The sequence below is a fragment of the Diuraphis noxia genome, unplaced genomic scaffold, assembly GCF_037042655.1.
Source record: "Diuraphis noxia isolate RWA-SAM2 unplaced genomic scaffold, SU_Dnox_SAM2 contig0005, whole genome shotgun sequence".
In the NCBI taxonomy this organism is placed as follows: Eukaryota; Metazoa; Arthropoda; class Insecta; order Hemiptera; family Aphididae; genus Diuraphis; species Diuraphis noxia.
In genome coordinates, this window is record NW_028301715.1 from 37,074,064 (window position 1) to 37,333,418 (window position 259,355).

At 26.6% G+C, this 259,355-nt stretch overlaps 6 protein-coding genes and 1 long non-coding RNA gene across 10 annotated transcripts; 4 read left to right on the forward strand and 3 right to left on the reverse strand.

The window, feature by feature from the left end:
* Window positions 1-3,876: 3,876 nt before the first annotated feature.
* LOC107173702 (protein eva-1 homolog C) lies at window positions 3,877-230,001 on the reverse strand. 2 transcript variants are annotated; one of them, XM_089228262.1, is made up of 9 exons: window positions 229,684-230,001; window positions 71,481-71,677; window positions 41,899-42,031; window positions 22,724-22,873; window positions 21,703-21,846; window positions 17,933-18,142; window positions 15,814-15,954; window positions 9,366-9,637; window positions 3,877-4,181 (listed from the first exon to the last, which is right to left on the reverse strand). In XM_089228262.1, exons 1-9 carry the CDS (start codon window positions 229,769-229,771, stop codon window positions 4,104-4,106), a joined length of 1,413 nt encoding a protein of 470 aa, XP_089084388.1. In that variant the 5' UTR covers window positions 229,772-230,001; the 3' UTR covers window positions 3,877-4,103. The 2 variants fall into 2 exon arrangements, with proteins under 2 accessions (XP_089084388.1, XP_089084389.1); XM_089228263.1 differs by lacking the exon at window positions 15,814-15,954.
* Window positions 9,904-21,979, forward strand: LOC149055260 (uncharacterized). Of its 3 annotated transcripts, XR_016191871.1 has the most exons (5): window positions 9,904-9,920; window positions 10,672-10,787; window positions 15,763-16,131; window positions 20,366-21,556; window positions 21,627-21,979. It is a non-coding gene; the product is annotated as an uncharacterized LOC149055260 (long non-coding RNA). The 3 variants fall into 3 exon arrangements; XR_016191870.1 differs by lacking the exons at window positions 9,904-9,920; window positions 10,672-10,787; window positions 15,763-16,131 and adding an exon at window positions 19,747-19,795 and having other exon boundaries at window positions 20,366-20,552; window positions 21,689-21,979; XR_016191869.1 differs by lacking the exons at window positions 9,904-9,920; window positions 10,672-10,787; window positions 15,763-16,131 and adding an exon at window positions 19,747-19,795 and having other exon boundaries at window positions 20,366-21,979.
* Window positions 230,002-242,619: 12,618 nt separating the features above from the next.
* Window positions 242,620-244,924, forward strand: LOC149055261 (uncharacterized). The gene is made up of 4 exons (XM_089228939.1): window positions 242,620-244,222; window positions 244,284-244,415; window positions 244,489-244,584; window positions 244,646-244,924. The coding sequence occupies exons 1-4, from the start codon at window positions 243,515-243,517 to the stop codon at window positions 244,889-244,891; spliced, it is 1,182 nt and encodes a 393-aa protein (XP_089085065.1). The 5' UTR covers window positions 242,620-243,514; the 3' UTR covers window positions 244,892-244,924.
* A 133-nt stretch (window positions 244,925-245,057) lies between these two features.
* On the reverse strand, window positions 245,058-246,302 carry LOC149055262 (uncharacterized). Its single transcript, XM_089229528.1, has one exon. The coding sequence runs from the start codon at window positions 246,300-246,302 to the stop codon at window positions 245,058-245,060; it is 1,245 nt and encodes a 414-aa protein (XP_089085654.1).
* On the forward strand, window positions 246,253-247,495 carry LOC149055263 (uncharacterized). Its single transcript, XM_089229082.1, has 3 exons — window positions 246,253-246,419; window positions 246,480-247,002; window positions 247,064-247,495. Exons 1-3 carry the CDS (start codon window positions 246,344-246,346, stop codon window positions 247,158-247,160), a joined length of 696 nt encoding a protein of 231 aa, XP_089085208.1. The 5' UTR covers window positions 246,253-246,343; the 3' UTR covers window positions 247,161-247,495.
* Window positions 247,496-253,374: 5,879 nt separating this feature from the next.
* LOC149055264 (uncharacterized) lies at window positions 253,375-254,619 on the forward strand. Its single transcript, XM_089229529.1, has one exon. It carries the CDS (start codon window positions 253,375-253,377, stop codon window positions 254,617-254,619), a length of 1,245 nt encoding a protein of 414 aa, XP_089085655.1.
* A 133-nt stretch (window positions 254,620-254,752) lies between these two features.
* LOC149055265 (uncharacterized) lies at window positions 254,753-257,138 on the reverse strand. The gene is made up of 4 exons (XM_089228933.1): window positions 255,448-257,138; window positions 255,255-255,386; window positions 255,093-255,188; window positions 254,753-255,031 (listed from the first exon to the last, which is right to left on the reverse strand). The coding sequence occupies exons 1-4, from the start codon at window positions 256,153-256,155 to the stop codon at window positions 254,786-254,788; spliced, it is 1,182 nt and encodes a 393-aa protein (XP_089085059.1). The 5' UTR covers window positions 256,156-257,138; the 3' UTR covers window positions 254,753-254,785.
* Window positions 257,139-259,355: the final 2,217 nt, after the last annotated feature.

A 259,355-nucleotide genomic window follows, 5' to 3' on the forward strand; every position in this document is an offset into this window, starting at 1 on the left:
GTACTTAGAAATAACTACAGTAGGTACTTACAATGTTATGATGCAAAAACGCTGATGCTTTATTGTAATCAGATAATACATTTTTAACGATATAGTTCTAAATTTAATATCTATCTGGAATGAAGAACTAGGATATCTGGGATTTTGGTACTTGTGCGATTTATTATTTTCTTATCTCGTTTTATCGCTTATGTCTTCAACTGCGAAAATTGTCTTATTTTAATGCTAGTTCACTGTTTTTAAAGCTTAATTCTGGTTTTATTTTTATAATAATACTAGTGATTGAGTCAAATATTTGTATTATTGGTTCAGAGTTTCACTTGTCTCGGCCGTTTGGAAATCAATTAAGCTGAAAATAATTTTAATAAATACAATTAAGTTAAATTTACTTAACCAGCATCAATTTTTTTAAAATATATAGTTCACTAATAAATAAATGAGACTTGCAACAAAACAAAAATATAATTTTCAACTGCTTTAGTATTTTCTTAACATCAGGTACAGTGTAGTGCATTGCAATAAAGGTACCTACATATTTGCGATCAAGAACAATTTTAATACCTACTTAAAATTTGACATTGTATTGTATAAAACTATACAACGCTTTTAAAACATCAACTAGTCGCATTGCTAAATTTTTTTTTTTGCGTTTCACTGAGTATGATTATAACAATCTTTTTGGTAAAACGATCAGTTTAACGTCTGACTAAAGTATTTTGGAGAATCAAATAATGCTTTTCACAAGTAAGGCCTTAAAAACAAAATATAAAATTTGTGTAAATAGATGATCAACTAATACGTTGGTCAATTCATTAACTTTTGGAGCCATTAAACGTCTGTGAGTTAATTAAATCAACTTAAATTAAAACCATTAGCTAATTTAATAAATGGTCGAAGTCAGTAAATTAATAAACCAATAACATCGATTCAACCACCGAAATAAAGAAATACATTTCTTATTATTGTGTCATTCAATTCCAATGAAATTTAACATTTTCTTTACAAAAACTATCATAAAAAGCCCATCGTTTAAGTATAATTTTTACGTTTTACGTTACATTACATTATGATCACACACACATAATATATATGATACATTGTATTCAACTTTGAGCTCAGATATCTAAATTTGTACCTAAATAAATATAAATATTTTATTCATGCACGTATAATATTAGACGAGCATTTAATTTTAATTTTGTACGTTTGGAATTCTATGAAAATAATGCAGTCACAATTATAGTAAACTGCCAGGGAAGACCAATTAAGCAACATCATTTTTTTTTTGCATGCCAATAATGATTGACAATTGGAGTATTTTAGTTTGTACTGAAAGTTCTAGAATAAAATTAAGTATACAAGTTCATCATAGAGGCAGAACTACAAAATAAAATATGAACACTGTAAAATAATATAGTTATCAACGTAAACTCAACCCAATGTAGGTAACTAAAATTTTGTAACCCAATGGCCTATGTCACCGAGGGTATGTTTTTTTCAATAATAATAAAAGAAAAAATTGGTATATTTTATACTATATGTGATGTTTTCATTGCCCATTGTAAATTTTAATAAATTGAAATAAAAAAAAAAAATTTTTAAATACATAAAAATATTTTTATTGAAAACTTAAAAGTTTCTATTCCAAATACTTTTCTTATTATCTAGATAAGTAGTTTATTTAACTTAATATTTTTTTTTAATTAAACATAAATATTTATTTTTATCTTAATAAGATAAAGTTAAACTTATCTAGATGATTTAAACTCTTATTATTAATGATCAGTTACTATTATGAAAATATATCATGAGTTGTAGAATAATTGCAACTCGTAGATATAACTGTTATATAGTTATGACCTTGGAATATTGTTTGAACAATAATTTAAATGTGGTGAGTATGGTTTTTTTTTTTAAAAAATAAGTTTATTCGTAGTATATATTCATTACATATTTTATTTACATTGCATTGAGATTTAATGAAAAATAAATAAAAGTAAAAATTGTTTAGGTAAATATATAAAGAAACAATATCTATTACAATGATTAAAATGTATTACCTATTGTATAATAAACAAATAAATAAATAAATTGTATTGACTATATTATTTAACATTTTTATTTTGTTCATAAAATTATTAAATAGAAAGAAACATAATAAATTAATACTTTTTGTGAGAACACAAGATGTACAGTTTTAATGATAAACAATGAGCTATAATAATTATTAATATAGTTTTAAAATATAAATATAATAATCAAATCCAACAAGAAGATTAATATATTATTTACAACATTTCTTCACGTACAATTAACAGTTTATGAATATTAACATTTTATTATACTTTAAAACTGGGATAATAAAGATATGGTTCGTTTATATATTATTATTATTATAAAGAAGGATAACGATTGTGTTGATTTTTACTTTAAAACAATAATCTTATATTATTTATGATTTTCTATTGAGAAGATTTTATACTTACATAGTCGTACAGTTTAAACACTATGAATACAAAAACAAAAATAATAATATACTTAAATATTTTTTAATATAATATTTAAGTGCTATAGTCTTTAAGTAATAGAGAAATTAATTTTGGCTAATTATTTTTAGCTCTAATGTTATTCTTATGAATGATCATATTTATAGTTTTTCTATGTTTAATTATTTATAGGTATATTGCTTTGATTTATTTTTATACTGAGCTAAATACTGACTTTATCTATATTTTATAATATTTACTAGTTTTATACTAAAAAAATGTTTCATATCCATAAAAGTACTACAAAAAGGTATAGTTATGTTTAATTAATGATTTTATATACTCAGTGATTCTATCTGTTTCTTTGGCTGTGTTATGATAATTAATTTAATATTTTTTTTAAAATATATTTTTTTTAAATTTTTATAATATCTATTTATTTTAATTTAAACTTATTCTCATTACTTGATTTATTATGTTTAATAATGGAGCTTAATACTACATTTTCATCATGGTGGGTATAATATGCGATTATAAATGTCATTTTTAATCCTCATTAAGATTTTAAAAGAAAAAACAGGTTATCCTTCATTAGTAAATCGTTTGTTATATATACATATTTATATATATATATATATATATAATATGTTAAAGAAAAATAATTGAATTCTAAACTAAAAAAAATAAATTTTTATATTTTTATGATTAATTAAGCTATAATTTTCAATTATGAATGTTGTAGGTTTCAAAATATTTTTAAGTTGTACAGGTACAAGGAATTGTGGTAGCGCTCAAATTAATGGTTATTTATGTGAAAACTGAAAATTATCAGAAAGTGTATTTATATATATTTATGGGGTTGTGTTAAATTTAATTTAAATATAAAATTTTTTTTGAGAAATTATGTTAATCAAAAACAACAATCCCTAGAATTCGTTTATGTTGAATTTGTAAAAATCTCTATATTTATGTAATGAATAAGAAGTTTTAAAATGGAGTTTATTGTAATTAACCTGTCAAAATTTAATAACATACAACCAAGATTAAGTTTCTTTTTATGTAGACATTTATCAATTTAGTTATTATTACCTTATGTAGTTTTATTGTTGGTTACAGTTATTTTTAAGTGCAAAAAATCAAGTTCATTATGGTAATAGAAATGAGTTATCTGTATGAACAAGCTGTAACCTTCTTCATATTTTTACATTACACAATCTTCACAGCATAAAAAACTTGTTTGATGTAATAATTATTATACATAAACTTAAATTGATCATTCTCGATTCGTTTCTCGAATGGTTTCATTTTTTTAGTTTTGAGTTTATTTAATTATTGGTACATTAATCATATAATAATTAATAATATACTTAAAATTATATAACACGATTCGACTGATACGCAGATTATTTATTTATATATTATATACATTATACATAAACAAAAGAAATTATAGACTAAAGTAAATTCGAAAGTCTTTTAAGTTGGGTTTTGCTAAGCTCATTCTTGGGCAAGCAAAGATCCCGTCCGTTAGAAACAATACATTCTTGATGCGGCAGGATTTGCTGGCGTTTGAGATGAGCAAGGCAGCCGGCTGACCGTCTCCTTGCCGCTATTTTGTCATCCATAATAATATTGCGAGCTGTCATTCCTACACAGGCTTTTGGGTGCAATACCTTCGTTTCCATATCTTACCACCTTTAATGAAAACAAAAGTAAATCACGATTAATCATATATAATTTCAATATAAAATTCGATTAAAATATATTTTTAACTTCGATAATTACTATATGCTCATAATAAATGAAAATCATATTTGAATCTTAAATTATAAACAGGATTTTCGTATAGGTGCAGGCAACTTTTTTTTTTAAAGAATAATCGAGTATAATATGCTCATTATTAATACACTTAATCACCAGTCCCTGAAGGAGTTGGTAGAAAAGTAAATGGACATCTATTAAAAAAAAACTGCGAACAGAGACAGCCTATCCTATTGGTAAGTTTAAAATTGTGAGGAATAGCTTAATAATATGCAGTTGGTACACATAGTCGGTCCACCGGAAAATCCAGAATTTGTAAATTTTATCTTTCGTCCATACTTTTTTAGACATCGAGAGTTCAACTGAAGGAAAAAAAAATTCGGAATATCAGTTGATATTATTTTATCGTGAAATGTATGAGTGTCTAGTTTAAATACAGCTAGAACTTAGAATTACTAAAGTGCCACGTTATGATTGCTCAAAGGAGAAAAATTGGATGGTTTTGAATAGTTATCTACAAATTGTTATATATATATATATATATATACATATATTACTTTAAAATATTTTATTTTATTCTACTGAATAATCCACATGCTCTTTTGCATAATTATACGATGTTTAGTACACGACAACACATTAGATGATGTTACGTTAAGGTTTTACCTGTTTTATGAAAATTGTTGAAAAATTATCTGACGACATTAAGTATATGTTACCACTGTTACCAGTAACTATATTTTTAACCATTTTCCATTTAATATAATATTTGTGGTTTAGTGTTTAATGTCAAATAATATTTCACTGGAAAAGTGCATAAATATAAATGTATAAAAATAAGAAAAACTTTTAAAATTTATGTTTATTTAAAGTCATTTTCAAGATAAATGTTAGACTGTATTGTTTTGTTATATTTATGTGAAACTTTTATAAAGTATACGAGTATATACACTATACAGTCATACGATTATAAATTTAAGAATCGTTTATACCATTAAAAATTAAATAGACCATTTTAAAATGCATACTTTTTAAAACAGATTTCCTGCACATTATACATATTACATAGATCCATTATATTAAAATTGACTTATAAAATATCAACTTGAACCTGAGACATGGGCGGATAGGCCTACCGGGAAACCGGGCATTTCCCGGTGGGCCCCCCTTCGTATTGGTAATGGGGCCTTTTAATATCATATATTATTAAATTCTTTTTCATGTGGAGCCCCTTTTTAAAATTTTCCGGTAGACCAAAAATGGCCTATCCGCCCATGACCTGTGGTAGGTACCTATATCATTTTTTTACAAGCATGATTATTAAATGCTACATTTTAAATTAAATTACATTTTAGGTAAGTACTATATTGAAAATTGTATCATAAACTGTATCAAAATCTAACAGCTAAAGCCAAATATATCATTATAAATAATTTTATCAATTTTGTTCAACCTGCAAGCAATTTTTTCATAATATGTTTGACTATAGTTTAACGGTGATTTGGGGGGGGGGGTTGACGGGTGTTATCACTTATCAAGTTATCAAATGGAGAGAGGGATATTGAGATTTTAGAATTAAGCTAGTATTAAGCATTTTATATTTAACGTCTATAATTTTAATTAAAGTAATATGTTCTTTATGATTACAAGAAGATTAAAAGAGTAATAATAGTGAAAATAAATATTTTTAGGAGTCTCAGTCACATATAAATAAATTATTTTATATAAGTACTACTAATTTTTTCATAATACCTAACCTTTATTTGTTTTTCAAATTGTTATATTTTCTAGGGCCACCAGTACGTTTTGTATACATATTTAAATAAATATTATACAATATTTAAAATTTTAATATTTACTGTGTGTATAAATAATAGATATAAAAATATATTAAGATTTGTATATTTTCAATATTTTTAGTCTTTTTTGTTGTTAAAAAAATTTCAACTATAAAATATACTAAATTATGGCTCTGTGTGACATTTACTATGTACGAGATGGTAGGAATAACGAATTTAATTGCATACACATAAGTACAAGAAGTGGCCTCATTTTATTTTAGAATAACAATATTACGGAAGGAAATGAACTTTTTTTCGTAAGAATTCTAGTCTAGGTATTTTTTGAACAAACCTCTCAAAACTCATTTGTATACACGAAAACAAAATATGTAAGTAGACAATGAAGATTTGATTGTTCTTAAGGTCTTAAGTCAATAAATTTTATTTTTCAATGTATATTTTTATTGGAAATTGAAAAACAATCTATAAAAATGCAAACAGATTTTCTTCGCTCTGAGTAAATCGAATTCGTTTCATCTGCTGCATTACTTATTTTATTTACAATTAATTTATGTTTTTTTTCCATTTTTCTGATAAATTCAAAAATTAACTATTAACTTCTTCAATGCATCATATCTAATGTATACAGAGTGTAACAGAAATATATATATAATATAAATATATTATAATATGAAAATAAAAATTGATTTAACTAGTTATATGTACGAAAATAAGCTTAAAATTTTTTTGAGCCATAAATAGTTTAAGAAATATACTAATGCTATCAATTTAAAAAAATTTTAAAAATAACGTTTTTGCCATCAAAATTTGTCTAAAATTAGATATTTTGAATTTTTTCTAAACGTTTAAAAAAGAAATAAATATTTTCTAGACAAAAGTTAATTAATTTGTCAGTCTTTCTGTTGCACTGTGTATATTATGTGCTATGAATATCTGATCGAAATCATAAAATATTATGATCCATATGAAACTTTTTGAGTACATATCTCTAATCGAAAATCCTTTTAACCGAAGTTGTGATAATATTATAACAAATAATTATATTATTGTATATCACTAATCGACAGAGATTACTTGCTTCATATAAAACTGAAAAAATAAGTCAAATTTATAATCGTATTAATTAATATTAATAACATTTTTTAGAATCTTAGAAAACATTATTTCTATATATTATTAATTACATACGACAGTTTCCGAACATTTTTATTAGTTTGTTGATCGTTAAAATTCATAATAAGTGTATTGGTAAATCTGTTAGTCATATGATAAGAAATTATATTATGCATTGCACGGTATTCTAAAATGATCGTTTTTCTTATGAACAAAACATGTTCTTTAAAATGTTTTCACTCACAGAAATTATGAAGTACAATTGTACCTACCCCGATAATTCGAATTAAATAAGTAATAAAATAACTCGAGTAATCACAAAAAGAATAGTTTTTATTATTGTATTCTACCAGACTAAAAAATAAAATAATTAGTATGGGCATTTTGTTATTAAGTTATTTATATACAACTTTAATATAAAATGTTTTTAACTTATCTACATTTTATCGTAATCTTATTTATTATTTATTACCTACCTTAAAACGAATATTGTTTTTATTTATTTACTATATAAAAAAGGTGAGTATAATACTTTGTTGTTTTTGATCTTTTATTTTTTTACTCTAGTAAGTATATTTAAAATCAAATTTAATTTTATCTATTGTGAAAGTTTTTTTTTGCCACAAAGTGTTTTAATTGCAAAGTATAACTTATTTTCAAGTTTATGTTGTACAATTTTAAATTTGTTGTAAAAATTGTATACCATAACTCTGAATCTAATCTTAATTATATTTATTAGGTGGTATACGGGTAAGTATGTATTTATTATATTTTATGGTGTACTTATTGTCCTATTGAACAAACCTTTTAACTTTTAAGTCAATTATTTGTACTTGTTCAATATCGGAAAATATTTAATTTATTTTCTATGAGCTGTATTTTCATTAGGTAATTATGGTTATAATAAATTATTAAAAGTGATACTTCCAACCATTGAAAGGGTTACTAGCAGTTATTACAACATTTTTAGTGATTTTTTTTTTTTTTGTTAATTGTCAATTATCGACCACTTCAACTAACTTTATTTGTCTGTGATTGACTTATTGCTTACGAGTTTTATATACGTTTCTTTGACATTATTATGATATGTTCAATAAATAATTACTACACATAAAATACGATTTCTACCCCTGATATTTTGAAAACTGATTGTTTACCTACTGGAATGCCGATAAAATGTAAAAGTAAGACAATTGACCATAACATTACACATGAAGTTAAATCACGATTTTAGTCGTTGCAAAAGGACTACAATATTTTGTATCACTAGGAAATGTTATGGGAATTTTCGTTTTTCAGTTTATTTAAAAATTTGAGTTTTGAAATTGAATTTTATACCAATATTTGTACTTAAATAATATACATATATATAGCCTGTGTACAGCTTTATTAATGTTATCTTTTTATGATTTTTATTATTTTACGATTCAATGAAGTTCATCTAAATACTTAACGTGTGCAAGTGAAAATTTGCATAGGTCTACTTGATGTCATTTATGCAGATTCACGTATAGCCTAATCGGTACAAATTTACTCTCTTTTATGGGTAAATTGAATTTACATATTATATTCTGTAAGTATGTGAATTTAAACTATTTGGGTTGTGTAAATTTACACACTTTTGTACCAATTTACGTTTACGGGTTTACCAAACAATCACAGTTTATTATATTTCTCTTCATTTTAAAACAATTGTGTGTGATTTTTTAATTAAACAACAGGAACGTATAGTGTATAGGATAAGTTTTAAGAGTTTAATTTTGATTAAAAATGTTAAACCACTGTACTTTAAACGTTTAAATTTAAAAAAAAAAAACAGATTATATATCTATATAATTTATAAGGTAGAGGTTAAACCTAGGGAGAAGTAAATTATGCGATCACTCCCTCCTATTACGTATAGCATAAAAATAAAATAACTTCCTCAGTCCCTCCCCTCGAGAGAACTTACTTAATTTATTGGAGAGTAAATATTTGAATTTTAGAATTGCTAAATGATTTATAACATTATAAAGTTTAGAGGCTGGTACTGTTTTACATCTTGTTCGTTGAGAATCGTCTAAAAAGTAATTTAATGTCCTCTTCAAAATTACTTGACGGTTTCATTATATTCTATTTTCACTAGCATGTTATTATCATATTTTGCCTTTCGGGAACACAATATATATATATATTTTAATTATCATAATAATAAATCTCTTACTTCGCTTGGTGATAACTGTTGTGTAGGTATAACGGTGATGGGAAATTGCGTAATATCCGTTAAATCAATATCAGCGTCTACTTCGCTAATGTTATCGCCAAATGCGTTTGGGTCGATTGACATGTCATGGCTGCCGTTATCGGACTTATGCTTGTTGTCCAAATGTCTCCTGGAACGCTGCCAGACGAATTTGGCCACCACGACACATAATATGGACAACAGACCGCCAATCAATCCACCACCCAAGTACAAGTAAAACTTGTCTCGTTTTTCTAGAAAAAAAAAAAATACACAATAAATCATTTCCGTTCACATTATACGAGCACAACTGTACTTAATATTGTATAAAGATCAATCGTACGAAATGGCCTGTGAAACATCGATGGTAATTTAACCATATCGAAACATCGACCATTTAACAAACCAAATGCTTATCGAAACTAAGCTGCGGATAAAAATCAAATCCGACTATATTGCAGTTATACTATCGGAACTATTGTATTTTCCGTATTAGACACCGCGGGGAGGAATATATAGATGCGGCATACAAATGAAGTGGGTAATATAATATACTATACGGAGTATATTATTATTATTATTACTGCGGTGGAGTGGTTCGATCGTCTAACTTAAGTCTTGCGCGTATTATAAGCACAGTGTCAGCGCCACAGTGAGCGGTTAACGCACGCGGCATGTGAGATTACTGCGCTGTATTGACGTTATAGCCCCGGCCGCATTACACAACCTTTATTATATATATACTGACTTTGATGCTACGTTTATTAATTTAAGGTCTTCAGCGTGGGTTATAATACATACGAGGTACCTCCAATTCAGTACGCTATTTTTAAATAAAAGTATGTTGTTCAATAATAATAGTAGGTACCTAATAGTAATAGTTATAGTAATAATATAATATAAAAAAATAAAATAAAAAACAAGAAAGCCACTTTAGAATTATATTATTATCTTATCTAATATTAGTTTTTGGTTTTCCATCGGAAACGAATCTTATATAATAAAAAAAAACTGAGAAATAATCGGATACTACCGTTCATGATGGTTCGAGGGTACATTTTTATCAGTAGGTAGGTATTACGGATTCTGTATATGTAATACGATATAATATACAACCTTCGTATGTTATAACTTTCATGATTATTGTCGAAATTTAATATTAAAGTGGTGCGATTACAAAGTGATGGGCTTTAATTTGATGAAATGTAGTTATTAATCTGTAATATTATATGTAATACAATAATACATACATTGGTGATATTAAAATAATGTTAATATTTGATTTCAGACTTTGAGCAGAGTGACGAATGTATTGATTTTGCGATGAAGGATTGAGAAAAAAAAATTACGAGGGCTGAAACACATTTTTATCATAGAAAAAGCATTACGATCTTCAATTATAAAGTAAGTTTTGGTAGAAGAGGATCTAGATGGTACTCCAAAGGGTCGAAAGGGGAACATAACGGAGAAAAGAGAATATTTACGCAAAACCAATATTCATGACAAAATTATTTTATTATTATTCAATTACAAATAACCGTAGATAGGTACTTGAGATTTTTTCCAAATATTTATAGTGGCATTTTATATAACTATATAAGTATTATTACTATTCCTAGTTTTGAGCTTTTCATAGACATTTAAATGTTAGAATTTTTTTTATAAATTAGGTATGATAACAGTTTTACGTTTAGCTAAAAGATGAAAATTTAATACTAAGTTCTTCATAAGTTGATCTAACACAGTTATTAGTTAGTTAAAGATATCAAAAACACATAAACGCAGTTTTTTGTTCATAACTATTTGAATTTCTAACTTTGATAACGTCGGATTATTAAACGAAAAATAACAATTTTAGTTATTATGTTATATAATCAAAAAATATTTATGGTAAGGACTTGAAACTTTTTGTCATAATGTATATATAAACTATAATTGTTTCTTAAGTCATTTTCAAAATATGCCGATTAATTGTTATTATTAGTATCGTGAAACTGATTTTTACGTTTTACTGTTGTGTTCATATAATTGTCATAAGTTAATAGATAAAGATATAATACTATAGCAATTAATTTGTGTACGCGATGTTTTTTTCAAAAATGATATTATTATAATATATAAAATATCCTAAGGAATATGTGACAGTAATACAGTGTCATACAGTCTCCGCTCAGAATCATCTTTAGTATCTATGCATATCATTTAATTTAAATCCATTTACATCCATTACATTGAACGACTTATTAATAACGAAGAAGACTCAAAATCTACTATGTATCACAGCAATTTCCTAATTTGTTGTTGTTATTGTTAAGCAGTATTATATTAATACGTACATTTTTGTGTTCCCTTCATAACCATAGATAATATATTTCAAGTCTTCAATATAACATATTAATATCAATTGATTTTATTATTATTATTCGTTCAGTTTTGATGGTAAAATATAAATATTTCAATAGACACTTTAACAGTTTGACATATAGTTTTTAATTTTTTTATAATACGTGTTAGTTTTATTCATAAAATTAAATATTTATATTAGAAATTGTACGAATTTATAAAGTTTTTTTTTTTTTTTATTTAAAAAATAACATTTACAATCTGTAAAGATAATAGGTGTGTTTTTTTTATTGAGGGTAAAAGAGACAAGAACGGATTTATCGGCATTGATTTTAATTTTCCAGTCGGAGGACCATTTATCAATAAGGTCAAGGTGGAGTTGAAGAGCATTGAATGCTTCTTCTGAGCTATTATTTGGGGATAAGATGGAATACCTCCATCTTATCTCCATCGGCGTAAGTGGCTAAGAGCGTGTTTTGAGTTATGGGGATATCTGATGTGAAGATCGTTACCTTGAAGGACTCCAGCTTGGATTGGAAAAAGGGAAGAATGAGAATTACCGTGACGAACTTTGAAGGTACGATGTTCGAGGTAGGATCGAATTAATAGGTATAGTGGCGCGGGAGGAAATTGTTTAATTTTATATAGCAGACCAGTGTGCCAGACCCTATCAAAGGCTTGCGCCACGTCAAGGAATATTCCTGGGCAGTATTTTTTATTCTCAAAAGAGGAAGAGATTGTGTCAACTAGCCTATGAACTTGTTGAATCGTGGAATGTTTCGCACGAAATCCGAATTGGGCATTGGGTATTATTTTTTGTGTTTCTGTGATTGGTCTGAGCCTTTTCAAAACGACTTTCTCAAATAATTTACCTAAAGTTGGAAGTAGGCTTATGGGTCTATATGAAGTTGGTACATTAGGGGGTTTACCTGGTTTGGGTATGAGAATTATGATGGATAGTTTCCAGATGGTAGGAAAATAAGACAATCTTAACATAGAGTTGAATATATATGTAAGCAAGACAATTGTTTTTTTGGGGAGGTGTTTTACGATTTTATTCGTTATCAAGTCATGCCCAGGGGATTTGTTGGGCTTTAACCTTTGTATAATATTAGAAATTTCATTCGGAGAGACATGATTGATGGGACGAGACATAGGTAATGGGGCATCAATAAATTTATTTATTTTATCTAAATGAGTGGTATTAGGAATAATGTTTTGGTGAGGTGTGAAAATATTTGAGAGATGTTCCCCAAAAAGATTTGCTTTCTCAAGATCTGAACATGCAAGCGAACCGTCGGCTTTTTTAATGGGACTAGAGAATTTTTTTAATTTGAGCAAGCTTTTCGTGGTTTTCCATAAAGATCCATCATGCGTATTTAGAAGTTTAAATTTTTTGTCAAAAAGATCGTTTTTATATTTTTGGATTAATTTTTTGATGGTATTTGACAGATTATTGAGGGTTGATTTGTCGGAAGGTAGTCTAAATCTTTGCCATCGGGAGCGTGTCCTGCGTTTTTCAGCAATTAAAGCTTTTATATCAGGGGGTAAAAGATAATCGTTGTGTTTGGATTTAGGGTGACAATTCGGGTTAGGGGGATAGGAACACTCATAGACTGCTGATTGGATTGAGCTGACTAAATTTTGAGCTGCGGATTCTATTTCGTTGCAAGACTTAAGTGAAATTTTTAAGTTTGTATTGTTTGTTAACGACGTAGAAAAAAGGTTCCAGTTGACTGGACCTTTGGAAAGGGAGGGACGAGAAGAAATAAGAATATGTGGTTTCATGATGTTTAGCAGGACTAGAGAGTGGTTAGAAGACAGATCACATACATTTTGGATGCTGTGATATACAGGGTGATTTTTTAAGCATGCTCGCCCCATTTTTATGCTTAAATTATGCATATATTCAAATTTTGATTTTTGGAATATTTAAGTGTAGTTAAAGGCGATATTTTTGAGTACTTAGATTTTTCACAACTTTTGAGGAGTATCCTGTAGCGATACCAACTTTGATTTTTCAAATGACAACGTATATGTTTTAAAGCAAAATGTGATTCAGATAATTTTTCTGAAAATTTTGAAATATTGCAATCAAAATTCGAACGAAAACTTCCAGAGTTATTCTACTTGAAATACTAAGGAATAAGGATAAAAGTCTAATACTTAAATGCCTACGTTGTAAATGGATACGATAATTATAATTCGGTATACAATATAAAAATAAAATATTTGTTAATAATCACTACTTATTACTAAATGGCCAAATATTGCATCTGACAATTTTCAAAAGAAAAGAAAATATGAATAAAATAATATCCTTTTTATTTTATCCATGTTACCTATACCTTATAGGCAACGTTAATATTTGTATAACATAGGTATACCTACTTATAATAAAATACCGAACAATAGTGTACAATAGCACAATTGTGAAATATGTACGTGTATCCATTTACAACGTAGGCATTTAAGTATTAGACTTTTATCCTTATTCCTTAGTATTTCAAGTAGAATAACTCTGGAAGTTTTCGTTCGAATTTTGATTGCAATATGTCAAAATTTTCAGAAAAATTATCTGAATCACATTTTGCTTTAAAACATATACGTTGTCATTTGAAAAACCAAAGTTGGTATCGCTACAGGATACTCCTTAAAAGTTGTGAAAAATCTAAGTACTCAAAAATATCGCCTTTAACTACACTTAAATATTCCAAAAATCAAAATTTGAATATATGCATAATTTAAGCATAAAAATGGGGCGAGCATGCTTAAAAAATCACCCTGTATATGGTTTGGGATTGACGTTATAAAAAAATCAAGTAAATCAGGTTGTAAATCAGGTTGACCAGGGGGGGAAATGCCTGAGAGCTTGTTCATTTGTATGGAATTGAAGAAAAATACGACCTCTGGGGTTTTCAACACGACTACCCCATAATAGGTGTTAAGCATTAAAATCACCACCAGCTATGAAAGTGCGACCTAATGAGGATAAAAATTGATTTAGAAGTAACTGTGATATACTTGGCCGAGGAGGACAGTAGACTGCCGAGATAATTATAGGAATATGATTTATTGAAATTGAAACGTTTGTTGCTTGGATAGTGGGGAATTGAAAGCACGGTAGGGGATAATGTTGGATTGAAGATGATATTAAGATAGTGGAACCAGCATGAGACGTCCCATCAGGGTGATTGGTACTGTAAACATTGTAGCCAGGAAAGAAATGTTTAGAATTGTTTGTATAGTGGGTTTCAGTGATAAGAGCTGCATCAATTTGATTGTCTAAAAGAAAGTTTAATAGTTCTGGTTCTTTTTGTTTAAGGCCGTTAGCATTCCAGAGAATGATTTTAAGATTTTTATTGTTAATTTGTTTATTTATCATTATTTATAATTAATTTATTAATGACAGTGGTAAGTAATTGAATTAGGGGATTAATGAGTTGTTTGAATTCTATCAAGAAGGATGATAATTGATTATTTGATATGATATCGGGAGGATTGGATTGGGGTTAGGTTAGGTTAAGTTATATTTTATAATGTAATAACTATATTAATATTTTTGTAAAAACTTATTTATTTTCTTATATGTGAATGTTTTACCACGGAAATATGAATATTAAAATATATGGTTTGTGTAAGCAATTTGGTACGTACTATATTATCTTATTTTGTTATTATTATTATTATTTTGTTTTTTTGAAATTTCCATTATTTATTTACTCTCGGAGAGCGACAAAATTGTTGTAAATATCATAACAATATTTGTCAAAAGAAATAACTGAATTGATACGTTATTAAAAAGTTTTTTAATTCAAAAATGTCCTAACAGTTTGAAACAATTCCCAAAAATAAATAACTTTCAATGATTTAAACCAATCTTATATATATTTATATTTAATGAAACATTGTAGTATTACATAAAAATATGGAAAATTAATTCGGTTAAGTATCATTAGACGCTAAATTATTTTTCAATAAGTTAGCTACATTGTTTATTTTAAATTAATTAATTTTTGTTTGATTTTGTTGACAGATTACGCTTTTCCGCAACGTCGTTCAAACCAGTCATTAATATTTCACTTACTGTACACAATCTTGTAAGAAATGTAACCAAAAGTAACGATGTTAGCTAAGACGTTACTCGGATCAGCCGCTTTGATTGTGGTAACATTTTGTACCGGATTCTGTGTCGTGGACTGTTGATACGTATGTCGAGATATCGTACCTAATGTTGACAATATGGAAATGAGATTTGTCAATAATTATTTTCTGCGATTTTTACACCCAAAAGCGAAGATTTTTGTGTTTCATTTATACAGTGGTAGCGATGACCGTGCATCAGCGTGTGTGCTAAATACTGATAACTTATAAGCCGCAGCGTAAGAGACAATATTATTATAGTGTAGGTATATAATATAGTTTTGTAGCGCTATAATGATATTTTAAAATTATTAAATACGATCAATTATATTGTTATTGCGTTGCCCGCTGTGATGATATAAACCAGCATGTAATATTATTATATTATGTTAAAAGAGAATCAAAGGGTTAGTATGAAGCATAATTATTAGCAATATTTATCAAACCAATAATATGCATTATTATTAGTCTGAAAAAATTAAGATAATATTATGTTTTAAAATAACCGAGTAATGTATCTGTATAATTTTTTAGACAATCGTGGGGAGTTCTACTGTAATAGTTTATAATTGAAATTAATTACGTTTAACAAGATTACAATACAAAAACAGATTGTATTTAGTGTAAGCGTGCAAGTGTGCAGCGCACAACACCGAGGTAGAAATATTTTTTATTCATTTTGTTTTCCTCATTTTTTATAATATTGTTAAGAAAATATAAACCTAATTATATTTCAATAAGTAGGTAGTTTTCGTATCGCTATGCTATAATTTAGTTTCAAATTTTTGAAAAAAATACTTTTTAATAAAAAGAAAACAGGGTTATTGAAGAACAACATTATTATTTATTATCTTACTGTGGAATATACATTTATATGCATTTCACTACTGTAGTCTTTACAACTTCAATTTGCGAATATTTTGTTAAAGAGTTTACTAGTAAATAAATATTAGGTATGATTTTATAATATTTACGAGCATGATTATAGTTGCATTTTGAAAGAGAAAAATTTATATTGGTTATCTGATACTTTTATACTTTTAACACATATAGGTACTTACTTAGGTATATAAATGTTTATAGTTTTAACGTGAGCCAGATTAAAATACCAGATTACTACTTATACAATTAAAACAATTTAGATTTAACTTTTGATTTTTTAATGAGAAGCCTTACGTTCAACTTATGTTAAATATACATATTTATATGTTTTTTCCTGATTCACATAAAAATAATCACAATGTTTTATACCAATTAATTAGGAAAAATAAATAAAATGTGAATATTCTTTGTTTTAGATAAAATCATTATCAAAACAGAAACAATACGTGACATTAAATACTATTTTAAAATTAATTTAATTGACGACCTATGGGGCATTTCATTAAATTAATTTAATTTCGTAATTGATTTATAATCTCTCTTCGTTAGTTTTAGATATTCTCTGATATTTCTCGTATTTTTATCTAAACATTTTTATATGACATTTGCGAATAGGTAAAATATATTGGACAATTTTTGAACACCTACCAATTAACTCATTATGGAATGAAAATCATCCATTAATATTATGTATTTAAATTATCCAACAGCAATTAAAAACGCTTAGTGATATTATTTTAATATAAAAATATTATGATAAAATAAAAATGTCAAACAATTGATTCAAACTATACAAAACGTTTAAAATGAATTTATTTTAAGTACAATAACCACAGTCGGTATTATTTAAATGGCTTATTTTATATTCTTTTTAGAAAAATAAAACACTGAATAGTCTTTAACGAGTTCACTGTATTGACGTAATTTGTATTTTATCGAATATGTCCCAAGAGAATTTACTAAATTAAGGTGGCGGGGTAACGTTGATACAATTTCCTCGTTATTTTAAAACAAAAATCTTTGTTAGATACCATACATATTACATATATACATATATATACCTACTACAATATGCGAAACGTATTTTGTGTTATTCAAGAACCATATCAACATTTTTCTATTGCTAATATATTATGGTTGTGCTAGAAATATAATAATAAATCAATAATCTATATGCTTACCCAATGACGAACTAGATGAATTTCCATGCCCAACGGGATCTGCAGTCGACTCGTTATACCTTGTCCTAGGGTCGTTGGCGGGCGGGGATAACGATTCGAATGGCTGTACGGGGGCCACACCGGGGTTGTCAAAGTAGTCCAGTTCCATTACAGTAGATTCGTCGGAATGAGCAGGCTCTTCGAATTGTTCTTTTAACACTCTCCTGGGCACTATAAAAAACCAATACCGAAAAAATGTAGATTAGTCTAAAATATATTATATTGTTAACACGGGGTCTTATCACATTTTTTGTGTTTATGGTTCAAATGGGATCGTACATCATGGAAAAGCGCTTTCAAAAAAAAAAAAACAAAAATAGACAGGTACACTCCGAGGGGTATTAAAAATGCCATTTTATATTCGATGTTTTCCACTATAGACGTATGTTATTTTCATAAAGTGTATATTGTGTAGGGTTTTTAATTAAACTTACTCGCTTGTAACTCGGCATCTATAATATATTTTGATAGTGTTGTAGTTGAAGATTTAAAAACATAATATTCTATTATTTTTTTTCATAATGAAAATTTAATTGAAGCAAATTTTACTTATTTTCCTCCTCATTGTTGGTGCATGAATGGCGTACATAAACGTAAAATGGAAAATTATTATTCATTCAAAGACAATAGCATAAATTATAGGCTTTAAGTAAAACTATGTCCTCCAGTAATTTATTATTATAAAGATTTTTTCAAGCAATTTGTTTTGGATAGTAATTTTTTTCTGTTTCGGAATTTTTACTTTTTTTAATTATACAGGTAGTTCCATTAGAACGAAACATATTATTACTTTGAGGAAAACAATTGCAACTTTTTTCTTCTTGTGAAAACTTCAAGTAAATGCACTTTTTAAAATCACCTTTTCTAAGTAATAGTTATAGTAGTAGTATATGTAGGTACACCAATAAGTGCTGTGAAATTATACGTATGATCACATTAAGTAATTATTTTGAACTTTAATCTTGAAAGTAGATGGAGTATATAAAATGATGGATCAGTGTATTAGAACATAAAAACGTATATTTTTATAAAACTCAGATGGAATTGCCAAAATATAATTAGTAAACTAAAATAAATGTAGAGAAAGTTTGAGTAAACCAGAAAACTATTAATAAATGGAATATTATGCATATTGACATTGTACAAAACTATTAAACTATGTAAACTTATTATAATACAAAGGAATATGGAATATGTACAATTTCGTTATAAGCTTGTTCAATTAATTAATCAAACGTAACATTTTCAAATTATCACAAATTATTATGTTGTAACTTTTAAATGTAGGTATACACTATGCTATACAATATTGAATAAATAAAAACATAAAAGGAACGATATATGGTTTATACTTAATATACTTATATTAGATGAATGAATGCAAAAAAATCTGGTTTATAGAAACATAAATGGCAATTTTATAGAATTTTACAATTAGGCGTATATATTTAGATTATTGACATCATATTTTTAATATTCATAGCATTCTTTATCTAAATTTAATTAAAATTTAGATTTATTTTTAAGTGAATGAGCTATTAGAGTTCTTTTATGAAAATGTATATGTATAAATTAAATAATTGTTGAATAAAACAGTTAACATATTACTATCATAATATAACTATTGAGAGTTGTGTTTAATGAAAATAAAAAAAATAGAAATTAATTCATCAAAATAATAAATTATATTATACATGTTCTAGGGAACTCATCACATAATTTTACACCAACGAAAACATGAAAAAGTAATCAAAGATTTTGGAATTTATTAATCTTTTACTGGGAATCCGATGAACACTATAAGTCTACAAATATTTACTAAATGTATTATTGATTCAAAATTGTAATGCATTATTGATATTATATAGATTTTAGATAGTGTATACGTCATATTATTATTGTAACATACAGACACGAGGTAATTTTATATAATAAAAATAAAAATAATAATAATAATACTTTGAGTTCGAGAAAATATGGTGCATTACAAATATGCCGCTTTTTGAAGATATTTTATTCCAACGTATTACAGTGGCGGGAAATGTAAACGTTTTGGACGAGTATATTAAAATTTTGCTTTTCATCAATTCGTTTTCCGGGAATGCATAACGGGTTAGTTATAAAATATGTATGACATATTATACACGTAGACATATTTCGTTTTGAAATGATCTGAGAAGAGGTCACAGCCAGGAGCACCGAATGTCAAATTGTTCAGATTATTTAGCAAGAGTGCTCAGTGCTCCTATTTCTTTTTTAGTTGGATGGAACGGAACACCATTTTGGCTGATCGTTGATGCACTAAATTTTTTTTTAGATTCTTGGAAATATTTATTTTTACCGTACATTAAGATTTTTTTAATACAAGCTCATAATATAATCATTAATTTCCAGGTACATTCCTCAGCTCTCCTGAACTCGAAGTTGGTTTCCAATTTCCCCGTCGCCGGTTCGAACCCCGGTCATGGACGTCATCGCTTTCTGAGCAGTTCACGCTGGGTGGAGAGAGCCCCCCTCCGCTATGGGTATGGCAGAAACCTACAGGTGCCCATTAGAAATTCTGCCAAAACCATACACACAAGTACCAAAAACCTACCCAACCTAAAACTCTACATTACTCTTACCACACCCAATGGCATATATTGCCGCGGGTTAATTAAAAAAAAAAATAATATTAAATAAATAAATAAATAATAGCTTAACCCAATATCAAATAGACGAGTTAAAATTAATTAAAATAAATAGTAATACAAGAAATAATTAAAGAGATACGGGTTTATTTTTAAAGAATATTGTTTACTCGATATTTGAAAGTCATGCCAATCAAGTTTTTCATTTAATTTTTTCTCATAAATTAACTTTTCCTTTAAACTGTTTTTTTTTTTAAAATTTAAGTGCGTGCTTTTTTGTTTTAGATTTTTTCTACATTAAATCTTTTTTTCTGTGGATTAAAAAACATATTTGTGTGGTTGGAATATAATTTTACATTAAGTTTTTCATCAAACTTTTTGAAACAATATATATAATTCATTCTGACGTAGCAGAAAGTTCTTTTCACATCTTCTGGCAGAAAATCATAGTCAACAGATCTAAATAATATTACTTATGAATATCACGTATGTGAAACAGTTCGAACACCAGTATGGTGATAAGTTGTTGTTTTTTTTTTTATTGTGAACCAATTTCGTATTTTCTATTTGAAGAATTACCTAATATCGAACTTCAACGATTCGGACGATATCCAGTAGAGTCATCTACCAGTTCTAGATGACTGGATGGTCACTAAACAGTGTGCACGTTTATTTTCGATCCACAGACTACTAGGCTAGCACCATTGAGTGCATATTATGCTTATTTGCTGAAATGGATTGAAGAGATATCAGCATTCAATGCTGGTACTTTATATACATCCTACACATAATATATTAGTATCCATACCTAATATTAGTTCCTCCGTAATATAATATTATGATATCTATGACCACGCATATATTATTATATCCGACTGGAATATATTCCTACAATAGCTATAGGTTTCCCATTCGCAGGTTGTACGATGATTGGAAAATACGCGGCGTAAGCACGGTAACCCACGACGATAAGAAATGTAAATTTGTTTTTTATTTGTATATGCCTTCAGGGATCTCCCTTACAGGTATCTCTATTGCCGGTTTACTGCGTTATAATGAACAATATTTCCATGGGAATGTGTTATAGCTTCTGATACTCACCGCAGTTGTACACGACTTTCAAGTACATCCTGGAGGCTGGTTTGCAAGGGTTGCCGAACGTCGCCGCATCCGCCGCTAGTCTACAATTTCTCTTGCCGTGGCACACAGTCATCACGGTCTCCGTCGCATAACTCACCAGACACGCTAGAAAACAATTAAACGTTTCAATACGGTCCAAAAGTACATTATTCTGATCGTAATTTTAGGTATATCATAATATCATAGCTGTAAAAACTCAAAAAGAAATAAATAAATGGAAAATTAGACGATCCTACAATATTGTTTCATACTTTTCTAATCAAAAAAAAAATTAGTTAAATTATTATATATCACTAGTAGTATTGTGTTTTTAGGGTGTTCTGAGTGCATATTTACAGCGGGATGAATAAAGTTCTAGTCGAAATTACTGCCTTACACGCTCAATGGCGATTAGTGTGTGACCTAACCTAACCAACACATTATGTGTGGAATTTTTTTTTGTACTCGTACAAATATATTTGTTATGTCAAAATGATGTTTTAATAAATTTTTAAAAGTTTTATTCATTAGCTAAAAGCATTTTCAAGATGTATTAAGACATGATAAATTGCTATCCATTTATCTATTTGTATGGTTAAAATAATATGTTCTTTATACAGGGAAAAAAAATGTCATGCACTATGTGTACACGGTAATCGTTTGTAGCGTATAAGTCAGTAATGTCCGGTTGAACTGTTTTTATCTTCCTGCAAAAATCAACCGAGAACCTCCAAATACATAGGTACAACGACTATAGTGCTACCTTTCTGTTATAAACGTTCTGTAGAAAAATATGTTTTTGTATCATATTCAACTCTCAAATGAAAAAAAAATGTAAGCAACGATCAAAACATACAGGTTGCAATAACATAACTCCTTATTAGTATTTTCAAAATTACATTGCTCGTTTGTATCAGATTTTACAGTCAAAGAGTTGGTGTTTTTAATATTATTTTTTTTAAATAGTTATTTTGAAAAGTTTTGGTAATTTTTTGATATTTACTCTCTTCCGGAACGCCTTGTGGTTGCGGACACTGGATACTCTCGTACTCTGTCCGGCCGTAACTCGCCGAGAACATGGCTAGTCGGGAATTCAGATTGCACTGCAAGTTGACCACTTCGTTTTCACACGCCACTTTGCTCCTGAACTCAACTGTCAACAAAATAAATATAATTGTCATATCATCAGATCTGGCTACACTGTATCTGTATAATACGTATAATATAATTTGGTATCGTCATCATAGGTATATGAAGTAGCAGGTGACGAAACTCGTTTATTGATTTTGGATTCTTTGTGAAAAGTTGTGAAGCGTCGAGAAAAATGAAATAAAAAATATTTTAAACATGAATACACAGTTACCTACGTCTGCTGTCGTTTTAGACATCTAAAGCATTTTATTTTTCAATATCATTAATTTAACTGAATTAACTGAATTAAGTGATCTGTATGTATATTGGTGTGCTATTCACTGCCTAAACAGACGGCAATGTTTTAAAAATGTTATATTTGATGCAACTAAAGTAATTTGTGAAGTTAATTGTAATATTTTCTTAGATTTTTTTTCATTGTAATTTTAACATTTAATTAAAGTACCAATTATAATTGATACGATTATTATAAAATTCTACATGCATTTAATTATTGGTTAAGCAAAATCAGCAAGAAAGTATATCATCTCAATGAAACTTTCGTAAATATTAGTTTTGACGATGTATACAATTAATTAAAAGTCAATAATCTTTTGTAACTCAGTAATAATAACCGACTTTTTAATACTCAAAATAATATTTCGATGTAGAAAAAATGAAAAGTTATATCATTCATAGGATAAATTATTTTTCTAAACTAAATTGTATTCTGTAAATCAATTTGAATAAATTTTATAAGAGTAATAATATACTTGAATATAAAATATATACTTTTTGTAATTATAGGATTCTTTCATGTAAAAAACTCCTTGCATAACCATTTCAACTTTGTTTTTAAAAATTTTGTATTTTTTTTTCTTATTGGTTTAAATTTTCAAAATTATGGTGTAATATTTATACACATATTATTTTCTATTTACATAAAACGGCAAATGGGATCAAATCCAGTGCATAAATAAATAAAACTAAGATTGGCATAGAATGATATAATACATTTAAAAATTCAAACTTAACTTCTTCAAATTATGTATTTTTATTTTTAGTCTAAACTTCAAATTATTACATTTTATTCTATTGGTATAATTTTCAATTAAATGATAAGTACCTTGGTTGTTATGTCAAGCTCTCTTCAATCTTAAATCGAGTGGCTTCTGTTTGAATTTAAAATGTTATTGATTTATGGAAAATTTTTAGAAATGGTCATCGGCTTTTTATTTTCAAATGTTCAGTTGATATTTTAAAATCTACGAGTATTTTTATGAACTTCTATTCAATTGCTTCGAAGGAAAAAAACGAATCCAGAAATAAAAGGGTTAAGTCAAAAACAATAAACAGAGTTGTTTTAATGATTAATAGCCGAGTCGAACACAATGTCCGACAAGGAGAAAAAAAAACAGTAGTTATTAGGTATATTGTTATATTATTATTACTATTATTAAATACAAAACGAAAAGAAACGACATGGTACCGAGACTGAGCGGTGTTGGGCACTTGTCTCGCTACGTTCACCCCGGGGCAATCCAGTGTCGTATTATTATTATAAATCATCGTATTCGAAAAACGAATTTGAGCTGGCTAGGTTTACTTTATGCGGTGTACTTTATCCGGACGTTTTTCACGCTTTAAATGCACATAATATAATTTATATACTGCACCACATATATATTATAAGTACCAAACCTCTATTTTCAGGGGTTGTTTAATTTTCGCGGTATTTGAATGAAACGACGCGCGACGATTTAATAGTAATAATAATAATATCGCGAAGTTTCCGACAACCCACGTCGACCATAACATTGTTATATATTTAATCCTTTTTTTTTTTTTGAGTGGTCACCTGTTGTTGTTAGCTCGACGGGCTGTCAGAATATTAACCATATTATCTTATCAGTATTCTGTTGGTATTTTAAATATTATAATTTCCTGCCTCTACGAGTCTGACCTTAACAATAATATACATTAACCACGGCAACAAGCTGCTGTTATCGTTGTCCGCAGTAACAAGTTACCAAACATGACTACCTGTCCATAACACGCTGCACAGTTTGTCTCACCTCGTTTTTACTCGTACACGTAACCACCTACCTATTATTTATACACCTCTACACCACTCTACCGCAGCTCAAAAACTTACAATACTATTTGTTAATAGCTATAGCTTATCATTTTAGCTTTCGAAATATTTTCATGAATAATTAGCTCTATAAATTTCTTTTAGAGCAATTTAAAAATTTTGAGGAAAACAGAGAATCAGATAATTAAAAAATATATATATAATGATTGAGTTTCTCTTATACGGTTATAATATTAAGAAAATAAAAATGGGAAAAGTTATTGGCTTGAATAATCGATTCTGTATGTGGGTAGTAGCTGAGCTAAAAACATTTTCTCCGTTTCCAGAGTGCAGTCTGGGGTCAATCTATGGGAGGATAATCTTTTCAAAAACAAACAACCAAACTAGAGAGGAATGAGTTTATAGTAAGTTTTTTCGGTTTTGTTTGTTTAGTTTGTCAAAAAAAAAATTATCATAATATTAAAAAGTTATTCTGTGTCTATACGATTTTTTTGGTGCTCACGCTCATCACGATTTCCTCAAATGTTATTGATAAGAAAATTGCCATTTTAAAGTTCAGGTTGGAAATCAATTCAATAATTTAATTGTAGCAAAGCGATAAGACTTTTATAGAATCGTTTTATTCGTCCTGACTATGTGAGCACAAATAAAAACAGTAAAAAAATGCAAATACGAGGTAGCATTTATACCACATTTAATTATTATTGGTTCGACGTTTGGAGTTACCTATAGGTACCTTTTTACGTAGAAAATGGGGGGGGGGGCTTTCTTTCAAGCGAATGACCCAAAATAACATATCGTTTGGGCGAATTTATACATATCATTCGGGCGAAATTTACAAGGTCCCCTAATTTATCTAATACATCGTTTGGGCGAGCTAGAAATACCTATTTATTTATAAACATTTATAATTTATATAGTCTAATAGGTTTTCCTTCCCATTTTTAGGACTCTCAGTTAACTCTAACTGACATGGTTATAAATCTATTATAATATTATCAAATATATATATATATAATATTTATTATATTAACTAAAGTTTAATTAATAAATGTCACACTTGAGTATCTGATTAGATTAGACATGCGCAAAAAATGAAAACCCACACGTCTTAGTACAATCTAACAAATTATCATTCACTATCTATATTTGTAAATTGGCGTATAAATGCCAATCAGCCGAAACGATATAATAATAATATTTAGCTGTAGTAAATAATAAATATTAGAAAAATTATTGTAGACGTAGGTATGTTACTTCCCTATTATTTAATAATTTATAAATTCGGCTAAACGATCAGTCAATTTCTCGCCCAAATTATATATATGCTTTACTCAGGTAAATGTTGGGTTATTCGCCCAAATGAATGAGACCCAGAAAATGTACAAAATCTTCACATCACCCTTTAAAGAAACATCCGGATTTTTCGATATGTTTTAGATGTTAGTGTGTGTATGTGTATGACTGTTTGGATAGGTGGCTTTTACTGGTTTGTTATTATTATTTATCGTATGTACGAATATCAAAACAACGTAAATCGTTTTGTCAGCCAATTTTTTTGCGTGAATTACTTTTTTCTTAAAGTTCAATCGCTATACCTCTGAAAACGGATTGTGTTTCTACATAAATAATACATTAGGTAGCGACTTCGTTTTATTCGTATTTCTAACGAACAAATCTGCTTCGGACAGCCCCGCGAGCTCAACTACGCACTGCGATGACGCACGTTCGCATAAATAATTGCTACGTCCCATTTGTATGCCTTGCATATAATAATAATAATAATAGTAATAGTAATAGTAATAGTAATCGTAATAATAATGATAATAATAATAATAATATATTAAATAATGTGTGATGGGTGAATACGTTGTACAATAATAATTATTAAATCGTGTCATATGAAAGTCTACAACGGTTAGGACATAATTCACATTTATGTGTTAGATGTTCGTATTTTGTTTTTCAATTATACCATCAAATGTTAACTATTATTTCTACAGCACAACAAAATAACAGAGGTAGTAATACTGACGGCGTTTTTCGATGAGACTGCATACAATTTCGTTCATTTTCAATTGATAACATCATTTAAATATTATGTTTATCTATATAACGTGTTTAATGTATATTTACATTAAGTTTTATGAAATTGTGATTATTTTAATACTCCTCATATACTCGTGAAAATACAGTTATATTTAGGGTATATATAGTGGAAAGTTATATCGATTAATATAATTCATATCACGAAATAATTAAGCCCAAACTGGGGACGAACGGTCAACCATTATCACCTAATAATATAATACTTCCGACGTTCCAAATTCAATAAAATATCCCGTTAACACTTCTATCATTATCGTAGCCATAATAATATTTTCCATAGACCAACATTCGATTCATTAAATATAACTAGTAACTGTCAACAAAATCAATTTCAAATATGTTGAATGTTTACAAAAATTTACTTCACAGACATAAATTTAATACATTTCGTACACACAGCAAAAATTCCAAGATTTTTTTATTTTGATTTGCGGGACATGGTGAAGCAATTTATGTAACGCTTTAATATGTCTGGAGATTTGTGTGTGTTTATTTTATCACTTTGATCCTTATCTAAGGTCTTTCGGAATAATACTCATCACTTAAATATAAACGACCTTTTCTATGAAATGTTTACTTTCTAACTGAAGACTTAACAATTTTTTTTTTTTTTTGAAGGAGTTCTTGATTCACTGAGTTAGAAAATTTACCGTTTGATGCAATTTAATATAATATTTTATAAGTATACTCGAATAAAAAATAAACTGTATAGATATATTATCTATTATCTAAATATAAATTTATTAATTATTCATAAAATGATTGAATATTATTTGAATTTTCAATTCTGTGACCAATTTGTATGCTATGCGTATTATTTAATGGACTTTACTTAAAAGGATTTCTCTCTAGGTTTGTCACTGAATAACTTGCACGTTTATTTTAATATCAATCTTGATTTAATTTAATATTTCTCTTGAACAGGTTCGATTCACTAAGCACATGATTAACCAAGCAGATATTGTCATTTAATAACGAACCTTACAATTCACAATAACTTTATACTCAATTTATTTAAAGCTGTAATGGATTTCCTGTTTGCTTGTTATATTATCAGTAGTGTTAGTTTCTTTTATACAATTTTGGGGCTTGGGATGAATGCATTACATTACATACTATTAGTCACTCGAAAGTTTAAATTCGTGGTAAACGACACAATCTCCTCATCGATTCATACTTCATTGTATGAATTTATATAAATTTATCATTTATAGGGTAATAAAACGAGAAATAAGATATAACTTTTACGTGATCTTACATTAATTATAGCATATTGTTCAGCACTAATTTACAATAATTATATTTTCAATCAATCGCAAATATTTGATTTACTCGTGATCCAGTTTATTTGACGATAATAATATGTATCAATAATAACGAAATATATATTTTTTTTTTTTTTATTACTTTAAAGCCTCAACAACTAAGGTTATTAGCTTACATATTTTAAAATATTACTTATATATACAGGTACAATTTACAATACATTTTACAATATTACAATAAAATTATTCTTGGTAGGTATGTGTAATTAAAGTAGGGGAATAACGAAATATTGTTCGTATTTATTTATATATTTGATTTAAAATATTAAATGTATCAATATGTTAAATAACTGTTTATCTTACTAAATAAAATTCGACACTCGATCGGTGAGTTCTGTATGAGTATTCAAATTAATATATTTTTTTTTTTCATAATGTATAAACTAAAAAAAATTCTTTTATTTCATTATGTTGCAAGTTTAATAACATTGCATGATATTATATTTGTTTATCAAATAAATAAATATATTATGCAGTGGTTGGCCATTACCTACAGTGGCTCACAATTAGAGAAAATATCGCCTGATATAGTCGATACCATATTTTATACATAAATTACTTGCTATAATACTGTTACGGTTAGGAAGATTTATGACATAAATCATAAAAATGCACACATTAAACTCCGTTCAAAAATCATATCGACTATGTGGTTGGTAAATAGCAATCCTTGCAATTATTGCTGCACGTTGTTTATTCGCCAGCAGCGTCCAACGTTGAGAGAGATAAAAAAAAGAATCGATTAAAAAGTTTGAAATTATGTCGGAGATGGATGAAATGGGTAAACTGAATGGGTTGTTTGACAAATGAGTGTGTACAACTTTTATTTTATAATAATTTTTCGACGTCACATAACCGCCAGAACAAAGGCGTTTCTAATATTCAAAATAAATTATTTTGATATTAATAAGTGGTTATATGTGCAATAAGTTGAGTACAAATCAGTAAAAATAAATATTGTTTTTCATTAAAACTTTAGGTATGGAAACGGTATGTTTGGAATTATGTAAAAAATACTTGTCGGTCATTTTTATAAATTAAACGATATAGTTATATTAATATTTATTATTTTCCCCAGAGCTTACATGCGAATAAAAAGTTTTGTACAGATGGAAGTATTAAGCCTAGCAATTGAGTTGATCGCGAGAATGTTATAATATATGTTGGACAATACAATAGTATAAGCAGTGTACTTATAAATTTATAATAATTAAATTCCTGAATACTCACAGAAGGATTAAGAGCAGAGTCGGAGATAGGACTATAGAAAAGGGGGGTAAGGCAAATCGGAATTTAATCTCGTGTCTTTCCAATGGGCAGACACCCACAACAATTTAGCCTTCCTATTAATATTTCTCAATTTCCATGAGTGTTAAAACATTATAATATTATACTCTTTATTATAAATTTAATTTTACAGTTATATGGAACGTTGATCATCATATTATGATTTCAAGAATACTTTTCAATTTTTACTCTCATTTGTATTTTAAAAATGTAGACACATATAAAAACTTTGTTCCAAAAATGAGTGAAAACCCAAAGTCAAAAGTAGTTAAATTTTAAAATGTATTGAGACCAAATGATTTAATGTAATAGGAGTAGTCACATAAAATAAGTTCAGTGGTTGCAAGGATAAAATATAATATGTAGTTTAGTGTTGTCATGTTTCTTTTAAATTTATTTTTATTAATATTTTTTTGTAATTTAAAATATTCAATTTTGATACAGTCGTGTTTTATAGATATAGATTAATATCAAAAAGAGGAATAAGATAGGATTATATTCTATAAATATGTAAAATCTATAAATAGCTCAAAAAGAGTCTAAATTTTTTTTAAATTTTACCGTATATGGAAAATGCTAATATGAATATTTGGTAAAAATTTCAAGTGTCTATAGTAATTAATTTTTGAGTTACACAAAAACTTAAAATCTATCTTTTCAAAAATTAATTTTGCGTAAAAACTACCTCACTTTTTTTTCATGACGCTTTCAAAAATTACTGAGAATTTTCAATTTAGACTTCTCAAAAGTATCAATTATTACATTCACTTTTTCATCAGAAAAATGTCAAAGTTTAAAATTGGAGCGGTTTTACTAACTCCCAAATGTTGACGGCAGAGAGGAAAAAATATTTGCTTCATTGTAAAATACAAACCTTACACTACACTCGAAATCTAAAAGTATATAATAATATTTTATATATTTGAATGGGTATATGTGTCAACCATTAATGAAATATTTGTCCAATAATGGTTATGCATATTATCAAGCGATGACCAAAATAAATATGAGGTATATTATTTCCTGCCCTAAACGTTTTGTTAGTGCGTTTTGAACAGACGTTTTTGACATTTTAGACTGAAAATTGTCCCTGGTAACTGGTAAGACATTTGTGGCTAAACGAAATAAATCTCAAAGGCTTAAGTCAATAATTCAATATAGCTCCCTATAACCTATGATAAAGTGGGAAAATTCAAGGAAAGTGGTATAGGTCAGCCACTTTATCATGGGTCTAATGTCGTGGCGATACGCTTATGAGAATTTATAGATACCGGTTAGTCGTCCCGAACAAAATGTTTAAACCAGCTTAACTATTGACATCACAAGTTATAATTTACGGGTAATGTGATGCAAATAAACTTGTTGTATTCAAATAGCGATACCGTCCCGCAATGGGACATTTTCAGTTAAAAATATTTTATCAATATATAGAATAATGGGTTTGAAATGTTTGATTCGTGTATATTGTGTATTGTCGTTTGACTGTTGTAAATATTTGAAATTATTAAATGTAATATTTATCAATCTTTGTTTAAATTTCACAGGATATTGAATAATATTACAAATCTAATTTTTTTTTTTAATTTATAGAATATAACGTTAGACAATTGGACGTTCTGAACAAAATGTTTAGACCAGCTTAAATATTGGCACTACAGGTTATAACTTACAAGTAATACGATACAAATAAAGGGAAATTGCAGATTAAAAAGATTATGAGTCGTGTACATTGTATATTGAGTATATAAGTAATAATTATATGATATTAAGTATAAACTGTAAAATGTATAATATCTACATGGAAATAAGCTACCTTTACCTGTCTAAATTCCACAGAGTAATTAATATTAGTTATTATTTAAACCATTTTGTTTTTCAATTAAAATAAAATGTTTTTGAATAGATTTTATAAACAAATTGGAGAGGTATTTTTTTTTTGCTGGTATGTAGAAATCACCCTAAAAGGAATCGCTTATAGATATTATTAGAACATTATATTTTTTCGTATTCAGATATAATGTCATAAAAAAAAAAATGGATATGATAAACCGTAATGTTCTCGTCGTACAGTAATAAAAGATATTAAAAAAATTGCATAAAAATCACAGTAAACTTTTTACCGTTTTACATATAGGCGAGTTTTGTTTATAAACACTGAAACTGTCCAAGCATTTCATTTATAGCGACAAAGGGTTTACAGAAGATGGGAAAATGGTGATATTCAGTTTTAACTAAATTAATTCTGAGAGAAGGGAGGTAGGAAAACTTGGCGATAACTTGGTTGATAATCTTGCAATTCTACCAGCGCATATTTTACCATCCAACCGTCCGCGTGCCACCGTCTCTGGCCAATATTATAGGTGAACGTTATAACACTCTCAATGCACATGGTTATAATAATGTAAATTATTCAACCAAAACCCGAAGTGTGTAGTGTGTTTGCAGCTATATCAACTATCCCCCTATCCTATATACAAGACGTCGTATGTGTACAGAATGTAAGTTTATGTAAATCATGGACCCCAGTGGTGTGCCATTTGATTCGGATGAATAATGCCCGATAAGTTTTCCTCGGCATGGAAAGGAAGACCGTCTTGCATAATCTTCTAGTCATAAAAAAAATACCAAACGGATAACACTAGTACTTTCACATATTATTATTTATTTATCAATATTATTACCTATATTTATTTATGTTGTAGACAAATATCCATTTGTTTTAAAAACAACAGCAAGTTTATTATTAAATAGTAATATGTTTATAAATAGGTATAGGTGGGAAATCGTTATGATGTGTTGGCGTTAAAACAATAAATAAAAATTTGATTACGATTTAATTCGATGTTGGGTAATTCACCAGATTATAATTTCTCGTTGAACTGTGATTGAAATATTGTTCAACCAAATTGGTTTCATCGAAAAACAAAGCAATCCTATTATTATATTGTTCGATACAAAAATATATTAATTAATTAATTAATCAAAGCTCTACTATTATAAAAGGACGGGTATAGAAGGTACCCATACAATTATTTATTTTGTTATCGAATTTGACTAATGGAGTTTAAACTTCCAATAACAAAGAATCATAAACTTGTTTTATAAAATAATACTATGTAGGTCCTACTCGTTATACTCATAGTAGGTACCTAATTACATTATTTATTCTGTATATCACACGGTATGTGTAATGTGTATATTGTACTTCGTACAGATATGAAAATTGAATTCGTTGTGATATTGAAATACATTTATGTAGGTACCTAGTTATTATAAATTATTCTATGAACTCCATTATTAACATAGGCGTGCGCAGACTTTTTTTGCAGCGTAGGTATACGGCTGATAAAATATGCCCCTCTCCCACAGATATAAATTACCCTAAAATTAATGAGCATGACATTTTATCTACACATCTTACACTTCTGGTTACTAATTTGTTCTTCCCAAGCGTCTGCACTCCGTGCGTACGCCTATGGTTATTAAATAAACGTATTATATTTTAATGCATAATTTTCAATTGTGGTATTTTTAGTTGTAATATAACTTGGTTCAAAGTTGAACACAATGTTTCACCGCTGATTTACAGCAATTGATTTACTATAAATACAATGTTTAACGATATTTGTTGTGTATACTCTACGAGGTCACGCACTGTTGATAAAATATTATTGTGTTATTGTTATTAAATAATACAAAATGAAAAATATTATTTTGTATACATGGTATTCACTAAGCATGCTCACCCCCATTTTTTCCTTTAATAATGAATTTATTAAAATTCTAATTTATGGAATTTGCAAATGTACTTAAAGAAAATATTTTCAAATTATTGAGATTTTTTTGTTCTATATTTAAGGAGTGTCTTGTGGTGATATAAACTTCTGTTTTTTAAATGACAAACCCACTTTTTTATTGTAAATTATTTATTAGATAATTTTTTAAATTTTGATGTACATGTATAAAAATTCAAATGAGTAGTTCCTTAGTTATTGAAACGTTTGTACTTAGGATAGTCCTTGACAATCGTTTAATTATAGTAATAAAATACACTTATAATTTGAACTAGTATTTATAATATTTAGGTCACTTTTACTAATTAATTATGACGATAGATTAATATAAGTGACTAATATTTTTAAATCCAACATAGACCACATATCTTATAAACCTAAGCCACGGACCTTTTGTCTTTAGATCACAAAGTTAAATAACTCAAAAACTATTCATTAGAATTTTGATTTTAATACGATACAATTAATATACAATTTAATACATCGAAATTCTCAAAAAAAATTATACGCTAAATAATTTACAGTAAAAATTGGGGTTCTCATTTGAAAAACAAAAGTTTATATCGCCACAGAACACACCTTGAGTAGTACAAAAAATCAAATTTTGAATAACTGCATTATTAAAGAAAAAAGAGGCAGTGAGCATGCTTCCTGTATATTATGTGCATACTGAAGTCAATAGTTATAATTGTTACCGGCAAAAGTCGAAATCGGTAAAACCTCAGAAATACCCGGTCAAAACGCGAACTGCTCACAATTTTTAGGTAAAATGTCATATTTCGGCTTTTGGCCGGGCAAACCTAGTTATGACCAATCTAATTGGAGCAAAACTGTATACTGATTTTTATCGTAAGGGCAAAACCAAATAATCATAAAATAAATATTATTGTACAAAATATATAATTGAATGCACTTAAATAATAATAAAAAATATAATTATATTAAGTAGGTACTCGTATAAAAATTAACAAATAATAATATTAGGTACTCTTATAATGTTAAAATAAAGAATTAAAAAAATTAATACATTTAAATATTAAACTTCATTTGAGAAAACCCGTAGCCTCTTAAATAAATTCACTAATATTAAATACAAATAAATAATTATCATAAAATATTGTAAAAATAAAATGAATACACATAAATAATAATAAAAAAAAATAATATTTTTGTTTATTTATTGCTACACATAACAGACGCATTTATAATCGTAATAAAATCGTATGATAAAAATCACTATTTGTATTTAATATTATCGAACGTATATTATAAGGCACTACAGTTTTGCCCTTACGATAAAAGTCAGTATACAGTTTTGCCCAAATGAGGTTGATCAAAACCAGGTTTTCCCGGTCAAAAGCCGAAATATGACATTTTGCCCAAGGATTGTGGTCAGTTCGCGTTTTGACCGGGGATTTCTGAGGTTTGCTCGATTTCGACTTTTGCCCGTAACATAACAATATTATAAGGTGTTGCTGTGGATGTATTTGCAATTTTAGTGATGCAATTATAAGCATAATATTTAATATAACTAGGCAAAGTGACATTAATAATAATTATTGATTTAATTTTATTACTATCATAAATTACGAATTGAGAGCACAGAATGTCTATAGAGTGTACTTACTCTTACTTGTTTATTTTTGTAATTATTTCCTTATGGCATTTCATTATTGCCAATTATTGATTTTTTTTTTTAATGTTCTTTAAGTTTATTAAAACTTTGTATCATTTCCCATGAGACTTGCTAGGTTTGCTTTATTTTATGATCTACTTTGCTCATTGAATTTTAATTTTGTATAAGTAGGTACCGCTAAAAATACAAGTATTATTGATGATCGAAAATTGATGTTTTCATTTATAATGTGGCCTGTGAGTGATATTTAAAATAATTATCATCGACCCTATGAATTAAAATTAAGGTAAAGCATTACAATAATTACATTAAAGTAACGTGTCCATATAAACTAAATCATTTATAATTAATATACATAAGTACCTCCATATTATTTATATAGTACAGTGAAAACAATATACTGACCAATGGACTAAATTCTTAGATGCAATTCTAGACTATCAAATAGAAGCAATAATCAAAATAACATTTTTTTAATGATTAACTTATTTATGAAAATAAATCTAGGCATTAGTAATTAAAATAAAAAAACGAAAAAAAATATTTTGAATTATTTTTACATTAAATACATTATTCGTTATTTTACTATAATTACTGATAAGTGAAATAATTGTTCACTTTTTCTTTATGTTGTATAATAATTTCTTATTCCAATGCAATACCGATTTAATATATTCAATAAACGATTATAACAACAATATATCTATTATATCTATTGTGCTTAGCACTTATGATATGCGAGTGACGTGATACGAGCGACTATTATCGCGTCATTGCAGTATTTTACACGTTTTTACTCTTACCTAGACAAAACATTTTTAAATTTAATTTCGCATCCATCATGGAGCCTTGGGCTAGTTATCGTTAAAAATAATACACTGAACAGCTCATTAATTATTTGAAATACACTTTGTTAAATTAATTTTACAGACCGCGTACCGCACTTACTGATTTGTCATTACTCATAAGTTATTACACACATTTGTGACCAAAAACCGATAGAACAGTCCACAAGCGCTTCATCATTTTAATATGAATTATATTAATTTATGTAAAATATTATGTACATGCTTGTGTAAAATTTTAAATTTAAGTCATCCTTACAACGAGGTATTTTTTTTTTTTTTTAACCATAAATATTACCTATAAAAACTATGAATAAGAGATATAATATAATTTTTTTTCGAACCTGATACCGGGAAATTTAAATAAAATAGTACTTATATTTTTAAAAGATAATTATTTAATATTTCATGGTTATTATTTTTTTTATCTATTTTTATTAAATAATGTAAATTATATTTTGAGTGTTAATTTACTATAAAATAAAATATTTATAAAATTGTTTTCAATATCATTAAATATAATGTTCATAACAATTGCACTTAACACTCAAGTAGGACTGTAATAATTAAACAAAAATAAATATAAATATATATATTTATTAAATACACACAAATAAAAAATAACGATATAATTCAATAATTCCAATGAATAATTTTAGCATGGTATTGTCATATTAAAATCATTATTAAAGCAAATGGTTTCATGATATTTATCATTCAAATGATTGAGAATTAATGTTATTTATGATTTTTAAATGTCACGCATAATAGTTTTCCCAGTAATTATTTTCATAACAAATTCACCGTGCGATATTTTTTTTATCGACTTTTTTTCATTTGTGAATTACGAAGACATTATTTTATTTTTTTGTATAATTAACATGACGGAGATGAATTAAAAATTAAAACTTAATAATTAAGACTGTACTTATTATATTATCATAAATAAATAAAATAAACAAAGGAATTATAATCTACATATTTTATTCATTTATATGAGTACTGCAGTAACATGCGGTTGGTCACAGTTGTCGAGGACTGTCTAAAAAAAAAATTACGCAGTCGTTTGAAGTATATTACAAAAAGACGGATCGAGTGTAATATTGTAATGTATTTTGCTCTATGTTTAAACATACATTATATTGTTATATTATATTTTGATGTTAATTTGACATTTCTTGTCAATCATCTCACTGTTAATAACATAAGTATATGCATATATGTATACATGTTATCATATTTAAACCTTTTATTATTATTTACATCTTTATTGACGATTCATCATTAATTTATTAGGTATTTTTAGAGTCAATAATGATTATGGATCTTTTGATGGGTATAAAAAAATATATTAAGTGATTATAAGTAACTCAATAATATATTCAATGTAAAATCTATATAATATTTAGCTTTGTATCTATTTGATTTGACTTAAAAATACGTTCATAATAGTATAATAGACTTAGATACTTAGATACTTTCACAATATGATTATTGATGAATATTATATACTAGAATATTTGTGTTTTTCTAAGACAACTTAAAATTTTGTTTAATGTTCCCATATAATTGTGTATTATGTACCTACGTGATAAATTCGTTGATTAAAATGTTATAAAAGTTCGTTTCCTGATTATTTTGCGACAGAACTGTTTAGTATTTAAAATATTTTTTTCTAAACTGTGTTGAGTTTGAAACAAAACGCTTGTTAACTTTATTGCATTTGTATATAATTTATTTTTTTAAACTACAATTTTTATACTGCACGTTTCGTTAAAAAGGTTCAGATGTGCTGCACGTGTGTACTTATACTGCAGTGACCCATTTCAGCTGTACAAAAGTTTAATGTAAAAAATAAATATTTTTAATACATATGTATACATATGTGTTGCATACGTATAACTGTCAAATAAGACATACCGAAAGGTTTATATTGTCCGAATTCTATAGTAAAAACGATATTAGTAATTAAAATCAGCATAGAAGTACTTTAAAATATACAATAAATCAATCAGAGCGTTCATAGTTCGTTTCAAATAAAATGTATGTTCATACTTTATACCGGGTGATTCTTTTATCATTGAACACTCATTATTTCAAAAAGTATCAATGTTTTTGAAAATTTTTTTCTTACAGAATTTCATGTTGTTAAAAAAACAACGTTTTTATTAAAAAAATATGTTTTTTAATATTTTTTATCCTTATAATTTTTTAAGTTTTTTACTTTTTTGAATGACAACCTAGAGTTTTAATTTCATATTCCAAAGCAGAATATTTTTCTGAGTATTTTGATACGTAAAAGTTGAATTTTGATGGAGTAGTTTATGAGTTATTAGTATTTTAAGTTTGGACAAGCGGAGTAGTTTAGATTGGCGGAGTGGAGTGGTACGGGGTTACCCCGCAAAATGTTTGTCCACTACTCCGCTTGTCCAAACTTAAAATACTTATAACTCATAAACTACTCGTCCAAAATTCGATTTTTACGTATCAAAATAATTAGAAAAATATTCTGCTTTGGAATATGAAATCAGGTTTTTTAACAACTTGAAACTATGTAAAAAAATATTTTGAAAAAAGTAAATACTTTTTTAAATAATGAGTGTTCAATGACAAAAGAATCACCCTGTATATGTAGGTAATGTATTAGTATGTATATTATATAATATGCGCATTTTTAGATATTATTATGTTTATCATAATAAAAGAATTCCGCGTGTAATAATATGCGTTAGAATTAATTGTAATTTTGCTACACAATTTTTTATCAGAGCAATGATTGTGTCTATTTTTTTTAAATATATGTGGAATTAGGTATTTATAATAAAAATATTATTTATTTTAATTAAGATCTTTGAAATTTATAATTTAAATTAACAGTATAAGTTAATAGATATATTCGGATGGCATTATTGTGATGAACATGCAGTTTCCATCCGTTCCTGGTTTTTGAACAGGAAATAGAAAGGTACATATAAATTGTAATTTGATATTACATACTTATTGATGATATAATATTCATTGAAAAGTTCAAACATTGTGTCATTAACATAGAAATATCTCTCATCACATCCACTAAAATAATATGAAAATGCCAAACTAATAGTAATTGAGTTTATAGAAAATTTTACAAATAAACAATATGATTTAGAGTTAAGACTGCTACTTTTATGCCTTATATTAGTATTGTCTTTATTTATTTCATTTAGTATAATTAAGTGAAAAAGTAGGTTAAAATACATAAGTTTTTATGTAATTCCTTAGTTTTCACTTGTCGTACAATATAGCAATTAGCGAGGAGCAAGTGAATAACCTACGGTTGGTGTTTCATTGAACCAAAACATTGATATAAACATAAAAATAAACAGAATAAAACAATTATTTATTTTAAAACTGCCTATTCATAATAACTGTATATAAAGGTACGTACATTATTTTACGCATTTTTTTTATTTTTCAACTGTTTATAATGTAATAATAATGGCATTCATTGAATTGTTAACGCATAAGAAACGCATACTTCCTCTAGCTATGCCACGTTAATAATAATATTTGCTGTAGTTTTTTTTTTATTATTATTCTTAATATTAAAACTGATATAATTATTATTAAATTTATGCTCTCTGTTACAGTATGAGCATAATAAATTTAAGCTTACAGTATTAAAACAAGCGTAGTCATAAATCTGCGAATTGTAGTGTGGGTGGGTCGTAGGTTGAGCTGGAGGGGGGGGGGTTGTTCCGTCCTGTGGAAAATGTTTATTATACGAGGCATAGATACACAGTTTTAACAATGATCCGATTACAAAACTTTTCGGGTTGAGCAAACGATAAAACGAAATATACATGCTTTATTTTTGCATAAATGTCACATATTATACAAGTGCAAGCAATGGCACAGAGTTAAATTTGAATTCGCACAGTTGTGGGCAAGGCAAGGTAAAGTAAGGTAAGTTAAGGTAAGGTGAAGTAAGGTAAGGTGAAGTAAGGTAAGGTATATGTGAACCTTGCACACTTCACCTAACATCGCCAACCCTCATCGCACCCCGACCCGGTATTATTTCTTGTTGTTCAGTGCTCACCGAGTGAAAATGTTGTTAAACGTCACTATCACATATTATATATATATATATATATAGTACAATATTGGATTTTGTGACATCATAAATCGACTTGATGCGTTAGGTCTTCTTGTTTGGAAACGTTACAGTTACACATGGAAATGACTAGAGGGGTTTATTTGTTAAACACGAGCTTAAATGTATACCTATATAGTGGTTATTAAATATTTTAACGGCGTATAAATTTTATTTGGAGAAATTAAACTATAAAAAGTTGACATTTGCTACAGGTAAATTTGTTCGTAACTTAGTTATTGTGCAATTATTTTTTTAATTTGATTAGTTTTTTGCAAATAATAATTATTAACAGAGGTTTTAAATAAATCTTGTTAAAAAATATCGAAAAATTAATCTTATCAAATAATATAACATTCCTAAATATCAAGTCGTTTAGCCTCAATTAATTAAAAATTGATACTTATTTATTACGTGTCATATGCAATTAAACTTGATTAATAATCCGAAGAAAGCAATCATAAATATAATATTTATTTATTGTAGACAACTATTATGTGTTATATCATAAACTATAATCATTTTTAAATGTAGTAACATTTGTGCAAGTTTTTCACTCAATTGGAGGCCTACATTTAAGTAATCAATGAACCATAATAACAATTCATAATACTATGTATCTATCTATGATCACACGGTACAGCTTATCAATTGTCAAAAGCCTACAGTTTAAAAACAATAATATTTTTAAAACAGTAAGCTATATTGACCATACACCATTTGTTCATTTCTTACAAGCAGGTAAACCGTTTTGAACTTTGGTCACAAGCTAAAGTTATGCATAGTTTAAGTTTGGATTATAAATTAGTTGAAAAAATTATTTAATTTAATATTACGTCATGAGTTTGTCAAAACAGTAAATTACTTATGCAGTATTGAGAATTAATCCAAGAGACGAACGGTTTAAATGAGGCAAAATATTGTTATGAAATATATTTTTCCTCGACTTTATCATCATTCAAAAATAAAGAAATAATTAAGAATACTCAAAATGCATCACTTTAGTTTGTATAACTATTGTATAAGCCTCTTTACATTTCCGATGTTGTTATAACAGCGATGACGTATAAAGCAATCTCTGAAGATGAATATTTGGCAATTGTTTTGAATACCGGGCGTTACTAATAACTTTGTATAAGTTTTAATAAAAATAAATGCCTAGTGATTAGTTTATCTTAAATATATATATATAATATATATATTTATTTATTTTATTTATATATTTTTATTGTTTATCATAAATATAATTTATGATTAGAGTTTATTTGTTTAAATTTAAATTACTCATATTGCATATTTTATGTTGTATATTTTTTAAATGCACTAGAATCGTTAAGTTCATAATACTACGCTGTAAGTAGTATTTAACTTAGTATAAGAACTAGTATAGAACATTTAATACTATCTATACGAACAAATTACATTTTATACACTATTTGTTTTACATATTATTTCAATATGATCGAACAATTATTATTGTACAAATAATTTAATTGGACCAATTACTTTGTATAAGTATTGAATATTGTGGAACACGTTCGTCTACGTAATTTGCGAGCTGCAGTTTTCATCAACAGTGAGTTGACATGATATTAAATTTCGATTTAACCTCGTCACCGCGTGTAGTTTAATGATATTTAATGTATTTTATATAATATAATATATTGGCTTTATAAAAAAAAGTTTCTTTTAGATTAGTGTAAGACGCTCTTCCTACAAATTACCAGGACTACTTGCAATCGAGTTCCGTTGGATTTGACCAGCGGTAGAATGGAAGTAATTGAGTTATAGTTTAGTGTTACAACGTAGTTGAAAATTACTTACATGGTCGACATTTGTAATCGACTTGAATGAACTTTGGGTGGCCTGGACAAGGATCGTATTTGCCCACAGATGGTTGAACTCTGCATTGCTGTTTTTTCTGACACGCCTCTACCACAGTCTGTAGCAGCGAATACTATAATAACATAACAATAAATTACCTCCATATCATAATTGAAACGTTAACAACAGCAAAGGGTAATATGAAAAGGTGTTTTGTATTTGACGGGATTAGGGATATTGTTTTGAATATACAACTCGATAGCGGCGTATTTAAGGGGGGAATTTAGGGGATCGAACACCCCTTGGTCTTTTTTTAGATTCTGAACGAAGTGATGAATGTATTGATTTTACAATGATGTGTGTGTGTGTGTGTTTTTTTTTGTGTCTGTGTACAGCATAAATAGTCGAAATAATGCTTCGATTTCAAACTTTGGGGGTGGTTTCCGGTGTAAAATTGAAGATCCTTGGTGCATTATACAGATCAAAAATAAAAATTTTCCAACAGTTTTCAAAAAAATCGAGAAAAACGAAAAAAAATGACAGAAAACGGGAATTTTTACGCAAAATCAGTTTTCGACCAAATCGATTTTTTTATATGGTTGTAATTCAAAAACTAATCACTGCAAATACTTGAAATTTTCACCAAATGTTTATGTTAGTGTCATCCCTTCCCTATAACAATTCTTAAATACGCCGCTGCAACTCGAAACCAAAACTGTAACAAACTAAAATAAATGTTCAACAACTTTAAGATCGCGTATGGACGACATAATATGAAATGATTATCTCTGTTTGTTTGTAAGTACATGATAGATTACAAAAGGCATATAGGTGGTATTAAATTAAAGTTAAACAGTTTTTTGGAGAAATAAATACATAATATATATTAATAATATAAACATTTTTGATGAATAATGTATATTAAAAACGTTTTAATGTATTTATTTTAATTACTCTCGTAAAATCCTTTTGAATATAATGACATTATGAAAGATTAAATTAAACGCTGTTGATTAATTTTTTATTAAATATTAAGAACGTAAATATATTTTATATATAGCATCGGATATGAAATTTAAATTTGCAATATAACTATCTATTATTTAAGTTGAAAAACCAAAAAAAATTCAAGAGCAGTTTTAGTTGAATTGCCTTTTTATATGAAAAAAAAAATATATTTTGCTAAACGATATAAATTGTACTGTTTTAAATCAACAATAATATTCGGTGGTACACCTACTATAATTGTAAACTGTAAATTGTTCATAATATTAATACAATATTTCGTAATGTATTAAATACATATTTCACCTACCTTAATGCAAGGTATTTTATTCACCTATGAATGGAATTATTTTAATTTAATATTATGTTCGTATATTATTGTATAACATAATCGATATTCATTAAATACGTTTCATCTACAGTTTACAAATTCACAATCCTGCGTATAGGTTTACTCTTATCGAAAACATTCAGTCATAATATTTGGAATCCTCTTTAAACAATGGTTGTTAGGTAAGTAATTTATTGTATTACGAAGATTGTATTTTGTATTATAATCATAACCATATAAATTATGTTTTTTTCCATCCATAGCTGTATAGACACATTACTAATACAGAATTTTAATAGTGAAAAAGAATAGAATAAATATTCATTAATTATGCATAACTTATTTAAGAATAGACAAAATTTGAATACTAAAACATTTGTTCATTGTAACGTTATTTTTTAAATTTAAAATATTTTAATTCAATTTTTAAATTCACTTTTATTTTATAGGAATTATTCAAATTTTTATTTTTATTTCACCAGTAAATCACGTTGAATAATATTTATGAATATTTTGTTTTTCTTCTTCCTTTATTTTATACCTTGAGAGAAACTAGGAATGTATAGGGTTTTTTTTTTAAATTAATTTTACTCTAATATTATTATTTTCTGTACTAAAATAGTGCTTCCAGCCTCTAAATATTGTTAATATGTGATTCTAATCAGTAATGCGTTAATTTAAATTTTTTCATATTTAAATAATTTTATACGAAATTATAAATATTGTTGTAAAACAATACAATAGTATATTAATGACATAACAATTGAAAATATATAAAATTATTATTATTTTATTCTATTGATTTATTAACGTCCTTTTGGGGAAAAAGTATGCAATATAAATAGATATAAAAAAACCAATCAATGGTATCTTATTCGTTGTTTTTATTTTCATTTTACTAGCTACTAAATTAAACTATTTTAGTTCCATTTTGTTGTATTTATATGTTATAGTGGTAAAGTGGAGGGGATGCAAAAGATGTGGTCTACTATCTTAATAAATTTTATTTAATTAGTCCGTATAGTCTCAAATGTTTATAAACACTGATCTAGATATAATATTATGTCTAAACTGACAACATAAAACCTATACATTATATATTAAATTATACTTTGTAAAAGTCATTTATCGATTTTATCAGTTGGTAGTTCCCATGAGTGTAAGAAAAGACTACCATCAAATTACAATCAAATGCTAAAATTTACAGCATAAATTAATTACAGTGAATTTAATCCAAACAAATAAGTTCAGAATGTTCAGATAATAAAGATGTTTGTTTTCATAGAATTTGTATTTCGAGTTTCAAAATTTAAAATTTAAATACAATTTTACTGGTTTTTGTACAAGGTACAATAAATAAATTTCAATCGCTGAATGCATCGTGATTAATATTTTGGTATAAGTATATTGGAAGTAAATACTAAGTACATTTGTGGTGTGGGCAAAATCAAATATTATATTTTTACATAACATTATAATGGTTGGATGAATATCGCATTAAAATACCAAAATGACATTTTGACATTTCACTATAAAAAATGCGTCTGTTTACAAATCCTTATATGTTCGATAATACATGTACAATGTACATTGTACCTACGACATTTACACACATTCAAACTTATGCATATGCCTATATAAAATGCGACGCGTCTAGTAAGTATTTCAAGGGGTATTTATAAGAAAATTCTGACGTCAATGTGTGGAAATAAATCTCAGGTCTGCTAAAAAAATAAAATGCTTTAACGTAAAAAAAATAAAAGCGATTTTGTATTTCAAAGTTTAGTATTCCGGGATGACAGCTGAAATAAGTCTGGTTTTGTTTTTGGTGTTTAAAATGTTGCTATAAATTATTGATCTGCTTATAATAAAAATAATAGTACCTATAATAATTTATTAGTCTCAAAATTATAGTTAGCAAAAATGTAAGTGGCTTGGTTAGCTCAATGTACTCGTATATATGAATATTATTATTTTTTTTTTTTTAACAACAGGTCAATGGACAGTTAGACATATACAGATAAGAGGGGCCAAAGATTATTGTGCTTCGTGAATAACGAAAACGAATGAGTCAGAAATCGCTAGAGTAGATAGGTTAGGTACAGTACTACTATAATGCATGTAGATCTATAACATTTTGTTTATCTTGTGTGCAATTATGTAAACAGTTTTCTTTAACATAATATTGAATTTTTACTCATAATATCGATTTCATAATTGTTACAAAATATCGATGTTATTGACCAACGTTGATATACTTATATTTTAATACGGTAATTGTGATGGTAATGATAAAATGTGTGAAATAAAATTGATAAAGTTAAAGATATAAAGTCACTAAAAAAAAGTAAGTACTTCATAAAAACTTGCTTGTCAACACTAAATGATAAAATATTGTGATTTCCTATTATTCTTAAAATATTTGATTCGACGAGAGATTATGAAATACAATTTCAGAATAAATAAGTTTTATGTTTATTAAATTAAAACTATAAACAGTTAACTAACACATTATTGTTTGTTTTTTTTTTTCATCTGAATTGATCTAAATATATTCAATAGGTAATACATTACGTGATAATTAGATAGTTTGTTTGATAATTATAAGGGGGGGAGGGTTGAATAATTATTTTGTGTTAAAAATTATGTACTTGCAAAAAATATGTGCTCTCATATAGCAGGTATTTATAAATCATAACAGCATTAAATTATATTAATGTTTGGTAATAATTTTTATAAAAGATAATGACAGAATCAATAACTGATCAATTTACTGTGGTTTAATGAATAGTTTTGAATCATATGTACGCTACATATGCCATATGGAATCAAAATTTGGAACATTTTTTTCATTCGATTCAACAAGTAATATTAGATTCTGAGCAGAGCAAGAATTTTTTTTGTCTGTCGTCACGTTTTGGGGCAGTAAAAATGCTTCGATTTTCGACTTCAGTACCTTGTTAGATCAGAAAGTGAATCTAGTTTGTATTTTAGGGAGTCAAAAGTAAAAAATATTTTTCTAAATAATCGGGATAAACAAACTAAAAATTAAGGAAAAAACGGGAATTTTTATGCGAAAAATCGATTTTGGTTTTTGATGTAACTTTAAAACAAATGACCATTGACCATAGATACATGAAATTTTCACTGAATGTTTATATAAGTATATTCTATCTACCATGAAATTTTCAAAAATTTCGACTTAAGTTAAACATTTATAGGCATATGCAATTTTCGATCATATTAGATTTTTTTAAATTAATATCGATAAAAATTTATTTGTTGGGTAGAAAAGCTTGAACATTTAATACAAGGCTCCTAATGTATTTTTACAAAAGCAGTTGAAAAATTAAAGAAATATATAGTCACAATTTTTTTTTAAAGCATTTAAAGTTTGAATTTTGACAATATACGTAAAAATCACGAAAATTATTAAATTATTTTATGCTAGAAATTCATAAAATGTTTTCTTTTTAAATTTAAGATTTGAAAATTTTTAATAATCTATAATATATCCTAGACAGATAAACCGTCTCCGCTCAGAATCGTTTTTCGTATACAATGATATAATATCATTGGATTCAAATTTAATTTCATCCATTACAGTAACACACTTGTGACCTACTGTAGGTACAGCAAATTGACATCCATGACTTACTCGCTTTTTTTTGTATGATTATTAATTCCTTTTTTTAGTTTTACTCATTTACTTGGTCAATACATTTCTGTTATGTAATTTTTCATTTCTACAACTCACAAAATAATCCATTATAAAAAACCACAGTAGGTATTAGGACGATTCTTCAATAATATACCATTAAAATCTATTTACTTAACATACTTATTACATAATCTAAAAGTCTGAACAGTGAATACATCGTACAGCATTAAGTTAACGCGTAATTAAAACTATAAATGTGTCAGCCAAAATTATGGAATAATACATAGACGTTTATATTATATTGGACTTGGTGTTGTTATAGTATGTAGTAGGTATTTTATATTATTTAAGTTTCTACGTCAAAAACTTAATTTAATTTGATTTATTTATTTAGCACTTTATAGTATATGAAATATAATAGAAAAAGTTTGAAATTTATTAAAAATTTAAGTGAATTGGCATATACATAAGAAAAAATAACACATTAACTCATTAAACTCATTACTTATATATTATATCATATAGGTGGATAATTAGACAAAACAACTGCGGTAAATGGCTTCTTTTAAATATTCATTAAACTGTTCTGGTAAACAATTGAACAATTGAAATAATTATATCACACTTAATAAATTATATACGTTTATTTATGATGAAATGCTGTAGTTTGTATTATTTTGTGAACTTTTCAAAGAACTATGGAAACTATAACTTTGATCGTTAGCCGAACATATAATAATTATAGAACACATAATAAGACTTTGGATTAGATCTTAATTAGTTAGGTATTTCAAAACAGCTGTAAAATCTATAGTCATGTGACCTATTCAAGAACTATATGTAAAGCATCATATTACATCATAAAAATAGTTTTTTTACACTTTATCATTCCCTACCAATATTAATAACTTTACTAGAGAATTCCGAAGCATATAGAAATTGTAAGTTTAAACGGTATATCAATTGTCATAGTCTTGCAGCTGACAAAATTGAGTATTAAGGTAATAGTTACGTACTTATTATATTACGTAATATGAATACATTATTATACCATTGATTTTAAAATTTTAAATACTTATTCTTTATAATAATTAATAGTATTATATTAATAGAATTTATAATCAATAATTAGGCATATAATATTACATCTCACCTATTTATCTCAAAACCACCAGCTCCCTATCCTCCATCTATACTTTAGGGGACATGTATCCTTACAATAAATGATTACAGGACGTATTAGTATAATATATTATAATGACCTAATATCTCTGTGGGACCATATAAGCATATTTTGTTTTTGAAGAAATCTCGCTTCTATTTTATAGTTAGACTCATATCTTTTTTTGTCTATATCAAACTTAAATATTTACATTATTCGGTATTTCTGAAGCCATAATTTCTATCAAAATTTAATGATAAAAATGTTTTTCAACTGTCTCATACTCATAGCAAATTAACATTATTACTACCGGCTTAGTAAAATTGTATAATTGTATGTTTTTAAAAATGCATACATTATTATAACTCCACAACAATACACTTTTTTTTGATCCCATATTATATGGACAAAGAATTTATTAATATTTTTACATACTATTTTTCAATAAAAGAATTTTACAAATTCATCCTTTTTTTAAGTTAAAAATATTGACATCTCAAATACCAATTTAAATGCACACGTTGGATTGTACGGTATTGAGATATTGAATAACTCACATAATATGGGCAAGGAATAAATTATACAGTTTATTAAGTTATAGTGTAAACTATATTCTAGTCTAAATTGACTTAAATATTGACTATGGGTACCATTGGGTACCTATATAGTATCTACCGTTACTAAACACTTAAGGTTTAAAGTAATTTTTTTTATTATAGTAATAGATACACAAAACGTACTGATGAAACTAAAGTATTTGCTTTGCTTACGTTAGTACACAACAATTTAATTATTTATTTATATATTTTACGAGCTGAGCCCTTTTTTGCATGAACATACGGCTTAATTTAATTGACAAAATATATGTGAACAGTAGATACAATAGTAAACAAAAAGTAACAAAGGTAATAGAAATGTACAGGATCCTAATTTAATAAATTTGATTTATTTAAGTACAATTTATTTGATTGATTGATACGTCAACAATTATTAGTCCAGTCGAAGATTACATCAACAAAACCATCTAATATTTACAACTTATTGATGTTAATAACTTAATCTAAAAACATCATAATAAAAATGATAATAAATAAATCAATTAATAGTAAGAACATTTCAATTCATAAAACTCAATCATTATTAATTTATAATTTATATAAAAAGTGTTGGCATCAATTTTCCCAAAAAACTATCAACATATTATCTATAAAAAATTTAAAAAAATAATTAGCAAATGGCAAGTATATTGCTGATATAATTATTTCATTAATTAAAACAAAATAACTAAAATGTTCATATTTTTAACCAGCTTGCCATAAATAACTGTTTTTCTCGTGAGTTTTCAGAATTTTCTATTTTCTGGAAATCTTCTGGGAAATTCCAAAAATGACATGTATAAAGTACCATCTGTGTTGTTCCTCATTATAAAGAGGTACCGTATGTAACTTTCGCAGAATTCTTCCTACCCGGAAAATTGTTTACATATATTTTAAAATTGAAAAAGCGCATCATCATAAATATTAAAAAAAAAATAATATTAATTTGTCGACATTTTCCCGACGATAAATGGAAACATCTTGATTTCATATCCCGGTCACATTTCGAAATAATACGGTTTGGCTGCATGGTTTGATCTGGCTAATCGCCAAGTGCCTTCCCTCGGAAAATTCGAACAATATTTTATTATGTTTATAATTTAATGAAAGATATGTATATAATATACAGTGTGAGGCACAGGACCTAAATATTAAAAAATAAATATGAATTTACTACTATATTTCATTATTTAGTTTAATTTAGGAATCATTTAAATATTAAATCACAAATAACCAATTTTAGATTTATTATGCCTGTATATTAAAAATTATTACCAATAATACAATGTTTAGGTAGAACAAGTGATGACTTAGTCATTCAACCCTGTACTGTATAGTTATAACACATCGTAATTGATTTTGTGATTATAATATATATGTAAACATGGATTTCAAAGTTTAAACACGTGAATATTCATTAAATGTAAAATATAACGTCAATTTATTTCATATAACAACGATATATTTTGAAAACCTTATCGTTGTTTACCAAAAACAAATAGTTTTTAATATTACCAATAAGTCAGCATATAAAAGGTATGCCGAACTACAATATATTTTATTTTAAAACTAACTATCTATTGCTATAAAAAATAATTTTTAATGTATAATGTACATATTTATATGTAAAATTAAATCTATCATAACCATGACGCAATTTGAACAAATCTAAAATATCATTCATCATAATGTTATTATTTCTACAATCGATGGGTAAATATTTTTGTTTTATTTTCTACATCTTTTGTTTTGTTTTTTTTGATTTTTATATTGTATGATGCATGAAATTTTAAACTTTAAGCTTAGGGCGTTTTCAAACAAATGATACATCTTTATATCATTATATATCAGTTACGTGGTCGGTTATGTTTGAGATTCGTATACTCAAATTGAAAATATTTATTTACATTACATTGTAATTTAATGTTTTATATACCTACATTAAAATATACGTAGTATTTAGTAGGGCAATTGTAGAATATTAATTTTCGTATAAGGTTTAAAAATGTTTTAATCATTTGAATTTCAAAATTATATTATATAATTATTTTACATCAAAATGTAACTGGTGTACCGTCAATTGCGCGTGGTCTGTAATATTATAGTGTATTATAAATCATAGTTAACATGTCTTTACAATATAATATAACGAGCCAAAGAGGAAAACAATTATTAGTATACAAAAATTATTAGTCATAGGCAGGACAGACAAAATGAAAATAAAATAATTTGGACAGACCACTCCATGAGTACTTACAACGGATAGCCCACAATTTGAATTTAAACAAATGATTATAATAGGTATGATGTTTTTTTAAATTTTAATGTAATGCAATGCGTATTTACTATTCAGTAATAATAATATTATTAACATAATTTAAATTTAAATAAGTGATTTTTATAATAATATAATGTGTATTTATTATTTAGCAATACTTAATGATATTTTTAATATGATTTTAATTTGGTATTTTATTATATTTATTATGTTTAATTAATTTGGTATATTTTAATAAACATGATGCGCTGACTTGTCTTACGCGTAAATGCCGTACGTGCTAACTTGTTTTGCGCTGAATTATCACCGCTGAATTGTCGTGCGCTAAAATGACTGCGCTGAATTGTTATCGATCCGTAACTGGTCTATTAGACTTATGGTTGTGATATGCATCACGTGGTCATGTTAAATAATGATGAAATATATGTTTTTAGTATTGATTACCTACTTTTTAATGATAACAAAACACTGATATTAGCAAGAAATAAATTTGAATTTGAAAATTGTTTAAAAATTAATGACGAAATCAAATTAAAAGTTTTAAACGCCAAAACGGTAATACAAAATTTAAATTATTTATTATTTATTATTAAAAAACTAAAATAAAATATATCATATACAAATTACAGCGCAGAGCTCTAGAAATCATGACAAAAAAAAAAAAAAAAAAAAAAATATTGAATAGAAAAAAAGTTATGGCATTAGTCAAATAGACCTGTAACACTTTATATATGCATCTCTATTATAAAAACAAAGACTTTTTAGTAGATTGTTATTAAAAAATATGCAAATGGTATTATTGATGATTAGGGTAAAATTTTATACATTTTTTTACCTAAGCATTACTAATATTATAAAACGAATTAGTAACTTCATAAAAATGCTATTCACTTTTGTTCAAAAAAATTAAATTATCATTATTGACTCGTGTTTACTTATTTGCTTTTAAATATTAAATCATGCTTTTTAAATAGATTATCTTATTGCACGGAGTAGTACCTTAGTCCTTTAACAGCATCTCCACCAAATATAGTGCTCAAATAGCTGCCAACAATTTAAAATTTAAATGATAGTCGTTTTCTTTCACGTCATTGCTTATCTATATTCTACAATCTACATATTGTATTATTAAATCAATGATAAAGGCAATCCATGTTTTCAGGAAAGTGTTCGCGCTAGTGTCTGCTTTGATTATCAAATAAATTGCTGTTTATGTACGTAAAGTGAGTTTTGATAGGACACAAACAACGTTACACTTAGGTATTAACAGCATAAAAGCCGTTCACGCGTTTTATTAATACATTTATCGTAATATTAGATGGAAGATGAAATGGTTTAGGAATCATTTTTGGAACATGTTGTTATCGTATTCAGGTTTTGCAAAAAACCACGACTATGACGTCATTTCGTTTATAAGAAGACAACAAATACGTAACGAATTGAACAAACCAATCGTTTAGATTTATCTTCTTAGATTTTTTTGGCGAAACTAATTTTATAGTTGGATTATCTTAACCAATTGATTTGAAACAGTGTTATCTATATTTGCGTTAAATAGAAGATAACCAATGTAAATGATATGAAAGAAAATTATCCATGTTTATTACAATATTAAATTTAATTAATTTTCGTATTTAAGGTTGGAAATTAAAAAAAAACTTTAAAATGTAATTTAGCATGTCTGACCAAACCTTAATCATTGTATACAAATTGCTGTAGTTATTGAATTCCAAATCAATAAACTACGTTGTAAATTGTTAATTGGGTAACTCGTTGAACATACAAAATATTGTATCATAGTTAATAAATTGAAAAATAATAAAATGAGGACAAGGTTTGGCTCAACTATAGTATCACCAAACATTGATTTTTAGTTTTACTACCACGTTTATAATTTAGATTAAGTATGCAAATAGAAAATCGTTTACAAATAATATGTATGGCCCAAAGCGTTTATCAAATAAATAGTTTTAGATTCTGAACGAAGTGATGAATGTGTTAATTTTACAATGATGTGTGTTTTCTTTTTTTTCTTTTTTTTCTTTTTTTTTGTCTGTGTATAGCATTTTTAGTCAAAATAATGCTTCAATTTCAAACTTTGGGGGTGGTTTCCCATGTAAAAGTGAATATCCTTGGTGCATTATAGAGGTCAAAAGTAAACATTTTCCAACAGTTTTCAAAAAAAATCGAGAAAAACAAAAAAAAAAGTGGCAGATAAACGGGAATTTTTACGCAAAACCAGTTTTCGACCAAATCGATTTTTTTATATGGTTGTAATTCAAAAACTAATCACTGTAAAAACTTGAAATTTTCACCAAATAGTTTTATCTATATACAGTTTAATTTTCAAAAATGTTTGACTTTTTTGAGTTATTTATAGACCACTGAAATTTTCGATTTTTATGAGAATTTTTTTTGAAGTGTCGGTAAAAAAATTGAAAATTGAATACAAGGTTCCTTATGAGTTGTTCTTATTGTAGCTAAAAAAAATTAAAAATTGTAAGTCACAATTTTTTTTAATAAGCGTTTATAGTTCAAATTTTTACGAAATCTGTCGAAAACCCGAAAATTTGCTAGTAATTTTGAAGTTGAAAAATCATAAAATTGTTTGTGTTTATAACTAAGGATTAAAAATACAACACTATGTTTTCCATAAGTTTTCCTTCAAGTAGCTGCTATAGAGAAAACTCGAAGCATCATTATACGAAAAATTTTAGGTGCGTTTGAATTTTAAATTTGTATGAAATCAGGTATCTGTTTATCTATGATAATATAAGGTTTTATGAATTATGATAACTACATGCAATGTTTTAGGAAAACTTGAATTACCATGCCTTATTCAAAATGCGTCCTAATTGAAAAATAATAAATTTGTTTCAAAATAGAATATATGACAATATTTAAATATAATAATTATTATATCCTAGAATGACAAATCATCTCCGTTCAGAATCGTTTTTCGTATACAATGATACCTATCATTGCATTCAAATCTAAACTACCCTAGTCAGAGGTCCACCCCACCACCTAATGTACAGCAGAGCGACATCCACTTACCCGCTTTTTTTAGCTTTAAAAATATATCGTTAAAATTTGTTTAGTATTGAGTAATGACTATTACGTAAAATTTAAATTTTATCGTGATTTATGTTCAGAATAGCATAGGTTAGGTTTCATATTTAAATTTAACGAAGATTTACGAAAAAATTCAGATTTGGATCAAAACAAATTTTCATTAATATTTATTATAATATTTTTTATTTAAATTTATGTTGACAGTTTAATATTTATTTAATAATTTAATTTGAAAATACTCTTATTTACAATATTTTTACTTTTGGGAATTTTCATGGTATTTACATAAAAATTCACTCTATTTTTCGATTCTTATTAGTTACATTTTCCTAGTTATTAACTCAAAATACAAAACATTTCTTGCGATGATGCTCTTTTTGTTTCCGTGAATAATTCATTAAAATTCTAGGGACTATTCATTTTCGTTGAGTGTTATTTGACGTTCGTAATGTATAGGACAATAGAATATTACCAAAAAGAAATGTTCGGTATTCGTAATAATCATTATACGTTATTATTGATAGCAATAAATAATAATAATAATAATATTTATTAAGACTATTTATTATTATTATCATGATAAAATATTATTTTTTTGCATTGTAACAAATTAGTAGGAAAGTTTGGAATTCAAAGATGAAATTTCTTTGAACAGATGTCACAGTGAAAGATAAGCCCAATTAGAAACGAAAAGTGGGATTTCTAAAAACAAATTGTTTATATTATAAAAACATGCACAATATCATGAATTTCAATACCTCAAAATAAATATTATATACATTCCTAAAGGTTATGTGATATGAAATAAGCTTTAAGTTAATAAAATAAGAATATATATTATAATATTGACAGAAGTATTTTTATAAGGATAAATATTTAGAGTTTTTACAAATACTGCAAAACATAGTAGGTAAAATATAAAGATATAATTTTAGTATTTTAGTTATATTAGTAGTGATGTTGGTTCAGAAGATTATAATTATAAAAAATTGAATTATTTGAAACTATTATAACATTTAAGGTAGGAATGATTTTGTTTTCATCTAATAGAAGAAAAAAACAATTCAATTTTTTTATTTAAATTTTACTTCATTACATTAATGTATGGTAGGTAGATACTTACTTTTCATCATAGCCTATCTATCATATTGTGTAAAATTAATTAAATAATTATATAAGTGATTGATTATTAGTTTAAAAATAACTTCAGAGTTTTTAATCAATCAAAAAAACCGATGAGAACGTTTTATACAAATACTCGGTTTAATTTTATAAAATAACATATAACAACCGTGAATTGGATAATATAAGTATGACATTAATATTTGAATAATAGTATTATAGTTATAATTTATAATTTTTTTTTTTTTTTAATATAAAATTATTAAGACCAACAATACATATAACTTAATGTATAAATTAATAAATATTTATTAATGTTTTATAATTTATCGAATATATCATGAAACAAATAACACCTTAGTACAAAATATGTGATAGATCTAACGTTTTAAAATGCTAACATATTACAAGTTTTAAGCCATCATGGAGCATTAACTATCTGCAACCACTCTGATGTATTAAGACGAACTGTATAGAATTTATAAATTCGATTGGATACTTTGTTGAAAATAAATATACTTTTACAAAAAATGTTTTGCAAATAACGAAACACATACCTTAAATAATACGCATACAAAATTAATAATTATACGCTTAGAATTTCAAATATGTAAATGTAAACGTGCTAATGTTTTTATACGTAATTTATTAGTTTAAAATGAAATCTCATAAGAGAAGACTATAACATATTATGAGTTATAATATCCTTTGAAAGCCGACTCGTTAACATTTAGTGCGCGCATGTTCAACGAGGATTTTTCAATTTTCATATTGGCTTTTGAATTCGGCTTTCGTATTCTGGTATTTCTTATGATACCGATTTAATGTTTAATTTATATCAAAATATATTATATTGTACGTAATTTTTAACACTAAAATTAAGATCACGCGGCGTCTTGGGTATGCAATTTAGCTACTCCGATGTGGTGGTTCACATTTCCTGGTATTTCGCAAACATGATAATATTATAATTGTGAGCCGATATTCAAATTTAGTAGAGATGTTACGAGCCATAATATTTAAGGTCGAACCGAACCCGAACCGAACTTTTCTTTAAATTAACGAACTCGAACAGATCCGAACCAACACACTTTTAATCGAACCCGAACCGAACCGAACTCTTCAAATATTTTATCGAACTCGAACCGAACATTAAAAGTTAAATTGGGTATTATTTTATTTAATATTTAATATTTATTTATTTATCATTTAGCCACCATACCTCAGAATTATTGAATAAAGATTTTACTACTATTTACTTAAATACTTTAAATACTTTAATAGTTAATAATTATGCATGAGATTTTTAATTTTTAATTATTAATATGATGATAACTGATAAGAAAAAGCGAAAACATCAATATCAGCAAACATTAAACAACTAATAACAATCTATTTTTGTATCGAGGGTTTTCATAACGAAGTCCCCCTTCCCCGCCGCACAGAGTATCTACTATCTTGACAGTCTCGGATAAGGCGCTGAATGGTCATTGGCTATGGATGGTAGGAAAGGTGTGCGGCGGCCGGTTGAAACACGCAATTAACAATAACAATAGTAATAACTTATAAATAATAAATATTAATTATTAATTATTTAATAATAATTTATAATTTTAGCCGTTACTTTATCGACTTTTATTTTTATTTATCTGGTTCGATTATCGAACGGAACTATTAGATGTTTGGTTCGGTTCGATTATTTGGAATTTCCAGTTCGGTTCGAAAATCGAACAGTTCGTAACATCTCTAAAATTTAGGTTATTGAATTATTCTACTAAGTTTGTTATGGAACTTAAATAAACATTTGACACTATATCGCACGAACTCAAACGGTTAACACATCAAACAATATAATTGTCTGGTAGATAATGTTGATTTTACACTGATCAAACGATGTAAATCGAAAATAATAATACCTGTGTATCTTGAAGTGTTGGTGGGTAATTAAACAATCATCAATCATAGGAATGAAAACTGTGACAGACAAAAACGACATGTCGAGTGGATGAATTATATTCTATTGTATGATGATACGCAATAGATATAAAAACAAATTATATTTATCATTGCGAACATTAATATTATTCATACGAAAACCGTTTCAAACCGCAATAAAAATATTTCCCGTAAAATACATTTGCTGATTTATAAAAATATAACCCATTTCATCCATTCCAATTGTAAATCGTGTCTAACGAGATTTTTTATGGGTAATAATATATACTGTTGTTTTGTACGATTTACTAGTAGTCTGAGCTTTATTACTTAAATACCATTCGGCAATGAATGCAGACGATGATAAATCGAATTTCATTAACTCGGTAGTTCTTGTACAACAGCAAGCAGTTGTATTCTAACAGAGACGAACCTTTTTTCGTAGACAATGAGTTAATCTTAAACCATGACCTTTTGTATGAAGTTGACATCGAAAAATGAAGTATGTAAGACTTAGGGTAGGATTGTAAATTGTAACTTTCCCCCCTTTCGTTACACGATGGCGACAACGACACAACGGCAAGAGATGCTTCCTACTCGCTAACTCAAAAAAGTAACTGTTGTATACGGCAATGCGTTTAAGACTGGCCTCTTTTATAGACTTGAAATATCATTTGTCACATTCCCTATGAAATGAAATGTCATAAAACTAATTTGTCACGAAATGTAATATCTAAAATGTCGAGTATTGAGTTAGATATTTTAATTTCAAATAGAACTTGTGTGCACTAATTACAATTTTCACACTTACTTATCTGTGTTAATTAAAAGGTCGTCATGGTACAGTTATTTAATTGTTAAATGACCAAAATTTTCTATTTTCTATTTTATTTTAGTTTTTCTTCGTATTATTATAAGTATTTTTATGTTTTCTGATGTTATATACGGCAATATCAATATCAATCGAAACCTAAGATATGTCTTGTTAGGCTGTTACATTCTAAACAAAAGTTACAAAATTAGAAAATCTCTAAAACAAAGTCCAATGAACAGCACATAAAATTCAAGTGGTTGCTGTGAAATAAATAAAAAGTTTATTAAAAAGATTTTAACAAGATAATAGAATATATATAATATTATTATGTACCATAGATTTAGCGTAAATTATAATTATAACTATGTAATATTAATTGTAACAAAATTGTAAAAACATTTAGTATGTTGACAAATTGATTAAAGCAATAAAAATATATAATTGCTTTTATGTCAAACTATAGGATTAGAAAAATAATAATTTATAATTATATATTAACGACTAACTATACTAGTACACTTAATTCGAATATTCATATTTCTAATTAGTGTTAAAATCTATACATAATTTATCATCAAGTTTAAATGGCAAAATGTGTCAGAAAAACTTTTAGAGTAATAAAAAAATAATTTTGTAAACAACTCGACACAGAAACCCTAAAATTAATATTTTTAAAACTCATTCGCAGCGTTAAAATTAATATTAAAAAAACGAAATTTAATGTATACAGTGGAATGTTTTCTTCAATTAATTTAAAAAAAAAAAAAACTTAAAAAAAAGCGGGTAAGTCGTGGATTTCGCTCTGCTATACAGTAGGTTACTGTAATGGATGGAATTAAATTTGAATCCAATGATATTATAATATCATCGTATACGAAAAACGATTCTGAGAAGAGACGGTTTATCTGTCTAGGATATATTATAGATTATTAAAAATTTTCTAATCTTAGATTTAAAAAGAAAATTTTTATGAATTTCTAATTTAAAATAATTTACTAATTTTTGTGATTTTTACGTATGTTATCGAAATTCAAACATTGAATGCTTATAAAAAAAAAAATTGTGACTATGTATTTCTTTTATTTTTCAACTGCTATTGTAAAAATATGTTAGGAGCCTTGTATTAAATTCTCAAATCTTAGATTTAAAAAGAAAAACTTTTATGAATTTCTATCTAAAATAATTTGAACATTGCTATAATTTTTACGTATTTAGTCAAAATTTGAACTTTAAATGCTTATAAAAAAATCATGCCTATGTATTTTTAATATTTTTCAACTGCTATTGTAACAATGTGTTGAGAGCCTTGTTTTAAATTTTCAAGGTTTTATCGATATTTATAGAAAAAAAAAACTAAAAATGTCGAAAAATTAAAATGTCAATTAACAGCTCAAAACAAATCAAAATATTTTGAAAATCTTATCAAGTATAGAAAATGCCTATATAAACATTCAGTAATAATTTCAAGTATCTGCGGTTATTTGTTTTAGAGTTAAACCAAAATAAGAAAATCACTAAATAAGAAATCTAGTGAAAATCTAATGTTGTAAAATTTTAAATTGACTTCCTGGTGAACATTTTTTTTATAATAGAAAGAATATAATATACTTATATAAACATTTGGTGATAATTTCATGTATCTATGGTGATTTGTTTTAATGTTACATCAAAAACCAAAATCAATTTTGTCGAAAACTGATTGTGCGTAAAATTTCCCGTTTTTCCCTTAATTTTTATTTATTTATTCCGATTATTTAGAAAAATATTAAGAATTTGGTACTTTTGACCCCCCAAAATACAAAATAGATTCACTTTTTGATAGAACGAGGTACTGAAGTCGAAAATCTAAGCACTTTTACTGTCCCAAAACGTGATACAGATACACACATCATGGTAAAATAGATACGTTCCTCGCTCCGCTCAGAATCTAAAATATCATGTTTTAACAAGGAAGTGTGTTCCAAAAATTGGAAAAATATAAGATCATTTTCATGTGTCATCATATATGAAAAGTTCTCATATTTTAAATCTTTTAATGGTAAATTCGATTTGGTACGACTTATACCCTAGTATGATATAATATAATGATATATTACGTAGAAAATAAGATTTAAAAGCATTAAAAACAAACTTTAGCTGAATATACAAAATAATTGTGTTATATATACAATATTTTCATTTTATGTATATCGTACCTACCTCACGAATAAAGAAATGTACAGTAGAATAACAATAATCATTATTTGTTATTTCCAGATGATTTATGTGATCTACAACATGTTTAAAAACTAATTTCGATAACATCGACATTCGACAGCATTAACTTGTCTGTTTTAAATAACCTTTACGTATAATAATTATTAAAGGAGAACATTCTTATTTCACTTATTTTATTTTAATTTCAACATACTTCATATAGCTGAGAGTAAATGTAAATTGGTTTTTTGATTTAACGATTTTTTTCCTGAACAGGAAATTATTTGAAGAGCGAAGAGTTTTGAATGTGGGAAGTGAAAAGTATTTGTATTTTTGCCACGCTACTTAATTTTGGACAGCACTATTTGTTATAGAGACAATTTATGTAATAAAAAGTTTTGTTTTTTTTTTTTATCCTAAATGATAGAAAAAAAATATAGATATAAAACTTTTGTTGGTTAAAGTTGCATAAAAAATTTACTGTTATCATTAGAGTGTTCATATAAACCCAAGTATTTTATACCAATGCACAGGTGACGATAAGATTTGAATAACTGATGTAAGCCTAAGAAATATACGTTAAGTGCATTTAGTATTTGTTTCAGAAAAAGTATTTAATTCACTGCTACCAACAAGGTATATATTTGCTTTTTTTTACAAATATTCAATGTTTATAAAGGTAGAGTACAAACAAGTTGACACTGATGCAACAGAATGTGTCGTTAATCGTTATGTCGATTCAGTTCGTTTTAGTATGAGCCATCGTTATATAATTGGTGTATTATTATAATAAATTGTTCAACTTGACAACTTAGAATAAACAAAATAGTTTTAATTGATTTTGATATATTTGTCAAATTATACAAGGTATTAAATTTGGAATAAATGAGAATTAATGTCTCAACTAACTGTTGTGTTGTAGGTAATGTTTTGGTTTTTACAAATTTGAATTTAATATGTGTGTTCAATTTTTATTCATTATGCCTATGGTGTTTTTTTTGTGATGAATTTACGTAGATTTAGTTGCTACTTTAAGGTGGTGAATCAGGACATTTTTAATACTTTTAAATATAATTAGATTAAATAAAAAAAAAAAAAAAAACATTAGAAATTTGAATTATTGTTCTACAAAAATGTATTATTTTAACATTATTTATATGCATGTTTTATTTGAATTTTTCTAATTTATTTATAGACATATAAAATGTTTGAATTTTTTATCCATATAATACAATTCTAATTCAAATTTATGTGATAATATTTTTTTCCTAGTGTAACAGCTAGACAATTTAACACAATGTTGTTCTTACAGTAATTTAAAAATATTAAAATTTTTAATAATAAACACAAATCTTTATAGACGTTAAGAAATTTAATTTTGACGAAATTAGTTAGTTAAACGAAAACATCAAAAATGAACTCAACAATTTTGGTTATTTTGTTTTAATTTAAAATAATTCTTCATATTAATTTGAGACACTTCGCTATAACGCTTATTATTTTTTTCCTTTACAAAATGAAAGGGTGAGACAAATATTCAGTTGTTTATCACACGATATTTTTCATAACGTTTTAAAATAATCTGGTATTCACTTATAAGTTAATAACAAATATATAGTGTAATATTGTAATATTGCAACAATACAATTATCATTATACATACATCTAATTTATATATATGTATGATGATTTTAGTAAAATTAGCTCAAAATACCATGTAACTAATAAAAAATCTTATACAAATAAGTAAACTATAAAGGCGATTAGAATTAGAGACTAACCCACACTTATACAGCAGAGTGACTTCCTTCTTGGATTTATTTTATTTTTTAATAGATAGTTTTTTTAATATTTTAATAGGCTAAATCAGATGATTTTACTGAAAAATTTGATTCACTAACTGCAAATATCAAAATTTGAACTTTTGAACTTTTTTTTTATAATAATATTTTTATTTATTTGATGAAACATATTTACAATCTGTATTTATAGTAATACAATAGGTAAATGTGAGGGTGATGATTGGCAGGAAGGGGAAGACGTCCAATGACGGCACCCCGTGAGAAAGTGAATTAAGGAGAGAGTAGGTCCCTACACCAGTTCCTTTTCAGACGCCTGGGTGGATTACCTGGAATTTGATTGGATGAAAGTTGGATGATTATAGGATTAGAGTGAGTACTGAATGTTTCATATGTTTTTTTGTAGGTGATTTTGGCAAGGCAATTTAAGATTGGAATGTAGATGTCTTTATGAAGTGACTCATTGGTAATGTACTAAGGGGCACCTGATAACTTTTGAACTGTTATAGTTTAATAAGCGTTTAAAGATTGATATTATTTAAATGAGGCATCATCTCCTACTAGAATACTCTTATTGTTTTATAATTTTTAATATTAATAAATAGCCAAGTATAATAAGTTAAATTCCTCAATGTATACGAGTATGTTGTAAGACCTTGCAAACATTTTTATTTCGTTATAATATAGTAGAGTTGTAACTTAAATGTATTTACTGTAATACGTAATGATATAACATCGTCATAACTGAAAGTTGTGAGAGTATATCATATAAAAACTTCAGTCATGCGTATCATTTGAAATGCGTATAAGTGTATAATGTATAAGTAGGTGAAACTTGGATAGTATCAGAACTGTACGAGAGTGCCAGGACAGGATTTTATTTCGATTTTATCGAAGTAGGGAAATAACATTATTAAATGGTGTGCATTTTATTTTTTAAATTCTATACCTGCTTTCTAAACATTTTTTTTATACTGTATATATTTTTAACGTACCTACACGTAAAAAGCTTAAATGTTTTTTACGATGTGCGTTATGTATATATATAATATAAAACGCATATACAAATCTACCAATGAGGTAAGGGAGGAAACAAAGGGTGCACCCATGTTTTAGCAGTCTAAATAATTGTATAAATTATTTATGAGTCCTTTGGACATTTCTTATTTTTATCGTAGATTTATCGAGTTCCCGGACAATTTTGTTTTGTTTATTTAACACTTTATATACTTGTATGTAAATAATCTAGAATAGCGACCCCAAAAAAATATTTATTATTTTAGTAAAAGTCACAAGTGATAAAAATAATTCAACAATGAATGTGTTTCAACAATGCTTATAATATTATAATCTTGAATCGTACTTTCTACACGTATTTTAAACGTGACTCGGTAAAATATATTTATAATGAGTTTCGTTTACAATGTAGGTAGGTAATATTATTCTTGTTATTTATAGTATATTTGGGAAAACTACTTGATAAATATTACAATTAAGTCAAATTTATTATTTGATACAGTTAAAAATCTCAGGTACTCTAAATATTACTATGTTTAATAATATGATTAATATAATATATTGTAATTGAACTTATTGTTATATTTTGAATTGATTTCAAGCTCTAAGATGCTAAATTTCTTTCGCCCTCCCTGACAAATACAACTTTCTGACTTTCAACAAAATGTATTTATTTATTAAATGCACAATATTAATTTAAATATAAATAATTAATAGGTTTCTAATTTACTTTGTAATTTTTTCAATATTTATAATTTCTGAATTGTAATAAATTATAATAATACAATTTCTAATGTGTGACAACCTTAGATTGATTGAAAAATTTAAAAAAAAAATTTGTTTTGTAGTTTTATATAAATTTGAAATGTCTAAATTATAAATTGTAATAAGAATAACTACCTATTAATAGATATAAATATATAGTATATAAATTATTTATAATATTAAAATTACGTATCACCATTTACCAATGAAAAAAAAAGTGAGCTCCCCCAAAATAATTGTCTGGATTCAACACTGGCTGGATCGATTTGGTCAGAACGTAAAAACATAACTACTACCTAGGTCAAAGCAGGATAAAACATAACACCTAAATATGAAACGAGCTTATTAATACTTATACATTATAAACACACTTATAGACACTTTCATTTCTTTGAGTCTAAAAATATTTAAAAAGTCATTATTTTGCTTAAATTTATCGGCGTTTGTAAAAGTTCTGATGAATATCGATATTTTTAATATTGAATCTATTAAAACAAAATACATAAAACATTTTATTTAATGTTAGGTATTAAATTCTAAGCGAAATAACTAAGTCTTAAAACCAGTTAAAAGTTGCAAATTAATCGATTTATTATCTTTTTGACGGGTTTCGACAAATTTAAACAACGAAAGTTCTCTTTTTAATTATTAAAATGTTTTTATATTTATTTTCTCAATTTACATTTATAAAATCAGCTTATGCATTTTCAGGATGCCAAAAGAATTGTTTTTATACAGTCATAGTATTGTTTCCTAATTGGTAGTTATTGTTCAATTGACCTTCTGACAATTACTTTTCTCCTGAAGTTTTAAACTACAGGAAAACACAACGTAACGATATATAGAAGGGTATCATTTACACTGCTAAACTTTTGTAACGAAAAGCTGACGTTGTAAAAGTTCAAACTCCAAATGATTTATAAATATATATGTGTGTGCGTGTGAGTATGTATTTACAGTATAGGTATATTTATTAAAGTTTGAACTGCACGTTGTTTAAGGCATATTTTATTATATAGCCACCCGGGCAAGAGAGGTTAAAAAGGGAGATAAAGCTATCACAGTTAAATGGGAAATTACGATCACTTTTTGGAGGACAGAAAAAACCCAACAAGTTGAATGAATAGAATTAATCCCTTCAATTGTTTGTGGTCGAGAGAAATCCATAGTTTTACTCCAAACAATATCATAATATTATATGCTAAACAAATATAATATATGAAATCGTATGTACCATATTTTGACTACTATAATAATAATTTACATAAATAATATAGAATTGTTAATTTTAGTTTTATATAATGTTAAAATTAAAAATTATTTTCTATGGTTAAGGTGTAAAAAAGTAAAATATTTAATACTTTGTCGAGGAGCTGAAATTATTGTATAGTTAATATAATAAATACATTTTTTTATAAAAACATTTTGATTACTAAGTTGTAAACGAGTTTATAATATAAAAGTATTATTTTTTAGATTTATAGCATATTTTTCTCTAAAATTTAACATCAAAGTATTTAAATTAAAAATTTGTTTTTGTCTTTTTATCTTTTCTATGAATATACGTTTTTTTACAACTATACATGGCCATATAAAGTTAAGTTAAATTAGTTTTTATTTATGAATCTCCCATGTAGTAGCTTTATTCCTTTAATTTTTTTTATTATTATTTATACCAAGAACATCTTATTATTATTTCACAATAATTGTAATAATATTGTATCATATAATATTATTTTTATGAACAACTTTAGTCATTGCTATATGACATGGGACAATGAGAATAAATTTGTGGTATCAATAGCGTAAAATAAATCCAAATATCTTGTAAATCCTATCGTGAATGGAAAATAATAATATACGTGACGATGTAAAATTTTAAGTTCTTACGAATTATATAGTAACTAAGCTCATTGGAGAAAAACATCAGTTATTTTTCGTTGTTAAATATTAAATTTTGTTAAATTATTAGAACACGTTGTAAAATTAAACTTAAATTATATTATAATCAATTTAAAAATGTTCTATTCATTAGCCATTATGCAATTATTTAAAACAATAATTCGCTTCTATAATTTGTCTATTGATAGTTACAGCTATCTCCAAAATTAAACTTGTACGAACTGCAGCAGCAAGAGGGTGCAAAACTTATCGTTTTACACCCATGCTTAAAATACCCGGATGAGCGAGTTCCCAACGCAACCTAGTAATTACGCCTATGGTATGCATTCCGACTAAATAATAAATATAAGCATTATTATGTAATTTGTGTTTCGACAGATGGAAGCAAACGATTATGAAATAAGCGGTAGTTAATGCATTTTAAACAGTAAAAGTACCTATCTGGGGAATTCACTGTAGGATGTGGTTTTTATTTATATTCGTTATCTTTATAATATAAAAGTTGTTGTGTAAAATATATAGGACTTAAACATCTCATCTTTAAAAATTTATTTATCCGTTAACTGGCTTCAAAAATGTGTAATATTTTGTACATTTGTTTTATTTTATTTTAATTGTATTCATTAAAAAGATTTAAAAAAAAAAAAAAAAAAATTGGAAATACTTGTAAGTGACGGTGAGTATCCGTACTCAAATATTGACCTAATGACAAATTTGAGAAATAATAATCATTAAAAAAAAAAAAAAAACAGTGACTAGCATACGAATAAGTTGATTTTACAATAGGTACAAAAAAACCACTTAACAAATGCACTTTAATTATGATTCTATAATATGATAATAATTTCATGAGTTCTACCTAGTGATGTATTTACGGTAAATAATTTTGAGAACGTAAAACAATTTTTAACTTTAATGGTGGTAATAAAATATTTATTAAGCATGGCTTGCACGCATTTTAATTATTTGCACAATTTTAGAAACAATAATATGGGTACCTATTCTCCAAAATTTCATAACATTGTTTTATTTTTATGATGAGTAGGTATACTCGTACTTGTTTTATGACTTCACAGTAACCTATTATTACTACCTAGGTATATTATTAGGTATATATTTATAGATATGCTAAGATTCCTCAACCCATTATAGTTAGGTATGCAATATAAAAGTTTTATGTTATGATAATTTGATGTATAGTGCCTAACTGTTTAACAAAGGATAACAAAACACTATTTAAGCTGATGATACGAGTTTTGGAATTTTTTATAATGTTTAACTTTTTATACTATGTGTTTATGCATATATTACAATATTATGTTTGTATAATAAAAGTTTATGGTAAGTATTAATCAAGTACCTATAATTGATAATATCAATATGTGTTACGTATTTTTTTTATGTTTGTATATATTTTATATTTATTATAACTTAAAACTATATCAAACGGATGTATGATTAAAATGTTTTGAATATTAAAAAAAAATATTTAAAAAAAAATTAGAAACGATTATTTATGATTTATCGTGAATTTTTTTTTGCACTCAACAAAAAATGTATTGAACCACTTCACTCTCAATTGAAGGTATTTGAATCAAATTATTACAATTTTATATTTGAAATATCCATTATTTAATCTAATATTCAGCGTTAAACTTATTTTAAACTAAAAGTATTAAATAATGAAATATATGTAAAGATATTAAATTTATCTATACCTAGTGTATAATTATCATCCAGTCTTAAATATTAAAGATTAATCAATTTAAATGCTTATTTTATACCTAATTTATAGTTACATTTACAAACTAAAATATATAATTTGAAATATAATTATATAGTTAATGTCTTATTGATTTATATTTGTAAATAAAAAAATGAGCAAGTTAATCACCCTGCTGTATGATTGGAGTCAGTGTTCTTAATCATAGAAAATGTTATAAACACATTTGGTAAGTATTTCAAGTATCTGAATTAGGTATATTAAAATTAGAAAATTGATTTTGTCAAAAAACTGGTTTTGCATTTAAGTTCCCGGCAATTCCTAAATTTATTTTATAGTTTATTTCAATTTTACACCAATTAGTTTCATTTTTCTATCAAAAAATATATCAAAGTTGGATATTAAACAGTTTTACTTTTACTGATCTAAAAATTTTTGAAAGATACAAAAATATATAAATAATTAAACACTTCATCGTTGTAATATCAATACATTCATCACTTCACTCAGAGTTCAAAAAATGTTTAAATACTAATTTGGCGATAGAGAAATATATGTCTAACTATGTAATTTAAAAATAAAAACGGCGTTCAATCAAAATTTAATATAAATGGTTAATGGTATAACATAACAATGGTGATTAGATTTAAAAAGTTTTTAGAATACGAATTTGTAAACTGTATTAATTATAATTACAATAAAAGCTGAGTTATGAATAGAAGAAGTGTAAGAGTAAGTGTAATCACGGTGAAAGAAATAAAGGACATTGAGCTGAGAGATACAATTGTAATATCAATACATTTATCGCCTTACTATGAACCTAAAAATGTATAGGTACCAAAGTAATATTTTTTCGGACTGAATAAATATCATAAATAATATTGATTTCATAATCCTGAAAAATTTGTCCGTATTAGATAAAATAAGTAATTAGATTTGAAATTGTTTAATATTTATTATTTGCAATTTATTTGAAAACTTAAGCAGATAATGAAAATATAAATTTTACGATAAAGAAACATAATATACCTAGGTATTTAATTTATTTAAAAAAACACAGCCATTTAAAATTCGGTGTAAATAGCTTAACATAACAATGGTGATTAGATATATTAAAGTTTTTAGAATAAAAATGTATAAGTTTTATTTATTATAATTTTAGCTAAAGCTCAGTAATGAATGGAGAATGTGTTATAGTGAGTGCAATTATAGTGAAACTCTACTTGACGTTGAGACGAGTAACACGGACAGTAAAACAATATGTGTGAACGATCATACTCGTAGATACATTAATTAAGGTGTGGTCGTACAAATAGGCGAGTTATTGAATGAGAATTGAAGAGCATAACATATAGGTGTATATATATATATATATATACTGTATAGTGGTATAATAATGAATGACCCGTACGCATATGGCTAAAATAAACAATACAATTCACAAACGAGCTAAGATTTATAATTATTTATGAGCTACTACGGTTGATGTGGAGTACGGTGGTGTACGGTATGTTTCAATGTTTGAATAATATAATAATATAGAGACAAAATTAGCATGCAGATTGAATCTAGTCGTACGATATGAAGATCAGAATTATTATTGTAATTAGTTGGTGTAGGGTCATAAATAGGGAATAAAAATCGAAAAGCTTACAATGATAATATAACAATGGGTGTAGATTCAATCAAGCGATATTAAACTTCATAATCTCAAATTTCACCTTATAATACCGACGGAAACTCGCAGAAAATATGTATAGTGGAATTAGCTTGGTATGGGAAGAAAAAAAATCTTAATAATGTGACAATGCTTAGGTGTAAAACGGGGAATGGAAGGTATTATTGATTTGTCAAAGTAGAAGGCAAGAATACGTCAACCGAGTAGTTATTCAAATATCATTGGATGAGAAAAAAATATTCATAATAATAATGTGAGCGTTTAATAATCCACAAAATGGAAAGAATAAGAAAATGATTTTAAAAGTGATACGTAAGTAAATATGAAGTAAAAAATCGTGTCAACTGTCTAATAAGCAAATCAAATTTCAATTCCCTAACAATGTGTTATTCGTAACTATTTTTTTTTCAATTAATCTAAATCTTGTTCACAATTTCACGTTGAATTTTTTCTGAATAAATCTATCCTTATACTCGTAGGTAATTTAAAAATAAGGGAATTAACTATTACAATTAAACATTTCAATGAGATTGGATTTAAAAAAATAATAATATGAAGAACACCGTCAATTTATATCTCCTCGTGAGTTATAGGTGTATTAAAGTGCAGATACTTTTAAAAGTTTAAATAAATAAAAAACATAAAAATTATTTTTAATTCTTAATTGGATCTAATAAACTTTAAAAATAGTTTTGATACTATGGTTATTTTTTCAAATTCTTTATTTGATAATTTTTTTTATTATTATTTTCAACATCTCCAGATGCATATATTATTACTTTGAGTGTTCTTTTTTGATTTAAATATATAATTAATTCACTTATTTTGAATAGTATAAGTGTTTTGAATTAATTTATTTTTACTCGTATTGCTTGCTTTAATTTAACTTGTTGGCACCAAACACAATTTAACCTCGTGTATATAATTCTAACAATGTAAACATATTTTTATCAATTTATCAATTTATGCTTGGAAAATTTTTTTTTTGAGATAATAGTGACTTTAATAATTTTGAATCGTTAGCTAAAATAATTAAATGGTTAATCACAAGATTTACTTAATGGTAATTGAAGGTTATGCATATAGAACTCTATGGTGTTGTAATGTTGTATACAATATAAAGAAGACCCTTACGTGTTCGTCGTAATAAACATTAAGATTTTAATTTGTTAATGGAGAGAATAATGTAAATAATTACATGTCTACATGATAATTTTATTTATTTTAACTTAAATAACATTATATTTACCATAGCTGTAAGATTATTTACTACTATTTATGTAGGTTTGATATATGTTTTATACTTATTGGTGAAACGGGATTTATGTTTAACACAACAATACGATGATGTTGGATAGTGTAAAGGTTTTTTAATAGTAATTACAAATGATTGATTATACTGAATTTGGCCAATATATTGTTTTGTCCATGTTGCATCTTATATATTACACTATTATAATAATTATTTATATTATGTTTGAAAATAACTTTATAGTATTACTAATTCAAATATTTAACATTTTTTCAATAAATGATTGTAAATTATTAAACATTTAATCTCTGAAGAAAATTAGTTGATTTTCTGACATAACAGTACAATTATTTAGGTACAACCTATTACGATTTATTTAGCAGGTATTTGTTTTTACATTATTATTTAAACGATCTTGTATGAACAATAAATAACCTGGACACATATTTTGTTATAAAAAATTATATTTTTGGTTAAATTTATGTTTATTTCATGTGTTTGCCATCATGCGGAATCTGAACCATTTACTGGGAAACAGGAAAATCAGCATAACAGTTTAAAAACTTGGTAATGAAGTCATTTATAAATGGAAACATTTACAGAAAAATTGTATACTTAAATAGCAATTTGTAATTTAATAATTGCATGAATATATTGTATCATTATTTAAGATTTAGATTTTGAGTGAAGTGAGGAATGTATTGGTATTTTGTAATTTATTTTCCGCGTTTGACAGATTATTTTGTAGTACACAAATTTATTCCCTCTCTCTCACCCGTCATCATTGTTTCCGTCTTTCTTTATTATAAATTGATTTAAAAACTTATACGATTTATTTTCACTTCACCCATGTCTTTGAATTAAAATTTGTTTTTATTCCTCTGTATATGATGCTCGATAAACACAAATATTGTAGTGGAAGAGAGGAAATTGTGATTTATTAGATATTTTGCGGAGTATGTCTATTCGTTCATTATGAAACAGCATAATATACGCTTGATGGATCACATATTCACATTTTGTTTGAATTGTTTGGGGTAAAACGTAACTAACAGTGGTGACAAAATATTTTATTATGTCGTTTAGTTCTGAATACCAATCGTGTTTAACATTTAATTGAAATGAAATAAAAATTCCAAACAAACCAGCTATACTGCCGGCTTTATATAGATGGGTACTTAAATATTATTTGTGCAAGGTGGTGAGATTCTCATAGCTCATTAGACACTTATATTATGTGATTGTTGTTACATTTATTCATTGTTTCGTACCTGTAAGGCTTGAGGCCAGCTGCAACTGTTGTTGAGATTGGCTGCAAGTCCGGTGTCTGAGCAGGGTAACGCCAACGAACCTGGCGTGTACTGGGCCGATTGCACCGAGATGATCGTACCGGTTGGGCACGTCAGCGCCAACGCTTGGGTCTCGCAGCCCACCCTGTGATATGTCCTGAGCGTACCGGATAACAGTGCTGAGGAAAAAAAAATTTAAACCTCGAGACATTAATATTTTATTTAATAAATTTTGATCATTATAGGTACCTATAGCTAGTTGTTACTTATACATATTTTTTTTTTCAACGAATCGCAAATGCATTTTTTTAATATCTCGCAAAGTATAATGATAGATGGGCTCAAAATAATACCCAAAAGCCGGTAGGTAGGTATAATTATCTACCTACCTTTTATAAAATATTGTAAAATATCATACGTGCGCGTGGTGTTTATGTGCGGAAAGTCATCGGCTTAGGATGCGTTCTCCCATAGGGGTACACACGAACTTTTGCGTGTGACGTATCAATATTTTGGGCGTTTCCTTTTTATTTACCTAATGGATTCGCGAGTAGCAAAGGGTGTGGGACCGTGTAGGGTTAGAGTGGGAGTTATGCCATTGCTATTCTTCATCACGCTCAGTTTCGTTTCGATCCATTTTCACTGCGGTTTACGTTCTATTTGCTCGGTTGCACAACAATGACTACCAAACTTGTTTGGCCTTACCAAATTCAGAAAAAAAAATATTCATATATAATATTATGTACACGTAATAATATACATATTATATTCTACGCCATAACTTACATGAAAATAAATGTATAAATATATCCTACGATGCGTTATACAACGCAGAGTTATTGATGATAATAATTTTATTTGCCACAGATGCGTATTTTAAATAAAATAATACATTTTTTTTCGTATTCAAATATTGTAAACTCGTATTACTGTCGTATAAATGTATTTTTATTATTACTCTATAATGACGTTCTAAACTTATATTAGATTAAATATGTTTCAATCAAATTTGTAGCAATAATTCTTACAAACGTCATCACCTAGATATATATGCAAAACCAATTTAAAAACAAATATATTTGTTATCTTATTTTAGATTTTCAATGAAGAAAAATAATATGCAAATGTAAAAATGATGTTTTTCAGTTTTTTTTTTGTTCGTCGTAATGTTTATTAGTAGAAAAAGTGGTTAATTTCAAATGGAAATATCTATAGATTGGTCATGTTTTATACAGTTGATGAGATTTTAAAATGGTAATTGTTAAATATTTTATATTTGTATTCCAAACACAAAGTGAGCTAGCTAAAAAAAATATTTTAAAATGTCAGCTATGTACTTACTTCTATCGAAATGTAACCATACCAACACTTAAATTTCCCATTAATTGTTAATTTAAGTTTTATGTAGATGTGAAATAATTTGAAAAAATAACATTTTCAATTTTATCGTTGTAAGAATAGTAGGGTAAAAATATAGAAATAAGAATAATGAGTTTGGTATATATGAAGGCTATGATGAATTAAACATTTTAATAATTAATATTCATCAATATTTTATAATTTGTAAACATTTTCCTAGTATAAGAAGTAAAAGATCTAATATTATATATATTTGACATTTTTGTATACCTATTTTTAAGAGCTATTATTCTTAGTTTTGAATTTTATAACTCAGAAACTACTTATACGAATTTTGAATTAAATAATCAAATTATAAAAATTATATATAAATTGCACTTCTTAGTACCAATTATTCTATTCGTTTTCGTTACCATAATTATTTTGTATGGGGAAGAAGGTGCTTGTATTGGGGATCTTATTTTAAAATTTGTCCCAAAAACGTCATTAGGTAGTGTATGAAAAAATAATTTTAGATGAGACTCAATTCTCTAATATGTAAAGGCTTGGTTATGTCTCGGTTATATTAAAGAGTATAGCTAGTTGTATTATACATCATAATATAATTCGTATAATTCCACCATAATACATTATTATGAGTTATAATGATATAAATATAAATAAACTTTTTTTTATGAAGATAAACATTTTATATATAATATATATATACAATATATATTAAATATATTGTTTCATACAGTTTTTAAAAAAATGCCAATGGAGATATGAGGTCAGTGTAAAGGACCTGAAACTAATTATAACTCAATCACCCCTAAAAACTTAATTTCTATTTTTTTATGGAACATTGGTGAAATTAATAAAAAAAAATAAAATATTAACGACATTAAAATCGAATACAAATTTTACCATTTTATTATTGTATTTAATATTTAAACAACTAATTAAAAATTATCATATACTAATATCATAATATTTTAAGAGTGTTCGTGAATGTCTAAAACATTGAATTAAGATGGAAGCCGAAAATACATCCCTAGTGTCAATTTTCTGATTAAAATTGATTTTAGATTCTAAATTTGAAAATATTCAAAATTCAAATAGTATTCAATGTTGACCTTATTTTATATCCAATAAAGAATTTTAATGATGGTTTATACGGTATAAATTCAATTTAAAATAAATCATTATCGATTACAGTTAAAGGGTCTATAATAAATATTTACGGAATTACTAAAATTGAGGTATGCCATCATTAATTCTATTTGAGGAGTGAGAATTCGTTGGTAAAATTATTAAAACTCGAATTCATAGACATAAACTCGCATGTTATAATTGAATACATGTTATTAAAGATGTGAGAAATTGGATTTTATACCTTCTGATTTACTTTATTTTACCAGCCTAATATAAAGTAAATTTGTGCCAATAAATAAATATTGTGAAAGTTGGGTACCTATTTTGTAATTCGTTATTTATTTAAATAAATACTTAAGTTACAACACTCCAATATTTTGCCATATTCATCGAATTTCAAAATTATTTAAATTAAAGTAATATTTATTGTAATAAACAGAGTAAAAAACGTCTAATCTAACTTAAAAATAATAATTGTAATATTTTTAATTTTAGTATACTAATGTATCTTATATTATATGTATATATTATTGTATATTGTATTTTAATGTATTTTTTTATTTTTTTATTTTTTTTTTGTTATGAAATTTACTACACCAAGTTTTGTATCTTTAAACTTTTTTATTTTATTGCATTTAATAAATCACTTTTGTTAGTAGAGTCTTTTAGTAAGAGAATTATGTGTTTTAAACATTTCTCACATAATATTTATATGTGTCTCTAAAAAATCCCCAAACGAAATCGTTTCTTCTTAAAATCTATATGCACTTAAACTATTATCTGTATATGTTTCGAAGGTGTATGCGTAACGTCTCAACTTTTAAGAAATTCTAAAACAAGGAAAAATATGTTTGATATAGGGTACCAAATTAACTTTTGCCAGACAAATAATAATGTCAAGTGTTGACCCTATGATCATATAAATCAGATTTTTTTTCGGAATAAAATGATAATCTATGAGTTGGGATAATTTTTTTTATTTATTGACGAAGTATATACCGGAAGCAGAAAAAAGGTTTACCATATTTTTGATATTAATGTTCCGAGCACAATAAATATCGATAATCAAAAAAACATCAGAATAAATAAATATGATACACGGTGATGTGTACGATAAAAATATAATAATATTTTACATATATTATACTGTGAGCCGTTTATTGATTTATTTACGTTGTTATATTAACTGTAAATTATAACAACTTTATGAAAATAGTTTGATACAAAACGTAGTAATAGTAACTTACTATTAGTAAATGATATGTATCATATGGCACTTGTTATAAAATACGTATGAGAGAACAACCAGAGATCCAAGGATTGCACTTCCTTCATACAAATAAAATGAAAATGAATTTATCTTTATTTGGAAATCTAGAAGAAATAACTACTATAAGATTATCTGTAATATTTTCAGACAATATTTTATTGTTTGTTAACTTTACATAATCGTTTTTACCGAAAAACAATTTAACACTATTTGTACGAACTATAGAAGTTTTATAGAGTTTGTAGAGTCTATAAGGTGTTACTTATGTAATGTAGGCACGATAATAATTAATTATAGACAAAATTTTACAGACATTTTACATAGGTAGCAAGGTAGCTACATCATTAAATAAACTAAATCATATATTAAAAAACAAAATAGTTTGATCATTGAAGTTTTTTTTTAATAAATCACATTTACATAATCTGCAATAGATTTTCAAGATTAATTTAAAAACGAGTTTTGTTTAGTAGTTGTGAAAAATCGATTTTATTAATAATTGTTTTTACTTAGAAAGAAACACCGTAGACGTAGGGAGTATAATGTTGTATAGACATTAGCAATTTTATTTGGAAACAGTTAACGTAAATAAATGTTATACAAATTAATTAATATTATTATAATATTGAAAATTGTTTTATCTGCTATACCAAAAAAAGGTTGAAGTTTTTAAATGTTTAAAATTATAACAATAAAAAATGAATAGGTAGGCGTTATAATTAAACGAATTATAACATGGTTTTCAATGCGCAGTAGTTTATTGCAAGAAGTGCATTATTTTTTTAACAATGTAAATACGAGTATGAGCTAGTAAAACAAACAAAACTCTTATACTTAAATCATATTTGTTATGTTAATATACTAAATACATTTATTGGTGTTGTATCAAATGATTATGATTATTATTTATTATTATTAAATAGGTTTTTCGTAACATTGTATGTTTTATGCATTTTTTATCAATACATTTAAATATCCAGATTTATTATATCTATGTAAAATTAGTTAAGTCTTAATTTGGTTTGCTGGACACAAAAATATTTTTTTACAATATATTACCGTGTCTCATAAAAACGAAACAATTAAGAATTGGTACATATAGGTAGTTATATATATTTTGTTTAGCAATTTAATGAAAAATTAAAAAAAAAACGTATATTTTAATTTAGAAACTATATTTTTATATTAAGTGTAAAACTTTCAAAACTTTTTTATTTCCATTATGCGGTTGTTTTTTTTAGATTTATGGCCAATAAAATTAGGAATATTTTTGAGTTAATGCTTAAAAAAAAACTCGGTTAAGATATCATTAAGAAACTAATCAGTTGAAATTAAAATTAACCGTAGAATATATTTCTCTACACATTATTCAAACTTTCTTTTTACATAAACAATTTCAATAAAAAAATTATACACAAACTACCTCCGGTTTGTTCCATATTCACAGCAGAAGCTATAGCCATCCTTATGGCTATTGAAACTATATTACAAGAAGCTCATTCGAAATTCATCATTCTCAGCGATTCATTGAGCACTATAAGAAGTCTACAGAACCTTTTCAATCCCGGTGATATTGCATCCAAAATTCTGAACAACCTCAACCTAGCTTCCAGTCTGGGTAAAAATATCGTCATCATGTGGATACCTGGACACTCGGGTATAATAGGCAATGAAATAGCCGATGAACCCGCCGCAATTGCCATAAACAACAAAGAAACCGTCTTAATCAATAAAATGCCATACGACGACGCGAAAAATCTCATAAATGAACGTACAAAATCAAATTGGCAAAAAATATGGAACATACAAAACACAAAATTAAATGAAATAAAAAGAGACATACATCGTTGGACTAATCCTTAACTCAACCGTAAAGAAGATACGGTTCTCAACAGACTCCGTACTGGTCACACCAGAATTACTCACGACTTCCTGATGACAAGAGAGGATCCCCCCATCTGTCAAACCTGCGGAACCTTGTTAACAGTCAAACACCTAATAACCGACTATTTAATGTTCAATCAAGAACGGGCCGAGCACAAGATATCCTACAACCTAGACGACTCACTTGGACCCAACCATAAAAAAAACATTGACTTAATTAAGTTCATTAAACAAACAAAACTTTTCAATCTTATAAAAAAAAAAAAATTATTATTATTATTAGCACTTAATTAGTATAATAACCTCTTTGTAACTAATGGCCTTTGTTGTCGATGTTATTTTTTGCGATCAATAAAAAAAAAAAAAAAAAAATAACAATTTCAAAATAAACGCATACGATTCCGCATAAAATGTACATCAATATGGTTCTATAATGTATTATATAATAATTATTAGGTCAATCAGTAGGTTATAATACACGACTCATTATGTTAAAATAAAACACGATGATAAATACTTCCTTAAAATGTACAATAAAAAGAAAAAAAAGTAACAATAAATAAATTAATTTAAAAAATAAGTTCATAAATAAATATTTCCCAAGTGTTGATATGGAAAATTTTAATATATACATATATATAATAAACATTCTGGTGGATTATAACAGCGGGGATCTCGTTTCAGATTATCCTTCGTACCTACCTATATAATATTATTGTTTTGTTCCGGTGGTCATAAACCAGACGAAACGAGAGTCCACCCACCCTATCCCGTCCAGCGATGGTGTTAATTAAATAAATACAATTAAAATTGTCATTCCCTAGCATGACGGGGTTCGGGATTTAAAAAATAATTTATTACCTATATTACGTTTCATGTGTGTTGCGGTTTCCATGTGTATATATTCGAATAGATTGAACATATATTATCACGGAAAACTACCATGATTACAATGCGCTCTTTGAACGACACATAAATAACTACTATTATGGTCACAATATGCTCCTCTCTGAAAGACTTATATTTATAAATGATAATTTAATACAATTAAATGCAAACGATCGAGTGTTTATAAAAATATCAGAACGAAACCGTGCCGCATCTATAAAGTACCCACATAAATGAATTTTAATTAATTCGACGTGAAAAGAATACATTTCCTACCCCATTTTAATTATTTTCAGGTAATCGTATCAATCTATATATATATGAACGATTTTAGTTTTAAATGGTTAAAAGTTAGGCCTAATTATACACTCGAGATATGTTGCCTAACCGCACTTACATACGTGAAGTTGTATTTCACTGCGATGGTCTCAATATATCACCAAAGTTCTTATTCCGTTTAAGTCCAGTTAGAATTAACATATATCTGAAACAGCCTAGCAGGGTCTTTTTCAGAAACACTTTTTTTTTTGAAACATGGTGAAATTTGAGTTACAAGAATTAACGAAAAATTGTTTCATTTTTACATTTTTTCGTGGTTAGTGAAAAACGTAACTTGAGTAAAAATCATAAATCATAATTAATGAATGGTAAATTTTTAATGAATTAATGGCTTACAATTTATCATATAAAAACTATCTCTTTCTAAAATAATACTTAAAAAATGCTATTTTCAACTCAACATATCAATTGTATCAATAATCGTTGAAGAGATAATTTTTATAATTTCTCAATATTTTCTTGGGCGTGAGCAAAATACAGAGAAATATTGAAGAAATATAAAAATTAAAGCAAACGTATTTTTACCCGGGCTTAGCTCATTTTTCAAATCAGATGATTTATCATTGCTTTAAAATGTTATATCATTATACATTATAGTATTCCGTGACGGGGTATTTAAATTGTATATTTTTATACATTTCGTTTTTATTCACAGATTTTATCAATCGTTTAAACGATTTGTTTTAATTAATACGCATAACATGTATCTAAACAATTGTTATTATATTAAAACAATAATGCTGTTTTTTGAACATTAAATTATTAAATTACGTAATTACTTTTTATTATTAAAAATTAATAAAATTTTGTATACTAATTAAATTATTTTTAAAGTTTTTAATTCATAATTGCCGGGTGTTCCACAAAGATTTATTTATTTCAAGAAATTGAGTAATTTAAATTACATAATCTAATTATACTCAAACTTATATTTAAGTTTTAATTGAATATATTATATTGGTATTTAAGAATAATTAAGTATGTTGATGTACACCCAGGGCCGTATTTAGCGGGGAGCTACAGGGTACTGTTGCCCCGGGCGGCTAAGTAGGAGAGGGCGGCTAATTTTTTTATAATTTAAATTTGTATTTTGTATAATGATTAATGAGGCGTATTTTTTTTTGTTGCCCCTTCGTGTCAAATTCCTAAATACGGCCCTGTGTACACCATTAAATTTAAAAACAACAATTATCTTCAGTGATGTGATGGTGATAAATAATTTCAATAACCTAATGACTATTAGATAATGAGCATTACGTACTGTTGATTTTTATCATAAATAAATCAATATTTTAATACTTAGTTAAATAAGAGACTTAGTACGTAATAAATTAAACTTAAAATATTTACTCATGGTATGTTTACTAATAAATGTTAAATTAGGATCAGGTACTTATAAGTTTTAGTCACATGAAATGGGTATATGAATATATGATTTTTCACAGATTGAATGTATATAATAAAATATCGTAATTTGATTGAAAATTACAGCCAATTAGTGTAATTATACCATGTGATTTTGTAAAACCTATTTTTATTATCTGGTCTTTGATCAATTAAATGGTACAGATTATTAATACTCATAAATTCAAAGCATTATTCCAGCATTAAAAAATAATAAATAGGGCTTATTATTATTAAAGTTATAGGACTATTTGGAATACTCATCATATTAACTAAAACAACGAGAACTTTTATTAAAAAAAAAAAAAATTGGTAACAAAACTTTGTTGTTTAAGAATTTGTAAATTCATTATATCTCCCAAATTAATTTTATCTAATATTATAAAAATTATAATAATACATTTTACAACAGAGACAACTAATTTTTTTAATCGATTTTTAATTTCGAAATAAATAAATATATTTTAGATAAGTTTAATGTATGATATCACATATTATAATAAAAACATTGGACATTCGTCTATTTTCAATTTTTTTTTTATAATTTTAAATCTTTTCCGTAATAAAAGCTTACTGAAGAAATTAGTATCTAACTATATGCAAATATGTATTTAAAAATAAAATAATTCCGGTGGACAATTATTACTTAAGTATGCTACTTAGTAGTAAATAATGAAGTGTAATATGGAAAATAATTAAAGAAGTTAATTTATATCGGTAATCTATTGCATTTAAATAATATCTATAATATCTAATAATATCTCTGTGTAAAATATATTAGTATAAGTAACTTTTTATTGGTTAATAAAGTTTTGATGAGAATTTGAGAAGTTTTATTATTGTTTTTTTGTTGATTAAAAGTTCAATCAGAATAAATAATTGTAGCATTCAAAGTAAAGTGGAAAATTTAGAAAGAGAACGTAAATTGTTTTGGTATCGGTTTTGCAATAAAGTTGATATGTTTTTTTTTTTTAGTTGGTATGTAATCACTTTCCCGGGTGAAAGAGTACTCTAAAAGTTTCATACAGGTTCTCTATACATCAGACTTTGGACACAGGTGGTACTTTGGAGAGGTCGTTTTGGAATATCCCCACAGTATTTTCTAGAAAAATGTCGAAAGACTACAGGAAACCCACAACCATACACTGTATACTCAGTTAAATCTGGGGATTTGACTCCCAAAGGGAAAAATAACTTTTGAATCATTTTTAATAATCCTAGAGATATGACATTTTCCTCGATTACTTTTTGGTTTTATGTCATAAACATAAAGTACCTAGTTTTAATTTAAATATCCTGATACGTTATAAAACGTTAGGCGCAATTATTATTGTTATTTTAAAATATTTAATAAACCTTTATATAATATGTTGACGATATATTTTCTTAATCAAAAATCTTGCAGTTTAACACAATAAGACACCTGAAAATATTTTCTTACAGCAATTAAAAAATGATGAAAATTATAATCATAACTTGTTTTGATAATCGTATGAAATTCAAATTTGGCTAAACTTTGATACTTAAACAAAAATTAATCATTATGACTTATGCCTCATACAATTGTGTAGTTACTACTTGTTATAGTTTAAAAATATTAATCGATAATCATACACGCTTGGAAATGTTCCCCATTATGTATAAGTATATTATTATAATATATTGAACACTGAAATTTTTCAAAATATTTCGACGAACATTAAGTTATTTATACCAAGAACCTATATTTAAACCATTTTACGCTAAGCCAGTGTTGACTTATAAAAAGTAAGCTAAGAAATTAATTCAACCTTCTGAATATTATTAAAATACTTTTGATAATATTGATAAAATATAATATTAACTATCCTTAGAATTAAATACAGATCCTTTAATAAAAACACTGTGAGTTTTTATTTATATAATTATGAAACCAACTGAAACTCAATATACAGCTGATGTGAGTTCTCCCTTGTTTTGTTTTAAAAATGTAATACATTTATCATAATATTTAAATATTTAATTTAATTTTAATTTTAATGTCATTTTTTTTTTATATGCGTGAATATTATAATTTTAAATTTTCTATAAATACATAGTATGGGCCATGATACTATTGTTCATTTATATTATTCATCTAGAGTTATTTTTAAAGTACAATGATTGTTTTCAGATTATTAAAGAGTCGTGGTTTTCATAAAAATGAAATGAACTGAGGTATCCGGTTGGAATTTTATACTTCCAGTAGCTGATATTATATTCCTTAAGGAATTTAGACTTTTTTATTTTTTTGTATTTTTAAGTTTAACGTTTTAAAATTATCTAAAAAAAAGGATAAAATACAGAATTATTTTATTTCATTTTCGAGTCATAACAATAACAAATGAAATACGAGAACTACCGAAGTATCGTTGGTAAAGGGTTTGTTTTAACGCCAATATGGGAACGTTAAATATTAAAATATAACCATTTGGTTACATATTCATTGTCATTATTGGATCTATATTTTAATATAATTGGAGTCTTTAGTAAATAAATAATAGGTGGTGGTATTTTATTATGTAGGCATATTAATATTGGGAATCGGTAAAAGGTCTAAGTATGGTGAAGGTTATATACTAACCGTACTAAAAAGATAAATTGAATATTTTTGCAACCATATAGGTCGTCCGATCCTAATCGCCGTCGTTAATCATATTATACGAATAACACTGCGTATCAATAAAGCGGAAATACAAATAATGTGGTCGGACCTTTTGTCAGATTTTTTGAATGGTAAATCCCCTTTAGTCTTTCTGAGGTCTGATGAGCGGTTTTATAATTATTAATCTGAATTGAATTGTAATTGTATATTTTTCATCTATATCATTCTGAAGTATCACACATTTTGTATTTTAAAAATATAATATTAATGGTGGTATGGCATATACCCTATATACATTGTCAATACTGCAGTGTGTGAGTTAAACAAATAAAATAATACATAATTCATATTTTGTTTATGAAAGTCTAAGATTTGATTTTCTAGGTATCATGATTTGATAAATGTACGGAGAAATAAAATATTATGTTATGTTATTTTTTCTTTTATTTATTAAACTGAAGGACCAAATACACCAGCATTAACATCACCTTTTTTACTAATCAAAGAAGAAAAATAAATTAAATTACAATGAGGGCAATAAAAGTGTATTAATCTAATTATAGTTTCATTTTACTAATGAGTTATAAATAATGTCATTAATTTGATACTGTGAGTAAAGCTTAACTTAAAAAATAATTAATCAGACTTTTAGGATATTTTATAGGTCAATATTAATTACAATGTGAATTTTTTATATACATAATTATCAAGATATTGCAAAATTAACGAAAAATAACCGAATTGAAACTATTCAGTGAATAGTTTTTCTCAACTTCAAGCATGCATTCTGTTTGATAAAAACAACCAAATCGGTTCTCGGACAGGATAGTGTAATTTTACTGTATTCAATTTTAATGCAATGATGACATTCGATAAAAAACGATTCTGAGCGGACCGGACGAGGGAATCTTTTTTATTTAATTTTATTAGTATCTATGGTGATAAGCAAAATGTTATAAGAACAGCTCAAGAACGATTTATATAAATAGGTAATTATAATTATAATTTATATTAAGAAATATCATAAAAATGAAAAAAAAAAGAAAAAGCTCAAAAGTCGCTCAAATGTTTTGAAAATTTTACCGTGTCTAGGTAAGACCGATATAAGTAAACGACCCAGATTTTAAGTTTTTACGAATGTTTTTAACAAAATTACAACAAAAAACTCCCAAAATTAAAATGTCTATAAATAGAATATTATAAAATCGTACGTTTTTTCTCCTTAAAATACTATTATTTCGATTACCGTTTCGAAAATCGAAAAATGACCTCTTTAAACTACCAGCTCAAGAACATTACCTTTCAGAAAAGATGTTACACTTGATATTTTTGAGCAAGTTTAGAGGGAGAAAAAGTGTTTATAGAATAAAAAAAAACAAAGAAATAGAAATAAACATCATTGTAAAACCAATACATTCCTCGCTTCGTTCAGAATCTAAAATAAAATAATAAAATAGAAGTTTCACCATGCGAGTGGTGTAAAGATGCAGCTTTATATACTTGTGTATGTATGTTATAAATGAATACTACGTGCGGCTTTTAAAATATTTGCATTTTGATTGATGAATATTATATTATGTGACCTTTACATATTTGGTGTACTTAAACGCGTGTAGTGTAACGCAAACATTAAAACGAGTGTAAATTATGATATATAAGTGGTGAATACAATATAATGTGCAGCAAACCGTTGTATATAATAATGCTGTTTCACTAATGGTTGACGAAAAAAATTCAGTTATGTTTATATATTATATATACCAGGTATTCGATGTATTATTATATTTCGGAAACACCTAAACTATCAATACATGTGCTTAAAAAATACCTGTAGTGAGACATTGTATTAATATAGAAACGTGTTATATTATGTATATTGTGTTCAGTATGTCGCAAAAATGTTACCTGTGTAGTCATGTTATTTTGTATTTACATAATATACTCTGACAGTCTGACCCTAGTGAACAATTGACACGCCGTGAACTGACGAAAATCGGCTCTTCTGCGCATCCTCACGCAACACCCTGCCTAGGGCCAGTGGCATGCCCAGCGAACGTAAGGTTAGGGCCCCTTATATGTGTCTTTGGCTACCACAACAATCATTTTATATGTATTAATATCCTCTTCTCCTATTCATTGAAAATTTCTAAGTACGTCACTGCTTACTGGAACCGACAGGGTGATACAAGTATGTGGCAGAGTCGGTGTGTTCTACTGGACGAAAAGGAATAAGTGTATTTTGCATGAACCATTATAGTTGAACGGTCTAAAAAAATATGACTCTGTGTTCGTCTTAAAAAATATCGAATTATATATTTGTATACCAATTATCTGACTATCCAATGGATTTTCAAAATATGTACCACGGTCAATAGTTAAACTGTAGGAAGGTATCTACTCTTATACCTTGCACCGAACAGCGGATACCGTATTTGACATCTTAATATTACCAAAAAAGGTTAAAAGAAATAATGTTACACTTGTTTTTAGAGTAAAATTGTGTGACAATCGTTGTACATTTTTGTCATAATTGTTGTAAAAATTATGAATAATATTGAAAAATTAAATATGTTTTTAACGCATCCTAATGAATCGTTAATTAAACATAAAACAAAATAAATAATCGTTAGATAATTAAAACAACAATAATACATTATACAACAGAGGCTTGATATTTAATTGTATTAAAGTGCGTACCCACATTGTTATTGATCATATTTTAAGTGTTTATATGAATAAATAATTTCTCATGATTCATTTTTTCTGTTAGATACTATGAATATTATAAAAATGATAAAACAAGTTTCGCCGTTTTTTTTTTTAAATTGTTGGCACTATTATTGAGTCCCACATAGTGCCAAAAATTTTGAAAACTTTGGAACAATTGATATTAGGATAACATTATGTTTTAACCTTGGATTGGTAGCATTCATATTTTTATGAAAAAAATAAAATAATTTTAAACTAATAATGAAACATATTTTTGTACATCCGTCGACACCAGAGATCTCAATCATGGATAAATATTATGGTGATTATTTTATTTTTTTAACTCTGTTAATATTACAGGTCCTGGTTTATTATTTATATTCCGTAAATAATATATTATTTCATTTTTAAATTATAAATTTTGTCTAGAACAAAGACAATAAAAGTTTTTAATTCTACAGAATTTTTGCCTCTTTACAACATGTTTGTGGCTCTCAAATTATTATGGATATGGAGAGCAAATGTTTAAGTATTAAATTAAAAATTGAAAATCTAAATTAAATCTTTTACGTTTAAAAGAAAATAATATATTAATCTCTATCATCGTTATTTTTCCATCGTCTGTATCACACGTCTCATTTTAATAATATTCACATATTTTAGTGAAACTTTTTGTAGTCACAACGGACAATTTACATACCTATGGTTTAGAGCAAGAAACTATTTGTTTCGTACGATGATTATAATGTTTGTCCAATAAAACAGAAAAATGCGCTTGTGCAAAATAAAAGTTAAAAAGTACCTTGTAAGTTATAGGAATTTTGATGAAATAGTTCAGTCTCATACCCTTAAGTCCCGGAACTAGAAATCAAAAACATGCATTGGGCACTAGGTAATATAACAAACTATATAAACTCTATAGGTATAGGTAACTGAGTGTTCCAATTCTGTTTTATATGAAGACACAGATATATTACATATAATTTAACAGTATATATGTGTTACGATATAGCAAATAAATATTTTATTTTGTATTGAATTTTTGAAAATAATCATTAAATACATATACATATACAGCTTTCGTTTAACTAATCTAAAGTTTTCAAACCGTTTTCTACATATATCATATTGTATGATATTATATTGATATATAAAACTGTAAAATGAAAAAGTTGGTAAATATGATAGTGTAGTTATATATGAAGTCGAAAAAAAAAATGTCAATAATGACAGTTTTTTTTTTACCGTAATGTATTTTGTGCTTATTGGTATTTCTATAAAACGATGTTTGTAAAGGACATATTGGATGTTTTTGGTGTACGTGATTTTTGTATTTTATCTTCAATCATAATAAATTTACGAAAAACCTTTGACATTTTCTATTGCAATCGACAAGTTATTTTTATTTAAAATTGAATTCAATTAACTAAAATAATTACATGAAATTCTATTGTCTCTTATTTTATGATCATATTATTATATGAATTATAAATTATAATATTTATAACACTTTTATATATTTTTCACCTACACTGAATTGTTTCTTCAGAAATTTTGACTCTCATAATCATCAACACTGGTGTTGCGAAAAATTAAAACGGTTTTATAGAGTTCATAATATTATATGAAGAATATTATCAATTAATATTATATTTTATTAAATACGACTGAAGTATTTGGTGAACTTTGCGAAATTTCAGATAAGCTCTAACAATAAACTCACAGATAGTCTACAACGCTCCCTTTCACCTGTTGAAAATTCTAGTGGCGATTGGTTTTTAAAATCCTATTTAGTCACAACAGTATACCCCATCATAATCTTTGGTGCTTACAAATAAATAATAAACATGAATGTATATTTTATCATTCAAAACATACATGTTAATATTATGGACTAATAACTTAACGTGAGGTACAGAGTTTGCATGCTTCGTTGAATATATACGTTACCATCATCCATGCACAAAATCTATTAGTTTATTAAACATTTTATCTGAATCTTATATCGATTAGTGAAAAATTATTTCCGAAAGAATTCCTTATCCGATTTTGAAATTGCAAACGCCAAATACATAAATAAACATTATCAGCAATTCATTTTTTTGGCTGTATGACATAAGCGCCAAAGGTACAAAAATGACCTATCATTTGCGACAAAATTAATATTTTATATATGTATTAAGTAGGTAGTTATTTAAACATTTCTATATCTTATAAAAATTATATTATATTAATATTATTATATTGATAGTAAATTATAATATAGGCAGGTACCCATCAATATTTAATAGATTTAATAAATTGGTTGATTTTTTATAAAAATGAAATGTCGATAATAAATTATAATATACTTGCACATCAATATTTTATACATTTAATAAATTGGTTGATTTTTTATAAAAATAAAATGTCGATAATAAATTATAATATACATGCACATCAATATTTAATACATTTAATATAAATTGGTTGATTTTTTATAAAAATAAAATGACGCTTACACGGATGCTTACGAAATAGGTACTAACAATATGTTACAACACAAACTACTCACACACTGTCTATTTGACAATCTATCGTAACCAGATAAAATTAAGCGTTTGGAGTTTTTGAGCGATATAGTTCTAAATTTAATATCTGTTATTTAATTTCTGGCGCTTTTGTACGATACGACTTGTTTTTCTTATCTCATTTTGGCGCTTTTGTACGATACGACTTTTTTTTTCTTATCTTATTTTGGCGCTTATGTCTTCCACCGATTTTTTTTTTAAAGTTTATTTTGATGCTGGGCACGAAATATATCGATCAAAAATGGTTTTAATGTAGACTTCTTATTCCTTGAAATAAGTAGAATTTCCTTGAAAATGAGAAATAATAAATTCCAAAAATATCTTCATTCAAGTACCCATATGCTTCTATTTCCTAATCCATAAAAGTACTTATGAAATGTTTACGTAGCACTCATTCAATTTCAGTACCAAAATGGTAATCACGGACAAAAAATAAAATATTGTTGAAAAATCAATGAGGTTCTCGCTCAGAATACAAAATAGTTACCCAGATATAAGTATGATATACTTTAAAGCCCAAAAAACGCTTAATTTGGAAATGTCAATATGGCGATTTAGATTGTATCGTAAGTACTATTATTACATAATACTGACCATTTAAGGTGACACTCAACCGCTTAAAAGTTGTATACACATAGGATTTAATGAAATTTTGAGAAAAATTAAAAATTCAAGTCTTAGGTTAGGTCCTAACCTATGTTTAAATACTTATACTCAAATTAAGTGACAAGTAAATCTATGGTATTACCATTGTTGGTTGAACTGAAATTTTGAGATTTTATAGCGTAATGGTTTAATGTGAAAAAGAACCACTTAAGTTATAGCCACAGTATTTATATTTATACTTGATACCTTAGGAAAAATTTAATATGAAGTGCTGTGATAATTGTTTTGATGCCATTAGTATTGTGGAAATATTTAGTTCTTCAACTATGACTTAAGCGTGAGTGGTTCTTTTTCATTCAAAATGGTTTTGATAAACAATTACTTTTTTAAACAATACGATTTTTTAATAACTTGATTTTTATATATTCTTATTTAATGTAAAATTAAACTTCATAAGTGGATTTAAGAATTGTTTAGGGTATTTATTTTTAAATGTACTATTATAGCTTCAAGCACGTTTAACTGTTAATATATTCAAAAAATGTTTGCTGTCAATCAAATAAGTAAAGCTTAAATAAACCAATTTCTTAAGTAAACTACTAAATATTACAATGTTTTTTTTTTTTTGTATTAACGTTATATTAGTCTGCCAAAACTTAAAACAAATGACAGACAGGACATTTTAGTTAGATTCATTAAAGAAATTATTGTATTAAGTGTTTAAATTTACTAATTCATAAAAAATAAGTATAATCTTAAAAATGATGTTAATTTTAAAATAACATTCAAGAAGTTTTTAACCATAGTTATTTACTTGTAGAGTTTAGAAATTGAAAGTTAAAAAAGCTTCATTGTAAATTTTACTTTAAAAAAAATATAGTTTGGATTACACATTAAAAAATGTATCGTAAATATAGATATCAAATTATACCTACTTATAATAATTAGAATTGTTAAAGATATTATTAGATAACTATTTTTATATTTATATCAGGATTGATCATGCCATTATATAATCCACTCTTTTGTTTAAATTGTTAAAGACACTTAGACATTTTCGTGTCAATGTTTGTGAGGTAAAATTTACTGGATTTATTATATTTAGAATTAGTATTATTTCTCCGAAGAACTTTGTTTAGTGTTTATATATATATATATATATATATAATGTTCATATTGTGTAGGATTAGGCTCCCTAACTGATAAGCTTATGGATTTTGTTGGGTGTGTATAAAACGTTACGTTTAAGTTGGTAAAATAAATCTTACAACATCAACTAATTTTTCTTCATTAAGTTCAGGTAGACGTATAGCAATAATTTGTTAATTATTTACTTTTCTACTAACAAACCTGAGTTTAGGGGGTAACATAATTGATCCAAAAATGTCATACACCACAATTTTATAATGCGATTAAAATGATCTATATTAAACACTTACACAAGTAAGCATTTTGTTTATACATATATTTTTTACAAAAAATATGGTAAAAATAAAATCAAGTGTATTAATAAATTATAGTAGCTACGTTTTAGATTCTGAACGAAGTGATGAATGTATTGATTTACAATGATGTGTGTGTTTTTTTTGTGTCTGTGTACAGCATAACTAGTCGAAATAATGCTCCAAATTCAAACTTTGGGAGTGGTTTCTGATATAAAAGTGAATATTCTTGGTGCATTATACAGGTCAAAAGTAAACATTTTCCAACAGTTTTCAAAAAAATCGAGAAAAACAAAACAAAAAAAATGGCAGAAAAACGGGAATTTTTACGTAAAACCAGTTTTCGACCAAATCGATTTTTTTATATGGTTGTAATTCAAAAGCTAATCACTGTATATACTTGAAATTTTCACCAAATGTTTATGTTAGTGTTATCTATAAACAGTTTAACTTTAAAAAATGTTTGACTTTATTTAAATTATTTATAGATCACTGAAATTTTCGATTTTTATGAGAATTTTTTTTGAACTGTCGGTAAAAAAATTATGGATGACCAAAAAAACTTGAAATTTAATACAAGATTCCTTATGAGTTGTTCTTATTGTAGCTAAAAAAAATTAAAAATCGTTAGTCACAATTTTTTTATAAGCGTTTATAGTTCAAATTTTTAAGAAATCTGTCGAAAACTCGAAAATTTGCAAGTAATTTTGAAGTTGAAAAATCATAAAAATGTTTGTGTTTATAACTAAGGATTAAAAATACACACTAAGTTTTTCATAAGTTTTGCTTCAAATAGCTATAGAGAAAATTTGAAGCGTCATTATATGAAAAATGTTTTGAGCGTTTGAGTTTTAAATTTTTATGAAATCGCGTAACGATAACGATTTATCCTCAAACCAGGTATATGTATATCTATGATAATATAAGGTATTATGAATTATGATAACTACATGATAACTACACTAATTTATTGATTAACCATGCCTTATTCAAAATGCGGCCTAATTGAAAAATAATATATTTGTTTCAAAATAGAATATATGACATTATTTAAATATAATAGATCCTAGACTGACAAATCATCTCTGTTCAGAATCGTTTTTCGTATGCAATGATACCTATCATTGCATTCAAATCTAATCTTCTCTAGTCAGAGGTCCACCCCATCACCTAATGTACAGCAGAGCGACATCCACTTACCCGCTTTTTTTATGTTTATGTTCAAACTGATATAAAGTTATGAATCTTGATAAGGTAATTGGAAGTTTTGAAATTTAAAAAATTTAAAAAATATCTCTATATAATGACACAAATAATGGTTTGAAAACTACGTGATAATATCGTTTTCAAATTTAATATGATAACAAAGTTATAAACGTACTTCGAACTCACGAACAGAGGATTGACTCAAAATAATACTCATATACATAAACTATATTTTGCTTCCTTTATAATTATTGATAATACTATAATTGCAAATATAGTAGTGCAATACAACCAAGTTTGGACCAGTTGAATGTTATAATAATATAAACTTACATACAGAGCTAGTTTATTTTTTTTAATATCATTATTACATTTTATTCGAAATCAGTAAAATTAAATATTCAGTCAATCACAAATTCACAACATATCAGTTTTATTTTTGTATTAAACTGTTGAAATTTCGATTTATTTAAGCATTTATAATCGATTAATTTATAAACGAAAATTGTATACGATTATTATTTTTCCATTTGAAATGTGTTGCCAACTTTGTATATCCCATATTATATAAAGGTATATTTAGAGAAACAATATTGACTTTAGAGTAAAAAATATAATATTATGTAAATATTTTGCTAACATATAATGTCGTTAACATTAGGAGCTATAATTTATTATGATCTCCACAATAGGCACTTGAAATTTAAAAAAATACCAAAATACAATGTATATTTAATCAAAAAGAAATAAAAATTATTTATGATGTACCTACACTTGTAATTTAAATTATTTTTGAATTCTGTACTTTAGTCAAATAGAGAAATGGCATTTTATTCATTCGGTTTGGGTATTTGAAATAATAATCTTTTACTTTAATTTTGTCAGCCCAAGTTCTCTGAGAAATTAGCATATTTGTTTTAAGTGTCGACCATTGATTCATATTAATATTGAACGAAGAAAATTTCCAATACTACTCTTGTGTGTTGAACATAATAATGATGGCTAAAGTAACAAACTACTCTACTATAACTAATTTTCGTTGACTGGCTGGTATTTTGAACGACGTTTCTAAAGGGTTGGTTTCATCGTCCTTATTAATGAAGCACCAGCTGTCCTTATTCATTAAGCGAAGTACTTCTATGACCGTTGCAGTCGATGAAAGCAGAAGTCAAAGGGATCAATTATTAGTATTATGTTGTTTTTAACTAATGTTTTTTGTAGTAGTTATAGATCGAATTAAATTGAAAATATCTAGCTTTAATTATAAAAGTTGATAAAGAGCCTCTACACTCAAAACCATACCGGGTAACCCTCAGCGTCGTCTAAAAAGGAACTGCACGGTGCCGTGACTTGTTATAAATAATAATAAAAAAAAAACGAAGTTCTAGACTCTAGACAGCGTTAATTCCCAGCCAAGTGTCACCAATGGGTGATTTCTTAATTCAAGATATTCATGTTACTATTATAATATCATATATACTTATTGTGCTATGTTGTATTGATTGTGTATTTCAAATTGTAAAATAAAAAAATAATAAAAGTTTTTTCGTTCAAATTTTAGAATGGATTTAAAAAATGGACGGTAATTCTGTCTATGGGATAAATATCATCTAATATGTTATGATAATATGGATTAATTAATATATAAACTATCGGACAATTACGGATAAAAAGGTAAGTTGAATTTATTGGTCAGGAAACTATAAATTAATTTTTTTAGCACATTAACACACGATTATTAAAATACCGATTTACTATAAATGGTACTGACTATACAATTGTCGTTATTGGTTTTAAGTTGTGCGGTACTTCAGTATATTATGCTAAAATAAACAATGAATTATCTTTCTCAACATGTAAAACAAAATATTAATAAAAAATGTTTTCAATCTATTAATTAACACTATTTTACCCTAATCATAACTTTTGGCATTTGGAGTTAATGTATTTTAGTATTAAAAATTAAACATGAATAAATTATTTTATGCAAAAAAGTATTAAGAAAAATCGTATATTCTATCAAGTAATCATTCGCTTATGTTGGTGAGGGAGGATAGGTTAGTTAAGATAAACTAACTAGCCAAAAAATAAAATAAAAAAATGCTTATGAATCTTTTAAAATATTTTTATGAATTCACTTCATAGTTTAAGCAGTTATGCTGTTTTAGAAATCAAAAAATATATATATAATATTTTGTGATATTATGCATTTCATCTATTTGTCTTGGTTGTAAGTGGTAAATGTTACTTCCCGTTCATTAATTTAACTATGTTTATGCTATTATACAGTTATATTGTACCTAATGTACTTATTTATAATATAGAGTATTAATGTGCCTACATTAAATTAAACTTAATTAATTACATTAATTATATTTAACTAGTATGCATATTATAAAATTACGTAGATAGGTATATTTTATATATTATAAAGAGTTATTTTTGAAGGTTGCTATCCAAACATTTCAACCCAAGTATAGGTTGGTATTTAATTATAAATAATTAATTTTGGATCTTAATTAGGATGAAATGAATTTAATTTATTTCACGATGATGTTCACAATAAATATTTATTTTTATTTATTTCATGTAAATTTGTAATTTCCAAACTCAAAAAGATCTTTAGAAAATGAATTATACCATGCCATTTGCTAACAATTGTAATTAAAAATCTTTGAAGTACCAACTCAAGACGTTTTAAAAGAAAATTGAAAAACGACTTAAGCATAGTACATTTTTCAAACAGTATGATTTTAAAATCTAATATATTATACTGTTTTCTGCAGATTAGATAAATGAGGAATGAGGGCTCAAAATACGGTTTATGTGGTACCCAATATGGTTATTTTTCTTGTGTATTGTTATTAGGTACTTACTGTGCAGGTTTAAATATATAATCCACAAAGGGTTTATAATTATCTCGTATTTTCCTCACTTTATCAAACATTTTGCATAGTATGATATTTATAGTATTTATTTACTCATATTTAACATGATAATATATGTTTACATTGGGCAAGTGCGTCACAGTTCCCTCCGTGACAGGTAGGTAGGATAATTTTGTATACGAAATTGCTTTCCAATGAACCCAAAGTTTTACCATAACCTGAAGGGTCAAAATATGGTAGTTGCCTTTCATGCTAGATGAGTATTTTTTTCCGTACGTGTTACACCCTAATTCACCCTTAACCATATCCAAAGATCGCAAAATATGTTTTCTATACTTACCCCATGACAAGTATGATTTAATATATAATCATGTAATAAGTATTTTATACATCTATACATTGGTTTTTAAGGTAAATCACTGTAAGAAGATCAGATTTATTTTTAACTGGTTATTGTGATGGGTATTTACGTATAATCAAGCGTAATTTTTTAGATTCACTCATTTTTATTGAACGTTCATCTCCATTCACTGAACGATTAACTCGTCAAGGCGTCAACCATATTATATAATATTATATTATAATATCATATTTTACGGTTTTTAGAGATTTTAAGATTTTTGAGAATAAGTACTTTGGTATTTATTTGTTATGACTTTACGAGAAACTAGTAGTGCGATGCTTATTTTTATCCCTTGGGTGACGATCAACTTCGACGGTTATCAGGAAGCAACTTTGAAATGTTATGAAAGTAATTATTTGTGTAAAGAAATATATATGACATTATCATGGTTTAGTTAGATTTTGGGATTTCAAGTAACCACAAGTTATTAATAATTATTAAGTATTGTACCTATTCAAGTAATAATAATTTTTAGAAATAAATAAATAAAAACTCAGAAACGTGATTTTATTATGAATGTAAAAATCTAATTTCTGTTTATAATGTAGATTTTCTTAAAAGAGAAACCCGTTTTTTAATATATTTGTTTAAAAAGGCATCTGTGAAAAGATTGATGTGTATGGTAAATTATATACCATGAGTCTTTTAACATTAGGTATATTTTGTTTTAAAAATAAAAAGATTAAATCTCATATTTACCAAGTTCAGTAACGTTGATATTATTTCCACCTTCACTCGAGAGAAAACTTTATAAAAAAGTGTGGCGCAACACTTAGACTTGTTATAGTTACGCTGATCAAATAAAATGAATCTCCCCTTCAATTCTTACATGACTTGGCTTTTAATTAAATGATACTTATTTTTTAATTTGTTACGTGTCATCAAACTCCTTAACTGTTACAAAATATATCATTGCAATTTTTTATCCTCGAGATGATGTTACCTTATCAGTTATCACATATATAAGCTTTTACTACCTATATATTATATATATGTAGAATCAAATAGTTTAAAGATAATTAAAAGATAGAACACTTTTATGGATTGATAAATGTCGAGTTAAACAAAATTTGAAATTAATCGGTGATGAAATCATTAATTAGGTATACAACTTTTATCCTTTATAACAGAATAATACTTATGCTTAAACGGTTATAAGTAGGTACTCTACAGACGAGTCACTGGATCATATTTTAATGTTATAAATAGTATAAAAGATATAAGTACTTTTAATATTCACCTGAGTATAACAATAATGTCATTTTAAATTAAAAAAAATAAATTAACAAATTTAATAAATTTAATAAATATACATTTAAAATATTATTTATATATAACCTATGTAATATATAAATATACATATTCAGATTTAAGTTCATCAATTCTAGTACTTAGTTAAATATCGAATTTGAATAAAATTAAGATATTTTAAACTACCACTTAATTTTGTGAAATTTAACATTATTATGTTGTATATTTACATTCGAACTATTCTTTATATAGTATCTATAATAAAGAAAATCGTATGAATAGATAGTTTAGGTTAATTACAAAATTGTATTCTCATTTCCGCAGTTCTTTTAGTAGTCATCGTAATCCAGTAATAAATGATTAATTATATTGATATAAAATTTATGGAAATCCTCGTTTGAAAAATTAATATTGCAATATTATATAATATCAGGGTAAATATTTTTATCAACGAACTTTTGATTATCACATCACATTTATGAGCATTCACACTAAGTGTTGTAAATATATGATGTGTAGTACGTATACTGACTATCAATTATTTGTTGAATTTGTTTTTGTTATTCATATAATCATATTTATTCGTACACATTTGTATCGTTATCATCTTGTTTAATATTTAATAAATTTACATTAGTTTCAAAAACATTATTATATGTATGATATTTAATGTATAAAATTATAAAGTTATATATATTTATGAAAATTAAATATTAAAATACAAAATCGTATTAATTATAAATTTATTTAACATTTAGATAAAAAAAAATTAGTTATATATTTCATGAATATGAAAAAATATACGACTTAATAATACACTTAATACGAGTGTCTAGGTCAAATACATCACAGTTTTACATGACGTTGGAAATAAAAAAAAAGTTAGAAAAGTGGAAAATGAGATTAGTTTCACTTGAAAAAATGTATTCTTGTTGATCCGTGTATTTCAAGAACGTCAGTAAAACAATCATTATTCAGTTGGTGTTTTTAAGTGTTAAGACAAAAAAAAAAAAACACATAGCTTTTATAAACGAGGATTAGATTGGTGTTGTGTAATTTAAATCACGAAGTCTATTATTAGGTTTTTTTTTTTTTTTTTTTAGAAATACGCCTCAACTACAAGGGTTATTGGCGTTTAAGATATACATGTTACAGTTTAATTATATTTACATAATGATTATTATTAGGTTTGTTACAGTAATTTTCTACGTTTCGTTATTTTAAAAATTAATTTAATTGTTTAGAATTATTTTTATAAATATTTTGCCACAAACTATGTAAAACACATGTCAAATTTTTTTTCGATCAAAATGAAGCACATTTTAGCGTTAAGCGTATCCGTGAAATGTTTAATATTTATTACATAATATGATATATTATAATGCTCTCGTAGTGTTATGAAATTAAAAATAAAATTCATCAATTCAGGTACTCCGCTAAATTGTATTTTGATATAAAATATTACTCGCACATATATAAATCATATTAATAAAAACTTATTATAGTAAAAAAACACCAAACAATTTTCCTATAAATTATATCTATGACACAATCTACAGAAAACAATTAATACACATAACATATGTTTGTTTAGGATTTTTTGTATTAATACCAATACAATACACTATTAAAACCAGGGCGTGGCAATATGTTAAATCTTTAAAAAAAGGTGGACAATTAGAACGCCAGTTCGAATTTCTAACATAATTATATTGGATCATGAAAATCGCCCCGAAATGTCAAACTCAGATCGTTCATTCATTCGTATGATCGTAATAAAACAATATATTATTTTAATGGCGTTTAAAAGCATTTACATTTTTTAAATACAAGAAAAAAATCGAAATAGCATTGTCAAAAAATCACTCATTCCTATAGTCTCATTATTTTCAATGATGTGTGTACGTATTTTACACTACTATATTGCCGTATTGGTAAGGACTAAAGAGTGATGACAAGTGTAAAATGATGAATTTGATTAATCGCAGTCAAATGTGTATCGCGCTCGATCTGGTATACATCAGGTACTGTATTATATAATAAAGTATGGTTGTATACGTATCATTGTATACTATATAGTATATAGACTATACAGCAGTGATTGATATTTTTAAAAGTTATAACTTTATTCAATATAGCTCGGAAAATATTCTTTTACTCTTATCACACATGATACAATATACTAATTTATTAAACATACAGATATGTTGGTACTTTCTATATCAGAAATTCTAATGCAATTTTTTTTTATAGACATTTTTTAATTTTTAATTTTATTAAATTTAAAACAAAAATATTCAATTTGTAGATTCAATTTTTAGTTACATTTGGATGGTAAAAACATTCAATCAAGGCAAGTAGTTTATTTTAATAATTTTTTATAATAGTTGTAACTGTGTTTGTTTCGATGTCATGATAATAGAATTAATGACTTTATTTCAAATCCACACATTTTCATAAATGTTATCGATAAAAATATTTAACGCATAGGCATAGGTAGTTAAACAATTATTAATATTACAAAATTAAGCAAAAAATATAGTTAAGTTGTATATTAAATTAATTCACTGTACAGCGAATACTTTAAATATAATGGGCTTAGAAGTATTCAATAGGTACCATAAGTAGAAAATTATTCTAGTTTTTAGGATTAAATTAGTTAGTTCACAAATCATTATCGCAATCATTACTCTTGGTAGATTTCTTACGAAATTATAAAGCCTGCCTTAGATAAGAAATGTAATAAATACTCGATTAATGCAGGTCACCATTTGAAAATTTGAAACTAAAAATTGTCACTGTTTTAATATATAAAAAGAACTATGGTACTATTTTAATATCAAGAACAAATTTAGAACATTCAATTAAGTTAGACATTAATAGTTAAAAAAAATAAATAAATAAATAAAAACAAAAAGTTTTATGTATTTCTCCGTATAAAACCTGTTGGATCACTTATAATAAATCCTCATAATAACATGACAGTTATATCAAAGTCAATAACTTTTTTGAGTGATTCTTAGGTATCATTATGTATTGACTCATGGCCTACAATTTTCCACATTATTAAATTAAAAATTTCACTTCAATAAAAATCATAATATTTGAGTACCTGACCTAACCATGATGTCAAAAATAAAGTGGACGTACTTTAATTTATAATTGATTAACATCGATTTATACTCTTGCAAACTATTTATATACATGAAGAATTTTCACGTGACCTGTTCAATAGAAAATATCAGAACAAAACATCAATGAAAAAATATTATTGCATAAAACTATTTTTAACACATTTTTACGTGCTTTTCGAGTACGAAACAGTATATAAAATAAGAAATAAAAATAAGGTCACGTAAGGTTGTACTGCGTTAAACGTTTCTATAGTGACTAAGTATATGCATAAAAAAGTATAAAGTACCTATATAATACGCATATACTGCACATTTCTAACCTAAACGAATTTTTTGTAAAAAACTCAACAATCAGTTTAGACATTTTGAAAAATGTACATATTAACATACACGGCTTTTCAATGTACCTACAACATTTTGGGTAAAGCAATTTGCTTATATTTCAATAATAAAAACCACACAGCGCAAAATAAATACGTGAAAGTATCGCATATAGCAGGGATGGGCAACTCAGAGTTACTTGAGGGCCAATGTTTAGAAAATTAAAATCTTGCGGGCCAGAGCATAGGAAGCGAAAAAAAAAGGTCATACAAAGTATACATTTAAATTAGCAATATTGTAAATATTTATTTTGTTTAAAATGTAATAGGTCATACAAAAAGGGTTGTTAAAAATAATTTAATTAAATATTGTTTAGTGTGAGTTTTGAGCATGTGCGGCTTCTCTCGTAAAAGTGGATATTTTAATATAGGTTATTGTCTCCAAAAGCTTATGTCAATCTCTTCTGTAGATATTAATAATGGAATTGTATGATGCAATTTGAAAATATAGTGCGGGCCAGATATAAAAGGCTCGCGGGCCGCCAGTTGCCCTCCCCTAGCATATAGAAACTCAAAAATGGTCCTGCCATGATATGGTTTATTATTTCAAATAATTTTAATACACTTAAGGGCAAGCGTTGCAAAAACGAGCTCTAAAGAAACTATAGGAGGGTTTTTCAGATTTTTTAAAATCTAAGGATATAGGTATCATAAAAATGATATAATTATTTAAAATTAATAACACGCTGAAAATTGTAATCGTGATTGAAAATACAGGTTATTTCCTATAGCCTAAGATTATTATCATCAGAAACAAAATGGCTGCGTAAAGGAATATCATATACATATATGAATTTTTCTGATCTTCAAAAATAAGTTGGCAAAATCTAACAAATTCAAAATTCCTTCGCATAGGTATATAATATATATACTTGATTATTATTGGCTCTCTTTACGTGGCTTTTTTTATTTTTTTCATCAAATATTTGATTGAAAAGGGGTATATATGCAAATAACTTTGTATATTTCAACCATGATAGTAACGCACACTTATCACATATTTTTTTCGTCGTTGGATTATTCTTCTTTTTACTATACTGCAGAGTGTTCCGCGAAGATTTATCCTTTGCGATATCTCCTGAGATAATAAATATGTCATAAATCTGTTTTCTTTTTTTATTAGACTCATTTAGACAAGAGCTACATTATTTTATTTTTAATGTAGGTAATTAAATTTGTTGGTAAAAAAGTTAAAAAATTATTTTTTATTTTTGAAAATAAAAATAAAGATACTTATTTTATAGGGTTTATTTTGCTGAAAATTTTAACCTTTCAACATTTTATTTTCATTAATCTCATTATTTTCAATATTTTTTTCAGTTTACAGATAAAACAACAAAAAACTGGTCTTTATTCAGGAGTCGAGTTTTCCTCTATGGCTAATGGGTATGAATATATCCTCACGGGACACCCTGTACAGCCAAATAAAAATGGACGAAATTAATTTTGACGATAAATTACAATATTATTTATGAGTATATGTATTTAATTTCCAAACTATTAGTTAGTAAAGTAGGTTGGCTGGAAAAAATAAAAATAACGTGTTAACAAATTATTAAATACACTCAGTTAAAAAAAAAATACGTAGAAAATATATTATAGGTACGAAGTCTCTGCTCGTACTGTTCGTATAACATAAATACTATTAACAGGTGCAAAAATTATCATTCAAAGTGTCATATACTATACAACGTGATAACGAAGCTGCACATCAAATGACAAATTAAAACTGGAAAAAAGTTTTTTTCAAATGAGAAGTTCAACTGCACAAAAGGTAAACAAGACACTACATATTATAATATTATTGTGTTATATGACATATGTAGTGCACACGCAAAACAAACTATCGTTCCTTTTTGCTCGACAACGAGCAGTCCTCGTTCCGTATCAATTGCAACGCAATTATGATTATACAACAACTGTTCGTACAACTCCAGAACAGCCGCAAGTAAACTCTACTGCAAACGAGTACAAAACCGAATTTCAGGAAACTGGCAACAAGCGCCCACAGCAGCTAACCTATAATGAACACAGCAGCCGTATTAACTTCTTTGTACGCGTACAAGAGCTCTGACCGATATTGTGCAATATACAAACGTAATGTAATGGTGGATATCGCAACACAACAGCTAAAATAATAATTATGTTATAATGTCTCACTGACTCGTGTGCGAACATTCGACCTACGATACGTACCACCGTGGTTTTTATAAATATAGTGGATTAAGAAAAATATTCATATCGCTAGATACTGCTCAAAAACAATAAATATTATCAAAATCTTAAGAATTCTTTTCGTAGCGGTTATCGTTAATAGGTAATAATCATTATTAGTGTGAACGAATTGTTCTCCATCAAAAAGTCGTTTATTTATCAAAAATGATCAAATATAAAAATCTAATAAGTAGAATTAAAATTAAACCCTTACTTTACTCTCCTGATTATCTTTTGTAACTGAATGAGGTATTCATGTTAGCTATTATATATTTACGTTGGTCGAACAGTATATAATTTAACGTTATACGTGATCTGATAATCGTTTGTTTCTTTTCTTTCATAGTTTTTTTTTTTTTTTTCAGAAATTGTGCATCTAGAATGTTCAATAATAAACGGTTGACTTAACGTATGGAAAATCGAGACCTGAGCTTAAACTTAAAGATCAGAAAAAGGAACGAGTTATTAAATAAATAATTAAGTTTTTGTAAATATACAACCCTTATAAGCGAGTGTGATGTAAGACAGGGGATATAATATATGATTATATTTATTGAATAAGTATTATAGAACTGAAGGCTCCCCTAAGTTGTGTGTGCACCAGGGTTGTATATCTAGATCAAAAGTAATATGCGCAAAATTCAAAACGTATAAATAAACTTATGTATTCCGAAAACACGCACTTCCTTTGATGATTTCCACAAGAAGAAATAAAAATTTATTTATTATAGTTTTATACATATACGTTATCGATCAGTTTGCGTTACATAAGGTATTTTTTTTTTTAATTTCCAAAAAGTAATTAATATCACTAAATATAATACTATTATGATTCGAATTTCGAAGACCAAACATCCGCAGTTGCGATACGGTTGATCTCCGTAGTCACATATTTTATTATAAAATAATGATGATATTCAACCTATAATGGTTTTTATTACTAATTTGTACCATGATCCGTAGTATATATTATATATTCAAAACCCTACAACACTCATAAAGTAGGAATTCTTTAAAATTGTTTTTATAATCGTTTTATTATTATTACATATCATTATGTATTTAATATTATATACCTATATTTTTTTTTAAACATTATTGTTGGATAACTATTTCTGTCGATACTAATCAAAATATAAATAGATAGAAAATAATAATTTATATTTAAAATTACAAATCAAAAATCCAAATATTAAGCATCAACATTTTCGAAAATCACTTACAAATAGCGATTATATTTCAAATTGTCAAAGTACTAAGCTAAATATATGTCTGCATTAGGAAAGTATTAATTGTTACTTTACATTTATCTGTAACTTTATGTTACATTAAAAGTTCAAAGTAATTTAAATTACCTCTCATATTTTTTTTGAACATATTTTTTATACAAATTAAAAAAATATATGTATAAAAAACAAAGCGAATTTCTTTTGTTCTACAACTTTTCTTTGTACTTCTTGTTTTAATTTTAGTTTGATGGTGAAAATGGGAATGACTACAATCATTTGAAGATAACAGCTACCTTTTGAGTCCGTAGTAGGCTGTTGATTATGAATAATAGTCAGGACCCTTGTGTAAAATCGCACACTCAATAGAAAAAAAGGTGAAGATGTATAACGTATGATTAGAACTATTTTTTATTTTGTTTGTGTTCATGTTGTATTTATTTATTTTTAAATTCAGGTTTTACGAATATAGTGAGAAAAAAACTCAAATTGAATAGATATTTATGATTTTAATAGCATTTTAAAAAAACACCAAAACCATTTGAATGTTCATTTGACTTTTTTCTTTCTAAAATTGTATTTTATTTAAAATACTTAAAATTCGAATATAAATATAAGGTACGTATAAATAGGTATATTATACTGTTTAAACCTTTTATTTTTTGAACAGTTTAATTTTCATCTAGTTTGAATATTAAATATAGGTGGTCATTATTAACTATATATGAACACTGTAGGTTTTAAAAAAAATATTGTAACTATAGGTGTTGAGTACTTATCTTTTACTCACTTCACTGCAAGCCAGTGTTATTTTATTATTATAAATTTGAAAGCAATGATAAATCATTTCATTTACAAAATGATTTTACGTAGAGGTCGGTTAGCTAAATTGTTTATAGGACACCTTTAACAATTTAAGTGCTCATAAAAATAATTTATGTGTTAAGATTTTTAAAATGTATTAAAAATAGTAATGAATATGGTATGGGAACCCATGTATTATCCATTCTTAATACACAAAGATATTAGTTTTATAGGAAAAGATCTAAAAATCATTTCCTATGGGTTATGAAATTATAAATATATTTAGTAAAAAAAATCGTGATTTGTTACAATTTTCGTTGCGTATATTAAAAAAAAATCCATCTAAATTTTGAAAGTTAGTTCTCATGGGAAATTCAAAGTTTTTTTATATCGTGTTAATTTTAAGGTTTCTATAAAAATACAGTCTTAAAAATTGTAAAAATCATAAAACATTATTTCATATACTTTTGTGCGCTTTATATCTCTATAGGGTGAAATGTATGGCCAAAGTCGATAATTTATTGATCTATAATATGTTTGACATTTGCTTTAAGAATTAAATATTCATATTAAGGTTTCTAAGACATGTAAAAATGTTTTGAGCAAGTTAAAAATTAAAGCCAAATATTGCTTTAAAGTTGTTTTGATGTGGTATCTACTTGGTTGTTTATAGATTAAACAAAAAACAGAAAACATCTTTATCATCGGTGTATAATTGACTATTCCAACAGACCTTATAACGGAATTTGTAATGCTGTGAACAATATTTAGAACTAAGTAGATGTCATATGATGACATTGATTTAAAAGCACTAGGAAATAATATTTTATACCTAGAACAATTTTTTTGAAAAAAACAAATACTATTACCTAGCTTATTTTTTTTATGTTCTTGATTTTTGTTACGAACTATCTATATGCTACCTATGTGACTACGTTGACAAGTATTACTCGTAATATTATTAACTCAGACGATTGAAATAACGTCACTCTAACGTCACTAAACAAAAATCATGTAATAATATTATTCGTGTAAGTTATATTATGTCATACCCTAATTCTAAGATGTCCAGTATTTACATAAAATAAAACATTTCAAATTTTTTTTGCATATGAAGTCATGCTCTGTAGAACCGTATAGGTATAGATACCGTATATGTAGATATATATTATATTATATAGGTTTTTACAATGATCAGGCGTCTATATAAACGATTACTAATTTAAATTATTTAAATTATTATTGAAATATTTCTGAATAACGGCGATAGCGATATCAATAAGAGATATAAAGATACGTATTTAACGTGAATTGTGTTATATTGAAAATGTTTTGATTGGTATTTAGCGACTTTATAAAATATGTTGTATTAATTATGTTATTTGTGTTTTAGAAAAATAAATAAATTATAATCAAGTATAATTATTAACTATGAAAATAATTTAAAAGAAGAGATTGAATTTATTGTGGAATGAATAAAGTAGCTGTTAGATATTTCTAACTATGCAAAAACTAATATAGTGTATATTATATTTTTTAACTTTTATTGATCAAATATAAAGTATGTATACCTATAAAATGAAATTTTTTAAATTTATTAAGCGATATTTAGAATAATATAGTACAGTGAATTTTAAATTATTATTAAATGTATTCAATAATAAAATCAGAATTTAAAAAATAATATAAAATATATACTCCCAAGATGACCATTATCTACAACGTCTGAAAAATTCTTAAACATGAATTTATAGATCTCGTATATTTATATAATAGTATATAATTTAGCAGCTGTAAAAGAACAAACATTTTTGTTCAACATAGTTTTACTGTATATTTGTTGTTAGTAGTTTTTCGTATTATCTCCAAAACTTTATATATTTTAATAAATATAGGTATGAACTTGACAATTTTTTTTTATTCGTGTAAAATTGTATACATGGGAGTAGTTATGCTATTTATATTTTTACAACACATCATATTTCGTTGACTTACAAACATCTATAGAAGTTAAAAAAAAATATATATATATATATATATCATACAAAAAAATCGATAAATGAACTTCTTTTATGCAATAACCAACGTCCGACACGTTTAACTAAAATTCCATCACTGGCCATTTTGTTAACAGTTTCAAGTATTGAATTATTAACTTTGCGTAATGATTTTAAAATCAATTTCGGTTTATTAGCACTATCATCCACATAACCGTTCTTTACAAGTGAACATGCTTTGGAGAGATTCCAGTTATCTGTTACAATTGTTCAATTCTATTATAGAACTCAATTATTTTCATCTGCTCGTTCCTTGAAAAAAACGTGGAGATTCCTCCACGGGGTTGTTTTTGGGCATCTTCCTTTATTGTTGATAAAATTTTGTTTTTTTTTATCACTTATTGAATGGTCTACAAAATAAGTTTTCTTTTTCGATCATCCGCCTGAATAAGATACAATATTGTAAAAAAAATTCGACGGATTTTTCTATCATTATTTTTTTTTTCGATCGAAAAAAATTATTATGGTATACACATTTTTTTATCGAATTTACCTCATCGTTTTTGACATATTCACTTCTAGATGACAAATTCAGTGACATGAGTGATACATTGTTGAGCCCATGGTCTAATTGGTATTGTTTAGATACGAAATGAAATGAATTTTCATAAATACTCTTAAAATGTTTTAATTACAAGGACTTTATACGCGAGATAAATGAATAGGTAAATAAATTTTGACAAAATCATGAGGGTAATTTAAAACATTTGTGGATAAATTTTATTTAAAGTAGTAATTGTTCATATTATTATAAACTGTGTACTACAAAACTGTAAATTCTATAACAGGTTAACCTTTTGAAACATATTTAAGCAGTCAAATTACTGAACTCAAATTTCCATAAAATATAACACGTACCATACTTATATACAACACCTGCTAACAAAGTCCACGTTAACAGTTTTCATACACAAATCAAATACCTTGAAATTTCAAATCGCGTATTTTAGGGCGACGTTCGTTGGTAATCAACTGAAATTTTGTACGTGATTTGGTTGTTTAATGATAAAATAGTTGTTAATTTCTCGAAATATATAACTACTCGACAGTTTTTTGTTGATTTAATTTCAAAAACCTCATAACTATGCATATTATTATCCTTTACTTTTAAAGGATTCCAATTTTATTTTATTTCTTGAACAGTTAAATCAACTATTTTTAGAAATTCAGCATATTCCATCAACAAATCTTAAATATTACTTTTAATTTGGGTACTATATAGAGTAAACCAATGAGATTGAAACATTATTGAAAATGTTAGATTTAAGCCATTGACTTTATCAAACTTATTTCATACCTTCGCCAAAATATAGGTTATTGAAAATATATATGTTGAAATAGATATTTTACTATTTATTGTAATAATAATTGTCCTTGGTACAAGACGCGGATGTATGAGACTGTTCAGAGATTGTGTATCTGTTCATTTATTTAAATATTTTGTTATTTTACGTACAATTACATTGAATCTAAGAAAAATATTTTCATAAAATAAGTGAGGTAGTAGTAGGAAATAAGTAATAATAACTTATGTATTGAACGGTCAGTTATAAAGAATAATAATATTTATAATAACATAAAAGCTAAATATAAATCCTTACATATGCTTTTGTACGGACAACTTTGAAGTTTGAACCATTAAGCCATTACTATAAATATGAATCCAAGAGACCTGACCCATAACTTACATTACTATATCAAAGGGGTAAAACGAACATAACTTTAGACTCCAAAAAGTGACATTTAATGGAACGTTCTTTATAAAATAGGTACATAATTAAATAGTAGGGAATAGATTTTCAATGAAAATATTATTGGACTAAATATATGTTTGCACACTAAATAAATAATAATTCATGATGATATTTATCGTTCGTAAATTGAAAACAAAAAAAAGTGCCATTCTTTATACACATTAATAGAAAAATATAAAGTTGTGCAATAATGCTTTTCCAAAGACTTCAATGGGGAATTTTAATTCATAATCATTTATTGGTAGTACTTAAATGTTAGTTTGATGTGGATTATATAGATACACGGTGATAGGTAAATTCTCGTAAAGTTAATCAATTTTTATTATCCAACAGTAAAAAATGTTTTCTGGACGTATAAATTATTGAGTAGATAGTTAGAAGAAAATTTAGAACCCGAGGCGATCAATAGGGTAATATTGGCGAATGTGACTTCAGCTGTGGTACACTGCAGGAGATGAGGGATATCTACAGTGTGATATGTAAATGTCATAGAAGACCAGGATTAGTATATATAATATACCATGTAATACGTCAATTTTTATTCAGTAACCTATTATTGAACGGTAATAATCACACTGAATAGGAAAAGTCCAGCCAATGGAAAATAATATTATTATAATATAAGAAAAATTGACACAGATATTTAAAGATGTGCAATGTATACCCACTCAAAATTCTTCAAAAACTTGGACCACATTAGCCACATTATAACAATATTTATCTTACGTTAATGATTAGTAATCTCGTATGCATTAAAATCGTAAAAATAAGTATTATAAATCATAATTATATAGAGATATATTGTAAGATTTGTAAGCGTTTGAAATAGTATATATGTTGTAATTCACAATATGTTACACTCAGAAACAGTTAATATTTTTAACTTCACGTACACATCATCGTGGAATTAACAGTTGTTACAACTTACAACAACAACAAAAAAAATCAACGAACAAAATCAAATTATATTCCTGATTTCGTGGTACATGGCGAGAAACCTATAAACTGATTTCACAATGATGTATTTATTTATTTATATATTTATTTGTAATGTTACTGTCTACAATCAAGTAGGACGTACGAGTATAATATTATATCTAATCACATTTTCACAGAGAAGAAACAGCAGAATTTAAAAGTTTTATGTGATTGATAAGTTTTTTTATCGATTAGAAATTGCACACAGCTGAATAGTTACTAAACTTAAGTATTTTTTCCAGTAGGTTTAATAAAAAATTATCCGCAGGCATACTACCAAAATACAAACAAAAAACTGTAACTATTCATTTAATTTAAGAAAACCAGCAAAAAAAATATTATGTTGTTAAAAGAAATCTATAATAGTATTGAAAATAAATTATTTAATGTAAGAATACAAAGTCTTAATTATATATGATTATATATCTATTATATTATATATCTGATATTAAGCGTCAGATTACAAAGTATCATGTATTAAGTAATCAAATTTATTTATCATGTTATTGTTTTAAATTTTAAATATAATTTGCATATACATACCAAAATTATGTTTAACCATTGTTGCAGGACTCTAAATTAAAATTTTGTACTTAAGTTTTTTGAAATTTAAACCGTATACCTATAAGGACACTTAAAATTTGGAATTTATGATCTATAAATAAATAATAAATATAAATATGGTACAAGGTGAATAATGCTATAACCTATAAAGTTTAAAATTTAACTACATATCTTGTATAAATGTACCTATTGATAATATGTTTGGAGTTATTAACTTTAATAATAGCACACGAAGTTTGCAATAACAAAAATCACTGAACATCAAAAAATAGTGTACATGCATATTTAAGATGGGCATGTATAGAACAAAAGCAACCAATTTGTCAAAGTTTGAGTGAAAATTTATTACCATTCTCTTTTGTGGAATGAACAATATTAATAATAGAACTGGTGTACAAAAAAGGGTTTGTCGACAAGAGGTCGAACGAATTGAAAAACACTACAGAAATATCATGGTGCAGTATCATTAGTTTTAATTTGAAAGCAATTGCAATTCATCACATAAGGAATAAGTAAGAACTGCGTGTGATTTTTGATTAATCGTAATTATAAAGTAAATTATATTGTTTATTATTTTAAATAGGTAATGACTAAATAATTATTAGGTATTATTTAGGTCACATTACAATTTGGTGTTTAATAGTTTTAGAAAATAGCAGATAACAAGTCTAAATTAGAAGACACCAAATTCTAACTGATTTAATATAATAGTATACAACTTGTAATGTTTATTTTGTTATTGGCCTATCTATAACGCATATATGTAAAAAAAAGATATAATTTATAAAGTTGATTTAGGATTCGTCCAAAATAGTAAGTTTTGAATTTCAATTGCGTCTAGTATAGGTAATTAATTTGATTCATTAAATATAGATATTTTAATATTCGGATAGGACATGGTATTGTTATTACCTATAAAGAATAAAAAACTTTTAATTAAAATTGTAATACTCAAAGGTCTAATAAATCTTGTAAAAGTGCACTAAGAAAAAGTTATATAAGTTACATACCTACCATCGCATCGTTACGACTGGCTTATGTAATGATGTGCAATATATACGAATGACTTTAAAAAAAAAAACCGATAAAAGAAAGAATTACACTTCTATTTTGTCACTTGAAAACGCAATAATAATCTTCAATAATATTTCTTCACTATATATTATATTTGAAACCATTTATAAAGTTATCCAAATTTTATATTTTTTGTCTTTTGCTGTTTACATTGGTATTAGAACACAAATGAATATCATTAAAATAGAAATAAATTAAATAAAAAAATAATGACATTGACAATAATAATAATATTAATAATTATAATAAATAAAAACGATATCAACTGGCTTTAAAATTTTTTAGCATTTGCACATTTTTTATTTTTTGTCTTTTTTATAATTTAATAATTATCAGGATCAAAGGATCAATAAGGGTTTACTTTTTTCTTATCAGAGCATATTAACGTATTATCTAGTTTTTATTGTTTTTTCTTTATCAATTAAACCAAAAAAAAAATTACAATCTACACACAAAGATAGTATAATAAGTGATGTTTGTTAAAAAACAAATGTAATCTACACATCAAAATGCCTATTAACACGACCTTACATAAATATAGCACGTCTACCAGTTGATAAGCTTTGCAATCTTCGTGTCACTGATGACAATCGTTAATCTGTATTGACTTGAGATCTCGTTTTTATAAAAGGATCGGAAGACTGATATTGTTTAAGTGGTATAATTATTCAAAACGAGAAAAACTAATAGCAAAATTATTGGTAATTAACCCAATAATTCTAATTATAACGTCAGATATATTATAAGCTTTTTTAATCATTACTTTATGACGAGTATCTTACACTGGTATTTTACGCTTCTGTGATCTTACCGGTTTCCGTGTTAATGGTTACTTCCGCCCCCCCCCCCCCATATATATAGTAGTCATACACTCATACGTAGAATGAAAAATTCGGTCAGAGAAAACGGAAAATCGCTAAACTTTATACTGTAGATCATTATCACTGCGATCTAGTGTGGCGTTAGATATATAGACGTAACCGGTCAATTAAATGTTAATGTGTAGTAGTTGCACTTATAAAAATTGTAAGTGTTCACTAAATCATTTTGTAACGGCAATGTCTTACTGCCGGGTTTCTCTATGTAAACAAAAACTTTTTTGAAACAAAGAATACAAATAACCTATAACGGAGTTATAGTTTCCTATAAATGTATATTTAGTATTAAATTCTTAAATACACGTATCGAATAAAATAATAATAATAATAATTATGAGAAATATTAACACTTTTCTTTCTTGTAAAACACTTATATTTATATTATCTTAAAAATAAATTTACAAATACACAATATAAATATAATAATAATTAATATCCAATCTGTTATCATTAAATTATTTGGGAATTTATTGTTTTTTATTGTACCTATTAGATATAAGGGTGTTTAAGGACTGAATTTGGACTTGAAAAAAGTCTTATCGTTGAATATATGAGCAGATAGGTACAAGAAAAAGAAATATAAAAAACGAAACAAATTTATAAAATATTTTGTATATAAGTACCTACATATACTTGTATTTTATAGTATTCAAAATCCTATAATCATAATCAGTTGCCAAAATAGAACTTTATAGTTTATGACAAACGGCTACAGATCGACAGTTTTCCTATTTTGCATAGAAATTCACATAAAAATATTGTAGGGTTACGTCATCGTTACATGAAGCAAGGGCTTACATTTTTATTCTTATTTTTACAATATTTTCAGATTATCATTGTTTTGAATAATGTTATTTGATATACGATTATAATGAAATACAGATTTTTAACGAAATCTTTTGAAACCTATATCAAAGATTTATAATATAATTTTGTAATAATATAGTTTACTGTGCTACTATTAAGATAAACGAAATACTAGAAATTAAAATATATGAACATAAATATTAACTGATAATATAAATCTAGATCAAAAGTAGTGACGATTTAATTCCTTTCTATTTTTTTCTTTCAAGTATTGCAATATTGCAATCTTAAGAAATGTTTTACCCTAAAGATTAGTTGAACACATTCGAGATAAATTATAAATCAGTGAAACTGACTAATCTCTAAAAGCACTACAATAATTTGTTAAAATAAAAATAAATATTTTGTGGATTTTTCTTTTGAATATATGACGTCACGTTTTATTATTAAATAAAACAAAAACGAAAATTTCTCAAAACACTTTAACAGGCTTCCATAAGCACTTTAATATGATTATGACATCCGGTCTTTGCTTATGGTTTATGACCAAGCCAAAATATTTTAAAATTGAGAAGCCGGAATAAGATTGGTCAAATTTCTGAAATATCGATCAATATACTAATCAATTACTGGCCATTAATCATTATGTAAACATTTGTGTTATGTTTATGTATTTCAATAAGACATACTAGTTTTTGATCACATACAAATATTCAATAATTACATTTTATATAATTTGTATAAACACGATAGAATTGATAGGTACCTAATTATTTTTCCTTATATTTTACTTAAACTTTTAGTTATTCCATTTTTAAATTTTTAGTGGATAATTGGATAACATTGATATGTGTGTTTTATTAAAACGATCACATATCTATAGTTAATGAAAGATAATATATCACTATTTTTGTTTTTAACTATCAGTTATCCTGAAAACTTTTGGAAATTACCACATATTTAAAAATCATTTTCTATTTAACATTGTATTTTAATTGTCTTTGCCATGTTTTTGGCATGCATAAAATAGTTGTACTTCCAAATGTGTTTACATTGCACAGATCTAAGTTTCGAAATGATAATTTGGGTTATGATCAGCACGTGAAATAACAATATATCACAAGCAATTAATAAAAAAATCTTTTATAAATAATCTATTGATGGTAAAAGATCATTATTTTGTAATAATGTATTATCCAACCAATTATTTACCTCGACACATATTCCATTTAAAAGTATTAAAATATGAGTGAAAAATAAATAAAATAGTTATTTTCTGTTAATTGATCATAAATTAATTATAGAATTAAAAAAAAATATTTAAAAATGTATAAGCATGCAATTGTTTTATTTTAATAAATCGATAATTAATTTAAAGGTATTGGTGGTAGAAAGTTTTTAAGGAGTTCGAAATATGCAATTTTTTCAATTACATTCATGTGGATCTTGTAAATGTGTGCGAAGAACTAGAAGCTTACTGATCATTAATGTGTGTGACTGTATAAAATGTATAGTCTATAGTTACATAGTCAGCTACTCTGTGTTCCACGAAGCGCACGTGAACAGTAGGTACCTAAGCCATTTATGTTCATTTGTATGTACTTGTTGTTCTTCCTGCTGATGGTCATAATAATGTGATAATATTATTTTAGAATACTGATCTGAATTCGTCATAATGCCTACTTGAATTCGATTAGTCCACATTTTAAGATTTCTGATTTAAATTTAGAATAAGCAACGAAAATAATGAAACATTTTGAAATTAAATTTACTTTTGTTGGTGAGGATGAAACTAAGAAAAATAAACTGAGCAATCTCAAGTAGACACAATCATAAATTCAAATTAGTTTTAAAAGCTAGGTCAATCAGTATGATGGACAAAAGATTGGCATGTTTAGGCTAGAAAAACTATTTACCTATATTTATCTATAATAAGAAAAAAATTACATAAAAGTATAGTTTTAATTTTACATCCCCGAAAACGATTCTATTCAACTACTCTTTGAGAATTTCCAAGAGCGCCAACTCTAGTATAAAAATATGTTACCTTTTTGATGAATGTAGCTCTCTAATTAACCGTTGATATAATTTATTTAAATGTCTGGCTGATTAGGTATGTATCTTATAATATAAACATTAAATTACCTGAAAAAGAAAAAAAACAATTATTACAATTTCGTAACTTGTTCTCATGTAGATATTAAGTAGATATTTAGTTTAATAAACCACATTACAGTTCAAGGTAGTCATATACACGTCATTGTTGTGTCACTTCACTATTGAAATAACACAACTATCGTCATTACTTTCGACCAATATAAGGCGGAACCAATGAAATATAAAATACGAGTAATTTTTCGAAAAAAACGAAATGCGTATAATTTGTACCAGCTTAAGCTTGTCAATAATCCCAGGCAGTCGGAATAAAAATCCCTGGAAAAAAAATCCACGGGAAAAAACCCCCGGAAAATAAATTCCCAAAACTATTCCTAACTGTTATATACAGCTGTCTAAAATAATAATAAATAATAGTAAAAAAAATTAAAATTTGAATGATAACTATTATAATATTATCTTGATCACACAGCCAAATTACGCAAAAAATAAAAATAATTATGATAATAATGAACAGTATTAAAAATATAAAATATCATATTGCGCATAAAATGAAAATAATATTATATATATATAATTCTACTGTACGTGTGTTGTGTTTGTAACTGATCTCCTCCTAAACGGCTGGATCAATTTCACTAATTTCATTTTTGATATGTTCGTAATTGACAGGAGAAGGTTCGTGTATGAAAGAAAATTTCTAAAATTCAATCTTCAAAGGGTGGCTCACACAGGGATTTTTTTAACCAACGAAAATTTTGAATTTTTTTTAGAGAGTTGCCGTTGGTTACCATACAATGAATGAAATTATTATTATATTATTATTGTCATTCATTTCTTACTTTATTTAATATCTTAATCGCTTGCAATATCATGCAGAACAACTCTGTCGGGTCAGCTAGTATAATATATAATAAAAAAGTTATTGAGTTAGATTACGCAAAAAATAAAAATCATTATGATAATAATGAACAACACTAAAAATATAAAATATCATATAGTGCATAAAATAAAAATAATAAGAAATTTTGTTCCGAATCATACTATTTTATTGATTTCGATACGTGGACAACGTCTTTATCTGTCAATAATGCGATTAACAGCTATTATGTTCTGGATTCAATTTTTTGATTTTGTTTAGGATAAATGCCTATTAAAATACCTGGAATTTAAATCTTTAATGAAAAAAATGAAAAATCATAGCGCAAATTTTCAAAATAAAACCTAGGTAGGTACTTGGCCATTAGGTAGTAACCGAAATACGTTTTATTTAAATCGGCATTACAATAATTTTCATAGTAATTCCAAATATTTTGCTACTAAAAATACAAATACATATTGTGTGTACATTTATTATTATTAATAACTATATTTTACATAACATAATATGATGTGTTTTGCATGCCTAAATGATAAATTGTTACAATGTTTTATTCATTTGACATATTTTAAAAGGGGTAGTGCAAATCATGTATATTTATAATATAATATATATTTGAACTTTTATCCAACTTAATCTTGAATATAAAAATAAAATGGATTTATAAATACGAAAACGAAAATAATTTCACTGGCATTGCAATGAACAGTGGCTTTAATATCAGTGCTTCTGACAGAAAACTGGAACGAAATGTGACTATATATCTTTATTAATTTAAAATGAATTAAAAAATACCATACATGGAATATCTAGAGTAAAAAATAATTTTTAGTATTTCATTTTTAAACTTTCAAGTTCTTGATTTTTTTTGTACACATTTTGTTTTTATGAGTTGAATTTATGAACAAACTATGCAAACAAGGTGGAATTTTTTTATAAACGGATTTATATTATACAATCGATTATCACAATACGAATCGCGTAATAATTGTAAGCACTGCATACTATAACTACAACACAATTTAACTATATATCAGCTGTTTTACGTGAATAAAGTATACCTGAACGACGTATAATAATATTATCTTTCACTCCGGAATTTCACTTGCAATGGGCAAATGTGCCATTATTCTTGTTTTTATCAACGAGAACTGAAATCCGCAATTTTGGCAGCTCCGGCGACGCATAAAACGCACAAAAACGGACCAAAATCTTTTAACTCCCGAGCCCGCGGATTCGTCCCGAGAAGGGTGAAAGTCGTTATACAATAAACAGAAGAAAAATAGTGCCTTCTCCTCACATATTTTCCACGTGAACAATGGACCGGAATATACGGAAAGGTAGGAAGTATTAAAGAAAGCGCGTTTTTGTGTATAAAGGTTTTACCAAGAGAGCAGACGGCCAAACTACATTAACTACAACGAAATACGAATATAATACGTCTCGACTTGTAGAACGACCGAGTCGTGTTGTAGAAATACGCGCGCATTACGACCGTTGTTATTGTTTTTTCTCGTGACATTTTTCCTGCTCGGCTACTTGGACGCACTGTTGAAAATGTTGTTTTCGATTAAACCTTTCGAATTTCCCATCATTTGTTCGTTTTCCCGCGAGCTCTCAAATAAATACAGTTCGGCGCAACTGGGCGACGAACAACGTGAATAGCTGCTGCATGACGAGCTGAGTAAACAATTGGATCGTATCGGATATAGATACTAATAAGTTATATTCTCATTTCGTCGTATCGCAAGACAATCAAAATTTAAACGACGGTTTTTGACATCCTTCAAAATTTAATTGAAATTATTTATTTCCACACACGTTTTACGGTCTTCTAATCATAATACCCACGATAAAATAAACAGGTATGTCAGCAACTTACGGTTATTATGCGAGTTTGCGCAAAGATGGCGTCCGGTTTGCGCCGCTTTTCATTAGCTGAAGTGTTATCATTTATCATGGTAATATGATTCTCAAAATTCTCAAATTATTCATGATAAGGTAAAATAAAATATAAAAATGTTAATTGTAATTCATTAAACTATTGAAGTATTAATATTAAACAGTTATATTGAATAAATTATAGTATAAGTTCATAACTTAATGAAATAAACTTAAGTAATATTGTAATATAGACTATACATACCCCACATCATAGATAACTATTATTTTTGCATTATGTTATATTAAATATATTGTTGATTGTTAAAGAGCTAAAATAAAATCATTATAATATTAAACCCTATGTAATATTATTGTTCTGAGGTAATATTTATTAGATAATTAACAAATAGCGAGATTCAGATTAATATCATAAAATTAAAATTAAATTTAAGATCATGCTTATGGGAGATATGATGATAAGTGATTACTGATTACGTATAATTGATAACACGCGCAAGCCGGCCGTCATATTGTGCGCACCATAAAGTTGCTGACATACCTGTTTATTTTATCATGATAATCCTGACTCCCAAGAATTTCAGGTAAAGGTGGGTTTTTACTACACATGTTCGCATAAATCCTTTGCTGTGGTTGATTGGTTGGGTTAGGTTACCACATGATTAACCACGTTACCGTGTTGTGGACATAGCTGAACATTTTCCGGCAACACGCGTCCACGTACACAATAATAGGTAATAGGTATATCTTTAGAACTTTGTATAGTTATCACTATCGTTAAGGTAGTGCTAGGAAATGGATTTAAAAAAAAAAAACTTCCCATTCCTATTTCGACAGTACCTGCGCTGTGTAATAAATATTGTTTCCAACTTGTTCGGCTTATTCAAAACAATATGCATGTATTAAATACGCAGACCTTACATAAGTCTCACGTTCTGCGTTGCTGCATATCCAAATAACGTAAGGCAAGACTGAGTTAAATATTAATAAAATATTGAAACCAAACCATTATTAATTTTTACCCTATATTATATAGTTTGCGTCTTTGCGATACATTTTTAATGATATTGAAATTTAAATTATTAAATATTTTCTATTATTATACGTCGTATACATGGACAACATTACAGTAAACAAATAATAATTGCATACGCAATTATCATATTTTTTAATTGAGTATTTTATATGCACTATAATTTTTGCTTCTATTCTTTAGCTGTTCTGTAAGTATCTGCTTTCAGAACGAATAAAAATTGTATTTTACAACATGTTTTTCCTCTAGTTTTTAATAAAATATGTCTTACAACGATTGTTTCAAACCATGGCCTTAAATACAAACGACGTGGTTTCACAAAATTTTCATATTTTCGATTTGTAAAGCGTAGCAACGGCGTGACGCGGCGGCGATAAACGAGCGCTGCGTATCACTACCAATGTCTAACACGAAAGAGCAATATAAAAATGAAGTGTTGAACCCCAAAAGATCAACAACGGTGAAATTTACATGCGACCCGTACTGCAAATTACACATCTAAATTCCCTATCAGTAGCGGCGTACATTACATAAATTCACTATTAGCGTACAATGCAAATAATACCTATATTTTGTCATCGTATCTGTGTACCGAAAATCGTATACACCCTAACAATATATCATTTAACATATTTTGTAAAGATTTTATATTTAAAAAAAAAGGCATATTCGAGAAACTAAATATTGTACTGCACTAATACGCTTGTATTACAAGACAAGACAGCTTTGTCTGGCCATGTTGATCTTTTTTATAACAATTAAGGCATGCCATAAAAATGTTTATTACATTAAAAATACCTATTTTTTTTAATTACGTATAATGCATAAACTAAAAGTAAAAGTAAATAACTTTTCACGTTATCTACTACAAAATTTGAGATATCTTACTTAGAACTATTATTTATTTAACTGTTGAGTTATTGATTTATATTATTAGAACCTACGTATGTTCATAAGTATAGGAAGTTGGTGAATGGAAGCGTATAAGTAATATATATTGGTGTACTACTGATGTGGGTGGTTATATATTTACAAAAACAAACATCACGTAACATGCCATTTAATATATTTATAAAAAACAGCGCAATTTATTGCATTGCTTTCAATTGTAATGACAAACTCTAAGAACGGAAAAAAAGAATGACAATAGAATATACTATTTAAGTTTGGCGTAATATATTATTTCGAACAAAGTACATCGAGTTTTAAAATTCCATAACACATAGGTACTAAAATATTAAATAAAGTTATCAATTGTCCTTATTAATGCATTTTTTGTGTATTTTTACTCACAAGCATGGAATTATTTTTAATTACGTTTTCCTCTTTACCATTAAGCTAACAAATCCATTTTTGGAAAATTTTGGTTTTTAATTAATTAACTTATAAGATATTTAGTAGAGAAAAATGTCTTATTAATACAACGCTTCGAATAATACTTTTATACTTTTGTGTATAAATAAAAATATATTATTAGGACTACGGATACAAAAAATTATAATATGCATAATAATATGTGCTGTGGTTCAAAAATAACACTCAAATATCCTGATGTAGTATCAAAGTAGCACTATTTCTTTATAATAATGTATATAAATTAGGAAGTATAGTTACTGTTTTTAATAATTGTATTTATTTTTAAATTTTTAATGGGCACACATGATAATTTATTTTTGTTTGTTCGGGTATGCAGATTACCTGCCTAAACAGTTACTCGATATTTAAAACAAGAAAAAAAAACTTAAATTTTGTATTTTTCTTTAGTCTAGTAAACAGTGGTTATATCAATTTTCAGATGGTCAGCGACAACGAAATAATATATTATATAATATACGCAAGAGTGCTTTTTTTATTTTATTAATATTATTGCAAAGATAGATATAAATAGTAATTTTGTAAATGGACGTTGAAAAGCATTGATTCATAGTAAAGAGGCTTGGTTTTCTATTAACTACAATGTTAATGTGTCATAATATTATAATAAGGTAATTATATAGGTAGGTATCTACATAATATCATAAACACCTATCGTACCTATATCGTATTTCAATATGCAATCTGATATTCTACTGTTATCAGACTACCTCATATTATTTTTTGATTTGATTTTTATATATTTCAAACAGCGTGAACTGTTGTAACAAACCGAACAAAAACGTTAGCGGCAAATCTATTTGTGTACCTCCTTTACCTACCATATTCGTAGGATCTCAAAATGGTCTAGAAGTTAATCTTGTACCTAACACTGGGAGACGCAGCGTGAGTTCCACGCGGTGGTTGTCTAATTAATATCCCTGTCTGTAATAGGAGTCCAGGCGTTTAATCCTAGTCGACCGAGCGGCACACCCCTCGTCTCAAAAATACATTCTGTTGCGGCGGCATCCGGACAGACAACCCTTATTCGGTCGGAAGTCACGACGACGAATAATTTAACGGAAACCGACGCCAAAGAGCATTTTGTAACACGCATTATACACAGCGAGGTATATTATGTGTATTATTGTCATAGTGTATAATATAATATATACATATTACTAAATATAAATGCATATATATATATATATATATATATATATATATACCACTATAGTTAAGGTGCTGACTGTGAAATACGTGTGTGCAAATGTATAATCACGTTGGTAAACCAAAGATGCACCAACAGGTTTAAATAATTGAATTTTGACAGTGAACGGGCGCGGGCGAGCAGTATTAGGAAATCAAATTATACTGTACCTATAGGAGAGATATTTTGAACCGTATCGTACAGCATGGCTATTATAGGTTTTTTCTCACCGGGCCGAGCTTAATTTGACGATTTTATGTAAAGAACAAATTCGTGATGACAATTCATATAAGAATAATAGTACATACACACCCAGACAATATTAGTAATATGATAACATTTATAATTAAGTCCAAGCTTATAAATTGTATATAACCTGTAAATAATTGCATATATATGTAACCTATTGTAAACCAACGCCAATGGCCTTTGACGCCGAGGCTTAATATAAATTTAAAAAAAAAAATAGTACCTACACAACCGTATATACATTACAACTATTATTATTATATACTTTTATTATTACTAAATTTTATTATTTCTAAGTACTTAATGCATACTATGAAATTGAACAAGCCAACAAATATTTAAAACATGGATTTACAACTTAAGTAATTTAAGAAAAGTACCTATACCTACTGAATTATTTAATTATAAAGTTACATTTCTTAAGTCTTTTCTTTGAGAAAATTCAGAAAGGTAAATCTTATCTAAAACGCCATTAAATTGATTTCTTACTTGTATTATAAGATGTCAAATACTTTGAAAGTTTACTAAAGAAAAAATCTAATTTTAATAATTAGTGAAATGTAACCTACTAAGTTTGTTTTTACTAAAAAAAATTCAATTTTTGTTAGTTTTCAAACCAATATTTTATGATATTAAATTATACTATCAAATTGCTTATAAAAAGTAAAAGTACAAACAATTTTCAATATGACATGCATTTATGTTGAATGAGGAAAAATGAAAAGTTGATAATTTCATTATTTATATATGTACCTAGAAAATGTATAATATGTTTGACCTGTGGGAATGAATACAGAAAGAATTGGGGGAGAGAAGATCAGGTGTTTCTAATGATCCGTTAAGAAGACGAAAAATGAAAAGAAGGTCGGTTATATCAAAGTGTCAGAAATTACTGTTGGTATATGTAGGGTATTTCAAGTAAAAAATAGTCTTGTAAAAAATGTTACTATTTTAAGAAGGGATTTTTTTCTAAGGGCAAATAAAAATGTTGGGGAAACAGACCTACACAAAATTGACTTTTTTGTTAATGCCGCAAACAAGATATTTTTCTAATTTTGCATAAAACTATTTTTAGTACTACAAAATAAAATATTTCTTTATTTATTGAGCACTTTATAATTTAGTTTAATTTATTAGCTTATATGTTTATTATATATATTTCATTGATACGAGTAGCAGAGTGAGCAGTTATTGTAAGACAAACACAAACACCAACAACTCAAAAATATGACATATAACGATATAACGTAAACCTATCAATTTCTCTGCTATTTTGGATTTAGTTCATATTAATATATTATTTTAAATTATTAATTCCAATTTATGATTCGTTTTTTGAAATAAAATAATATGCAATTTTATTAATTCTTAAAAATATAAAATATTGTGTATGTCGCTGTATTGATATTCACCATTTCAGATAACCCAGACGAGAATATTATTATAGAATATCGATATAATTACAGTATCCACTGCTGAAAAGAATAAATGGATGGGATTTGCAGATGAATGATTACCAAACAATATATATATATTGTGCACGAAAGTAGATCGAAGAGTAACACGCATCAGATAGCCAACAACATCTCGGTAATGCAAAATATTATATCGAAGTCTCGAAACGGCAAACCTGATCGATAATATGGAGATGTAACGCAATTTTACTATCGTATATTCGTATGTAACCTATACTATAATAATAGTTACTCCACTTGGATAAGACGTGTGATAATTGTTTTCAAACTATGCATATACCATATCATATTATGGCGTAGCCACGTAGGTACCTATTATGTGTATGTATGTATGTATGTATGTATGTATGTATGTATGTATGTATGTATGTATGTATGTATGTATAATGTATGTATGTATGTATGTATGTATGTATGTATGTATGTATGTACTATGTATGTATGTATGTATGTATGTATGTATGTATGTATGTATGTATGTATGTATGTATGTATGTATGTATGTATGTATGTATGTATGTATGCATGTATGTATGTATGTATGTATGTATGTATGTAATATGTACTATGTATGCTATGTATGTATGTATGTATGTAGTGTATAGCACAGTATATTATGTACAGAACAGTAAATGCATGCCGTTCGTGTACATTTATTATTATATTATGTTTATCATACACATCCTAACTACCTGACTTCCTGCCGTGGCTATATGGGGCTCTATTATATTTGATGTATTTTGTAGTCTTATATTAATATAATCTTCTTATCAATATCGTTAATTTATAATCGTACGCCAAGCTCTCTTAACGGCCACTTTTAACGGCTTCGATAATAATATTCCTGTATAGGTTGGTAGGTATAGGACGCAGTACGTATTTATCTGCAGTTATGTCTGCGGGCAACCACACAATAATAATTATATTATATTATCATATATTTATATAATTGTAATATATGTACCTACCTTATATAGGTTGGTACATAGTGTATTATACATACAGTATATATACAATTTAATACACTCATATTATGTATATATAATATTATGTTATATACATATGTATATTTGCGTTTTGATAAATTATTAATGGTTCACTTTAAATAATATAGGATACCACGTGACTATGACCAATTCGGTCATATATTTTAAATAAATATTAGTATTACTATCTGCATAGGAGTAACAGTTTGTGTATGATACACTGTAAATGGACTGTATAAAAAGCAATATAATAATAACTTTGGAAATTATTCAAGTTATGGCGTCAACTAATATTGATTTATTGTATTATAAATATATTATAATATGATTGCGCTAGTTTTGAATTTTAATGCCACCTGTGGGTTAAGATATTATTATGATAATCATTTAACAACTTACATGTAACCATTGTGGGTTAGCAAATTGGTTAATGATTTAATTAATTAATTATAATAATTTAAGATATGGAACAATGTATTATATTGATATACCTATTGATTTAATCAATAGTATAGTATCATTGTATAGTATACATTTTCCACATAGTACGTTAGATTTGTTAATTTCTACTTCCTTAAGTAACAATATATATGTACTATACATCTTAGGTTTAAACGATTTTAATTAAGAACCTTTCTTTGTGGTTTTTAATGAAATTCAAAAACGGTAAAATCACAATAAATTTAAAAATTTAAATGCCCATTGACATTGAACTCAATCTTGATACTGATTTAGGGTGGATATTTTTTCAACAAAATTAATTAATTAATTTTTATTTTGTTAAAAAAAATAGTTTTATAAGTGGGTAGGTATACTGAACTACCTACTTATTGCATATTTGATTATTTTGTATATTAATTTGTGTTTGTTTGAACAATCTGTATGTGTAGCGTAAATATACCAGCTTTTAGTACTCAACGATATTATCTTTATGATAAATCAGCAAATGCATATTGTATTTTAATATGATTTATTTACCATTTCATTTCGATTTGTTAGAGTGAAATGTATAGATTAAGAATCAAACACATTTTTTGTTTTATTTTGCTGTAAAACTCTTCCATCTTGTATTAGATCGTAAATTGGTAATTATTTAAATCGACTTCTTTACTGATACTTACTCAATAATGTATAAGATGTGTATATTTGTTTTGCTCAAAGGATTCTAATAAGTCGAATCCTATACGATCTTTGCTATTTGCAGCCCATAATGTATCAATATAGTATAACAAAATTCACTCACCATAAGTGTATTTTTAATTTATTTAATGTCAATTGATCACGTTTACAAATACCAATTTAATATGTAATCATAAATATATCAAATATATGTACTCGGTTCAATCTAATAGTATATACCCATATAAGATATTACTATTTATTATTTATAGTCTAGGTGATGCTTGTGACTTTGTATTTATTATCGAAAATACACTTTGTTGATAAATAAGTACCTATTTTAGTATTTTATAACATTTTATTTTGAGTAGCTTGTCCCTATCACGTATTTTAATATTCTCACACACCAATAAAATTATACTTAGTCCAATTTTGGATCTTTCTGTTCATATCGCTGCAGTATTTAATCTAAATATCTATCTATATAAATCTATAGTATTATTCAATCAGTTTGAAACTTGAATGTTATATTAAATATTATTATGTTATTTACATCCTACATAATTTAATCATATATGTAGGTACCTAGACTATCATGCTACTTTTTATATCCTATATAGTTTTAATATTGATTCATTTACTAGAATTTACCTTCAACAAATATTTTAATAATATTTTAATTTAAACGAGAAATCGATTATACTATAATATGACCAAAACTGAAAAGCACTTATATTATGTCAATATTCTAAACTTGGTATTCACTTTCATAATCTTGAATACTATTCCCAAAAATTAACAAGAAAAATAATTAAATGTTTATAATACAAATTATTATGAAAAATATAAAATACAAGGCTGTGTGATTAGTATTTATTTAGATAAACTTTGAATAGATCCATGTGTAAAGATATGGGATTTTAATCCAGATTACTTGAGCGTCTTATTTAAATTGTATTTAATAAATGTCGAGAATCTTTATCTACAGTTTTTTATTTTTATAAGCATTGAAAGTTTGTAAACCAGATTAATACTATATAATACAATAAGCTTTACTCGAAACCGTATTTCGACTGAAATAATTAAATGACAACTCTGGCTTTCATTTTTAATGATATAATTCACTCACTCTTGTTGCCCACTCAAAATATTTGCTTGTATAGTTGTTTATATGTATTTATACATCATATATACCATGCGTGAAGGATGTCTCCTTTATTATATTATTAAGTTCCCATTTACCACTCGTAATTGACATATATACGTAATTATACTCACTATTGTATGGTGATTAATGTTATTATTAAATTACAATCAATACGTCAATGTATACAAATTAGTCCGTAAAAGCTAAAATGCTTAATTATGTTTTAATTATAACTAATTAAAATGTATTTGTGTATTGACTCATATAACATTCAGGTACTTATATTAGTTATATTATTATTTAAAATATAGGTAATATATATGTATACCTATATTTTTTTATTGTTTATATTATAAGTAGATATGAAATTAACATTTTATTTTTTCATGGAATAAAGCCTGCGTAAAATAATGTGCATCGTACTCGTTACATTTGTAATAAATGTACTAGCCCAAATGGGCTTACACGTTGCAGGTTTAAACATTGTGAACAAGAACTATGCAAATTTATATATCACACGTCTCTATAAATTTATTACTTGTGATGAAAATATCGAGTTTAGAATGTTTTGTATGGCGTGAAAAATGTTATATTGTAGGCATGTTATAATTTATAATGATATATATATATATATATATTAATATTATACATCGTTATAGCACCCTATTTATGCAATGAAAATTTAGATTTGAACATTTTGGAGTAATTAAATATAAGGAATATCTAATAAATTCTAGTAGAGAACTTTATCTCGTGGATTTGCTCCATATGAATAGCATTGTTTGGCTTATTCTATTTTTTCAACGCAACTTAAAATAAATACTTTATAAATCTACGAATTTCCATATACATTTTTTCTTACAGTTTTAACACAATTAAAAAAAAAAAACTGAACTAAAATGTACACTTTTTCTCGAGTTGCATCAACATCCAACGAATTACGGCCACTGTCCGGGAGACATAATGTTATTCAATGAGTGTCCAGACAAACCGATCAATAAAGCAAAATGTGCTATTGTTTATTAACGCGATCACTGCATACCAGGATAATGTTAGTAAAAATATTCTTTATTCCGTCGAGAAGTTCCTGCAGGATTATGTTTAGGTGTTCAATACTTTTTCATCGCTGTTAAACTTCGTCGAAACTGTGCACAAACCACTTGGCAAGAAAAATAGCGAAAAATACGTTCGTCATCATGCGAACAATACATGTTTGTATTTACATTTTTAAACTTGTAAGTTAAACTACCTACTCTAAACTTTTAAACTCGTGTAGTTTAGTTTACCGAGACATACAATATACATTATCCATAATATATAGATTAAATATACGTGTATATATTACACTTCAGATAGGTAACGTTTGATTTTGTTTACTTATATCTTGTAGCAGATAAATGTATATTATTATCAATTATTGTTTTGTACGGTTATGTCTTATAAATTAGGTAATTTATGAATTTCTTGTATTCGTTTACATGTCTTTTAACAATCTTACCTATTAGAAAAGTTCTAATTAATTAGTTCGTTTGTTTTTATCTTTAACACAATTTGCTCTTTTTTGATGTAGCATTATAAATTAATACATCATATATTATTTTCTCTAATCGCTAATAAACTATAAATAATTTACTCACTAATATTAATTCTTGTAGTAATAATTTAATATTACCAACGTTCACTCATATTTCAAAAATTACGTTTAACCTTAATATGAAGAAATAATAATAATTATGACCTGGTAAACTGTGTTTTCGTTTTCATTGTGAAAATTGTAATCCATAAAGTTGGCTCAACTCTTAGTGTACCTGTTGTATGAAATTAAACCCCGTTGCTTATAGAAGGTATTTGAAAATTAGCGATCCCAGAGGACAGAGGTATTAGAACGAGTCATTTAATATACACATATATAAGTTTATCTGTGCCTAAATGTAGATATAAATAACTAAACAAAATTATTTTATTTTCTATGCTTGAATAAAAATAGTAATTTCATAAAGTAAAATCATAGGAAAAAAGAAATTCGAATCTTAATGGTTGTCGTAAAGGACAAATACAAAATACATCTAAGAATAAAAGAACTTTTTCTTGTGTTAATATCAAGTGGTTTTCGTTTTGTCACGAGAAATAACTTTAAATCTGTTTTTGACGTCAACCTAAAGTTATTGTGTTTTGATTACGTCTTAGAATATTGAAGAATTCAATAGTAATAGTCATACAAAAAGAGTAATGTTGTAAAAGTTCTGGTAATGTGAAACATCTGGTTATTCTTTAAAAAGTACTTTGTTTTTTGGGTTTGATGCGGTTATCATTATCCATATTTATCACTTACTGAATAATGTTTTAAATACGTATTTTTTTATTTTATAAAATTTTCGATTAGGGTTGAATAATAATACTTACATTAGTTAAAATTCAAAAATTATGTTAATATTTACAAATATTTTTTATCATGCATAAGAATAAAGGTTTTTGTATACCTAAGGCTATCACAAAATATAAGATTTTAAATTTAGTAAGATAAAGTATAGGTTTGTTTTTTACAATAATGTAGCATATTATAAATTATTATATGTACTTAAATTTAAACGAAAAAATATTTACTAAAAAGTAAGAATAGCGTGTTAAATGTATCACTCTTTATATTTTATACTTAAAGAAAATAAGTAACTTATTAAGTTTAAACGTAGCGCTGCCATTAGTTTCTCAAATTTCGCACTGCACTAATAAAAAACATAAAAAAAATATTCCCGGTGTAAAACTACTAACCATTAAAATAAATTTATATTTTTACATTTTTTTAATGCTCTAATTAAATTCTGCAGTACACGTAGGTATACCATTGCAGTAAACATGGTTCAATGTCCGTCGTGGTGTGTGTTTGATATTCATATAGTACAATTTATTAACAAACGAATTATTATGTCGTAGGCACCTAAATAATTTTATTGTATAACTCGATAATATTTTAGATTCTGAGCGGAGCGATTTGATTTTACCATGATATGTGTTTTTATTTTTTTTAGATTCTGAGCGGAGCGATGAATGTATTGATTTTACCATGATGTGTGTGTTTTTTTTTTTTGTGTCTGTCATCACGTTTTGGGGCAGTAAAAGTGCTTTGATTTTAGACTTCAGTACCTCGTTCGATCAGAAAGTGAATCTAGTTGGTACTTTGGGGGTCAAAAGTGGGTCAAAAGTGAAAAATTCTTAATACTTTTCTAAATAATCGAGAAAAACAAACTAAAAATTAAGGGGAAACGTGAAATTTTACGCACAATCATATGATGATATGAGTTTGGTTTTTGATATAATTTTCACCGAATGTTTGTATAAGTATATTCTATCCACCATGCGATTTTCAAAAATTTTCAACTTAAGTTGAACTATTCATAGGCATTGGAAATTTTCGATCATTATTCGTTTTTTTAAAATTAATATCAATAAAAATATATTTGTTAGGCAGAAAAGCTTGAAAATTTAAAACAAGACTCTAGACATTTTGTTACAATAGCAGTTGAAAAATAAAAGAAATTCACAGTCACAATTCTTTTTTATAAGCATTCAAAGTTTGAATTTTGACAACATATTATGTAAAAATCACAAAAATTCATAAGTTATTTTATGCTAGAAATTCATAAAAAAATTTCCTTTTATATCCAAGATTTGAAAATTTAATACATGGCTCCTATCATATTTTTACAATAGCAATTGAAAAATAAAAGAAATGCGTAGTCACAATTTTTTTTTACAAACATTCAAAGTTTGAATTTTGACAGCATATGTAAAAATCACGAAAATCACGAAAATTCGCAAATTATTTCAAACTAGAAATTCATAAAAAATTTTCTTTTTAAATCTAAGATTTGAAAATTTTTAATTATCTATAATATATCCTTGACAAATAAACCGTCTTCGCTCAGAATCGTTTTTCGTATACAATGATATAATATCATTGGATTCAAATTTAATTCCATCCATTACAGTAACCCACTTGTAACCTACTGTACAGCAGAGCGACCTCCACGACTTACCCGCCTTTTTTTAACTTGAATTATTTTAAAATTGTGCTTATAGACAATATTATGTAGGTCAAATAATATATTTGATAAAAAAAAAAAAGCTGAACATTGTTATTGTGGATTTCCATTGCGATTTCTGTCCACGATCTTTATACGGGATCCCGATTTATGGGTCTAAGGTTTTTCTGAGGTAGCACTTTACCGTAGCGCATAGTTTATAGTCGTATTTCCATTTTAATGATATTCTAAGTTTTTTTCTAGATACAATGTCTGATTTCGAAGAAGGCGTAAACTATACTTGGATTTAGATTTGAATGAAAATAATGTTTAGGATTCAGCAAAAACGAATTTATGATTACCTATACGTAAAATATCAGCATTCAGCACATACAAACGTATTGTAAGTTCTGATTTTTGTAATTTTCATTTTTGTTCACATACGATCAGGGAGTTAGGTATATCTCAATCAATCTCAATTTGAATAAAAATATACTAAGTTACAGCTGGTTAAGTTTTTGGTTTTTAAAAATTAAAATTTTCATGGTTTCGTTAATGAATACAAAAACTGATATTATTTGTTTGTAAAACTCAATTGTAATGCAAACTTTTTCACAAAATCGCTTCAGTTGTCTACCTCTTAGTATAATTTAAACACAATTAATGATAGGTATATTCAAAAGATTAAAACAGAAACTTTGGAAAATATAATTAATTTTTTCGTATAAAAACCACACCTTTGTACCTATAACCAATGATAAAAAGTATTTCAAACATCTGTGAAATTAAAAATAATAAAGTTTAAAAAGATGATATTGATATTCATTGTTAATTTTAATAATACAATATTTGTATTCATCGTAAATTATAATTTTTTTTTTTTTTTTGGTTATAATTTTGAACGATTTCCTTAGTACAATGTACTATTTTCTCAGATTTAAGTTCATTAAAATTTATAAGAATTATCATTTTTAAATTTGTGATCGATAATAACGGTTTTTCAATAATCGAATGCATTTGAACTGTGCCCAGTTTTTTTCCAAATAGGTGCATGTTTTTAGTGATTCTTATGAAAAATTCGGCATCAGATACTTACAATCGTGGTTAATTCAGACAAATAAATTCTGTTTTGCATTTCACAAAACGTATTTCATCTTAATTTGGCTTTTTAAAAATGTGACTGCATAGGCTATTTTTAAAGATTCAAAAAATAATTTTTGAATAATTCACTTTTTGAAAAATTAGTTGAAATTGCAGTCATCAAATTGGAATTTTCCTATTAATTAATTACACTAAAATTACATTAAAAAATATTGTGTTTTTATGGTATTTTATAAATATTCATAGTTAAAATGATTATATATTAATGAGATTGATTGAGTTTTCAGGTAACTATTTTTAAATATGTTATTGAAATAAGGTTTTATTTTAGTTGTTTTATAAATTAGATCTTATAGTTATGAATTCACCTATTAAAAATACTTAAACCACTGATTATTTTAAATCTTCTTTACCTGATCTATTCACAGTTCTCTCTGTAACTAAACTCAAACAAAATAAATATTTTATATGAAAATACAAAAAAAAAAAATACTCAAAAACAAACAAAATTTTAAAATATTAATTTAAAATGGAATTTCATAACTTTTGTTATTAGGTATTATTAATATTTAAATTAACTATATGAAAATAAAGTTAAAATATTGTTTACATAATTACAAGTAATTTAATTTTAATTTTTACTTTTTTTCATATACACATTTTATTTTAATACAAACTGATATTCTTAATATTTATAATAATTAATAATATAATATTCAAGGTTATATCAATTATTGAAGGGACCTACCTATCCATATAATAATTAATGATTAAGATTTTAATAGAAACATAATATTTTAATCAATTCACGTTAGAAACGAATCGCTTCAAATTTATATTGTGTAATTAAAACTTAAAAGTGATTATTACTTTATGCAAGTTATTGTACACACGTCACACCAATCAATATTAACAAACGATTAACAAAATCGAATAAGTTATTAAATGTTTATTAACATCAGATTTGAATAGTGCGCCGAACAACAAGTGATGAAAATAATATGAATTCACAGTGCATTATGATTAAAACCTGATTTGAATTGACACAATTTTACGAGGTAAATGAATATTAGTAATATTACGACGTGATAAAATATTTTTATAGTGAGTTATGTCTCAACTTCGTTGGAAATTAATACCTACTAAAAAGTGTAATAAGGTAAAGAAACATTTAATTTGACCATACCTAATAGTGTTTTCTATAGGTACACTTAATCTAAAATTAAAAATATCAATTATATGCGTGGGCGCTGGATATCTAAATATAATAATATATGATATTATAAGTCGGTAGGTATATGTAACCATATTGCCCGACCTGCACCCGGCTCGGCAACACTATTCATGAACTTTGTAATGAACTTAAATAATTATATTACCGAGTGAAAAAAAAACGTTGTGGCGTATCAACAAACAATGAATATGTATATAGGTATTTGAACCTATACAATTGTATTCGTTAATCGTAAATTACCGACAGACGTCAAAGTTGTACAAGTCCACAAATTATGACATATAAATTATAATAAAGCCATAATTTTTACATATTACTATAAAGTCATAGTTGTTTTTGACGACGTTAGTGAGCTTGCTGCGCCTATTATACAAATAGTTTACATCGATATTTCTTAGATACCGATCCACATTATAGTATATTATTATTCACGTAATGATCGGGAAACTATCTTTTGTCATTTGGATTTGTCGACAAGTTGAAAAAATGCTTTACACATCTGCAATACGCGCTGATCTAAAAGAAAGCTTCCGGAAATATTTGCTCTATTTATTTAATGTGTTCGTGTAATGTTCAACAGACTATAACCTATAACTAGCTTTTGTGTTTAAAGGATAAATAACAACAAGTAAAACAAATAAATAAATAAACAACTCACCTGTGCGTCCGATTATTTAGTCATTAAATTATTAAAATTTGGTTTTAATTTTTAAAGACTATACGCTATACGACTTCCTTATAATTATTCTTCGTCGGGTCAAATCGAATGTTTACAAACCACCTTCGTGCTAGTACTATATATAAACAATTATGTGTTTTTGTTCCGTGGAAAAATCATAAAAATGTTGTGGTATATTAATTTCTCCTCGCGCTCAAATTAATTTTGTCGTGAAATCTTATTCAATTAAATCTTTTATTTACCTTTTTCATTAATTAAATTTGTTAAAGTTTCTATGGTAAAAAGAACTATAACAAACTATAATCAGTTTTTTTATTTGGTATAGGTACCTCAATACAATATGAATATAAAATTGGATTTACAAACCAATATTTATTTTTCGTTTTCTAGGTTTCATAGACAAAAAATTGGAAAATGGTGAGCAATATTTTGGAAATTATACCATTTAACAATTGCCACTTTACATAAGTGTTAACAATATTTCGCGATAAAAATAATAAAAACAGACGCCCAAGTGCAAACGAATTACACTGTTACTCTACACTTGCCTAAACTATTTGTATATTTTTTATTGAAATATTCTAACGCGTCGTATACTCATAATATTATACGCAGTAAATAAAGCAACAATTATTATTTATATGGATACAGATTTATCGAGCGAGACCGTCGCGTTGCAAGTATGCGATCGTTTACATGACTGCTGAATACGTCTCTGTACAATAATAATATTATGTTCTCTGCCTATAACTCTATCGATCCCACACCCACAGTGATGTAGTACAGCGTGTAATATGGAATCTAGCTCAAGTGCACTCGGGATTAATCGCTAACATTGAAAATGTACGAGGAAATCACATCAAGAACTTAAACGCATATAAACGATCGATAGTTTTATTTTCGGCATGAAATACTCGTTATTATTTTACCCGTTTGGCTATATATAAGTGCGTTAAAGGTGTATATAAACACTATGTAGTAGGTATGTATATAATATAGCTGACCACCGCCATGATCGTGGTGAAATATTAAATTCGTTTTCAGTCCAACACACGAGGTCCATCTCCCGGGATCGCTAAACAATACGATATAGGTCAATCATTTAAACGCTCAACGCCATTATAATTTCCGTCACTGTTATACAACGATCAGACACTGAACATTTATCTCGAACCTATCTGCAGTTGGTGTATGTCTATTAACTGTGGTCTGTGCAAAATTAACATATAATAATATAATTATCTATGTAGTTTTTCCCTGAGTGTCTTTACTTCCGTCGCTTATTAACTTACATTTATGGTTCTAAGTGAAAAGTACTCTTCTTCCAGTTCAAATTTCACAATAAACTGCGATCAAATCTAAAAATTAAAGTGAACAAAAGTTTCAGATTTTTCGATTTCTCACTGTAATTTCAATATAAAGAGCCCGTTGCGTCAGTAAAATTATGAATTTTTATTGAAATAATATTTTATAGTTTACAATTATTGCACTACAATGTTTTTTTGAATATTAATCATATTGTCGTTACCTGGTTGCAATAAAATCATCTACTCGACCTTTTGGTCTGACATGATTCGGATGAAGTGATGCTCTTTCGTTTTTACGGCGAAACGCATCAGGAGGATATTTTGTTGGAATTACGAACGCAAGTCTTACCGTAATACGGTTCACTTAGAATAAACAACGAAGGCTTCAAGGAAAGTGCGGGTACATTATATCTCTCTAGTGTTCTGCTCTCGTAATAATTATCGTAATTAATCGTTAAAGCTTTACGGATAACTCACTCTCTCGTTTCGTACACAAACTCGTATGTATATAATATAATAAGATATATAAATATATCATACGTATTTATAAATACCTACTGCTGTAGTTACAATACTATTGCCGGTTTGTCTTTTGGGCGCCCGCAAACGAATAAAATAAAATATAAATAATACAGTGGTACAACGAAAATAATAATAATAACAATAATAATAATAAATATATCTGGCTATCGGCGAACGAACACGGTCGTGAAAAATACTCGGCGGGAGGTGCGTGCGGAGAGACACGTGTGTCGATCGTAGCTGTGGTTCTCACGGGCAACGGGTGAACCGACGAAATCGTAAATCTACACTGTTGTAACGCGGGTAATATTGCTTCCATTGTGCCCGGGTGTTACGGCCCACGAGGGGAGGCAAGTGTTTTTTTTTTTTTTTTTTATTTACGACTATAAGGCGGCTCCCGTATATTATATTATAAAACGAATGCCTCGCGCCGAGTCGACGACCGCGTATTATTATAAAGTAGTCGGCCGAGATCGTGCAGGGGTCGTATATAATATTATTATATTGTAGCAGGTCACTCAGAATTCGGCGGGGCCTGGCGCGAGTGAATAATAATAATAATAATAATTTCAACGCGTGTACACCACGACACCGCCTCCAATTAGCTTTCGTACGATACAACCAAAGATATGAAAAATGTTCGTTTTCATTTTCAATCATGATAATATGATCTACTGCAGATAGCAATTATTGTAATTCAATCATCTTCTGTAGAGCTATGCATTTCTTGCATTTATCAAATAAATTCGCATTTTTAATAACCCGATAACAAAACATTAGACACCTGTTTATCGTGTTTTTAATAGGCACAATAACATTTTAACAATATTAATACATAGATAGAATTTTGTTTCCATAAAATGTTATGTATAAAATAATAATCCATCGTCGAGTAAGAGATAAAATAATTGTTTCATCAATAGGTGCCTGTGTATAGTAATAATTGCACAACACGTTCGGGAAGGGATGAATATTATGTGGCCTAGATGTATCATATTTTCGCAAAATATTGTTCTCTACTTTATTATGAAAATTAATTACTCAACGTGGACTGTTAATTGTAATTTTTTTTGTTTTAATACATTTTAACTATCATTTAAAGTTATCATGATATACAAATTCGATCAAATCGTATCAATATCAAAACAAAAAAATAAATCGAAATTTAGTAGAAACAATTACATCTGCTGTTGACAGTTTGGTCTGTACACTAGTCGATGTGGAACGAATATGAGTATCCACGAACTATGGTTATTACCTATACAGGACAAGTAACGCCGACGGGTAAATGTAAAATATAATACCAATTTACAGGGTGCCAGGGTGGGTCACTATGGTTTACAACTTCAGCCGCATTAAATTGATATAGGGAAACGGGAAAACACGGTGGCCAATACTGTATGTATATTATTATAAGTAGGTAAAATAGGGTGAAAAAACACACTAAACGTCACGCGTGAATTGTGACCTACACTCGTATTTCGTCCGCCATTACCATATTATAGGTATATATTATATTTCTTTATATAATTTTATGTGGTGAGCACCTATATAGCATATGACAAGGTAGGTCATGTACACGTGCGAGTCGAAAAAACATATTTTAATAATAAACTCTCAACATTAAAGTTACTCACCTCTTGCAGGAGCGTATATATAATATAATAGTTGATTGATGTGGAACGATTAATATCATAACAGCTAAGGACCAGATTCTCGTGCAACAGTAACTTTTTTAGTATTGCGTGCGATACAAAATATTCCATCGAAACAAATTATAGTCCCGAATCAAGTGAAATAGATTAATTATAAATTGCAAGGTAAAATACTGCACAAAATTGCACGTTTCCGGGGTCTTTGCATTAAAATACGCATTTTCGTATTATCACAGGTTTTATAAATACGTATTATTAATATTTTGTACAACTAATGTTTATTGTTGTCGTTGAACGTATCAAATTGTCTACAAAGAGTTGAAGTACGTACTTATTATAATTTTACATGCCAATAATTGGAAATCCAAAACGATTGCAAGACACTTCGTTCGTACTGGGATCAATGACGTTATATTATACCTAGCAGTGGCAACTTGTAGATAACCTGTGTTGACATCAGTACTATAATGTTCTATACTGGGATTGCAATTCTCAGTAGTATAAAATTACTGGTCATCAGCTGATACTCAGTAGTCAGAACCTATTGACTAAGAACTGATATATAATATATTATATAGGCATGATAGTACTATAGCTCAGGGGTGCATTTAGGGGCAACTATCCCCGGTGGCAAAATTTTAAGAGTGCCAATTTTTGTTTATAATATTCGTTAAAACATAAACAATTTTATATATGTATATTATACTGCTATAATATTGCATTTAGGTTTATATGAAAAGGACAAACGAGAATCTGGGATATCTCAAATATCATGTCCGAAGCTTTCCAACCGGATACCATAAGTCACACGATGACCTTTTTGATTAAAACTAATCTTATAAATATAGTTTATGATATTTTCTTGTTTATATAATATGTAAATAATGTATTCTTTAAAATTGTTAACCTTTAAACTCCTTGTAAGCCAATGGCCATAGACGCCGATGTTTATTTATTTAAATTAAAAAAAAAAAAAAAACTATTTAATATACTAAAAAAAATATTTTTTCGAACTGAAAAATATCCAGGAATTATAACGTAGCATTCGTATCATCACCGCGGTAGTTCTGTCGTTGCATGTTGTTTCTCCATGACCTGATCTAATATTTTGTGCCTGTATATTTGTACAGGCCTTGTATGTTTTGTTTATATTACAGTCGGCCGTCCCTTAGGGTCAATTTTAGTAAATGCGTGTTGACCGCATTGAGCATAGTTGACCATGCCTTACGTTATTTACGCTCAAAACGATGATGGGATTTTCTTTTCGTTTTATTCGTATAAACGACGATCGCGCATTAAAGTCAATCCTCTCATGCGTTTTTCGATTGTGACACCGATCGCAGGCGTCTTTTTGATTTAAAAAAAAGGAATTGCTGAAAAAAAAATCTTTGCCGTCGAAGAGAAATTTAATTCACGGATTCGCAAAAACCTTGTGATGAAGCAGCCAGCCACATTCTATAGTCAGCGTGTATAACCGCGCCGTCCCTTTAATCAGTGAATGTGCACCATCACCAAACATAGAAACAACCTCTCAATACCAAATCCTGCAAATGACGACTGGATCGTTTTTAATAAAGAGTCATCCGAGTAATTAGTGTGTGTTTTTTTTACGATTTGCGTATATTTTGAGTATACATAATTACTTTGAATCACTTGTAATTTACCGCTACAGCATAGCCCATAAGCAGTTGCGCTTCAGGGAAGGCATTTAATGTGTAATATCTATATTTTTTAATTTATCGAGTACATTATATTTTGCTCATTTCCCAAAAAAATGTAATGCGTGATGGATCAAATTATTGAGTACACAACCTCGAGGTCGTACCCAAACACCTAGAGCGCGAAGTAATAGCACAATTTTAATGTTTGCATCATCTGTGGATATGTTATTCTAAAACACTAATCAATGTAGAGTACTAGAGAACAATACAGGTTTTTAACACAAATATCCAATTTCGATATAATTATTGACAGGAGTCGAATTTATATTTATCTTATTTTTACATTATCATATTACAATAGGTACATGTTTTACACGCGCTCGTTAAAAAAATGCAAACAGAGTCTGAACCGTAGGTTCACATTACATTCGGAAGATTTTCTTATTACCGAAATAATAACACGATTTTTTTGATAATATGTCAACACGCAGTCATATAGATGCCATCCAAACAAATATTATAAGATAAAATGAATTTTTGAAAAACGGAACTGCGTGGTTTTTTATATATTTTTTTCACATATAGTGACGGTTCCGGTCATGCAGACGTTCAAGCAGACGTGTTGCGCACATTGATTCTAGTACGGAAAATAGTATAGAGAATGAAAGAAATTACGAAAACCACTTCCAGGTTACTGTAGGTACTATTTCATTGGATTTTCAAACAGAAAATATGTGTGTACACAGATCCACATATACCTGTGCAAGGTTTTTACACCCGAGTCAACATGGTAAAATCCAAACACAATTGATTTCGAGTGATATTAAATTTGTTTCAACGCATTTTAATCGACATTCACAAACTTTCGTATTATTATCAATGTATTACAATATTCAGAACCAAAATGTACCGTGCTTCCCTTAATCGTTTCTAAAAATAAAATTAATTATAATATAGTGTAATTCATACCATCACGAATAGTTTTACTCCAGCTGCAGTTGAATTTCCAAAAAAGTACAATATTCGTAATATAGTATAACTTTGTACAAACGAAACTTTGATATTAATGGTTTGTGATTCAAAATTTTAATATTTTTAGGTTGTTTTTAATGTAGATATGACGTAATTTATTTAAAATATAATCTCTTTTCCTGGAAATTGTCGCTGTTAATTCGACGACCTTATTTCTTTTTGTTAGTGGTGGACAAGTGTACTCTATTGCCCGGGACGCCAAATAGTTTAATTAATATAGACCATAGAGAGTGGTATATTTACATGTATTTATATTATTCATATTTAAATATTTTTCTTACTGGCTAGCTTAAATTTATTTTAAATAGGAACCATTGGTAGCCATCAATTATTTTACACAAAACACACGAATGTTTTGTTCATCAAACTGATCGACCTAAATATGCGATAATACTTTTTTTTTTTATCAATTATCCCGTGGCAACTTAGGCAATTGGGAAGGGGGTGGTACTGTAGGTTTATGGAACGGTAAGGTGTGTTACACGTGGGTGAGTTTTGGCAGAATTTTTATTGGGGCACCCGTAGGTTTCTGCCATGCCCCAGAGTGGGGGATGGCGGCACTTGTTCTCCGGACACCGTGACTTGCCCGGAGAAAAATGTCGCCCGATGGTCGAGGATCGAACCCGGTCCGGCTGAGCCACAGCCGACGCGTTAGACCGCTCGGCCACCTCGTCCCCCGATAATACTTTTGAAAACTTATATAAATTCGTTATTATGTCTACTACAGTGCCGTAGAAACCGCAGTGCGGGCGGTTCATTGCACAGGGGCCCCGCGTTGCAATTTCTAATATGAGGCCCATACTTAAATAAAATAATATAAGAATTAAGAATTTATACTAATAACAATGTTTTTAATAAGATCATAATATATAATGATAATGCCGTTAACACTTTGTTATTTTAGTATAATATAGCACCACCAGGCTTCAAATTGGTAATCCCAGTTCCCATATAATAACATGTATAATAATATAATTATTTTTAAATGTTTTGAATACATAATATATTATGTACAGTATAGTTGAAATGTGCAAAATTTGACTTGTACCTACATACATGTGTACTCCGCTATTTCTTTTACACACAATCACACCCATTAATGGTCATTTACTACACGCACATTTAAAAAACCCACATGCATAAAAATTAAAAATTCCAAATTTTTAACTCCTTAGAAACTGCCCACCACCCTTAACTAATCGAAATACATTGGTTTCTGAAAATAAAAAAAATGTTTAAAATTGCTTGAGAATTAAATTACTTTTATATCATAAAATAGTAGTTATACTTTTTTGTGAGGGAGGTACTAAAAATATTGCCCTGATCAGTAAAATGTTCAAATTTAACCTGTCCCATTCATAATCTCACAATAATTTATCAATTAATTCAAATTTAATGAATCAATTACAGACAACTATACAGTAGAGCGACTACCTTTTTTTTAAACATAAATTTGGCATAGAAACCGTTCTTAACAAATTGCTCAGTTTTTCAAATAGGTTTTTATTTCAAGTATTATAATTAAACATTTTCATTTTTTTTTTTCGTAACGGATTATAAAGAAAAAAGATAACACTGTCCTTCAAAAGTAGGTACTGAACATTTTTTTTAGGAATATTATTCATATTTTCATATTTACCTATACAATATAAATTTCAAAAAAAAAAAAAAAAAACTATATAAATACTCGATATAAAATATATAAATATTTTAAAATAATATGTCGAATATAATAATATAATAACCTAATGACTTTTAATTAATTAATCGGCTGGGTTTATATCATGATGTATTATATTATAAGTTAATAATTATTGATAACACAATAAAATATATCTACGTAATCATCTAACAGACTTAACATATTTTTATACACAATAATAGGATCCTATAATCCCTTTTGTTTAGAATACAATACATAGTGTTTAGGTACTTTAAATTTATAATCCATAGAAAAAATTTTCGTTCAGTATTCATTAACGAGATATGGATTCAATATTATATTGAAATCCAGAAATAATATATGTAAGTTCTAAGAATATTTATTTATGTATAAAAAATAATATGATTATACGAGCTGATATATTTTTAAATGCTCTAACTTTTATATTTTTTTTTTTCAAAATAAAATTTAGTTCTCGTACACACGGTTAATATTATCATCTTATGTATAACTCATTTCAAATTGATTTTACCAAATTAGATCGGTTACTATCCATCGATAACTTTTGAAAATCTATACACAAAGGCATAATAAGAATATGTGCTACAATATATTAGAAAAACGTGAATAGGGTGAGGGAAGAAACCATCCAGCGATCGCACTTTCTTTTGTTCAAATATATTTAATATATATATATTTTTTTTAATTTAATTAATTATTATTTCAAAAATAAGTAAAAATAAAAAATAAATTATTGTAATGTACCTATGTGCAATATATTTTTTATTTAATTTTTTTTATTTTTTACCCAATCTCAAATCAACTAGGTATCAGTATAATTATGTATATTTTGTACATTCTCAACAACTTAAAATCTTAAATTAATTTACTATTCAAAAATATACAACAAAGCCTTATAGTAAAAATTTAATTTGGAAAAACATATATCCATAATCCATGTAGGTATTATGTACTTAAATAAAATTAGATTTAATAGAATAATGTTAGAAACAAATTATATAGGTACATATTTTCATATTATCATAGTTAATATCATTTTTACATATTAATAATAGTATTATATTATAAAAATAACAATAAAGATTTTCATAAAATATTTCATATTTGTTTTAATTCCATACCAATACTTTTAAGCATTGTCGATATTTAAATAAATTAAAAATTAAATTTGAAAATGACTGTTCTCATTTTCTAATGAAATGGGTTCAAGAGCTTACGAAGTATGGTATTTTGATATATAGTTGAGTTCCATTTTTTTTACAACAGTGAAAAATAAATATCTAGATACATATGTAGGTATACAATCATTGAATTAAAATATTACTTGTTTATATAATCAATGATAAATCCATGTGTTCACACGAAATCGCTGTATGAATAAAATTATTAATTTACATATAATATATATGACATAAAATATATCGTATTTGAATAATATGAATTACTAAATGTACATGGTAGTTTGATAGAAAATTAATTATTCTTGTAATTATATTTCAAACAGATGTATCTATATATAGTATAATAATTATTACTCAATGTTTATGATTCCTCGTTGGTTTCAATCAAGACGGGTTATTAATAAATAATTATCTACTTGTATAAACAACGTTACTTATAATCTTTTCATATAATGATCAAAACATAATAATCACAATTTATCATGAGAATTATAATTATTTACAGTCAGTAACATTTAAAACCTTATTTCATTGTTGTATTACTTTCTGTTTCTAGCGCCGACTGGTACATATCACTTTTATTGATAGATTATTTTCTATATAATATATACCACCTACATCATTATTCCCTTAGCAATTAAAGGCAACAAAAAATTATTCAACCATACATTTATTGGTTCCAAATTTTTTTAATTTTTTTAATAACCAAAACATAGCAATAATTATAATATAGAATGCATTACAGGAGCCCGAAACATTCCCTAGGTGAACTTTACGACGTTATTCAATTGGATATTTTAAGACATGACTAACATATAAATCGTTTTGAGAAAAACGTCGATAACTGTTAAAAAATAAATAAACCATTGAATGTTTTATTCCGCACTATCATTTCAGAACACGAAAATTACCTATTTCATGTTTATTTTATAAATTAGGTAAATTTTAAACATCATAATACTTATCACGAAAGATTGTTGAATATTTATTAACATTTACAGGGGAGAAGAAGAATCATCAAAATACATATACGCTTCATACAATGAGGAATACTATTATTTATTTTTGGTAATAAAATGAATCTACGATAATATTTAGCACAGGAAATGATCGCAGACAAGTTGAACTCGAGAAAATTGAGCTCAAGGAAAAATCACGTGACTTTTTTTCGAAACAACAATAATAAGTATAATGTAGATATAATGTATATAAATTACAAATTAAAAAGTATATATTTTGTAAATTATAGCATAAATGCATTTACTCGTATATATTATATACAATATACATATATATATTTACTTACCAACTATAAATCATATATTATTAATAAATTCAATTCAATATTTTTAAACAGAACCACTTAAAAAATATTTCGAAATTATGCTGATTAGCATTTTAATTATTTACGCAAAATAAGAATTTTTATAGTACTTGACAGTTGCAAATCTGGCGTAAAAGAATTAAAATAAAACAACTGCATAATGCAATTTGTGAGAATAATTTTTCCACAGCACTTAATTATTATGATAGTTTGTTAAAAACCGTGCATCATCTTAACAGACGTAATATTATGTAATTCTGGTCGGATTCCAATATGATTTTGAATAAGCAGAGGTATACATTATCTTTTGTTTTATTAGGGATAAGAACGAAAATGTATGGCAACGACTTTCCATTGTACTGCAGCGTTCAATACTCCGCCAAACTATTATTTTTATCAAATCCGTGTATTTATCCGTTTAAGTGCGTCACCAACTAATCTCAGATTATTCCCATAAATTGATAAGGATGGGAGGTGCAACATCTGCTTCCTCACTTCTTACATTGAACATTGATTTTCTAGGACACGGGTCCTTATATAACTACTAAATCCGCTATATAATTAGATACCTACAATGTACACCCTTGGACCATCTACACTTTTGGAATATCTTCATAATCGCAAAACTGGGTAAACAGCATCTTATATTAATATATTCAGTCAGAAAACCAACTCGTATTCTAATTTTACCATACTGTTAGTTAATAATTAATACGTCGTATTTTTTGAAATATACATATTATTTTTGTACTACATACATTTTTGTTTATTCAAATATTTTAACATGTCTTACATAATCATGCATTTTAATAAATACTATTTACCATCACATTGATAGCAGTAAGAAAAATATTTGGCAATGAATTGAAAAAAAAAATAATCAACACATCTTAAATTGTATGAATAAAAACAAACTTTGTTGTATATTGTACTTTTTTTAAATTTCAAAATGATTACATTTAACCATTTTAACAGTTATTTCGTTTCTCTCGTAAATAACCTACAAATATATCTGCAGTAAGTATATATAATAACAACAATGTTTTTGCGTATTGATAACTTGCTAAAAAATAAACGTTCTGGTTCGATTTTAACGAAATTACAGTGCATGACAGTTTTGACTATTATTTGAAAAAAAAAATTCTGAAAATCCAAATAAATTTGGTTTATGTGACTCCAATAATGAATAAATATAAATAAAATACACTTCTATCAGTCTCGAACAAAAACATAACTTCAGGACAAACACCGTGAGCTTTTCATGGTTTTATCACGATGGCAATAACACTAATATATGATGTAATATGTTGGTAATATTGTGTAATACCGGATGTACACTGGCTTTAACATAAATGTGTAGGTAACAGAAAATATAACAATGTGTAAGTACTTTTGTTCTAATCAATAATATTTTTAAAATCTATTTTGTATTTTGACTATTTACAGTTATAACAAAAATTTAAAAACATTGGTTATAATTTTTAAAAAAATCATCACATATAATATCGATTACCTAAATATAACAATTAATGCAAGTATTATGTCTATTTTAAACCTATGTTATTAAAAACGGTATAAGTACACAATAAGCTTTAAAAAATATGTAATACCATAGACACATAATGTGGGATTTATAGTGAAGCTTCAATAATCTCGCGACATCTTACCTACGGGTTAAAAACGAAATATTTTCATTGTGTGCTTTAAGAGATTTAAAGCTATATCAGGAAAATCAATTTTGTAATTATAGACTTCAATGACTATATTAAAATGGCATAGAAAAATAATTTAAGTATTATAGATCATAAATATAAAATTAATAGAATGTAAGAATTATCTTTGTAGCCACGTGCATACAAAAATCAAAATCGTCAGTATAAATCCACATTTTGTTCACCATAATAATTTTGTGTTCATCCATTTAGGTTATTGTGGTATTCTACTCGGTTCTACTAGGCGGTTGTACAACGGAAAAATTCAAACGATTTAATGTAGTGTGAAAGGTATAAAATAAACGAAGGAGTCGCTGCAAAGCCGTTCGAAAAATAACTTTTTTCCCCAAATATAAAATTGACACGGTTCACCGAACTGTTTATCGATATTCCATATCGTAGCTATACATGTAGTTACTATTTTATACACACACACACACACACACACACACACACATTGAATTATAATAAATATATATATTATTATTTTGTATACAATCACCAATTCAAGACGATTATGTATTGTTATTTGATTTTCAACACTATATAATATTTCACAATTTGTGTTTTTAGCATTTAGGAATTTATTCAAGAAAAACGAATTGTTTTTTTTTTTATGACGACTCATACTCTTGAGTACATGTCCCCATCCATTTAGATACATATTTTATATGATTACGTGTAAAATTGTGAACGGTTTTATTATATCTCGGCAAGTTGACTCTTCTTATAAGTTCAACACTGCAATGATGTTAACATTCCTTTGATTGGACAATTTCAAAATAATATTATAAACAATGTTTAACAGTATGAAAGAGCAACAAATATATTAAAACCCACAATAGATATAAATCTAATAATTTGGCAAATTAAAAATGTAAATACGAAAGCAGGGACTATCTTTTTATTTTTTGGATATCTTCCAAACTCAAGTCCCGGCTTTTCGATTAATTCTTACTAATTCACAGAATCAACATAGTCAATTATAGTATAATATAATACTTCAACTTAATTGGATTAAAAACAAAAAAAAATTTAAGCATTAGGGCTAGGCATTTTTCTTGAACATTGGTAACTTAAGAAACGTTTCTAGTATTATTGAGCAAACTTCTCATCTGGTCAACACGAGAGCTAGCTAGATCATCTGATTCAAATTTATATAGGTAAACAAATAATACACAACAATTATACTACAAATTAGTGGGTAGGCTGCACTAGGTGCACGACATATTATATCATAATCGAGTCGGTTTTAAACCTATTCATCTCCTTGGCCATCATTTAACAGCGACCTGTTAAACATGCAAATATAAACGTGGTTATACTATGAAAATACCAGAGATATATTATGCATACGGTTTAATTTATGAACAACATATCTGTATTAAACATACTGAAAAATAATGAAAACTTACTTGATATATATTTAAATAACTTTGCTATGAATAAAATTATATACTACATACGCGTGTTATATATTCAATTGGACTATAAAAAAAAAATGCATTCAATATTATCATAATAAATATAATTTAATATTGTTATAAATTATTTTAATTCAATTAATATAATAATAATAATGTTAAGTATGTTCATATACTTTATAGTATAGTACTAGTAAAGTAATAGTACTTTATAGACTATTTAATCGTTTTAAATGATACACTTTTTGAGCCGGTTTTGCCTATAAACGCATTGCGTAATAATAAAAACAATAAAACCACCTTAAGCTGTTTTCAGGTGAAAGTGTAAATAAAAGTGATATATTTAAATATATTTTAGGAAAAGCCTTAAAGTTGGTAGACAAAGTGAATACTATCTCCCAAAGAGTATAAAAACTTTTCTGTTCAATACTGTTTACCGATTGTGCGTTTGCAATTTTATTATCAGCTGATAGGAAAGATTTAAACGATCCAACCAAATAATCATTTTCAACCTTTTTATTTCCCTTTATTTATTTTATTTTTTTAAATACTTTACATTTACCTTAAGTATTTCAAACACAATTTTGCTAAAAGGTTTACCGTGACAAAATTTTACGTTAGCTTTTATCACATTTCTTAACCAACTCTCATTAATCGAATTATATAATAATATAACATTTCTAAAAAAATTTTCACATTTGAAAAAAATTAAATGAATACAAACAGATTTTTCAAACAAATAATATATATCCCTGTTAAGTTAATTTGTATTTTAAATCATAATCGTAATTAATTTGCTTAATACTATAACTTGCTAAGATTTACATTAAATTTAGAAATTTAATAGTTTTGTTAATGGATTTACGATTACATAAATTCTTTTTAATATAGCTCAGCACTGAATATTCCCAATAACATAATACAAAAATACATCTGCTAGTTATAATCAGATTGTTGCACAACAGGGACATTAATACTTGAATATTTATACTTTTTTTTGGCTACGCGTATAACTATGTGGATTTTATTAATGTTACTATTTATTTGTTTGTTTGTTTGTTTTTTTTTTTTTTTGTTAAAATAAATAATAGTGAAGAATGCAACCTAAATTAACTACGTATAGTGTTGTATTTGCCGTTTTTCACCCTAATTATTTTTTGTCGCACAAGGTGGTAATTTCAATGGAATTCCTCCATTCGCCATATACCTAGCTTTAACATTTAAACAAAAGATAATTCATTTAAAATGGAATAATTATACGTATATGCATACTTATTAATTACCTACTATTAATATAATACTCGAGCTAATATTTTACACAATTTTTCTAACTATAATTAAAAATTTTAATCCCATACTCGTGTAACAGGAAAAAAAATAGATACACACGCGCACGAGTAGATTGAGTAGGTTTTTTAACCTTATAACATTGAAAATGTGAGCTTTATATTATACGTATAGTGATTAAATATTTCAGGAATTTAGTATTAATTACATTTTTAAGGAGAAAATTAAAATTAAATTATATTTTTTACTATAGTTTACTTTTTTAACTTTATAAATGTAATAATTAGTAATATTCATTGAATATTAATGTGTATTTCATAACATAAAAAATATGTCATACACATAATATTATTTAATTGATCTAAATATTTTGTTATTAAATCAAACTAATTAGTGCAGAGGAAATAATAATTTTTAATATTTTCGTGGTAGTATAGTATTCACATTGCAAATTTCACTGTACTGCTGTTTGATCACAACAAAATTAATGATAGTAAAAACAAATATAAAAACAAATAAAAATTTTCTTACAGAAATTTTCCAATTACATTAATAATTATGGCTATACGAGAAATATAAATACGTTTAATGTCATATTAAATATGTGTACAAACGCGTGTGGCTTGGTCATTTTGTGATTACACAAGGCAAAGTTCTTATTACAAAAATTTCTTCTCAAAATAAAGGATCATCAATCTTATATACAGGGGAAAAAGTACACGAGGTTGATATCATTTACATCTTATCTACTTGAAGTTTCGAGAAGATATGTCAACTAACATCAAATTGTACTGGGACAATATGACCATATATTTTTACTTTACCGAAGAACACTCAACCGCGGTTACTGAACCGTAACCTAGTGCAAGATATTATAGAATGCGAGTATGTGACGATGCGTATATTGTTGATTGTTTCCGATTGGTACTTGGAAACATTAATCGACAGCCAGTTACGATCTCTAACAATCAGCCGTTCTATCGTCTTATATTGTCGAAATTGGAAAACAAATTCTTGGTTTAACTGGTTGTACAACGCTCCAATCAATTAGCATCGCACAGCAGTGACCTATATAATAATAATTAAGAACAAAAAGTATAATATTCTTTTTTCCCTTAAATGTTCAGTGTGTGTTTTTCACTTCTGCTTCTTTCGGTACCTATGCTTTTTTGCACCTGGCTTTTTTTTTTTTTTAATCCACAAAATTACGATGAACGCCACCGTACGGAATTTTTAAACCGCAACTCAATCGTCATCGATGCTATTTCCACCAGTTGAGTTGCATGCCCCAAAAGTGTAACATACGAATAAAACACAATAATTGTATGGTGTGCCACTATAAGAAACAATTTCATTCACCCTTCATCAGATTATAATATTAATATACATTTACACTTTAGACCAACCAAGTTATCACCCCTTTCACACTAAATAATAAATAATTTATCAATATAGGTAAATCGATATATATATATATATGCTTGAATGACGTATATCTTAAGTAGCAAATCACAAAATGGTAAATTGATTTATTACGGTTACGAATAGATTAAAAGTTAATGGTGAATATTAACATACCACGAAACTATTAAACATTTTAATATTCCCCTGATGACAATATACTTTGATTAACTGTGTTTAATGTCCTATACCAGACAAACATGGCGTGTAGTGGATAAAGACTTTGACGTAAACCGTGATTAATAGTAATAAAGTTAGTTAGACAATGTTTAATTATCAAATAATATGCAATAAAAAAATTATAATCTACGTTGGCGTGTACAATTACGCTCTATAATAGTTTTGGGAAACACTTTAAGTCATACATATTCCTAGACACCCTTTGTCCCACTCGTCAGAAAATTGAGTAATTTGTAATATTACACACTGGTGAAATTATGAAATTCGGGACAAGAACTGACAACATTTTCATAGCATAATAAATAAGGTTATAACATATCGCTCGCTACACTTCAAACGAAATTTTTAGAATATATTATATTTATGTAAACAAATTTGGACGGCATGTGGTATAGGTGTCTAACCAATCTATATAATGATGTGTGCAAGTTCATGCATGTTTTTACGATACATGTTATACGATAATGACGGTATAAAGGATTTTTTTTTAATCGTATTTAAAGCAATAATATTGTTAGGTAGTATTTAAAAACAATTTTTTTTTCCATTGGTTTTAATTATTGACTATCGATTTATTAATTTTTAAAGTTTCCTAATGCATGTTATATATATATATATATATATTCCCTCTAAAAAAAATGTAGATTTTAAACTATGGAAATTTAAATGATTCAAGTACATTCACTGATAAAATGATTTAAAAATGCAAAGTTAATGTTATATCCACCATAGCTATATATAGAACAGTAATTTAAATAATAAACCAATACCTAGGTGTTTTAATAGCCAGGGTATTTGGGAACTGAGAAGACTGTAACTAATACCTAAAATATTTAACAAAGTCGGGAATAAAAACGAGGATATAATATTATGTAAACCTGATAGGAAAATATTTTTTCTAAAAAATTAACTTTTAGTCGATAACTTTATTTCATTAATCTTAAAATAAATTGAAACGAATGTAATAAGCTATGTCCATGGTACATTAAACCCTATTATGTAATTCTTCAACACGAAACACAATGGAAAATACATAATTAGGTTACTAACGTAACAAAAAAGATTTTGCCTTATCAGATATGATAGCTTAAAAAATAAAAAATAAAATGTAAGCAGGAAAAACTAGACTAAAGCATAGTTATTAGGGTTAATAACTATATACATTATGGTGAAAATCCTTAAAACTCGTCTATACCATAGTATAATATGTTAAAAAGGAAGACGTCCGTACCTGAATGTGACTCAACGTCTTATAATCACACACGTGCATAACGTACAAAAATTTATATTCAACAAATCCAATTTGTCATCAAACTTGAAGTAAAAACATAATCTGTATTTTTCGTAGGTATTTTACGATATTTTTATTTTTAAACGAATTATAAGTACCTATGTAAAGTATTAATTTTTAAATATTAAGCTCATAAAGTCATAACAAACATGAAATTTAAATTGTTCAAAAAGAAGAAAAAACCGACGAGACCTTGAATAGATGTTGTTATTACCATTATCTATTACTATAAAAACACAAAATTTCTAAACAAAAATCGAATATTTTGTCCATTTGAATAAATTTGAGGGTTACGATATTTCATTTTATAAATAAAATATTAAAGTGTAGTAAGAACTTCAATTGTAATATAATATAGCATCAAGAGTAAATAATGTTCATTAGGTTCTATGTTAGACTTATAAATTTATGATAACTATTATGATGATATGATTATTTGCAGATATCAGTTAAGCTTCCGAATAATTTACTAAGAAAATATTAATATGTCATGAACTTTCATTAGAAATAAATTCTGACCACTGTGAATTATATGGGCGCGTCTTCTTAGCTCAAAATCATTTTTTCACGTTCAATAATTTATCTCTTAATTCGAATTCAAGACGTCATGATTAATGTAAGAGCTGTGGGCTAATCAACAACGAGATACACTTGAAATCTACTATACAGCAGAAGTCAGTGTCCATGATTTTTTTTTATGTACTTCATATAGAATTTATTTATTTTTTGTCTTTCAAAAAAAAAAAAAAAAAAAAAAAAAAAACATTAAAAAAAATCATGACGTCGATACACTTATTCATCGTGAAAATAAAAACAGTTGATTTAATTAAAACTGATATCAAATAATAATAAAATAAAAATAGTAATAATTTACCATGTTATAATAATAATATAAATTACCCTAAAAAAGTCGGTAGTTTAGTAACAAAAGTGCAGTGATCGACAAAAACTGCTTCTTTCGTTATTATTATAATCACGACGCGCGCTTCATACTGTCGCTGTCGTCGCCAATTAGTATACAAGTTTGTTTAATAATTCGCTTGGCTCGAATATATTTTATTTCTAAGACACCACGTGCCACAAATAAACCGCACGCTTATTTACTATTATGTAGCTATCTAGTCGATCATTAATTATTATCATCGTTAAACTGTCTTCGGAACTCGCGATCGATATACCGTGATAGACCTATTATTTTTATTGCGAGTGACGGGAATATCGATTATGAGCCAAGTGCTCCGAGTTGAGAATTAAAATTGTTGTGATGAAAATTGGCTACAGTCGGCCGACGTACAATAGCCGTCGCACCACCGTTGGTGGAGGTGACTTCGTCTAATGACGATAAGGTGCGAAATATAATTCTATAGTTATATGCGGTGTAGGTATTATATTATTATACAGTGGCGCTTTGTCAAAAACTGATGCGCCACAACAAATCATGGTCCAGGCGGATGCTCGTCAATGTTAAACTCGAGGCCGATAAGCCGAACAAACACATTAAGGTCACACTATTCCCAAAGGGATGTTCGGTAAAGTACGATATATATTATTCGGGGCGACCACCCTTTTAAAAATAAAATTGATTGATACGCCTGTACGAGAACGGTTGCTGTGCACGATAAATAACACTGTTACATTAACTCCGGTCTTCTTCTTCTGTTTTTCCTCCGTTCGCCAATCCGGCCTCCCCTCCTCTCTACAGCCCCCTTACAACCACCATCCCCTCTACTGTACACGCCCACTGTAGTATTGCCGAATGTGACAAGGCTGATGGGATTCGTGACGTCGACATTTTGATAACAGCACATAAGAAACAGCCAGTCATTTGTACTCGGGGAAAGGTCAAACGTATTATAAGGAGCAAAAACGTACTTTCTCAATGGCGCTATTGCTATATTATCGTGTTTTCACCATTATCATTATTATTATTATTAACTCAGTAATGGTGATGATACTGACCAACGTAATATTATTTTTCAACAAAAGCATACCGTGACTTTACTTAAGCTCGATCATATTATTATTATTATTATTAACCATAACACCACTAATAACATTTAAAGAACATAATATCTCGGACTTGGTTAATAATATCTATAGTCATAACGCAAATCGTCTATCATGGGACATGGATTACGTCTTACGAAATAGATATGTAATGCGTTTATATAAAAATATATGCCAATACTCGGATATTTCAAGGTTCACTATAATCGCACGTGTGCTCAATTTATAAACATTTAAAATTGTTTAAATTGCATTACAGTTGATAATATGACATTACATTATAATCATATAGTACCAGTTGCATATCTAAAGGGGGTTAGGGGGTTGTACACAACCATCCCCCGAAAATCGTTAAATCAACATTTTCATAAGCATTTTCAAGTGAAATTTGATTAAAATTCGTTGTCAAACTCCCCTCAGAAAAAAATTCTGAATACCCCACTGCAGTATACTATAAGTACTCTAACATATTGTATACAGTATATTATAGCATTGTATTCTATCCATAACAACGATTAACAAGCATAAAGTAATAACTAGGTAATACATACATTTAGATAGATAGTGAAAATTGTTCAATACAAATACTTGTATTGCAATCTAATATAAATTTGTTTGAATTCGATGTAAAAAGTTTACATAAATGGTAGAAATTTGTGAGGATTGCTTATTATTTTACAACATATGTATACCTACCGTCGGCTAACAATTAAATTTAATGGAGAGTATATATTATTGCTAGTCGGACCAGGCACCTGAACCTCTAAACTCACACCGTCGTCTCCTCCAACCCTTTAATCTTCCTTCCATGAGAACAAATAATAATCCATGATTGTGGTTGAATGATTCATCTCTAGTCTCTATGGTATACTGTTTATCAATATTGTTCTGAAATTTCCAGCTATTTGCTCGGGTTTCTGTAATATTGTCAGCAGTATCTTGTATAAAACAGTTTAGGAAATACTCCGTTCCAAATTGTGAAGTGTCATCGTGAGATCTATCTGTCGTTTGTCGACGGCCGTCATCTGTCCATGATTTGAGAAACGCTGTTGTGTATTCTCCATTCTCTACGATATGGCAATTTTGAGAACGCAATACATTTTGTATTATTAAACAGTTCACTTTCTTTGGTTATCCAACGCCTATCCACCGGTGCACGAGACATGATATTCCTTATCGAAAAGAACAAACGTTTAAGGAAAAAAAAAATATAGATTTAAAAACCACTATATAACGAGATACTGTTACAATATTTATTGCAACTATGAAATTGTTTGTCAGTTCGGGTCAGACATAAAAAAAACTTTTCGATTGAATGCAACAAAATCAATAGAAGATCGCTTTTTGGTGTAGTCTTGGAACTATACGCTTGTTTTTTTTTATAACTGATGCTTTTTCTGTCGATAAAATTTGTGGGCAATTTTTGTTGAGAAAATATTTAATTTAATAAAAATCATTGTATTGTAAAAACTAAGACTACAAATTTATGATTTTCAATAACAACAAATGCTTTTATGACTTAGACAATATAAAATATTTATTTATTTTCATTTTTCGTCTGTAAATTATACAACTGGAATAATCTGTAATTGGACTTAGTTTTTATGACGCGATGTAATGTCAAGGATAACGTGTAGAAATAATATTTATGTTAGTTTCAATTGATGGTAAAGCAAAATATTAAAACCAGTGAAATAAGAATTAACAAGAACAGAATGTATTTATATAAACAAACCATGTATATAAAACATAAACCTGGGATGAATCCCGGGGCGTTATTCTTGGCGTTGCAGATGTTTCAAGTTTATAAATGTTATGATTTTATTGTTTTTAGGTATAGGTATCACTAAACTTAATAGGGATATCAACAGAAGTATAATTGTATACAACAAATGTTTGCATATCAGATTGCAAGTGAATACATATCTGTAAACAGTGTAAACAAACGTACTAATAAGTTCAAAAAATAAAATATAAATATTTAGTTCTATCAATGATGAGTGTTATTAAATTTAAAAAAAAAATGATCATGACAAAATTATAAAATACAAAAGTAAAATTTTAGTATCTTAAGTATAGATTTTTTTTAAGTTTATAAACTACGCCGTTCAAGATACCTTACCTACTTTAAGAAAACCTACAACGGTATTGATTACTATCGAAATAAAAATCCAATCTATTCAATACATTGATTATTGACATTTTGTGAGTATAGCTGAATAGGTAGGTGGAAGTTCACTTGGGAATTGAAATAAGTAAATTATCATTAAGATAGCAGCTAAATATATTTATGTTTTTATTTTAATATATTTAATTTCTTACGATCATGTTAAGCAGCACAATAGTTAATTAAAATGATATTGAAACGTACATTGGTGTGTAAGAGTACCTACTAAGCCATATTATTTTTATTTCTATATAGGTATGCCAAATAATAAGGATACATTTTCTAAATTAATGTCAGTATCATTCATAAAAGGAAACAAAGTTAATTGTTTCCTTTGTATTTTACAACAAAAGCAAAGCTTTTGGACTATGAGCTATTCCGCCATGATAATCATAATAATAAGTTAAATCAAATAAAGACCCTACCTATAAGGGAGAAAATTGATTTGGCTATTCAGCATTATAAAATTATATATTTATTAATTTATTATGTCTTCTCTTGAATAAAACAAGTTCACAAACAAACAATTCCATATCTCCATTATCCATGAAAAGACACAGATTTTCAAGAAAATTCTGAACATTTTTATTTTGATTATTGGTTATGGTAGTTATCTTTAAAAACCGTGAAAACACATTTTTTATTGTCGTGTTTATCCCGTCAACAATATTTTTCTTATTGATTTTAGATTTTTGTAAAATATAGCTGTGTTAAAAAGAAACGTTTACAATAATTAAAGACTCTTTATAGCTTAATAAAAATGAAAACAAAAAATAATCTCAAAAACTATATTAAAAGTCTGAAATAATTCACGCAGAAGTGCCTTCGCTGGTTGGTTCTTCCCTCAAGACACTCAAGCTAATATATATATATATATATATATAATTTTAAAAAATAACATCATTTATGCTTATTGTACTTTTTTTTATGTACAGATTGTATAAAATCTAGATTTAAAAAAAAAAGTGAACAAGCCAACTAAATGTGAAAACATTTTGAAAAATAAAAATAAAATAATTTATTTCTATAACGTATTCAAATAGTGAAGTCAGTCTTGAAGTATTATCGGCAGAAAGCTAGAGACGTAGAGGCGTAAAAATTTAAAGACTAGCTTGTATGTAAATACGAGAAGACAAAATACAATGAGCTGACACCCAGTCGTGAGTACGTTGTGTATATGTATCACGTACTCATATTTATTGTTCAGAAATTTAAATACGTCATAATATATTACAATATTATGTTAATAATAATAATCTTTGATAAAAAAAATATTTTTATTTTTTTTAAACGTGAAAATAATATTTTAATATTTTTACAATTCTACGTGAAAGAGAATATTAGGTATTAGGTTATTAATTAGTATCCGAAAATATTATAGATTGGGGTTATTTTTGTATTTTTGTTAAAATATTATACAATATAAGTAAGTTTTCATTCTCATTCTGCATCATTTATTGATGATAAAGTTTTTCTCTATTATTTTAATAAACAAAAGCGGGTTTACAAAAAATTATGTAACTTAACACTATCATAACATTAAAAATACTTACCTACTTAATTAATTAAATTTGTTTCTGAGTAAAATCCATTTTATGATTCATTAAAAATTGACAATAAATTTGTTTATATAAATGGGGGACAAATAATCTTTCATTATAATACAATTTTAAAATAGTTTACAAATGAATTGTTGAAAAAAGGGAATAGTTTATTTATTCATTTAACATATTTTTTTGTTAAAAATTGTTTTTGTTAATTTGTTGTAATAATAGTGTATACTTCGAATTATTAATATATATTTGTACATGATTAATTAGGTTATAGCTGTTGAATTGTAATTTATATTAGATTAAAATGTATTAGGAACATATGTATGAACTATATCACACATAATTAGTATTATCTTTATTCTTTCAAATTCGTATTAAATTGTATGGGTCATAATATTATTGTTCATTATTCGTATATAGGAATTATGTAAGTACTATAAATATTATTGTCTCGGTGGCTTGATCAACCATTTCTCAACGTTTTTTCGTTCATATTCCGTATCATATCTATATATTTTAATACGAGAAAAAGAAAAATTTCGGTACCTAGCTAAAATAATGACATCATATTATTATATCACGGTTGGCTATTGTACGCACCTGAGGTATAAAATGTGGTGCAAGAGTAGATATAGCAGTAACTTTTCCCATAATTTCTCATTCGAATCAGAGAAGCCGTTACCTTTAGTAGGCAGCATTTTTTTTTTTACAACCCTAAACTCAGTTAGGATTTAAGCCTAAACTAGCGAATACTGCACATATGACAAATATATATATATTGTGACTCTCGTTTATATCAATGTTATTTTTAAAACTGTAACTATTTTACATATTTATAAGCATAAATGTTTAGAATAAAATTTTAATTTACTATCAGCCGAATGCGTACAAAATGCAAAATCACACAATTGACAAAATTATCTCCATAATATAAGTATAAACCCATACCCTTCAGGAACCAATAAGATTTATTTATAGTTAACTAAATGATGGCAATTTATAACTTTTAACAACTTATTGTGCTCTAAATTATGTCTTTTGTTTAGTAAAACTTTTTAAATATTTTTTAACGAAATGTTTGTCTTTGGAAAACTATTTGAAACATTATTATGATTGCGTATTATTATTGTTATTATTCTTAATACAATTTTGTTCATCATACTAAGTCACTTTTTATCTTTTGCAATAATTTTATAATATTTATTTAGATGTTTTCTCCATAAAGTTCACACATTTGCGTACTCTGTTAAAACTTAGTTGGAGTGTTATTCTATAATTCTATAGTTTTTAACGAGATATATTTTATACTGCTAGCAGAAAAGAAAAGCTTTTAATGTTATAAAATTGAATTCATTTTTCTCTTATGATTCTCGTTTAAATGTACCTAAATTAATTTATAGCTATTTAATACGTTACACATTTGATAATTTGATGTGATGTGATTATATGAAAAATTTTATTTTATTTTAAAGACAAAAGTCTGTTTCATATGTTTTTAAGCCAGTCCAAAAAGCTGAATTAAAATTAAATTGATTTATGATTAAAGTATTATAATATTATTATGGGAATAATCAAAAGTTAAAAAATATTTGTCAATTTGGAGCGTAACGACGATGATATTATCTTACGGTGTTAAAATTATTAATTTGTTCCAGACTTTTCTATTCCATGAATGTTGTGAATTCAGTTGTATAATGTTCATAATACAGAATGTGAAATAAAGAACAAAAAGAGAATCAAAATTCCAAGTCAAATAATAAAAGGCGACAAAATCTTTGTCAAGGTTACGAGACAGCTAACATCCGGCAAAGAATGTTTTGTTACCTTACTAAAGTAGAACAACTCCAGCACCAAAGAAAAAAAAATAGAAAAAATAGTAAAAAATAACAATGGGGTTTAAAAGGTGGTCGAAAATAAATTCTACGATATTCTAGTGATATTAAAAAGTATATCCTATATTATTAGTTTTTAGTCGACAACTGAATTTCAATCATTCGTTGAAAAGTGGATCTTTTGTCGTCTCTAAATTTATTTTCCCTAAATATTTTAATAAATGAAAAGTAATTATTGTCATCAGATAATACATCAAAACCATTGTGAGTGAACCTATATCAACCAAGTAAGACCCGCACTAAGTAGAACCCGCACAGATTATCGATTGCACCTACACCACCAATAATGTTTGAGGGGCCTCCATTGAAGTGATAAATAGTGTCCAATTTACAGCATGATTCAGTCAAAGAATAAACTACAAACAGAAGAGAGATTTAAATGGAAACATTTAAAGTAAATATTATAATTATTGAATATCTCAAACGGTTTGTTCTAATAAGTACATTTTCTATAATGGTCAGTTAAAAAAACTGTTTTCAACTATTAATCATGATGAACTGTTCTTCCAAAATAATTTTAGATTCTGAGCGGAGCGATGAATGTATTGATTTTACCATGATGTGTATGTTTTTTTTTTTTTTTTAGATTGTGATTCTGTTTGAGTAAAAAATCTAAAGAAATAATATAATTATTTAGGCTGAACTATTAATGCAAAAAGGTGATATTTTATAAATACCTATTATTTTATATCGACAAAATTTAAATTTCCAAGATTAATAAACTTAAGGATATTTCTTAACTCCTGCACTAAAGAGGAATTCATAATTTTTTTCTTTATCGGAAGAATAATAACTAAAGTTTCAAAGCAAACCCTATAAACATAATAAACTACTTATTGACACAATTAATTTTATATTTTTAAAGCATATAATTAGAATATTAATTGTATATTTAATATTATTACATTTTAATGCGTATTAAAATTTATCATATACATTATTTATAGTAGGTTAACTATAATACTATACTTTATCTAAATATAAATAAGATATTTACATAACATTGTAGTCAATTTTCAGTCAAAATTTGAAGCTTTTAAAATTATTTTTCTTAAGATAGACAAGTTTTATCCAAAATATATTTTATTCAGTAAAAGTTTGTCATAAATAGTATGTATGTATGTGGAATGCGGTATACCTATATTTAAAACAAATATTGTAATATTATAAAATAAAACCCTAAAATTCAAAATAAAAATTTCGTTTAAGGTAAATCTTTGTTTTACTAAACATATAATGTATTAGAAAAAAGCTGTGTTAACACACCAAATTATTCAAGCAGCTAGGTTATTTCTCCAACAACTTTTTTCAAACTTTTTGATCCTTGCTTTAAATAGAGTTTAGTCAGGATTAAATTTGTATGCAAAGTTAATTTTCATACACTTTGAACCTACGATTATAGTATTATATCGTAAAAATCGTTACAATTTATTTTTGTGATCCGTCAAACATATTGTTTGCTATATTTTTCGGCAACTACATTTCAATGATCCCCGTAATAATAGCTATGTACTTAAGTTCTCAGTGTAAAAAAGGAAACGCTATTAAATTAAAAACATTCATGTTACTGTGAAATAGGTTATTAAAAGTACAACAAACATTGGTATGTAAATATAAGTATTATTTTAATTACGATCCGTATGTAAATTATGTGTAAAGAGTAAAGATAGGTACTGAAATTTCATAGGATTGTATAAAAAGTAGTTTTTTGTTTTTTAAATTACCATGAGTTCATTAAGTTTTTATTGTGTATTTTTCTTAATGGTAGATACGCATTCTAATCTCGACTTTATAATTTAAAAATATTCTGTGAGTATATGTCTACTGTACCTACCTGCGTTACATTTTGTTTTAATTTATAAAGACTTATAAAAATAAATGATTAAAAACAATAAAATATAATTGATTTTTTACTAATATGGTACAGTTATTAACCTAATTAATAAGACATTATACATTAGCCACTTACATAATACTTAATACTTGTGTAATTTTAATGTTTCTGAGCGTTGTCTTAATACTTTTAGTAGACGGACAAACGATATACATTAAAATATATTATATTATAATGTATAATGTATATTGTATATATATATACTATGTATCTTAGGTAAGTATTAATACCAATTCCAAATTAGGGTAGAGATGATATAGAATACAGATAACGACATAGAAGCTTATGTAATCATTTTCGATTATGTTAAGCCTTTTGTTGAGCACGGGCATCAGAATATTTCTACATAAATGCAAATACCTCGAAAAGTCAGTTGACTCCTCTTATTAATTAGTGTATTTCATCAAGAACAAAGTTTAGGGTAAAAGTTGATAATTGTTTTCAACATAGTCACCATATTATACGGCATACTAGAAAATATTTTCCCTTTTTGATACTTTAAATATCAAATGTAATGAAAAATTAAATGTATAAAACAGGAAAAAAATGATTTTTACGTATAAATAAAAATAAAGTGAAATATTATAACTTTAAAAAACTAAATCATTACATTGTTTAATACTCAACAGACATATTTTGTTCTAACCTATCACTTGTGCTTATAAATTATTTTAATCGATACTTCAAATATGAATTTAAAAAAAATAAGTATATAATAAACCAATAAAGTCAAAGATTATTATTTATATATAAAGATATACCTAAAATACAACTTTTAATTTGTACTTACATTGGAAATCACAACTTTTAATTATTTGAGTGTACACCATAAGTTCATAACAGCTATATTTACCTGAAAAAAAAATTCCTAACATTAAATTTATAAAACGAAAATTGTGTAATAGATGGAATACATTTTACAGCTGATACTTCGTTAGGTTGTAACAATTTTTTTTTATTTCTCTCACATTGATGTAATATATATATATCGAGTACTATAGTATAATTAGGTATTATTCATTTTGAACCATGTATAAATTTAATGGATTTTTTAAGAATATTGGTTAGATAATTATTATTTGTTTTGTCAAATCAACGCAATATTATTAATATGCATATGAAACATGAAACTGTAAAATATGGATCAATTATTCTATTCCAAAAACGTATTTTAAGAAGGCTTACAAGGCTTATACTATCTACTAAAATATTAACATTAACATTTTTCAAATTTTTAGTATTTATGAAAAAATTGAGAAAATACTTTAGTACCTAACGTTTTAAAAATATAGTCAAAATAATTTTTATTAAATACTTGTTCATTTTTTATGTTCGCGTTCCAGCTAAGTTATATATTTTATAGATGGTAATCTAATAAAATTATTCATTATAAAATATGAAAACGAACTTATTTTTTTTTAACATAATCAAAAAGTTACATATAAATTAAAAATATAATGTGTTAACCAACCACCCGAACATAATAATATCATTAGCTAATATTGTTTTTAGCAATCAATTCAACTTCTAATATACCAAATGGAAGATCAAACTGGCTAGAAAATTAGAGTTTTGTTGCAAAAAAAAATATATATATATATATTATATATAAGCACACAAGTACTCTGTAGTCTTTACTATACTTTTTTTGTTGATGTCTCCCAGTCTTCGATAAAGTTTGGCACACCTCAAGACACATGTGCTTTTCTTAGAAAATTGAAAATTTCACTTTCACCTTTTTTCGATCTGAACTTTCTTTCCTACCAGACCAATAGCTAATTTTACGTCCACTATCGTACATCACTATATTGTCTGTATTTGGAATACAATCATGAGTACCTAACTAAAGGAGCCTTATATCAGGCTGCAGTGAGGCACATATCCTCAGAAGATAATTCCGATTTATTCCCATGGTTTATCAACAGTCTTCATTTACGATTAGGTATAGCTTATAACGAACGAAGTCTATGTATTTTACAATAACCAGCTCAAAATTAAGTTTCTGTTTACACAGTGCTTATATACTCTTTTTTGTCAGAACACATAAGACACCTTTTAATAGGTTAGTAAAATATATAGTGTTAGGATATAAAGATGAAATGAATAAATAAAGGTCTACCAAAGTTTTACAAGAATATTGATCATGGTCATTGTGTTTAAATAAAACATATGGTAGGCAACTTATAAGTTATAAATATTTTTAAATGACAATTCAAAACTATCTCTTCATAAAAGTCTAACATTATATGAATTCCCAATTATGCCTTAAGCAGATTTATTATAATAGTATTATAATATATCCTAATGCTGTAAAAGGCCTACTATTATACACACTCCATGTTTATCAAAATATTTGTTCAAAAACCTTGCTTTGTTTAATTGTCCAGGAAACTTATGCAAAAGCTAAAATGAAAATGGTACTGCTATTAATTAAATTCATGACAACCCACATAAAAAAGCGTAATTTTCAACGAACATAATTATCAAATGAATTTTGTGAAGTGTCAGCGACTTCTTTTACACGAAATACAAGTTGTATTAATTTATTATTAACAAATTTTCCAATTAATATAAATATTATACTTAAATATTTCTAATGTTACAATATTTCACGTTACATTTTTCATTACTTCTAAGAAGTAAAAGAAAACTGCTTTCAAATAAAATTATACCTAAGTGTATAATATGAGTAATAGTAACCTATAAATGAGCAAAGATTGAAACTTGTGTATAATAATCGTACTATAATTTTCTTATTTCGATTTTTCTGTAAATCACAGCCATTATTTATTTTATTTTTTACAATCTTTCGGCGAGTTGTTGATATTTAAAACAGAACTAAAAAATATTTATCATACAGCAAAAGTAAAATGTTATACCTTTATGTTGTATCTACCTAATACATAAATACTTAAAATAAATATCACTACGATTTACCTAACAGGTCTCTTTAATTATTATTATTACCAAACAGTGAGCTAACGTATTCTGGTTAGTTAATATAGTTGTTATTGGAACCTCAGAATCATCGATCGACTAATATTATACCATATACTTCAGGTTAATGTACGGTCAGTAAAGGTAATTTGGTTAATACCGCAAAGCGTTGTATTATAGTTATAGCTAAGTAATAACAGTTACTATATAGGTATAAATATTCAAGTATAATCGACTGATGGAAATTTATCATTGATTGATTTTTTATTTATTTATTTATTTTTTGTACCATTTTGTATCATATAACTTATCTTGAACTTTAGGCTTTGTATCATAAATACTGCAAATAAAACGTGTTGCATTTTAGGAAATAGAGGAAGTATTTATCATTATTAGGTACTGTAATATATAAATTACATAATTACCTGAGAATTTAGCAGATTAAAAAAATAGTAAATAGATATAATGTTATAATTTACCCTGTAGTTTTTTTTTACTGTTATGGGAACTATACACTTTATAACAGTTTGCCGACTTTAAAAGCACCGTGAATACAATTTAAGAAATATAGAACACCTGAGGTGCCCAACTGCGCAAATTTATTTATTTCCAAAAGTGAAATGTCAACTATTTATGTCCTATACAATATTGATAGCTACAATATAGTTATAGGCTTATGCAATATGCGATAAATTAATATTAACTCTTTATTTTAACCATTTTATTATAAAAGATTCCATAATCAACTCGCAACTCATTACAATCCTTTAATTAAAGATCTTTCAGCAAATGTTATTCCGGGGTTCCAAGGCGTTTAGAATGCAACTGTTGTAGAGGTATGCTAACTTAATATTATAATATAAAAAATAAACAAATAAATAAATTCATATATATATATATATATATATATATATATATATATATATATATATATATATATATATATATATATATATATATATATATATAAATATAAATTAATGTATAACCTCAATTTATAAGTGTCATCACTGGGTGGCTGCTTTTATCAAGCTTATTCATGTATTTTATTTATCTCAGCTAATACTCTTATTGTACCCATGAGGTACAGATTGTGTATATAATAATAAAGGAAAAAAATGTATAGCATTTTGTAAGAACTAGGTATGTATTTTATTGGTCCATTTTTATGAAATAAAATTAGGAAAATCTGATGAAAAATATATATATATTTTTAATTTAAATATTTCAATATGGCATTGGAATTTTAAATTTCTCATTTTATTTGAAAAATTAATTTTAAAGTGCTCATAAGTAATTAATAAATCAAAAATTTCAATGAACAAAAATCACTAAATCAGTATAGTATTATAAATTACTGAAGGTACACTTTTTATTCAAAATATAACCTGTTTGCTTTCATTGGCATTTATTTTTATTGCAAAGTAAAAAATTACACGTGAATAAAAAATCATAATTAGTTACATTCATAAAAAATTAATTTTGGTCAAAACTAAAATTTATATTATATATTATATTAAAAGATTATCACAAAGTCGCCTTTATTAACTGTTGATGTAATAATAAAAATTTTTATAAGATCAACTAAGGTCATAATAAACTAGACGCCTACTCTAAAATACAGTTTGGAAAAATAATTGTTTCTTCGTGAAAGTTTCAGGATTTAAAGAACAAGTGAAACGTTAGTATAAATAGTATTAATACATTACTATTGTTTTTGAAGTATTTTATACATCCCTGCATCCGAAACGCGGACCATTAGCTTTTGTACATCATTGTTTTGACAAGGTAAGTAATTTTTCAAAATCGGCGAAGTCTGACAGTATAAGATCGGCTATAAGTAGTACGCATTTTTTTTCCAGCTCATTTTATGTTCAGCTCATTAATTTCTAAAAGCTATACAGCCAACCTAGCGAAGAGGTACCCAATAGGTATACCCGTTTTCACGCGTCTGCCAACCATAGTTTACTTAAAACATAAACTGATAAATCTTTGTAAAATAAAATAAAAATAACGGTAAACTGAATTGAAATCTCATATCAACGTCGTATCATTATCTTAACACTTCACCATTGCACAATACGTACAATATAATATTATAAAGCTGTTGATCGTAAACCACAATTTAATCTTTAAAATAGTTTGTGGAAAAGCAGATAAAACAAAGTTTTATTAATAAATATTCTAAAATCTAAAAGATTATAATTATTATCAAACTGCTACAGCTTTAAATTTAAACTTTAAAAATAACATGTTGTAAAGTAAAATGTTTACATTATCATCAAATATCTTAAAATTAAATAACATAAAATGTGAAATAATAATAATAATAGTTGTATTACAAACCTAGTATGATTATAATACATTAAAGAATAAAAATCTTTCTGATAAGAATCAAACAATTATTAAAATATAGTTAGTTTATGAATATTACGAATTTTATTAATTTCAATTATTTTATGATTTTATTAATAAATAATTTCAAAAACATCAATAACTCTTGAATATATATATATCAAATGTATTGTGCTTACGCATCATATCCAGTTCATCGATAAAATATTCCTTTTTTTTTTGCTGTCAACGAAACTTGAACAAGAGAATTTTTTGAATTTGAGAACTAAGTGTATTTACAGAGCACTCTAAGACTACATTTTCTCATACAAACATGAATAATGCAATCGGTGTGAGTATTTCAGATTCAAGTAGACTATATTATTGACAATGAAACAGATGTTATAATATTATAACTGAATTGATCACACATTTCATTGTTTTTCGTGATTTGATAGAAATGTCAATATTATTTAATGTTATAACACAAAGCAATGTAGGAAGTAATACTATTGATGTAATTCTATCTTATCAAAAATTGCACAAACTACATAAACATATATATTTACCTTTACCTGTAATAAATATTAGTATTCGATTTCATTTCATTTCTAAAATTAACCAATGTAAGTACATCAAAGTCGGTAATTGTTTTTTCTCTCCAATGAATAATTAATTATTACTGCTTAATGTTATCCCCTTACAATTGTTAACACAGCGCTAATTTTTTTTTTAACCTCTTTTACGCGATGCTAAAAGGTTTGAAAATGACAATTTTTAGTAACCGCTATTCATATCTCCTTTCATATTTTTATTTAATTATTTTAACATAAACTAGTTTTCATGGTATTTAATATATTTTTTTTTTTGTTTTTACTTACTCACCGAATGCCGCACATACCACAACATCCGATCAAGCCTCAACCTTTCCGAATCACTCTCCGAAATACTTCAAAATCATCCCAAGGCCATAACAGACATCATCCAATTCATCACAACAGTAAACCTTCAATCCAAAATCTAGAATTAAGTTCTCTCGTTTATGTTTCTTACTGTACATATTTAATTTAAGCTATTCATATTTTGTAAGCCCAATGGCCTATGCTGCCGAGGGCTCTTTCCTAATAAAAAAAAAAAAAATATATATATTTTTTTTTTTTTCAGTGTCCAATCAAATAAATTAACCTTTCAGTAATAATAAAACAAAGCTGTTCATGTATAACACGTAGGTATTAGGTACATAATATGAACTTAATTCACAGCATAAATAATATTTAATATTATCGACTACTGCGTATAGGTAATTATTTTTGCAAAATGAAATTATTACATCATTAATGTTTAATTCGTGTTATATTAAATTGTATATTATATTATTACAATTAGTAGCGTATACAGGGATAAGGTTCAAGGGTTTTAACTCTCCCTCCTGAAATTTCTTCCTTCTAAAAAAATCTCATTTACCACCATAATCAATAATATACAGCTGAGTAGATTAATTGTTAGTTCTTTTTATAGATATAAGATAAATTGCAAAATGGCAATAACATTGATGATCTGCATAGTTTCAATTTTATTTCGGTTTATTAAGAACATTTTTAAACGTCTACCATAATCTTTATATCATGTATCATCGATTATAGCCAGGATTATTACGGCTTTAAGAGACTCTGTAAACGGTCAGGTTGAAGTCTCTAAACGTATAAAAACAACAATACTAAATTCAAGACTAACTCTATAATTTATTTTAATCATTTATATAAAAACTATTTTGCAAAAATTAATGTAAATTAGGATTAATCACTGGTCTGATATCAGGGAAAACCCTAACCGAACTAAAATCTTTCATATACGTTACTGATTATGGATTCTATAGTCATGAGAAAAATAATACTTGACAAGATAATAAATAATTAATAAACAATACACGGATAATATACACGATGGAGATAATATATACCATATACGGTTTTTGATCAGGTCAACGTTAATTATTTTACGTTACTAAATATTTTTTTTAATCATAATATTTTGTTAAATTTTAACGATTGATCATAAAATATATTTTATTTTAATACTATATCTGTATATACCAATCGTTGCATTACGAATTATCTTATAGCTATACAATAAATTTGAAACTCTGTGTAACAACATTTTTTGTGTTCTTAATATTTAAAAGTTTTAAATGATTTAAAAGAAATAAATATATATTTTATTTTTTTCTATAAGTTTGACACATAATTTCAACCTTTCTCCACTATCTCAACTGATATTCAAAACTTTTCAAACTATTTTACTCGTGTTAACTGAACCGGAAGTCTCTGCACTAGATGTTTTAACGATCAAAGGCTTTCTATAACTATATAATGTCTCACTATATTATGTCTCGTTAAAGTTAATTCTAATCGAGAATTAAATAATTATTTTAAATCTATAAAGACTCTAACCATCCAATATTAACTAATGCAACAACATAATATTAACTAGATTCAATAATTGTTAAACGTAATATCTAATAAAATGCATTTCAACTAAAATAGTTATATTTTTGGTGACTCATTAGTAATTGCCTTATTTTTTAAACATGATCTATCTTCATACACGTGTAGAATTGCAATATACCATAAAATTAGCATTACACATTTTTTCCGAATTATTGGATGAAAATAGTTACATTTTACCCATTTTTTTACTGATTAGTATTTTTCTAAATTTTCAATAAATATATTTTTATATTGATGCATCTATGGTTCTAGATCTAAATGCATTTGTTGGAGAATTTTATGGTAGTTTTTGAAATTTAAATTAGTTAATCGTTTTTAGATATAAAATGTAAATGATCTAAATTAGTTTTATAATTAGGTAACTGGTTAAAACAGTTGAGAGGCATATAGTAAGTTAGTTTTTATTTCTGAATGTTGACTTTATAATATCATATTTATAATATTATATAAGTGACAATAAACTATTAATGAATAATAATTAATAGTTATATTTTTGTGAATTTTGCTGGATCACTATGAATTTGCATCGTATTATCACATATTCACATAGGAAGAGCGTTGTCAAGAATTTTCATTAACAGAACATAAACATTGGGTGAAGGTAAAGGCAATTTCGACGATAAGCCTATAATGGTTTGCATTAGCCAGTAGTCTTCAGAGCCAAAGCAACTTAATTTTCAAAATCCAAATCCTACAAAAAAAAAAAAAACTGTGACAACTGTATTAAAAACGAAATCTTTTTTTTTTATTGATGCTAGAATATTTATAGAAAATTATAATATACCATCAAATATCTAACTTTTATTTTATTGCAAAACGGTAAACTAAACAATATATACGAGTATGATATAATATAATTAATATACAAGATGTCTTGAAAATTAAAAATATAGACACATTACACATTTAAATTAAATTAAAAGTCACTAAAAAAAATTAACACAAGTAAAAATTCAAAATACAGTAATTGAAAAATAAAATTGTTAATCTTTGTTACGCGAATCTCCTGTAGTAAGTAAACATATATGTAAAGCTGTTATAAACTGTAGCTTACAACTGGCGAAGTAAAAAGTTTACGCGCCTTTGCTTTCTGAGCGTTTACAAAAGTTTTCCAATGGTAATTAATCATAAGTTAAAAACAAAATGTAGAATTATTTGACCCTAAGCTGTATGTGATAAAAGAGTTAGTGATACATTTTCTCCGTGGCCCCGTATTATATTATATTCTACAAAAATAAGCTGCTTGAAATACTGCGTATTTAGAATGTCACATATTATCAAACCTTAAATTATAAGGGTACCATTATAGAATAATTATTTGATAAACATAAATAAATTATCTACAGTTTAGAAGAAACTATGAAATATTTACAAATGTTTGTATTTTAATATTTGATCTTAAATGACTTATTCAACGGGCCTAGGCATTAAATAATATAAGTGTATATCTATCTACGTATAGTTATTTCGATTGCTTGGTGTAAAACTTAAATAAATTTTAAGTTTTAAATTTATATGATATAATAGAAAAACCGATAATATTTTATGAATTTTTTTAAATTTATATCTTAAATTCAGATATTTATTAATATTATAATTGTTACGTTTAATCTGCATTATAATATTAAGAACGTTTTAATTATGCTATAATTATACTAATGGTATGTACGATACATTTTTCGTGTTCTTAAATTTAAAATATACCTAACTTTAAATGAATCTCAAACAAGTATAACGCGCACAAATGATTTTATCAAAGGATTAGTTGTTATTCAAAATTATTAAATGCCAATAATTTATTATCAAGAAACCCAAGAATACTATAGAATACCTATATGATAGCTTAATATAGTATATTATAATTTATATTATTATATTATGTAGTTATGAACAAAAAGTTATTACAGTTTAAGAGTCAAATGATAAAAATACATTTAATTAAGAATATATAATAATACAGAATATTGATATGAATGATATGATACTACATAGTATATTATACCATAAAGTAATATATTACTCTATGGTATATACTTTGTAATAAAGTATGATTATTAATTAGATGATAACAATTATATATTATTTAAAGATATACCTAATATGTAATAATAAAATAGACATTATACAGTAATTTTTTTATTTATTTAAATAAATCCATGGTAACATCACCCATTGGTTGATTATACAATTATTATATTGTGCATTTTTAGTACAAATTCCATATAGTATTAAATATATATAGGAATGCAATGATAAGATAAATATATATATATGATTGAATGTAAGAATGAACTTAGAACTGACATTAATAATTTGGATTTTTAGATTCTGAACGAAATGATGAATGTATTGATTTTACAATGATGTGTGTTTTTTTTTTTTTTTGGTCTGTGTACAGCATAACTATTCGAAATAATGCTTCAATTTCAAACTTTGGGGGTGGTTTCCGATGTAAAAGTGAATATCCTTGGTGCATTATAGAGGTCAAAAGTAAACATTTTCCAACAGTTTTGAAAAAAATCGAGAAAAAAAAGTATGATTAGTTCAATACAAATGACTTTAGACGATATTTAGCGGATTCATCACCCTCCAAAATTTTTTTACGACCTTTTATATTCACCCAAATGTATTATACAGACGTGTTTTAGATGTAAAAAATGCGGGTAAGTCGTGAATGTCGCTTTGCTGTACAGTAGGTTCTGTAATGGATGGGATTAAATTTGAATGCAATGATAGGTATCATTGTATACCTACGAAAAACGATTCTGAACGGAGATGATTTGTCAGTTATCCTAAATTTTCATTTGTCTACGACTTATACTTTTTGAATACTAACAAATATTTAAAATAGTTTGAGGATAAATCGTTATCGTTACGCTATTTCGAAAAAATTTAAAACTCAAACGCACTTAAAATTTTTCCTATAATGAAGCTTCGAGTTTTATCTATAGCTATTTGAAGGAAAACTTATGGAAAACTTAGTGTTGTATTTTTAATTCTTAGTTATAAACACAAAAAATTTTATGATTTTTCAACTTCAAAATTACTAGCAAATTTTCGGGTTTTCGACAGATTTCGTAAAAATTTGAACTATAAACGCTTATTAAAAAAAATTGTGACTTACAATTTTTAATTTTTTAACTCAAAAAAGTCGAAAATTTTTGAAAATTAAACTGTATATAGATATCACTAACATTAACATTTGGTGAAAATTTCAAGTATTTACAGCGATAAGTTTTTGAATTACAACCATATAAAAAAATTGATTTGGTGGAAAACTGATTTTGCGTAAAAATTCCCGTTTTTCTGTCATTTTTTTTTGTTTTTCAAACATTGATAAAAATTCGTCAAAACCATGAATATTTGCAAATTATTTTGTAGTTCAAAATTCATAATATTGTTTGTATTTTTATCTAAGATTATTAAATTTAACTCTAAGTTTTCCATAAGTTTTGCTTCAAATAGCCATAGAGAAAATTTGAAGCGTCATTATAGAAAAAATGTTTTGAGCGTTTGAGTTTTAAATTTTTATGAAATTGCGTAATGATAACGATTTATCCTCAAACCCGGTATTATGTATATCTATGATAATATAAGGTATTATGAATTATGATAACTACATGTAATGTTTTTGGAAAAGTTGATTAACCATTCCTTATGCAAAATGCGTCCTAATTGAAAATTAAAATATTCGTTTCAAAATAGAATATATGACAATATTTAAATATATATAGATATATTATATGTATAAATATATCCTAGACTGACAAATCATCTCAGTTCAGAATCGTTTTTCGTATACAATGATGCCTATCATTGCATTCAAATCTAACCTATACCCTAGTCAAAGGTCCACCCCACCACCTAATGTACAGCAGAGCGACATCCACTTTCCCGCTTTTTTTTATATTAGCTTTTATTAATAAATCTAGCACAACGATTACAATACATTGTATTATAAACAAACCAATATAATAAAACAAACATAATAACAAGCAATATAATTAAGCTATATATAACTAATAATAATAATAATTTAGATTAATAATGCATTTAAAATTTTTAGTAATCATAATATAGAGATATTGTCGGACAATACGGTTGGGGTTTGATTGGCTACGAAACCTACGACCGTGACATCGGAAACCCCTGGTTTTTGTTTTCTAAATATTAAACTTTTTTGGGAACGCTGGACATAATTCGTTAGATTATTTGTAAACCCCTGCACAATGTACCTATGCATTTAGCCAAAAATTGTAATCTTTAGAGGACTTGTTCGAAAAGTATGTAACATAATAAATATTAATGAATATTTAACTTAGGATATTCTTTTTATACAGAAAATAAAAATAAGTGATACATAAATATAAATACAAATAATAATTTCGTTATTATTCGTAAAATAATACGATTCACTTAGCTACTCTGTAATTTTAATTTTATTTATTTATTTGAGATTATTTAAGTTTAGTCAACCTGACGTAAACCTAGTATTCAAATTTTATGTCTTTGAAATTTTAATTGCTAAATAACCGAAATGCATTTGGTTTAAAATGGGTTTATCGCTCATTTCTCCGTTTCACGGTACCTAGTTTTTTTTACCATTTTCTCGAAATCCACTGGGGAATTCCAAAATTAAACTGTCTAAAAAATGCCATCTGTGTCCAATTACTTGTCATTGTTTAGTGCTTAGTAGTATTTTTGTTTTTTATTTTTGAAGCAGATTTTTAAACTTAAAAAAACGGTTGTGATATTTTAACGTTTCATATGTTGTCAATCAAAAATATAGAAACCCAGATTATTGAATCATTAACACAAGAAAATCATAAATAACTTTTTTGAATTATTTTTTAGACAACTATCGATTGGATTTTTTTATACAATAAAAATGATTAAGCATTATACAATAGAAACAGATTTGGTATATTAAATATTTTTACTTCTCAGAAAAATATATGAAGAAAAAAATATAAAAAATTAACTAAATAAATAATAATAAATAATTAAAAATGTATATTGTATATGGATTATATTAGTAAGCACTAAGCATACCATTATTTTTTAATATTGTTATCTAAAAATTGTGTTAACAAAAACGATATTTATTATTTTTCAATTTAAAATTATTCTTAGGAAGTTTCATATAGATTTGTTCTTGTGTTATAATGATTTTTGAGAATTAAACATTAAACATTATATAATAAGTAAAATAAGTAAAATTCTTAAAAAAACCAATCTGTATGATAAAATCTAAAAAATAAATTGTGTATACTAAGTGTGACTAATGGCTTTTGCTGCTGATGTCAAATATGTTCGATAAACAAAACAAAAAAGTAAATTTTAACAACGATATAAACTGAAGAAAATTTCATGAACCGTAGCATTATTATAGTAGCTAAATGTAATTATATGTTATGATGATTAATAAAATATAATACAAATATCATAGTTTGAGAGTTCTATATTAGAAATTAAATTAACTGTTACACAAAAATAAACGACATTTTTGAAATGAATTAAAATCATAATTGAACACAACATCATAATAATTAACAATCACTAGGTATACTTTAAGTACCTATATGAGTAGTATAATTAAAAAATGGGGAAAATTAAATGTATTCTTCATTATTATATGAAATCAGTTTTGCTTATATGGAGATAAGCATTAACTGAAGCTTATCCTAACAATCAACCACCGGCCAATATTATATTAATAAAAATTATCAATAATAATAACAGCAACAACATAATTTCGTTTAAAGCGTCATCGTATGTTAGTATGCGTAATATCTACGTTTTAATTTATGAAATACAACCTTCCAATTTGAGGTTTTTATTTATCATTGGCCAACATAATTTTAATAACTAATAATATTATTTAGTAGGTATTACATAATAGTATAGTAAACCATTCTAAAAGGCATTCTAATTATTTTTTTAAGCAATGACACATAGCTTAAGAAATTGTATTTAAGCATCTTAAGCAGATGTGTAATCCGAAACAAATATAAAAATTTCTTTAATTTATAAAAATTAATATTAATATTAATTTAAATAATAATTCTTTTTGTTTCTCTACGTTAAATTTATTGAGTAAGATGTATTAAATTCAAACTATTTCATGTAACTGGCTAGTGGCTACTATAATTGTTTTATGGTCCCAATCATGTAGCCATGTAGGTACCAATACCATTCTCGAAGATTGAGACGTGAAGGTTAACGATATCCTCTAAACCTTATTAAATTTCACTGGGTTAAGTTAAACTGAAACCAAATCGGTCTAAATTTTAATTAAACTATCTTGGCTATTCTCTATAATCACATCCATTATAAACTTATAGTTTCTATTTTGGAAATTACTTTTGATTACTCAATCACGTCTATGACTACGATTGGATTTAAAAATTAAAAATTATTTATCAAACAAATGCTTTTTTGTACATTTTTATTTAATAAAAAGCAAAATTTCAATAAGTTCTTTAAAAATTTGTCGAAGGTGTTCAATGGAAATTTAGTGACCAATATAAAAGAAAATAGATTTACACAAATTAGATTACAATCAATATTTCTTGAGCTTGAATTTAAATGTTTCAACATCGTAATTATAAAATTCATAAAAACATGTTAAAGTACTGACCAAGTTAAAGTTAAAACTTAAAAATTGGTTTCTTTTTTTATTGTATACACTATACATATAAATATACATATTATGCATGTAATAACAATCGAAATATTAAAAGAAATCAATAAATCCAACAAGACTTTTGAATAAAATTAAAATAGACTACCTACAGTTATTTTTCAGTCGATATTGTTAATGCATTTTATAAAATTTAAATACGGTTTAATTGTTGAATATTACCGTTAAAGTGCTTAACTTTTTTGATTAAATAAATATAAACGTTTTAAAATTTGAGATACTATAATTATTAATGTTAAATAAATAGTAGTATATAATAAAACTAATAAAACACATATGTATAAGCTAAGATGGGCTGTATTTTAATACTTTAATTAAATGCATTCTAAAAGTGTATTGCATTTTGTATACATATTTTGTTTGAGTTATTTTGTAATTTAGAAGTATTCAAAATACAAAATAACTGATGCTAAAATGTTTTTTCACCTGAAGTAAACGAAACTAAAGTTGTTTTACCCGGTTGTTCCCACCCTTCATATAGGTATATGATATTTTGTCTAACTTAACTTATGTATACGTTTATATATACGTGCTGCGGAATAAATTGGTCGATTCTAAGATATATTTATAACAGAAGAAAACGCAGAAATGTATATATTTTGTAAATCACCAACATTTAACATGTTATACATCAGCTCCTAAAGAAATGTAACACTATCTCAAAACGAATTAGAGCTCATTAATATTTAAATGCTAAACGATAATATAATTTACCTATTATGTTTTTATTACACAAATAATTATGTTAGCTATCACCAGTAGAGAGATTATTTCCACTCTCAAAGAATGATTTAATATCTTCAATATGAACTAAAATGAGCAATATAGTATATATTTAAAACAGTTAAAATATTTTGTATTTTTCTCATAAAGTAACGAATAATTTTAATGTAAAAAGTAATTTTTATTTTCGGTAAGCACAAGAATTTGAATTATTTTTGTATTTTAAATTCATGTGTGTAAGCTACAAATTATAAGCTATCTATTTTTAGAGCAACATTTTTGCATGTTACCATAATACCATTTAAATTTCACACCATTAATCAAATTTTTTAATGGTTATAAATAATAATATACTATTGTACTATATTATAATTCTTTTTAATAGCAACCGACATTTTTGATACAAAATTCGGATAGACTGAATTTTTTTAAGTAATTTTGACCGATTAACCATGGCTCTAAAATCAAAATTGACAGAATGAGAGTCATTTAAATTTTAATAAATAATACATTTTTACAATTCATTATAAAATGCATAAAACCATTTATAATTATTTATTATTGGTTATTTTTTGAATATTTTTACGTATCAGTTTTAATTAAATAATTTTATATCTATCATATTATGTTAATCTTATTTATAACACGTATAAAAATTAAAAATACTTAAAAATATTCAAAAATTAGCCAATAATAAATAATTATAAATGGTTTTATGCATTTTATAATGAATTGTAAAATTGTATTATTTATTAAAATTTAAATGACTCTCATTCAGTCAGTTTTAATTTTAGAGCCATGGTTAATTGGTCAAAATTACTTAAAAAATTCAGTTTATCCGAATTTTATATAAAAATACCAGTTGCTATCAAAAAAAAAAAAAATTGCATTGCGCATGGGCTTACTGAGAGGGTTAAAAATTTTAAATTTATCTGAAAATGTGTATTTAGTATTAGCTTGTGAAAAAAATTTAATTTATTCCAAGATAATCTGACCGAGAAATTCAGTTTTCACTAAATTGGTGAACACACGTTATATATAATATGATACTATGTAAATAAAAATAGGTTGCATCAAAATGAAAAACAAATAGAATTATTGCCTACATTCGCTTTTAAACCGTCCCGGCTATAAAAATCAATTGGATTATGCTTTATGAAACCCTCTGATATTTTCTTTGCAGTTTGTCGGCCCTTTACAATCGTATGGTTGTCGACTTGTAGTGGTTACAGAAACAACATACAATACCTTCCTCATTGTTTGCGTTATCTTGTCTACGACCAACGCCACAGCTAGACACGGTTTGTCTAAATTTCTATTATATAACTTTGATTCCAATATTTGATGTTTTTAATAAACTATAGTTATACAATTGTAAAAGTGTTATTGTCTACTATCTACACTGCACACTTTATATTAGATATACCTATTATAATATGTTTATAATTTTAAATTTTAAATCTATGTGATATTAAAAAAAATGATCTAGAAGATCCGTCTACCTAAGATTAAAATCACGGCTACCACAGGATATACTACTTTCACCCAAAGAAGACACCTCAGATTCAGACACGGATCAGGACATATAATAAATTAACCAAAAATTAGTAAAAATTTTAAAAAATTAAATATTGTAAATACTATGTAAACACATAATCAAAATTGTAAATTTATGACATTGTAAAAATAATCGGTATATTGACACAATAAAATAAATAAATAAAAAAAAAATTGATCTAATGGGTTGTAGAACAGTTATTAAGTTATCAAATGAATAGTTATATTCGAAAAATTTAAAAGATACTTACTAATTGTCTTCAAATTTTATTAAATATGTACAATATTTAGTTATTTAGGTCTTGAAATATTATACCATCTTGGATAGGTACATATTATAAGTAATAAAGTATGAGAACATTATTTATGGACTGTAAATATTTTATTTTTTTATCGTAAATTTTTCATTGACAATTCTGACTTCAATTTCAACACCAAATAAAAATAAAATGTCGTGGTAGAAAATATGGCTATGGAAATGAGGGCCATCTTTCCTATTCTGTAAGTCATTATATGGGTGACAGCAAAATGGACGACTAAACTTGATGACTTTAGACTTCTTCGATGTTTGTCTCTCCTACAAACTTGTTATTTGTTAGTTTTATAGACGGACATTTCGTTAGGCTTATTGGGTTATATTTTTTATACCTTCAAACTTACACCATCACCGATTGCAATTGTGTTTGATTGCTGTTGTGTCGAATTTGATCTCACGAAATAACTACTTAACTTAAATTTGTACTATACTTTATTTATTTTTGTGGGAATAATGTTTTATACATGATTTATTTATACATTATATATATATATATATACATAAAACATGACCGATACATTAAACATACATTTACGAGCGTACATATTGGTAATATTTTAAATGATAATTTTATATTTAAAAAAAATAAATTCATTCAATGATAGTATGGTGTTCATTTTAAATTGGCTTTATTCCTTTTATGTCTGTACTAAAACTAAACAAACAATAACAAATTCCCTAGACAGAAAAGTTAAAACTACAAAGAGATTGTGTCAGTTAGTTTTAAGTAATATTTTGGTTAAAAAAATGTCACTGTTAATTTTTTTATGAGCTCTGATAAATTTTAGTTTAAGGTTTTATTAGAGACATAAATTTAATAACTGTTATTGAATGTACAATTTTTGTTTATACTTGTTGGTTTATGGTAATGTTAGTGTTTAGCTGTTCTTCATGGTCTGTTGTAAACAATAAGTTTAAACAGATTTCATTAATTATTTTTGTATAAATTTAATTTGTTGTTAGAAGTGTTAGTACTAAGTTGGGAATGACTGAAAAGGTAATTAAGGAAGTTTAGTTATTATTTTATGGTTTAAAATTTGTTTGGAATAGAGCAAGATTCGCCATACTTGTTTTTTGAGAGACCGTAAAATAATCATAGATATCATCAACAGTTATTTTTATGTCACAAATAAAAGTTTCTTAAATAATAAATGTCTTTTATAAATTAGACCTAAATCTTATCAATCTTTCCATCTCACCGTTTTATAGTGACTTTATAAACGACTAATCAAATTTTATAAGTGAAGGTAGAATTTTATAATAAACGCAAGGTAAAAATATGAAAAACAATATAAAATATACTAACGAACATTGACAGATTTTAAATTAGTTTAAATAATCATAACGTTATATATAGCTACGGTTTAAAATGCGCAAATCCCTTGAAAACAAACGTACGCCACCTGTGTCCATTTTATAATTTATAGAAGGGATACATGATACTTCTGAGAAAAAAATAGTTATTGCAAAATTAAAAGTGTAAGAACCGTTTTAGGGATTTGAAAATGCTTTGAGAATTTTAAATAATAGTTAATTGCAAATTGGTATAAGACTGTTAAATAATTAATTGTGTGCCATCGTTTTCAATATTAATCAATACTGTCTTGCTTTTGGTTATTCAAATAAATAGTGTATTTTGTTTGTTTTTTACATATTGTTTAAATTATTAAAATGTGATTCTTTTAGTGATTTCAATATTATTAGACTAATTTAAAGTTCACAATTTATTAAACTTTTAATTAATTAGTAGCAAACTGTATTTTGGGTATTGAACACTTTTGCTATTGTTTATCATATAGGCTGTAGCTATAACACATTAGGTTAACTTTGCCATTACTGAGTTTTCAGTGTGTACATTTTCTATTATGTACGTAAGGCAGTTTATAAAGACGTTTTAAGTCAACGGTCTGAATGTGAGTGAAGTTTTAATACAAACCCCATTATTTATAATAAATATGGTATCAGAAACACCTTTTTTCTATTATTGATTAATTTAATAAATTTTTTTCGTCAACTCGTTTTAATCTCTACCAAATAATCATTTTTCTTCGAAAAGTCTCCACAGTGAAAATCTTTAATCGAATTTTTCCCTAAGTGTAAGGACGGAAGAGTAGTAGATACACATTAATTAGCATGCTGTCATTGACAACGGGGTGTCTTTACTTCAAGGATTTTTGATAAGCAAAAAAAAGACTATTCATTAAGAGTGGAATTATAACGGTTTATTATTAATCATCGACACGTCCTGGTTTTTATCACTTTTTAAATCAGTCATCAATCAAACAGAGCTTTTGGTTCTTTTTTAAACAAGTTCATCTCGTTAGAAATAATCCAAATATAATAGATTAACGTTCTACAGGTATTAAAATAAGTAATAATTATAAAATACTTTATATAATTTAATTTAATTTAATGAAAATGTTCATTACAAATTATGTGCGTGGTTTTGCTTTGTGTTCGTCATCAGTTATTTCATATTTTTTTGATTAGCAATATCTTTTAAGTTTTTTATGGGGTAATTTTGACAACAAAAATAGGCTATAGATATACTTTAATAGACAAAATTTATAATTTATTTATTTTTGATAACATATATAAATATTTAATTTTCTTCGTTAAAAATATAAAAACAATAATTTTTTTGACTGATTATTCCAAAAACTCTCGTGATTTTAAATTTTAAAACGACAACCTTTAATTTTATTTCTAAATAGTTTTATAAAATGATTGTGTACCTACCTACATAAATTTAATATTGGTGTTACTTTCATAATTTAAGTTTAAATTATAGAATTGAAGGGCATGGTGACATATTTTAATCCTTTTACACATTATACACAAGTTATTGTTTTATAGTATTTTAATTGTTTCGTATCTCAACGTTTTTTACTTTTTTGAATGACAACAATATAGCTTTAATATAATATTCCAAAGCAGAATATTTTTTTAAGTGAATTGATAGCTACTTAAAATCGAAAAATATAAATCGAATTTAGGATGAGTTCATTATAAGTTATAACTGGGAAATGGATTTTTATTTAGTATGAAATTACTTAATAATTGTTTATTTAAGTTAAAAATAAGATAGAATTTACAATGAAATTCATATTTATTTAATAATACATAAGGTATAACGCAAATAAAAATTTTTATATTGAATAATCTAAATAGTTTTTATTAGAGAAACAGTTAGAAAAAAATATTTGTTTTTAAATTTTCAAAAATGTTTACTTATACTTAACTTATAAGTATTTTAAGTATTTAAAATTAAGATGAGTGGAGTGGAGTGATGATAAGTGGTTTCCCCACAAAATGTTAGTCAGAAACTAATCATCCTAAATTCGATTTTTGAGTATCGAAATATTTAGAAAAATATTTTACATTCGAAGATTAAATTAATACTGTATGTTTTAATTCAAAAATTCAAAAAATTCAAACGCAATTTTTCAGTAAAAAGACAATTTTTTTATATTTTAGATTCTGAGCGGAGCGATGAATGTATTGATTTTAACATGATGTGTGTGTTTTTTTTTGTGTCTGTCATCACGTTTTGGGACAGTAAAAATGCTTCGATTTTTGACTTCAGTACCTCGTTCGATCAGAAAGTGAATCTAGTTGGTACTTTGGGGGGTCAACAGTAAAAAATTCTTAATACTTTTCTAAATAATCGAGAAAAACAAACTAAAAATTAAGGGAAAAACGGGAAATTTTACGCACACTCATTTTTCGACAAAATCGATTTTGGTTTTTGATGTAACTTTAAAACAAATGACCATAGATACATGAAATTTTCACCTAATATTTATATAAGTATATTCTATCCACCATGCAATTTTCAAAAAATTTCGACTTAAGTTGAACTATTCATAGGCATTTCAAATTTTCGATCATTATTAGTTTTTTTTTAATTAATATCGATAAAAATTTATTTGTTAGGCAGAAAAGCTTGAAAATTTAATACAAGGCTCTTAACATATTGTTACAATAGCAGTTGAAAAATAAAAGAAATTCATAGTCACAATTTTTTTTATAAGCATTCAAAGTTTGAATTTTTACAAAATACGTAAAAACCACGAAAATTCACAAATTATTTTAAGCTAGAAATTCATAAAAAATTTTCTTTTTAAATCTAAGATTTAAAAATTTAATACAAGATTCCTTACAAGTTTTTCAATCTTTATCACAAATAAAAATTTCACCGGAAATTCAAATTAAATTTTTATGAGCATTTGAAATTTAAATTTTTACAACATTGGATTTTCACTTTTAGCGATTTCCTTATTTTGGTGTAACTCTAAAACAAATTACCGCAGATACTTGAAATTTTGACTGAATGTTTATATAGGCGTTTTATATATTTGATAAAATTTTCAAAATATTTAGATTTTGTTTTGTTTTTGAGATTGATTTTTGTTTTGAGCTGTTTACTGACATTTTAATTTTTCAACTTTTTTAGTTTTTTTTTCTATAAATATCGATAAAAATTTATTTGTTCGGTAGAAAAGCTTGAAAATTTAATACAAGGCTTCTGACACATTCAAATGTTTACGTATTTAGTCAAAATTTGAACTTTAAATGCTTATAAAAAAAAATCGTGCCTACGAATTTTTAATATTTTTTAACTTCTATTGTTACAATGTGTTAGAAGCTTTGTATTAAATTTTCAAGCTTTTCTAGGCAATGTTCAAATTATCTTAGATAGAATTTCATAAAAGTTTTTCTTTTTAATTCTAAGATTTTAAAATTTAATACAAGGCTCCTAACATATTTTTACAATAGCAGTTGCAAAATAAAAGGAATACATAGTCACAATTTTTTTTTTAAGCATTCAAAGTTTGAATTTTGACAACATATTATGTAAAAATCACGAAAATGCAGAAATTATTTTAAGCTAGAAATTCATAAAAAATTTTCTTTTTATATCTAAGATTTGAAAATTTAATACAAGGCTCATAACATATTTTTACAATAAAAATTGAAAAATAAAAGAAATGTGTAGTCACAATTTTTTTTTTACAAGCATTCAAAGTTTGAATTTTGACAACATATGTAAAAATCACGAAAATTCGCAAATTATTTCAAACTAGAAATTCATAAAAAATTTTCTTTTTAAATCTAAGATTTGAAAATTTTTAATAATCTATAATATATCCTAGACAGATAAACCGTCTTCGCTCAGAATCGTTTTTTGTATACAATGATATAATATCATTGGATTCAAATTTAATTCCATCCATTACAGTAACCTACTGTACAGCAGAGCGACATACACGACTTACCCGCTTTTTTTTATAACAATTAGAAACCATATGAAAAAAATATTTTCAAAAAAAATGTTTCTGTTTATATGATAATAAGTGTCTTATATAATTGTAGTGATATACATAGTAAAGTGATTAATTAGTTATCAATAATTAAGCTATTGGTATTATACATTTAATATATTCATAAAAATAGTAATAATAATAAACTTTATATCATCATATTATTCATATTATTTTTTATGTAATTACCGTTATTAATATTTGAAATTTAAAGTTATAATTTTTTGAAATTATAGTAAACTAAAGAGGCAGAAACTCTTATTTCAACTGCGTAATCGTCAACATTTTAAAAGTTTTGACAGAAGATTCTTATCACGGATTACTAAAATGTGTATGAGTATAAAAGTTTAATAATGATGTGTGGTAAACTTTATTTTGAATATAAATATATGTATCTAATAGCTTAGAGTAAATAAAATTTGGATTATTTGGTAATAATATTCAATTAGTACGAATTGGTTTTAAAAAAAAAATTATCTTAATCTCACCGCTAATATTTAATAAATTTAACAGTTCTTCGTAGTTTTTGAGACAATAACAAAACTTCAATGAAATCTCTTGTAAATTTGTCACTAATTCTTAAATCTTTGGTTTTGAAAACATTTTCAGCACATTAGAACTTTTCTTTGTTAATCTTTGTAGTTGTTGTTAAGTAATATGTACTTATCTATATTTTATCATCATATTTTTTTTTACATATTTTAATAAGTAATATAACTTAATAGGTTGTTGTTTTATTTATACAAAATTATAAAAATCTAAAATTCCTTAGTGTGCAATAATAATTTCATATGACAGCGCACCTGCTTCTGCTGTTGTCACAAAACTGTGGCCTACTTTATGTGCAGAGAATGTCTGCTTTTTGGTGTTAATAAAGTCGAATAACTTTTCATATAATAACCTCTCAACCCAAGTACTTATAGTTTTTTCTTCTTCACCGTCAAGTAATCATTTATTATGTAAATTCTTAACTTCTTAAGTTATTCTCTTTTATTTTTCTATGTCTGTTGCTCTATACATCATAATTTGAGTCCATCAATTTTTTTGAGAAACCTTTATCGCTCGTCTTCTTTTAACTTTTTAGAACCTGTTCAAGCCTTATGAAATTAATTTGAAGCTTTATAACATGTACTACATTTCAAATTTTCAGAGTTTTTATTGTATACATTTATACAATATATAAGTATATAATTACCAATATTTTTTTCTTTGCTGAAAGATCTGTTTTTATATAACAAGTGTTTTTATTTATTTATACCACGCAATAAATTAAAAATAACCTTGCTGCTTTATTTATTGTTTATGTTTAAGTAAATGATTGATAATTGCTTCTATCGGTAACAATTGAAATCTCACGTTTCTTAGTTATTTAATTATTGATTTAACGAATTCAGTCCATTCCATATTATTTCACTTATTATTTTAATTATTTTACACGATAAACGTATAAGGGCCATACAATTTTATGATTTTTACTACCTGTAGGCTGTAGTTAATAAAAGTTGCGTTGCGCATGTGCATACCGATAGGGTTAAAAATTTGAAATTTATCTGAAAATGTGTATTTATATACCACTAGCTTGTCAAAAAATTCGATTTATTCCAACATAATCCGTACGAGAAATTCAGTGTTCCTTAAATTGGTGAACACACACTGTATATATGTATACATGAATATCAAAACAAACACTTCACAAATTTCAAAAATATTTTATTCTTGCTTTTTAATCAGTGATTTCATATATGACATACGACAATAACAAGTAATTCATTAATATCATCATACAACCACAAATTATATTATTACTACCATTTAGATTTAAAAAAATATTTTTTAAGTATATTTGGGGTCAATAGTTATAAAAAGACATTAAGTTTCAACACAAAATACTTGATATATAGTTTCTAAAATATATATTTGAAAAAAAAAAATAGTAAAATAATATTTTGTACAATTTTAAGTTTAATTTATAGCTACACTGCAAAAATGGATTTTATATTAATTATTTATCACGATGGCTAACAAATATTTAAATTTAAAATAAAATGTGATACATTATATCTGTTATAAGTGACAGAGAAAATTCCATAAAATTATGATACACTATACTTACTACTCATCCAAATTCTTTTTTAATTAATTCAATATTTATTATTTTTGGTATCTTCATTGAGTTACATTGCTTTAGAATATGAAACCACATATTTTACATAAATATATTATACAAAAATATATGTATCGTAAAATAAATTAAAACCATGATAAAAAAAAAAAAAGTGAATGATGAGAATAAATTCTAATTCAAATATCTATATAAAGAGTAAATATATTTAGGAAATTGTATCGTATCTAGAATTTACTATCACGAATATTTGGTAAACAATGTTAACTTATAGATTCTGAGCGGAGCAATGAATGTATTGATTTAACCATGATATGTGTTTTATTTTTATTTTTGTGTCTGTTATCACATTTTGGGGCAGTAAAAGTATAAGTTGTAGATACTTGAAAATTTCACCAGTTATTTAGATTGGCATTTTCTTTACATGTCTTAAATTTCGAAATATTTTGACTTTTTTTTAGATATTTAATGACAACTGAAATTTTCAATTTTTCTGGAAAATTTTTTTTTAAGTTTCGATAAAATTCTTTTGGCCCTATCAAAAAACTTGAAAATTTAATTTACAGTTCCTCATAAGTTATTCTTATAATGATTAAAAAATTATAAGAATACATAGATACATTTTTTTTTAATTATTATTTAAAGTTCAAATATTGACAAAAATTCGTCAAAACCATGATTTTTTTTTGTGTCTGTCGTTTTGGGGCAGTATAAGTGCTTCGATTTTCGACTTCAGTACCTCGTTCGATCAGAAAGTGAATCTAGTTGTTACTCTGGGAGTCAAAAGTACAAAACTCCCAATATTCTTCTTAATTATTGGGATAAACAAATTAAGGAAAAAACGAGAATTTTTACGCACGATTAATTTTCGACAAAATCGATTTTGGTTTTTAATGTAACTATAAAACAAATGATCATCGACATTGAAATTTTCACCGAATGTTTATATAAAAAGTATATTCTATCCACCATGCAATTTTCAAAACATTTCGACTTCGTTGAACTATTTATTTATAGGTTTATGCACAATATTTTCGATCATTATTAGTTTTTTTTTTTAAACTAATATCGATAAAAATGTATTTGTTGGGTAGAATAGCTTTAAAATTTAATACAAGGCTTCTAACACATTGTTAAAATATAAATTGAAAAATATTAAAAATACATTGGTAATATTTTTTTTTATAACATTAAAAGTTTGAATTTTGACAACATGCGTAATAATCACGAAAATTCGCAAATTATTTTATGCTAGAAATTCATAAAAAATTTTCCTTTTATATCTAAGATTTGAAAATTTAATACAAGGCTCATAATATATTTTTACAAAACCAGTTGAAAAATAAAAGAAATATATTGGCACAATTTTTTTTTACAAGCATTCAAAGTTTGAATTTTGACAACATATGTAAAAATCACGAAAATCACAAAAATTCGCAAATTATTTTAAACTAAAAATCCATAAATTTTTTTTCTTTTTAAATCTAAGATTTGAAAATTTTTAATAATCTATAATATATCCTAGACAGATAAAACCGTCTTCGCTCAGAATCGTTTTTCGTGTACAATGATATAATATCATTAGATTCAAATTTAATTCCATCCATCACAGTAATTCACTTTCCTGCTTTTTTTAATTAATTTTAATTTTAATGTTTTTTTTTAACTCTCTTTACTGAGAATTTTCGTAGTTTTTAATTTGAAAAATTTACTCTTCTAAAGTCACTTCATAAAACGCTATATTTATATGGAATCTGCAATTTTAATTTAATACGAATAATATAATAAGAGACAATATTGACGTAATACAATAATAGGTATACACATAAGTATATACGGTACCTATGCTTTATACATCCCCTACCATCTTACCAAGGTATTTTAAAGATATTCTGTTCCCATAAAATATCTAAAATAACATTATATATACATTTTTTATAATTATTATTAATTAACATACGGCAACATAGGCTATTGGGTGTGAGAAGGGTAGTGTAAGCTTTTGGGTTGGGTAGGTTTGTTAGTACACATTATTATATGTGCACTCGATCTACAGTATACCTAAAACCTAAACGCAAATTCAATAAATAAAATGTAAACAGTCATCACAGAGACATATAAAAACGTAATTTTTCTTACAAGGAATCTATGAATAATAAAAGTAAACTGACCTTTAAGAAACACCGGACTATTTATATCAATCCATAGCGTAGATGACAACATTCATATTGTAGCACTTGTTGAAAACTAGTTTCACTAAAACTTTTAATAACTGCAGTATTGGAAATTATAACAACTGTGTGAAAACGATTTGATCGAAAATTGACGTGAATCGGAAATGGCGAAACAAACATGGAGAATGGAGAAAAAGGATATGAACAACCGAAAATATCATTGACTGGGTATGTTATACCACGGTAACCAAGCTGATATGTTAAACCGCGGCGGTAACTGAGCGGATAAAGCCGGATTCACAGCTACGTCGTGTGTCGTGTCGTGTTGGTCAAATCGCATTCTGATTGGACGTTTAACTTTTGGTAAGTTGGTATAACCGAGTTTAAACCGAGGATACCTAGAATTGAATACATCTCAACTTTTGTCGTTTCTGGCATAAGCGGTTAAAGAGTGGTTATAGATTATTAATTTAGTATCACTATTATTATTGAATATTGACTAAAATGACATGATTGTGATTACTGATAACAAATTAATTAATTTCAAAACAATATGGTGGTTAACATTGTAACCATAGTTACCATGCCCACTTCTTCACATCGCACAACACGACATACGACGTAGCTGTGAATGCGCCTTAAAGTATAACGCGGTAACCGACTAAATAAAGTATGCCACGGAGTACAACCGTGATCGTGATATGAACGATGACGATCGCTTCGATCGAGTTGTAGACAATCGATGTTCACCCCCCTAATATCGTTATAAATTTTTTTTCTCGTCCAACTTTATCCTGGCCAAGAATCTCGATCTGAATCACAAAGCCCGGACATAAACATCGACCGTTTAGTTGCGTGCTCAGCTTTTTTTAAAATGGAGCGATATGAATTGTTGACTTTTCTCATCAGGCCGCGTTCTATAGCAGTTTCATTGCTTTGAGATTATTTTCGGATCACGTTCAAAAGTGTTGATAGTTTGTATGTCCAACAAAAATTCAATGTAAATTCCATTTCACTATTTTTTTTTTCGTAGCACTGTATTGATACTGAAATAGGTACCTATTTTGTAAAACTTGTGTTTAAAGGTGAAAAATATGCATGATAAATTTAACTACCGAAATAACATCATTGCAGAGAATTAACTTTCACTATACCTACAAGAAGAGACCAGAATACTATGTGGTTTCCGCAAAACAGTAGAGACAGTACAATATTTAATTACCATAGGTAGGTACAACGTTGTACCTATTGTGTAAAATTCCGATTTTCGTACTTCCCTTCCTCCCCACACAACATCACACCATTTTCTCATATACTCACATGAGCGCAATGGCTGTTGGAAAACCGACGGGAAGGAAAACTCGGCTATTAATCAAGGTATAGTCGTATCCCGAGGTGGACCTTTTTTTTCACGAACCCTCCCCCCTCCACTGGTAATATGCTTCTATTTAAAATGTTCATGAGATTTACAACTTTTAAAATTTACACCATATAAAACAAAACGAAAAAGACTACTGCGAAGTTTGTATGGTTGAAAAAGAAATATAGTAACTTTTGCGTGCTGCACAAAAAAAAATATACTGGAAAGAAACGCACCTAATTGTAATATAAATTCAAAGTTATACAACACTCGAGTGTTCAAATAATAACGTAAAGTTAGTTATTTATGTCTATGAAATTAATCCTAATCTAATATTCTTTGGGTTTACATAATAATATTAAACAAATATTTTTTATTAAATTAGAATTATAACAATAGATCTCGTAGGAATCACCACACGGAAGTTTGAATATAAAAACAATAAAAACTAGCTAATTACACTAACCTTCCCTGATTTAAAAATTCCTATTAGTTGTAATCACACGGTATTCTACAGTATTTTTTAATAATTATTTAATTAATAAATTAAAAACTAAACCAAAAGTAAAGTAACTATTATATACTCGTGTAGTCGTGTATTGTAATCAACAATCAAACCTAAATAGTGAAACGTAAAGATAAAATATAAAAAAACCATAATTTTCTCAAATTAGTTTAAAGGTATACCTATTTATAGTGTACAATTCGTTTAAAATTATCCAATCTTATATTTTATTGCTTTTTAGCCATTTTCACGAAAAATATATAATAACAACTTTCTCGCCATCTGCGTTTAATATCCATTAGATAACGGTGCAATATAAACTTTTTACAATCAATATTCATAAAATAAATAAGTAAATACTCATAATAATTGTTAAAAGAACCTCATTGAGCTCAAAACTTTAATTTAAGTCTTATACAACTATTTGAATAATTTATAACGTGTAATTATAAATTATATCGGACACCCATAATAATAAGATAGCTGCAACTAAAAATGTCACCCAAGCTATTCCTAGAGCAATTTGTACCTAATATATATTTTATCAGTTACTATAAATACTATTAATAATATAATAGATACATCATTTTTATTGATCTAATAGAATCGGCAATATCGGTCATTAATTGTTGATTATTTTATTGATTACAATTTTTTTCCTAATGTATAAAGCAGGGGTTACCAAATGGCGGCCCGCAAACTGAGAGAAAAAGCCAATAATTTAATTATATTTTCATTAGTTTTAGTTAAATAATTAATAAGTGTATATTTTTTTATTTAGAAATAAAATATTTTTAGCCAACTGGCATATTATAATAAATATTATGTGCTTTGAAATTTTATGGCCCGCGAGAATTTTCCGAGTTCTTAATGTGGCCCGCGGAAAATATTAATTGGTGACCCCTGGTATAAAGATTCTTAATTATATTCTTTTAAATTAAACTGAATAAAGTACCTATCGTTTTATATTCATAGATAATATTTATTTGAATTAAATTCTATATCTGTGATGCTAAGTATAAAAATTATTAGTTATCGATAGTAGTCATTAAATATAGATAACCCACGAGTAAAAAAATACAGTTTGAAAAATACAATTGAAAATTCGTCAAAAATTTTATTAAAGATAAATTTTTTTTTTTTAAATACCGACAATATTCAGAAATTTTTACTGCATTAATTAAATGAATAAAATATAATTTACAGCGTGCATTATTATATACCTATAGGTACTTAAAATTAATAAAACCAATAATAATAACGATAATATAATAAAAACAATACAAATAAATAAACAAATAATAAAATAAATTATTCAAAAAATGTATCGATAGTACATTACTAACATATAGCCAGTGGTCCAGCTGAATTTCAAATAGCTTATACCATCCCATTTTAGTGTTCAGCCGATAAAATCCTATTTAGACGAATGAAGAACTGCAGACTTATTCAATACGGTAGTCATAAATATTATTTATTACATAGTTTGGCAGGCACTTAACTGGTTTGAGATATATACACATTTGGCATTGGTTTTAGAGACATATAAATATGTAATGCACGTCTATAGAAATAATAATCAACCACAGAAAAATATAATATGGATTTACTAAAATAATATGTTTTTTAATTATGTTGTTAGTGAATAATTGAATACTTATTACCGCGCGCGGTCGTTTTAAAAAAATGATTCATTCAAATCTTATGGTTTATTATACATAAAAAAAATAGTATAACAGACATATACATTGTTTATGAAATTAAAATCAAACCAAGCTAAATATTTTTTTTAATATTCTGTAATAAGTCTTGTAATTTAAGACTAGTAACATAATACCATAACTACTAATTAAATTAGATAAATATAAGACTCTGAAATTTCAGAATGTATCACAATAAAGAAGGTTATGTAGAATTTGCTTATTTAATTCATGAATTATGAACATTATTATATTATAGTATTCATAATTTTATAAACAAAAGGAAAGATGACTATTAAAAATAAATTATAGTTATGAAATAAAAACAACAAAAAATACCATCTGAAATAAATAGTTTTTATAATTTTATTTTGTAATTACTAGCCTTTTTTACAATGGCATTTATTTTAGTATTGATCCAAGAATATTATAATTAAATAGAATATAATGCAAATGGTCTCTGTTCTTTTAAAAAGTATAATTTTTGTTTCGTTTCAGAATAATTATACTCAAACACCCAACCAAACCAAATAAACAAATTAAAATAATTATCATTTTAAACATAATTAGAAAATTATCAATGAGTTAACCAATTTTTAAACGACGTAGATAGATAAAATAAAAAATATCTTGTTGTTCAATTTATACCTAGGTACCTACCGTATCTGTTCCTCTAGGTATTTTATTTGAAAATAGTTACCAAATCGTTTTTGAGAGTAAAACTAGAACAGGGTATCAAGATTTTCCCCGCTATTCAGGCCATGTGAAAAATTGTTGTAAGCTGCAAATCGGAGATTACATTAAACTATAGGAGTGAGACTTTAAACGACTTTTCAGGTGTACCATCAATCACTCTACTATGATCCTCATTGCTTCAAGCAGACACTATATATTATAATATAAAACTAATCATTATAAAATTAGTGTCAACAATTGATAATTAATTCAACTGTTTTCCTCGTGCAGATAGGTACATAATATGGCAATTTCCATTAGTTTCCAAAAATATGCATTATGTTTAATATTTTGTTAAATTAAATAATGTATTAGGTATGTATATAACTTTAAAATAAAATACATAATAAACTAATTATTTAGAGTACTTATGAAATTCATTATTTTGAAAAATTAATATGATATTCATATAGTTATATTTTGGCAGTATAATTTTATAAGACTCCATATTTATACAATTTATCTCACTTTTTATAACTTAAGCTAATAAAGCATTTAAAATGATAATAAATGCTATTTTTACTCAATATTTAAGTTCATATGACAATGTATTTTAATATAATATAATAATACTACCTATTTATAACTAAATATTTATACCACTATATTATATTATATATGTATACTGTTATTTTTAAAACTTGTTTTTATATTTGATTTGATTTAATAATATGTAATATTTCATATAAAATGCTTAACTAAAATTTGAATCAGTGAACGACAGTACCATTCATTCTATATTTAAAACATTTTGATAGACTTAAATCGGTTTTTCGTGAATACTATTATAATAGAAACCACTAACACTTAAGTAAAGAGTGTTCATACATTTTTACTGTTTTTTTGAAATGTTTAACTTATAAATTATTTTTGAAATTCAATGAATTTCCATTGTCTCAAATTAATAAATAATTTAATAAAACACTGTATTAAACTGACCCGAGTTCCCAAGTCTTAGTTAGTGTATTTTGTACGCTAGGTATTCAAAATAATTTATTCATAAAAAAAGAACTTTAAGAGTGCTTAAGTTTTGTATTATATTTATGTATATACGATCTAGATTATAAAATTGTATACAGATTGTAATTTAAAACGATAAATTTATAAATAAATTTTCAAATATTAAATTATCACGTTTAGTTTATTATTATGACAAAAGATTAAAATGACGAAAATATACTAAATAATTTCAATCGAGAAGTCAATCATCAAAAGTAGTGGTCTAATAAATAGTAAATACTCCTCTACTTGAAATTTATAGTCAAATCAAGGGTAATTCTAAGTGTAGCAATGAATTATTCAAAAGCTAATGTATAACAAACTGACGAATTATGATTTAAATTTAAGCAGAAACATTTAAAAGTAAAAAAATTGATTTTAGGATTTTTGTGATAAAAATATGAACAATTACTTTTAATAGAACAGTGATTTAATTACTACCTACGTAGCTATTATATTAAAACAATATTAGTGTTTTTTAATTTGATCTTATGCCAATCATGATTACTAGAAAAAATTAGGTATCTATCGCATCTCAATATCACATAGATGGTTTTTGAACGATTTAGATATATTTTACGGTAATATCATTTTCTTTTGAAAAAAATGCAATTACTAAAATAAAGAAACTAGATTTTTAAATTTTATTGTGAAAATAAGGAAAGATAAATCGCTGAACATCGTCGATATTGTTCAACGCTAATCATATTTAATATTTATTAGTAAAGAGAATAATTAATATACCTAGTTAAATAATATTTTTTTTACTGAATTTTGGAACGTTTGTTTAAATAAATCAGACATTTAAAACAATATAGCTAGTATATAATATGTTGGCATATATGAAGACGTGGTTAGGTCAAATAAATTATATTGGACGACATACGTATATGATGAAATATCATGTCGTTCATAAAAAAAAATTCAATTCAATTTAAAAATTAGTGATAATTCCAATGACCTTTGAAGATTTTTTTGTGATCAATAAGCAAAACGGTATTAAGTTGAAGACGTTATATTGTTTTATGAGTAGTGAAATGCCAGTAGTTCTCAACTTTTTTTTTGTTCATATCGCCATAATATATGAATGCTTTATAATTTCAATAATTTAGTAGCACATTTTATGCCAGTACATGAAACACAGGTTCAAAACCACTAGCAAATGATAAATTTAAAATTTTTCAAATTCTCAGTTAGTTTAAAATTATGTTATTTCTATAGGAAAAACTAAATGACTAGTAATCTGTCATTTTGCTCCAGACAAAATAAAAAAAGCTTAATAAATAACAAAAACCATGTCATACATTTCTATGAAAAAACTTTATTTTTAATATATAAGAACCTAGATGTATCAATTTTTGCATGATAAACTTTTTATATAAACTGTCCAAACGTATCTATTATATTCCAACAGATAAAAACTAACTTCAAAATAATACAAATGTAAAAGTAATACTTTATGAATTATAATAGTTATTCCGATCGTTATGTCTGAACTGTTATTATGTAAATTATTTTTCTCAATTTATGATCAACGTTATTAAGCTATTCAAAAAGTACTTTGCGTATAGGTGCATATGATATTAATGTAATATACATATTCATATGATATCCCTAATATAATAGATTAAATAAGTTTACTGGAAAATAACAATTGCAATTTTAATATTAGAGGTAGATAGGTAACCACTTTTATGTTGTATAATGCTACAAAACGGTCTATCCAAATATTGATTTAATAATAGGTAAACTTAACTTTGAATAATTGAGTCAACTCGATAACCGTTAGGTGTAAACACCAAAATTATATTATGATTTAATGATATTTGATTATATAAAACGTGTTTTTTAGGGGAAAAAATTCGCGTTCAACAAGACTTTTGACTTTATGTCAATAATTGGACTAACGCCGGAACTGTACACGGGAAACTAAAAATGTTTACTCGGAAGTTCTTATTCTACAATAAGGGTGGTACTCGTATTTAAAATGTCGATAAATAATGGCGGTGACATGCGTAATACAAGAACAGGAGCTGAATCTAGCCTACAACGGACCACGGTACGCGATAAATCAACCACGGAGTTTCCAGCCAGCATAATAAATATTCGGCTCAGAGGAACGCTGCAGATGTCCCCGGCCCATAAATCCCGCCCTACCCTCTGTCCGAATAAGGTGCCATATAAAATAAACTATTTCCCGTGCAGACATTCGCCAATAACCTGACCGGCAGTTCTTCTTCGCACACACACGCGTGCCACTTAGGAAAAAAAAAGAGACAAATTGTTTTTTTCTGCCCTTTTCCGAATAAGGGCACACACAATATTAAAAATATGAAATAAGGTATAGTCAATGCGACAAACCGGAGAATTCTGATAGAACACATACTTTATAAACTTTTGGATTTTACCATATAACACGTTTTATGCGCAATAAAGAAATATAAAGATACACCTAAATATTTTATGGAACAACAAAAGTTGAAAACGTTACTACGATACAAATGAGGTTTTATTGCTTCAATTTTGTTTTTTTCACAGTTCAAGAATTTTATAAACTATTTTTAAGTTATTACGCTCAACAACTGTATATAGTATAAATCTCAACACCAGTAAAAATCCAATTAATAAATTGGAATTTAATGGCTATTATTTTTAAATGCATCAATATAATATATGAATCACAATTATTGCAACTTACTATAATGAATGGACTTTTAACTTTGAACTCTAATAACTGAGAGAAAAGCAAAGAAAATAACACGATCACCTACTTGATTATTCATTAATTTGGAGTAGTTAAATATTATAATAAAATTCTTCGAAAATCAATTTTTAAATATTATAAGACATTAAGTTGTAAACAACATTCACTATGTTAAAATTTGATATTTTAAGTACTACAATATACATATCAAGTACTTAAAATACTGTATTCAGTATTATACTCCATTATCTAAAATCCAAAGTAAATATTAATAAGTCTATCTATTGTTTATACAACAATTATTAATTTTTGGCATTATTAGCACGCGCAATTATTACAGCATCAAAGAAAGGTATTTTAAAGGACAATTTTATCTTTCTCAAAACATCATTAATTTTTAGTGCTATTGATGTCTGTGTCGACTATAAAGTAATTTTTAACTATGTTACAATAATTAAACTCACATCTCAAGTATAAGACGTATTTTGATTAATTTTTAATATACTTACAAGTTCAATGAAAATGATTGCAATTTTGATCCAGTATAAAACGTTAAAAAATCAATTACCTGAAAAAAATTAAGTAAAACCAATTAATGATGATTATATTACGCAGTAATGAATACCTTTGTTAATTGTATAAAATATTTTATTTATTGTTTATTTCGATAATTCATTTTTTTTTAAATATTTTATATATTAGGAATATTTACCACCACCTAACTATATTTAAAAACCCGTTATTCATATTATTTTTTTATTTGAGCTCTTAAAATTTTATAAACAACAAAAACACTTTAGTATACTAAGCTCTACTTAAAATAATTTTTTAAATGAGACGATTTATCATTATTTTTAAATTTATTAAATAACTATGAATACGACACCACCACACCTCTTGCTCATCGTTGAATCTTTGTGCACTTTTACGTTAAACCTTTTTACATTCCATTATTAGATTTAATTATATTATTTATAATATTACACTGTACAATATCATAACTAATTATCATCTAAATATAGATTTAGTTACTGTTATAGAAGTAGTTTGTTCGAATGTGTATTGGTTTTTTTTTTTAATCTAACAACCCAAATAACAACCACTTTAAAACAAAATATATTGATGAAGAAGATAAAATTACACTCATAGATCAAACACATGTATTCAAAAATATAAAAATTAACAAATATTATCTCGTTTTTACATCTGTATAATATAGCTCTAAATCCCAAATCTATAATAATCCCCTTGCATGTGGCTGACATCTTATACCATACTTTAGCAATGTTTGTACTGGTACCCGCACATATCTATACTATGTTCATACGACCACTCTTTAAGTGATCTTCGTGCATCTGAGCTTATCTTTTTTCCTTTAAATATTATTTTAGAATATTGTAAGAAAGAAACTTATACTGTTGCAATTTTCTAAATATTGATGCCAAATAAATAACCTCGATAAAAATGCTTAAAAGTGTTGGTACCTAAATGTATGCATGGTGCAATACCATAATTACTTATAACTATGATATCACACTCTGCCACAGTATATGATAGTGCCACCAAGTGTATTATTGAGCACCTTTGTCTTCCATTTCAACGTTATTTAACATTACTCAGGGTTAGATGTGATACATTCAGCAAATATATTTATGAAATGGGAAAGAAAACTGTATAGTATTAATATTATATTACAACTTTATATTTTAAACATTTTGAAACTAAGGCAAAGCCAAAATTTAAAAAAAAAACTTTCGCTAGTTCTATAGAGTATTCAAATAAGTAGGGGAAAATAAGTTTTAAATACTTTTTGGGAAATTTGAATGAGAGTCATTATGAAAAAAAATATTATCATCCAAAATATACATAAAAATAGAGGATTTTTAGCGTCATATTTTTAAAAGTCATTGGTGGTTTGAAATTATCTTAATCTAAAAAACCAGATTTCATAAATTGCGTACATGACCGAGCCTCTGGTTATAAATGGATCACGATAAAAATTGACAATGCTGCATGAAATGAGAATATATTTCCTTCGGAGCTGAAACGGATTGTTAAAACAAAATTAAAAATGGACCATGTGCAATCGGGTTGCAGCCCCGTCCAAACGCTAGTTGAAAACAAAGTTATACCTCGATTAAAAATTGTTATATTTCAAATCATATTTACACAAATAAATGCATTTTTAATGTTACCTATTCAATCGGTTTTTATTTGACATTATTATGGCAATAAGTCACCACGCCAACAGTCGATCTCATACACCACAATAGATATCAAACAACAAGAATTTTTAATATCAATAAATAATTAAATCAAGGTTCCGCTTGAGTAATTTTTCTGACAATATGTCAATCACCTAAACATTTTGAAGATAGACATCCCATTTCTTACCAAAAACAATTCTTAAGTTTTGAACATTAAAGTACTTTTACTTCTTCAAAAGAAGGTGCAGGACACAAAAACACTCACCATTTCATTGAAAGACGACTAATACCAATTTATTTATTGTGTATATTCTCCACTCAGTCCCTAAAATATATATTTTCATCTGCGACACGGCAATTATTATTAGAGGACAATACAGACATACAATAGGTACCTGCTACAGTTTATGAAAGATTCATAATATAAAAGAATATTTCACATAAACAATTAACGACGAAACAACAATGTTGACCGACTAGTGTAAAGGGGAACGATTTGTTAAGATAAGTAGCTAGTCACCCCTCCCTTTTTCAATCCCACCACTTTGTAATAATGAGGACTCGTCAATACTATGCGATGACGTAACCGTGTTGTACTGAGGTACATTTTATAAAATGCCCATAATGATTTATATGCTTATATAAATTATTATATTATTCTCGAGTACTTTTATTCAATTACTGTAAGGCTGTGTTAATTTGATTTTATATTTTTAATTAAAAAATATAATTTACAAAGTTTATTTTATATTTACATCTTTATCGTACAATTCAAGGAATTCTGCGCTTTGGTTTTTTTTTAGTTACAGCCGAAAGGAATATAATATTTTTTACAAATATAAAATACACATTTGAACGCATAATATAGGTTCATCCTTTAAAATATAAACCTATGAATATGTCATTTATAAATTAAAAAATAATTGAACAATATCAGTGCGTCATTTGAGTGTCAACTTCGCCGTTATAAGCTAATATATATGCATTCCTAAAGATTCAAATAAAATTATAAAAGTAATTAAATAATACATTTTAAATTATTATGCTTGGCAGTTGTAATCGTTTTATTTTACCAGAATAAAATTATGTTAAAAATGTGATGTAAAAAGGTTTGTGATTTCTCTGTACCTACTTATATTTAAAAAATTTCAATACAACCTTAGGGCGAATCCATTCTTCATAAATTATAAATTATGATCCAATTCAATTTTACATTTTTTTAAAACTTTGTACCTTGAATATTTGTCGAACTAAACTTGATTAAAAATGTGTGTATAATCATTCCATTAATAAAAAACGATTTGATATTTAAATAATAATTTTCTATTTTTTAAACAGAATATAATAAACATTGCAATAAAATCGCTCTCATAATATATTATATTAAAAACATTTTTTTTTTTTTTACTTTTACTTTTTAAAATATTAATTATCTCAATTATACTTAGATAAAAGATAAAAGTAGATTTCCAATCATCTGTATAGCTATATATAACATCATTATCAAGAAATTGGTATTATAATAGCATAAATAATTTATAGTTACCGACAAGTAACATTAAAATTCAGATGTGCTTTCAACGCGTGGGTTGGTTATTAGTTTACCAATGTAGACCGCATAATTGTTTGTAATAAACATGAAATTTAAATTTTCTTAATATCTATCACATTCTAAAAATGATTTCGAGAATGAATTTGTTCATAGAGTTCATTTGATTATTTGTAAAGAATGTGGTATGTAAGCAAATTGCTGGAAAAATATTAAGACTTTTAATCTTTCTAAAGTTGAAAATATTAATATACAATAGCTCCGTCTTACCAGATCAGTGTCGTTGAACGATTAATATGCTTATTAATTATTATAAAAGTGATTAAATTCATATGACCATTTTACCACACTTATTCAAAACAATTTAAATCAATAACATATTTTAAGAAATAGGTAAATTAAAAAAAAAAAAAATCCCATGACACAAATAATAATAATATGTCATGGAAATATATTATGTATTTTATTTTAGTAACAGTTTTAAATGTTTCTTTTTATGACTTGCACCGACATGCTCTATAGTAGTAAACTTTTTATTTATTTGGTTTCATAACTCAGTGGTAATATTGAGAAGTAACTGCTTTCCAGGAAAGTATACACACACGTCCAAATTTTAACTTTCTTGACATAATAAAAAATACACACAAAACCTTAACTGATTTCAGTACCTAGGTTAAGCTTTCAGCTCAGCACCAGTTAGTGTTGTAAGAATACCATATTTATATATTTTGGAGTACATCATCAATCATTTAAAAATAATAGTCAATTAGAAGTATGAGTTTACTACATTTTGAATAACCTATTATCCTAATAATGACTATAGATTTTTGTATATTAATATGTATATGTAAATGTATTGAATTTTATTGGATAAGTACTTATTAAAGCTTTCATTGAAACAAAAAAAATAAAATACATATTTGAATTATGCCGTAATGATAACATTTCACTGTCAATCAAACTTGTCAAGAATTATATATCTTCGTTATCACCGAGAATTATTAATTCATTATTGTCAATTTTTTAATACAATGCATTATATTACACTGTAGTGTAATAATTTTTTTTGAAAAATGTTTCGATCGTTGTACAATTTTCAAATCTAATAAAGTCACCTTTCTGAAATTTATTCTGGAAAGATAACTAGAGTAGATAAGTAAAAGTATTTTTTAATTTTTTTATTTTAATCCATACTAATATCATAACGCTGAAGAGTTAAAAATAAATTTGAACACGCCAATCTCAGGAACTACAAGTTCGAATTAAAAAATTTTTTTTTCTTGGATTGTCCATTTATCGAGAAAGGTTATAGGCTATATAAAGTTTTTTAAAAGTTCTCAGGTTAAGTCGGAACTTAAGAATTTATAAGAAATTTATGAATTTGCTATTTAAAAAGCCGTAAAAAATATCAGTTTTTAAATAACTAGGCAATGAAATAATATAAATATTAAATACAATGTATTCGTAATAATTTTTATTATGGTTTTTATTAAAGTTGTATTATTATTGTATATATTAAAACTGTATAAACATTATACAACAAAGTGGGTGCTACTAGATCTAAAACTGTATCATGTATGCAGTTTTATGCCTTTAGAATCATTGTGATAACAGACGACTTTAACAGCTTACATTATTTCAAAAAATTATTCAACCAATATTGTGTTGATATGGCGGAAAAAATGATATTTGAGATGCTTAATTTCGCCAAAAGAAGTAGAATAAAATTGAGGGCAGAAGAATATATTCATTTAAAAGATTCCGTGACTAATACTAGTAATATCGACGCTTCTAGTATTGGCTAGCATATTATATTTCCATCGTCATTTACAGGATCTCCAAGATAAACGAAAAAAGTCAAGATTCCATAAAATCCGTCAGAAATTTTGGAACCATACCTCCACATTTACCTGTAACCTTGAATGGTTAGAAATATAAATGAACTATTCATTACCTGATCAAAAATCTTACGCTAGACAATCAAGTATGATTATTGATTATACAATTTAAGATGAATAAGATATTAGCAATTTGTTTTTAGGTACCAATTTTAAAAATGTTTTCACTTTTGCAAAGCTAAAAATTCGAGAAGATATTATGATTGATTATTATTTTAGTCCTGAAAGATTAAGATAAGGTAAATTTATTGGAATTTTTCACGGGAAGTTTTGAATATGACTAGCTGGGTATTAAACGACGAATTAATAATCATATACCTAGAGTTGGTATTTTTAACGGGCAGCAAAGTGCACAGGGCCACAGGATTCAGCTAGTTATAAATAATATTTAATATCACATTCAAAACAATATGCAATAAGTAAGACTCAATTACATACGACATGATTCTTAACCATAATTATTTGTATGGTTATTTGTTACCAAATCGCAAATTTAATAGAAAATTATTATTTTAGAATAAATAAAAATCCAATTTTATACAATTAAATATACTCTACATAAACCGTTTGAAACACTTTTTAACTATAAAGAGCTTTTTCCAACCAAAAAACGTATTGTGACGTTAGCTTTTCCACTCTAATAAAAATTGAGATACTAAGTTTATACGAACCTTTTTTTGAACTTTTTAACAATGTTTTATGATAATTAAATAATATTTATGCTCAGTTGTTTTTCATCGATTCTTTTACACCACACAAATATGAATAGTCAATAAATATTCATTGCCTATTCAAATAAAATGCCAAAATTCTAAAAAATCAGGAAGCTATAAAATGTATGAAAATATTTATTTAAGCATCACTATGATTGGAATATAACCATCTTACTCGTAATTTATTTATAATCATAATATATTCCTCTTTATCGTGGAATTCAAACGACATTGAGGCCAACGCAACCAGAGACTTCCTTCACCTCCCCTAACCCTAGTGTGTTTTCTCTCATCCGTTTTCCACATCCTTGCACCTCGAGCCTACACTGCACACTTTATCAATCTGCCATTGTTTTAGTCTCCTCGTAGACTTTCTAAGAGAAATTCAATTCCCTAGTCAATACTTACGTACCTATCGTGTTCTATTATTATTTTATTTTAAATTCTCTTCAGATTTCCTAAATATATTTATGATTATTATTAACTGTTCTACAATAAAAAAATTTTGAAGAAATAAAATACAAGTTACACAAATATTCCATCTTCAATCTAAGTGTTCAAAATCGATACAAATTTAAAACCAAACAATTTCTCTCTAAACAATGATAAACTCTAATGTATGGTACCGCAATAGTAACTTATTATATTAATTATACGTCAAAAATCAATCGAGAAAATCGTATTAAAAAACAGTTTTACAAGTTTCATAAATGGCTCACATTGATGTATAGTTATATATTTTATTATGATAAAATAAATGACTAAATATTTTTATGAAACGAGTAGAAATCATATTACAAAAATAAAACTAAAAATAAATCATACATAAAACTGAGTATAACATTAAACTATAAACAAAATATTATATCGCCAGCTAATAATTATATAAAGATATAAAAAAAGAAAAAAAGCCTCGAATCGACAAAAAATTGGACTTCTCGGTTTCTTTTGAGTTAAAACTTTATAATAACCTAGAGTTCTTTTCCCGCAAGTATTAATAGTGAGTTTATCAAAAGAATTTTTTTTCCTCTTCGAGATGAACGACAATGATGTTTAGCATTTTCGTTGTCATTGTTATTCATGATAGAAGCGGAGGAACATTTTGCTACTGCGTGTTTCCGAGCTCATAAGCACTGAAACGTCCGGTGTGTTCATTCGCGCACTGCCGGCTTTTTCTTTCGTGTTCCTTCTGAGGACACAAATGGAGCGTACCTAACCCGACCCATAGACAATAATCTAACAAATTCAACAACGCCTTTTTAGCATACATTTACTAAAATATAAATTATAATTATTACACTACGGCAAAACACCATCTCTTGTCCAAAACCTTGTTTTTATGTCACATAATCAAATACTAAAAGAACTGAAATACGTATACATTATAATATTTAATCCCATAATCCTTTTTTGTTTTGTTTTATTCTTAAAGGCAACATTTACAATCTGTATATACATCGTATTGATGATAATATTATAAATTAATGCATAAGCCACCAGAGTTTATCGCACGTGAATGAATATATTTTTTGATATTTTGGGCTATCGCGGGGTCTTATAAATTAGATATTTTATGTTAATATAACAAATACAATTAATGATAAAACCCATTGCTAGTACAAGTGCGATGTATCATAAAAGAGGTCTATTTCTCATTCACATTTCGGACCAACACCCTTTATTTTTCAGTGTAGGAGTTTTTTATGTTTTCAATAGAACCTGTTCAGTGTTCATAAACAATGCGATAAGTAAAATATATAACAACACTTTAACAAGACCTAACGACGTAAATGGTTATCCATCAACACTACTTCCAATTAATCTACTATTTAAATTTATTTTTAAAATACACGGCACAACGAAATATAAAATGATAAATAATTAGATGGGTACTAGATATTTATTTATTAAAAATTAATGTCATATTATGTGTAATATGCGTATGTTTTTCGAGTGTATCTATTGAATAGAAATTTGGCTGTAATTAATAATTTAATGAAATCGATAAGTATAAAAGTAATCAACAAGTGAAAACTAAACCAAGAAGTTGAGCAAAAATGACTAGAAGAAAAAAACGAAAGTTTAAACGAAATAGGATCAAAGAATATTTTATACTTAACGTTAACAATCTAAATAATCTAATCCAATAGTTGTCGTAAAGTTTCAACTTAATTTTCGACAAAGGTGCATTCCAATGGATTTCTTTCTATTTCTACTTACTAACCGGTACTTGTTTATTATTCTATAGAACTCTATATCTAATTTACTATTACCGATATAAATATGCAACATATGTACATTGCAAATTGTATTCTATTATATTTTGAAAAGTAACAATTAAAGTGTCTAATCAAAAATAATTGTAATGAATAATAATTGTTTTAATTTTACTTTTTAGTAATATTTTTACAAAATATTGTAATAACTGAATATTTACTTTATCATAGAGGTACAGTTCTATCTTTTTAATATTGCATTTAGATTCCAATCTATTACATGATGTTCTTGAATGAATAATTATTATACAACTAAGATCGTTAATGGGAAACAAACTGTTTTGTTTAACTTACAAGATAGTGTCTTGTTTGTGCAACCCTTCAATAATAATTATTACAATTAATCTATGTGTCGAGGCAAGTATAATATTCACGTGTAAAAATAAAACATAAATGAAAAATAGCGATCAGACCATCTGGCGCCGAAAACCTATTAATTTTGGATCACGCGTGCTCCCCAATGCAACCACAAATTTGTTTAGGTATTGAAATATTTATTTATGCTTAAAACACAATCAATATGTCAGTGTATTGATGAATGGATTACATGTTTCGATATTTTATTTTTATCATTGAGAATAAAATTGATACGGTGTCTGCGTACTGAGTAGTAAAATATAGTATATGTATACAAAAGATTACCGCATAAAAAAAATAATCTGCAAATGTAAAAATATATATGTATATATTCATAAATAACGTACCTAGTACAGTGTTGTACAGCTGTGTACAATGTATTTTTTTTAAATATTTAATCTAAAGAAATGTACGATAATTAATAGTCGATACATTTAATACGATTATTGTTCCTTTTTTTTTCAAGTAGCTATAGTACTATCATTTCAATATTTTACCTTACAGACAAATGTCTATAGTTTAAATATATTATAGAGTACATACCACATATTTTGGCATACATATATTATTTTTAACCGTTCAATATTGTTTTGTTTTTTTTTTTTTTAATTATTAAACGAACAAGTGATAATTAAATTCTTCTAATTTAAAAAAACATATAATTGGTTTTGAATTTATGAACTTAAATATTTAAACTATAAAATTTGTAGGTATATCTAGTAAATCGCCCAACATCTGTATACCAATAAATATGACATAAATTTAATTTACATAATATTATGCTGATTTTGAAATGCCTACTTAAGTCACTTAAAAAACATTAACAATATTCATTTGTATAAAATATTAAAAATACAAATTAATCACAAACTCTTATTGAATTACGAAATTAAAAAAATATATTGAAAATTAATCTGAAAATATATCGTTAAATTAATAATTTGTATTTAAATCAAATAATATATTTATAATTAATGAAATGTATACATTTAGTATAAAAATAATACACATTCTGTTAAGTAAAACGATACAACCGTTAAAAAAATCGGATAAGTCGTGGATATCACTCTGCTGTATAGTAGGTTACAAGTGGGTAACTGTAATGGATGAAATTAAATTTGAATCCAATGATATTATATAATTGTATACGAAAAACGATTCTGAGCGGAGACGGTTTATCTGTCTAGGATATATTATAGATTGATAAAAATTTTCAAATCTTAGATCTAAAAAGAAAAAAGCCACTCAAATGTTTTGACCATGTCTAGGTAAGGCTAATATAAGTAAACAGCCCAAATTTCAAGTTTTTACGAATTTTTTTAACCGAATTATAACAAAAAAATTCCCAAAATTAAAATGATTATAAATAGCTCAAAAATGGCTTAAATTTTCTGAACTTTAAACTATAAGGAACATAGTTTTAAATGCAACAAAAAAGATCTCTGGTCATTTTTCATTTGAAGCAATATTTCTGGTAGAAAACGTCGTCCGTAATTATTTAATATAAAATCGTGAAATCGTACGTTTTTTCTCCTTTAACCGCATTTATTTCGAGTACCGTTTCGAAAATCAAAAAATGGCCTTTCTAAAGTACCAGCTCAAGAACATTAACTTTCAGAAAAGATGCTGCACTTGATACTTTTGAGCAAGTTTAGAGGGAGAAAAAGTGTTTACAGAATAAAAAAAGAAAAAGAAATACCTAAACATCATTGTAAAACCAATACATTCCTCTCTCTGCTCAGAATCTGAAACGGCTTATTATTAAATATTGTATATTGTCAGTCATCTATTATGTCAATATCTGTCATCTTTTTCTACAAATATAGACATTGCTTAACGATAATATTCCATTTCAGAATAAAATTCTATAACGCACGACAATATAATCCATAGTAGGTAGTTGTGGTTTCAGAAATGCACATGCATTAATATATGTAACATATTATTAAATAAAGCTATATGCACAAGTTTCGGTTTAAATTTAACACAACCACAATTATTTAGGAAAGCCTAAAGAGGATTTACGACATTATTATTTACGTGGAGGAATTATATGGTAAAATGGTCTTAAAATACACAATACTATTATTTTCATTAAGTCCATAGTGAAATTAATTAAATTTGAAATTAAGCCGTAGTTTCCATGTGAAATCGATTGCATCGTCGTGTATTTCCAATATCACCGAAAAAGGAAGTAACAATAATCAAGTATATCATATTAAATGTTTTTAAACGAGAATAGTACAAATATGCTTTGAATTTTTTGCTTGAATCAAATTTATTTGTGATTTTTAACGCATTGAAGTTGTGCATTTCGGTTTGTTTTGAAATAATTCAAAATTCTTTAAAAGAAGGTTGATAACTGCATTAAAAAAAAATTTTAATTAAAATATTCTGTTGAAACCATACATATTCTAAAAGAAAGTAGGTACCTTATAATGTTAACAAAATCGTATGGTATGAGTAATACGTCTCAGCGCATATCAAGTACTACATTGGTACTTCACCAACCATCCTAAAACAAACCAATAGTGAATTTACCAACTAAAACGTGCGAATGTTTATTACGTGCTACTAGACGGCATTGAGAAAATAAAATATTAAGTTTTTTCAAACATAATTATCAAACATAAAATAAATTTTTACAATTATTATTGCTCCGTCAACACGTGTGAACATTCCAAAATTCCGTTAAATATCATTCATTTTGTAAGACATTTTATTATTCAATATTTGTAGATTTTTGTTCTGTTTTTCGTTAGAATTTACTATATTATTGAACAAATGTTTTGCCTATTTTATATTCGCTGATGTGTATCTTAAGGATCTTTAAATATTTTTTATTGTCAAACTATTAAAAACATTGGGATTTGGAGATCTAACCTGTTGAAATGTATCCTAAAATCTAAGAAAAAATATTATTTGAATAAATTAAACATAAATTAGACTACTCTCAGCTTAAATTCGTAGAAGTAAAAAAAATATAGAGATATTGTTAAAGGGGCGTGTACAATTTATATACATGTTTTTGGTGATAGTTTGCGTCTTTATAAATGGCTCTAAAGGCTAAAACTGGCTAAGACTCAACAATTTTATTCAAACTAATAATCGAACCCATTTAGTAGTTGGTATAGATAGTGTCCTGGGTTGTTAATAAGTTTCTATACTTAAACATATGTTTGATTAAAATGTTGAACATTCTGAAATTACCTAAGATCAAGTTTTGTAGTGGTTATACAAGCATAAGAAACTAAGCGATATAATATTAATGACCATCCTCATAATAGTTAGATGTTTGTTTTAGACATTCTAAAATAATTAGCCTGCTATTATACTGATCTACTTCGCCCAATCAATTTACATAAATATCATTGGTTATATTATATCATTTATACATAACGTTAAAAGATTAAAGTACCCATAATAATATTACGTATAAAAGTTATGTAGTAAATATTCTGATTTTTTTTTTTTTAAGGTTCAATGACTTTAATCATTTATTCTAACTGTGATTAATGTTTCACTCAGGAATCCAAATAGTATTAATAAGGCAAATAAAATAATCATACCATAAAGGTCACGGTATTTTTAATGATTTAAAAGTGTCAATAATCTAAAATTTAATATGATTATCTTTACTGAGTAAATATTTTAAAGCATAATTTAATTAGCGTAACACATTAGAGCTATAAATTGAATTAATGCACTATCGTCAATACTTATATTAATACAGCACCTAATAACAATCTTAAGTTTTGATGAGCTCCAGTGCAATGAATGCTTAACAGAGGTGACGTATTGAATTTGAATAATATACTAGTCGTATACTGTAAACACAAGACACATCCCACAGGTATCTACTAAGTTTGGCCATTTCGGGTATAATAATTAACAGCTACTTCCATATATCCATATATAAAGCTAATAATCAATATACAATCGTTTCATTATAATATTCTCTTTCAATTATTGTACAATAATATATATTGTTATTATTTTAGTATCATATATTTTGTTACAAGTCAAACAATTTATATTTTTTACTCGAGAAACCGATACAGTAATAAAATGACAATGTATTACAATAAGTGTTAAGACTTTTTGTAGTTTCAAGATATTCATTATAAAATAACAATAATAATTGAATATCATGAAATATAATACAGTAACATCCGAATAATAAGAGCATTGAGTTGCCTTATATTAAAGAGTAAAGTTTACAAATAACTGAAACTATAGTTTTACAAACCACTGTGAAGAATAACGAGAAGGTAACGAATTTTCATTGGTTATTATTCTTATTATTCAAATGTACGTCTAAGAATAACCATTTTGTCATGATTTGAAACTCATGATCACACTGCATAGGTACCTACTAATTGTTATTAATATACACTTTCTACACATTTGTCATAGAAAATAGTGCATTTATTTAGCTATTAGATTGATATATTCAAACAATATTAAGACTTATACATATATATCACCCACCACACACGCAATTAATGCAATACGTTTCATTAAACATGGTTTTCACTGTAGGCTTAAATATTACATCTTCTCGCAAAACTATTATGTGTTTAGTTACAATAATTTAGCTCTATCTTTACTTTATATTTACGAGTACATTAAAATTAAAATGGTACAGCAATAACTAACCTCTATAACATAATAGCAATAATTGTCATTAATATTTAAAAACATAAAAACAATCAATCAAGTATGTCCAAACTTAAAATATTAACATATGTTTAAATAATGACCATTATATATATCTACGGCGATAATTATAGTACACATTTTTTTTATTCCCTAACAGCGTTTCATTCTCAAATATATACACGACTAGGAATTTAAATTTTAGAGAGTGAAATTAATTCAGATCCTTTTGCAAAAAGGGGAATTTATATTTTTGCAGTCCTTTGGACCTATTGTCGATATTTTGCTCTTCCGCGGACCTAACATATCATATATACCAGTCCCATCCATCATCATCTTATGGTTGTTGATAGTTATTTTTTTTTCGGTTCTTCCTTTTTTTATACCGGCAGATCATCAATCTTATTTTTCTTGTTCAGTGTCTGGATATAAAAAGTAGCACTGAGGGATGGGACTGATGACGAAGGAAAGACCGTAGAAAATAAATGTCATTTTCAACTATTTTCACCCCCTGTGTTGGGTAATATAACATCCCGTACGACTTTCGACCTATGCCAGCAAGGTTGAGTACCTCTACTTTTTTAAATAGTTTTAATACTTCCGGTGTCTCATTCATCAAATGAATCACTTTATAAAACGCGGTTTAGTATGTTATTTAAATGTTAAAAAAATATTAATTTAGTTTTTTTTTTTTTAAGAAATATATAAACTATAAATAAGAACGCTATGTTAATAAATGTGTATCCCTCATTTCCGTGTCTATATTTAAACATAATTCTGTTTATAAAACGTTAAATCGATTGGCGATTTCCACGGTTATAAAAGAATATTTCATAATATTTAGAACTCGCTCGTTATTAAACTTTATAATACATTGACTAATACAGCCTATTAGAGAAGACATTGTTCTTCTATAATTGTATTACTAATTTCAGTTTATTAACACTGAACGTTGAAATAAAAACCCTATTCGTCATAACGTCAAGTACTTGTGGCAGTACTAATATAATACGTAACTCTACATTCATTGGGTTATTGTAATAAACTTAGAGAAAATTATTTTATACTATACTAAATCTAGGTAAACTTACTCGGTATTAACTATACATAGACATTTTAATTGATTAGATTAATTTAAACAAATTTAGAGCTTCATCATAGAACTATAACTACTCCAAATACAAAATAAATTATAGCAAAATCATTAAAAAAAGTTCACATACTCGTTACGTACTTACCTACCATAAAAATATATCACCGTAAACCCAACCCATTATTGTTTTTAACTAATGAGAATATATTATAATAACGACTATACTATAATAATGACTCTAAGCACATAAACAAATATAGAATCTCTCAAAAACAATTTGTTTTTCTTATCAAAATTAAATTAATATTTTTGTTTTTGTTTTCTTCTTTACTCTCAAAAACTCATAAAACTGAACAAACATCGTTTATATAATAAATTAATAATGCTTATAATATAGATAATGAACTTTATGTAATTAATGTCATTATTATGAGTTCGAATCAAAAACACAACACGCACACACAAACAAAAATATAAACCAAACTTGAACCCTCAATGACCTACGCTATTCGTTCCAAAATTGTCGAGTGAGAATATTTACGGTAAAGCAAAAATAACTTTCCAACATTTGTATAAAAATAATATGATCATTGAAATCAAATTAAACCTTCTCTTCGCTTTTTCTTAACTCATCCAGAAATTTAAAACAAAATACATATTAGTTTGTATAATTAGTATTATAACTATATAGGGCACGAATCTCATTTACTAACAAAAATAATGATCCTTTAACTTTAGAAAGCACAATGGATCATTTTTCAAAATGTGATAAATAGTCATATCACTTCGAAGTTCACTAATTCTCGACTTAAATGCAACCATTTCGATGAATTTTCCTTTCATTTTCGTAATGCAACTAATCCATAGTAATAATATTCAAATTATATACGAGATCATGAACAGAAAAAGTTAGGTAAACATAAAGGACTATAAAAACTGAAACTCCGTTCTACCATTCCGTTTGGTTTTTTTTTGATTAAAAACTATGATTTTAACTATGATAAATGTTTATAAGAAACTATTGTATAACTATGATGATACGATACTGCGAAAATTAATCTGATTTTGCAATTTTATTTCCAATACATATAAATTACGGATAACGTTCTTTTAAAACATATTCTATAACCAATGATCTCATGTCATGTTACTATTTTTTATTTAGCTTATAAAAATAACAAACAAACTTTTTTGTCCGGTTACAAAAAGCATATCCTGCACGTGTGTTGGATAATAGAAAAAAAACAGTCGGCGCCATAGTTTAATCTACCAAAACGGTTGTTCCCTCACGTCGGCACGTTATACACATCATCATGTCTTACTATATATTTGACGTGAAACATAAAAATTAATGTAAAGAGTTAGTGTACTTTTTCAACGTGATAACCGGAAATAACTTCAAGTTAAAATAATATTTAATAAATGTAATTAATGTATGGGTGTGTGTTTTTAACTTTTAGTAAAACAATTATATTAGATTTAAATAAATTCCAACATAAAGACGAGGTAAAAGTTATTCTACATGATTAATGGACCACTGGTTTGAAGGGGACATTATTAATTTAATTGATCAGGATTATTGTAATGAATTAGTAGGCTATTTAAAAAAAAAAAAAAAACGTTAGCTTATCCAAAACTTAAATTCAAATCTAAAAATAATTACAACAATAATTTAAATGTTTAACTTTTCGACTATGAATTCTCAGTTGAAACCCGTTGTTAAATAAGCATATATTATCTGATATTAAATAAAATGTTCACATTTGATTTTAGATTAAAAAGTAATTAGGAAACAACTACTTCCTCGCAGTTTTGAAATCTCAAATAAGTGAAAATATTTGTTTTTTACATTTCTAGAACTATAACTAATAACATACTAACTGAATGGCATTTAAATAATGAATATAGCTTATACAACACAATGTAAAAATGTAAAGAGCTAAATTGAAAAAGAAATGTATTAATATTAAGTCGACTGCATTATGATTATCTAAACAAATAAAAGACCATAACAATAGAATCTGATCAGAATGAAATTGACTAAAATTTCATCACGTTCCGCATTTTAATTTTTTTCTTGAGACTTCGGGGAAATTTAACAAACGATTTCTCTGAAGTACCAACTATATATCCAATTTTAAATTGATAAGACACACTTTCTTTAAGTGCACTCCTGTTGCAGTATAAGTGCGTAAAGGCATAGAATAAAATTCATAATTATTATTGAAATACAAATCATTTCAGCTTTAAGTTCTAAATAGCATAATATCAATAAAAAAATAACGAAAACCGGATTAAAAATATTACACTTCTATTAATTAAATATTTTAAACCTTTACATTAAATCAGTACCTATTAATTTTAAATTTCCAATTAATTTTTGTTATTAATATAGTACATTTTAGCATTGAATATTATGTCTAGTTATCAAGCACGATTGAATGGATGTTGACTCAGTGACAAAAAAAAAAACAATGTTTACGATCACGGACAATATGTAAATAAAGGTATTTTTAATATTACGTAAGCTCAAACATAAATAACCTTTTTCCAAAAAAACTAATGTTTTAAATGAAACATCGCTCCCTCCTATTCTTTACGTGTCAGTTTAATTTCGATACGTGACAAACCCTTAAATAAAAGGATTGTTTCCTATTGCTAACGAACAACGAGGATAGCACAATAAGAGAAAAATATTATTAAAAAATATTAATAATATCGGTCAAAAACAATTATAGTTATTATTATAAAAGGATTTCACTTATTTTTAGAAGGAATTATACTTAAAAACGGTTGATTGCATTTTTTTTTCAATTATAAATCTGAATAAGCGTGTTCAACTTAAGCCATAAAAATTCAGTTGAAATAAAATTTTCATTCAATTCTATATTTTAAAACTAAAATATGATATTAAGTATATAATAAAATAATTGGTTTTAGTTACTTTTACAGTTAATTTGTTTTTATATTTTTTTTTTTTTCCTTGAGTAGGTAATCAGCAATAAAAAACTGTACATAATTTGAAAACAAAATATTTAAATTGTTAATTACAAACAAAACTCTAAAAAAAGATTCTTATTTCATGGTTTGATACCTACGTTTTGAAATTTGCTTAACAAATACAGTGTGTAGGTATCCAAAAATGGACATTCTAATAGAATTTTGTATTCACTATTGTAAAACAATTTTTTCCCAATACAATAAATTGCTCCGCTCAGACTCGGACATATACCGTGAAAATCATTTACCATGAGCTAGTTGTTGTAATTTGTATTGAAACAATCATATTTTTATTACGTCATTCGCAGTTATTTCTGACTCATTGTTAGCGATTTCCCCAAAATATTGTATAATAATCGTGTTTGATATATGAATACAATAATTCACAAAACTCTATGATGTGTTATATTATACAAATAAATTAAATAGTTCATAAAACATGATATTGTTATATTCAATGTTTAACGATGTATTCATATATTAATTTATTTCTCTATCTCATTGTAACCTAACAATAATAAAAATTAAAAAATTAAACAACTTTACATTCTACAATATTTGTAATTTTAAGTTTTGATTGATCATTATAGATTCTTATTTTATTGTCATGAAGAACAAATACAAATTAACTAACTCTAATATAGCCATTTTCATTGATATCAATTGGGGCTATTTGTTGAAAATCATAAAAATATTCATGATTTTACCCACGTTAATAAGGTTGTAGCTATATTACAATTCAAATTAATAAATAGCATCTATAGAAATAGAAAATGACAACCTTAGAAAATAATAATTGCTACTCATACTATGATGTTTTATATATGTTACAGTAAAAGTACGAATACCGGTTAAACCTAGGATTTACCGGTAAATCCTAGGTTTCGCCGACTACTGTTTGTAAATGTCCGAATTTCGGACATTTACCAATTGATTTTGGTAAAACCTAGGATACACAACATCGTTTGGTCAAACCCTGAATGATTTTTGTAGTTCAGACTTTTACAAACGAGATTTGGTAAATCTTATAATAAACAATCAGTGTTATAGTTAAAGTCCAAAAATGTTTACCAAAGTTATTAATTATTATTATTATTTAAGTATATTAGGTAGGTACTACATATTAAATACACACATTTATATTATTGTTATATATTATGAAAACAAATTTATATAATTATTACATAATATTATTACTGTAGTGTAAGTATATTATTTTATTATTATTATCATTATTAAGTACTAATGCAAAAATTTACATATTAAGTAGGAACAACTTTTATCACATACCTAGGTACCTTTTTGGCTAATTTATTGATTGTAATGTGGTTCTATTGATAGTGATTTGAATGATTTGATTGTATGAGTATATAGGTACACGTGTCAAGGTAAGGTATTCCATATGCGAGTCGAAATGAAAATTCCCAAAGCCAATACTTAAATAATAATAATATTATGATAATCAAGATAAAATCCGATCGCAGTTTAGTTGCCATAATATATAACAATAATATAAATGTGTGTATTTAATATATTAGTCATTGATATAGTACCTATCTAATATACTTAAATAATAATAATAATTAATAACTTTGGTAAAATTTTTTGGACTTTTACTAACGCTGATAGTTTATCCTAAGATTTACCAAATCTTGTTTGTAAAAGTCCTAACTACAAAAATCATTCGGGGTTTGACCAAACGATGTTGTATATCCTAGGTTTTACCGAAATCAATTGTTAAATATCCGAAATTCAGACATTTACCAACAGTAGTAGGATTTACTGGTAAATCCTAGGTTTAACTGGTATTCGTACTTTTACTGTAACATATGCATGTGATAAAATAAGAAAATTTATAACATTATACAAACATGTAATATAATTTAAAACAACTTGGCCACAATTTAAAACAGTTCTGAGGTTGAATAAGCTTGCTATGAGCTATATTTTTTTATATATATAAAATTTCACAATTTTTATCTAAAGCAAACTATTTTTACAATATTTAAAAAATATAAATTATGATTAAACCCAAAATTTTCATAAGTTTGCTATTAAAAATTTATTATTTATATAATAACACGCCATGAATAATATTCATTGGCATTATTTGAAAATAAAATATGAAATTGTATTAATTATTCAAAAAATACTTTATTAAATATGAAATTTTCCTATCCCAAAGAACAGTGTTCACTGGGTTTCCTTTAGATGTTCAAATATAACATTGTATATGTATGTACCACATTTTTAACAATACATATAAATCCCTCAAAGATCAAAACGTTTTAAATAATGCTTTGTTAATAATAAATTACATTTTTTTTTATGAACTAAAATAAGAAATTGAAACCCAATAGTGTATTTTAAAAAGGTTTCGAGAGTGCTTGTACTACTTTTACTAATTATCGATGTATTGAATATTTATTGAATCAAAACATACTTTAAAACACAATCATGTCAAATATAAATTTTAATTTAGCACTTATTATGTACCAAGACTCTAGTTAAATGAATTACTAGAATGTTTATTAAATTATTCTTTGATGAAAAACAAATACCATAAAATTTACAAAACTATATTAACATTCAATGTCAACTACAACAAATTATTGACCAAAGTTTGTTCAGTTTAATGACCATTAAATTTCAAAACCTTCAATATAATTTTCCAATTGGCAAATAACGCAAATAATTGTTTGCTTCAATTTTATTTTAACGCGATGTTAACATAATCCAATACTGCTAATTACATTTAAACCTTAACCAGCATAAACATTTTCATTTTTCTTAAATACCTTTATAAAATATGAAATAATATATTTTATAAGTACGTTAACTCAATGATAGCGATAATAAAAATAAAGTATACCTATATAAATATATATTAACAAACTTTAAATTTTAACCAAACTAATAAAATATACCTACCTATGACTTGTATTGTCTTTTAAAATATATGTTTTTGACAGTTTGTTGAAATTAACGTTTTTTTCTCACCTTTTTAAGTATTCTAAAAATAATACAAATTTAACCAAACAATGTGAAGCTTTTGAAACGAGTGCATACTAGCATTTCATTGTTATTTCTTTGATGCTAATTACATTTTTATAAATTTAACATAAAAATTATATTCTAATTAGTTTCTAAATTGTTCGTATTATTTTCATATAGCTATATAATCGGTAGAATAACAATATTAATCGTAAAATAAGGATTAAAGGATCTGTGATATTTTGCGTATACTACAAATAATTTTAAAATTTGAAACAAAAAATAACCAAATTATTTTTTATCGCCGATAATGATGTGAAACTGTAGGACATTTAAGTATAAACAAGAGATGGTGGAGGGTTAGTTCTGGGTCCCATTCATCTTATTATAGAAACCCATTCTTCCTCTTACGTTAAAGTAAATAATATTGAAGTAGGTATTTCACATTTTAGACATTTTACTTACTATAATAATTATTTTTTTAAATTGTATCATGATAGTTTTTTCAAGTACCTATACTGCGCATACTCGTACCTATGAAACAGAGTTTTATGAAGAAAAAAAACACATAGCTGTGAAACCTAAGAGTTCTTAAAGAACAGACGAATTCCAAACTTTATAGTTGTAATTATTGTTGGTATATTTTATACACGTGTTAATATTTTGGCCTGAACTAGAATTGAACAGTGTCCAAAACAACAATGCTTTTGAGTTCACGCCACTCTTGGTAAACATAAATTAAACTTCATTTACAAGTTTTCTTTTATCATTTTACACCTAATTATTATTTTAGTGAGGTTTTTTTTTAAAATAAATACATTTTTAATACAACAATGATTTAATTTATATTGCTATTTTTAATCTAGTGTCCTATAGAAAACATAATCAAATGATTTTGTAATTTTCATATGCCTAACAATGTAATATTCACATATAATACAGCCAATATAGCCATATACGGAATATGATATTAATCAATATTCAATGAGGGTTTGTGTTGCACATAATATACTTACTAAAAATATAAAATATTCATAGTTACGCATACGGTCAACTAGCACTTTAATTGTATTAATAGAAATTCTTAACACTCACGCCTTTTTACATCCATTAAAATGTTCTATCATTAGATCATCTAAACAAATATTTCTAATATAATATTTTAAAATTAAATCTGTTGTAAGATAATAACAACCAAACGTTACTAATTGTAAAAAAATGCTTAAGTATATAGGTATGCATTAAAAATATTCCTCATGGATTTACAACCGATTCAAAATAGGTTCCAATTCCACCTGATAACTTAAACAGTAAACAATGATTTCAGAAACATTATAAACTACACCAGATAATGTGACTTAAAGCCCGCATTTCAGATGACAAAAGTTTGACCAAAAGTTTAACTGGGGTATTGAGTTCATTAAAATATCTTAATTACACCACCTAAACTAAGTTAACCATTCGGTCCATTAACCAAAATCCGTCTTTATGATTTTGGAATCTTATCGCACAATAGTGTATAATATATATATTATATGCACATGTATTTTCAAACATTGTTTTTAAATTATGAAATGATTTAAATTTTAGCATATTAAATTGTAATTATTACAAGTCAGCTAAAATATACAAAAAAATATTGTTAATTTTTGTAAATATTCTTATTACAAAATAGTATGACATCTAAACTTCTTGTTATAAGTATAAAAGTTGTATACCATTCAAACAAATTTTCATTAATCATAGTAATTGATAATATTAAGTGAACTTGTTTATTCAAAAATGTTTATAAATTTATGATCTTCAAAATAATGACTCCAAAATTAAAATAATATTCTGAATTCCCGTCGCTCTAATATAAATTAAAATTAATGCACTTTAGCCAAAAGCTCGATCCTACCCAAATTATCTCCCATTATCTCCTTCACAAACCGTCACACAGAGATATGTACTGACCTTATAAGGTTTTCATAATAGAAAAAATAAACGCCCTCTTGCATGACACCTACAACAATGGTGTCTTATTCCACTAAACTTCACGAATAAAACAATAATTATTATCAATCCTCTTCTGTCTTCAGTTGTCCAGAAAGTTTGAAGTAATTATTATTCTGATCTAAATTTGGCCACACACAAATATCACATTATTTTTTTTTTTTTTTAATGGCCAATTAATTCAAAAATATTTTCACTAACTACTATAGATAAACTCAAGACAGAGAAAATGCATAGCTTCCCTGACCAAATCGCAAAATCGACTCCTGACTCCGTCACGCCACAATAAAATTCGTATTCCAATTTATATATAAAACCATACTGCTATGTATTATAGCTACCTATGCCTTAATTTATCGTTCAATCGTTTATTCGTATTAAATTTCATGCGTATACTTGTTAACGGTGTATTATGTTTAGTAATCAATATGTAATACTCATAATATACAATATTCTTCATAGTATTCTGCAAACCACTTTCAATGACCACATCTTTAAATATGGACAAATTTATTTATGAAAGTAAATATTACTGTTATACTTATATTCTTAAATTATTCTAATATTAAAATTATAGATCATTTCTGCATTGAATTCTGAAACAAATATTTAAAAATTGTTTTTTTTTTAATGAAAATATGTTTCATTGAATTACATAAATCATACCAATAAATAAGTTATTATTTCTTTCTTTGCCTTATTATTTTAAAGGAACAATTTAAAAAAAGTGAGGTATTTATTATTTTTTTTATTTTTAGAACCTTTAGTCAGTAACTATTACAGTTCAAAAATTACAGATAGTAATTACATAAGCCAATTAAAAATAAAAATAACATAGAGGCAATAGAAATTGGTGGTGATTAAACGGTATTTATTATTATTTTATGAAAAAAAAAAATTAATCTTCTTATAAATATAAAGTTTACAGATTATCAGTTCCACTTTTTATCATTGCAGTACTTTCGTCAAATCCAACATTTAACTAATGAGAAAATGCGGTATTTAATAATTTCATTCTTTCTATATATAATATAATTTATACATATAATAGGTACCCATACAAAACAACAGTCTTATTTTTGTGTGTCAAGAGTTTACGAAGAAGTGGTTTCGAATTTTTTTTCAATTAGATTTTTTTACATGCTCCCCCTTTTTAGCCGGTAAATAAGATCTACACGTATTTGTTTTTCATATAACAATTAATGAATGAAAATAAATTTCTATTGAGAAATAAAATATTTATTTTATAAAATATTAAAATTACGAAGTGATAAGAGATCGTTACTGATTTCGAGATAAGTATATAAAATTAAAATAGTACACCATCCAATTGAATAATTAACTTTATGTTTACCCGAACACTAAACCAGTAACTTCTAAATTTAAGTTAGATGTATAATCTTAATCACTATAAAATAAATAAGAACAATTTCATTGCAGAATTAGATTAAAATTATAACATTTTAATAGGTTATTTGGCAATAATATTACTCCGTAGAATGTTTTCTTAGTAAATTTAAAAATGAACATTTTGTGTTTTAAATGTTTATGATACATATCATTACAGAACAAATTGCAAAGATTTAAAAATGTACAATGTAGTTTCTTATAATAATTAATTTGATCGTACCTATAATTCAGTCAAAAAAAAAATATATATAAAATAATATTATTGAAAATGAATAAAAAATAAATAGTTTTTAGTTAGGATATTAATTCTTTATTAATATATTATATATATATATTTATTTATGTATTATCGATCTGAATTTACAATCTGAATTAACATGGACAAAAAACATAATTTATTTATAACTTTATACAACTAAATAAATTGTTAGTTTTTCGGTACTTTTACATTATACTAAGTTAAATTGCACAGTACATTTATTTGAATGCATTCAAATAATGTATGACATAATTTTACAATTATTACTAACATTGTAAGGTACAATAATTATCAGTTGAATAAGTATGTAAATTATAAATACAATTATCGCACGAGTTCGTTTGCAATTCAAATATTGTTACATACCATTTATTATATGCCTATAGTCTTTAAAAAATAACATATTATTCAAGTTGAGACATCGAACAGATTGTTAAACAGCAGAGAAGTCACAGTACAATAATAGATGCGATTTACTGATTTGATCAATTTCTTCCTCTTTTTTTACAACCTTCTTTAAGCCCTTTTTAGACCTTTTTAGGTTCTCCGAGAAGATTGCCACGCAACTCGCGTTCGATGCTATATTCACCCCAAGTGACTTCCTTAACAAGTGAGTGGGACATTTTGATTTCATATTATGCCAAAGTAGCAATTAAAAAACAATGTGAATTCGACGAACGACTCGTCCGGTAATCAAGTCACACTGATTGTAAGCAATTTCATTACTTTTATACATTTTATTGTGTCTTCGTGATTCTGGTTTTATTTTTATTTTTCGTTTCATTTTTAACGGGTTCTCCAATTTATTTTATTCATGAAACTAATCGATATTTTGACAAGTTAATAAGCAGGTTGAACAATAAAATTGTAAAATAGTAAGCTACTTCAAGTTCTATGATTCACGGCTGTTTTGAGTTCTCACTAACTTATGCTTAATACTGTACGACTTCTTATTTATAATAATGACATCGTGCAGCTTATTCTACTTTACCTATACATAGGGTATACTTACACCCTATTTTTTCAATAAGAATAAATGTGAAATTAACGATTTGTGAATAACACTATGAGAGCTGTTCAGTGACATTACAAAAAATGATATTACGGATACACAATAATGTACATTAAGTTTCCAATCTACAGAAATTATTGTAAGAAACTGTTACAGTTGTACTCATTCTATCAAAAATTGTTTACGCTTATAAAAAACTTGTGTTGTAAAACCAATAGATATCGCTCAAAATCTAAGAAAAATATTAAATATTGAAACACCTTACACCCAAGAACCAAAAAAATATAAAATGAATATAACATACTTATCTCGAAAGTATTTGTATTTTATTTCTTAAACAAACATTTTTATTTAGATAATGTTTTTATCATAGTATAAATAGTATAATATGATCTAAACAGTTATATAAATCATAATAACTTAATGTTATACATTTGAAATTGTAAGCTTCTCTAATATAATCATATATCGTTGCGATATTAAGTAAATTTTAGCTGGTAAAGTACTGTTAATAAGGTTAATTTTAACCGACTATTAATTAAAACGATAAATTTATGTGATGCTGGACATTTAATTTTGATCTGTATTATAACTTATAACTACATATATAATCATATAATATATTTGACTGGCTATGTTGATAAAATAGCTCCAGGTGTAGTTACAATATAATATAAAATGTACAGAATACAAACGACTAGTTAAATAATATCGACAAAAATGTCAGAAATTGTTGTTGACGAACTAACGGTGGAAGGGTAAATGAGTAGTCCAAACAGATAACCTTTATTGCGTGGGCAACCCAACCGAGAACTACCCTAGAGACGTGTGCTATTAAAGGGTGGTCTTGGGGTAGGTGTATGGAGCTATTAACTTGAACGCGGATGCTATCCATCATATAACCCCACCATGAAATCGTGCTAGTTTTTCGCGCTTCGTGTACCTACCCCCCTTTCAACAACTAACAATTTTGGGTAATACGTGTTAATGATGCACGTACAACCTGAAACAGAAATACCACTCTGCCACATTAATAGAGCGCTTTAAGAACAATTGCATTAGCTAAACCTAGTCAGTAAGTAAATGAAACATACAAAATAGAAATTATTTCGTTATCAGATACAACAAGATTTAAATAATAAGTAGCTATCCAAACTAATGATTAAGATAATAATTTAAGAGATCTTCTGCGTTTCTTTTGCGTTGTGTAGATATTTTTTATATTTTTTTTATTTGAAGGGGACATTTTGAAAAAATATTATTAGGAAATATGAAAAAGGTTTCTTCCATATTATGTAATTGTTGCCCAAATATATTTATTATACGTACCTCCAATCATTGTTATATTTTATTATTATTTAAACATAATTATTTTTTAAAAGCTAAACACCAACTGTAGTTGGTTTACTTTATACGTTTCTAATTTATTTATCTTGTTTGTTTTTAGTGATCTTGATTGCAAACAAAACACCTACTTAGCTTTTGTAATATTTATTACTGATAATAGCATTCGTACCTAAATCTACATACTTTATTATTTAGTAACACAAAAATTGAACAGTTCAACTTGAATATTTAAATAATAGATATAAAAACATAGATATTCAATATCTAGGGGAAGGGCTGAAATCTCACAAAAAGAAGATATTTTTTACCACCTGAAGTATACATTCACTGTATTAAATATGTTGGAATAATTATTAGGTACCTACAATATTACCTACTAATATAATAATATAAAATATTCTTTAGAACTTTTTTAATTTCTAATTACACCATAAACTAATACATCAATTAAATTATAATATTATTTATCTACCCTTTATTGTTTTAACAATATTCATCGTTCTTTCATACCAAATTTATTTATAATTATTTCTGTATCAATTTCATTTTAAATGTCTCTTTCAATATTTAATAATAAAAGAAAACTGCATCTGTCTAAAACCATATCATTTTATTGACCCGAAGTACCATAATATAATATTATGTACTGAATATTATTTACTTTTTATTGTTGTTTCTTCAATAATTACAACTAGTTAAATAGTTAAAATATAGTTATCTAAATAAATACAACTGTATCATGACATTTATGTTACCAAAATATAAATATCAAAGAAAGTTAACTCGTTTAGTCGTTTGTGATAACACTCTACACAGTCCACACTATATTATTGAAACTATCAAAATCCTTAACTAAACGTTTTACATATTTTTTTTATGAAAATTCACAATGTGTCTGTATAATATTATAACTAAGTAAAATTATTTAAATAATTAACACTAATTCAATAAATCCAACTTTATATATAGATATTACTAATTTAATATAATTATAAATATATGCAGTTTTATAGATAAATATAGCGATAGATCAAAATTTCTTAAATAAATGAATAAAACAAGAGTTTTTTAATATTTTTTTTACATACCAAAATGGTATATATATTAAATTGTTTCCCTCAATAATTATGATATAGTAATATACTAATACAGAAAAAGATTTAAAAAAATTTAATTATGTACTACTTGCCAGTTAAAAATATACAACAATTCATGGTGTACAACAATACTGTCTATTATAGTCTTGGCTAAAAGTCAACAATAACTTATTTATAAATGAAAATTTTTCGTCTTAAGTGTAGGAGTTCTAGTAACAAGTAACTGAACGATTATTTTTTTTACCTATATAAGACGTAAAATTAAAAAAATACAATGCAATTTAATAATACCTTTATAGATAAATAATGAAATTTAGGTATAATTTTGTTTACTTATAGTTTTATTAATCTTGTACAATAAATAATCATGTTAATAACTTTTTCTTTTCTTAAGTTCATAAAAATTGTTTTTATTAAGTTAATAATTCGATTAAAAATATTATATAGAAGTAAAGTATTGGATTTTAGTGAATACACCTAAGTTTTTAAAGAATCTTAAGATCATGAAACCAAATTTAAGTAAGTCTAATTCTAAATGTAACTTTAAAAAATCTTAAATTATTGGAATTTCGACTCGATGAACTCCATTTATTATATGAAACAATGCAGTAACGTATTTTTTTTTTTTAATAAAAATATTGTTTATTAAATATATATTATTTACAGACAGTATAGACTCGCCAAATAATAAATAACTCATTCATTTTTACCATAAAAAAGAACCTATAGAAAAAATATTTTTAAATAATCATAAAACTATCATAATCTCATTTGTCTAAACCTTACGAAAAAAAAAAATAATTAGAATAAGAAGAAAAAATTAGGTATTGTACTATTCACCCCAAAAATAAATAATCCATGAAGATTAAACACAAGTGCAAAAAACATACCCTACAGTAAGCCTTGGTTAGGTATGTACTAAATCAGTCTACTAATTTCAAAATAATTACTAACACAAGACAACCAAAGAGTTGTTAGAATTGCACCCGTAATTCAACTGTTTGAAAATAAAAGTTTTTTTTATAAAAGCTAAAGATACAATTTTTTAAAAACAACACACGAGACACGACTTAATAAATTATCAGTAAAAATTCTTAAAAGATTTATTTAATTTAAATTAAATTTTTTACACGTTATCATCAAAATAAAACATTTTTGTAAAGGTGTCTGGCAGTGAGTAAAAAAAATCAGACATTTTATAATTTTATAATTTAAATTAACATATGTAAGTACCTACTGTTTTTCAACTGAAGAGGAGAATTATTCAATCAATCAAAATAATTTATATTGACAATGTAAAAAGAAAAAGAGAGGGTTTTATTTTAACGGAAATTTATTTGATATTCAAAAAACAAATAAAACCCGTTCTAAAATAATACACTCTTCGATATAAAAAAGCTCCTAGTTCCTAAACAAAAAAAATCATTTGAAATTGAATGACGCATAAACCTCCCGATTACGTTTCAAGAATGTCAATTATCATTGTTGTTGCGCACATTAAAGTATACAATGAAAAGTTAAATTTTGAGTATTCAGTGTTCAATATAAAGAATTCTAATATTTAAATAATAGTAATCAAACTTTAGATTAATCCTCTAACCACAGGTATTATTCACATTATACGCATCATATTTCGTTGTTCGTTTTCATATTATTAGGTATGTAATATATTGCACAGTTATTTTATTCTAAGTATTTTATAAAAGCCCATAAACAATTTTCCAAAACATAATAAATACATATTTTCCTCTACGCTTGACATTATGTTTATTTTCCTTAAAATGCGTTCAATACATGTTAGCACACAATATACGGACATCAAAATGTATCACACGATAATTTTAAGAGATATTTTTAGTTTTCGGATTGCATTTATTAACTGAAAACTCAATTCTTATAACATCTTATGTAATTTAAAATTATTTGTTTATAATCTAAAGAAAAATATGAAGGTTACATCAAAATCAAAAATCTTTCCAAGAAAATATACGAAAAATAAAATTATAAATACTATTTTACGTTGGTAAAAATAAAATGGAAATAAAAAATGTTTGAAACAAATGAATCTTGAACAATATTTTTCTTATAGTTATTAAATCTTGGATGATCCAATAATGATTCATAAACATATAAGTTGTAAAATAAATTTTTTATTGTGTTGTACCTACCTGTAAAATTATACAAAATAATAATTTTTTAAATAAAACAGATTATAACGTGTCTATAGTTCTCACCGAGTATTATATTGTTTTTGAAAATAATGTTTTTAATACCTGACATGAGGGTCCAGTACGAACCGGCGGCTTATATTTCGGTGGAACTGCGGAAGGGACCACCATATGGTTCAGAAATATGGAGTTCACGTGACGCACATGTAGACGGTTGATTCATAATAATATGATATGTATATATGTACATACTTTTTTTGATCTATACTTGGCACACGCACCCCATTAAGAAACGCACCTTTTAAATTCTACACGTCTCTAAACACAACTGGTGCCACAAAAACCACTATGCACTAATACTATTGCTGCAGTATTACACATAATAACTTATTTGTATTGCACCACAAATAGTCTGAACGATACTGTTTAAACACATTATACCTAGTCACCTAGGTATACGTTGAATAAAAATAACGACCATTCATCTACTTTTCAGCACTTGTGAATTGATAGAACAGGTACACCGTCGACTTAAAAAGTAACGTCATATTAAAATAAAAAGATTCAATTGTCGTCTTTTTCAGAATATAAACAACACACTGAAGTATTTAATACAACTATATATACGGCACACATAATAGTAAATCCGTTTCCACGAGCAGCTGTAAGTCATAAATTCTTTTCAACGAATGACAATCTAACGAAACGACGAATGGAATGCCAAACTGGATAAAACCCGTTTTCGTATAATACATAGAAAAGGTTAACTGTAAAGTTCAAGTTTAAAACGAGACACAAAGAACAAAACAAAATAAATAAGCAGAACACATTAATACATATTAATCATATTATAGTACCTATTTTTTAAAGTTGTTTTTTTTTCACAGGTTCCTCGATATCTGCCGAAATTTACAAAATATCCTAACACCACATTACTTACCTTTAGACTTACTTTTAGATCTATAAAAATGAGTTGAGAAACAACGTTCGACATTAAGTTCGACATGCGAGTGTTTCAAATTAAAAAACGATTTTTTTTTAAATTTTTTAAACAAATAACTTCAAAATTACATATCTAGATATCATGATACAAATCTCATACAACATTGATAATAATGCTTGGTGGTTTACTGCAGTACAAGTTTTTTTTACAGTATATATATAATATAATAAATATTAGAGTATAAATAAATAAAATTCAAACCATCATTGCAGTGTTCTATATGAGTTGAAAAACTATTCACGTTTTTATCATCAATAAACATCACATTGCGTAATTCAAAAGTACATCGTAATTCGTAGGCATTGTAAAAAAAGGAACCAAATCACTTTTTATTTATTTATTCAATCTTAAATATAATTTGAATTGGTAAAAGTTGTGCAATTTTACAACAATTCAAAAACCTAATTGTGGCAAATCAAATTTTTGTTTTAAACAAAAACCTCGATTATTCTATCATATATAAGATTACGTAACCATTTTAATGTATATATTATTCATTTGAATTTTAAGTATCATATTTTTTTTTAATGCAACTAACAATTAGAATAAGACATTTATAGTTTATACGTTTTCTGTTAAGTTTTATCCTTATTGATTTTTCACTGACATACCAACGTAAATTTTTTACCCTTATTTTTACTACTTTACTACACTCAGAAAATTATTCGGTTCGTTATGTTTGTTAAAAACATTTATGATATAAGATATTCATGGTTGTTTCAGCACACAATACTTATAGACTTAGCAGTTTTTTTCTAACTTTGTTTTAAGCTTCGTTTATAGAAATATAAAAAATATTCATAAGTTCAAATTATTATCAAACATACTATTTTGACGAAATAAAAATATTTTAAGACAAAGTCGTGCAATAATAAATATACAATAATAAGCTGAGAAAGGCAGTTAGTAATAGAAAATTAAAAGTCACAGATCATCTAATGACGTACAAACGTTCTACGGTTCATTAACGTTTTACATGTAATTATTCTATACCTATATTATTCTTTTATAAATCCATGGTACACACACAATAAATTATAGAGAACAATTTTTAAACAAAATAACTAGGTAACAATTTGAGTCTTGCTTTAATTAAAATAAGAACCATAATGATATGTTAAAACTTTTTATAATGACTCGGCATTAGCATACGAGTAAGGGAAAAAATACACATATTTCCACTCCAATATGTCAAACCTATATGTAATGCGTGAATTTATAACATTATCAAAAGGTCGTTTTTCTGAACATTAAAATCTTTTCTTTTTTTCTAATTAAAATTCTTAATCTGAGAATACGAGTAGTTGAGCAGAATGTAATATTCACACTTTATGTTTGCAAAACTAATTAATTAAAACGAATTTAACTTTAATATTAAACCAAATAAATGCATAAGAGATAAACAAAATACTTAAATAGGTATTTACCTAAATAAGTTTGATATAATTAGTACCTAAATAGTCATATGCCCTACAAAAAAAATTAATAATAATAATAAACTATTGTAAAATAATGTGTTCAAAAAGTAAAATTAAATTTAAATCAGCATTTTTATGAACATATATTGTGATATTACTTAATAGATAAAAATATTTTGAATAAAACCGTTATACAATTTTTGCTTACAATTTTGATTAGTTATATTATAGTGTCCATCTCCATTAAAAAATCTCTTCATGAATAAATAAAAAAGAGAGAGAACCATTATAATTTTTCTTATATATCGTTTTTCTTTTAAAATGTACCAAAATAAATAATTATTTTATGGGTATAGGTATATGCTTATTCTCCCAACCATAAACATACAACTAGAGAGCCGGACTTGTTATTCATATTAAAATCTGAAAAACGGAAAATTCTTCTCTCAAAAGAACTCGTGTTTACATTTTACATCTGATACAGGATTATAACCGCATACATTTAATAACCACAATATTTTGAAATTCATTATTTGGTCTTTGTCAATGAACATGGGTGCCTTTGATAAGTATAGACCGACGTTTTGCCAACTTTTATGTTACGAGTAAGAGAATCGTTTATCTGGTTATACTATAATATAATATATACCTGTGGTCTTAACAAAATAGTGACAATGCCATTTTTAAATTTGATATTTATAATTGATGGTTTGAAAAATTGGACCACTATGGTGAATTTTATATCATATATGTAATTACCAATTAATTCTTAAATTGCAAAAATTGCTCATTTTCTAAACAAAATTGAATAACTTGATTAAGCAATTTTTTAATTTATTGTAGAAAAATTTAATTTTTTTTATTTAAAAAATCTTATAAATGATGTATAGAGTACTAAAATATTAATATTCATCAATTTAAATTTCACATGACTATAATCGCAGATTTACTCTGATTAAAGTAATACGTAACTACTATACTTGTAGTAGTGATAATACATGAATAATAATTGAGAATTCATGATAAATTGATAACTATTCAACGTCCATATATATTATATTATGCTTATTTTTTAAAGAATAATATACGATACGGAAATATTGTAAATTGAATTATCTACAATTTAAAATCAATTCTCCACAGAAAGATTGCCATTTAAAAGTTCTAGAGCACATTTACTTCCTAAAAAGTGTTTCCCGCAAAAACATATCGTAAAATCAATAGCTTGCTCGCAAACTGCTCAAAAACTAAAAATCAAATAGGTCACAGGAAAGTTTAGAGCAACCAAAAGTCAATCATCTAATCAAAACATACAAATTCGTATATCGAAGAAAGAAAATTACCAATTATATGTACATATTACACGATCTCGATATAAGTGTCACACCCATTCATTGCAAGTGAACTGGACAATTGATCACTCTAAGCATTAATTCTTTATTCGTACACATCGTTACACAGTTCACGCGCAAACTTTTTACATGCGCACGAGAAATTTGTCAGTATTTTAGAACAATACATATTACGATTATATGTAATGACAATCGATTGAGCAAAGTACCATCTAGGGACTAGGTGCCTAGCCATCTATAAAACCAAAACAAATAATATTAAAACCTAATGAGACAACAACATGGGTGATTTACTTAATATATACTTTACCAAAGTAAATAATTACTTGTGAAGACGTCTTTATCCCCACAAGTACACACACACGCATATACACGCACATTGTTTTCTCTATCAGACTTGAAGTAAGTACGCAATGCCGTATACATAATATTCTTACAACTAAAACGCTGATTACAGTTTGAAGGTAATTTACATATTATTAGGTTTACGAATGAAAAAATAATATATTACTCATACATTTCTCTTGAACTTTTTAAGATTTTTCTATCTTATTATGTATTCATCTTTAATTTTAAAGTTGTGTACCGGTTTCACAAGTACTAATTAAAAATGAACAACCTATAAGGAATTTTCAAACCAGGTTATATTGATCGGTTAAGATTCGTGAAAAACTACCTCTATTACAGAAATTTTACTTTTCACTCTATATGATGTAAGACAATATATAAGTTCTAATATAAAACTGTAACATTAATAGTTTTAAATAGACAAAATATAATCATGTATCGTCGTCGTTGTCAATAAAAAATTCAATATAGGTACAAATTACGAAATACAATAAATTACCATCATAACGAGATAACAGATAATACTGTTTAATTATATTAGTTTGGCGCAGTAAAAAGGGATAGCGAATAAGCCGTACAGTACACACAATGTAGGTCCTATGCTGGTTTAAAATTGAGAACCGTTTATAGAACTGTATTAACTTAAGAAATGTAAGTTTGAGAGTCATCCATTATTCTAAATATATCAGTATTTTAAAAGATCCTAGCAACTTTTAAAAATTCATACTTCAATCAGGATATTTATTGAAATTGATCTCAACTTTATTTCATACTTCATTTCGAATAATTAAGTTCCATCGTAGTTATTTTTTCGAAAATCATAAAGCACCCAAGTTCAAATGTCTCTATAAATATTTTCGCAACTATCTATACTTACATATACTTCTAAAACAATTTTAAAGTATATACCTTACCTACCTATACAAAACAAATCAAGTTATACTAATTAACTATTTTGTTACTAAGACCAAAACAAATCATAACAATGTATATTGTATATTTCATAATCTATAATAGGTACTTCATGATGAACAAATACCTGCATCATTAAATAAATAAATTGTTATTTTTGATTTATATTAATAAAATACTTTTTAAATGGCGTGAAAATCGTATAATTGTAATAAGAAACCTACTACAGTAAGTAGGAAATAGTGTTAAATTTATGTGTTGTGAAGCTTTCTAGGTAATAACATATTTAAAAACGTCTAGTTTTATGTTATAGTTAAACTAAGTATTAAGGTACTAAATAGGTAAGGGTGCAATTATATTTATTTTATATTTGCAGTATACCAAAGGCTACCTATACCGAAAATAGGGTGGTCTGCAACGTTATGCCAATTTATCATATAACAAACACAATAAAATAGAAAACACTGGGGTGGTAAAGCCAACCCATGGACACCCTTAACTGATACTCAAAAATTTTTACGATGAAGAACTATTTACATAACCATACCCTATCTTATAAAAACATAAAATAAAAAATATATGGCGCAACTAGAATATATATTAATATATACACATATTTTTATAGTTGAGGGAAATTTTGCATTCTGTGAACAAGAAGCTAACAACGGTTGTATATTGCTATATTATAATATTATGTTCATGAAAATCATTAAATATTCAAAACATCTTGGTTACTTTTATGAGAATCAATCGAAATATTAAATATTAAAAAAAAAAACATAAAATTTAATATTCAATATTGAATGAAAAAGACACTATATTATATTGTTAGGCACCTAAATTATCCGCGATCGCCGTCCGATGAAACGACAGCAACAGCATCATCGCCATAGTGATACGGCATAACATCATGGCCGTCTCCATCACTTAATTTCGAGCATATCACAAAACACTACCGTCGAACAACGTACAAACCATGTCGTTAAAATATTTCTCGAACATGAAAATTATACATAATATAGGAATTGCGGTAAAAATGAAAATCAAAGACGGCACGCGTAGTCAATCGTAAAAAATATTGTGTTTTTGATGACGCGTGACAGAAACGGCAGCGGACGAACGAACAACACGAAAGCTGCGGGAAAACTGGCGACGGTGCACACACGCGGGTAGGCAGCCACCGCTGCCGCTCCATCAGGAACTGTACCGGAAACATCACGCAACGCCCCTCACCCGCTTCCATGGCCCACACCCGCCGCTCATCGTGACCACAACCACAGTCCCTGATTAAACCAGCCAGTGACCACCCTCCAATGGCATATAGCATTGTGAATTGTGATGTACAAAAAACGGTCGGCATATTATAATTATTATTGTTGTATTGGTGCACTTCCAAAATTTATTTTGACACCGAGTCTCATTATGGTCGTTATAAACTCTGACATGCTAAACATAACATGATATACCTGATCGGACGGGCCAAAAACGATTTTGTTCAAATACTCGACAGTATAATAAACGATAAGCTTGTGATTTTCCGGACCCGTTTTTCCGTTTTTTGACAATATTATACGTCATATAGACAATCAAATGATATCAATCGACAAAATACCAAACACATACAGATTACGGGTGGCCACTCGTTTTTATCATTTATTATTATGGGTGAAAAAAATAATTAAGTACGGTGCATAATTATAAATAGACATATACAAAACACTCCGTACCTACTATTCAAAGTTGAAAAAACAATTTTAAAAGGTTAGGTTCAAAATTATTAAATAGGTGAATTTTTATGCTAGTCAAGAAATCATATTATTTATTATTAAATACATAATACAATACATATTTAACTGAATCTGATTACATTAGTTTCATTCAAAACGCTCTCTTTTGTATAAAACATTAAACTTTTTTGTTTAATTAAAATACAGTAAAGAATTTATAATTTAAAACATAAAACTTAAATTTGAGAGATCAAATAACAAATAGATAAAGGCACAAAGTTCTAGTCTCTAAATAGACTACAATATTAGCTCAATTTCACATTTATCACACGTGGGTATACCTGCATATTTATTTCATTAGAATAATTTTTTTTTTATTATTCATAAAACTTTACATAAGATTTTCTAACTTCCGCTACCTACATCAATACTTCTAATAACAAATTTGTCAAATTTTAAACCACCATAAATCACTGTCACCATTTTCAACCAATGTATCTATATATCTTTACGAGTATCTATCAACTAAAATCCTAACATTTATTGTATATAACTCAAAATTCTACTTCAAAATATAATTATTAATATAATATACAGCCAAACACACTACACTTAACAAAAATGTGTTACAAAATAATAATAATAATAATAATATGAACTTATTATTGATATTTATTATCTTTATTTTGTACCTATTTCAATATAATAATATAATAATATTAATATTTGTATCATTTATTCTTTTAATAGTGAACATATCTGTCGATAGTAATGTTTCAACCAATAATTAATAATAATTATTTGCATATATTATGTTATTACTGACGGATGTACAGTTCAGGCATATTCCATGCTTATACTACAGTTCTGAAATCTGAACCCATAATTATATCTAATTATAATATAATAGGTAGATCGTATAAGTATGCACATTGTGTAATATTATGCACAGATATCACAACATACATATTAGTTGGTATTTGTACAAATGTATTTGAAAATGTTTAGCAATTTATACATCGTTATTATAAAAGATAAACAATTAAATAGATACACATACGACATACCTGACCCCTTGGATGATATTATTAAAATTATTGAATTATACAGTACATATGATAATTAAAACACATAAATCGTTTATTAAAAAATAAAAAATATAAAATAATACACGTCATTCAAAAAACCTTATATAATTTAAAATACATTTTTAAAATGATGATAGCCTATTGTGAATAATATGTATTTTTAAATTGTTTTCTACTTCTATATTGTTATAATACACAGTTTTTAGTTACGTATATATCTATTATTATAATATACACTATACAGAACGATTCTTTTAACAATAAACACTCATTAATTCATTTTTATTTCAAAATGTATTAAATTTTCTTGAACAAAACTCGTGCAACACTAAAATTGCATAATGTCTTTATTTTTGCTGGTAAACCCACTAACAATGTTTAAGTATTGAATTACCCATACAATTATAATTTTTTTTTTGATGGTCAGAATACTATTGTATCAGAATACTCTTCAAAAAATGTTGAAGCATAAAATAAATCGAATATTATTACGAGTTGGTTTTCTTCTTAACAAGTATTTAATGTTCAGAGGCATAATTACACTGATCGTACACAATCGTAAGATCAATGTAATTATGTCTCTAAAGCTCAAACACGAGTAAAAAAACTTCGAGGATACAAATTATGAATTAAATAATTCAAATGTTCGGATATTAGACTTTTCATTATCTTTTTGGTGAAATGGGAAAACAATTTTAAACAGTGACTATATAGTAGGCGTGTTAACATTCTCACGCACAGTCGTATACTAGCAGCAATAGGGTTTGACTGATTAAGCTATAAAACCACACCCGAATTCCTTTTAATTCGTATTAATCCAATGTTAATCTATTTAACAATTTTCATGTATACTCTTTGCTTTGAGAATAGCCAAGTATATAAAACATGTATAGCCACAAGTCAAAACTTTTAAAAATGACTATACACATCTTCATTATACAAACATTCTCAGAACCATAAACACAAATAAAATAAGTATGAAGTTGAAGTATCCGACTACGCAATCATGAAGATTTTTCGGTTACATTATACTAAACAAATATCGAATAACTACAACAATATAATAATATTTTAGTCTCCATAGTTACTCAATTATTATAAGTTGAGAATTTTATATAACGTGTAAACTAGTATAATATTGTAAGTAGATATTCTATAAAGGCCTTATCATTAAACAATTTATTCAATTTAGCAAATTTTAAATAACATGATACTTACCTACTCCACTATTCTGCACTTAAGGCTTGAACACTGTGTATTCTATTCGACTTTTTATTTTCAACTCTCATCATAATGCCAAATTACGTTACCCGCATTGGCCCAAATACATTTTAATCTCGTACACTCAAATCCAAATCACTGAACTAATAGATACATTTTTTTAGATGAGAATTAATTTAGAATAAAAACATGGGTTAATGTGAACCAGTGAACCGAATATCAATTGTATAAATTAGTATTCGCTGTATTATTATATACTTTTAATACGTTTAGTCGGTGAAATCGTAGATTGTTCAATCTAATTTGTGACAAAAAATCGAATCAAACATATCAACACATAACTACAGTCCACAGCACACTAGTTTGTCTAACAAACAATTGTGTACCTACAACACAACCTGATAATTCCCATAAAGACTATAACATATTTATCTACTTTTCTCTTTGGAATATTATAAATTATAATCTAAATTCATCAATTAAAATTTAAAATATGTACAAGTAATTTTTTTATCTAATTATTCTATTTTTTTTTTTTTTTTTTTTTTTAAATATATTACGCTTTGAATAATTGTGTATACAATGTAAGTATTGTACCATGTGGATATAAAATGAAGTATTAAACATACAAGTAATTTACATTTTTACGCTACATTGCGAATTATTTATGACATCACATGCATTCAAATCAGTTTTAGTAAACTACCTATATTACAATACATTTTAGTTTATTTACCAAGGTACCACATCAAAATTACACGATGTAACGTGTTATAATTTACAATTCTAGTATAATATGTTCTATTTCTAAAACGACAGATAATTATGATTGTTAAAATTTAAAGGCATATGAATAAATAATTTTTAGTGTTGCCATATATTCCTGTTTATATTTTCTAGTTTCCACTACATTCCTAAATTTAAATTATTTTATGTTTTAAGAATACAGTTTAAAATTGTTGTGTTTATTTGTGGATGAGATAGAGATCTGAAAAATCTGATATAACACGCTGCACAATTTAATTATAAAAACAAAAATGTCATCTTTCCAAACGAATTTATGTCTGGTATAGTGGCCGAAATCAATAGACTAGAACTTATTACTGTTATATGTATAACATCTTTCTATAGCCTAGAATACTATATACATCTATAGTTTACGAACCAATCAAATACGGGGCCTATATCGAAGTTCAAAATGTTTAAAATCTTATGTTTCAAAGGTATTAAATGCAATTCCGATACGATTTACGCTAAAATGACATTCTGTATAGTATTAATTACCTGATATTAGTGTATTGTCTCAGTTGTGTTCGGTGTTGTCTTTGGTTGCTTTTCTTCTTTTCCCTGTTCTGCAATTCAAATAATATTGTTAGAAGTTCATATTATAATTTATAATGACTAATGTGAATAATGATGCCCCAGGCATGATCTTGCGTAGGTATTATATAAATAAACAAATTGGTACATATTATTAAACTTGTATCATTGTAATTAATGTACACGTTGAGAGAATAGTTAATTTATTTAAATAGTTTTAGTAAAATACTAAAATTTAAGTTCTATCACCTATTATTTTAAAAACTTAGTATTATGTATTGCATCTTCTACATAATATTAAGTTTTTAAAAATATTATGGTTTTACTAATAATAACTAAAATTATTCAAAAGCTGTAATTATTTCAACAAATTTCATAAAAAATATATATAATATATAAAAACATCTTTGACACCTACCCCCTTCTTTGTCGCACCCCGTGCTGCACAGACAAAAAATATACACACAATAATTGTCACTCGACGGGCGGTCGGTCTACCGCAGCAGTTTGACAAAGCGATCGGATTTATTATAAATTAGAATATAATATTTTACATACCTATAATAATATCATTTAAAGGGGTGGCTGGCTCGTTGTGGAGCATGTGACAACGAACACGAAACGCGAGTACATTGTACGGATGGATCGTCACTGAAAATGCAAACGGAGTGAAAGGAAAGAGGTAATTTCCAACTTGCCGTAGTGATATTTTTTTATCGATCGAACGGAGTCTAATTATCCCATACATTTCCAAGGTTATGTACACATTTTAAATAGACGGGTTGCAACAGCCGATCCTATTAAACAATCGGGTGGTGGGACAGAGGTGTGATGGTGTCTTATTAAATCGAAAATAAGCGATTTTACAAGATAAACTGCTTCTTCAGGAAAACGATTCTTAGCCGGTGGCGATTTCGTTGCGTAGCGGTACGGTTTCTTTCATTACTTACTCCGTTACTCCGCCATTTTTCATTTTTTTTTTTTTTTTTTTTTTGCTGTTCATCAACGCGATTTTATCGACTGCTGAAGAATTAAAAAAATTACCTTTCTAAAGCTCAAAGTTTTAGACCATGTTCAATTTCCAATTTATAGAGATTCTATACGAAACTTTTTAAGCTTTTTTACTTCATAAAAAAATGTAAATTGAGCAAAACAAATCAGTAAATAATGTATTATATGATAATTTAAATCTATAATAACTAAATTCCGCCATTAGAAATCAAAATTTAATACATAAGAAAATTGTTTTTTTTATCCTAATGCGTTTATTAACAATATTATATTAACATGTATTGATTTAAATAATAATAATAGCCTGTCCATAGAGCAAAAACTTGAAACTGACGTTGGGCTTAATTTAAACCGGGCATTTATATATTTAGTACTATAATTCAGGAGTTTAAAAATAAATGTTGAAAATTGTTTATCATAAACATTTACAACAAATCCACGTTGATTCGTTGTTTCTGTTGTAAATCAAAAATAGATGGGATTAAATTTGAATGCAATGATAGGTATCATTGTATACGAAAAACGATTCTGAACGGAGATGATTTGTCAGTCTAGGATATATTATATTTAAATATTGTCATATATTCTATTTTGAAACAAATATTTGATTTTTCAATTAAGATGCATTTTGAATAAGGCATGGTTAATCAATTAGTGTAGTTATCATGTAGTTATCATAATTCATAATACCTTATATTATCATAGATATACATATATACCTGGTTTGAGGATAAATCGTTATCATTACGCGATTTCATAAAAATTTAAAACTCAAACGCTCAAAACATTTTTCCTATAATGACGCTTCAAATTTTCTCTATAGTTATTTGAAGCAAAACTTATGGAAAACTTAGTGTTGAATTTGATAACCTTAGATATAAATACAAACAATATTATGAATTTTGAACTACAAAATAATTTGCAAATATTCATGGTTTTGACGAATTTTTGTCAATATTTGAAATTCAAATGCTAATAAAAATTTAATTTGAATTTCCGGTGGACATTTTTTTTTGTGGTAAAGATTGACAAATTTGTAAGGAATCTTGTATTACATTTTCAAATCTTAGATTTAAAAAGAAAATTTTTTATGAGTTTCTAGCTTATAATAATTTGCGAATTTTCGTGATTTTTACGTATGTTATCAAAATTAAAATTTGAATGCATGTAAAAAAAAATGTGACTATACATTTATTTTATTTTTCAACTGCTATTGCAAAGCTATATTATGAGCCTTGTATTAAATTCTAAAATCTTAGAATTAAAAAGAAAAACTTTTATGAATTTCGATCTAAGATAATTTGAACATTGCCGTAATTTTAATGTATTTAGTCAAAATTTGAACTTCAAATGCTAATAAAAAAAAATCGTGCTTATGTATTTTTATAATTTTTTAATCACTATAAGAATAACTTATGAGGAACTTTGTATTATATTTTCAAGTATTTTGATAGGGCCATAAAAATTTTATCGACACTTCAAAAAAAAATTTTCAGAAAAATTGAAAATTTCAGTTGTTTATAAAAACCTCAAAAAAAGTTAAAATATTTTGAAAATTAAATCATGTAAAGAAAATGCCAATCTAAATAACTGGTAAAATTTTTCAAGTATCTATGATTTATACTTTTTGAATATTAACAAATGTTTAAAATCGTTTGAGGATAAATCGTTATCGTTACGCTATTTCGTAAAAATTTAAAATTCAAACGCACTTAAAATTTTTCCTATAATGATGCTTCGAGTTTTATCTATAGCTACTTGAAGAAAAACTTATGGAAAACTTAGTGTTGTATTTTTAATCCTTAGTTATAAACGCAAAAAATTTTATGATTTTTCAACTTCAAAATTACTTGCAAATTTTCGCGTATTCAACAGATTTCGTAAAATTTTTAACTGTAAACGCTTATTAAAAAAAATTGTGACTTTCGATTTTTAATTTTTTTTAGCTTCAATAAGAACAACTCATAAGGAACCGTGTATTAAATTTTCAAGTTTTTTTGGTCGTCCAACATTTTTTTACCGACACTTCAAAAAGAATTTCTCAAAAAAATTGAGAATTTCAGTGGTCTATAAATAACTCAAAAAAAGTCAAAAAATTTTGAAAATTAAACTGTATATAGATAACACTAACATAAACATTTGGTAAAAATTTCAAGTATTTACAGTGATTAGTTTTTGAATTACAACCATATAAAAAAATCGATTTGGTCGAAAACTGATTTTGCGTAAAAATTCCCGTTTTTCTGTCATTTTTTTCTCGATTTTTTTGAAAACTGTTGTTAAATGTTTACTTTTAACCTCTATAATGCACCATGGATCTTCAATTTTACATCGGAAACCATCCCCAAAGTTTGAAATCGAAGCATTATTTCGACTAGTTATGCTGTACACAGACACAAAAAAAAAAACACACATCATTGTAAAATCAATACATTCATCATTTCGAATAGTCTAAAATAATAGTTCAACCAACAACAAAGGTATTTTAAAATATGTTAAAGCTTAATATGCTTACCATTTCGTAGTCCAAAACTAATAACTTATTTAATTTTTTTTATGCTTATATAGAATTATATTATTTACATAATTATTTTTCCCCTCATTCATTGATGATATACTATTATTATATTGTTTGAAATAAAGACTTCAGATAATCAGCCGGTTGAAGTACCAATACCTACACATTACCTCTGCGTTTTTACAAGTTTTTTCGAGGAACACTCTTTTTAAGGCAATTCTTGTAGCTTAAAAATCGACAGCTGTTGGCATTCATAAAAGGTCATGGTTTTTTTTATCTTCACAATATGGTTTGCATGAGGCATAACGAAAAACCACCATCGACCGTGCCGTATTCAACAAAAACAAACAAACAAAATTTAAACCGATACATCCGAATCAGAGATAACTTTTTGAGTGTAAAGATTTCTCTCAAATAATGTGTCGCGCAATCAGTGGCGTATTTATGGGTGATGGATGTGTATGATATTTCACCACCCTCTCACCAAAACCAGTGAATTTATTATATTATATTCCGAGGTATCTGCATATTTTCTCGAATTTATAATATTTAAAAAAAAAAAATGGATAAAACGCGCTGCCATATGGAGGGTGTGCACAAATGTACCTGGTCATTGTGCATAGGTCACTGTAATGAATGTGTTAAATTTGAATTTATAATAAATGAGTCAGTTTGTCAGCTTATATTTCTAAGGATATTTTGTTATATATTTAAATTTTTATCATAGTAATTTATTTTTATACTAGTAATGCGGGACAAGTTGAACTAATTTTTGACAAAAACAAACACCATATTATATCGATATTATATTTTAATTATTTAATTATTACAATGTATAATATTGTTGACCACTATTAACAACTATACGTGTGATAGACAAAAATATCAAGTCATCTTTACGAGTAATATTATTTGAATCACAACAAAATAAATAAAATTATTATTTTTTATTAAAATATCTAATTTTTTCGAAATTCAGAGTTAAAATAATGCCATTAAAAAAATGATGCATTTAAAATTTTGAAATTTTCATCTTTAGTTATGAATTTTTAAAATCATCAACTAAATGTTTAGCTGTATGTATAACTATAACTGTTTAAATAGAGGCTTATAAAATTATTCGTCATACTTACCTAATTATACCTCTCCCGCCAGAAACAAAAGAATAAAATTATCAATACATATGATCAACACACCACTATACCACGCAACTTAAATTACTGGGAACCAATTCTCAAACAACAGAATTACATAATATTATATGAAGTATGTATTAATTATCTGACTCCTGTTACTGTTCTAGACTCTAGTCATATGTTAACCTTATACTGTAATTCATCACACCCTCAAGCTGTACATTTTGTAAAAGGATAAATACATAAAGAACGCAATTTGAAATTTAACACAGCAACTTCTATCCCAGCATTCCACCAAAAAAAAAATCACTCAATAAATGGTTTAGCCTCATCCGAACATCGTCCTGCTGCAGTTCACTGTTTCCACCCGATTGTGCGTACACCACAAAAATCTCTCAAAGTTAAGTCACTATACATTTTATTCAGGAGTTTGCTCGTATAGTATTGCATTGCACTAATAATATACACGCATTACATTATCCGGTAACACAGCAATTTGCAGAGATACTTCCGGCACGTATTATATTATTATTATTGTGTGCAGACGTCTTGCCGCCGCGTATAACATTTTGAATTGTCTATATCGAAATTCTACGAATCACACGCGCGATTCGTCAATAATATTCCTCGCCACCGTGCGGGTTGGCCTCGTTGTGGATACCGCCGCTGGTAGGTATACGGCCACGCGTGGTATAATATACTTACCAGCACGCTGTTTTATCCGAACAAGCTTATAAAAAATAAAAAATAAACCGGAAAAGTAAACCCCCGCATGGGAATATCCCGAGCAATACGCACCCCGATCACGAGTTGACGATAGCATAGGAATATGTAATTAAGTTGCTCTAATAGTCGATACGACGCCGCCTTGTCATATTATTATGCATTGTTACATTCATGTATATACAATATCATGGCAATGATGTTTTTACTGATGCAATGCAAATACTTATTATACTGACTTACGAGTTACGAGTGACAACGTTCACATCACGCATGCAGCTGGCCAAGATAGTACAACCACGTGAGGTTAGGAGAAAATATATTAAATAAGTACCCAGGTTCTTATTATAATCACGGACGATTAGCTATAGGTCAACTATCGAACGACTACATACCTTCGTTTTTTGTAATCAATATTTTAACACTTAGTTGGTAGTACCTATGTTTGGTATCTATCTTTTCATAAATGTTTTTTCCATTAAATTTTCTAATTTAATAAATTTCTATTGACACACGCGAAGAGTAAATATAATTAAAAAAAGGTTTTTTTTATTTCAAAATAAAACAACACGACGACGTGTAGTCGAACCTGTAGGCCGTAGGGAAAATTAACAATGTGTAAAATAACACAAGAGTAATAATGTTTTTTTTCGATTTGTTGTTTGTAGGCGTCAGTGTAAATATTATAAACGGTTCCATCAAAATTAAAACAACAGAAACTATAAATTTATAAATTTATAAATTTATTTACTTATATTATAATGTTTTTCTTCATCTACCTAGATGGCTATATGTCGAAATGTAGAACAATGTATTAGAGGCGGTTTGGCTTGTTGATTATGACCAATAGGTGGACACCCGACATCGTCGTTGGATAACAAAAAAATTGGTAGAAAAAAAGTCAATACTCGGGGGGCGACGATAAACTGAATCTACATAATTTTTTATAGGAGACTGTAGGATGTATTGGAAAAACGTTAATCTCGAGAGGCCGTATGTCTCGAATCCCACGTCGTATAATACAGTATAAAATCGTTTTTAATGACGTTCAAGGAAATGGAGAAAATAGGTCATATTAACCAATAATAATAATAATAACAACTAAAATTTAAAAAAAAAAGTTATATAACATTCATGGTATAATATTATGCTCTATTAGATTTTAATCACAAAATTTTAATCGTAGTTTTGTAAAATATTATAAAAAAGTTAATTATAGTTTCACTAGATGCATTTTACTTTTATTTATTATTGTTATTATCAAATAATATTAACATAAATCTATAATTTATGTTTGTAACAAGATTTTTTTTAGTTTTTCAAGTTAGTTTTTGAACTTATATTATTGATAGCCATATAATTTGACACTGATTGTTTACTATTTTGCCATATCTTTAAATTTATTCTTGTCATAATCCCTCAATAATGTCACCTGCGTCTATTACGTGGTCATTATAGCCTTATTACATTCGAATTTAAACATTTTTGATATTGTGATGAAACTGCTGCACGACCTAGCTATCTTTAGTTTTCCTCGTACTGTTATATCTGGGAATAAACGCAGCTTTCAAAGCAGTTTGTAAAATAAGTATTAAATATCATGGTTGGAATACTCCAATTAAGATGAATGCCATAGTTTGTTATTATTGCCGTAATTTCCCTCCACATTCACAAATTGAAAAATATGTCCTAATTACTGATGGATATTCTAATTGGAAAAATATAAGTATCAGCAAAAAGCAAGATAACAATACTTCAAATAAAAATACAATAGCTAAATATGGCGCATGGCTATCAAACAAAAAAAACTTGATCAATTTCGATCCAAATAAATAAATAATAGTCAAGTTATAAAAAAATCAAGCTATTTTAACAAGTGTAATATAGGTATGTTTTATATTGTGCACGAAAAGATATCGACACAATAACATCGAAAAGAAAGAAAAGAAAAATTTATTAGGGAAAAATGCGATGCAATCTGGTAGTCACGTCATGACGTAAATATGGGTAACTTTTTAGAAATTATAAAATTCATCGAAAAACATATTGAAACAAATTTTAAATTATTACCAAGAAACAGAAAATACACATCGCCTGAAATGCAAAGTAATGTAATAAAAGCTACATCAAAGCTTGTATTACAACTAATAATAAAGAAGTTCATTTTGAGAGTCAGATATTTAGTTTAATTGTAGATGAGGCTAGAAATCTCTAAAAATTGAACAAATGAGTGATTTCGCATTTGTTTTGCAAATTTGCAAATTCGATATTTGCACGATTTCAAAATTAAAGAAAAATGTTTAGGTTTTGTCGAATTAAACGAATTTAATGCTCGAGCACTGTGTAAAAAAACTTAAAAATTGATAAAATTTTTTCGAAATATTCAATATAGCCAATTTGTAAATTTGATTTTCAGAAAAATTTATATGGTAAAAACACTTATTTAAGTTAAATGGCTAATTTTTTACAATTTTTTTTAAATATCAATATTTTCGTTAAGTAAACTACGATCTAGTTTATGTTAGAAACCTTGTAATTTCAAATAATAATAAAGTTTTTTTTTTAATATTTTATAAGAACATTTTTAAATAAGTGCATGTTAAAGTCTAATTATTTTCGACATCATGGTTTTTACCAGAAACCAAGTATAAAGTACAACAACATTGTGATATAATGTGGATTTCAAAACACAAGGTAATAATTTTTTTTTTAAATCATTTTATTGATATTTCAAAAGTTCTTAATGTATTCAAAGAAAGTACAAAAAACAAGAAACTGCAGAGGCAAAGGGTTTGATCATTCAGTTCGCTAAGTTTTGAAATTATCATAATCATTGTATGTTTAAGTGAATTATTAAACATCATTAATTGCTTATCAATTAGAAAAAAAAACTATACACATTATTAATTAATGCAACAAATATTAAAGTTACATAATAATAAGTTTTTTGAATTATACGAGAGTAGTATGATTTGGTATGTTCAGAAGGCTGATCCTTGCTGATCCTTGCTGCCCCGCTGATCCTTGCTGATCCTTGCTGCCCCGCTGATCCTTGCTGATCCTTGCTGCCCCGCTGATCCTTGCTGATCCTTGCTGCCCCGCTGATCCTTGCTGATCCTTGCTGCCCCGCTGATCCCCGCATCCTAGTCTTTACTCATCCTCGCCCTCGCCGCCGCCCGATCACGCACGTACGCGACGTATATTTACCCCACCCCACCTCATACACCACCTGAACCCGTCTACTCATCACGTGACCGATACATATTTTGTATATTTACCCCTCCACCTGAACCCGTCTACTCATCACGCGACTGATATATATTTTGTGTATTAACCCCCACCTCCCCACTACCTTACGATTCGTTATGTGAGCTATATATATTTTATCAGTTATCAATTACAGACTCTTGTCTCTTAGATATACTTAACAACAACAACAAATTAATATATATTAGTGAATAACATAATAATTACCAATCTGTTTATAACATTATATATCTTATTATTATAAGCAAATGTCACTAGTACTAAAAAATATCTTAATCGCTTATACGATGGACTCATAGATATACGCGACAACAACAACAAATTAATATATATTAGTGAATATCACATTAATAACCAATATATACTAAAAAATACCTTAATCACTTACACGTTAGACTCTTAGATAGCTTAATATTATATCTCCTACCAATTAATGGACTCATCCACACCCGTCTTAGCTCTACAAGAGCCGCCATTCATTCAGTCTGTTCTCAGTCGTACACAATTGTAATTCTCCTCTCCGTGTTTTCACAGTCTTCATAATTCGTTCTGAACTTATAGTTTTTTTCAAGTATTTAGTCTTTATTATTTTCCAAGTGTTTTATAAAATTTTAAGTGTTTATTATTTTATTATTTTTAAAATCATTTTTAAAAACATGGCTGGTTCAATCGCCGACAACGCTACCTTATACAACGAGAAGAAGGCTTTTACATATGTGCCACCATCACCTCCGGCTGAACTCATCGAGTCTACATGCTACACGTTGGACTTTACGGCTAGAAAATTTATAATTGTCGGTATCGATCCAACAGAACAACTTCAAATAGTTGTTCTTTTATTAACATCATCACGTTATGTGAAAATAAGTACAGATTTTCTAAGACGGATATTCTCGCTTATGGGTAACGTACTATCTTTTATATTAGACACGCCGCAAAAGTACAAGCGTACCACATTTCTCGAAACCGATGCTTATAAAATATCGAGTATGATGTATAACGGTTCAAACGTTCTGGTAATTGAATCCAAGACTGAAAACGGGTGTAGAGTTTTATTAAGTCGTTTAGATTTAATAAAACTCCAGGAATTAGAATGGTGTATTACTGCTAGTATTAATGAAAAAGCAGAGAAAATAAAACCCGTAATTATTAAGCAAATTAGTGATTATTGCGAGTATTTGAGGGAGAAATGCTTGCAATCGGATTCACCGCCCAACAATTTGAGGGAAATGGAAATTTTCATTCGGAACGTTGAAGTCAGACAGAGTAAGAAGACACCCAACCTCGACCAAATTAAAATGTTTGCGACTACACAATTGGCTGAACTTTGTATGGCTCATCGGAACGAACAAAACTCAAAAGTGGTAATGTAAAAGTATATTATTTCATATATAAAATATTAAATTACACTTATTTTTATTTTAGGTATATGATAAGAATTTCAAATCGCTGTCAGCTATATCACCAAGTTGTTCCGAGGTAAACGCTATCTTCTCCAAGTATGACGATTCAAATGATGGATTTAATCAACTGGACGATGATGATAATTTAGTTAAGGTAATACATAAATGTAATATTATATACAATCATATATATTTAAACAAGTTTTATTTTATTTTTTTTATTTTAGTTACAGTACGGGTATTCACCAATATCACCAAACTATTCTCCAACCAACATTATATCAAGTAAACAAGAAGTTGCCGCTACAACTATTCTAGCTAAGGTAATTTATATAATATTTTTCTTTAAATAAAAACAATATTGATATTATTAATTTTGTTTAGTCCATCGATGAGAACGATGGATATGATTCTGACAATTTGGCGCAGTACCCTCCGTGGCATCACAACCCAAATCTATACCTACGTCAACGAGCTTTAGTAGTTGATGAGAATGATGGTCCAACGTCGTTCTCGATTCAATCATCTCCACCATCGCCATCTTTTTTTGACAAGCCCTCAGATATATCAAGTAAACGGGGCGCTCAACACCTCACACCATCCCGTAACGTAAAGCGCAGATTATTATAATAAAATTAAATAATTTAGATATGTAGAATAAAAATAAACATGATATATAAAAAAGTATTTTTATTTATTAATATTAAGATTTACAATAAATATTTACAAGGTTCTTACTTCTCCATTAAATGGATTATAAGTTATAATTATTAATAATAAGGTTTACAATTCATATTTACAAGGTTCTTACTTCTCCATTAAATGGATTATAAGTTATAATTTGATCGTGTAATATTAAGCAATATGCAGAAGTTGAAGCTGGGAACGCTTCGTCTGCTTCTAGTTCAATCCTAAGGTCTACGGTTGACATTTTCACGTTGTCGTTCTGGCGGCTCATGTCAACAACAATAATTGGACATAGATTTTTGAAATCTGAACGGTTCAATAGAGGTGTTACTTCGTTATAACCATAGTAAGATTTCTGGAACTCGGCATATGCGCGATATAATGTAGCCATCTTATTCTTGGTGAAGTCGCATTGAAAATCTTCATAGGGAAATACTTCTGAGTTTAAATAGACCTTTACGTTTTTAATTTTACAATGGTCGAAAAATGACATTGCTTTATTCGAGCTATTTTTCCTGTCGTTTTGAAATCCGATTATAACATATCGAGGCTTTTCTAATTTGTTGGATGTCTTAACTTTCCACGAATGCGAAGTGTTTTGAGGTAAAAATGGATATTCACACAGTTCCCACGATCTAAACGTACATGTTAGAGGTTTCTGATTGTTGATTACTTTCAACAGTCGAATTTTTTCTCTATCACTCACTTTCACTATAGGCATTCTCCACAATATTTTTGTTATGTTTATTTTAACATCTTTTAGTTTAGGAGTGTCTACTATCTCATTATTTTTAAACTGTTTAACAGCATTAATATCGATCGAAGCTCTATTCAATATAAGTTGTTGGTTACAATTTATTAAAATACGTTTATAATCTTCGCAAAAACCAAACAAATCTTTAAGATTAATACATCCATTAAAATTTCCGTTATCGATAAAGTCTTTATTACCATTTTTAATTTCACTATCCCAGGCAGCATTATGATGCGATATAATATTTGTTTTATTATACGAGCAATATCCTTTTAATGTAGTCGAAATACCTGGGTTAACAAGTTTTTGAATTTGAGTACCATTTATTTCATATTTCATTTCAGAGAAAAGAAATGCCAGTCCATTGTTTATAAATCGAATTTCGTCAGTTATATCTATAGGTTTATTTATTGTTCCCTCAATGTAAATATAACTCTCACATGGTAAAGTATAAGACTCTGTGTTATGTAAAGCAATACGGACCTCATCATTATTAGAAAGAGCGGACGTCGAATAAGGTAAAAAAGAATGATATTCAATTTGAGTTATCTTACAATCATCGGTGTATCCAGCCGTGACATTTAAATACATATCATCCATATTAAATTACTAGATATTTATAACTAGATATTTCAAAAACAATGATGTATGAGTACCATTATGATGTTATACAGAGGCATTATGGAGACAGGATTAAACTAATGTATACTGATACAGGTAAATATTATATTAAAACTATACTCATGTATATAATATATTAATATCATTCTTTTTCAGATTCACTGATTTACCATGTCTATACTGATGACTTTTATGCAGACTTGGCGGCCAACCATAACTTGTTGGACCGGATGGACACCGCTAACCTGCCCAGTGACCATCCGTGTTATGTGGCGGAAAGAAAGAAGATCCCGGGGTTCTTTTCCGATGAGGTGGATGCTAATGCTATTACAGAGTTTTGTGCGTTGAGGGCAAAGTCCTACGCTTTTAATGTATATGCAGGAGAAGAGGATGCGGTGAGAGATAAGAACGATAAGGATAAAGTTGGTGGTGAAAAGATCAAAGCGAAGGGGATAAGAGGTCATGTGGTTAAAAACCACATGACTCTTGAGAATCATAGAAAGTGTCTGTTTGATGAAGAAGGAGTGGAATTATATACAGAGAATGTTTCAATACGGTCATTCAATCATCAGCTCATGACGATAAAGACTAAAAAATTAACATATAACAGCTACGATGACAAGAGGGTGGTGTTAGAAGATAAAATAAATACACTAGCACATGGACACTATAGTATAGAGCAAGTTATTATAAAATATATATTTAAATTATTTTACTAACATTTTCTCTTAATTTTACAGAGAAGATGACATATGGTCAGAACTTGAGGAAGATGGAGGGGACTGGAACGAGGAAGAGAAAGGATTAATGAGAGGCCTTCTACATTACATAACCTGATTTTATATATTGTATATTTTTTTTCTGTTAATTAGTTTTATTGTAAATATTAATATATAGTTTGTTATATATATTGTAAATATTATCATGTTATATAATTATACTTGAGATAGATTAATGTATATATTTTTGTAAACGCATCACATAAAATTGAAATTATTGTAAATAATATATATATGTTTTATTAGTTTTAAGTTAGAATAGTATATTTCATGTATTTATTTTTGTAAACGCAACACATAAAATTGAAATTATTGTAAATACTGTGTAACAGTATGTTTTTAAGTTAGATTAGGGTATAAACTTTTAGTTTTTCATGTTTATAATGTATAATTGACAGATATTTAAGTTTTTTCATGTTTATAATGTATAATTGATAGATATTTAAGTTTTTTCATGTTTATAATGTATAATTGGTAGATATTTAAGTTTTTTCATGTTTATAATGTATAATTGTTAGATATTTAAGTTTTTTCATGTTTATAATCATGTTTTTCTGTTTCAGGTATAGATGGAAGCCAATATTAGTATAATTAAAAAACCTTGTAAATGCTAACATATGTTAACATATAAATTAAAAAAACAATGTTAAAATATAATTATGTTTATTAAATAAAATGTATACAACATAATTTTTAAGAATTATTTATATACCATTTTCTTATAGCAAATACTTTATAGAATGTACATTGTTTAGGATTAAATTCCATATGAAAAATACAACAAGGTAGAGTTTCATCGTCACATATTTGGTCCAAACGTGGACATCCAAGGTCTTCGATGTTGATGAGTGTGACATGAGGTATAAATTCTGTGAGCAGTTGTTTTTTCTGTTCACCTTTGACATAAATGCATGTGAACTTTAATGAATTCAATATTCTACTTAGTTCTTCATACTCAACATCACCATATTCTATAGATAGTTTGTGATAGTTACGTTCCAACCACTTGTTAGTTTTTCGACTCTTATTGTCCTGCATAGTTTTTGAATTTTTAAAAATCCAGTGTTGAGTTGCCCATGTTTCCGTGTCGATTATAGATAATTCTTTAATAAAATATTTATTGCCTGCTCCAAGAACGCATTGCATGTCTGCGATAGCCGACGACATAATTATAGATATATATAAAAATGACTTGTAGTATTTATAACAAGGTCTGTGGACTACCAAACACGTTGATGTATACAGCTCGACTGACATTATATTCCAATATCTCATATATTTAAAACCAACTAATTGTTTATTATAATTGTATTATATATTGTATATTATTAAGTTTTATTAATATTTTTTCTTTCGATGATCTCCAAACGTGAATTTAAATCTGAAATATATGCCCCATGATTCGGTAGTGAATTTTCATCAAATATCCCAGTTATTCGATTTATTTCAGATTTTAATTGACTCAAGTCTCCTCCGAAGATACCTATCGCTGTGCTGGTGGCAGCATAGTTGTTAAATAGCTCTGACATACGATTTTCGCAATTTAATAAAGACTTATTACTTGTTTGTATATTATTTTCCATCGAATGTATTTTTAAATTTAGATCAACAATATTACTTTTCAAAGTATCAATTTCTTTCTGATGAAGTTTCACATCATTTAGGATTGTTTTGTTACTTGATTGAATATCGGAAATAATTTTCTTAGTATCACTAGCCTGAGAACTACCAAACACGTTCATAGTTATAAAACTACTGGCACTATTTTTTAACATCGTATGTACTTATCCAGCTATTATGTGTATTATCGAATCCTAACCATTTTACAAACATTTTATCGCCCTTCTTACGAATCATTTTTTCGATTAAATATTCGTTTGGAAAATTGGTCTTGCATATTTCATCAGAGTAAAAACAACCTGATATAGGTTTACCTATATAATCTTGCAATTGATAAGTAACGGGTAATGTTTTATTTATTTTTATAATCTCGAATATTTCCGTAGACCAGTTTGGCAGATAACCTTTTGTAAACACGCCTTTTTGTGTACTGATACGAACGTTATCACCGACTTTGAATTTAATTTTTTCATTATTAATTTCACGATGTTTTATTACCACCGAAGCGGGGTCGAAATCTGCTTGTATTGGCGTCATTCCTATAGTTCTATGTCGTGAATTATTGTATTCGTTAAGCAGCAACGGTAAAATTGAAATCCATTCGTGTGAGCCACGCGCCGTAAACTCTCTAAACATTTTTTCTTTTAATGTACGATTAAATCGTTCTACAATACATGCTTTCATAACGGTGAATGTAGAATATTTGTGTATGTTATACTTAGTCATCAATGCGTTGAAAGTGGTGTTATAAAATTCTTTTCCATTATCGAGTTGTAAAAGTTTTGGTGAACGACCAAGTAATATTTTTGACATCGCACTAGTGACTTCTCTACCAGTTTTTGATTTCAGAGGTAGAGCCCACGCAAATTTTGTAAAACAGTCAATAACTGTTAGAATGTATTTGTAACCTTTATTTTTCTTTGAATATGGAATCATTTCAACCAAGTCAGCTTGCCACAAATCATTTTTTCCATAAACGTTAACTCTACGTCTACTAAAATTTTTCCTTGCTGGCTTGTGAAGTTCGATAGCGATTTCCCGTTTAGACATTTGGTATTCGTTTTATAAGACCGGCTTCACGTAATTCTTCGAAAATCGATATTATTTCGTTTGAAACACCTGTATTACCAGCTGCTTTGGACGCGAGAAGTAGACGTAATCGATCGACTAACTCATTTGGATTATCCCAATACACTAAGTTATTTTTTTGTAATTTCATTGATAATCCACCACCAGACGAGGTAAATAATTTATTAATAACCGATGAATATTTAGAGCCAGTCTTTTTTATTTTTTTACCATCTGATGATAAATGTGCCGATGTTTGAATCAATATAGATTTATATGCCTCTAAATCGTTATCAGTATAAATTAATGGATTTTTCAAAAATAATAACTGAATAAGTCCCGAGGTTGATGGGTAAACAACACCATCAATAAGTATAGTGTTTTCAAGGAATTTTACTTCTTTTCCACCCAAAATAATAATACCGCTTGGAAGTTTTTTTGGACCGTAGGTTTTATCCAAGTCTGTAGACTGAAACCAATTTTCAATTTCTTGCTGATAGTCAATTGAGTTTTTCGAATTAATATTTTCTTTATTCGGTATGAGTTGAGGCTTATTTGATATTTTACTTAAAGGTTCAATAATAGGTTTTAATGTCTCAGACATTAATTGCTGAACATTATATGAACCGGTTTTTAATGCTATATATTTACGTTTTATACTTTCCTTAGCTTTAACGACTTCATCTAATACAGTAGTTGCTTCCGTCATGATTAAGTTTTAAATGATAATATTTATTATTGTATACCGCCTTATATAACCACATATGTATCAAATCCAAATCTATAACGTCCGTTATCACGTTCGCTATCTTTACAAACAACAACAAATGCGAATCTGTCACGATTCCAGCACGTCACACAAAAATGTTTAAATTGTATATATGACATATCACCTGAACAGTGTTCGTTGTAAATATGTTTTAAATTGGTTTCATCTTGTTTGAATAATACTAATAAATTAGCATTATCACGTATCAACTGTTTAGGTACTTTTGAATAACTCTGAGCCAGATAAAATATATCTATTTTATTGTGACGACCTCGAGAAAAGTATTCCCTTATTACGTTTTGTTGTTCGCCTATAACATCGTCCAAGATAAAAATAGAATTTGGTAAGACTTGCTCGGGTGGAATCACTTTATCATTCTCAAAAAATGTATACATGTTAATACCATCAATACTGACAATTATACGTTTTAGTAATTTATATTTTGGTTGTTCCAGCGTTTTAGAGTATATATAAACATTCTCAAAACGTAACCCGTTTTCGTCAACGAGTAAAAAATATATCAAATTTGTTTTTCCACATCCCGAGCTCCCAAGCACTAACGATCTAATTGTATTTGGAAAAAGCACACCATGTCTAAGCTGAATGGTATCAGGGGTATCAATGTTATAAATTCGAATTTTTTTCTCTTGTTCGATAAATCGCATTTTTAAACTTTTAGCTATAAATACAGATGTATTGTCAGTGAAAGCGTCACACAATGTCTCACGTTCGTAAGCGGAACAACAATAAGGGCTCTGGTCTTATTAACTCTGTTATTAATCATTTACCCGTGGAATTACATTTACCTGGTTATAGGTAAGTCATTATGATATATTATTATTATTATTATTAAAATCCGATCTAAATCAAATATATATACATATATATTTGTTATAGATTTGCTGGCCCTGGAACCAAATTAAAAGAAAGATTAGCACGTGGAGAACGTGGAATAAACAGTCTTGACGAGTTGGCCAGAGCTCACGATATCGCATACGAAGAAAGTAATTCTCTCGCCGATAGACATAGAGCGGACGAAATATTGGAAAATCAGGCGTGGGAGGTGTTTAAATCTAAAAACACAGGTATTAAGGAAAAAGCGGCGTCTTGGCTGGTTACTACAGCCATGAAAGTCAAACGTAAGATGGGTGCTGGTTGCGGATTTAAACAAATTGTTTCGGCTGCTAAAAATTCGATCAAAAATAAAATGAATGAAAATAATATAACTAAATTAGTAAGAACATGCCTGTCATCTGCGAAAAAATCTAAAAAATCTATAAATAAGAAGACTAAAACTCCAAGAATTATACCAATACCAAAAAAGGGTGGTGTTTTACCTTTAATACCTATTTTTGCTGGTTTATCAGCATTAGGCGCGCTTACCGGAGGTGTCGGCAATATAGTAAAAGTAGTGAACGAATTAAATTCTGGTAAAAGCACTCCTATTCATTTAGGTAAAGGTTTATATCTAACACCTCACAAGGGCGGTTCTTATAAAATCGTAAAAGGAAAAGGTTTATACCTAGCACCATACAAGGGCGGATCAGTTAAGAAATCTAGATCAAAAAACTAATTTCCACGTTACCCGATAGAGCGTTGTACGATTATGAGATTATAAAATATGTCGACATGTTGAAAATTCCTCATTTCATTGGAGTATTTTCTAGAGACAGGTTGCCTTTACGACCAAAATATAAAGAGTCGGCTATAGTTAATTTAGACATCGACAAAGGTACAGGTACTCATTGGGTAGCGTATAAGAAAATCGGAAATCAAGTTAAATATTTTGATAGCTACGGAAACTTAACCCCTCCGCTAGAATTACTGAAATATTTCAACGGTTGTAGTATCGAATATAATTACGAGAAACAACAGAAATATAATACAACAAACTGTGGACACTTGTGTTTAAAATTTTTATCATGTACACTATAACTTTAACGGGGAACTCAAGCGAATTATCATGTGACTTTTTCCCGCCTATAGAAGTTAGTAAAAATGCAAAAATCGGACTGTTGGGTTTTCAAACGAATAATTCTATTCCTAATGTAAACGAAAAGTGTAATAAAATTGGTTTCATATATAATAATAATAATAATAATAATAATAATAATAGCGATAGCTATACAATACCTACTGGCTCTTATGAATTGATGGAAATTGAGACGGCAATAAAACGTGTATTACATAACACTGATACTTTATTCGAGTTGAGAGCAGATAATAATACATTAAAATGTACAATGTTTTGTAGCGAAACTATCGATTTTTCCATGGCAAATAGTATAGGGCAGTTGTTAGGGTTTAAAAATCGTAAATATGCTGCTAATGTCAATCACGAATCAGATTCGTTAGTCAATATTACCACAACAAACTGTATATATATCGATTCAAACCTAGTTATGGGTTCATTTGTCAACGGTAAACAGTGTCATACAATACACGAGTTTTATCCAAATGTACCTCCAGGCTATAAAATAATAGAGGTACCATCACATTTGGTATTTTACCCTCTTAATTCTACATCTATAACGCACGCAAGTATAATTTTAAAAAATCAGAACAACGAGTTGATCGATCTGCGAGGCGAGCCAGTATCAATACGGTTATTAATTCAAGACTCATGATAATATTATGGGGCTGCAATTTCATAATATAAATACGTATGCAAATATAAAACATGTTAGTCGTGTTAATAACACTAACAAGGTAACATCTCTAAAGAAAAAAAAATATTCTAAACGTAAATTGTATGTCAAACATAGTTTAACTGCTGATAATTTGGTTTTTCTACGTTCGCTAAACGCAATTTAATATGGATGATATGTATTTAAATGTCACGGCAGGATACACCGATGATTGTAAGATAACTCAAATTGAATATCATTCTTTTTTACCTTATTCGACGTCCGCTCTTTCTAATAATGATGAGGTCCGTATTGCTTTACATAACACAGAGTCTTATACTTTACCATGTGAGAGTTATATTTACATTGAGGGAACAATAAATAAACCTATAGATATAACTGACGAAATTCGATTTATAAACAATGGACTGGCATTTCTTTTCTCTGAAATGAAATATGAAATAAATGGTACTCAAATTCAAAAACTTGTTAACCCAGGTATTTCGACTACATTAAAAGGATATTGCTCGTATAATAAAACAAATATTATATCGCATCATAATGCTGCCTGGGATAGTGAAATTAAAAATGGTAATAAAGACTTTATCGATAACGGAAATTTTAATGGATGTATTAATCTTAAAGATTTGTTTGGTTTTTGCGAAGATTATAAACGTATTTTAATAAATTGTAACCAACAACTTATATTGAATAGAGCTTCGATCGATATTAATGCTGTTAAACAGTTTAAAAATAATGAGATAGTAGACACTCCTAAACTAAAAGATGTTAAAATAAACATAACAAAAATATTGTGGAGAATGCCTATAGTGAAAGTGAGTGATAGAGAAAAAATTCGACTGTTGAAAGTAATCAACAATCAGAAACCTCTAACATGTACGTTTAGATCGTGGGAACTGTGTGAATATCCATTTTTACCTCAAAACACTTCGCATTCGTGGAAAGTAAAGACATCCAACAAATTAGAAAAGCCTCGATATGTTATAATCGGATTTCAAAACGACAGGAAAAATAGCTCGAATAAAGCAATGTCATTTTTCGACCATTGTAAAATTAAAAACGTAAAGGTCTATTTAAACTCAGAAGTATTTCCCTATGAAGATTTTCAATGCGACTTCACCAAGAATAAGATGGCTACATTATATCGCGCATATGCCGAGTTCCAGAAATCTTACTATGGTTATAACGAAGTAACACCTCTATTGAACCGTTCAGATTTCAAAAATCTATGTCCAATTATTGTTGTTGACATGAGCCGCCAGAACGACAACGTGAAAATGTCAACCGTAGACCTTAGGATTGAACTAGAAGCAGACGAAGCGTTCCCAGCTTCAACTTCTGCATATTGCTTAATATTACACGATCAAATTATAACTTATAATCCATTTAATGGAGAAGTAAGAACCTTGTAAATATGAATTGTAAACCTTATTATTAATAATTATAACTTATAATCCATTTAATGGAGAAGTAAGAACCTTGTAAATATTTATTGTAAATCTTAATATTAATAAATAAAAATACTTTTTTATATATCATGTTTATTTTTATTCTACATATCTAAATTATTTAATTTTATTATAATAATCTGCGCTTTACGTTACGGGATGGTGTGAGGTGTTGAGCGCCCCGTTTACTTGATATATCTGAGGGCTTGTCAAAAAAAGATGGCGATGGTGGAGATGATTGAATCGAGAACGACGTTGGACCATCATTCTCATCAACTACTAAAGCTCGTTGACGTAGGTATAGATTTGGGTTGTGATGCCACGGAGGGTACTGCGCCAAATTGTCAGAATCATATCCATCGTTCTCATCGATGGACTAAACAAAATTAATAATATCAATATTGTTTTTATTTAAAGAAAAATATTATATAAATTACCTTAGCTAGAATAGTTGTAGTGGCAACTTCTTGTTTACTTGATATAATGTTGGTTGGAGAATAGTTTGGTGATATTGGTGAATACCCGTACTGTAACTAAAATAAAAAAAAAAACTTGTTTAAATATATATGATTGTATATAATATTACATTTATGTATTACCTTAACTAAATTATCATCATCGTCCAGTTGATTAAATCCATCATTTGAATCGTCATACTTGGAGAAGATAGCGTTTACCTCGGAACAACTTGGTGATATAGCTGACAGCGATTTGAAATTCTTATCATATACCTAAAATAAAAATAAGTGTAATTTAATATTTTATATATGAAATAATATACTTTTACATTACCACTTTTGAGTTTTGTTCGTTCCGATGAGCCATACAAAGTTCAGCCAATTGTGTAGTCGCAAACATTTTAATTTGGCCGAGGTTGGGTGTCTTCTTACTCTGTCTGACTTCAACGTTCCGAATGAAAATTTCCATTTCCCTCAAATTGTTGGGCGGTGAATCCGATTGCAAGCATTTCTCCCTCAAATACTCGCAATAATCACTAATTTGCTTAATAATTACGGGTTTTATTTTCTCTGCTTTTTCATTAATACTAGCAGTAATACACCATTCTAATTCCTGGAGTTTTATTAAATCTAAACGACTTAATAAAACTCTACACCCGTTTTCAGTCTTGGATTCAATTACCAGAACGTTTGAACCGTTATACATCATACTCGATATTTTATAAGCATCGGTTTCGAGAAATGTGGTACGCTTGTACTTTTGCGGCGTGTCTAATATAAAAGATAGTACGTTACCCATAAGCGAGAATATCCGTCTTAGAAAATCTGTACTTATTTTCACATAACGTGATGATGTTAATAAAAGAACAACTATTTGAAGTTGTTCTGTTGGATCGATACCGACAATTATAAATTTTCTAGCCGTAAAGTCCAACGTGTAGCATGTAGACTCGATGAGTTCAGCCGGAGGTGATGGTGGCACATATGTAAAAGCCTTCTTCTCGTTGTATAAGGTAGCGTTGTCGGCGATTGAACCAGCCATGTTTTTAAAAATGATTTTAAAAATAATAAAATAATAAACACTTAAAATTTTATAAAACACTTGGAAAATAATAAAGACTAAATACTTGAAAAAAACTATAAGTTCAGAACGAATTATGAAGACTGTGAAAACACGGAGAGGAGAATTACAATTGTGTACGACTGAGAACAGACTGAATGAATGGCGGCTCTTGTAGAGCTAAGACGGGTGTGGATGAGTCCATTAATTGGTAGGAGATATAATATTAAGCTATCTAAGAGTCTAACGTGTAAGTGATTAAGGTATTTTTTAGTATATATTGGTTATTAATGTGATATTCACTAATATATATTAATTTGTTGTTGTTGTCGCGTATATCTATGAGTCCAACGTATAAGCGATTAAGATATTTTTTAGTACTAATGACATTTGCTTATAATAATAATATATATAATGTTATAAACAGATTGGTAATTATTATGTTATTCACTAATATATATTAATTTGTTGTTGTTGTTAAGTATAGTATCTAAAGGACGAGAGTTTACTCGCGACTTATACATTTTCACTAATAGGTATTTTAATTTGTTGTTGTTAAATATAATATCTAAGAATCTACAGGAAAAATGTGTAATTGATAACTGATAATATTGATAATAATATTAAATAATATATGTTGCTCACATAACGGATCGGATGGTGGTGGGGAGGTGGGGGTTAATACACAAAATATATATCAGTCGCGTGATGAGTAGACGGGTTCAGGTGGAGGGGTAAATATACAAAATATGTATCGGTCACGTGATGAGTAGACGGGTTCAGGTGGTGTATGAGGTGGGGTGGGGTAAATATACGTCGCGTACGTGCGTGATCGGGCGGCGGCGAGGGCGAGGATGAGTAAAGACTAGGATGCGGGGATCAGCGGGGCAGCAAGGATCAGCAAGGATCAGCGGGGCAGCAAGGATCAGCAAGGATCAGCGGGGCAGCAAGGATCAGCAAGGATCAGCGGGGCAGCAAGGATCAGCAAGGATCAGCGGGGCAGCAAGGATCAGCAAGGATCAGCGGGGCAGCAAGGATCAGCAAGGATCAGCCTTCTGAACATACCAAATCATACTACTTACGAGCAATCATTATTGTTATTGCTCAAAATTCTAAAATATAATTTGTCATCATCATACAGAACACAACAAAATTTAAGTACTTTAGTGGATTATGGATTATTGTGTAACTATTAACATTGGTATAAAATGACTTATTCATCCGATGACAAGAAAACAGAAGAAAAAAGAATATTTTTTAATATTTTTGACGTAATATATTTCGAAATTAACCAACGTTTTAGTAAAAATGATGATATGTACGTAACTTTGAAAGTCTTAGACCAAAATTCATTAACATTTTTAGACAGTGAAATAATTTTTTGTTATGTACAACCTTATTATTATCTGTATCTGATTTTTTTTAATTATACCAATAAGTAAAAAAATACTAAGTTGAATTTGAAGAATTAACAAAAATCATTGACAATGTTTTAATAGTTCCAATATCTATATAAAAAAAAAAAAATTAAAAAATAGTGCCTCAGCAGAAAGTAGTTTTACTACAATAAATAAAGTAAAAACATATCTAAGATCAACGATGACAAGTTGCAGACTAAATAATTTAACTTTGCTATTTGTTGTTAGAGAAATAAGTAGAAAATTCATTCAAAATCCATCGGCACTAATAGACGATTTTAAGTTAAAAAAGAAAATTGGAATTTTCAATTTAAAAATATAGGTACTAATAAAGTTATAGTACAGCTACTAGTAATAAATCTTTTATATTTATTTTATTTTATACTATTTAATACTATTTATTTTTAAATTTTAAACAAATACATACAATGTACCTATAATGAATATATAACATACGGTATTTCTGATACATTTTTATTTTATAAAAATATTCATCAATTATTCTTACATAAAAATATCGGATCTACCCAGAAAAGTGTTTAGCTATTACACCATTGATTATAATTTATAGATAAATTAATATTTTTTTAAATTCACCAAAAATAAACATAATTTCAATATCCGGTATGGTCATCCTAAGAACATCATAACAATTTAGAAAAATATTATCATATAAAAAAAGGCATAAGTTTCATGGGGACCTTTAATTTTAGGTCATTACTGAACCTGGTATTTCACTATAACTTTGTCACACGATTTCTACTATATAATATTAAGTACATTGACGGTTGAAAGTCTCTATAGATAAGAACCCTATACACGATTCGTACGTATTTAAACTACCTCCACGTCACGGCTACAAGGAGTGTTACAAGAGTTGGCGAAGGGAGCCACGTCAAAAAACCGGAAACTAAAATTAATGTAGTTGATAGAGGTATAATTATAGTATTATATAATTAATTCATAATATATTGTTTACAATAATAATATTAGCGATTATAGAAACGATAACGAAAAATACACGACTATTTAAATTAGTTTTATTCCTATAGTACTAAAGTCATTATTATTATCACCCGTATTGTGTCCAAGTATTATTCTTTTTTCTTAACAATTTGAGAGCTTAAAATATTGTGAAGGCACTAGGCACATATAGGAGCCGCGGTATGAAAAAGTTTGAATACCTCTGCAGTGCACACCGACAAATAATGACGATGTCAAGCCGATGTTAGATACGTGGCCGGTCAGAGAAACGAAAATACGAAAGTCTACATGTGTAATAGATATAATATAATATTATAACCGATAAAAACGCAATTTCGCGATAATGTCATGGCGTAAGCACCGAGCAACAAACATTCGATTATGGTTCATATTCGATTATGCAAGTGCAGACGATCGACCGAGTATACACAACCACATATTACATATACCATAAAAAACCTAAACGTAACGGTGTTTTTCCAGTGCCCGTATCCCATCAATATCCTATTAGTGAAAAACTTACATACATACACGCATTTCGTGGACAAAAACTTATCTTCGAAGACCCGGTAGTCGGATCGCGTGTAAAAGAAAAATTCTAACCCAACTCGGTCGGATAGCACTGTGAATAGCTAAATCGACTATGCCGACCGTAAAATATCGTGTAATATATCATAATATTATTATTATTATTATTATTATGTTAATGTGTCGCACTAACACTACAATAATAATAATGTATTATAAATTGTAATTCTCGGTCGTCATCGTTTGGTCATG

What these genes read in the sequence shown, in the direction of transcription:
- LOC107173702 (XM_089228262.1), bottom strand. Translation starts at nt 229,771, where the DNA reads ATGGAGACGGCCATGATGTTATGCCGTATCACTATGGCGATGATGCTG. An exon ending in ACAAGGCGTTCCGGAAGAGA is followed by an intron (nt 21,847 to 22,723) that starts GTAAATATCAAA and finishes ATTGTTTTCTAG; the next exon opens with CGTGTCTGGTGAGTTATGCG. An exon ending in TTCATCTAGTTCGTCATTGG is followed by an intron (nt 15,955 to 17,932) that starts GTAAGCATATAG and finishes TGTCAACATTAG; the next exon opens with GTACGATATCTCGACATACG.
- LOC149055261 (XM_089228939.1), top strand. Translation starts at nt 243,515, where the DNA reads ATGGCTGGTTCAATCGCCGACAACGCTACCTTATACAACGAGAAGAAG. An exon ending in ACGAACAAAACTCAAAAGTG is followed by an intron (nt 244,223 to 244,283) that starts GTAATGTAAAAG and finishes TTTTTATTTTAG; the next exon opens with GTATATGATAAGAATTTCAA. An exon ending in CTACAACTATTCTAGCTAAG is followed by an intron (nt 244,585 to 244,645) that starts GTAATTTATATA and finishes AATTTTGTTTAG; the next exon opens with TCCATCGATGAGAACGATGG.
- LOC149055262 (XM_089229528.1), bottom strand. Translation starts at nt 246,302, where the DNA reads ATGGATGATATGTATTTAAATGTCACGGCTGGATACACCGATGATTGT.
- LOC149055263 (XM_089229082.1), top strand. Translation starts at nt 246,344, where the DNA reads ATGATGTATGAGTACCATTATGATGTTATACAGAGGCATTATGGAGAC. An exon ending in ACTAATGTATACTGATACAG is followed by an intron (nt 246,420 to 246,479) that starts GTAAATATTATA and finishes ATTCTTTTTCAG; the next exon opens with ATTCACTGATTTACCATGTC. An exon ending in CATGGACACTATAGTATAGA is followed by an intron (nt 247,003 to 247,063) that starts GCAAGTTATTAT and finishes TTAATTTTACAG; the next exon opens with AGAAGATGACATATGGTCAG.
- LOC149055264 (XM_089229529.1), top strand. Translation starts at nt 253,375, where the DNA reads ATGGATGATATGTATTTAAATGTCACGGCAGGATACACCGATGATTGT.
- LOC149055265 (XM_089228933.1), bottom strand. Translation starts at nt 256,155, where the DNA reads ATGGCTGGTTCAATCGCCGACAACGCTACCTTATACAACGAGAAGAAG. An exon ending in ACGAACAAAACTCAAAAGTG is followed by an intron (nt 255,387 to 255,447) that starts GTAATGTAAAAG and finishes TTTTTATTTTAG; the next exon opens with GTATATGATAAGAATTTCAA. An exon ending in ATGATGATAATTTAGTTAAG is followed by an intron (nt 255,189 to 255,254) that starts GTAATACATAAA and finishes TTTTTATTTTAG; the next exon opens with TTACAGTACGGGTATTCACC.